Source organism: Argiope bruennichi, chromosome 9, assembly GCF_947563725.1.
Source record: "Argiope bruennichi chromosome 9, qqArgBrue1.1, whole genome shotgun sequence".
Classification (NCBI taxonomy): domain Eukaryota; kingdom Metazoa; phylum Arthropoda; class Arachnida; order Araneae; family Araneidae; genus Argiope; species Argiope bruennichi.
In genome coordinates this window covers 109,644,335-109,888,127 of record NC_079159.1, presented here as the reverse complement: position 1 = coordinate 109,888,127, position 243,793 = coordinate 109,644,335, and the positions used below count along the sequence as shown (strand labels likewise).

The following is a 243,793-nucleotide window of genomic DNA, read 5'->3' as shown; positions in this document are numbered from 1 at the left end:
TTGATTAATGAGCGTGTTTAGGAAGGGTGACTTTAGCACAGCTGTATCAGGCTGTTCACCGTTAGTAAGGGGGTTCAGTGGTGTTTTGCCATACATATTTACGTTTGATTTTCCATTATAAGCTGTATCAGGCTGTTCACCATTAGTAAGGGGGTTCAGTAGTGTTTTGCCATACATTTTTACGTTTGGTTTTCTATTATAAGCTGTATCAGGCTGTTCACCATTAGTAAGGGGGTTCAGTGGTGTTTTGCCATACATATTTACGTTTGATTTTCCATTATAAGCTGGAGCATTTGGATTTCCGTTGTAAGTTGATACATTTGGCAACTGCTCATCATAAGTGGATGCACTTGACATGCTGATAAGGAATTGAGGATCTTGAGTGTTATAAACTGGAGATCTTTCATTTAATCGTCCTGGTAGATTTTCTGGATATCTGCCTACATTTTGTTTATTGTAAGTTAGTATAGGTAATTTTTTGGTATAAAAATTTACAATTGGAGAAGGTTCGCGATAAGTAGGTGCACTTGGTATTTTGTAACGTCGATGGTATTGCAAATATTGTGTATTGTATATTGGAGATCTTTCATTTAATTTTTCTGGTGGTGATTTTCTAGAATTCTTTTTGGTGAGTGAAGAATCTACATTAATTACTTTTATATCATCTTCTGGTTCGTAAGAGTCATCTGATTCTTCTTCTTCTTTGTCAGAATATGAGGCGTATTCATAATTTTCTGGTAAGCTTCTTCTCTTTCTTTCATGGGCCACTTCTTTTTCAAGATCTTTTTCGGAATCACCTGGTTCAGCTGAAAAAATATCAAAATATTTCATTGAATGTATAGTTTTACAAATTCCAGTACAAAATATGGACAGATCATGATTTATGATCGCTCATAAATCATGATAATGAGGATTTATGAGCAATCATGGTCGCAAATGAATATAGGTTAAAAAATCTCCGATTCCAGGAAAAATTCTAAGCTCTAAAATTATTTGCAGGGATCCATTGATTCTCTCCATTCTTGATATTTGCTTGTTTTAAAATATATGGGGAATCATTTTAAATATTTTAAACATTTTCATTTTCACGGGTTCTTTTCTTCTTTAATTACTCGAGTTTAGGAAGCAGCTTCATAGAGAATGTCACAACCGAAAAGATTCCTTATTCCAGGGACCGTGAAAGAATTAATGTCTTATTCATTCTTCAAAGAGCTGAAGTATTCAATCTATCATTTTTTTACAAGAATTCACAAGATATGTGTCTATAATCTCTCGATAGCTGCCTACCAGTTGACTCTAAGTATAAGGTTTTTACAACAAATTTGCAGATTTCTATCAAATTTTGTGCAAATTACGATCATAGAAAGTCTGTCTGTTCGGCTATTTGAATATATTTCAACCCGTTAATAACAAAATGAAAAGAGCTAGATAGATAAAATTCGATATAAAGAATTATCAGCTATATTCTAGTCATATCCAGATTTTGAGCCAAATCCAACAGGGGGTTTGACTGTTTGTCAGTCTGTACTTTCAGGAACATGAAAACGTGAGAAACGACAAACGATAACTCAAAGATGTAATGACTTAAATATATGAAATCTGTAATGGGATTTTGTGACTACAATTGCAATTCTGTGTCAAATCTTTGTTTCAATCGATTGGTAAAAACGCGCCTGAGACACAAATTTGATTTTTGGATACAATTAACCTCATGCCAGGGATTAATCGCCAAGGATGACACGATGGATTAATTAAAAATGCTATACTCAAGCTAAAGGTTAATATTTTGTAAATATTGTGTATGAATGCCATGCAAGCCACTCTTTGGGATAATAGCTTTATTAGAGAATATGCTAGAAAGGTTTGAGGAGGCCAGGCCCGCTGGTTAAATAGGGCATTTCTTCCTTCCTCCAACGTATACAAAAAATATACAATGTCTTACCAATTTTTCTTAGCAAGAAATCTCTTTTTGCAATGAATACATTCTTGTTGGAATACACGTCACAAGATAAAATTTTATCGGCCGAATCCATGAATTCTTTGATGATGAGGGTGCTTCCATCGGTATTCTTTTTCATGTTACTAGAGACATGCCTCGCGTTCCTGGGGAAATTATTTGTTTTATCGAGGTCGCTCTGCCTCCACTCGAACAGAACAGAGCTCTCTGGCAGCTCAATGAAGGACCTCACATTGATGAAGAGTTCTTCACCATGGTACAAAGTTCCCATATCTGACAGAGAAACAATGAATCAATTCTAATAATGAATTCATGAATTAATACTAGTAATTAATGTTATTAATATTATTAAGAATGAATTAATATTAATTTTTTTTATTGAACCAATAGATTTATGCAGAAAGGTTTTTTTTCTTCATTCCGTTAGAAATAAAAGCTTTTAATTAATAGAAATTAGAACTGACCAACCGCTAATATTTCAGCTTTTCTTTTCATAAAATTGCCAATCGCGATCCTCTTCTTTCATAGGTAGGTATGATGTTATTTCCATGTTATTTGATGATTCAAGAACAAATGGAAATTTTTGTAATTAAAAATTTTAGTGATTCTTCTCTGTCATTTACAAGACTTGCATTTAGGTACTAGGTTAAAGTTGCAAAAAATGTAGGCCAGCTGTTAAAAGTTACACTTGAAATTGCAACCGATGTGTAAAAATTTATTTCAACCCCCTGTGTTAAATTTGAATCCAAAATATTTCTAAAATGATAATATTACAACTCCCCCTCTCCCACTCCAATAATAAATCTTTTGCAGCATTTTAATTTTTTGGAAGCAATGGAAGCGTGTGTTACATCACTGCAATTTTAACTCGTTCATTTAAATTCTGAAACAATTAAAAGCTCTTACGATGAAAATTAACTCGAATGCCTTGGAAAAACAGTAATTAAGAAAAAAATAGCTGATAAACCTTGAATCTGATAAGCCTTACAGATGAAATGTTTCATCATGGAAATGAATTTTCATCTGTTTCTAATATCAGAAGTTTTATAAAATTTCCCTTAGAATAAAAACAATGATATCAATAATTATCTTACGAATCAACACTTTCCAATGGTGCTATAGAAAGATTTAGACAACTCAGCGATGAAGAGCTTTAGAGAAGAAAATTCTATATATGTATTTCACGTCATTAAAAACAATCATCATCATCATCATCCTATTTGCCTAGACAGCCGAGGGTGGACCAGTGCCTTCCTCTGAATTCTGTTTCACCGCATTCTACTTTTGACACTTGTGCGCCAGTTTCTTTCTTGAATAGCCAGGAAGTCTGTCTCCACTGACTCCATCCATCTCATTTTGGGTCTATCCCTTTTCCTACTTGTTAAATGTTTATGTAAAAGAATTTTTTTTAAGTATGGAATCATCATCCATTCTTAATATATAAGCCGCCCAGTTCATCCAATTTATTTTTATAAACTTTATAATATCTGGCTCTCTATTGAGTTTATATAGATCAAAGTTATATCTTCTTCTTCAAACATTGTTGATTTCTATCCCACCAAGAATGGCTCGCAGAATTTTTCTTTCGAAAATAATTTATTTTCTCCAGCTTTGTTCAGGCTCCAGGTCTCTGAGCCATAGGTAAGTTTTGGTATAATTAAAAAAAACAATAATATATAGGTTTATTTATTTGTCCAAGAACTGAGTATCATGCACCAACTTTAAAACAATTGATTAATGGAAATGAAGTGGTTAAATAACCGAAAATGGTAGGGTGAGAACTGCGGTCATTCATGATGAAAAAAATACAGACGTACTGTTATTATACCATAAGCGATCGATAAAGTAGTTAGCAGTGACCTGATATGGTGTAAGATCACTACTTCACCTGAAGATTTTCATATGGTGCAAACTATTCGGAAGAAGATAACAATCATTAAATTAAAAGTGCAATGACAGAAACAGATGCAAAAGGCAACTGATAAAGCTGAAGATTAGCATTCAGAAAAATGACGATGAAAAATAAATTTTAAAAGCAGATTCAAAAACAAATTTAAATGTAATGGAAAAAGACCAGAGTCTTTCAAATACTTATAAAGATATCTAACCCATTAAAAATATAGATTTAGTAACACAATTCGCTCCCATTGCCAAGTTTCCGAAAATTTCACCAGCCATTAAAATGATTATCAAATGTTAGTTCCAAACCATGTTATATTAAATTTCGAGATTTATCGCGTTAAAATATCAGTATTGTTTGCCGTTTCGTATCCTGATTAACTATTAAAAGTATTTGAATGAAATGTTCAAAACGTTAATACAATAAGGAATGATGGGATATATCTTCATTAATATGATATAATATGTCCTGCAAATATTTACAAGTAAAGCCGATCTATTACTTGCTTGAAAATGGCATCACATTTTGTAATTTATTGCAACACTGATTATCTGTCAGAATTTTTTTATTTGCTTGTTTTGAGTCACTTTCGAAGACAAAATCAAAAACGTTAGAACATGTTCTGTCTGTATCTTCTTATGAATTTAGCCAAATTAGCCATGTAATTAGTGAAAAAAATCTTTTTAAAGTTACTTTCGACCTCTTCCTGTTCTCTAAATAAAGAAAAGTTTTATTTTAAACAGCTTAGCAATAGTTGAATGACTCTGAGAGCAATATATTGAAATAGTGTTTTAGCAAGCAGAATTTTTCTTGCGCATTTAAAACATACATTACGCTTAATTATATGTTAGTAATTAAGTCTTTTCAATATAATAATTAATTCCTAAAAAAAGCTAATTAATGTATGTTAATAGGTTTTATATGTATCTAAGTTTTTTATTATAAGAAAAGGGAAAAATAGACAGTGTTACCCATAACAGTGTAAATTATAAGTTAATGGTAATTCCAGTGTAGGTCTTTACAGAGAAAGTACTGGATCAAATGCAAAAAGAAAATTATTTATAGATCATGAGGAATTGATTATTTTTAAGTTCAAAATTCCGCCATTAGAACCCAATTTAACTATAAATTAATAACATAGGAATAAAAATTAAAGAAATGTTTTATGTGATTGATTAAAATCTACTAGATATTTTAAGATAGGAATAAATTTTGAGAATTTGTATTTTTAAATTTAAAAGAAATTTTTACTGACTTTCAAATGTTGAATTTACAATTAAGAGCTCATTTTTTTTTTTTTTTTTACAATTTTTTTTTCATCTCATTATTTAATTCACAAAATGTCTACTATATATTTCCGTTGAACTTATTGTGCTGGGGTATTCTGAACATGTCTTTATCTATCCATCTAACGTGCAGTTTAGTACATTTAATTAACTCGGCCCAATTATCAATGTTTGCAATTAACACAAACAATTTTTAAGCGACCCCACAACCAAAAATCATAAGGATCATGATCTGGCGAATAAACACTTGCTACTTAACACAAACTAAACTTTTATTACACACACACAAAAAAGAACAAAAAAAAAAAACAGTATGTAAATGTTAAGTAACCCATATAACTGTTGAAAAAAATATTTTTATGAGCTTTTTATCATATACATATCAGCTGTGGTTACATGAATTTACTGATTCGGAATTTAAATTCTCTTACAAATACAAGTACAGCCGAACTATAATAAAAAATACAGAAAAGAATAAAAGTACAGTGAATAATATTGTTAACATTTGCTGCTAGAAAAAGAAAAAGAAAATCACCAATGGCTAGAGGCTGTATGTAGAATTTCAGATAATGCAAGTTGGCGAGTTTGTCTTTCTTTGGTTCGACCTGATTCTTCACCAGAAAGGCGACAAAATAATTATGACTGTAATCTGTCTCTGTTATTGGCGAGATTCTCAACTCGGTATTGTCTTCGCCCAAGTTTATGTTCCAAGGCTTTTTATCTGCAAGATAGTACAATAGAATTACTTACGATTAGTGCGAAATTTATAACATGATTTACTTGAAAATTTTATAAAGGGACAACAAATCACAATTTTTCTAAATTATTTCCTGAATTTATTAAATAAATGTGAGCAAACGCCTGCACTGTGACGAATTTTATCTAGTCAAAATGTTCCAGATTTTTCGGGGTTATTAAATGAACTATCTCACATATCACATTCCAATTCCAAATTGAAAAAAAAAAAAAGTAATGGCGCAAATTACAGTAAAAAAAATCTTCTTTTGAAGAATTCTTTACAATTTAATCTTGCTTGAAACAGTTTTAGTGAATTTAGTTTTAGTCAATTTAGAATCGCTATTTCCTTTAAAAATATTTTTTTTCTTTTTTTTTTAAATTTTATTTGTTTTATTTTGTAAAGATGTAATTTTGTAATTGATTTTTCTTTCGCTTCTTACACATTTGTGTATTTCTATACTAGAATACACATCTGTGTATTCTAGTATAGAAAATCGAATTTTAATATTTTCAGAGTTTAATTATTAGCTAATTCGTTCTAATTAAATTTTGATTCCATAATATTTTTAATAAGGAATTATAAATTAAAGTTCTGTTTATAAACACGTGCTTTCATATTTATATATGAAAAAAACTATCACTTAAACAATATCGAATAATGTTAATTTTAAAACTTTCTTCATAATCTTTGAAGTAAAGTTTTTAAAATCTCATTAACAATTTAAATAGAAATGCAGTTTTATAATATAAATCGTAATAATTTCTGAAAACATAAAATGTATTATTATCGCTATATTATATCTGCTATTGCAAACCCAAACTGATTCAGAAATTCACTTTAATCATTATTCGTCGATTAAATTCGATGTTAATATTATAATTATATTAACAAAGGTTATGTTAGCAATTTTTTTGACAAAATATGGACGCCCATTTTATTCACTGAAAGAGATTTATATATATTTTAAGTAGACATTTTAGTATTTTAGAATTCTTTCATTTCTTTTTTTTTTGTAAGTTATTGTTCTTAAAATTAAAGCTTATGTCAAGATAAAAATAAAATAAGACGAACTGAAATGTATATCAGAAAAAAAAAAAAAACTCTTTTTATGAAAGCAAAGACAACAGTTTGAAGAGAATTGGGTTGAATCACGAGTTAGATTCAGTTTTTTTTAAGCCTCACTTGCAAAGAAAATTATGAGTTTGTGTTCCTAAATGCAGAGATAATATTTCATAAAGCATGCTTCTTTTATATATATACAGTGGCTCAAACAATTGAGAGTACTCCTTCCTTTTACTTGATAAATTCGACTTTCAATATAAATAGCACATTACCGACCAGTATAAACATGTTTTTATTTTTACACATAGCAAATGGTTTAATTTAAAGTAAAAATAAAGAACAATCAACGAAAAACTTCTAAATTGAAATGTTTCAGAAGCATTTTAAATAATCATACGTAGATTTTTGCCTCAAAAAAATTGAAAATACACCAATGAAATTTTTGTAACATCCATCATAGAAAGAAGTTGTCAGTATTTAGTTGCATGTCTTTTGATTTTTATAATTGCTTATAAACGTCGTGGTACCAATTCGACCAACTATTGGTGATATCTGAAGATATTTTATCCCATTCTTCTTGCAACTCTTGTTTAAATGGGGTTTGTTTCTAATTTTGTGTTTTTGAACCACTGTTTCGAGTGTGTCCCACAGACTTTCAATGACAATGATGTCGGGATACTATGGTGGTGTGTGTAACTGCTGTTTACAATGGAAAAGACACCACATTTTGATGTTACGGGCATTTTGTTTGGGGTCGTTGTCCTACTGGAAAAGGAAATTTCCTTCTTAATTCCAAATAGAACAGTTTTTATTAGCAAATCTTTATAAAAACCATCGTTTTTAATGATAAAATATATCTAGTTATAAATAAATTCAATCATTAAATTAAAAAAAAATGTGCTGTAAATTTGTTGTTTAAAAATATTTTTCACGTTTTTTTATTTATGTAAATAAAAATATTTATATAGGATTGACATATAATTTCCAATTAAGCAAATTAATCATTAATATGTATTAAAACTTAATGTTACCCACCTTCTACGTTTGAATTTTGCATTGCTTTTTACAGAGATATCTAAGTCCTTAACCTATTTTAACCAACCAAATTTTTTTAATAATCCCATGGTTTTTTAACTCCTTATTGTGATATTAGACTTAAAAAAGTGAAATTATTTTTCTAACATCATTCTGGCATTGCTCCTCTAGTCCAAGTTTTACCTTCAGGCTCACCATACTCCCACTCCCATATTGCCACCATACTAGCATAATACTATACTCCCTACCCCCCATTCCCTTGTAATGATGAAGTCATGATTACAGATTTGGTTCTAAAAGGAAAATTTTGAAAAAGATGATAATCATGATGACGAATTCCCTGCTAATAATGATATTGGCATGTTAGTGTCAAGAAATTAACAGAAAGATTTATTTTTGAAAATATTTAAAAATTGAAGTGAAATTCAGAACATGTATGGACGAACATTATTTGGGAAAAACAAGTAATAAAAAAAATAGAGTTATAAATTCTTTATTAGTTTTTCACTAAACGTTTACTTTTTTAGTTAGTGAGAATTAACTTGTTCGGTAAGACAACAATTGCTTAATATTACTAACCAACTTATTTACAAATTATAACTATTTCATTTATTAAAAAATTATTATTTTAATTAATGATTTGCTCATACATTCTCTCTAAGATTTATCAATAGATGGCGCCAGGATAAACACTTGAGAAAGTCTGTTAAAATGATTTCATTTACAAATAATATTACCTTATTTTATATGTTAAGGACTTTTAGAAAATTGAAATATGGAAAATATTCTGAACTTTTAAAAAAGCTTTTATTTTTGATCAATTTTAAAAGTCTTTCTTTAACCTAATATGCTGTGCTTAAGAAAATAATTGTTGCTAAAAACTATAGTTTCACATAAACGAAAAATAAACAAAAGGATTAATTAACCACACAGTTTTATTTTCTTTACTATCTAATAAGATGACACCTTCTATTTTGGGAATATTTTCTTTTTTGGTTCAAATGGAAATCCACTGAATACTTAACTTATTCATGTATTCGAAGTAATTTCAATACTGAATTATAATCATTATTAATGGTTTATTTTTTGCTAATAACTATCAAAATTCGATAAATCGATGTACGTATGACACTCGGACGAAACAGTTAAGCGGTTAAAACCATTTCAATCAAGAAATTTGTGTTATAATTTTTATGAAAAGATTAGTTATAAATTTCTCATATGTTAATTTCCTTCTAGAAAAAAATTTAATACAGCAAGAAATTGTTAATGGAACTTTTTCATCAAGTTACTTAAGGAAAAAAAAAATTACTTTACATTAAAGGGAAAAAAATTCTGTATTTTAATTGTTTTTTTTTTTTTAAATTTTATTATTCATTAATACCGATATTATTAAACCTTAAAATTAATTATTTCACAAAATCAATACTGGAATAGTTTGAATTTGAGAAATAATAAATGACTTATGGAATCAAAATTTAATTATAGAGAGCATCAAATTAGCCTATTGCTATCGAAAACACAAAAATGCACAAAAGTTTCAATCTTTTAGTAGATAAGAAAGTGAGCGATAAATGGATTGAAAAATTCCATGTTTACAAATATGAAACAGGTGAGGTTAAATTAAAGTGTGTAATAAGCACGAGAATAGATATATCTAATAAAAGCAGAATATGAAAATTATTATATATTTTAAAAATGTATTATGTATGAAAATTTTATGAAAAGATTTAAAGAAAAGAAAAGAAAAAATAAATCATTGTTTAGGAAAGAATATTGCAGATAGTAAATTAATGTTAAATATTGTTAATTTACAAAATCAGAAAAAAAAGTGCAAGTCAAATAAAAAAAAAATAATTCTGGATTACTTCTTTCTTCAAAATACCAATGTGTTGGGGTCTCGGTATTATTTGTTTACCTGAAATGCAATCGAATAGCTTTCTCAGTATTAGTTTCTGTAACTTGTGATTTCTTCTTCATTTAGCATTTCGCAACGATAATGAGAGCCCTAAAGTATATTCACTTTCACCTGCAATTCCTGGAAGAGAGACACGTGCTGCCATCTGATATTATCTTCTCACATTTAATAATAAAACGATGCAAAATAAATGGAGTGAAATGATTCATTTATTTAAAAGCACCATTTGTGCATTCTAAATAAATGATTGATTCATATAAACCTTTCTTTCTAATTTATTGCTTATTATGAATAATTTCTGTACTCAATGACCGTCGCCCGTTGTATTCAGCATTTACCAAATGCTTCACGTTGGCTAATGCCGATTACACCCGCATCTGTATTACAATGGGGGAAGGGCACACCAGATATTAGGATCAGCAGTTGCCGTATAAGTAAGCAGGTTCTTTATATCCCTGCGGGTATAGAAATTTATGGGACTGAGCTGCCTCCCTACTGATGCCAGGTCTTACCCTTTCGTGGGTAGTAGATATATGAGCTGCACCGTAATGCGAGTCCTTTACAGTTCACCTCAGTGCTTGATTATGGAGTCGTGGCTGCTTGATCATTCATTCTTTTTGATATGCATCAGCAGGGCGGGAGTAGCTCTATTCTGGATATACGACAACTGCTTAATGTTTCAGTAGTGGCATTGAAGTGAGAATGAAATTAATTCATATCAATTAATTACATATTATCGCAAGCTGCATTATGACTCACAATTTTTTTTTTCTCTTCGTCTTTCCACCCTGTAAGATAAACAATGGATTCCAAACTAAGCTGTTTCTGTGTGTTTTGCTGTATGTCGCATGATCATGGATTCACTTGATTTGTTAAACTGACTGTTGATGGTCAATGGCACCCATCAAGAGCAATTACCTAAGAATTCGTTAGGCATTTGTTACGTGTTCCGAAGAGACGAAATCCTGTGGAAAACTGCCATTGGACCTCTCTTTTTATATCATGATCTTCGGAGATGTATATCCAATTTTATTTTTATTACCACGATAATATTTTTTGGTGATATTCTTTTTTTAAATTGTTTTGATGTAAAACTCTTTACGCACAGAATGCTAAATATGGTGCAATCACACCAGACATGGACAAGATAAATACTGTATTGCACAACTATATGTTGGATTAGAGTTTCGGAAGTTTAAGGAGATGTTAAAAAAATATGTGCAAGACTTACCTGTCGTTAGTTCCTCCTTTACTTCGGACTCGCTCTTGAAGACCTTGAAGAAGCGGAACCACCGGATGTAGTAATTCTTCTTGATGTCTTTGCTGCCTTCCACGTGAACACCGAAGGTGAGGGTTGTACCGATTTGTCGGATGCTGGTGCAGGATCGCCGGCCCTCGTCGAACTCATCGCAAGGGTGAAGTGGCAACAATGACACGTCATCGATGCTGTTAGTAAAAAAGGAAATTAGTGAATGAGCAATTATATTATTTCTATAAACACATAACATATTTCTCATTGTGCTATATGAGCGGACCCTGCGCAAGAATACACGGTACCTCGGACAAATATATATATATATATAATGTATTCCTTAGCAATAAAACTTACATTGTCATACACACAGTTAAATATAAATAAATATGATATAAAGTATATATTGCTTTTTACTTTCTTCATTTGGAAGTATACAAAGAAAAAGCGTCGTAATCGTTCAAAAATTCGAACTCAAAATTTTGTTGAATCACCATGTTTCAGATTTTTTTTTTAGTCTGAAAAGTTATTTTTGGAATTGTATTTGTCTAATAATAAACAACTTAGAATAATAATAATAATAATAAACAACCTAGAATCTAGGAAATTAGGTATATGATCTTTAGATCCAAAATTTATAGATTTCTTTCAAATTTTGAACTGAATATATTCACCGGAAGTCTGTCTAGCTCTACATCTATTATAAAATTATGAATATATATTCATATTCATAATAGTTGGACAGTATATACTCATATTCATAATTCATATGAATATATACTGTCATAATATATGCATAAAGCATATTAATATTCATAATTCATAATAGTCAGACCATATATTTTCATATTCATAACTCATATGAATAATATACTTTCATAATATATGCATACATATAATATATACATAATATATATTTATAGTCATAATTCATAATAGTCGAACAGTATATGTTCAGATTCATAATTCATATGAATATATACTGTCATAATATATGCATATATATAAAATATACATAACACATATTCATATTCGTAATTCATAATAGTCGAACAGTGTATGTTCTGATTCATAATTCATATGAATATATATTGTCATAATATATGCATATATATAAAATATACATAACACATATTCATATTCGTAATTCATAATAGTCGAACAGTGTATGTTCAGATTCATAATTCATATGAATAATATACTTTCATAATATATGCATACATATAATATATAGATAACATATATTCATATTCGTAATTCATACTATTAATGATTCAATTAGTAATTCATAATTAATTCGTAATTCATTCGGTCAGTGAGTATGATAATGACAAGACGTAAAAAGCAAAACGGATAGAATTTGAAACACAGATTTATAATCTAAAGTGAAGGTCTGCATTCAATTTTGAATCAGGTCTATCGACGGGATGGTCGTCTATTGCTCTATGTATTCACATGCATAGAGCAATAGATGTAAGCGCGATAACTTTAAAATCTAGTGATTTAAATAAATGAAATTTGGCATGTAATCTTATGATTATGATTATTGTTCTATATTAAATTTTGGTTTCAATCGATCAAGCAAAAAAAAAAAAAAAAAGCTCTATTCTATACTATATTAAAAGCACACAACTCACATGTTTGAAAATAAAAATCTGAGCATTCATAGCATTTACGGCCTTGCCCAAGGCCCACAATTTTATGCGATGAGAGAGTATAACACTTTTAATAGAGAAAGTGTGAGAAAGTTTCGGGGAGACCATTACTGCTGGTCAAATTGTACAAAATGGAAGTACAACTGTCAATAATATTCATTAACTTGTACTTTAAGCAACAATAATGCGTAGTAAAATATAACATATCCAAATATAAATAAATTTGATTTAAAATAAACAATTCTTTTTAAAATTAACGAAGCATATAAATTGTGCAAATGGGAAAAACAGTTTTCAGCAATATTCCTTAAGTAACATTTTACTCATTCATAATTAGTTAACATGCTTAACGATTCACTTTCGATTAGAAATAAATGCACCTTGTAATTCAATTTTTTTCCATAGGGGCGCTGAAATCTATGGAACAAATGACAGCTGCGTTTGATGGACAAGTGGCTTAATGTCTGGCAATCCTAGACGAGCGCATAGGATCACCTTATGGAAAAACTGGCTATGACTATGAATTATACTATAAATACTATAATTAGATTCTTTTATTGAACTTGATTAGTGTCATGTTTGTAAAAATATAATGTAATTGATTGCAAGATTTCATAAAATTGATAATGAAATATCAACTCTAAACAGCAAAAAATAATTAAAATAGCAAAATTTACTTTGTAGTACATTAATGAATTTTTTTTCGTTTTTATTAAATTTTTCACAAAGGTATAGTGATATCCAAGTATTTGAATTAATGTCTCATTATTAAATATCATTATTATGATCATTATAATGATCATTACATTACATTATTATATTATTAATACATTACATTATTAATGATTATTATTAAATTACTTAAGTATAATTTTTAAATAATAATAATATCCAATAATTTAACAACAATAATATAAATTCAATAAACTATCCAATAATTTATACATTATTTAAAATATCCAAGTATTTTAGTTGAATGATAATTTGTATTTACATTATTTGAATTTATTTAGATTTTAGTTGTCTCTTTCCATAATAAAAATATTAAACTGTTTATTTGTGGCGTAGTATCATGGTTATAAATGAAATTAAGTTTGCGCATAGCTGTGAAATTCAAGACAATAGTCAGACTGATATTTTTGAATACTTTAAAATTTTAAGATGGTACAAAAATTGCTTTACTGGGGTTATACAATGCAAAGTTATGACCAGAAAAATCGAAATTATGAATTAAGATGGCTATCTTTATTTGCAAAAGATCTTTTTAGAATTTTCAAGGATGCAATCAACAACACGTGACTGCAATAGAACTTAATTCAAAACCATTTTTAATTTCAAGTAGTAAATAACACATTTATTTAGATGTTTGTGTGATAGTCAGAGAAAGGATATTTAAAATATATGTTAAATGCTTAAACAACTCTTCTTAGACAGACTCTTATATTACAGTTTCATACGAATTATATTAGCATGTGGAATAAATCAACAATTGATATTTTTTGAAATTTTTAGAAATGTTATCAACAGATACCCTTCTCGGCGCAGATTCTCTGCCTGTGCCTTCTTATTATGAGGACTGTATTCATCCACCGATTTGCGATCTCTCTTTTGTTTGTCCTCTTCTTCGGCCTCGGTGGCATCAGCTTTGTCGAAGAGATCCGATATCATGTTTCTCAACTCCGTCACCAGAGTGCGCTGGCGTTTCGTTTCGTTATTCATTTCGCTTCTGGAAGGTGAACAGAGGGCAACTGCAACAACTATTGTCAGATATGCACATAAATAGTCGTACATCTGTAGAGGGGAAAATTAAAGAAAATTCAGTATTCAAGAAAAATCACGAGAAATTATTGCATATTAATTTTGCTTTGTTAAAGATAATGGTACACAGAAACAATTGATACTGATAACGAATAAATAATTATTTATATATAATTATTTATTCGATATTATATTCTTGCTGACATTCTGTTCTCATTACTAATATCCATGCAAAGTTTACATATTTTGGAGAAATATTGTTGTGGGGCCAAAATTTGGTGAATGGGTAGTGACTGAAGAGCTATCCTAAATTTATACTAAAAAAAATAAAGAGCTTCCTTCCTAATTTGATCTAGGCCGGGGTGACCTGGTAGTACGGTCTCGGAAGCGGAAGGTTTCAATTTCGAGATCCGATTTCAGCGAAGAACCGTCGTGTAAGTCCGTCGGGGTCAAACGTCCTACCTCTGGTGAGGTGTGGAAGTTTCGATTAGCTGTGCCAGCTCAGGTGTCGTTCTCGTCATCTGTCTGCGGCTCAAAATTACGCGATCCGTCCCAAAATATCCTAATGCTACTTTAAAGCGGGACGTTAATATCACTAAACCAAACCTAACTTGCTCCAAAATGTAAAATTAATCTGAAGGAACATCAGGATAATTTTAAAAAAAATAACATCAGGTTTTGAATTGATATAGATTTAAAAATTTTCATTGTTGATTGAAAGGGGGAGAAGTATATTTCATCTTTTATTTCTACACTTTTACTTTCTCCTGTGAACCACTAAACGTAGTGCGAACGCGTTAAGCGGTAAACAGAAAGAATTTTATAGCACTAAAAGAAGCTTAAATAACAGATAAAGTGATTATAAATTAATATTTTTAGATGGGTTCATATCTTTAAATTAGTGACCTCTTCCTCCGAGATAACATTGATAAAATATATATGAGCCACTAAAATCAGTTTCGCCGATCTAGCCCCATAACTGTATCACCAGTACGAACATGCACAGAGGCATGCTCCAATGCCTTTGGAAAAAAAATTTGGAGACCACCATATCGATATATTCTGCGTAATAAAATGAAGATATATTAAATTTATAACTGACTTTTATTTAAAAAGAAAACTGAAAGGATTCCATTTTATGTGAGATATTGTTTATTTTCATACTTTTATGTTTTTTGAAATATGGTAAGTAATTGCATATATGAGTGAAAATTATAGAAAAGATTGTAAATATTGATCAAAGCCATTTAATAGATTTTTATATGCAAATAACTCTTTAAAATTAAATAATTTTGGTTTGAATGCACAATTATGTCGAATATACATTGCATTTGATTAAAACTGAATTATGTACCATCGACCACTTTTAAATGCATTTTAATCTATATTTAGACACATTTAAAGGAACACAATGGGAAAATTCTGCCAAATTCTACTGTCTTGGAATGTATTTATTCAGTCGTAAAAAAATGATAAAAATCTTCCCTTTTTTTGTTAACAAAAACTTTTAATCATCCAAGACATGACGAAATACTTACAAAACAAACAATAACTCGGCTTTATTATTAACATTAGAATAAATTTAAACCGTAGCAGAGAATGCAACTCAGAGATGGATACAAGAGGGGAGGTATTATAAGGTCATGACCCCACTCACACCTTAGACAATATTTTGTAGTTTGAAATAAATGCTGCCACATGGTTGATCGCATTTTAGCAATTGATCGGGCCAAACACAGAGAGAGAGAGATACACAGACACATAGAAACACACACACATATACACACAGAGACAGAGAAAAAGAGCGAGACACACACAGAGAGAGTGACAGAGAGAGAGAAAGAGAGTGAGAAAGAGAGAGAGAGAAAGAGAGTGAGAAAGAGAGAGAGAGACACACAGAGAGAGAGACTGACACATACACAGACACACGCTTATACACACACACGATTGTTTGATTAAAAAACAACAATTTTTACCTAGACTGTTTAGGAAAAGATTGAAACAAATTAGTTTATTTTTATAACCCATCTTTTTATTTTCTTTTTTTTTTACATTACATATCCAATCAAAAAAAAAAAAAAAAAAAAAAAAAAAATCCGACAAATTTTATTGATGAAAAGTTAATTCACAATCAAGGACTCTCGCGTAAGTGTATGAACACTAGGCTTATTACTTTCAATATAATCGAGTCAAAATTGCGGTTCTATAAACAGAGAGCGATATTTTATATATAATCAAAGAAGTTGTAATATACTCTTTATATATATATTATAAATAGAGTGTTGCATAGTCAAACGTGAGGTAAATTTATCGTTGATGTTTGGCAGTCATGAAAGCTTTCAGTAAAGATTTGTAATTATATTTCTTTTCATTTCCTACGAAATTAATAAAAGTCTGAAATAATAGCTCCAATTTTGCCGTTGAAATGAAGTCATACAGTATATAACGAAACTTAGTCCCAAACACCTTATTCCCAGCCAATTTGTTTCATTTTATTGACACAAATCGATTGTCATCTTATTGACCCAAACCCTTCCAAAAATTCTTGTGCCCAAGATTATATTTTTGAGCATGGTGTTAATTTGTATCCACTCTTGATGTTATTACTATAGACAGTATTTAATATATAAAGTATATAGACAGTATTAATAGCTATATAGACAGTATTAATATAGCAAAAAGATCGACTTTTGATCCCGTAAATCGTATTATTATACTTACAAATTCTAAACAAAGTAGACACTGATTATATATTATAAGATGTTATGACTAATTCCAATCGTTTTTGAACAAATATCATGAGTTATTACAAAATAAAGCATGACATTCATAGACATGTCAAGTATTCTATGAAGGTTCTGTTAAATCAAATCAAAATGGCAGCGAATTCTCAAAGTAGAAAATGTCATTTAATTAGAATGTAGAAAAAGTAGAAATTTAAGAATAAAAACATTTATATTTTAACTATAGTATAATCAGACCATTCTAACAATTCAAATAAAAATTGTACCTGTTACATTCGATTCATGGAATCATAACACTGCGGGCAACGACTTCCCATATTTCATGGTTATCTTGAAGACGAATCATAGAATGGAAAACAAGGGAGAGGCATGAGATTAAATTAAAAGCAAAAAATTCTAGTTTTGTTTTTATTTTTAAGGGAGTTATTTAATAGATTTATTTTTATTTCACAATGAAATAAACTTCTTATCGGTTATTGTTGCATTTAGATTATTTTCTGGCCAACTGAAAACTTTGTTGCTTAATCTCAACAATGTTTGAATCTCTACCAATAATATAGAAAAATGTGTTTGTTGAAGCTTTAAAGGACAAACATTGATCTACAGCTACCATGTTTACACATATATACTTTGAAGGGGGAAAATGTGCATCATCGGAAAATGTCTTTTGAAATTTTTAATTAAAATTTTATTAAAAATTGAAATAGATTTCGGCATTTTTCAGTGCTAATTCTTGAAAATACTATTGCAAAAACTGATTTTTAGATCATTGTAAAATTTTGTCTTTTTCAATTCAATAAATTTCAAATAGCTTGCAAATTTTTCATGAATTTCGACAATATTTTTTAAAGTTTACGATTACTTTTTTTGCTTAATCTCCAACAAATGATCACACTGTTACCCTGAAATTCAAGCTGTCTTTATTTTTTCATTAAATATTTGATTGCATGATTTTCTTCCTTTGTTGAATGTCAAAGATGAAGGATTCTGTTTAATATTTGTGTAGCTTACAAGACAAATAAAGAATGAAGTTACAATTTCGCGGAATTTAGAAGGCATATTATCCAAAGAATTTCAATTTGAATAGCACTACACTGTCACGAATCTATTTGGATGAGTTAATGGGCATTGAACACAAAAAGTATAAGGTTATTAAAATAACATAATTTTTATGTCTGTAACAATTTGGAATTAAAAAATATTTTCTCCAGCCATAACCACTTTGTGTGAACTATGAATAAGAAATTTCGTATAACAAATTTAATTGAAAATAAACATAATCAATACATCAGTTGAATCAGCTGCTCGACACAGGCGGCTAGTATTTAATATTTCTCCTTAGTTTTTTTCTCCTCTTGAACTAGTAATCAGTTCGTTTTCCAACAAGGATGTTGAAAAATTAGAATATCAAATTAATTTGCTGCTAATTACTAAATTTATATAAACTATATTTGTGTCCACTATCTAGAGAAAAAATTATAGAATACAAAATTTTTCCCCAAATGTTTTTTAAACGTCAAAGATTTCACATTCTTTAATTAAGTAAAATATCGTTAAGTGAAATTTGTTTATTTTAAATAGTGCTAATATATTTAAGTACATTTAGCTTGAATAAATATCAAATTTACATCGTAGCATAAAGGAGAAAATAAGTTATACATTTTGGACGTCTTCCTTTCATTTGATTGGATGAAAATTAGAACCAAAGAACAAGACCACAAACTGAATTTTTTTACATAAATTGCTTCGTTTTTGTGTTCATGCGTTCATATGCACACGAATAGACACACTGACAGGCTATCAACCCGACAACGGATTTGATTCAAACTTTGATACATGTTCAACTTTACTGACTTTGATGATTTTATTACATTCGCAATATTGCGGGCTGAAATGTCGGTTGGTTAAAGTGCCGTAACAGTAAGATGAAAAATAATAATAATAAATACTGCAGCAATGCGATCTAAAACTTGTTTTGAACTCCCTGTAAATTGTTACGAACAATAACTTACCTTTTCCTACAAAATGAGGAATTAAAAGTAAGCTGCAATCATAATATATTATCGACGAATACGATTCGGGAAAATATTATTAAGGAAAAAAAAAAAATGTTCTGCAGTTGTAGGAAAATAAGACCAATACGCTAAGTAATGGATAATGATACATTATTCTATCCATAATGTGGTAAATTAACTCCACGAGAGGGCACTCTGAGTTCATCCGGTGATAGCCAGCAGTCGGAGGGTAGAGTTCAGAGTTCACTAGACGAGGGGAGAGAACGGACGTCCGCCGAGAAGGGTGCGACCGGAAACCGAGAAGACGTGATACTCTGAAAAAGGGCCGAAACTGGAATTCTTGCGTTGAAGAATTCCTCTGCAAATGCCAGTGCACCACGCGTAGGTGGGAAAGATCCTTTGAACGACATCAACTGTCCATCTTCATGTAATATAAATTCTTTCTTCATCATTGAATTCCATTTGTAAAAACCATCCGAATCATCATTTGTTAATCAAGAAATAAAAGATTAAGTTAATTCAAGTGGACTGATGCATTAAAACCCATCACACCCACAATAATACAAAACACAAGCAATTAAACATGGATGAAGAGAACACAAAATAGCATTTGCATACATCGGCAAAAAATGCAAACAAAAAATCATTGTCAAATAACAGCAATACCATAAAGCGTTTAAGAATCTTAGACCCAAGTGCCACCAGTGGTACGTTGAGTTTTCTGGTAATCAGTTCGAGTCTCGAAACGAGCGAAAAGTTTTTTAAATTGTTCGTCTTTTTATATTTAATTTATCATTGTTCTCCATACTAATTCTACAATTACAACGAAATCGTCCAATTTTCATACTTCATAAAATAAGATTTTATGTCCAAATGTCTATAAATGTAATTGAAGTCTTAAGTGTCGTGATCTTGCACATCCGCAGAGAACATTGGCATTCTTAGCATTGGACAGTTATACTAGATTTTCATCCCATTTTAAACCTGAAATGGCTAATCGTATTAAGAAATTTAGAACTGTTAACCGCTCGAAGACTCAGAGGCCTGGAGGATAGAAAGGCAGGTTTCTTTTTCTTCAGTTTTGCTGTTTACTAGTTCGAGTCTCGAAAGGAGCGAATAGTTTTACAATTTTTTCTTCTTTTTATATATTTTTTTATAATTATTCGCCATATTAATTCTGCAATCACAACGAAATCGTCCAATTTCCATAATTCATAAAATAAAATGTTATGTCAAAATGTCTATAAATTTAATTGAAATCTTAAGTGTCCTGATCATGCACATGCGCAGAGGTCATTCGTATTCTTAGCATTGTGCATTTATACTAGATTTCCAACGCATCTGAAACTTGGGGGGGGGGAGATTGGTAATCGTACTAAGAATTGTAGAACCTTGAGCCCCTCGCTGAGTGAGAGGCTGTTGGATAGGAAGACCACATGCTTTCCTTTGATGTGTGTCGGTAACCAGTTCGAGTCTGAAACGAGCGAATAGTTTCATAGATTTTTCTTCTTTTTATATTTTTTTTATCATTATTCTCCATACAAATTCTACAATTATAATCAAATCGTCCAATCTTCATACTTCAGAAAATAAAATTTTATGTCAAAATATCTATAAATTTAATTGAAATCTTAAGTGTCATGATCTTGCACATGCAATGATCATTCATATTCTCAGGATTGTACATTTATACTAGATTTCCAACGTATCTGAAACCTGAAGGGGGTAATAGTATTAAGAATCGTAAAATCAGGCGATATTCGAAGAGTGAGTGGTCTGGTCGATATAAAGACTAGGGCTTTTCGTTGAGCTACGCTGGTCACTAGTTCAAGTTTTGAAACGGGCGTCCACTTTTATAAATTTTTCTTCTTTTTATATTTTTAATTATTATTCTCCATAGTAATTCTAAAAGTAAAACGAATTCGTTTAATTTTAATGCTTCATAAAATAAAAATTTTATGTCATAATGTCTCTAAATTTTATTGGAAACTTAAGTGTCGTGATCTTGCACATGCGCAGAGATTCTTCGTTTACTTAGTATTGTGCATTTAGATTTCGTCGCATTTGAAACCTGAAGTAGTTAATCACTTTAAGAATCTTAGACGCGTGCACAGTTCAGAGAGTGAGGGGTCTGGTAAATAGAACCACCGCATCCTTTCCGTTGCGTTTTGCTCATCTCTAGTTCGATTCTTGAAACGAATGAATCGTTTAATGAATTTTTCTTCTTTTTATTTTTAAATCATTATTCTCCATATTAATTCTGCAATTACTACAAATTCGTCCAATTATCATAGTTTCAAAAATAAAATTTTACGCCAAAGTATCTATAAATTTATTTCACATGTTAAGTGTTGAGATTTTCACATGCTCATTGATCATTCATATTCTTAGCATTCTGAGTTTAGACAGATTTCCATCTTATTTGAAAAGTGAAGTGGTTAATAGTATTAAGAATCTTAGAGCCGCGTACCGCTCGAGTAGTGTTTGGCCTGATTGATACAACGACCGAGTACTTTCCGTTGTATTTTGCTGGTCTTTAATTCGAGTCTCGAAGCGGATGAATATTTTTATACAATTTTATTCTTTTTATAATTTTTTTATCATTATTCTCTATACTTATTCTATAATTGCTACGAATTCGGCCAATTTTCATACTTTATAAAATAATTTTTTTTTTCAAATTTTTATATATTATATAAATTTAATTGAAATTTTAAGTGTTGAGATCTTGCACATGCGCAGGGATCATTCGTGTTCTTATCATTGTGTTATGTGTTATCAGATCAGATTTCCATTGTATTTGAAACGACAAGTTGTTAATCTTATTAAAGAGATTGGCGATCCACGTCTCGTTGGGCCTTTGCTCTTATAACTCCCATGACAATGCGTCGAATGTTTTGGAACAAACGCTGGAGCACGAGTCCTGATGAATAAATATATCGTCGAAATTCGCGGATATTCGGTTACATTCATTTTTGTTGCCAAATTAGCAAATGGTTGGTAGTGCCGAGTGTCGTTGACCTGGTATTCATTCGGGAACCATAAAAATATCTGTAAACTCTCTTTCTCACCTTGAAACCTATTGTACAGGGAAGCAAAATGACAGATTTATAGCCCTAGAGAATTGCTCTCATGCCTACATTTTAATTCAAAGAAATAAATTATCATAATTATACATTTTTTTAACGAAGGCTAGTTCTTCTCAACATACAAATAAAACAATATTTTTTTGCTGAAATTCATTGCCAGATGTCGATCCCTAGATCAGCAGTCCACCTTAGGAAGACACTGTTGTAGTCAACCTTCCGTTTGAATAGTCCGAGAAATTTATTAACTTATTCGTTTTACGAAATCGTAATCTCATTCTGAAGCATAAAGGAAAACAACATACATTTAATCTAGACTTGATATCCAGACTACCACTGTTTATCTTTTCTCTCCGGAATTAACAATTTAATTTAAAAGCAATTTGTATATTGAGAACACATCCTTGAAAATAAACCATCAGGAGCGGTCTTCCCAAAACTCGCATACTCTATAATTAAAATGTTATTCCCGAGAACGCCGTGCATGGCATTGGTGTACAAAAGTTACGAAATGTTAACCTTTGACGTGAATTTGGAATTTTTACTGAATCTATCCTGTCATCCTTTGCGATTAATCCCTAGTATGCGTTTAAAAGAATCCGAAATTTCGAATTGATGTTTTAGATGGGCTTTTCCCAATCGATTAAAAACGAAGATTTGACATAGAATAACAATTTTAGTCACAAAATCCTATACCAAAATTAATAGATTTAAGTCTCGCATTTTTGAGTTATCGCGTTTACATATTTCTGATTGTACAAATCGATAAAAGTTCGATTCTTAGTTTGATTTGACTCAAAATTGGATATATGTCTACACTACAGGTATTAAATATGTGTACCAAATTTTATCCATATAGCTCTCTTCGTTTTGTAGCTATTGTGCTAACTTATATTCGAACAGCCGGGCAGACATACTTCCTCCGAACGGATTTTGTTCATTATTTGACAGAAATCAGCAAATGGTGTAAAGACTGTATACCACATTTTACCTGGATCAAAGCGTTTCTGAATTGCCTTTGTCACAGACAGATAGACATTTTCCAAAAATGTCTATCGAACTCAGGAAGGTCTAAAACTTAGAGATTAATCAAAACCCAACATATTTTTTTTAAGCATTTAGTTCTATTCCTCATAAAAAATTAAATTTGAACACATTTGAAAGATTTTTTTTATTTTATGTCTCTGCGTCTTTATATGGGAAAAAGGAGTGGGCGTAATAAAATGTATCCAAAACTACGTCAGCTAACGTCACAGTTGTAACTCCGAATTACTACTAAATATGAGTCATTTCCTCAGCATGACTATCCAAGACTCCCATCCGAGTTGCACATTCGGTCCAATGAAAGAAAATAAGAAAAGAAAACTGCATTGAACAACCTGTTATCTTGACGACTCCACTAAAAAAACGGTTCTTATCTGATAAGACAATGATAAGAGTCCCTCGCATCTGGTTGTTTGGAATTTCACGTTCTTTCTCAAAGTGTAGACACCCTGCAGGTAAGAGAATTATTATTTTTCTGCTTTGAGTGAGATATTTTCTTCCGTGAGTTTATAATTAGACTTGCGTAATGTACATATACATATGTCTCTGATTTGCATAATATGCATATGTCTCTGATTTGTATAATATGCATATGTCTCTGATTTAAATGTAATTCATCTTTGAACAAGGAAAAACATTATATTAAAAAAAAACTCAAATCGTTTCTTATCTAAGAGAATTTACTTTAATATTCAATGCTCTTTGAAAAAAAATTGATATGGATTATGAGATAACACATAAATATTTCATAATTATTTAATAATGTATACATATATAGGTTGACATTTTTTTCTAAGATTTCGTACCATAGTCCATGACAATTCAAGTTGACAGTACTTAAAAGCAATGAGTCACCTCGTCATGATAAATGACATAACATAGGATAACTTAGTAAAATAGAAGGGAAAATTGTGTATTCGACGATGATTATGGTTGTATTAAATTTTGTTTATGGTATTGATGAAAATGGGATTCAGAAACTTTTTCATGCAAAAAAAGAATATTTTTATTATGAATGAATACTTATTATAATTAATTCTAATCGCCTTCGATGACCAGCTGTTAGTCGACAATATTTAGTATTGTTAACAGACAAATGAATGACGTATAATCTCATCAACTTAAATGCACTATAGACACGGAGCATTCTATTTGTTTATCTACGCTTGTTAAGTGGCGACATTAATGGGTGAATAAGATTGTTGAAATCGATCATTTACTTAGGCTGGGAGCTAAGTCAAAACTTTATTTCTCGATATCTAAAAAATGGAAGGGGAAAAATTGGCAGGTGAGCATTGATCCAAATCTAAAGATATGGAAAATGAAATATAAATTGGTAAAATCTGTATGATAATGGGACTGTGGGACTTATAGTGTTTTTGTAGTAAAGTAATATCTTTAAATTTTCTTGAAAGAAAGGGGGGGGGGGCTGTCAAGCGAATATTGAAAATTTATCTAAGCGTCACGAGCTTTTTTATATGCCATAGAAACTGACGAAATCGGACCAGTGGACAGATTTTTTTCTCTGTATTTCCTAATTATTTTTTTAATATAGATTCATCAAAATGCCACATTGAACTCACTAAAACGAAAATTCTGATTGTCTCCAAACGCATGATTAAATAAAATTGACAAAGAATGTTTTAGCGATGGTTCAAATCATTTGTTTACTACAAGATTGCCGATTCGTAATAACGTCTATGAAGTTTTAATTTAAAATAATGCATTTACTTAAACTGAGACTACAAGGATTGGTAAGAAATCGTATCCACTCATACCTTATTCTCTGACACAGGATTTTTATTAACTGAGAAAAAGGGATGTAAACAATTAAAATAACGTATAAGATAATTTTGTCTACCACCGTTTTAAAAATAATAATTTCAATTTCACATTTCTGTACCCTCTGACAGTGTGCTAGAGAACATTAAGCATGTGCTTATTAATAAATTCATCATGGAATTGGAAGTTTCCAAGACGGTTGTTTTCATTCGGTGAGTTCAAGAAGCGCGACGATCGGAAGGCAGGGGGGGGGGGTTATAAATGCTTTGAGCGTCATTCTTAGAAAGTGCCATAGAGAAAAAGGTACGAGCGGATATGCCACCATCATATCTCAGGAGCAATTTACATTTGTAAAGCCACTGTTGGTTACTAAGTCGCAAAAAAGTCATATTGTAACCCTTCAACTACGCTGCTAGTTTATAATCTGCCGCGTTTTTTTAAATTATTATTTTACAATTTTCAAGAATATTCTTTGATTGAACTATGAAAAGGAATTTTATAAATCTATTCGACCTTTGAGATATTAATCCCTCTTACATAAACTACCAGTTTTTGAATTTAAAATTTTCCAAAGGTATATTCTTAGGTCGACAGTTCTAACAACGATGATAATTTTATTGTACAAAAATGGAATACACATATCTGTTTCCTTACATTTTTATCTTCTTTTATAAGAATTATACATACAGAAAGAATAACAACCATAAAACATTCAACCTTGAGATTTTGATGAATTTCGACACTTTAGCTTTATCTCCATTCTTAGAATTATTCACATATCGACTTTAGCATGCGTATATGAAGACGGTAACTCATAAAACATTATAACTTGGATAGGTAAAATTAGGCACAGATTTATTTTTACAACAATATTGTATCATATTTGTTCATCAACGTTGAAGCAAATTTTTGCACCATGTATTTAACAGTGTGTGTTTTGTTTTGTTCTGTAGGCTAAGCATCTTGCTTAATGACATTATATAGCAAATAAAAATCCATCCTAATATAAGAGGAAGTATGACATAATAAGATGCTAGTATAAAATTTTTTAGTCAGTTTATCATTTACATATTTCTACCCTTTTTACTTATCTCCATCATAAAATAATGATTATCTATATCAATTTAATCATTTTGCATATATCAATGATAATGAAATAAAATATTACATTAAAGATATTATGCTAACCGCCTTTGACAGCCAACTTGTTCGCCCAGGTTATTGAATTTTTAAGATAGTTTAACGATTAAGATGCAATACCTTTTATTAAATTTCATCTTGTTATTTTGCGCTGCTAAAAGGCAAGAATTTAATTGAATCAGAATACTACTTACTGCGGGTACATATTAAAAGGGCGATATACTAAGAAACGAAAGCGAAAGAAAACTGTTAATCAACTTTGGAATTAATATTCTACGCCAGCAATTTTTTATCTTAAATTTAACATCATCAAAAGCAGATTGGTGAATGTTTCGATCGTTTAACATTAAAAACATTGCTACAGAGCGTGCATTAAATTAAACTCTAAAAAAATTATCAAAAATTAAAAAAAAGATTGTTCGGAAATGAAACTTACAGCATTAAAATAGTAATTTTTTGAAACTTAAAATTATTACAAAATGCAACTTTTTGGGATAATAGATTTGGAAGATATGAAGCATCAATTTCGAAATGTAAGTTATAGTGATTAACCATCTGGCGACGTTAAGCCTATTTCACGCTCACTTAAACTTTCTGTTGACGGCTATTTCTATCAGCTTGATTTGTTTTACATCTTCTTTTCTATGACTAAATGGAATTTTAGAAACATGCGAACTATTTTCTCATAATTTGTAAGCATAGGATTGAATTAAGTGTAGCTTTAAATATATTCATTTAAGAAATCTAAACTAATCGTGGGAATACTTATTTACATTTGACACTTGCCTTTCAAATATAGGTAATACATAAAAGCGATTTCTGCACCAGGCATATTTGTATTCTCTTTCTCTCTCTCTCTCTATATATATATATATAGATTTGATAGTAAATGGGTGATCTTAAAATATTTTAAGTGCCAATTTAAAGTATAGGAGCACTTTTTATATGAAGAATAAGAAAGATGTTAATATACATATTAAAATATTACATATTGTCTCACATTATAAACAATTATCTATCTGCATTCTATATCATTCTTGGCTTAATAATTTAAAAATAAAATTTCACAGAATTTTCATTAAAAAATTATTGTACGATATCATATTTTTCTGCAAAAATATTAATAGTGACTAGAATGTAGTGAACAACAAAATTTTCTAACTGCACTGATTTCTTCCTAATTTGTAGAGCAATTGAAAACAGCAGAAAATTTTGCGACAGAAGGGATGCATAAGATCTTCCCGAAAAAGGTTAGATCATTTATTTTTTGCAAACATATTAATATATATTTAATTCATTTCAAAAAATTGTAAGAAATTGTCTGAAAATTCTTTCAGAACGAAAGAATGTCTCGTCGAATATGGTTTTCTCGTTGCAGATGAGAGCTCCACGTAATTTGAAATTCACTGTGGTGGGGGATAAAGCCGTAGGAAAAACATGCCTCCTCAAGACATATGTCTACGGAACTTTTCCACCTGGCCCATATGTTTCCACTGTTTTTCCGTAAGTATTGTTCATCACTATTTTTTCCATATTTACTATACCATCTAGGCATGTTATGTATGCTGCACATAGAAAAGTAAAAATTCGGTAACTTCGAAAACTCGAGAATGTCTTCTTCCAATGTTACTTCAGAATAGGTATTCTTCATATGCTAGACTACAGGAAGGACAAGAAATAAAAGCCATACATGAAATAAAAAGTTTTTTTCCTTCTTGATTAACATTCAAGAATTTCAGTAACATTATTAAGGTTGTCGAGAGGTTATCGGCTGTAATAAACACTTGCAATTTTGTTATATTAACACGTTGACTGCCATATCATCTATATTTGGGTCATAGCAAAATTTTCATTCAGTATAGGCTTTCATGCGAATAGAATAGTCTATGTTTAATTTATATCTCTTAGTTTTAACGTATTGCTCAACGTGTTGAATTGTATGTGATTCACACCTACTACCTGATTAGATATTCTTTTTTCTACTACATTTAAAAGATAGCAAAGAAGTAAGTATCATTTTAGATAGAATTTCGAATCACAGGAAAGAATTATGGTAGCGAATTTGTTAAAGCGTAGTCATTTTTGAAAATACTTATTCCACTTCCAAATAAGCTGTAGAAATGCGTGATCAAAGGTCATCATTGTTTTCAATGGACTTATCTTAAATTTCCGTATGGGATACTTACAGATAGTACAGTCAAAATATGTTATGTTTAACCATCTTATCGGCCATTATGAACACCACAATTATGACAAGTACTCATATGGTCCATCTTGCTGGAATGGTACAGTGACAAAAAGGATGTGTGGCGAATCGGGGATGAACGAGGATAGAATCTGCTTCCTTGTGGTTCGTAGTCCAGTAACATGACCATGATACAAAAGCAATTGCACGGGTAGGGCAGCTGTTAACTGGTTTATAAGCTTTCACCACAGATTCTCCCTCCAGTGAGTCGGAGTTGAGACGAAAGATATGGCTATTGAGTGGTGATGCATTAGCTGTTGATTCTAATGCGCCTGTACCCATTAGAGTAGCGCCAACCGTTATGGCGAGCGTGTGTGGGTGAGTGGTTGCTGATGCTGTTGCTGCGTCAAGTGAGTCTGACGTGGCAAGTAGTTTTTAGATATGTTTAAGAACTCTCTCTACTCTTCAGATCAGAAGGTATGAATCATGGAAAAGCTCAAAAACAGTATGTGTAGTATTCATCCCTCAAATTGGCATTCTCAATCCTATATTGTTGATCCTCGTGCAACTTATTCCTTTTAAAGAATTATTAATACTTCCATTTGCTGATGTATCCAATTGTTGTCTATTTGCAGGTATGTAGAAGATGAGGAGTACGTGTACAGTAAAACGGTCGATTATTCAGGCACTTCCTTGTTGCTGGCTATGTGGGACAGAGTGTACAGTATTAAAGAGGATGATTCCTTAAGATCTCTGCAATATGATAAGGTGAATCTTTATTCACTTTTAATAGAAGAGTGCACACTCCCTGCGTGAGTTTATATTATAATTTCACCATGACTAATCGAATATTATGATGCATCTGAGATATTGGGTAATATGAATAATTAATTTCTCTGCTAAGAACGAGCAAAGGGTTTGTGAATATTCTTTAATTATAAAAATTTTCTTTGGTAAAAATGCAATATTTGTAATTTTTTCGATACTCCCGCAATCAAATACGAATTATATATATATATCGCTCACAAATGTCCAAGCACCTCTCGTTTGTGAGCGAAAATATTTATAAAAAGTAGTAAATTGTAAGCAAAGTAGTAAATTTTTGATATAAAAATTTTATGAACACATCAATTAATCGATCAACAAAATCTTCGTTTGAAAGCGGACATTTGTTAGTCATTAACTAAAAATAAATTGATTGTTAATACTTAAGCTAATTTGGATTATTAAATCAATGTCATAAGGGTAACGGTAATTATCATCATCAAACAATATTAATGCGGAATCAATTAATGAGATATCACAGTCACATGACAAATGTGACATGTTTAGAAAACATGCATGCAAACATGTACGCATGTACGAAACATGCAATTATGTACGCATGTTTAGAAAATATATGAAATTACACATGTTTTCTAAACATGCGCCAACATCATTTATTGCGGATATGTTTAATAACCATTTTACACGTAGTTTATGATCTAAATTTTTTATTAGAAAAAATGAGTCAGCGTTTGGCCTTTTCAGTTACCCTGTAGAAGACAAAAGGAACGGTTGTCATACAAAAACATTTTAAAAGTTTTCTTGTAAAAGGCTGAATTATTTAAAGAAAATGAAATTTGATAATTCGAAATGAACTTCTTAAGAAATACCAAGTAATATGTTTTATTCTTTCAGACTTAAAGGTTCTCAGAATACAATGGTGTATATATTTATAACTGACTTATAAAAAATTTAAAAAATTAATGTACTAAATAAGTTAAACTGCTAATATATACACAAATTATAAATCTTTAAAAGATATTAATAAATTTATAATTTTTTTAATAAATATTGAATACGAATGATTCTAATATAAATAGCAAACGACATTAAATACGATAAATGCAGCTTTAGTTTAGATAGAAAACCAATTTTTTAAAGTTTTAATATACGAATAGAACTATATTATAAAAAATAAAATATTATATAACGAACAAATAAACAATTATTTCCATCAGAAACAAAATTGTTCTTAGTATCATTAGTAGTAATTGCTCGACGAGCAGCATCTTAAAAAAAGAAGTGAAGCAAGTCTCTGTATGTTTATTATGTGAATATGAATTAACTTCTTTTCATTTAAAGCGGACAGAAATTTAAAAATTCTTACCAATTTTTTTCCAGACAGATGTGTTTCTTCTCTGCTTCAGCGTAGAGGATAAAACTTCTTTTGAAAATGTTTGGAAGATCTGGCAACGAGAAATAAAAAAGTTTTGCTGCCAGACGTGCTGTCTCCTAGTGGGTAAGTTCGTTTCTGAGAGATTCCAATTATTTTTATTTAATGTGAATCTCCCCACTTCCAATAATAATAATAATAAAATGTAATCTAACATATTTTCATCCTTATTAAGAAAATTTTAGTGTAATATCAAGCCTTCTTTTAACGTGTAGATAATATAGTTTCTTTAACAGTACGAAGATTAAATTTAGGTAATGTTTCAATATCCGATTTAAATTCTCCAAAAAAGGTAGGGATTCTTTTATAACTGAGGTCAATTAAAAATAAATCGAATAATCTTCCAAAATTCCAATTTTTATTTGATTATGATATAATTTAATTTATCAAAAAAAATTTCTTATTTAATGCACCGCAGATTAAATTCAAACTAACGGGATAGATCTTCCCAAATCTTTCTTGCGTCCTAATAAAAGTGTTATCTCAGAAAACGCTTTGCATGGCAATGGCGTTTAATAATTATGAAATGTCAACCTTTGCCGTGAATTCCGCATTTTCATTGGATATATTGTGACATTCTTATCGAAATTTTTAGCCATTAATCCTTGACTTGTGGTTAATAGTAACCGAAAATCAAATTTGTGTTTTGTAAGCGTTTTTTCCAAACGATTGAAACAAAAATTTGAAGCAAAACTACATTGGTAATAAAAAAAAAATCCCGCACCAAATTTGATAAGTTATCGCGTTTAAATGTTTCTGAGAGTACAAATCGACAGACGTCCAGCCTCTTCTTGGATTTTGGTTCAAATTTTGATTGATGTCTACGCTATAGATGTTAATATAGATTGATGTCTACGCTATAGATGTCTACGAATTTCATACATACAGCTCTCTTCGTTAACTTATATTCAAACAACCGGACATACAGATTTCCCCTGAACTAACTTAGCTCAAAACTTGATAGAAATCTACACATTTGGTTTTAAGCCCATATACCAAATTTCATCAGTCTATCTCAAAGCATTTCTGAGTTATTTTTGTCACAGATAGAATAGACGGACGGACATTTTCCAAATTTTTTTTAAGTAAATCTAAAATATGGCGTTCATAAAAATCTCGAGTTTGAATTTTTTTTTATGACTACTACATTTTCTCTATACTACGTTTAAATGAAAATAAAATTGCTTAAAATGAAATCATTCACATATTTTTTTTACTTCTTTTTATCGAATAACGATGAACATTTGTCTACTTTTATCTCTACCCATGCAAATGATTGTTCATATCTCTGGGTTGTATTGAATCAAACCTTTGGAATTTTACAGAAAGGCAGAATATCAGAAGAAAAAGATTCTTTTATTTCTTTTCTCGATTCTTCTCAAAATGTTCCAAATCAGAAAAATGATAAAGATCTGCTATCTTGTCTGTGACTCATGCAGCCAGGTAAAAGCCCTTTGGATCGAGTTCGCTTTCGAAATACGGAACCAATTGAACTTTCGTGTCATTCTGTTCAAGGTTTAAAAGAATGCTTCAGCATTCATTGAATTGATAAGACACCACCACCTGTTACAAAAAGGATTTTGACCGATACAATAAGTAGATTCCATTATTAGCTTCTGTCTTATCTTCATTTCTAATTGTAAATCTTCGGTGCTAAGTGAACAGTATGGTTTGTCCGAAACGTAAGTCATCTTCAGTTTTTTTCTTTCTATAATCTTTAAAGTTTTATCGCCTTTAAAGTTTATAATTAGTGCTTAAAGAATATTAAAGCAAATATATAACTGTAATTCGGAAGAAAAAAATTTAAAGTTACTTTAGAAACGATAAATATTTGCGATTATATTGACCATTTCAATCGATTCGGGATATTATTATTTAATCAATATTATCTAAAAATATTTATTTTCTTTTCCTGCTTTACTTTACGAGATTTTTAAATAGAAGGTATAATATAAGGAAAGTTCCGGAATGAAACCTGTATTGTAAAAAACTTAAATTAAGCTATTTAATTTAATTTATATATTTAATTTAAAATGCTTATAATTTGCCAAATGCTTATAACTTGCAAAAAATAAAAAAATAAAAAATGAAATCCTCTTCAATAAAGCTAACTTTTACTAATTTTAAATACAGGTAATAAGCGTTTTAATTAATTTTGCCGAAAATTTATGCATATTTGTAATTTTTCTTATGAAATCTTTCATCTATTTATTTTAATCATTCAGTTTTAAATTATCGAATTGACATGACTATGAACGGTCGGAAAAACACAATATTCTTGGCAGATTAATTCAAAATTTGATTGAAATCCAACATTTTAGTGTAAAAGATCGAATGCCAAATTTCATCCTTTTGTTCTATTTACAGTTTTTACTTTCCAATTCTAAGTATACAAAGAGAAAATATTGTAAAAAAAACAATAGCTCAACATTTTTATGAACCTGAACATTTCAGTGATCAATGAGTTCGAAAAAAAAAAAAAAAAGCATTCTTGGAGTTCATTGTCTTGCTCCAAGTGCCCGATTTTTATGTTATTGCGAGCAAGGGAGATGGCATTTTTATTAGAGAATCGGAGGTAAAGTTTTTTGGGCACCGCTCTCTTATTTTTTGGAAGACTTCAAATTCCATACTTTTTTCAGATATTATGTCACAATTGTGTCAGCTTCTTGGAATGTTCAGAAATTGGTTTTGTTGAAGAATTTAAACCAATGTTACTCTCTTTATATTTCATTACCAAGAATTTCTTAACAAATTTGAACATCCTGGGCTAAAATAATTTGGAGCCTCTTAGTAGAACACTAAGAATTTTAGTATCTATGGCTCAGAGAAAGTTCTTACAAAAAATAAAGTCACGAATTCTATCATAATATTCTTGCAAAACACAGTTTTTACAACACGAGTTTTCGAGATAGCGTCCTCCATTCCTTATTATATACTTGAATAATTATAAATTTTAACGGTTCCATTATAAAAAGAGGTATTTTGTATATTTATTTTATACAAAATATACTTAATATTGAAATTAGCTAGATAAAACATACATATAAATTTTTTGTATTTTATTTAATATTTGCAAAATTGTTAACTTAATTGTTATAAAAATAGATATGCAATTTTTTAGTTTACATTTTAAAATGAGTACGCGGTGTAAAACACACACTCACACACACACACATATATATATATATATATAAAGGTAATAAAAATCGTTAATAGGAAATTCATATATATATATATATATATATATATATATATATATATATATATATATATATATATATATATATATATATATATATATATATATATATATATATATATATATATATATATATATATATATATATATATATATATATATATATAAAGAAATAAGCGATAGTCATATATATATATATATATATATGTGTGTGTGTCTGTGTGTGTGTGTGTCATTCTGCATCTTATTGAAAATTTAATATTTTTTTTAATTGATTGATAAAAATATGACATTTTTTAAAATTCTAAATTTTTTGGCATTTATTTGTGACGAATTCATAAGTAATTTTGATTTGATCAGTATTTTTAAAAGATGCCATACTCTATAGATAAAATAATCTTATCATTTAATTTAGATTTTCCAAATTGAAATTTTTCGAGTTGAAAATAAATATAAAATAAGTATTCTCTTAGATGAATGAATCCTATGGGCTACCGGCTAATTAATCCATGGGGTAAGAAGACTTAAATAAGGAATTAAAATACAAGTTCAAACTCTTCAAATGCTATACTTTTTTAAAAATCTAATTTTGGATATATTTATTTGACATAGAAAATCCCCAGATTTCGTTTTTTGCAGATGTCCACTTTAAAACTCCATGACATAGTTTCGATTACAACGTGTACCATAAGTCAGAGCCATCGGGCCGTTTTGCAACGCTACCAAAGCTCTGTCACCTTATGGGAAATAGGCCTAAAAATGCACATTTGAAAGACTTCTGCCATCATGTTAACATGTTTCATCTAGTGGCAGTTCTCTTCCAAGCAAACGATTCTTCATATATATTTTTAGGCCTATTTCCCGTAAGGTAACAGAAACTTTTACTTCATGACTTTTAATGTACTGTTTTGTTTTCCAGGTTTAAAGAAGGATTTAAATCCATGTGTGACCCGTAGCATGGGGCGAGATATGGCACACAAAATAGGGGCTGTTTCTTATGTCGAGTGTTCAGCGAAGACGAACGATGGCCTGAAACACGTATGTCATTTTTCAAATAATTTAATTTGATTTTGTCATTTTAAATTTTCTGCTTCAATAAATTGAAATAATATTGTCCGCCAAGGCAAGCATGTAAACAATACAAATATGTTAGGTGTTGCCAAATGGCGATGAGCACATTTGGTTTGATTTCGTGTCGACATAAGCATTTTATATATACAGATTATGGAGTAAAAATTATCATTTGTTAAATATTTCCAATGAAAATTTTTTTATTTTCTCATACACGAAACAATCGAAGTACCGTAATCATCAAAAAATACATCAACATTTCATCGAATTTCATCGTTTTAGGTCATCTTGAGTAAAAAACGCTTTTTCTAGAAATATATATATCTGTCTATGGAAACGATCTCAAAAATGCTTTGAGCTAGTGGATGGAATTTGGTATGCAATCTTTACAGAATCGCTGTCAAATTTTGGGCGAAATCCCATTGTCCAAAGGGGTATCTAGGAATTAAGTTCCATTAAGAAATTGAAGGAAAAAAAACTATTATTAGAAAAGCACTTTTATTGCACGATGAAATTCAATGCCTAGGTTATTTTTTTTAACGCAGTTACCCCCCTTTTTGAAGCATTTATCTTAGCAAGGCACAATATTTAGAATAACCTTGTCGTAAATATCCTTCGTCGTATCCTCGTCTCGTCGTATACAGGTACATAACTCACATACAGAGGGATATTAATTTTTTTAAACATTTTGAATCTTCTACATACATCTGACTCAGAGATCTAAAAATGACATCTACTGCTTGCCAATGAATCAGCGAAATGCATATGTATATGCGAAATTATGAAAACAGCGCTTCCGTGGCAAAAATTGAAAATGGAACTTAGTTTCTGTATGCCTCCCGGATATATGATAAAGCTACAATTCAATGAACCATATGAATGAAATTTTATAGATGGCTTCTTTTTACCTGAAAATTTGAATCAAATTCTGTGGTTTGTTTGTGAGTTTTCTATTCTTGTTTATGCGAACGGGATAGATAGAAACATTAGATGCATAGTGTTTAATATAAGATCTAGTCATTAAATTGTTAATCAATTTGAATTTGGACCTAATGGATCAAAGGGAACAGGTTCTGATCCAGAAAGCATATGAGACTTTTCTTTCTATGTGATGAAGCTAAACTCATAACGCCCAATATTTTGAAAGAATACGAGAAATCAAGGGGTGAATAATTCAGTTATCTTTTTTAATAAATGAAAAAAGATATTTACCAATTTTTATAGAAACTGTTCAGTAATTAAATTATGTTTCATTGCATGTTATTGGGAGAACGGTGATCAAGTACTATGGTCTCAACTTTAGAGCCAGAGGGTTACAGGTTCGACACCGATTTCACCGAAGTTCCGCCATACATGTAAGCCAGGTTGAATCAGACGACTTGGGTTAAGCACGGTTGGTATAGTTGTTTTTCGGAGAGTTCAGGAGTCGTACTCGTCATCTGACAACTATTTAAAAAAAATAAAACGAAGTCTGAACCAAATTATACTTTTTAAGGTTTTAAAACTAATTCCGGTGCTCTGTTTGAATTTTAATACATGGATATTAGATTTTAATCTTCACAATTCTTTTTCTCAAATTTACTATCTTTCATTTACGTATTGTTATTGCTTCGCTTGTATCAGTATACTGCAACTTACTGGCTAACAATCTGATACTGGCAAACAAAACAATCAGTATTGCTATCGATTGACAGTACCAGTTTTTATAAAATTGCTTTTCCTCACAGGTGTTTGAGGTAGCTGTGCAGACAGCTATGGGATGCCCCCCTTCTCCTCCAATCAACAAAAAGAAAAATAAGCTATGTGAATCTCGTCTTCGCAGGCTCATTAAACTTCTGTAACCTTTTCCATAATGGGATGGACATTCAATCTTCGAAAACGTAGAGGAAGGTATTCGAAACTGCCTCAAGATACTGGAAGAAACAGATTACACCATGGGAAGAAGAGCGAAATGAAATTCAACTGAAGTTGGACAGCAATGGTCTGGAGCTAATAACCGCCGATTCCATCTTTTTATAAACTGATTTGATTGTTCTTAATGTATCAAATTCAGTATTTAGAGGAATTCTAAATCACGTGGTATGGTTTGAATGCCAAAGATATTACTAGAGAAATGACAGGCAGGTAGGTCAAAGGTAGAAGGACTATTCGAATTAGTGATATTTATTTGGTATCTCTGCACTAGATATTAAATTTACTCTTAGAAAACGATAGTCTTGTGTGGATAGTAAACTCGTAAAAATAAGTCAGATACGAAAATATTTGGCCTGCATTAAAGGTCGGAATTTGCTCGTTGAAATGAGACCAGAAAACATAAAGAGAATTTTATTTATTTTATCTGAAGATGATTTACATAGAATTCTAAGTCACTTTACATTTTTTAATTATAAGACTATTCCAGAATTAATTAAACAAAACAATAGGTAGATTTTCAAATACCACCTTGTAAAGTGCATTTTGCAAGTTGAATATACTTGTTCCTCATGACGAAAAACATTTTTTTAAAGATTTTAAATAGAAAGAATATAGCAATCCTTTCCTTTCTATAAATCTGTTGAAGAATATAATATAAAGAAAGGCATATCAAAACGTTAAGCAATATTAGAGAAAAGTCGATTAAAACTTAAGTTATCCATTAGTTTGCTCTATGTACCTTGAACTTCTCTTTAGTGAAATTTTTCAATTCTGCCTGTCAATCGAAGTAATCATTACATCAAGTTTTTCAATCAATCTTCAAGACAAATCATTCGTTCCATCAGGGTGTCATCACTTTGTTTTATCGTCTTTTTGTTGCATTTGTATCTTTTAAGTCATATGACTAATAAAACAATTATTTATGAATTAACTTGTTATACTGTCTTAATGAGTGATATTCAATTTTTAATGGGATAAAAATTCCATAAAATCTATAATTTACTCCACTCTTTATTATTTTATCCATGATTTTATACGCTGTTATCTGTTCACATAGCATCATTTGCACAAAATATAACTATACGTGTCATGTGACATCTAACTGCATATTACCTGGTATTGTGCTTAGATGCCATATATGTGCCTTCTGCTGATACACAATGGATTTCGAAATGGATATGATGTTATTATCTAATACAGTTACAAAAATTTCCAATAGACTATGTAATTTTTTCAACAGACGATAATTTTTATTTAATTCCCATTGTATTTTGAAATGTAGAATCCGAATTAATTATAAACAAAAATGGAAAATATTAATTCATTCTTATTAACATTAATTTTTCAGATGTCAAAATTTCAACAAAAAAAGATGCATTAAACATTGTATTTTTTTCTTTATCATAATAGTTTGAATCAACACATTTATGAAAAGAATAATCATATGAAAAATAGTATTATGCTTTGAAAGAAATAATCGATAAAATCTGAAAAAAAGAATAATCTCAATCTCCAAAAACAGTATGAAGAATAATATTAAAAATATCGTTGTAAAAGTAGCAAAATTTTCTAAATAATTAACTTTGTGAAGTGTTGTGGAGTTTCTTTTTGTTTCTCATAAAAGGAGAGAAACGTCGAATATAATAATTGCAAAATTAAAATGAAACTTAGGATCTGTGATTAAAAAGCAAAGCAAAGAAAAAAAAATTCTTTATGTTTATTGTAAAAAATAAATAAAAAAAGAATGAATTTGAAATTGGAGTGCGAAAAGATATCTATATACTAAATGTATCAAATGAATACAAATGTATCGAATGAATCAAATTCAAACAAAAAGGTTCTTTCAATAAGCTAAAGCTGAGAAGAATATTTTTAATTGCGTATAAAGTCAAACTAAGATTGAATGAGAATCTACTTAGATATTAATGCATCAAAGAAAATTGAGATTAAGTGAAAGAAGTTAACGCACAGCATCTAAATTCGTATCCATGAAAAGAATTTTTCCCCTAAATTTTAAAATAGTATACGAAATATTTTGCACAAAACCACCATCAATTCGCATAAAGTTGTTGTCAGATTTTTGAACAAAAAAGAGAGGGAAAAAAACACTTCACGAGTCAAAACAAATGAAAATTTGAAAGTGTTAATGTGATGTGGTGCTCTAGTATTCCCCAACAGAGACCTTTCAATTTTGCACGAATGGGCCGATGGCGTTTGATGAAACAGAGTTTTTCAAACTGATCCACCACTGGAACATGAACTGAAACAAACTGGAATTACAATTCTACGGAAAAATAATAAATTAGTAATACTTCCATCTTCGTTTCATATTATCACGCATTAAATATTTATTATTTTGAGGAAAAGTGTGTATTATGGATATACTCTCATAGAAATAAAACAAAAACCAATATTCCAATTGAATCAACTGGTTTCCAAACAATTGTAAGCAATTAATAACTACATAAAGCCATTATAATGAACTTTATTGGCACCAGCAAATGTTTGCTACATTCTATTTGTTCATCTTAATTGATTTCCTATCCAAAATCAAATGCGAACTAGCTAAATATTTTTGTTCGAGTCGCTCCACCAACATTTCGATGGCGAATAGGTAAATCTCCTCTCTCGCACCTATGCTTTCCTTTTTCTCGAGATATATTTTTCTCTGCTTCTCACGCAAGTTATTATATTCCTTTTGAGCTCTCCGGAGTTCACGCTCTAATGTTTCAAGTTTTTGAAATTCTAGACTCTCCATCGCTCTCTTTTCTCTCAATATCTGTATCTTTTCCTTTTCTTCACGCTTAATATAATTAAAACTCTTCAGAGATTCTTTTTTGCTCCACCCCAATTGTTTTCTCTTGCTTGAAATTTCTTTCAGCAATGGTTTAAAATAGTTCTCTACCTCCCAAGCATAGCATTGCTCCCTCAAAAAGCACTCGCGCGTCAGCTTCATACATTGTGCTCTTTGCTCTTCAACGCGCTTCTTGGCTTCAACAGTTTTCTGATTCAAATAACCCGGATATTTATGTGTAAGTTTCATCCAAATTCTGCAAAACAGCTTCAGGACCGTATTGCACAAATTACTACCTAAATACATATAGTAGAGTTGAAAATGCCTTACCACAGCGGCAACACTTAACATATGCAAATCACAAGCAGCCTCATAGAACAGATCATATCCTGGAATTTCACCTTTGCGATTTCCGGCAGTTCTCATATTGGACATTCTGTAATAATCATCGAAGACGAAAAGTAGTGCTCCTGGCTTGAGATTTTCATGAATTCTTTCAAACTGCGAAAAGAATACGTAAAAAAATATCGTTATGATAAAGCAAAATATATTGTGATTATAGATACAGAGTGATTCAAATGAAAGTATCCTTGTTTGGGACGCCCTGGCTAGAGAACCGGTCGACGTAACGCCTTCATATTTGGAGGATATATATTTCAGACCATGGGAAATTGAATGATGCAATAAAAAATTAATTAAAAAAAGGCCTCTAGGTGAAAGGTGGCGTTGAGATCGGTTTAAGGTAAAGAATATGAAACAGGACATTAATAATAAAGCACAGAATGAGAGGTGTCTGTAATAAACTCCATTATTGCATTACTAACGCTCAAATTTCACTAGCTAGGTAAAAACTCGAATATCCGACATTGCAAGCTGCACTAGAGAATAAAAGTTGCATAAAAGGAGCTTCATATGTTCATTATTCCACCATAAATTATTTTGTTTTAAATTTTGTAAAATTTATATTCGCACGAGTTTTATTGTCCAAATTTTTGATCACTGAGAAACATCACGTGTGAAATTAGATGCATTACTTAAAATTTTACATTCCAAATAAAATCTAGATGTTTAAATTGTTGTGAATTTAATGTGACAGCCTGTCTATTTTAAATACATGGAAGACCGGAACATCATAAACATTTATTTATTATATATTCAGAATTCACGTTTATAATATTATTAGCTAATATTTATATATACGTACATTAGACGTAATTAATAGCTTATACATCACTATATTTGATCGTTCGATAGAATTCTACATCAATAATGTTAATATTGCCAACTTTAAAATGCTAAATAAAACAAAGATTATAAATCATCTTGATGTTCAATTCCGTCTTTTAGAAGAATACAATGTAAATGCAGTTGTTAAACAAGCTTTAAAGTCAGAGGAGATTTTAAAGACTCAAGCAATTTATCTTTGTTTAAAAATGCTTGAAATATATATTGGGTTTTAAAATAATGCACAAACGCATGATAAGCTGATTTACTTAATAGGATATAAAGTACTGAGCAAATAAATAAATTAATTAAATTTTTAAAAAACAGTTCGCGCGCGTGAGAGAGTTCCATATTGATATTATAATTTAAGAAGGGTGAATATATAACTATGATAATAAAGACATATTTACAATTTAAATCCTATGTAAGTACTTACAATATTCTTTTGGATTCTTTTTTCAACATCTTCAAATTTCCCAAGATAATTTACTAAAGAGACAATGTCAGCATTTTTGATGGCTTGTTTTAAATTATTGCTGCAAGGAAACCGAAAATCACCTTCGATGAAATCAATTTTCCAAAGAGCATTTTTAAAATATTCCAAACAAAGGAGAACTACCAGACACGTGATTTTCCATTTCTTATCAGAATGAATAATGCTGACACGAATGTCAATCTCTTCATTTGTTCCAACAACAGACTCTAACACTTTAACTAAAGCTACGATATCCGATGGCGAACCTGTACTCACAGAGCAAATTCTAAGTTCGTTTTTCTTCAATAGTTCATTAACAATTTTGGAATTTTCCATCGTAGCTTTTCTGAAATGATAAGCAATGGCACTAGACAGACAAGTACTCTTCTGGTAAATCCACGCGATACGGTTATAAAGTGTATCGTCCAAGGAATCCACAATTTCAGTATTTTTTGCCGATTTAAATTGGCATCGCTGTTTGGTAATAGGCAACATCTGAAAAGACTTTCTGAAAGATTTAAAGCCACAGTTTCTGTCGCCGTCATTTCCCACAAGTTTCTTAATAGCCTTGAAATAAAATTCACAGAATTCGAGATCCATTTTAAAAGATTAACTTCCCATACTGTTAATCTTTCAAACTCAATTGTTATTCTTCCCACAACTGAAATCGCGAGGTTTTGTTTACAAATGAGATTAAAAAAGCGAGTTCGCAAATTGAACAGACTAACTCTATGGCAAAGGATACTGCCATGCTCTGATTGGTCGATTTCTTTTGCACAGACTTTTCTAATCTGTAGTTGCTGCAATCCTAAGTATTGGTTTCAGTTTCTGCGCACTTTTTTGTCTGCTCTTTTTCAAAATGGAGAAATTAAATCTTCCAGAGAAGTACAAGCATGAAATAATTGAGATTGATGAGAATATAGCCATTTTTCGTATTTCTGATTTTATAAATAAAGAATTAGCACATGTAACAATTTTTCTGTGAAGGATTATAAAAATAAGACTTGAAAATCAAGCTTTTATTTTACGGAAAATGTTCAATCAATTTTTTATTAAATTTTCATGTTAATATTATTACCATAAAATATCTACATGCAGATATATTATATTTATTAAGATATTTAGATGACATTAAACGATATAGCAATCATTATAATTCTTATTGAATACGCATGTAAAATAAAATAACACGAGAGATTTATTTTTTAATTTCATGTTAAAATTATTGCCATATTATATATAGATATTTAGATTGATATAGTTATTGACAATCTAACAATCTAGCTATTAATTTATTTGGTTTGAATTAATGTTTGATTACAAGCAAATATTTAGAGAATACAATTATATTAATAAAAATTAGATAATGTCAAAATTCTCTCGTATCTTTCATAAAACTAATGAAAGCTGCAAGCTTTGAGCCAAATAAGAAATAAATACACTATTATGAGTGCAAAACATTGCCAAAAAGATGCCAAGGCTTAAACCAATCAGAGCATGTTGGTATCCTTTGCCATATAGTTAGTCTGTACAATTAGCGAATTCGCATTAAAAATGTAATTTATTTTAACTGCTCTTCTCCTGTTTATTGCTTTGGCGTGAAATCATTGAGGTTAATAAGATTCATTTGTTTAAACTTTTGAAATGTCAGTTATCAATAGTGGAAAATTATATTGTTAAATCACTAAGCGAATTTAGTATTTTGAGTATTAGCATTAAGATTCATCTTCGAGTTACTTGTATTATCAACTCTGAAGTAAAGACACAAGAACTGAATGTTGCCAAAATCCTCTCCAATTATTTTCAATAGCTCGCACGATATAGATGCTATTTTTTTTTCAAAATATAAAATAAATAACACATTTTTCAGAAACAAAATGCATGAAATAAGAGTGATACTTATTGAGTCCTTGAAAAATTAATGAATAAAAATTGCTTTCCTGCAAGCATTTATCTAATACCCTTATTTTAGAACCGTTTACAATGTCCTCTTTTACGGAGTAGAAGTTACGGAATCTGCTGCATTTTGATCGATTGAATTGAATGTTGGGTATAAATACCCAATGTTGTTGGGTATTTATCTGCGAAGTCTGTTTCTTTATTGAGTACATTTCTGGTTTGAATTTTTGCCGAGTTGAACTTGGAAGGTGTTTTTCGCCTTAAACGGTTATTACACTAATTTTAAGAAAACTGAAAAGTAAAATTAACAGCCAAATAACTACCAACCAAGTTCATTGGTTCATAGATTTATTGCAGTTCATTGGCCACGGGCCGAGGCTTTTAACTACATTCATGGAAAAATTTTGGCTTGAAGTGAGTGAAATTCCGGGGATGCAAAGAACATGTTCAGTGTGGAAAGCAAAAATACATTTAAAATAGGATGATTAAAATGATATTAAAAAATAAAAAAAAGAGAGAGAAATTTAAAAATAAAAAAGAAAGGAAATAAAAAGCATGAAAAGTTCAACTATAAAAATGATAAATTGAGTGGTAAACGACTGGAAGAATTGATAAAAATTGGAATATTGTCAAATAACTATTGACTTAAAGTTTTAAAATAAAATATGAATTTAATTTTCTTCAAATAAGGTTATTTTGAATAATAAGAATAAAAGAATCTTTAACGTAAATTTTGGAATTTTTTTTCTTTTATTAATGAAATAATTTTTAAATTTATTAATTTGAAAAAATTAGTCTGCTCGAAATTTTTGTAATCGTGCATATCTTTTTCAAATTTTTTTGATGTAATATAAAGTTTTTGTCAATCCAACGAAATGGTGCTGAGAAATAGAAAAAATTAGAGGAATTTTTCTGTCGAATTGATAATAAAAGAGACTATTACTAGTGGTTAATGCTTCTTTTAGCTTCTTGCTTTTCGTAGTTCTGTAAAATTACCAAGAATTCTTATTTTCAATGCACTAGTGAAACTACTAGATTACCAATTCTGTTGCAATCAAAGTCATGGTATCTTTTTTCTACTTTCCTGTATACGAAGAAGAGAGAAAGTATTGCAATCGCCAAAAAATTCGAATTCGGGATTTTGACAAATCTACAGGTTTTAGACCACCCTGAGTTCAAAAAACACATTTTTGGAAAATGTCCATCTGTCTGTCTATCTCTCTGTGACAAAGATAACTCAAAAACGCTTTGAGCTAGATGAAATTTGGTATGCGGGCTTTACATCAAATTTATAGATTTCTGTCATTCCGAGGAAATCTGTCTGTCCGGCTGATCGAATACGAATTAACGAAGAGAGCTAGGTGGGTAAAATGCGATACGCAGATTTAACATCTTTTGTATAGACACCTACCAAATTTTGAACCAAATCCAACTCAGGGGGGATCGTTTGTCTGTCTGCACTTTCAGAAACATATAAACTCAATAATTTAAAAACTTAATATTACATTTGGATGTGAAACTAGAGGGTCTTTTGTGACTTTAAGTGTAGGTTTGGGTTACATTTTTGTTTCAATCGAGTAGGAAAAACGCGTCTAAAACCGAAATTCGATTTTTCTATACTTATACCCATACTTCTATAAACCCATCCAAGGATCAAACCAATACAAGGATACAAGGATCAATAGGCAAAAACATTCGCCAAGGGTCCCGTGATGGAATCAGTAAAAATGCTAAATACTCACCAAAGATTACTGTTTCGTAACTAGAGTACGCCAATGCCATGCAAAGCTTTCCCTGGGATAACATCGTTATAAGAAAGTATACAAGAAAGTTTTTGGGAGATCAATCCTTTTAGGGTTATTTTTTTATAATTAAAATAATTTATTCTATCCTCTCTTCAGATGTCAATAATCGTGAATATTAAAATTAGTTAAACTCCCATAATAAGACACCTCAGACATGGTAATGAGAAGCTGCCTTATAAATAAGCTTTTTTGGCTTCCTTGGTGATAACAAAAATAATGACGCTTCTCTCTCTGAACGCAACGCCGACCACGATTTGTACTTGCATGATGCCACGACGCTTGTGTTGTTTGTAATGAAGACTATTGTGCATCCGCCACAGTGCCAAAAGTCGCAGCAGAGCTCTGACATTCAATTCTTTCCTTTTTGCAGTTATAATTGCTGAAATTCTTTATATTTGAATCTGAAAGAAGGAGATTCATAAGGACCCGTAAAAATCCATTGAGCAGAGTAATATCAACCAATAAAGATTCAAAAACAAATATATATATTAGATTGTTTTTCGAAATTTGAAAAAATTCCTCCTTTTTTCCACTTTTTCTAGACATGGCCAAAGCCTTTGATCAAATTTGATACAATGGCCTGGTATTCTACATCATGAGACTTGGTTTTTCGGCTAAAGGAATCAAAATTATTCAAGCCGTAACTCGATTCTCTTAATCTTTATAGAAAAAATAGAAAGTGCAATCTTTTCCTAAAAATTAACAGAAGCAGTGACTAACAGAGAAAGTGGGTTATCCTTGTCCTCACCTTTCAACTCGTACTTTACTGGGGAGGTGTGGTCTACGAGACCGCATTTCATTTACACTCAAATTAAATTTTCTAATGAATGTATTAGTATGAAAAACTGCCAATATATTTTGCAGATATTTTTTCTGATATATAGATATGTTTTAGAAATTTTTCAAAATAAATTATCATTGAAAAAAGTAAATGTGTCGGAACATATATTTTCATCTCAAATTACATGTTACAATAAATAATATTCTTGAAAAACATATTACGTTTTACTTTTTAAATCATATTTATTTTTACAGTATATGAAGGAATATAGAAGATTATATAATGCAAAATTAAACAATTATATGAAAAATAAAAAAAAATTGACAATGGGTAAAATTGGCCCTTTTTTTATCGGCTTGTGTGACTTTCATAGCACGGTTTCCCAGGGCATTTTAAACATACAGATTAAAAACTAGTATAAAAATCAACCTATAAAATCTGTATATATTCTCTTGGTATATTAATATATTTTATAAATTTTTCAAAATACATTATCACAATAAAAATTAATTATGTTTGAATATACATATCAGGATCAGTTGAATGCGAACTTTCATCGAAAAACTCTTCTGTACAATTATCCTTATCACTAACATCACTTTCTACTTCATTTAAAAGTGTCTGGAGCACTGCTTCATAATAGGATCAGTAAATTGGATGATATTTCGGAGGCCAAGTTTTAGCGCTCTCTGCTAAGCCTTGTTTATTACTGGGACACTAACAGGGAGGTGCGGTCTTAGAGACCGCGCTCAAAGAAATAACTGAATTATTTTTAAAAGCATCCGCTGAAATCGGTTGAAAAAGTGCACGTGTATTGAAGGTCACAAAACAGGAAGCTACATTGTCAACCCATTCAATTGAGCTAAAAATAGAATTGGGGTAGACAAAAATCCATCGCTAGCAGTCTCACAGACAACACGTCCCCAGTTAAGGGTTAAACACTTTAGTCCATGATAAGTCTATAAAGCCATGTACTACAATTATGCTCTTATCACCTCGGGATCCAAAATAAATATGCAGGAATCTTTATCATTAAAAAATAGTATATGTCAATATTAAAGAAAATCCAAATATTTTGACAGTCAGTCTCTTGGATTAACGAATACAAGTGTCTGGTGTTCTTGCTAGATTTAAAATTAATTTTCGATACCACATCAAAGAGATTACAAATAAAGGCCGAGTAACGAAAATCCAGCTGCCCCATCTTCTGGCACGAAAGAGCACACTAGTGGTCAAGGTTATTGGTACATTCGTGGACCAATGACCATCATGAAATCAAGGAAAATGTGTTTTAAAATAAGAAAATATGAATCATAAATCTTCCATAGTATGTTAAACGTAAGGTTTTGCACAATGATCTTAAAACTAAATTCTTTTTAGAACATTTCAAGGATACTTCAATCAAGTTTTCCCAAAACTGTCTCTCAGTATTTCCCTGCTTATGATCCTACTCTCTCAAACTCCTAAAAATGGTTATTTTAGGATTTAATCAATCATTTTCTTTTAGTTAAGAGAAGATGTATTCTTCCAAAACTGAAATGTCGAGAAATTATCCAGAGCAACTGTCGATGGCCTTCATGAATAAATTTTGTAGATAATGGAAATAAAATGCCATCAGAAACTAAATTAAAAATACTCATGGGTAAAAAGCTTGTTGTAATGATTCAATAATCTGAATATATTTATTTGTAAACCAAATACATAACAATTCTACTTCAAAATTTAACTTTCACCAACACAAGTGCAATTCACAAAACAATTAATGGAGAGAGAAAATTGTGTTTTAAAGAATAGAAATTAATTTAGTTTTTAAAAATAGCTTTTTAAATTGTTTTTAAAAGTACTTGTCGGTTGTAACTTCGATCAAAAAGCGGCAAGAAAAAAATTTCGCCAATATGGCGATTTCAATCATCAAACTATATAGCATGTGATTCTCACATTCAAAATTTTTCATAATAAATAATAATGCACTTGAATATATTGTTATAATTTGGCGAAATTTTTTCTTGGTGCTTTTTGTCGCCGTTAAAACCGAATTGTATCTTTTTAATTTTTTTTTTTTTTTGATTTTAGAAGAAACATTTCAAATATTAGCAGCAGAAAAGAAGAAATGATATTGCATTAAAAAAAAAAAAAAAACTTATCTTCTAACTTAGCAACGGAGATAAAAAAAAAATTTCCATCGGAGATTTTATACAATACAGTCAAAGGGTGAAAAGCAACTTTTCGCTTTAAAGATAAAGTGCATTTCACTTGTTTTTATCCTACACGTCTGGGAGGTTTATTTTCACTCATTTTTTACATATACATTAAACGCTAATTATGTTCATCATTATCTAACAAGTGTGATATACCATCAGCTGACAATTATACAAAAAATGCGCGAGTAAAAGAAGGTAGCCGAGTCTCCCAATCCACTAAAGTAAAGAACATTAAATCAGTCGGCATCCGCCGTGTTTATTCAGTCCGCGCGGATCATAATCGTTTGGTATGGAGTGACGTGTCGGCGAGCGGAGGAACAGCAATGCCTCTGGATCCCCAATACCTAAAACGATTGGTGGCCCTTGCCCTCTCCCTGGCTGCCCTGGCACTACTCTTCGTTGATCCAGAAGTAAGCATTTCCACGATTTCATTGTTATTGTTTACTCTTTTATTTTTATTACCCATCATGAAATTGGAATCGATTGCCTTTTGTTTACTGTGTTCGTTCTCTGCGCGTTTGTTTTGAAGTCTGAACTACATTTACTTCCTTTATTCAGATGAATGAATGACGGAATTAGAATCATTGGCATTCGTTGGCATGAGTCACGATTATGGTAATAACTAAATCGGAAAATTCTAATATCTTATTAATTTCAGCGAGAAAATAAATAATTCAATAAAATAACTTAACTTATCAAATAAGGTATGATGATTTCAATAAAATGTACACTCAGGAATTATCGGTTTGTTTTCTTTCGTGTATACGAAATATATAAAAAATATAATAATAGTCAAAAAATTCGAATTCGAGATTTTTATGAACCTTCATATTTTAGACCTTCTTGAGTTCCTAAAACACATTTTTCGAAAATGTCCGTCTGTCTGTCTGTGACAAAGATAACTCAAAAAGGCTTTGAGCTAGACGGATGAAATTTGATGTACAAGTTTAAGATCAAATTTGCAGATTTCTGTCAAATTTTGAACGAAATCCGTTCAAATAAAATTTATCCGTCTGGCTGTTTGAATGTAAGTTAGCGCGACAACTGGAAAACGAAGAAATCTATATAGATAAAATTCTGTATACAAATTTAATATCTATAGCATAGAGATGTAGAGACCTGTCAGATTTTGAACCAAATCAAACTATGGGGTAATTCAGCGCGATAACTTAAAAGCGCAATGACTCAAATATATCAAATCTGGTACATGATTTGGCGATTTTAAGCGTAGTTTCATATCAAATTTTTGATTGAATCGATTGATTTGCGTCTGAAACCTAAATTCGATTTTTGAATACTTTTGACCGCATGACAGAGATTAAATGCCAAAACACTCGCCCAAGATCATACGATACATTCATTAAAAATGCTAAATTCATGCCAAATGTTAATATTTTGTAACTATACTACGCCAATGCCATGCAAAACATTCACTGAGATAATATCTTTATTAGAGAGAATGCGAATGAGTTTTCCAGAGACCACTGCCGCTGGATTTATACTAGCTCTATTTGAACTGCAAATGAAGTGGCACCATTTCTAAGGATAAACAAGGTATTTCAGTGCTTGTAAACAAAATCAACTGACTGAAAATATTTCATTAAAATCCATTCCATAACTTGGGATCAAAATGGACTGGTGGTCGAGTTTCCGCTTCGGGTTATGTTTCAGAATCGAATTCTACCAAAATAAGTTTTGTGTACTACGCGGAGTCAGATTTTCTTTTACTGGTGTGGTGTGAAAATTTGGAAAAATGGCGCTCTCAGGTGTTGTCTTCACTATCAGACTCTGATTCAAACCTAAGAGAAGCGTTCAAAAATAATTCTTGGGGATAGTTTTAGAAAGGGATATTAATCAAATTAAAATAAATAAACTTTTAAAACTATTTTAAAATGAATTTTCTTTCGTTTATTAATGTTTCATCTTTTATAATTTTTTTAAAGAAAAGAATTAAGCTTATTTTCTAGTAACAAAATCTTCCAAACAGAAATAGATTAAAAAAATTATTGCCTGAAATTATAGCCTGGATGAGATGTCGCAAAAGGAAGTTTTTGCGATACCGTAGTTAAATTAATTTTACAGCAGTCTAAAACAACATCCCGAAAATCAGAAGCCTTTATTGTTTTATTTCAAAACATATATTAAAGATACATTTATTTTTTAAATATTTACTTCTATTTAATTATCTATCTATATACATTTAAAAACAAATGCCACTAATCGAATGATTACTCAACGATGTGTGAACTTGGAAGGAAGTTAACAGCAACGTTCTGTTGTTGTTTCTAATGGCACTCGTCATAGACAATCATTGATTTTAAGCCAAGGGTGCATCTCTTGTATTTTCAGTTGCGTCATCTAGGGCCAAGAGTACAACTTAGATACACACACGTCACAACCCTTTTTACGGGGTGGACTTCATTCATGCATTTCATTCACTCATCCACAGATCGTAATTTAGACCTGAATTAGAGAGCGATCACCCCTGATCCAGTATTACTCTCGACAGGGAGGACTTTGTGATTTATGCGTGTGCCAGCCACCACATACACGGAGAGTATAGGGCAATGCATTTTCTTAGATTGTATTCTGGGAATTGAATGCTGTTTTGCTTGAAACACAGGTCGCTAAGATTTTTCACCTTTGTCGAAACTCTGTATGGAACTTCATGGTCGTAGTTAATAATAAATACACAGCAAAGGAATGGTAATTTCTTCACATTTGTTTACCTCCAAGCTGCTCTCTCCTTCCAACTCTACCCTTTTTTCCTGGCATCACATATACAAAGATCCGGCAGCGACTGCAGAGCTATGAAAATAATGGTGGCCAGGCATAACACTTAACATACCGACTGCCCGACAGATTTATAAATTTTTCAACGTACTAATATTAGTACACAATAATAAATTTTAGTTGAGTTTATTGACAAAAACCAATGCATTGAACAATGCATCATACCTAATTATTTTTTAATGCACTAAGGTAATATAAATAGCTACTGTACGTTCAATATAAAGTGGAAACATTTAAACTAACTTTTTATGTAGATAATTTTTGCAAGATTCCATTTTAATTTTAAATTATGATAATCCTCTACCAAAACTATTTCATTCACTTTGAATTTCTTCACTCTTTCACCATTACACCATTTCGGGTTCGATTGGAGACTATTCAAATAATCTGACGACCATTATCTCCAAAATGTTTGTGCGAGTTTTTTCACTCATTACCCTCTACTAAATTTACTGATTGGAATTTCTACCAAATCATATTCAAGCAAAGATGTTAATGATGAGATAGCCAAAAAATGTTTTGGTTTAAGTGCCAAATCATCATCACGGCACAGAAGACGTGAATTCAGCACAGTTTCTACCTAAGAAATCAGAGTATAAAATTCCTCATGAGTAAGGATATTATTTCCTACGACCCTCTTAAGATGAAAATTCAACGATTTAACCCCTGCTTCCCATAAACCAGCAAAGTCAAGTGCGACCAGAGGGTTAAAATGCCATTTAATATTCTCTGGATCAAGAGATTCCTCTAATTTTTCTACATTTTTTTATTAAATAAAGTTTTTAAAATTTTGGGTCATTCATTGGTGAATCCTACAAAATTTGTTCCGTTATCATTGAAAATGTCAGTTGGTCTATCTCTAAGAGATAAATCGTTTCAATGCACCAATAAAAGTATTTGTACTTAAACTATTGACTATTTCTAAATGATGATTACGAAACATATAAAGACAAAAACATAACATTTGTATATATTTTTAATTCTACCAGACATTAATTTGACATTAAATGGGTCACAAACACTCTAGAAATGATTATTCTTGCCATTGTTTAGTTTGGTACTTTTCCGTTAGCCGGACGCAAATGTCGCCAATTGTGAACCAAATGCGAATTTGGCGTAAGACATTTGGCGGAATTCTACATTATTTGGCGATTTTTCGCTGGCGCCGGCTAACGGAAAAATACCAGTTTGGTTTTTACCTTTTGCATCTACCATAAGACAATTAATGCATTTTTAATAACCTTTTTCAAAGTATGTTCAACCATTTATAATCCAGATTTGGTTTCGAATATTCACTCAAGTAGCTTTCATACCTGTATCCAAAATAAAACAACCTGTATACTCATCACATCAAAACAATCATTAAACTCATGAATTATTCTATAAAAATTCACAGACGCTTTTGAAGCAATTTTTAAATACATATTACTTTACAAAATTATATAAATTTTGCCAACGGAAGTAAGAATAGTCAAATGATCTTTGAGTGAATTAGATTTCAAATATAGTTTACTTTAGAAAGTCAAAAACACCAAAGGGGAAGTCGGACTTAATGCTCTTTGAATTAATACCAATGTCGAACTTTTGAGGACAATTTTTCGCCAAATATGTAATTTTGATAATTTTTAATGCAATCCTAAACTATATATTTCTGGCCATGTATTGTAACTATTACCATCAATCCGAAGTTTGGCAAGTTTTTGGTAGATTGGCACGATTCTATTGTGTTTGGTGAGAAATTGAATACTAATCTGAAGTATTACTCTATTTTTTTTCTGCTATTAGAGAGCACATTGTCATCTTTTATTCTTAGTACACTTTGCACACTAATAATTAATTAAAATAACAATATTTAAATAGGGCAAATGAGAATTGTATATAATTATTAAAAAAAAACTGATTTTGAATTTTATATTGGTACTTATTAAATAACTGTGTGGCCGGGATAGCCTGGTTGGTAGGGCATTGGATTCGCATCTCTTGGGTTGCGAGTTCGAACCCCGCCGGTCAAAGACTCCCCGCGTGCTTGGTGGCTGACGCGCGTTAAATCTGTCGTGGTCACAAAGTCCTCCATGTCGAGAGTAATACCACTGGGGGTACTGGATCAGGGGTGATCGTTCTCTGATTCAGGTCTAAATTACGATCTGTGGTGAATGAATGAAGTCCGCCCGTAAAATAGGGTTGTGACACGTGTGTAGCTAAGTTGTTGGCTTTATCCGCAAAGGATTTAAAGTCAATGGGCTTGTCTAGGACAAGTGCCATTAGAAACAACAGCAATTGACTGTGTGGGATTGGCGATAATTCGTTGTCGTCAATGATTGAATGATGATGATTGCGCGACTCCATTTGGCCATTTTTTGGATCTTTTAACGTTTATTATGAACAATGCATTTCAGAGGAGAATTTCTTAAAAATCCATACCGTTGTATCCTTATTAGTTGAAAAAACAACAACATGCCGCTGTTTGATCCAACTTATTTATCATCATTACACACGTATATACAAAAACCATACTCTTATTATCGATAGTTGCTCTTATATTATCTATATTACAGAATAATTATTTCTCGTTCCGTCACTTTATATAGAACCTATGATACTTTCACGACTTACATATGTGTAAGCAATGCATGAAATCATGATAAGACCAGTTCCGAAACCAAGAAGAAAAATTCCAATGTCGTCGGCTTGAAGGTCATATTGCATAGACATTGTAACATACCGACTTGAATAATGTAAAGTCTTCATTGTAATGCCCAAAGGAATTGACAGGAAACTAAAGAATATGGTAACCGCAAAAAGTATCAATATTTTATCATTATCCTCTTCATAGAATACTGGCATATGGCGGCACACCAGCTAATATTTACCATCAGTAAAACTTCACCACAGGTATAAGTCGCATTTTTCACAAAATCTTTTGCGATGTTCAACAGTTGTTTCACAACTTTGAAGGAGGTGATCATTTAATCATATTTGATAAAATTCTTATCACAATGTTGAGATTTTGTTTTGCTTGTTTGAATGAGGAGGATTAAGGGATTTTTAGCTACAAAGGCTATCATCCCAGCTTTCAACAATATCTCCAATTAATAAATGTCAAGAAATTCCAAGTAATGAAAGAAAATATGGAGAGACAGTTTATCTGCAAATACTTTGCTCGTGAATTGTTTAAAATTACAGGTTGAAAGAGAGTTGAGGCCCAACTTCGACCAGAGGCAATGTCTGATGCTTGAGGGAGTGCTTTTGGCAGTGCAGTAAGATGTGATCCAAATTATTCAAAGAGTGGCATGTTTCGCAATTTGGTTGATTCGACAGGTTAAAACGATGTTGAGATTATTAACATAGACATTAATTTCTAATGAAAAATTAAAATTAATCGATGTGATTGCAAATCATCTGCTTTTACCACATCTGTTATTTTCCTTATATTACGTCACCGGCGAATTAGAAATGATTACATTATATCGCACAGTTACTTATAAACTATTTTGAAAGTGAATAATGTCTAACTTTTATGAAAATAAAGATTCAGAGTTCTAATACTGAATCAATTTTGTATTATCTTCAGAAATTGAATGAGCGATGAAAAACAAGCCTTTTTTATTTTTTAAAAGTTAATCCATTCGTACTTCAAGAAAACAGAGTGAATATTAAATTTTTTCTCATACCAGGTTTGCATTAGACCAGTTATAAGACGGCCAATAGGCAGCGCATGCGTAGAAAGGGGCTGATTTATGTTTGTCACAATTTCATAGGAAAAAATTCAGGCATTCCATGCTTTGCTATAAATTACCGTTTTAGCGTCCCTGCATTTTTCTTTTACACTGTGTATCGTATTAAAACGAAGGAAAACAGAGCAAAGAGCAAAAAATATTGAAATTTATCTATGATAATGATCAATTTTTAAACAAACAAACAAAAAATTCTACAAACGCATGCGCAATAAGAAAAAAATACATTACAGCTGCATGTTGTTGTCCGTTGGACCAAGTACTTGCCATGGACTGAACAACATATTTCAACCTTTCAACGCATGAGTTGCCTACTGGCCGAATGTAAACCCACCTTCACAAAATGCTATTCTGTTTTCTTGTAATTTCGCATGTGTAACCAAAATCTACTTTTCAAACTTCGTAAGTGGATATTATTATTATCATGAAGATTTTTTTTTTCAATTATCGATAAAAAAAACAATAAAATTTCTTCCAAACACTCCATTACTAATCGTTCTGAACATTTTATAGTCAAATAGATTGACTATTATGTAGTTGACCTATATATGACTTGACCTATATTGACGAAGGGGTTAAGAAAAGCCAATACATGCAATTGAGGGGATAAAACTCACTTTTTGGGAGGAATGTTAGTTTGCAATAACTTTAAATTAAGAAAGTACTTAGTCATAAGAACGCATTTCTAAAAATGAAGATAGGGGAATTCATATTCAAAATCTAATTGTTTCTTAGTAAAATTCATTGGTTTTTTTTAAGCCTAAATATATATTGAAAAATAAATGCATGGGGGATCTAATCTTTAAGCAGACCCTTTTTTCAACATCCATTCAATTTCCATTTTTCGAACATTTTTCACATCTTACATAAAATAGTAAATTTGTACATATATTTACAAAATATTGTCTCCAGTATTCTTAAGAAACGATATCATTGTATCTTTTCCGCATTCTATATTGATCGTGTCAGAACTATAATAAATTTTTTGTTGCATTAAATGTAATTTATTGTATTTTTGTTGCGCACTTATTCTCCTCGGATTCGAAACACATTTGAATTCCTGCTCGTTGCTGCAATCCTGATTTAACAAATATTTTAGGTAGGGGGAACTACGCTGAAAATCGATTTTTGATGAAAACAACGAATTTTTTTATTATCTTATTTTAGATTTTTGAAAAAGTTTCTTTTATAAAACTTCTTCTTTGAACATTTATTTTATATAGCTTCTGATATAAAATAAGAGCATGCATTTGTTCATTTAGCATGACATGTCATTCTGGCGCAATCTCTGTTTCTATCTATATTCTGCAATCTAGAAAGGAATAAAACATATTTTTTTCTAATTTTAGATATCAGAGAAATCAAATCTCAACAGTCTCATAATGAAATAGACTCAAATATTGACAATTTTTTGATGGTCATTAAAAGAAACTGAGAATATTTTTTTACAATTTCCTTTGTAAAATTTTAACAGTGAAAGAAAGGACCAGTATCTGAATAAAAAAAGAAGCTAAATAATACTTGATTTTCTTTAATTAAATGTAAAATTAATTATTATGAGTTATTTTGAAACCAAATGAGAGATATTGTGCTTGCCCCCCTGTCGGTTTTGTCTTGCCTCCTCTTTGGCAAATGTCTGCCACCGCATCTGGAATCACTCATTAAAAAATCTCTCAAAGCATAAGGTCTATAAGCATGAAATTTCTAGAATAGTAAATACTCATTAAAAAAATTTTTTTTTTAAAAAAAAAATGTTTTTTAGAATTTTGAATGATTAAAATGAGTCAAAATTTTAAACTTTTTATGCTGTAATTTCATTATGTATTGCCACACAAAAATAATAGTTTTCTTTTTATTAAAATATAAAAAGTAAGCTTTCCAATGACGCTAATTTTATATCCATGTGACTTTTTGTTTAATTTTAAATAAGTTTTCAAAATGTTTCAAACTCTATTCGTTACAGTAGTTATTTCTGATATATTGAAAGTCAAGCTAATTTTATTGCTTCAACAATATTGTTTTTTTATTTTCTCGTACACGATGTACAGAGAAAATATTGTAATCATCAAAACAAACTCTGAGATTTTGACGAATTTTCGCATTTTAGATCTCTCTGAGTTCGAAAAACACATTTTTGGATAATACTTATCTCCCTGTCTGTGCCAAAGATAACTGAAAAACGTTTTAAATTAGACGAATGTAATTTAAAATTAATTTACACTAAATTTAATTTAATTTACATTTAAAATAAAAAGATTAATTTAATTTACACTAAATATCTATCAAATTTTGAGCAAAGTGTGTTCAGGAGAAATCTTTCTGTATTTGAAATGAATTTAAAAGCATTAAGAATATAATTTTTTAATTTTAAAAAGATGTAAAAGCCATTTTTGTTAAATAATATTTTTGGAAGATATGGTCATCAATTTCCATAGGTCAGTCATAGTGATTAACCATCTGACAATGGTTAACTTAATTTCGAGTTGAATTATAGTTTTTGCATGAAGCCCATTTCTTGATTTCTTTTCTCTGACCATATGGAATTTTTGGTGATACGACAAGTTCTTTCCAAAGCATTTCTTATAATATTTTGCAGCTCCATTAATTTGCGAATGATTAAATAAGTGCAGCCGTGAAAAGTATTTCTTTACATTTGCATTACAATGCATTACAATTTATATAATTTGCATTACAATTATTACAATGTGTATTGTAATTATTACAATGTACAATGTGCAAGGTGAATGTGCATTAGCGCTCCGCAGTCTAGACTGTTTATCTTAGAGCTACCAAACTTGGCACATGTATACTTTGAAGTTTATTACTTCCGCTGTTATTTTTTTTTGAAATCTTAATTAAAGATTAAATAAAATTTTGACATTTTCCCTGTGATAACTTTCGAAGACATTACAATAAAAAATAATCATCTTTACATCATCTTAAAATTAAAAAAAAAAATCTTTTCAATTATATAAATATTTCTACGGCATGAATATTTTTTCTATATTTAATCAGTTGCAAAAAAAAAAAAAAAAAAATGTTTTAAGCATATTTTTTAAGAAGAAACATAAGAATTCTGAGCGAATATTAAACGTATCACGAACAGAAATAATAATAAAGAATTCTGAAAGAAGACCTAAGTAGTTGATAAAAGCCAAATTAAAATTGCAGATATTTTTTCGTTTGAGTTTTGCAATCCGAATTACTATTCTGTTCTTAACATGAACCAACACTGACAAAGGAGATTTCAGGAAAGCAAGCAATGCATTTTCTTAAATCTGGGGAGAATTTATAAAAAAAGATAAATTTATATTTAGAATATTATTAATATGAAGAAAAAATGCTAGATTTTACATTGTTTTAGGTTAGAAATTAGTTATTTTTCAAGTGTATCCATTTTTTACGAACTTTAGGAAATCTGACAAAAAAAAAAAAAAAAAAAAATTAGGGAAATGTACGGTAAAATGAACAGAACAGCTCAAGGCTTCTAAGTAAGAATCATAGATCCATCAAAATTTGAAGTTTGAAAATATTTTGTTGAAAATTAGTTAATCAGACGTAGTTACATAAAATATTTAATTAAAAATTTTGGAGACAAACAATTTAGCAGCTGTTCGCCATATGTAGTCAGAGAGTATTAAGAGCGATTTCTTTGTCATGTTCGTTAGCGTTTTTTATATAGAGATATTTATATATTCCCTTAATATTATTTATTCCGCAATAAATGCTGCATTCTGTGATAGCAATGAAGTCATTATCTATGAGTTCTACAAGATGTAATATTTTATTGTTTGTGTTTAAAGATAGAAACGAATTTGAAAACAACTCAGATGATAAAAAAATCTATCTACCTTTGCCTTTCAATCTGTCAAGATAAATTTTGTGATATAAAAGGTAGAGTTAATGTATCTTTTAAATGTTGATTTTTAAAAATGTTTGATTTTCTTGGGTTTTTTTACTATAAATTCTATTTCACCTTCTTTAATTTTTTAGTGCTTCCTATTAATGCATATTAAGTCTCTAAAATTTAACTTATTAGAATTTTCTTTCTTTGATAAGTTTTATTGATTTTTATTACATTACTAAAATATTTTATGACATTGGATTCACAGAGGCATTTTTAGGTCGAAATCTACTTCTAGGATTCTATGAATTGTTGCCAATATAGTAACTGAAAAGAATCCAATAGAGTAAATCCGTTTGCAAGTCTTCGAGTAATATTTTTTGTTTGTTTTGAATTGTGCATTTACTACACAAATTTTAAGATAATTAAAAATAATTAACAGATAAATATTTATTTGAAAATTAAATTAAAATATAAAAATAATTTTTTAGTAAAATTATTTTGGATAATAATAGGAAAATTATAGCGATATTTTTAAAAACGAATTTCGAAAAGATCATTTTCCTCTTTTTATTTCTTAATGAACGAATTTTTGATTTTATTATTTCTTAATCTTCCCGAAATAGTTTTTCTTTATTTCATAATTTTTCATTTTAATCTAATATTTTTGTCTGATTTTAAATCTTCCCTGATATTTTGGAACATTATTGATCATTGAGAAAAATAGGGGATTTTTGTAAGGAATTGATAGTTTGTCAGAGAGAATACTACCAGTAATGAAGCTATAAGAGGCTTATGTCCTTTTTGCTTCTTCTTTTTTTAAGTACTTGCTTTTTGCTGATTTCTTCAGAATTTACTTTCAGTATTCTAGCTAAGTTACTAGGTTCCTGTTCCCACAGCTAAAGTCCTCAAACATGAATGAACTTTCTCAAGTGTAATTTTCCAAATTTGGTATAAGATTTAAGAGGGATACGGGACAGTATTGTCTCCTTGAATGTAACTTATTTTTGTTGAAATTTACTTTAATGTGTCCCTTCACATCGTTAAGAATTAATTAAAAAAGCATATGTACAATTCAACAAAAGAAAAAAGTAAACAAATTAGTAATGGGATTGTTGAAAAAACTACTTCGTTTACTTGCTTAGGTTATCATATTGACGATAAACTCATAAGACCCATTAAAATAGATTTTAATCCGTCTTTTATGGGAAAATATTTACTTTATGTATTTTTAAAGGAACTGCTGTGAAGATTTTGTTGTTAAAATAAGGACTAAAATTTATTTTAGTCTGCTCTTTTCTATGCAAACTGATGTCCATCCCCAAAGCAAGATATTAACTAAGTTAAACAACATAATGAAGTAATTATAGATTTAAATTAATAAATTTCTAATTTCATTAGAGAATTTAAATATATAATCTTTTAAATTTTTAGTCTTTGTTAATTTGGAATGCTTTGTCTTCCAAAATCTGCTTCCTGTTCTATGTGTGAATGTGCCCTCCTCTAAAAAGGGGTTGTGCAAGCGAATGAGTGATGCGTGAGTAGTCAAGTCGTACTCTTTGCCCAAGTTGGCTCTACGATAAAAACAAGAGGCGCTCCCCCTTAGGCTTAAATTGGCTTCTTTGAACAGCGGGCTTGTCCGTGGCAAGTGCCATAAGAAACAACAACTTCTTCTTCCACAAATGTTGCAATCCAAGCGCATTATCGAATGCTCTTGGACTGCAACATTTGTGAAAAAGGAGTTCTACCAGCGGAGGACTAGGCAGTGTACCAACTTAACGAAGGCGAATGGGTCCCTTACAAATTAGACAGTACATTTTCTAGAATGTATGGATATATGTGGAAAAGAGAGAGAGAGAGAGAGAGAGAGAAGTATTTGCTAGCGCAGAAAATTGCTAGAGCTTTCCGCATTTTTCCTTAATCGAATAAATAAAATAGCAATAAATTCTGTTAGAAACATACAACCTCACTTCTGAGCTGCAAGGGGCTTTCTAATTTTTTGTATGGCTGCTGAAGTCCGCGGCTACAGAAAGAAAAATATTCCTCGATTTAAAAAACTGTGGTTCTTGTGATATTATTATTATTATTGCAGTTAAATTCCAGCGTAAAAGTAATGGCGGCTAAAAAATGGAACAATATAGGGCAGCAAGAGAATTTAAAAACTATTGGTAACAGTTATTCTGAATTTCTACATCACCTAGTTGTGACATATTTCACGTCATATTTAAGATACATATATACGAGAGAGAGTCAAAAAGTAAAGGGACATTTGCGAAAAGTGTATGTATTCTAATGATAAAAAATTGAAACATACATTATTTTTCTATATAACCACCCGGACTTCAGCGCACTTTTCCCGAAATTTCACAAGTTTTTTGGTTCCGTGAGGGAAAAAAAAAGTTTATCGGTTGTATCTGTTAACAATTTTGCATCGCATCGATAACTTCTTCATCAATTGCGAATAATATTGCCCTTAGTGTTTTCTTCAGTAATCCAAACATATGAAAATCGCTTGGAGCCAGGTCTGAACTGTATGGCTGGTGTTCCAGTACTCCAAACCTCAATTCTTTTATTGTTTTGTTGGACAATGTGGGCGAGCATTATCTTGCTACAAGATGACATCGTTTTGTAGTTTTCCACGACGTATTGATTCGTCTGTTTTCCATTGCCAATACCCTCAACGACTTTCAAATTGTCCTCAGTAGTTGTCGCCAATGGCTTGCCCAATCCTCCGTCTTCAAATAAGGAAGTTCTTCCTTTGAAGCGCTCTATCACGACCTCCGTATTACGGAGGTCGTGGCTCTATCCATTCGTAGATTTCGCTTCGCGATAAACAGCTGTCATACTGCGCTTGCATTCGATGTATAATTTTCGCAGGTTTAACACTTTCCACCAACAAAATCAAATTACTGCTTTCATTTTCTCCTTGGTGCAGATCGACAACGGAACTTTCCGTATTTAACGGTCAGATACACTCCAACATTACGATAACTACTACACTCTGCTGCTGCCACTAGTGGTGTCGACTATACTAATTCAGTACTGGACACTAGCAATGTTACCAAACCCGGAAAGACAAATTGCAAAAGTCCCTTTACTTTTGGACTTTCCCTAGTATATCAGCTTGATTTTATTGTAGTGTTAGTACTATTTGCAAGGCTATGATTATTACGCTTCAGTTATATTGTTTTTAAATTATCATTTCACATATAGGTTTCAAATAATTTATTGAATTTTTCAAAGTTACCTATTGAATTCCTTACTTTACTTAATATCATTCAATAACGAAAGTGTAAAATGGTTCGTCTGCTTTCCATTCCGAATGTCTCCTAGCAAAAACATGAAAAAATTCTAAAACTAAGGATGAAAAAATAAGCGATACCTGATGTCATTTTGAATAAGTTTGAATGAATTTTTGTAGCATCTCTGGAACATAGCAATCGGTCCAACTGACTAAAGATCGACCCTCTTTTCTGGTATGAAACAAGCAGTTAAGCTTAAGTTGTGCGATCAGTTGCAAATTCCATAACACTTCGGAAACGGGTGGCGCAACCAGCTGAATTACGAGCTGTACCACTAATCGTTCTAGACTAAAAGCATCCTAAAAGTTAATAAATTTGTTACTTAATAACGTTCATCATCATCTATTTTTAGAGAAATGAGTTACATGCACTCGTTACAATACATAGCATGATAAACAAAAATAATCTCTCCAACAGATCCTGGATGAAAACTGGATGGAAGAGGAGGAAGAGGAACAGATGAACGAGAATGAAGATTTCCCTTTGCATCTGACCAGCCGCTATATGGATCTCCTGCCGAGCGAGCAGTTCCTCATTTTAAATCTGATAATGGAAAACATGGAGAGAAATGCATCTAACCTGCTTCTGGATGCTTATATGTGATGATCTTTATGATATTGTTACGTTCTTGCAACTAAATTTATTTATGACTGTTTAGAAATAAAATTATTTGTAAAAAATAAAGATATAATTTAAAATAATTTTGATTGATACATACAAGTAATTAAATTTTGAACTAAATTTATTCTTTTCATCATCTTTACTACTAATAAAGATGAATCTGTGTGCGTCTGTGTATATTGGCGCACAACAGGCCAAATAGTTTGCCCTGCAGCTAACAAATTTAGCACATATATCCCTTAAAATTAAAAAATATGCACATTTTAGAGACTTTTTAAATTTTTTTTTAATTAATTAAAAATTAAGCTAAATTTTGGAGTTTTTCCATGCCTTCTGAAAATCTTATTACACAAAAAGAAATTTTACACAGTTTCAAATTCTTGACAAACCTTTCAACACATATCCGTTATATCGTTCTTTAAGAAGTGATGTCTCTTCTACTTGGAAACAAGGCAGTGTCGAAAAATACATTCCTCAAGAATACAAATGAAAATGCGATTCTAATTATGATTATCTAAATAGAAATTTTTAAAAATATCTACGCATCTTATTATTATTTTTTTAACTTTCCCGCATGCGAAATATATGTAGGGAAAGTTTTGTGATCATCAGAATATTCCATCGCGAAATTTTGACAAATCTTCGCATTTCAGGTCTTTCTCAATCCTATTTTTTTGAATCATACCTGTTCATAAAAACGGCGACTAAAGAATATTTTGAATAAAAACGGATGTAGTTTATATATGGTCTTAACAGCAAATTTGTAAATTTTTTATTACATTTTGAAAAAAAAAAAAAAAAAAAAAAAATCGAAAAACAGGAAGTTTGTTTCTCTGTCTTTCAAAATGAACACAATAATTATAGAAAACAAAGAGCTAGATGAATAAATTTTGACGCACAATTTCAGCATCAAAATGTAGATCCATATAGCATATTATACCAAATCTATCAAGGCATTGACAATCTATCGGTCTATTCATTCGCATGATATAAATACGATAACTCTAAAACACAATGAGTTAGATAAATACAATCTGATATAAAATTTTGTAACTAAAACTGCACTTCTGCATCAAATTTTGGTTTAAATCGATTAAAAAAAAGGTTTCTCGGTTTTTTTCATTATATTAAGAACAAGATGCCGATGCGCGGAATTCAGAAAATAAAATTCTGAGTATTTGCAGTGTTCAAAGCCTGACCCAAAGTTCTTAATTTTTATACAGTGGAAAATAGAATTAACACTTTTATTTGAGAGTGTATGGGAAATATTTGGAGAGACAATTCTCATTGGTTTAATGACTAATTCTATCAAATGAAAACAAATATCCATTAACTATCTACCTTTTCGTTTATGCATCATGAAAACGAAATCTAAAAGCAGCCAAAATGAAGAAAAGAAAGGAGGTAAAATATCAACTTGCTGAGCTTGCTAAATTAATTCTGTAGAAAATCGAGCACAAGTTACACTTAATTCAAAGGTCTGAAGAGCCAGCCTTATCCTATTTGTTGCTTATTTATTTATTTTTGTCTTCGATGTAATTATTTATTCCAATTTAGTTTATTGTCGAATTCTCTGCGAGAAAAAATTAAATAAAGATGAAAACGGAAATATAAGCTATAAAAATAATTTAAGGGAGAAGTTGCAATAATTTCTTAAATTAAATGAAGCCGCAGCTTTCCTGGAGATTAGCCACTGCCTGTAAATAAAATTTAATAAATGTACAAAACTTTGAATAAATAATTCTATATTTTTTGATATTTCAGTACTTCTCTGAAATGTTTTATTTTTTCATTATTGCATTTTCTGTCATCTTCTTTTAAAACCAATCATTACACTATCATAAATTAAAAAAATAAAAATAACTGGAATTCTTTTTTATTAAGAAATTTTTTTTCACATAGGATAATTGATAATGCATTAGACAAATATCTGCATATGGTAACTTTATTAGTAGTTAATAGTAAATCTATAATTTTCTTATAAAATCACTATACATATTTTTCTGTTTTGACTGTGTTAAAAAATATGGAGAAAATGGGGAGGGGGGAAAAGAAAAGGAAAATTAAGCCTGTAAAGTGTATCAAAATATATTAGAAAATTATACCACAATAAGTCTTTTCTTGAATATCAGGAAGCATGTCATGATTTCCACAAGTCAATTTGCCAGTAGAATTTTCAACACAGCTAACAAATTAATTTTAAGCATAAATATTAGTAAAATTCTTTAAATTAATGTTAAAAACACCAAGAATAAGATAACTATAGATCAAATTTTCCTTCTTAAAATGTTTGAGATAAGAAATTGAAATATATGCAGATAATTATTTTTAAAAAACTTTATAAAGATATATATTAAAAGTAAAGAGAGGAAGTAAGAGATAAATGCAGTAAAATACCTAAATAAATAAACATTATCTTCTTTATATTACCTTAAAAATAAATAAAAACAAAAGAAAAAAAAATTCAAAATTCCAGTTTTCTGATATTAAAAGTTGACTAATAGATATATGTTACTAATAACTTGTTTAGGGATTAGATAATACAAATGGATTTATTAGAAAAGAGCAAAAAGAAATACAGAATGCAAATAGTTAACCCAAGTAAGTGTAATCAACTATCCTGAAGTGAGGATGTTAAATGTAAAGGATTAATAACAACTTTTATGTATCAGGTAAAAATTCATATTTACAATTATAAGATGATGTAGCATATATTTGTAACACAATAATTAATCCTTTAATATTCTTTTATCTAATGATGAATCAGAAATAATTTAGTTCAATTTCATACTTCACATTACATTCATACTTCATTATATCAATTTCAGTGCCACAAAGAAGTGAATATATTTGGAAACTTTCTATACTCAGAAGAAATGTATGTGAACATAAAAATAATTAAACATTCCATATAGCATAAATATGAAAAATAAATACTTTCTTTATGTATGTAAAATAAATACATGAACAGGAAAAATTAACATGTATGAAAAAAATTATAAACTTGCTGAGCACTGTTTGCACCAATAATTTTCGTTAGATCCTCCAAACTGGCATTACAAATATTGATTAAGCCTGAAACAAATAAATAAACTATTTAAAAATACAAAATGGGCAAATTTAAAACATTAGTAAATGTAATGCAAATGATTATTGCAAGCAGAAAAGAAAAATGTTTTATTCATTAAGCAAGAAATGAAAATGATACAAAAAATGATGTAAGATAACTATTTTAAAACTTCACACAGAAAGAAGGCCTCATGTTTTAAATTTCATAATTATTTGGATTAATCATAAATTTAATAAACAACACCTTCAAGTCAAATATGGAGCAATTAAATGGTTTTAAGACAACAACAACAAAAAATTATAGAGGTCTTGATAGATATAATAAATTCAATGCATCTGTGTTTTTAAGATTAATTCTTTTTCTGAGATATAACTCCAAAGATATAAACAATTCTATTTTGAATTCTGGTTCATGAATTCCTTTAGTTTTTCTCATGCCCCTCAAAATCTAACCACTGAATTTACTGGCATTAATCTGCTATATCCCATGAAAGTCACTTTTTCAATTTTTATTTGTTGATTTTAACGAAAATGCACAAAAGATCTCAAAAACATATACCTTTTTTTAAAAAGCAATCAGTTATATCCTTAAGTGTTTAGTTGGTCACAAGAGAACTTTTTACTCTTTTTGCATACATCATTTCTAATTAATTTAAAACAACAATTGTTTATTCTCTTCAATTATATGATTTTTTTTTCTACAATCATTAGAAAATATACTGTGGGAATATGCTTACCAAGAATGACAAATAATTTTTCTACATTTTAAAAATCTAGACTTTCAATATACATTGAGTTACTTTTAGTAATTACTTGTGCACCACATTTCATAGACATAAGTGTGATAGATTTAAAAGGGTACTACAGACAAACATATTTCCTTTAATAAATATCTCATAAAAATATCAGCTAATTATTAAAAAGAGTATTCAAACAGATACGCTAGAACTTAATACAGGTATTTAAAAAGACAAAAATTAAATCAATTATATATATATATATATAAATTAGACATGACTGCAAAATAGAATTTTTGAGTGAATTCATGGTTATTGTGGAAACTGAATTGGCTGGAATAGAACCTGGGACCTTGTGGTTCGCAGCAGAGTAACAAGACCACAAGACAAAAGTAATTACTTGTGTCCCGTAGCTTTTATCTGACTTATAAGCTTCACCACAATATATATACATGTTTTTATATCAATCTGCATAATAGTAGTAAAAAACTATTCAGATTAAAATCAATTCTACTTACTCTTAAACTTTAATAACAATGCTTGAGCTTTTGTTTCACCCAATGAAGGAACAGTAAGAAGAGTCTTCAGAAGATAAGTTTCTAGGGGCGGAACACGGCCTCTTAACATAAACGGGTTAGATTTATCCTCACAACCCATACGAACCTGAAGAAAATGAGATAAAATCATTCTAAATGATTTAAGAATAATATCAAAACATATTGCATCAACAAAATAATTTTGAAGATATGTTTTTCATACTTGATATCAAAAAACATGTTAAAAGAAGAAGAAGAAAAAAAGTAAATGTGAAGAAAAAGGAAACATTACCATAGCTACAAGTGCTTGACAGCATTCCTCAGATCCAGACACAGGAATGATTCCTAAGCCAAGTTCAAGAACAGCAAATTTCTGAAAACTACTAAAATACTGACTACTAATAGTTGTCTTTTCAACTATAACAGCAGTTCTTTCATAATTTGCCTAAAAAAATAGGAATTACTTTTATGAAATGACAATGTAACATTATTTACATTTAGAAAATATTTGCATAAACATAATGGAAAGCAACAGATCAATACATTTTTTATCTATTGCTAAACATTAAATATTTTTGATCTAAAATATTTATATACACATTTTAATATCAATTTGTTGTTACAATTGAAATAAAAACAAACAATACAGAACATGCAAAAATATTTAAAATAAATTTTATTTAAAAACAGTTAAAATATATAAATATTTTTTTTTTTTTTACAAAAACTCCCAGTTGAAGACAATTAAATATTATACAATATATCAATGATTTTCAACTTCTCATGATCTGCAAAATTCAAATGAAATACTTATAAAACTTATGCATTTTGTAAGATTGCCATTTACAAGTTCAAAGACAGTTTAAAAAATAAATGCATGTACAAAACATAATACACAATAATAAAAGTTAATAGTTGACATATATTAATATATATATATATATTTAAACATACAAAAATGGGGAAAAAAAAGAAAAAAAAAAAGCACAGTAATAATTTCTAAGTATTTTTAATCTCATAAATGTTTTCATAATTTTTTAAAAATAAATCAACACTTAGCTTTTTTTACTTTAAATTTTTGAACTGTCTTTGGAAAATTTAAAGACATATTTAATCTATTACAATAACATATGATCAAATTAACATTTACGTTAATATCACTATCAAATCAAAGTAAAAACATATGTAGCTTGCCTGCCTTTTTTAATTTAGCTAGATTCCTCCGATAATTAGTCCCTGCTACTAAGTCGGCTTCTGTTACATATATGACAGCAAATTCAGTCGAAGGATAAAAATCAACAAAATCCATAGAATCATTCGTTATTGTTTGAACTCTGCCTGTAAGTTAATAAACAAAATAGAATGACTTTACAGTAATGTATTTAATAATAACAATATTATAAAAACAATTTCTTTACAAATATTTTTTTTAAAAATTAGATATTTTGATGGAATATAAAAAAGGTTAAATATTATAAACATATAAAAATTCCGTATCTTGAATTTTAGACAATATCGTCAATTTATTTAATTTTGGATGCCTTTTAAAGTTTGAGCATTAAAAAAAAAGTGCTCGATAGACTCTACTGATTATAATTAAAACCATGTGGCAAAGCATTACGAAAATTTGAGAAGCGAGATTTGGCACATGGACATTAATTTTTTCCCCATTGCTTTTACAGATCTCTGCATCAGTGGAACAATATTCATTTGAGTTTCGTTATTGTTAAAATCCTATTGGCGATATTCTATTTCGTAGTACGTATATATCCATTTGTAGTCTAAGAGTTAATTGTTCGATGCTATTAAAATTACAAATACCTATAATTCAATTTTATAAATATAGGTGTATTCAATATAATATATTGAAGTAATATTCCTTACGATTGAGAAACGTATATAATTCGTTATTTGTCCATTTATCATTTACATATATGTGCCCTGGAGGTACATTAGGACGAAAAACTGTTTCTGCCATATCTTCTTAAGTTTTATTTGTGAAAAGAAGGTAAAAATAGAATAGGTTATGCATGAGTGTTTTCAAATTAATTTAACAATAAAATGACTTCCAAAACTAATTCTTTTCAAATAGCATTCATTATTTCCGACATGAAATAGAACAAAAGCACATGTCAGTATATTTGTTTATTTAGAAATTTATTAATTCTCTTCCTTTCTTCATCATATGCCGGGCAACATATCGATATTCCATTTTTTAAATATTGATAAATGAAAGCTTAAAATGAATAGACCTTTATGTAAGAAGAAAAATTAACGATTAAATTGAATAAAAATTCTTCAATAAACTTAGAATTCAGTTTCAAAGTAGTAATTTTTTAATATTTTTTTGGAGGTAATCAATTCATCGTTATCGATATTTTGACTCTCTAGTCAAAACAAAAACTCTGGAATGAGCTTTGTGAGTAAAGAAACTAGAGTGGTAATGTGGCTGGAAATGGAACGTGATCGTGGTGAATTGTTTAACAATTCGAAATAATGGAAAGAAAATCACACAGCTATTTTTTAAAATTGAAATAGTACTTTTTTAATATTGATCCTAATGAATATCATCTTGCGAAGATTTTAAATTACCGGCTTTTCATTTGCTGTCAAAATGGTAAGCATAATGAAACTTGATTTGTTTATTTTTATGTAGTGTATTTAAAATAATATAAAATTTTTTGCCACACTTATATTAAAGACCCAATATGTGAATATAGCCAATTAATTAAAAAAAAATCTATTATTATAAAAGAAAAACATTATTTTTTTCTATTTATAAATTCATTTACTATACATTTCAAATAAGTTTATTTTTCAGAAAGATAACATTTTTTTTTTTATTTAAGTTATATCAATAAATATGTATTAATTAAATAAATATATAAATGAAGCAGAATTTAATCTGGGGAGGGAAAGCAAGTGTGGAGCTCTTTAACATTATATTTTATTCTTTCATGATTATAGAACGATAATCATTTTTTAAAATCTTCGAAAAAGTTCTTTGGTAGAATCATGTCTTTGCTGAGAGACAGTTTTATAGGAACTCAGCTGGAAAAAGAGAAAGTATTAAAGCATATTGAACATGTATAGTTTTAGATAGAAGTTTTGTTGAAATAGTATTTTGGGTTAATCATGAAATTAAGCATGGAAAATAAGACTTTACAGTACACAGAAATTAAAATTAAGCTTGATGCTGAATGATTAGAAAATACCCATTTTGAAAATGTGTATAAATTATTATGTATATAAATATATAATTCCTTGTGAAAGTAATTTCAAAATGAGTGGTGCATTTTAAAACACATTCTAAAATTAATACTATACAGGGTGATTCAAAACTTATTGTTCACATTTCAGAAGGAGATAGGGAATATGTCAGGAAACCCACTTCACTTAGGAACATATGTCCACAAACATCATTTGCATGGACAATTGAAATGAACACAAGGAAACAGTATAGTCAATTGGTAACAGATGTGACATTTATTCCAACAAGGTAAAGTACAAGTTCATAATACGAGCTTGAAATTGAGATCTTTTACACGGGCACAGGATTCATGAACCATTGTGAAAATTCCATGTTTCGAATAATCATTAGGATGCAATATCTGAGCCTTTACAGATAGTAAGGATACACACGTTCCTTGTACAGTATCTACCACATTGCTGACTGAGAGAATCCAAGCTGCTGAGCAATAGCTCATGTGCTGGTATTTAGATTATCTTTGATGGGCTGTAGGACTTGTTCTTCGACCTTGACAGTCAGCTTCCGTCATCTTCTTCCCGTATTCTGCATGTTGCTGCTCAGTGAACCACATTCGTGCAGATTGTGATGCATACTTGAAAACAAAATGTATTTTTTAAAAACCTGTAACAAAATGTATACATATCTGCTTTTTCGTGATGTGTAAAATGGTTAATCTTATCACTAGAAAGTCAACTAGTACACTGATAATAGTAGGAGTGGTGAGACGAGTTATACATTAGTTGGGTATACATAGTGCCTTCTACATATACATGCAGACATACTTTCCTATGCGAAATCGGTCTCCCGACATATTCCCTACCTCCCCACAAAATTTGAACGATAAGTTCTGAATCACCTTGCATATTCCTATACTTGATATATTAGTATAAATATTGTATATTCTGTAATGACATTTTCTTTTTTTTTTTTTTTTTGCTCTGTGGAATTTGCATAATTTATTCATATCAATATATTTGGTTCTGATGAACAAGTCATAAATACATATATTGCATTTTCTTTTTATTTCAAATTTTGTGGAAAATATTACTTTTTGTGTGTGTGTGTGTATGAAATTATAGGTATAATTCAAATGCTGCCCTTTTATTAACTAAAAGAAAAATTTGATATTTAGAAAGTATAAAACTATGTGGATTTTAGTAAAGATGTAATAAAAGCACTTGTTCCCTCAAAAATTTATTTGTAAGATGATATCCTAAAACTTTTGCATTTTTACCTCTTCTGCTTTTTAGTCTAACTTCTACTAAATTATGAAATATATTTAAGATACCAATCTAAATCTAAAATAGTTGAAAATGTTTGAAACTACTTTTTTATTACTTGTATTGTGATATGTTATTTAGTGTATCATCACTTTTAAATGATTGTGAAATTAAAAATATTTGTCTTGTAAATTTTGTCTTTTACTTAATCTTGGAAATAATAGCAGTTTAATTCAAATGATTAATAGTATTTATTAATTTAAACTGAACCTGTTTCCGAAAGAAAAGTGATATGCAATGATATTCTATCCTTTGTAATATTAGTTATGCTCTAATCATTTTTTTTCTTTACATTCTCTTATGTCAACAAATTATATCACATTAACTTCTCTTTAGGTATGGTATAGTTGCAAAAGATTTTTTTTTTGTATTATTCTGTTAGCTAGATCTCAATCATCTTTAAGATTTGGTGATGAGAGTTATTGCTAAAATTTAACTAATTTTTGTCTATCGCTATGCTACCGAAATTATATCAATTTTTTTTTCACTTGCATAAAAACACATGCAGATATTTTATAACTAAAACATCTTAGTATAATACTGTTAGTTTTTATTATTATATTTTAATGTGCCATTATGTATAACAATTAGAATCATAGAACAGAGATGTAATGCCATGGATAGTAAAAATATGAGGAAACCAATATTTTATTGTTCTGTGACTTGGAAATAAGAAATATTTTATTTTGTTTCTTTTCTAGAATCCCATTTTAAGATTAAATTTTGAGATCTCATCAAACCATAATTTAAAAATTAATCTGAGATTCTTTTTTTCTTGTAACTTCTGTGTCTTTAAAAGGCGACACATCATTAGCATTATATTCGGTTGGGGAAGCTTGAATTTAGAAATCTATAATCTCCAGTCTTTTGTAATGTTATAAAAAATTAGCATACTTTAATGCATAGTATGTCATATAGAGAAAATAATCTAAATATTGAAAGAAAATTTGAATTATTATGTTAATTTATTGAAAACTAGACATTAATACACATTGCATCAATAAGAATGAATATCGTGTTGCATATATAACTTTGTTTATATTTACAAAGGAGTACTCTGAAGGAACGGATAATATTGAGTCATAAAATTAATAATGAGCTCATTTTCAGTTTACAACTCTTTTTGTTATAAAAGAGACAGACAAGTTAATGATCAGGGCGGGATAAAGAATGGCATAGCTAATGTTCCTATTGTTCAAACCACCACCTATAGATATTTTTAACACTTCACATTAACTCACATTGTGAAGATTAATTACAAATATTAGATGATGTTGTGTATTTTTATTTATTTATTTTTATATGCTGTAATTTCTAGACTCTTAATGTAAGATTTCATACACTAGAAGAGAATATGTTTGATTATTCTTTGCTATACACAATTACTTTAAACAATATGCTTTTCATATTCATTATTTATTTATATCTTATTTCTGTAATATTATTAAAAAATAAAGGATTTTTAATATTTTTGTTTTGGGTAAGTTGATGATCTTATCTTCTTGCATCAAACATTTTTTACAGTTTAATTGTATATATATATATATATTTGTCTTTTTTGTATCTTATATTCCTTCCATCAGACTTGTTTTTTGAATTGCAATTTTTCTTCAAATTAAGAAAAGAATAAATGTAATTTTTTAAAATTAGTTAGTGAACCTATCATCTTTTTGCATATGTATATGTAACTGTTGCATCTAATTAATAATAGCTAATTATGTTTCCATGTTTGATATTTTCTCATTTCTTAAAAAATGTAGCAATGAAAATTGATGAAAATAATCATTACCATTTATCCCTTATGACAAAAGACTTGGAATGAAATGATCAAATTTGTTAGTAATATTATGCATTTGTGGTATTCAAGATATGTTCGGTCAAAACATATCACTGAAATATTTAATCATTAATCTTTTATCATTTAAAAGAGAGGAAATCAGTGGGTAACTGATTTTGGTAAGGTATCACTCACTTTATTTACTATTTGGCAATTAACTCTTGCCAACCTTCCACAGTATCAGAAGTATCCTCAATAATTTTGTTGGTTGATTCTAAATCCATCAATTTTGTAAGATTTGAGATTAAGAGAAAATAAAACTGTAACAGCAATATTAAGAAACACTCAAATTATGTTAAAACTGCCTCAAATACAAATCTTTCTATGTGTAGAGTTGGATGTTTGTATATCTTTTATACAAATATACGATTTTGTCCAATCCTGTTTAAATTTGGTTTGCATGCTTTTCAAAACAAGAGGAAGGTAGCTCTAAATTTTTCTTAGTTCAAAAGTTAAGTAAAAATTGTGCAGATTTTTAGTATTTTACATTGATATTTGATATTTTCTGAAAATATATTTTATAAAAATAATTTTTACTCTATATTAAAATTAAAAATTAAAAAAAGTTCTTAAAAATTGTTTGAATTTTATTTTACTTTATTCCATGCTCTAGAAAGATATTTGATTTTTTTATTGAGTTTTTAAAAAGTGGACAAAAGCAGCATTCAGTATTTTTAAATTGAGGGGAGGAAACCAGTTTGTATCTTGTCATTAAGGATATCAATGCAATATCAATCAATAGGAAATAAAGGTGTATTCACAGTGTTGAGATGTAGAAATGAAATAGTCTTTGAAGTATGTGTGAAGTTTTTATATGTTTAACTCTTCCAAATAAGTTTCAAATTTATTTCAAGAAAGATTCACAAATAGCAAAATTGCCAAAAAGTTCTGTAGGCCATCAAAATTCTCTTATTTAGTATCATTTATTGCTGTTTAATAATCTAATGTTTGATGAATCATTCAACAAATATTTGTAAATGAATCAAATAGATATGCACATTTAGTTTGAGGACTTAAAAGAACAGGGGGTTGAAATCAGATATGCATTGACAACTTTTATTTGCCTTTTTGCAGCCTATGTCTTTCATAATTCTACTGAAAAGACAAATTTATGAAAAGCTACATCTGCCTCAGTAGAAGAAGGTCTTTTAGTAAATTTGAAATTTTTTGAATAAAGAATGATGAAACACTAAAAAAGATTTTAATTTTTTTTACTAAATTTGGGTAGTTGTATTCTGTATATTGTGATCATTTCATTTAGAAAGGGTGAAATAGTATTTATATAGGATATTGAACATCTATCTGTCTATGTATTATTTATTGAAAGATTCTCTAGGGAAAAGGCAGAACTATTAAAATTTTCAGTGACCTAAATTTCTCTGGAATATTTACTGAATCAAGTATCTATAGAATGTAGCTGTTTCTAAATGAGTTATATGTTGATAATGTAGGAAAGGGTAAGATTTCTACACTAAATCTAAATCATTAAATTTTCCAGAGATCTGATCCTATTTTTCAAACTCGGTTTTTTCTTATTTTTGACTGAAATCATCATTCGTTTTTAATATTCTACTAGAGAGACTGCACTTTTGCATTTTGACAATGGGATATAAAAACCATATTATCTAGTTTTTTTTGAAAATTTTCAGTGTCATGAAAAATGATGTTCTTGAATACCTAACATTTACCAATAACATTTCCAGGTTAGAATTTAAAAAAAATCGACATTTCGAAGTAAAACTGAGTTTTTTATTTATTTATTTTTACTGGTTGTTGTAATTTTATTGTTTGCATGTAAGTTTAGTAATAAAATTTTGTGATATGGAACATTATTTTCCTGTTTTTAAAGTTATTAAAAGACTAATAGCATTTAAACATAATTTATTTTAGCAAAATTTTTTAAATAATAAGTAATTGCAATTTAAATAATATTTCTTGTATTAAAAGCATAATTATTTTTAAACATATTTCTTATATATTGAAAAAAGACAGTAAACTTCATAATTTATAAATTTTTAAGAACATTTTTCACATATATTTTAATTATCAACATTCATTTTTTAAGAAATACAACTGTTTGCTGTTAAATAAATTTGATAAAACTATGTAATGTCATTTACGTTTTCATTCAGAAGATTATTTCTGTATTATAAGATCTTTCTTTTTCATAATTTTAGATGAAATTCAGTGCTTTAAATGAATCCTCACTCTCAGATGATAATGGTGATCCAGAATTGGCTTCTAGGGAAGCTCAGGTAATCAGATTTATCTCTTTTGAATTCAGAATTATTTTTATTTACTTTAATTAGAAGAATAAATAAATTATGTTCAGTGAGTTTTATTTTTATATTGGTAAAAATAATGATAATATAAGCTGCTGACTTAACTAACATTGTTTGAGGTGAATTTTTTTAAAAAATTCTTTATTCTTATTTCAACTAATTATTATTTAACTTGATCAGCATGTTAATAAATTAACAGGTAAATTTTTTTGCTGTTGTTGAAGTAATTTTATGAGAATGTATATGTTTTTTCTTTTTTAAAATTTTGACTCTTGATAGTACAACATTTATATTTGTGCTCCAAATGAATTAAGCAGATTCTCATTTTTACTATTACTTAATAACTAACTGAACAAAATTAAAAAGATAGGAACTAGATGAATTTTATAGAAAAAAAAGTATTAATTGCAGTCTGATATTTTATAATTCATTAAATATATATCAATTTTTATATAAATTGATTTATTTGGGAGTTAGACTAAAACATTTTTTGAGATTTAACTCAATGAATCCAGGCAGAGGCTTTGTCAAAAATCTGCTATTGTTTATAGATTACAATAAATTAAAAAGACTATTAGCTAGTCAGAAAAAAAATATTATTACCTTATTTTTATTATATACAGGAAGAAGAGGCGTATTCATTGTATCATTCAGCATTAAAGAAACAGAGTGAAGGAAAGACTGAAGAAGCTGAAAACATGTTAAAAGAAATTTTAGAAATGGAGTTCTTAACTCAGGTTTTTAATATTCCTTTTTCTTATTTTGAGATACTACATTTTTCATTCTTATAATAATTTCATGTGATATTGAAAACATAAAAAATGATGTGAGTTTTTATTTTTAGTCGATTATATTTCTGTGTATATGTATTTTATTGAATTGGCTCAAAAAATATCATGCAGCATTTCTTACTTTATTTTTTTCAGATATTTCTTACTTTTTAATTTGGAACTTTATAATTTTAATTTTAATTAATCTTTTTGTAGGCTCAGCCTAGTGAAGATTCAAATGATGCCCCTTTAGGTCCAGCATTGACATTGAAATATCTTTTATATAAAAATTTAGCAAATGTATCGAATGCAAAAAAAGACTTTCGAGCTGCAGTTGAATATTTCCTAGAGGTATTATCTTTTCTCTTATAACAATTCCACTTGTTATAAATGTATGCATATATTTTAAGTTATATTTCAAAATAATGGAATTGTGAATGTGATTTCTGATTTTCTCATAATTGATTGATAATTATAATTTTAATTATTGTTAAAAGAATATGTATTAATAGAAAGGATAAATATCCTTCTTTCAACATAAAGTTTCATGACCATAATTATAAATAATATCTTTACATACTTTGGGGAAAAATTAATCTGTGTAATGCACTCTTAATAAATTTTCTTGCAATTTTTAAACTCGCTTCCTTGTCTGCATTCATGGGTACTAAAGTTCATGAGGTATGTAATAAAATAGATTTTAATAATATGGTTTCAATTTTTGTCTTCATATATTAATTATTTTATATGTATAAAATAATTTTTTTATATTTTTTTGATAAACTAGAATAAGTAGTAATATTTACCAAGGCAAACATGGTTAATAATTTGACCATTTCTTTTTCCTACCAGATTATGTAAAAAAATATGCTTGTATTTGATAAGCAATTATGTGCTGAAACCAGTTATATGAAACAAATTAGCAGTGTGTGTGTGTGTATATATATATATATAATTATGGTAATTAACTTCAACCAGTGGATTCTCCAAGGATATTAGTTTCTTTGATTTTAGAAAAATTGCTCAGATACATTTTCATGTCTATGATTCTGTCAAATTAACATTTTTTTTGAGATGCATTTAATATTCTTCTAAAATTCAACTTTTGCTTTCTAAATTTTTTGTTCTTTCATAAAAACAAGAATCATTTAGTGAAATTTTAGATTATCTATTAGATCTAATATCAGTGTTCTCATCTGTTATTAGCTGCTCAAATTCAGTCATTCTTATTTTATTTTAACTCCATATTCAGAAGAGATAATATTTGTAACATGCAATACCCAAGTTAATGGGGGGAAAAAATTGCACATTATCCCTTATAAAAGAAAAGAAATGGAATTTGATCTCGAAACAGATCAACAACTGTTTTGTATTCCTATGTTTATTAAGCACCATTGGCACCTGTTAAAAACATTGCAAACTAAAATATTGAATAATACGAATATATCAGTGGACTAGAGTAGAAAAATATGTTGTCTAAATGGCATTTGGATGAATTAGGGAAGTCCTATTTTTAAGTACTTCAGTGGCATTGAGATAAAACTGTTAACTAGTTAACTATAAAGCCGAGAGTCGCACTTTGCTCTGAGGCCCGAATGATATTAATGTCCAGCATAAATTTCCAACATTGTAAGGAGAAATATTTTGTTTCATAGTCTCATTTTTTTATATCAAAAAAGAATTTATTGCGGAAATTCCTTTATTTATTTTCCACCACTGCAATAATTCTTATTATGAAATTTTTCAAAGATATCACGCACCTATGATTTCGTGTCTTAAAAAAATAAGTCATATATGTTTGTGGAAAAAGTAGTTGGTTTGCTATATCCATCCATTATGAAGATAAATAAGATGTTCATTCTGATCATGTCCGAATCACTATTTCTAAATTGTTAGAGATGGGAGATACTTTATATTAAAAAAGATGTTCTAAATGATATAAAAAAGTATATTTTATGTTATTTGAATTAAGAAATGTACTGTTGAAAAAATCATGGAAGACTAAGTTTTTTGTTATTCTGTGAAGATAACTGACCAAATTGTAAATGTTTTGAATTTCATTGTTTTAGGCCAGTCAGTAGCTGCTTTGAAAGAACTGAATTCAAGACATTTATAACTCGGCTAACTTTCGTCATAGAAGAATGGAACTTTTATTTATTTAAAATGTTAATATCTTAAGCTTATTTTATTAAATATAATAAAGCCAGAAAATTGTATAAAATTTTGTGTTTTATAATATTTTTAGAAGTACATTCAATAACTCAAAAAATAACCAACATAATTATTTTCATCATTTTAAGTAGTTTTTTCAGAGGAAAGTATATGCCTATTTCTAACAATTTATAAATTATCTGATGCATTATAATTTGTGTGACTATCTTGTATTGCATTATTAAGTATAGGAACCATAAAACAACAAATATTTTTCTATCAATTGTGTATGTTTCTATATGATGAATGGATCAGTCTTCAATAAACTGGAATGCACTTATTCTGAGAAGACATTGCATACCTCACCAGTCAAATGTTCTGATGTTAGGTAGAGGCAACTGAACATAGATACTCGACAAGTAGTCATTGCAAATATATAGTAATACTTATGTTGTTTTGTGAATATTATTCACATCTTTCTTTTTTCATAATGAATGCTTAAAAAAACCTTTTTTGGGAAACAAAGTCTCATTCTATAACAGTAAGATCAAAAACTGTAGATTGTTACATATCATAATGTAATATTCTACATTATTATATGTAGAATTATTTGATATTCTATATAAGTATCCACCTCACAAATCCTAATCATTTGGGATAGTGGGCTATCTTTCAAATATCTACCTTGTAATTGTATACAGTCTAATGTATAACAACCCATGCCATTTTGATTTTTAAAAATTGAATGCATTTGTTATTTTTTGAATTTCAGGCCCTTGAAATTGATGGTACTGATGTTTTTATGTGGTATCAAATTGGGAAGGCTGCTTTAAATATTCATAATTATGCATTAGCCAGACTGTGCTTTGAAGAGGTAAATAAGTTTTACCACATACTTTGAATATTATTTAATAAAAAAATTTCAAAGATGAATGCATTTTAAATTAATTTTTTGCATAAAAGATTATGTATTTCTATGTTTATTTTTTATTTTTCAGGGCTTAAAATGTAATCCAAATCATTGGCCATGCATAGATAATGTTATCACTGTGATGCATGCTCTTAATGATTATGCAAGTATGTATATAAGTCTTTAAATATTTTTGCTAAAAAAATAAATATGTTAAACAAATCCGAAACATGCAATTCTAGATTTTTATTTATTTATTTTAATTTTGTTTTGCTCAAATTATTTCATTAAAATTTTCATCCTCCCATAGCTTCAGTTTTTTTACTTAAATTATTTTAAATTGCACAAATCGAATAATTTATTTACATTTGTGTAGGTAATTTGAATGTACATTTAAAAAATTTTAATTTATTAATAACGTTTAGATGATTTATCATATTTATTATATAAAATTATTTTTTATTTCTATGAGGATATCAAGATAAAAATTGTAGGAATTAATAACGAAGCTATTTAATAGAGTTTATTTTTAAAAAGTTATGAACTTTATATCAATTTTTGCCTCATATTTTGGACAATGTCATATGCATGACATTAGTTACAGATGGATTACTTTGAAAATTTGTTTGCTCAAATGACATTTGTATGATGCTATAGATTTTTTTTTATCTAATTTTATTTTTGGATTTTAAACTTTTTATGTTAATAGTTTGAAAGATTTATTGATAAACATTTTTTAGATGGATAACTCTCTATTATTAATTCTCTTATTTAAAGCTGAGGTGAACTTTCACTTATCTACAGACGGATAACCCATAGTTGTGGATTCCAAAATTTTATTGGAAAAACAAAGAAAAAAGTGTTTTAATATAAAAAACATAACAAAAAAAAAGATTTTTCTGTAAAAAATAAACTGTTTATTATATCATAATTGCACATATAGGCACTTTGCTGTAAGTAAAAATTTTTTAAAGGCATTTTCATATTTTTTGTGTTCTTTTTAAGGTTATTCATAATTGCCACACCACCCAATTTTGTAAATAAGCTGATGTTTATTGTGTTCAATATTTATAACAATATATATTTTTTATTTTATGAATTCTCCTTCTCTCTTTTTAGATTGCTTGTATTATATTGCTAAAGCTCTTGAGCGTGAATGTTATTACTTAAAAGGGCTTGCTTTTAAAGATGAAATTTACAGGGAAGATCCTAGCTTAAAATCTTTCTGTGAAGGTTATTTTAAAAAATGGTAAGTAGAAATAATATGTTTGCAATATTCAAGGATTTTATTCATTTTAAATGCAATAGACTTTCTGGTTCTTGTTTGATTATTGCTAACTCTTTTAATTTTACATTTAGAAAAGTAAGTATTAAAAATTATTTGCTTATGTATTTGAAGTATTTTATTAATGTACTGTGATGCTTTTATTTTCTCTGATTCTTTCAATATTTTTTAGTGATTCTTCCATCCATTTTGCTGAGTATGATAAAGAAGAGGCTAAAAAGGTATAATATTCTTTCATTGATTCTTTAAAATCAATATTAAAAATTATTTATAACTTATTTGAATAAATTGCAATGTTAAAATTTGTATTTTCATGAAAGAAAAATATTGACTTTGTATTCTGCATTCTATTTTAAACAAAAATAATAATGCTATAATAAATATAAAAAATAATAACAAAAATAATATTTAAATATAAAATTACTGTTATTAAAGGGGGACGAAACATTATTACTTCTTTAAGAAGTGAGCATTCTTTGATTTGCAAATAAATTTGAATAATCAATTATATTACAAATACATTAATAATCAATTATTCTAAAATTATATTTCAGTTCGTCAAAGATGAAAATATATTTCTAATATCAGAATATATTCCTAATATATCTTAATTATTTAACCTCTCTTTATTGCAGCATTATTTTTGTTATAAATGTCAATAAATACTGTTATAAACTTTGAATTTTAGTATTATTGTTTATTATTGCATAAACATATATTTTTAATTATATCTCCTTTTTCATAGTTCATTCAGGAGTCTTTAGATATGAGAGCAAAAAAGCAATCATTTTACAAGCCTACACCACAGCCTGTATTAAGTTTAACTCAACCTATCAAAGAAAATACGTTAGTAACTAATTTTGAGCTATTACCGTCTAAATATTCTAAATTTTATATATTTGAATTCTTAAAAATTAAAAACTGTTGTAATTTATTTTTTTTTTAGATGGAAGAGCTTAGGTGAAAGCCTCATCAGTATGTATGACTGTATAAAACAAGCCAATCCTACTATTGTAAGATTCAGTCTATGCTCTTTATTTTTCATATATCATTTTTGAGTTTTATGATTGCAACAATAACCATTAATATAGCAAAGAAGAGAAATATGGATTTGGTTTTTCTTTTGATGGATGCATTAAATGTCTAGACTTTCCTGTGAATCTAAACTTTTAAACATGCTTTTTGTTTAAATTCTTAAAAAAAAAAAAAAAAAAAAAAATCTAACTTGCAGTGTTTCCATTGTGTGGAGAAGAAAAATTGAAAGATATTTTTGCATAATTGCTTTTCATGCATTTTCTGGAAATAATTCTGATATTACTCTCCTGTAAAATTTTCAATTATTAGAGCAGTATGATTTATGAATGATTTTATTGTATACATGTATGTTTCACAATGCTTGAAATATATATTTGTATTAAATATGTGTTCTGATTAAATAATTCTCACTAATCCAATCTGCTTCCAATTCTTATTCAGTATTTTTTTTGTTAACTTTTTTTAGTTATGAAGTAATAGGGAAATTAATTTTTTTTATCTAATGATATTTATGAAAGAGTTGAAATATGTTTTAATTGAAGATAATATCATAAATTGAATTGTATTAAATTTTAAAGATTCAATTTGATTTTTAAGCCTATTATGTTATACTGATTATGATATTTCATTATCATATTTTTAAATTTATAAGGTAAAGTTAAATCATTCATAGATGCTATAATTCAGTGTAAGAATTATATAGTTTCCACAAACATCTAAAATGTTTCATAAATTTTTGGTTGCATTAATACAATGCATTCCCAAAACATAATTCAAATACACAAATTCTGTTTTGAGAATAATGCATTCCCAAAAGACCTGCTGCTGTCAAAGTATTTTTTCACACCAATTGCAGTAACAATTAAAGTGGTAATTGAGAATCACAAGTACAAAGGATTAAAATATTTATTCATTCCTTAATCATTATTATTAAAACAACATTCATTAATCATTTTTTTGTATTCATATGCGTTTTCAATGAGACATTTAGATAAAATTTTTAAAAAATGTAATAATGTTTTTTATTAAATATGCTCACATGTATTAAAGTAGAAAAAAATGTGATGCATTTAGTAAATATTTATGAAAATAAGCCATTTACTTTTTTTTTATTGCAAAGTTCATCAATATTTATTTATTATTAATTCTCTGTATTTCAGTCCTTTACTTGCAAAATTGATTTGTCACCATATGTTGGAAATTCAAATAAAAATCAAGATATCGGTGTTGATAAACATGCATCACCCTCTCCGGTATCCTCATTATCTGAAGCTTGTAGCAGTAACTCTGCTGCAGCACCATATGCTGTGCCTACTTCACAAAAATCTGACGGCTTGCTGCAACTTGCTACTTTACCTCCTGAAGATTACAGAAGTAGAAGAAGTTCGGTTATAGGTTAGAAGTTTTGTCCTGGAATTCATTATCTTAAATATTTCATTAATATGTGACTTCTGTTTTGATAGAAAATTTGCAGCTTTGTTGCAAATATATTTGAGTGCTGGACCTCATTTTGATTTGGAAATTCATGATAAACAATAGCTAATTATTAAACCATTAGATATATGAATACATTTTCAGAAGGAAAAAGTGCATTAAATGAAGCAAATAATTATATTTTATGCTGTATGAGCAAATAAATGTAAAATTTTAAAAAATACCAAATATAAATTTTTGTGCAATTTTATGGTTTTATTAGTCACCTATAATAAAAACATTCTGACAAATATATGTAGAGAAAAAAAAAAAAAAAAGACTAAACTGGTTTAACTATTACAACTGAAATTAGCCTAGTAATAGCTATTTAAAGTAAATAGTTGTCAAAAGCAATTTTATTTCAGTAAACAATTATTGTCTTTTGATCAAATAAAGTGTTTGGACAACATTAAAAATGTCATTGTAACGCTTTTTAATTAGTTTAAATTTTGAACAGAAAAGATTAAGACAGATATTCTACTTGAACTCAAAGAAAATAACGCAGTTTGAGCAGTAAACAGCATAATAAATATATTATCTCATTAAAAATGATATATAATTTAAAATACTGTTATAATGAAGAATTTTACTAACTTAAAATAAAAGTCGATGTTATGCTATAAATAAATTGATGTCATTACATGCCATCTATAATAATATGTTTATTAAATCTTCTCTATTCTTGGAGTTTCTTTCATAAGTTTATTTTTAAGTAATCTCAAAATAAATAATATCATGGTCTAAAATTGCAGGGGAATGATTCAAAACGAGCTATGTATCATATGATCATGCTGAAATTATATTTTTGATAAATCAAATAGTGAAAGAAGTTCCTCCAAATGATCAAATAATAATTAAGTAAAATATCCATAGATTTAGCAGTTGTTTATCCAACATCAAAATAGAAATTCACAGATGAACTCACTTGGTGCTTATATTATGGTACAATATACATATTATGAGAATTTTTATATATTATATTTGGTAATACATTATGAGGATTTCCTAATGACTAAAAGTTACTGTTGTTTGTCTTTAAATTTCCACACATGACAATTTCAAGTATTGAGATGAAGATTCACACAAGTGCATAAATTGAAATTTAAAGACAAGCGATAGTAAAAAAAAAAAAAAAAAAAAGCCAATATTGTATTTTCTTATATTTGAGATAGCTTTATTCTAATTTTCGGTATTTTAAATTGAATATATTTAACTTATATTATTAATTTCTTGAATCCAACAAATGATGTTTTAAGCTTGTTTTGAGATTTTTCTTTTAATAATTATATGTATATTTTGATATCATTTTAAGTGTATTAATATTTAAAGACTATAGCTCTCAATTATTTATTTTGTTTATGAACATATAAATGGATATATTATTTTTTATTAAGTTATAATTGAAAGTCATTGCTTTTTATTTTGTAATGTAATCTTTTATAAAGTCATTAAATGAAAAATGGATTTCAAAATTCATTTCAATTAAACATTTATTTTCAGTTCTCAGAAATTCTTTATTTGCATGTCAGTATATTTAGAATGTATATTCCAAGATAATTTTATCCTTTATGCTCAGTGGTAAATATGTTTTCTGCTTTCAGTTTGACAAGTCAGTTTTCAAATTTTTAGGTTTTCTTATTTAATAAACTTTTAATTTAATAAACATAAAAGAAAATCTTTTTAAATATATCCTGGAGTTATTTATAAAGTCCTGGAGTTATTTTCACTTTTTTTAAAAAATAAAGTGGTTAAAAATTAAAACATAATATAAACTTAAGCATATATCTTCCAAGCAAATAATCAAAAGAAATCTGCACCTAATAGCACATAAGTGCATAATTTTGATTTGTCTAGGATTTCTTGAGAACAATCTTGAGATTGAGAAATGTTAAAATCATCCAAAATAGAGATATTCAAACCTTCAGCACTCAGTCATGTTTAATTATAGAAGAGTAGAACTTTTTTATTGTTCAGGTGTTCAGAATTTTTTAATATGATTAAGTTGGGGGCCTGTACAAAAGAATTAAATTTTGCCTGTATTTTTTTATTTAGAATAAATTTATTGATTGAAACAAACAGAATAAATTTATTGAACACAATAAAAAATAAAATATACTTTATTCTCTTTTTTATTGTGTGTACATGTTATTTTTCAGCATTTTAAGAATGAGTCCAGTCCCCCCCCCATTTCATATAGTGATACTTATAATGAAGTGGTGCAATTTCATTAATTTTTACAATATTAATATTCAGAAAAATAGATGATGTTATAATCTGCTATTTCGAGAAATATTTCTATTTGTGCATATTTAATCATTTTGTAAAGCAATAAATTTATACCAATTATTTATTATTTATTTAATACTTGATACCTTCACCCAAGTATGAATTTTCAACATTTTGTATCATACTCTGAAATGTCCATCTTTTAATGGACATTTAAGTTGTTAAGTCAGTATTTCAGTAGAGATATTATCTGTATAAATCTTTTTATACAGATAATATCTCTACTGAATACTACTTTATTAATAATTAAAAAATTTTTTTTTAATTATTAACAAAATTTTTTAAATTTTTTTTAAAAGTAAAGCTGTTGTTCAAAATTTCTGTTTTTGTAAAAATCTGTTATTCAAAACTGATTTATCCCAACAAATCATATAACTATTACAATAATTTATTTTAAGGAACTTTCTGTCTTTTCTTATACTTTATTGTTTATGTTTTACAATTTGATTATTAAGTTTACAATTATGGAATAACTACATTTTGTCAATACATATCAATTTGTACACATAGTCAATTTATGTATAATTTCGAAATGGAATATAAAAAGGCAAATTCATAGTTTCTTTAAAAATTACTTCGTTTCTTTAATAGAATATTCATTTTTATGCAATCTGCAATGCAATTATGTAATCTGCTTATGATTTGAAACAATATTTTAAATATTTATGTTTTAGATATGGAGGTAGATGAAATTCCTACAACCAGTGCAAATGCAAGCCCTTATTCTCTGGTGTTACCTCAAATTGATACTACCCCAACTGATCTTTCTATATGTGCTGATTCTACATCAAGTAATAAAAGAACCTCAAAGAGAAAACGATTGCTATCAGAATTAACTGAATTATCTGCAAAAAGGCGATCTTCTCGTGTAAGTCAGTGTTTCATTCACAACATATAATAGATATTATAATCATAATTTATCTTAAGTGAAGTATTTCAATGTGTAAATGCTTTATTTTATTTCTTAAAATATCATTAAATTGAATTTATTGTTCATACATACAGCTGCTAATATTTTTTTGTGCTATTATTTAGCTTGTCTTGTTTCATGTTTGTGTAAAGATGGAATTTTTTAACTCACTTTTTCCCCCTCACTTTCTGGAATGCTAGAATTTTGAAATTTTATATGTGATTGTATACATAATAAAAACACATTAGTTCTAATATTTTTTAAATTTAAATCATCAATAACAAATTTGATCAAATTTCAATTCTACTTAAGTGATTTTATCTAGTAATGAATTTGGGGCGGAGGTGATATTATGTATAATTATGATTATAAACAAAAGTCTAAAATTTAAAAACCTGTTCCTAATTTTTGATAGTAAAATTATATTTATAAAAACATTTTATTAATGACTTTAAAGTTATCCTTAGAAACTTATATTCTACTTTGTTTTATTATTTAATTATTTATTTCATGAATTGTAATTTTATTTCATCAATAAGTGATAAATTGAAATACAGAAACATCAATATCATTCTCATGTTTATTTCCAGGTTAGAAATCCAGCTGTCAAAAAACCCCAAGATAATATTAATTATCAAGAGCTTTTACAAAAATTCCTTCCACCTAAGCTAATGTAAGTTTCCATCCCATTTAAAAAAAATCAATTTAATGGCTTTATTCTCAGGATACAAAACTTTTAAAAGACATTTAGTTATTTATGTCATTATACTTTAATTAATAGTCATTTAAGCAGCTGTCTGCAAAAACTTCATTTTTTCCGTATGAAATCTTTTAAAATGTTAAAAAAATTTTATATTTTTTACTATAAAATTATTAGAGAGGATAAATCTAAAAATTATGTATAAGTAAATATTGTACAAGCTTGTTAACTTTTTTTTCTAATTTTGTACTTTCCTAATTTTTATTCTAATTTGAAAGTATAAAACAGTATTTCCTTTGAAAAGAGTCTTATGCCTAACTCTAACATGATTTAAATTGAAATTATAAAATAATGAAAATAAATAGCCCTTATGAGGTTAAGTGGATTCATTAGTTGTGTATGCTATTTAAAATGCCAGAGGATGTATTCAAAGAGCATTGTAAAAGTAGGAATTTCTTTTCTTTTGTTACATATAATTAATTATATTTGATTAAGATAATTTAAAATAAATCCTTATGAACTTTTTGGTTGAATACCTGTTTTAAACTTTTTTATTCAAAATAAACTGAAATATTATCCCATTCACTCTGCAATCCAAAGCTTTGAAAGGAGCATAACTGCCTAATTTCCTCCAAGGAAATTGTTAAGCTATTAGAGATATTAATTAGATTGAGAGAGACTTATTTTTACATGGAATATTAAATCTTTGGTCTGTTCATTAAGTTAAGAATTATTTGATTAAGGAATAAATTAGAATTATCTAATTTCTAAATAACTTGCGATTTTTTTTGGAAAAAAAAAAAATGCTAAATTAAGAAAGATTATTTTCTCCTTAATATAATTTTTCATGAGTATAAATTTTTTTGTGTTTTATAATGGGTAAGAATATTTCTAAGTAACATGGGTTTTACCTAAAAAAACGAAAGCCATAAATATCATAAAGAAATAAATTTGTCAGAATTTAATCTAAATCTTTCATTACACAGCAAAAAATTATTATATAATGTTTTTAATGTAGGACAATTGATACATAAAAATATTATAATACAACTTTGTTTAATTGATATTCTCTGGAAAATGTAAAGAAAAATTTAAAATTGCAATTTTATGAAGTGAAAGTTTAAAAGAATATCAAAATATGTGTCTGTGATTTGAATAAAAACTGAAATGAAAGAAATAGATTTCATTATTTTATCAAAGAGTGATTCAATTAAACTTATTCATTTCAAGATATTTCTTATATAATTTGTCTTATTTTTAATCCTTTATTTCTCTCTTGACTTACCTGAGGGATAAAATAAATAGTTTTGCTGGCCTTAAGTCATAATTTGAAAACATAAAAAAGGGACATGTGAACTTGAACCCTGTTTTAATGTGTTTGATAAAATTTTCACATGTTCAGATATATTTGAATATTAGTTTAGATATTCAAATAGCCATCCATTATCATAATGCATTTGAGAAAGTTAATTGGATACTGTTTACAGCTAAAACAAGTTTTAATTTAATTTATTTTTATTTCTTTTTTATATTTAAATATTATGAGTGTAATCTTTTTAGCGGGGATGGTAAATGTGAAGATCCAGACTTTGACAGTGAACCTACATCTCTGGACAAAACAAGTGCTGATGTCAGCTGTGGGCAATCATCAGATAATGACAAAAGTAGTTTAATTTTGTTCCATATTTCTATTTGTAATCCATGTTTATTATTAAATGAAAAGTAAATGAAATTCTAATAATGTAGTAAAGTTATGTAGTTAGAAATTGATTTATGCCTGTCACTCTTATTAATTTCATCTTATTTCTAAAATTTTTAGGAAATATCTGTGATTTGACATCATCAGAAAAAGAAGATGTGTCTCAATTTCTTGCTAATAACCAGTCAAATGCAGGCATAATTGACTTACTGTACAAATATGTTGTATTCCTTGGAAGAAAAAATACTTGTATTTGGTAAGTTATTATTTATACCTCACATTTAAAACATCATATAATGTATTATTTTTTCAGTTATGATTAATTTTGTTTCATTATTAAACAGAAAAATAATACTAAATCATTTTAGGCCTAAGAATCTTGTTGATGTATTTTGTGAAACTTTCTCTAGACTACGAAACCACATCACAACTCCTAACCTTTTCAGGTTTGTTTTAATCATTTCTGAAATAAATTATATTTTTTAATAAAAATTCTAATCTTTTCAAGTGAGAAAGAAAAAGAGATATTATATATATATATATATATATATATATATATATATATATATATATATATATATATATATATATATATATATATATATATATATATATGAATACAAATATATGAATTATTATAAAAAATGACATATTTTCAAACTTTAATTTTATATTTGATCATCAGTTTTGAACTTGTTTAATTGTTATCCTTGTTTGTTTGTTTCAAATGTTTTGTATTTAAAAATTATGGTTCAATAGTTTTTATTCTTTTTTCTTCTTTAATAGTCACAGTGCTGATCGTGATCGTATTAAAGAAATAGGATTGGTAAGTGTTTTACAATTGATGCATTTATGTCGAAAATATCATTTTATTATTAAGTGTAATGTGTGTTCAGTCAAATCTCAAATACTGATGTTTGTGCAAATCCTGGGATCAAAAGTTGCTTAATTTTGAATTAAGGGGTGGCTTATTCAGGTTTAATTCTGTTTTTCATTTGATTAAATTACGAGCATTGAGCTTCCATTTATTTAACCTCTTCTTTATTATTTCTACTATTTCAAAATGTTTCATTGCAATAAAACTTTTCCAAAATGAGCTTGTTTCATTTTCATATCTCCACTAGATTATTTATATAATATACTGTCTTCTAAAAATTAAGGTACGTACTTTTTTAAAGATATTATTCAAAAGCAAGAACTGTAGTTCATATGAAAAATAATTAATTTTAATATAAACTTATAAATTATTGTACTTCTCTGTTATTTTAAAGCATTTGATGCTTCCATAGAATTCAGAAGTAACTGTGAATATCAAAATCTTTTAAACTTCTTTATATCATATATATCCTTCTATACAATTATACTTTGTTTATATACAATTACATATACAATACGTTGTTTCTTTGTATACAATTTTTGTTATGAAAATATTGACTATGCTAATTATATCATTGAAATGGTGGATAAAGATAGATTCTCCTCAAACTGTTGTTGCTAGGCATTTTATTGTCTTGTAATATGACCCCCAAATTTTTGGAATCGCTTTCAAGGAAGCCTACTTTGGGAGATTTACATGAAGGAACATTTCCTTACTTCTGTTCATGATTGACCATTTTGCCATGACAAATACTCGGATGTTTGCTAATACAGTAAGCAGACATCTTTATAATCAAAATGTGTATGCTATATTTACAGCTATGTGTGTTCTTAACTAATGACAAAAAAAAAAAAAAAAAAGCCAAATGTATGAAAAAATAGCTTATTGACTAGATCAGGATTTTCATAAACGAATTATGTTTGACTTTTAGAGAATAATAAATCTGGCAAAATTCTGAGCAAGTGAAGAAGAAAGAATGCATCAAACATTATCATACTTACATCACTGAAGGACAGTTATGGAAATTGTTTGAACTGAAGTCTATTAAATTGATTTACAAGAATACCACAAAGGAATTCTGAAAGCATTTTCTCCGAGCTAGGTTTACCCATGAATGTCATGAGTATCAAGTTATAGAATAAATGGACTAACCAGCTCAATTTCTGGATTTTAAGTTCATCAATAATCTTTGGAATTATCTCAGAAAAATATCTGATATCAGTCCTCCTACAGGGCTTTTAATGAGTTTGAATTGAAGACAGCTCTTTAAGTGTTATTTGCTTTCCGTCCTGCTGTTTGATAATTATAGCCAATATGGGAAGATAGTGTCAAAAATATATTATAGTTAGGGATAGATATATTCCTTATTAAAACCCATTTATTAATTTATTTGCAGAAAAGTCAATAAAATGAACTGTAATAAGAAAAAATAATAAGCATTTTTTGTGCATTGTAGCAATAATGCAATAAATTGTTAAAATAAATTCATATTTTTATTTATATTTGCAAAATAAACACAAAAAAAAAATTGAAATGTTCTTTGAATTAGAATGATCAGTTTAATTTTATATTTTCTGCTATCTCTTGTAGTTTGCAATTGAAAGTAGCATATGTTTATAAAATTATTTTTATCCAGGCTATTTTAACATATTGTGAATTTAAAGTGGACAAATGGTATCTCAGCACAGGACATTCAATGTCATTTTCACCCAAAACGTAAGCACTTTCATATTATTAAAATGATTATTCATTTTGCTTTTTATGTTATTTAATTTGATTTAATTTTTAGAGCAATATTCTTTGAATTCAGATAATGCAGTAGCTTAAATTCAATCCAAGAAAATGTTCATTTATGATATTTCTTTTATTTACTTCTATAGAGCAACTGGGGCTTCCTCTTTTCAAAATGGTAATGATAGAATGGGAAATGATTTTCATTCAGACATGGAGTTTCTTGTTATGCTTACAGTTAGAAGAGATGTTTTAGAAAAGGATTGGTTAGATTTCAGTGCTAGAGGTACATTATAATATTTATTATTTCATTATTTTAATAGTTATTATTAATTATTTTAAAGGATGCTATCATAATTTATAAGCTAATTTTGCAAAATAATTATTATTGTTGGTAGAAATTGTTTGAGTTTCATTTTTAATTTTCTAAATTATTAGTTTGTAATTCCAATATTATTTAATATATCTCAAAAATATTTGTAACCAGTTTATAATATTTGTATGGTTAAGCGTTCATTGTTGCGATAGAGATAAGCAAAAGATGTTTTCCTACTAATTCTAATTATTATTTATATGTATCTTATATGAAAAACAATGTGTGAAATTATGATGCATAATTCAATACAGTGGAACCTTGCTCAAAGAGCATAATTTATTTCTGAAGCTGACTTATAATGTGACTCTCATTAAGAGAAACAATTTTTTCCATATGAATCCATGTAAAATAGAAGAATGCTTTCCATCCCTCCCTAATAAATAAGCAAATCTATAATTATGTGAAGTATTATTTATAGTGTATGTTTTTTTTTATAAAAAATTCATCTAAAGACATTTATTTATGAAAATGAGACCCATTATTACTACTTGGTTTGGATGATGCTTCTCAATATATGATGCTATAATTTTCCATCATTTCACATGTTCCTTGTTGTTCACATGTTCCTTGAAAAGTTGTTGTTCTGCTGAGGCTGTTATTTCCCACTCTCCTGACAAAATGTCATCTGGAACTTTTTGCTGAAGAATGCTCTTCCACTAATTTATCAATGTTTTTGCTATCCATTACAATCTTGGCTTCTGGCCCAGTAATGATGCAATAATTTCATTGGTTATTGCTCATCACAGTCACGTTCGAAAACATTACCCAGCCAATGTTTCTTACTTGCAGAAATAATTATTCAAATAAGCACTCAACATAGATTCATACTTCAGAAATAAGCCAATTCTGTGTGTGCTTTACAATGTCTTCTCATCACTGTAAAACATTGCTTCCTTAAAGATTCATTCTTTAACATTTCTTTTCCCTCATTATAGAAATAATCATTGTAGAAGGTATTCTTTAAGTGAGATATAGCTATATATATTTGGATATGAGATGCAAATCTGAAAATAAATGAACTAATATATACATAATCAACAGCATTGACAAAAGAAATACAATTTATTTGCCATATTTCAAATGCAAACAAAAACATGCTAAACCATTTGTTATATCATCACTTAAGGTGCTAGGGATTATATGTCTAAAATAACTGCATATAGTTATTTGCAGTTACAACAATCATCTTTAATAACAATGAATCTTATGAATTTGGTGTACTTTTTTTAATAGATCAAATGATGATATGAGATTTTTCCTCTTTTTTTTAAAATCATAAAAATCAACATTCAATAATAATGGGGGGGGGGGCAGAATTTATGACGTATAATTTTTTGTATTTTAAGCTGCAAATGTAAGCTTCAGTTATATTCAATTATTTTTAAAACATTGTTTTTCACTAATATGTTTCTTTTTCTACATTAAAAGATTATCAACTATTGTCCTACTAGGAGCTTGTGTTTTAATTGACGAAAGAAATCTGATGAAAATGATCAAGTTCAGAGATTTAATGAAGACATCTAATCAGTGGAATTCCTATAATCATTTCATAAATTTTATGCGATTTTTTTTTCAAATCTGTTATCAACCATTTCTTGCTTTTAACATGTTTTAAAAATAAACACAGTTATTATTCATTCAGATGGCAAGTTGGAAGTAATTATCATCTTAATAAACTTTTTATCTTTCTATAAAATTTATTTTTTTATTTCTTGTAGATAGTAATAAATATTATTAATGCTAACTATATTATAATATTATTGAGCCCTTGATTTACAGAATTGAAGGTTTTTTTTTTTTTTTTTCCTTTCTTTCTTATTTTTAGCTTTGTGGCTGAAGGCTAAATTTCATTCGTTAGAAGGTGAAATCGATCTTGCAATTTGCTGCATGGAGAAGGTATCTTAATTATCTTTACTCTGCAGTACTAAATTTAATTACTTGCTCTTACTGAAGAATTTAACAATGTGCAAGAAGTTTTGTTTTTTTACTGTGTATATAATTTTATTGCACATAAATTTGTATTCTAGCATAATTCTAAAAATACTTTAAAAAAAATTGTATGAGGCTACTTTTCAGATTTTTTTCCTCCATCCACTTGAAAAGAGAAAGTTTTGAAATAACCAGTGAATAAATAAAGCCCCACTAACAGATTTTGAAAAACATAACACAAGCTTTATTTTCCTATTCTAACTTAAGGAAAGAGATTATAATTGTATCATTAAATAACTAATGATAATTATTATGAGGCCTTTCTTTTCTATAAATTTTGTGTAAACTTCAGATATTAAAACTTTCTCATGATTTAATTAATGTATTCCATAAATCTATAATGATTAATAATCATTAGAATCTAATCCTTATTGTGAAAAGATGCCATGTATGCTCTTTTAAAATTAAAGCCTAACTTTTAAGTAAATACTTTAAACTGTTAATTTTTATATTTTAATTTTTTTAAATTCATTGTTAATAAATTGTTCATTGTAGAAAAGCTGCGTTTTCTGACACTTAAATAATATCTCAATTTCAAGTCAGAATTATTTATTCTAATTCAAAATTTATTTATATATGAGCATTGAAGGATAGAATAATAATAAAGATAAAACTAACATTTTTTTTTTTCAAAAATTAAAAAATATATATATTTTGATTTCTATGGTAAATATAACTAGTAGTAGGTATGGAAAATTAGTCCTCACCGGAGCATAACAAGCTATTTATCACACAACATATAAGAATTATTCCTCTAATTGTAATTTTTAAAGACTGTGATGAACAGCAAGCAATTTTGTGTAAATTTAAAGTCATAAAGAGTTTTAAATCTTTCTCTTCAGTGTATCATTAAAAAAAATTATTTAATCATAAAAGATATATTCTATCATTGTGTAGAATTTTTTTTTCTACATAATTACACATGAATTCTTTCTTTTTTTTATGTTTATAAAATAAACACAAAAAATTTAATAGTAATTTAATAAAGAGTTAATAAGAGAGATTTAATAAAGAGTTTAAAGAATAAATTAGTTAATTGAACTGATTTCATATTGTAAATATATGTATATATTTATTTTATAGCTGAGTGATGTTCTCTGTGATGAAAATGATATCAAAATAACTGTTCAAAATAGCAGCTTTTCTAACATTATTACAGCTGGTGAGTTACTATAATATTTTCATTTTAGTCATAGTATGGCCATTTTAGTCATAGTTTAGTTTCTAACTATTTGATTTTCCCTGAAAGCTGAAGTTCATTTTAAATTTCTAAAATTATTTATTGTTTCAAATGTTTTATTAGACTTGCTTTTTAGTATTTTTGATTTGTGAAAGTTATTGTTGTACAAATCAATAATTGAGAATTCATATAAAATGTTCTGAAGTCTCTTTAAGATTAAAAAAATTTAATGGTTATTACAATATATTTAGGATAAAAGACATAATAGTAATTCCTTTTTGTGTGTGTTTCTGTAGAATTTATTGTTATAGTAAGTACTTAAATATTTTAAAATTTTATTATGTCTAAACTTTGCTTTTAAATTCTGCCTAATTTTTGAAATTCTGATAGTTATTTTTCGTATTTAAAATAATGTTTTAATAATTTTTAGATAAAGTACAGCAGCAATTAGAATCTCTACAAAGATGCCAGTCCCTGGAAGAGGTTCAAAGATTATATGAGCATGGTGATTATAATGCTGTTGTTAATTTGCTTATATTAACATTTAATCAACCTAGAACTAAGAGAAAGGTATGTTTTTTATTATTAATATTTTTATGTACTCATTTTATCTTTGTTTAAAGAAATATAATTTTGCATTCATTTGCCTCCTGTTTTTTTCCCCATTTCTTTATTAAGAAAAGTGAAAGATTTAAAATTAATTCTCTTTTTTTAATTTCACTTTCAATGAAACTGCTATCATATAAAAAGATCGAAAATAGAGCTAATTTGTGTAAAAAATTAATTATTATAAAATGGGGAGTTAATGATGAATTAATATAGAAATATTAATATTAGAAAAACTATTTAAGTAAATTTTGTTGCTTTATTTATCTTTTACTCTTTCAAAATTATTTAGAGCTGTTTAATTTCATTTTAGATAGAATCTTTTCGACTTTCAAGTGGTATTAGATTTTATTATTTTGAGATATGCATTCTACCTGTATTTTAGCATTTATATGTGATTTTACTCTATATTTAAGTTGGAAAGCAAAATTTCTAATTCAACATTTACATTCTATTATTGTACTTTAACTGGATGATGTAATGTTAATTTTTATATGTTTACAAATGTTCTTAAATATTGCATAATTCTAAGATAACTGTTAACTAGACTTTCTAATAACTACCTTTTATTTTTGCAGCAATCACTGGATGGTGTGCCAGAAAGGCATGCTCAACTTTTACTCTTGCAGAATTCATTGTTGAAGTTGGAACGATATAGAGTAAGATTTCAATTTAGTTGTTTTATTTTGATTTTTATTGCATTTTATTTTAGGATGATATGAATATTTTAAATTTAGGACTGTGTGTTTTGGAGTGAAGTATCATTTAATGAAGCTTTGCAGCAATTTATGAATGCTGCAAGATCTGATTGGTCTGAAACAATGGCTCATCTTCTTAATGGATTGGATAAGTAATTATGTTTAGCTTTGTATTTTGAATGTGTATTTAAATTTTAAAAATATGATTAAAGCTAAAAAAAATTATTTTTTATTTTTAGATGTATAAAGTTAGATGCAAAATATATAAGAGGTCTTGATGATTCCAAACTTGTTCGTCTTACTCAAAACTTAATTCTTGTGATTGTTATACAAATGGAAAACTATGACTTCTCTTCTGATAATGCTTCATTACTCGTTGTTTTACCTTGGATAACATTATATCATCTTATTCTTAAGTAAGCATTTTATTCATTTAAATTTATTTATATATTTAATGAATATTCTCTCAGATATTTACTATTATAGAATGTTTAACTCATTATTTGTAGCATCAAATTCTAAAAGTGAATTCGTTTTAATTTTATCTGTGATTAACAACTGGTTTTAGTTTTTATCTGTGAAATATTATGCATTGCAGACTTTCTTGATTAAAATTTATATGCTTAGGAAATTCATTCATACTGCTTTTCATTTTAAGCATTAATGACATAAAATTTAATCATTTTAATCTATTTGATATTAAAACTGAAAAGATATTTCTTAAACTCTTTGTCTCTTATTTTTTTAATGCAATCTTTTAATTCTCATTTGCAGGTTAAATAGTTATTCATAACATCAGATTGACAGCATAAAACTACCTTTCATTGCAGATATTTTACTTTTTGCTTTTGTAATTTTGTTTTGTGAAAATTGCATTTCAAAGTTCCTTCTCAAATATCTAATTCAGTATGTTCAGTATTGATTTCCGAGGGAAAGGAGATGTTTAAATAAAAGTATAAAATCTATTTATTGTAGATTGTAAGACTTCTATTATCTTAGCTTTGATGACTTTTCATTATTATTCTTTGAAGTCTGTAGAATAAAAAGTCATAAACAAAATGGAATTGCTTTTAAGTAGTTCAAGTACAATTTGTTCATGTGGAAAGATGTTCATATAATTTAGACTTCATAATATAGATGAGCAGCTTTAACTATGTGAGGAGAAAGGAAAGATATGATTATATGTACAAGAAAAGAATAATTATATGATTTCTTTTAAGGAAAATAAAGGGAAATGGCATATCAGAAAATTTAATTGTCTTATGAAACCTCAAAACAGAGAAGAGTTCTGTTTAGGAGTCTAACAATTTCCAGAACAATCTAAAATTAATATTTAGATAATTTTAATATTTCAGAGATCGTGGCAAAATGTAAAATTCAATCATCTAACACAGAATTTTTCCAAATTACACTCTATGATAAATATTTAATAGTCAGTGAGCACAATAAAAGCTATTTTCCCAAAAAATATTTTAATATGGAAAAAAAAAAAAAAAAAATTCCATCTCATCAGAGGTTTTGCAATAGATGACACGATTCACAACAAATTAAAGACAAACTAATGATTTAAAGATAATTTTATAATAGCAATAAAAGGCATGCTTTCAGGAATTCTGCAACTGCTGTATCAAGTTTTGTTTGCTATAGGCTAGTTTTATTTTAATATAATAACAGAATATTATAATGACATTTTCATTATTTATAGCATCATTTTGTTTAAAAATTATGATAATTTAATTAATAATGTCCATTTTCAAATATTTTTTTACTACATTATAAAATATTGCTATCTTTAGTGAAGAAAACAGAACACCAAAAAAGGCATCAAATGTTGATTTACTGAATACTTCAATGCCATCTTCACTTATGCTTCTTTTCAGTGCCCATGAATATTTAGGAAGGCAAGTATATTTTCCCTTTGTGACAAATTTAAATATTCTTTTCAAGCCTGTCATTTAAAAAAAAATTAAATATTTAATTTTACAAATTTTTAATATTAAATTATAAGCTTTTTTATATTAACGTCGCAATCAAGCATATATGGAATCTTCACCTGCATGTTATTTGTTAAAACTACATTGTAATTGATAAAAGTATTTTATTCCATTGTAATTAGGGATGGCAAAACCTGGATACCGAATACCAGTATTTTGAGCCATTTGTACAATTTTGTAATACTGGTATTCACAAGTTTAAATACCGGTTTCTCGGTATTTACTAGAAATTTTTAAAATTTCACCACTATATGTTCAGGTATCGCGAACATAGCAAAATAGTATACGTTTTTGTTTTTATGTCTCCATAACGGACGAAATTAATTAGCTAATTAACAGCTTAATTAATTGCTTAAATCTAAATTTGCAAAACATGGATTATTCCTGAAAGAAAATTTTGTATCCTTAATGATTGATGGAGCAACAATTATGAAAAAAGTTGGAAAGTTGATTGGTGCAAATCAGCAGTTGTGCTATGCACATAGAATTCAATTAGGAGTAATAGATGTATTATACCAAAAAAATAAAGAACAGAAGAATCCAAATACTGTCGATATAGAAATTTCGGATTCCAACTTTGAAAAGAGTAAGAGTGAGAGTGATATTGACAATGAAGATAATGACAATGTAATTGTTGAAGAAGATATTGCTGATGAGGATGAAATATTAACCTATCAAGAATTGCTTCCTATAATTTATAAAGTTCGAAAAATTGTTGATATTTAAACGTTCCCCTATAAAAAGGATATTTTACTAAAATATATACTAACTGAAAATAAAACAGAATATATGTTAATATTAGATTCTAAAACACATTGGAATAGTTTACTCCTAATAATGGAACGATTTTTGAAACTGAGAAGTCCAATCCAAAAAGCAATAATCGACTTAAACCTGTAAATTATTTTTTCAGATAGTGAATTTGACTTAATATCCAGAACTAAATCAGCTCTACTTTTAATAAAACTGACTATTGAGGCATTATGTCGGAGATATTCTAATAACAGCTAATGCAACAATAAATTTCATGTTGCAGTCACTGAAAGAACAGCACACATCACTATATAAAAAATTATATATTACATTGAAAAATCGCACAGAAGAAAGGCATGCCGAAATAGAAAATGTCTTACGGTATTTACATAATTATAATGATTTTAAAAATGAAAATGAAAAAGAAGAAAAGAAAATAACCTATTGAAATCTGATTAAATTTAGAGTAAATTTTCTTAAAATTTTTTACCCACAACCCTATCCACATTCAGAAGAATTCGGTTCAATTATCGAAGATTATGATGTCACTACTGTCGATAATGAAAAGGAATTGTCTCTTGAACAAAAATTAGAATTAGCGATAAATAAAAAAAATTTCAACGGACCAAAATACAATACTATATCCAAAACCATCCGACGAGAAATCGATTTATTTGAAGATGAGGGATTTAGAGGTAAATACTTCGAAAAAGTATATTGCGCATTGCTAACAGTACCACCAACTAGCTTAGATGCCGAAAGAGTGTTTTCGACAGCTGGTAATTTTTACACAAAATTACTTTTCAGGCTTAATGACAGTACAATTGATGCATTATATTTTTTAAGATCACATTTCAAAAAGTTGTAATAGTACCCCAGACTGAATAGTGATATTTACACTTTTTTGTGATTTAAATAAATAAGTTGTTCCTTTACTTTTTTGTTATTCTTTATATACTGTTATAATTTATAAGTTACATATTATTTTTTGTGATATTTACACTCTCTTAAAAAACTGGCAAATAAAACAAAGAAACACCTGTGTTTTCTTTTTCTAAAATTTCTAATACCGGTATTAAAACGAGTATCCCGGTATTAAGATTTAAAAAATACCGAATACCGGTATTGAACTTTTGGTCCGGTATGGCAATCGCTAATTGTAATGAGCATGTTTATGATTCCAATTGTAAATTTGTTCCAATATTTTGTTCTAATTGTAATGAATATTGTTCATTACAATTATTTAATGGAATTTTAGCATTTTAATATGAAATTAATTCTTGGATGATAAATGCTTAAAGATATGGGTATGTAGATAACATCAATAGGATTGGAATGGGGCAGCAGTGAGAACTGAATGGAAATCTGCATTTTTTCTACAGCTCAGGAGTGAAGCCCTGATGTAGCATGTTTTAATGAATGAACTTTTTAGATTCTGGAAATATTACAACTAAAATACATTTGATAAAATCACAAATAATGCACACAATAAATAATTTCTGTGTTTTCTAATATTTAAAGACGAAACTATTATTCTGACTAGTAAATAGCTTTTTAGTTTTTTTTAACCCTTTCTAAAATCATGAAAAGTATATTTAGCACTAAATTTAATTCTTAAATGGTGTTTGAAAGTTATTTTTATATCTCTGGTTAGAATTACTATCTCTGAATAACTCTAAGAATTACACAAAAGAAATTATAAACTCTTTGACTTTGTGGTGAGGTTTTAACAATCAAATTAATTATCAGTTAATAATAAATTGCCTATGCTTAGTGCTGAAAAAAAAGATGATGCAAGTTCTCACTAAAATTTTCGATTTGGCAAAAGCTTATATATTTCAGCTTGTTATCTCAAATCATAATTGTTTTATTAATTATTAATTTATCACATTTATCAACACATCAAATTAGTTTATCTAATGAGCTTAATGAATCTGCCAAGTCAATTTCAGTCTGAAAAAATATTTTGATGCATAATTGCTAGAAAAAATGGTCAATTAATATATTAAAGGCCACTGTATGTATAAAATGGAATCATGCTTAAATATCTCTGACTTTATTTGATATTATTATATTAAATAAAAATTAACTGGATCTATACTTAAATTTTTAATTAATTTTTAAAAGTAATGCTTAAAAAAAGTTGATATAATTTTTTCCCTCTGAATTTCTTTAGGCGCTCCTGGTGTACTGCTGCAGATGGTTTGTTGCTATTCCACATTATTAATGTTTGTATGGCTGAATTGCAAGACAACACAGGGAAATCCTACCTTTATAAAGAAGAATTAGAAGCTGGGCTAGAACAATGCATTTATTGTTTGTATGGTCATCCCCATAAAAGAACCAGGGCTAAACACTTGCAAGAACACAGTGCTCGACAAGTAAGATTCTTTGGACTATTTGAAGCAATATTAAGACGTATTAAATTTTCTAAAAATAAAAAGTTGTTTCATTTTATAACCTTGAATGCAAATTAGCATTCTACTTCTACTTTATATTTATCAATTTATTGAATTGTAAATATACATAATGTAATTTAAAATTTCAACCATTTCACTATCTCTTAATTCATTAATATTAAATACATTTATTTTTGCATTTAATATCTCACTGTATAATTTTTTTTCTAGATTCCACTGACTTGGGAAAAAGCATGCTTAATATTTCAGTATTTTAAACCAAATGTCCTTCCTGAATTTGACAGTTACCGTACTAGCACTGTATCTGCTGAGGTAATATAATTAAGCATGATAGATTTTTAAAAAATTTCTCTAGTTCTTTTTTATTCTAAATTGACATTTATTTATTTAGTTGTAATTAATTTAATCCTTTATATTTCCTATTAATGTACTTATAATACACCCAAAACTATAAGAGGCAGGGTTGATAGAAGAGTATTATGAATCTGAATCAATGTTTTTATTTCCATGTAGTTACAGTGCTTTCCTTTGATTTATGTATGATTGAGGATGCTATATGATTTTTTTGACTCTCAAATTTGCTGTGTATAAAGGAAAAGCACATATTTCCATCATAATGTTACTGTTATTAATGCATTTTGGAACTATTTTATTAAAGTACATCATTTTATAAGCTATTTACATTTAATTTTTGAATTTTGCTGACTTAATCTGATTAAGAACATAACCAAATTTCAAACCATAATCTTTTTTAATCAGTGTTAAAATCTTTTTTTTCTGATCTGCATTTCACTGTTTTGTCTTTTCATGAATTTTCTAATGAGAGCTTTCTTAATTTCCTGTTAAGTAGATATTTTAAAAATGTGAATTTGTGATAATGAAGAAATTAATTAAGTCATTAGGTTCATTTATGGAAACTATTAATAAAGGAAAAAATTATATTAAAAAAAAATTTTAAAATAATCTTTTCTTAATCATAGCTAGTTTTTCTTTTCTTTTTTTGTTGTTGTTGTTTGATTTACTAGTTTATTAGTTCAATTTTTTAATGTAATGTATATGAATAATTTTATTTTCTAATAAATACTAAGTTAATTTTTAATTAAGTAATTTCTTTGTTATTTTTAGGTAGATATTTTTAAAAATCAGAGTTTGTGATAATAAGGGAAATAATTTTATAATATTAAAAAAGTAGAAAATTAGTTGACTTCAGGGGATTAGGGGAAAGAAACGACAGTTTTGTACGTTGTTGGTATGAATGTTTAGATGTCTTTTTGCTTTTATCCAAATTTGTATTTTAATCATATAAAAGTATCATAATTTCTGTATGATGCTAAATTTAATATATTTTATATCTTAGTTGGAAAGTTTACTGAAAAGAATTTCAGCCTTGGTACCTCCTGATGAAGATCCAACTAATCGGGTGGATAATTACACTGCTTACATTGAAGGTGTGACAGAAAAGTGTCCTGAAGCCCCCTTCAAGGATAAAACTATCAGGTTTGCATGCATTATTGCAATAATGAAAGAAAAAAAAACTTATGAAAAAAACTTTTGTGTAAAATTTGCACAGTGGGACTAATCACTCATTATTTACATTAAATTAGTAAACTGCTGTGATCTGATGGCACAGTCTTACATTCATAGTGGAAACCAATACCCTAAAACATAATTTCTGATTTGTCAAATATCCGACATGTTTTGGAGATTAATGCTTGTATTATTGAAGTGATAATAGGACATTTATTTTGAGTATTCAGTCAATTTAACTAAAGTATGATTAGGTTATTTATATAATACACTGTAATCACTAAATTTTAAAAATAGGCTAGATTAAGAATTAATATATGTTAATCGAAACAAGCAGAGAAAGTTTTAACATTTTGAAAGGTTCCATTGTATTTTCAAGTTCTTCTAAACACTTGAATCTGCAGTATTTTTTTATTTATTACATTCAAAATTAAAGGTATTTCCCATTTTGAAATTATAAAAATCTTGCCATTAGTTTGACACACTAACATAGTCATATAAACTAATATTCATTTCAAATTTCATCTATACAATTGAATTCAGTATCTTCAATATTTTAAAAATGTATCTGAAAAATATAATAAAACTTTTAATGCTTTTTAATTTGTCTACAATTTTCTTCAAAAATTTCTTCCCCAACATCTTGAAGTATAGAAAGGAGTTAATATCACAATATGTCTATTTAGGAATATCTGTATGTATTGCCATCACATAAGAGCTTTTGTTTAATTTTTTTCTGTGATTGAGATGTTTTTAAACTTTTTTTAGCCTGGTTGTAAAGGATTTATATTACTTGCTTGCTGATTATTATTTCAAGAACAAAGAATTCAGGTATGTAATCACTTTTTTAAAAATAAATTATTTTCATCTGATTTTGTATTTACAATTCAATTAATACTTTTCATTACAAGTATTCTGTAATAGATCAAAAATTAAGAAAGATAATGAAGATTAAGAATATAAAGATTACCAAAAAGAAAAAGTTAAGAATTTTTATAAAAAAGTGTTCTTTGTAATCTTTATTTTTTTCTTTTTTAATGCAGCAAAGCTATTCGATTTTACCTCATGGATATCTGCATCAATCCTGACAGACAAGATTCTTGGGCTGGCATGGCACTTTCTCGTAGTTCACAATTGGATCAAAAGCTGAATTCGGTAAATGAAAATATTCTTAGCATTTTATTTCATCATTATTTGCTAGTTGTATTTAAAATATTTATTTGCATAAAAGAAATTGATATTTTTTTGTTATTAAAAGAAAGATGGCGTGTGATAATTTAATGTGAATATCTGCATTAATGAATAAAATTTTTGGAATTGAATAAATATGACTATGGTATTTGATTTCCTACCAATAGCAAATTTTAGACCTGTTTTATCATGAACTGTGTTTATATTTAATATTTGTTCACATAAGAATTGTTTTGGAATGAATGAAAAATTTATTATTCTTTTTTACATTTTTTTTTTCCTTTATAAAAGTATGGAATACATAAAACCAACATTTCTATTTATTTGCTAAACAATCTTTTTTTTGTGTGTGTGTGTCTCATTAATTTTAAGTAAAAACGGAAAGTGAACTCTAGTCTGCTTAAAACTTCCTTTTGGCTTTATTATTATTATTTCCTTCTTTTCTGAAGAATCTTGTGTATGATGAGATGTATATATTAACTTATTTCACAAAATAAAAATATTCATTAAATAAATGAATTTTTTAATTAGTCCATTTGAAATGTAAGGAAGAAAGAGAAAGGAAGGATTTCCTTTTATTTTGTTCCAAAATAGAAATTCAACAAAGTGTTGTTTCATAGTATGTAGCATGATTTTTTTGTTGCTTGGTTGTATTTACATTTTTCTTTTCCATTTAAACAGTATGAACTTCGGAATGAGTCTACAATATATAGAAAGTCAGCTGCTGCATTAAAATGTTTTGAACATTCTCTGGAATTGGATCCTACAACTACCTCCCTTTGGATCGAGCATGGCTCTTTAGCTTACATTTTACATTCCCATGCTTCTAGACAACTTAAACAGGTGATATGAGCTTTCCATTATTTTAATTTAATAAATCCCTTGATATTTATTATTTTTTCATATCATTACATGAAATAATTACATTCATGAAATAATTCTGTGAAAGAAAGCATTACTTTTTTCAACTCATCCCAGATGATCTGCAAAAAATAATAAATTCATCATAGGATTATGCTAAAATAATTCATCAATTTCTCATAGGATGCTGTATGTGATGAACTTTATGAATTGTTGAAGAAGAAGAAACTCGAAATGTTGCAAGTCGCTGAGAAGTGTTTCCGGGCTGCTAATCATTGTGATGATGGAGGAGAGCCTGAAGAAGCTTGGTTGCATCATTATATGCTAGGAAAAATTTGTGAAAAGAAAGGTGAAGGCCCAGCTGTGTATATGGATCATTATCAAAAGGTAAATGCATTCTTGTATCTATATTTAACATGGGTCTTTTTAATCTTCAGATTCTGACTACTTGAGATATCAAACTTCCTAAATTGAAGATTTTGTTAAAGTAAAAGCCCTATGCTTAGCTGCCATTTAAATTCATTATAGGATGAGTTTATGCATCTCATCTGTTTTTAAAATTTTGACTAGTATATTTCAATAATATATTCTTTATTAATAAAGTTTTTTTCTTTTAAGGCTTTAATGTATCTTCATGAAGACTTTGCTCGATATCCTCAGAAGATACAGTACCATAATCCTCTTGAATTGTCAGTTGAAGCTCTGGAAGTAAGTTAGGATTACTGTTTCTGAAAATATTAATTTTTAACTCATTTAAAATAAAAATTTATTTAATTCTTTAAATTTGAGTTTTGAACAAACTGATGCTCACTACATGGTGACGGGGTGAGAGAGAAAAGCCGAGAATTCTATTTTAAAGAAATGTTTTGAATTGTTTTTGCATAACTTAAGTTATGAGCTCAATTTTAATACCTAGATTTTTTTTTTAAAACATGGTCTTTAATTCCTATAATTTGATTAGAGTTTTTTTTTTTTTTTTTCATTTCTGTTTAAAGTTTTGATTATTATTTGTAAAAATTGTTTCAGAAGAAACTGTTTTATAAGGATTCTTAGAAGTTGTATTGAATACGAAATTACTAAACATGCTATTAAATTTAATATCTGGTATTTCATTTTCATCCCCCATACGGTAGCCAGATTGATGGGAGAGTAAATATCTGGTACAGGCTTGAATTATTACCTTCATTTATTGCAGTTTCAATGGGAATTTCTAAGAAAGACAGTCTTCTGTTTTTTTATTTATCTTATTCTTTTCTGGAGAGGTTTTTGGCTATGAATCTATATCTCAAGTGTCTGCTTGAAGAAGAATATTTTCTCAAAGATTAAAAGCTCACTTTCATACAATAAGGATCTAGCTCTTTCTAGAAGGATAGGGTTTGCACTTTCAGCTTTTACTGTTACTTTCACTTATTAGTTTTTTCATGAAAGGTAAATGAATTAGCAAGCTAATTATTGAATGGCTTCCTTACAAACTCTAGGCCATTATCAGTTCTCAATTTTAAATTATTTTGCCAGTTAGATTTGATATTGAACTTTATATTTAAAAATATATAAACAATACTTGAGTTTATCTTTAAAGAAACATATGCCAGATAAATCATCCACTATTAACATGAAGTATTTTGTACCACTAAATGAATCAGATTGAATAGGACTACAGCATGAATTAACTCAACAATTTTGTTTCAAATTTTGACTTATTTCAACATTAGGATGAGTTTTTTTCTAGTTATTTTACTTATATTGCAGGTTTGGCATTCAAAATAATTTATATCATCAGTATCAATATATTTTCTCATTTTAAGTGTGTGCTTAGGATTTATATGACATAGTTATTTGACTGTTTTGCCAAATCTCATAATTATTAGTTTCAATTAATTAGGAAAGTCACATGCAAGATTATTCAGTAGTTTTAAATGCATTTCAGATTTACCATTATTTTTATATTGTTTAGTTACTGACTTATTTTTTTTATGAATTATCATTACACAATTATTATCAGATTTAATTTTGCAACTCTTATCCATTAAACATGCAACAGATAGTAAATTATATTTTGTCTGAGAAACATAACTTATATTTGTAATAGTTAAATTTATAGGATTGTGAAATTTTATACATACAAATTTTATTTTCATCTTCCCATCTCCTTCATGCAAAACTTAATAATCTTTACTTAAAAAATAAATAACCTTTATTTCAGAGTTTATTTTTTAAACCACACACTTTCTTTAACCATAACTGGACCAAAAACTTCATTATCCAGTATCTATAATTTTTCATTTAATTTTTCCTGATGTGTAAAAGCAATAAAAACAGAATCTTGTTCTTCAGTTGATAGGATAATATGGTGATGATAATTTTTTTACTATTTGTATTGCATGTATCATATCTTATATTTTTATTTCCGTGAAAACAATACTTATTTCACATGATGTGCACCTTCAGATGTAACAACGTTTGGAAATGGACCTGAATGTTTTTTCTTGAATAAAACACTTCTATATTGGCCTTTTCAGTATGACTTGCCAGTGAATGAAAAGTATCTTCTTCTTTACAGAAAATTTCTAACACTTCATCCACTGATTAATCGCATTGTGTTTTGAGAGTATCTTGTACTTTGAAAAATATTTCCTTTTAGATTGTTTACTTATAGTATGCAACTTTTTTTAATAAGACATCTAATATAAGAGAGTGACAATTAATTACAGTTCTAGCAATATAGTCATTTGCTTATTCATATATATATTTTTTTATTTCAATGTTTTCAGTTCATTGCTGGTTTCAATTTCTCAGTCTTCTGCTTGACTTATGAATGTTGCTTTGATTTTAACTCATAAAATTTTTTGCATCTTCCTTAGCTGCAAATTGTAGTGCAGGTAAATGCGAGAGTGTCAGCCTTATATATGTAACATAATCTGAATTTTTCAGAAGACATTCTGCTGTTTCTTTCTTTTTTTTTTTAAGATTTTTTGGCCTTACAAAATATATTACACTGTCCGGTCTTTTTAGATTGCCTATAGCAGCTGGAACCTTTATAACCCGAATAAAATAATCTGTCCCATTTAATGTTGGGCATTTATCTAGTCCATTTTTAAGTTTCATCTTCAAATTTGCTCAGTTCCTTTTTTCACTAAGAATTCTAAAGAATCATAACCATGCTTTGCTAACATTTGTTGTTGTTTCTCATTAAGATTTTGATCATGACAGCACATTTATTTGTAATTAATATGTGAATTTATTGCATACACACTAGCATATATATGAATAGGGAAGAAAAATAAAAAATCACACAGCATTTTCTATCCAATATCATAAACGCGTAGGTACATCTTCAAGAGCTTATGGGAAGAAGAGAGAATGATTTGAATGAGGGAAGAGGGTATTGTAATCATATAGATATTCATCTGCACAAAGAATACTCCAGAAAAATAGCTATCCTCATCCCAATAAATAACATAGCTGGCTTGTGCACTATTAAACATAATATTAATATGCATTCATATGATAGATGGTACAAAAGTCTTGATGTTTTACTTGCTTGCTTATTATATACATATAGGGTGTCTCAAAAACCTTGACTGCGGCTTTTCTTCCTTAAATATTGATCACTGTAAATTACAAAGTTGCGTAAAAAAAAATGCAAAACGTTATGAAATCGATTAAAATTTTCATTTGGATTTAAAAAAATACAAATTTTTAATTTTTATATGGACCCCGTACAAAAAAATTCTCAGTGAGTAAAATGTGTCCCATCTTCTAATGAGATCATGTACAAAATTTCAGAATTTTATCATGAAAACTCTCAAAGATATGTTAAAACAAAGTTGGTAAAGGGTCAATCACAAATGAAAATGCAAATGTGTACAGCTTCAATGCAGATGTCGCGACGTAGGAATGCATCATAAGGAAATAAAATATACTTCATATCTTTAGTTTTAAATACAAATTTTAATATCTTGCTCCCTGAAAAATACTTTAAAATTTTATATCATGAATTACAGAATATAACTTAAAAATAGCAGTCAATGAACTTGTAAAAAAACTTAGAAATGTTTGCATATGCAAATATATACCTCTGATTGGTGCATCTCATAATCTCAAGAGATGCATCATTATATTATGTTATTTGTGCTCTATCATTGATCAATATCATAGCTTATGTAAGAATAACTGGCACATAAATCTTTCACACTTCTGCTACATTTTGAGGGTGCAATTAACCTTTACAAACAATATGTCACAATTCAGCAATGAAAAACTTTTTGAAATCCTAATGCTTTACAGTTTATGCAGTCGCATTACTAGTGAAACTGCATGGAAATTTTGACGTAAATATCCAAGTTCCCGACATCCTTCTGGGAGATTTATTTCCCAATTAGTGCAACGAATGTGTGAAAGAGGAAGTGTATATCCTGTAGGTGGACCAGGTAGGCCCATACTTCACTCAACTGATGAAATTAATATTTTAGCTTACTTTTGCAGTCATCCACATAGTAGTGTTTGTACTGCTGTTTCAGAAATAAACCTATCACGGACAGCAGTGTGGAGAATATTGAGACAGAATAGATGACATCCTTTCAGCATTCATTGTGTGCAGGGACAGGAACCAACAAATTATCAACATCGTCTAGATTTTTGTAATTGGGTTTTTAATCAGAAAGATGCTAATCCCTCTTTCCTGAAAAACATAATTTGGACAGAAGAATGCTGTTTTAAACAAGATGGATGCATATATCTTGAAAGTACTTTTAGTCAGACGCAAATCCATTCGTGGTACGTGCTATTCATCACCAGAGACAATTTTCTGTGAATGTGTGGTGTGGTATTTTCAAAAACCACTTGCTTGGACCCATACTGTATGATGGTACGTTGACAGGAGACAGATATGTTAATGAGATTCTGAATGGTGTTATTCCCGATTTTATGGAGAAGCTTCCTCTAACAGTACTTCCACATGTTTGATTCCAACATGATATATCTTCAGCTTACCAACACTGGTTAAATAATGAGTTTCTAGATAAGTGGATTGGCTTGCATGGTCAGTCGAATTTCCCCCTAAATCACCTGATTAGGGTGAGCGCCTATGGATTTTTTTTGTGGGGTCGTTTATGTACAGTGGTTTATTTGTCACCTTCCTTAAGTAAAGCAGAATTGCAACAACGCATTTTAGAGGGTTGTCGTGACATCACCGAACAGGAACTTGATAGTGTATACAGAAGTGTCATTAGACGAATGCAGCTTTGTATTGACATGGATGGAAAACATTTTGAACAATTTATGTAATCTTTCCTTTAAGTTATTATTTCTACAATTTTTTATTATTTTTGAACCAATAAATAGCAAAACTATTATTTATTTATTCAAACATTACTTTCTTTGTTAATTTGTGTACGACCCCTAAAACGCGAACATAAGACATGATTTTTCCTCTTTGCGAACTCATATCCAGGTACTGAAAAGTGATTTAAGTCATTTAATGTTAATGGGATTTAAGTTATTTAATGTAAAAGGGATTTAAGTCATTTATTTATGTAGTTTCATATCTTTGGGACTTTTTGTGATAAAATGTTGAAATTTTTTACATGACCTTATTAGTCTATGAGGCACATTTTACTCATTTGTGTGTGTGTGTGTGTGTACAGAGGCCACATAAAACTTTAAATTTTGTATTTTTTAAAAGTTTAATCCCCTGAAAATTTCAATCAATTTCATAACATTTTGCACTTTTTTTTTTTTTTTTTGAATTTCACTTTTATTCTAAGGCAGCAATAAAACATACTGTATATTTAATACTCCACTTATAACTATTACGGCTGCAACTACTACTATAAATTTGTTATAGTTATAATTACGAAATAATATTTTTGTAATTATAAGTATAACAAATTTATAGTAGTATTTATAAAATGTCTAACAAGTTTTGAAAAACATAAACTTTTTATACTTCAAACAAAGGACAATAGAGTCAACTTTTAAATATTGGTTATCATATTATTGACTTAGATTGCATAGTGATATTTATTAGATTTAATGTTGCTACAATTGAATAATTTTTTAAAAAATGCATGTTTAATTTTATTTTATTCTGTGGCTCCTTGCATATTTTAGTGTTTAAATACTGAAAATAATTTTTTTAAAACTAAAACTTTGATTTTACTTGGATTAAAATCTTTATTGAAAATTACTTGAAAACTGATTTTTCCTTATTTTATATAGGTCTATTATAGAATTCATGCTAGCTGTTTAAAGTTTCTGTGGAAGTATGAAGACATAGGCATAGATCTGGCAACTCTGAAGATTATAAGGAAATGCCTGAGTGTTGTTGCAAAAAGCCCATTTGCTAACTTTCAAGAAAAATGTAAAAAAGAAATGTAAGTTATTCCCTTTATCTTTTGTAAAATTTAATGTCTTTAATAAATTAAATTAATCTGATTATTTTATTCTCTAATTATCATTATTTTTTTTAGCTCATGTTCATCATCTGCTCCTTCTGAGTTAGAAGATAATGTGCCTAATACCTCAAATCCTGTTGAATCAGTCAAAATAGTAGATCACAACTATTATGATAATGTTGAGAAAGACCTTCAAAAGATTACTGAGGATTCTACAAAGAGACAAAGTCGTTCCTCTATTGATTCACCACCAGATACTCAAGACAAGGGGATGATAAAGGAAGTTGTAGATTCTTTAGTTGGAGCTGTTGCTGAACGTTGTGTTGATGAGGAACTTGCAAAAAAGAATGCTTCTTCAGACTCCAAGAAAGATTCTAAAATAATTATTGAAATTGCTGCAGAAGAATCAGTTTATACTTCAAAGCTTTCTTCTGCAGAATCAAGCCCACCTGATTCTGTAAAGCAACCCTTGAGTCCATCAAAACAGATTGCTGAAGCAATAACCAAGATCCCAGGAAAAGTTGAAAAGGAAGTAGAAAAAGAAATATTTGCTACTGAAGAACCAGAAATGGTGATTGAAGAAAAAGATGAATTAACAAAACAGCGTGAATTAGCTCTTGAGCTAGAAGCTGAAGCAGCAGCTTCAAAATTAGTTGAAGAAATGAGATTAGAAAGTGATGCACTTGGAGATATGGATTATTGCAGTTATGACATTTATTCTACAAAGCATGAAAGTTATGATCCATCAATTTATTATGAATGCATGGATTTTATTGAAGAACAACCAGTGGAGCAAATTGTGGAGGAATCAGTGGAAAGCAGTGAAATAGAAGAGGATATTTTATCAGCTATGTCTGCAATGCTTGATAAACTGGAAGAATCAGAAATATCAAGTTCTACTGATGTCGAAATGTTGGAAGCAGCTGAAGCAATTGAAACTGAAGCAAAAAATGAAGTAGGTGAAATTTCTGTACCAAGGGATGATGTCAAAGCTGAAGTTATTGATGCAAGTGAAATATTAGATTCAGAAATGACAGATGACACTGGTGAATTGCAAATTGTAGAAAATGAACAAGTAGATTTGGTAACTAATGTTAGCATTGAACTTGTGGAACAAAAGTCTGATGTGGTTTCTGATTGTAATATTAAGGCTTTAAAGGATGATAAGAAGGTAAAGGACTCTCCAAAACCAGATTCAGTTGATGAAGAGCAAAGTGATACAAAGACAGATGCTGAGGTGACTTCTACCAAAGATAATATAAAAGAAATAGCTTTCACTTCAACTAAAACTGTTGAAGAAACTAAGAAAAATACTACTGAAGAAAATAATGTTGATAAACCTCCCAAATGTATAAATTCTGAAGATGAACAGATAGCAACAAAAGATTCAAGTAAAAATCAAGAACCAATCAAAACTCACTGTACAAAAGGTATAAATACATTTATTCTTAAAACCCATTGAATATCTATTCTTACATTTGAAGCATAGTAAAAAAATGTTAGTCCAAGTATTGAACTCTGATGGTCAGAGCTTTTCTAATTTTCTGTAGTCTGATAATTACTGAGGGAAACTCAAAAATTAATAGTAAAAATAACTTATTTTTTTATGTTTTTAAAAAATATTTCAAGCAAAATTTTTCTTTTTTTATTAGAATTTTTTTTTTCTCTCTTACTAGAATAACTTCAACATTTTTTTGAAGAGAAATATGCAATTTAACATTCATTTGTGATCTGCTAGGTTATTATTTCGTTTTTTAAACATTTCAATTGTTTATATTTTCTAAAAAGTTATTACATTGCTTTTTTAGATAGCAAAAATACTGAAGAGTCAAAAGTAAATAAACAGAAGAATAAGAAACCTGTTGAAAAATCTGCAGTTTCCAAGGAAATTGCTGTTCCTCCAACTCCTGAAGAATTATTGTACAGCCAATCCAAAATTGCAGAATTGATTCCTGTATGTTTGGATGCAATGCGAGAATGTCTTCAGAGGTTTATTCAGCATTATAAATCATTATATCGTATGGCTCACTATTATTGCCATTCGAAGAAAAATAAGGTCAGTCACTTTCACTTGTTTGTATCTAAATATGAACGAAACTTATCATAAATTTTTTCATGAAGATTAATAAGAGAAACATCTATTGATTAATCACTTTTTTTCCTTTTAAATTATAATCTTAAAACTCCTTATTCTCCAATTCTTATAGAATCTTCAGTGGGCTCGTGAGATTTTACTTGCTGCTACACCACCAACAAAGAAGTACCCTTCTATGCCAGGTTTATTTGCAGACCGCAAAAATACTAATTTCTTTAATGTATGTATATTATCTGAATTTTTTTTTTTTTTTTATATTTCACTTTATTGTTCATTTATGAACCATTTATTTAAAATAGAAACATGAATTGAAAAAAGTTAGTAAATAAGTATTTTACTTCTAATTTATAAATGATTTTTTTATTATATCTTTATATATTGATTTTTTTATTTATTTATACATTAGTTTTTAGATTAAATTTCAATTTTAAACTAAGAAAGCTTTATTCATCATAGTTCAAAATAATCATATTTTTGCATTTATATGCATCTGATAAACTAAATTTTTTCCACAGCTTTAAATTAAGTATTCTGTTATGACACGCCATAAGTATGTCTAATAATCCACCTCTACCTATGTATTGCTCAAACCTTTAATTTTCTGCATACCTTTCAAAATCTATGGCTGTAACTCTACACTGTCTAGAAATAAGGCTGTTAACATTAAAAATTTTATAAAATTATTGAATAAGAAAAAATGTATTGACTGTTCTGTTTCGAAAGTTTAAAAATTGTGATCATGTTTCCCATATTCCCTTTATCAATTTGTTTCCTTGATAATATAGCATTGGTCATTCTTGGGACTTGCATAAAATATCTTCTGAAGATTTTAATTTAATCTTTCATTTGTTTCTAATATTATTTCATAAAGACAAACTCATTTTCAAATTTTACTGATTGCCAGTACCTTTAAAATAGTTATTCTACTCAATAGAAACTTTTACATTATATGCATAACCTATTCACTTAAACATTCCACAAACATTTAGCAACATTTAAACATTTAGCAATGATCTATGAAATCAGTTTTGGGAAAGTAATGTGCTTTATATTGATTTCGTAATGTTCTAGAATGAAATTTATGTTATAATAATAAATAACATATATTATAATAATAAAATATGAAGAAACTTCAAATTGTTTTGATTGTTACATTCTTTACACTTTGTGGAGGAATCAAATTACTTACATAATTCAGCTCTTAGTGTATCTATTCTCCTTTCAACAAATCAATATTTATTTTTCCTTTTTCCTATTGGCACTCATTTAATATTTAATTTTTCTTGACCTCAAAAATCCTTTAATTGTGCTCTCTTGTGTCATTGTTATTTTAAATAATTGTAATAAAAAGTGAATAATATCTTTGTTAACTTTGTTAGATTTAGTTTAGAAATAAATAAACCACTTACCATATCATTTTATTATAACATACAACAAGATGTTATCTGTTGTAAGTATTTTCATCTATTTCTGGATCTTTCAAAAAGAATTAAGAAGCTAATGAAACTGAACTAAACGGACTAATAAATTATAATTAAGAAGAAGAAGAAATTAAGAACAAGCTGAGAAATTATATGTTTCATCAATCAATATAGAGCGGGATATTCTGTATTTTTATTTCTATTTGACATTACAACGGATGACACGTATGAACATTCCTGAATATTCTGTTATATTATGATGTTTAGTGTTTTGAAATCAAAAATAAAATCAAGAATCATTATAAACAACACATCTTTTATAAAACATGTAATGTTTGAGTTTAGAATTATTAAAATGTTCTGTTGAGGAAAGGTGAGAATTATTTTTTTATTTCTAATAATAGTGAACAAACCAAGGTTAATTAAAGTAGAATTTAAATATTCTACATTTATTTATGAAAGAAAGTTTCTTAAGATGCCTTTCATAATGAAATATTTGAATACATTGAATTAATCAAATTACAAAATCTGTATGAAAACAAAATTTAGTTGGTGTATTTACAAATTATAAATTTTTCTCTTCCTTATTATTGCAGTATTCCTTTTAGAACTTAAAAAAACATTTATAAGTTTTTGATATATAAATATGTTATAAATTTTTCCCTTAAAATGCTTTGATTAATTAAAAGTCTTTGAAATAGCTTTATTAGATTTATTAATTTTAGTAAAAATGAAGAAAACAGTTAAACTTATTTAGGTACTCTTCTGTAAATAAGATGTCACACAAAAATATGACAAATTTTAGCTCCAAATATTTTATTTTTCAATCTATCATTTTACAACAACTTCTATGATTGTTGTCAACTGGTACCTTATTAATGGAATACTGCAACTTTTAAGTTTGGTAACAGATGGAATTCTGCTATTGAAATAAAAACCTTATTTGTTTTATTTTAAATCTATTATTGCATTTATTTATTTAGTCTATATGTATGAATCTATAAATTTGTCATTCATTAGGGTATTTGGAGAGCTCCCAGCAATGAAATTGATCGTCCTGGAAGTTTTGGAGCTCACATGTATCGATCCATTGCCTTATTAATTCAGGTGCTGACTGAGCAGAAAGATTACAATATGCTCGTGTTACTCACTCAGCAGTTGTACAGGACACCTGATTTGGGAAAGTAAGAAAATGATTCTGATTTGTTTTTTATGTTTGGAATATTATTTTAATTTCATTATATCATAATAAGAATTTTAATTAAAATCTTTAAAAATCTATTTTTCTTTTGTTCTGATTCATTTGCTTATATGGCTTGTGGTTAAATAATAAAATGTCTACATATTATAAAAATTGATCATTAGTAAAGAGAAGTTAATGAATGTAATGTTATTTTACTTGAAAAACAGATTTTAAATTCTTTTATTATGATCTAATAAAAATTTATATTGTAATTAAAATTATTTATATTAATATCTTACTCATTTTAATTTAATTTTATGTAATAATCATAAATGAGACATTATCCATATAAGCCTTTTTATTATTATTTTATTTGCTTCTTTTAACTTATAAATTCCCAATGCAATCTGTTTGACATGACATGTTTCCATCAACAACAAAATAATCTTTAATACATTTCATAATAAAATACATATTGTAAGTACATTCTGTAAATGAAAATAAATGCAATTTATTAGTTTTCTGTTTATTATTATAATACATATGTTTTATCTCATTTAGAAAATATATGCGGGATACTGATCGTGTGTACTTGGTCAGACGAGCGTACGATTGCTGTGTGAATATACTTCGAGATCAGATGAACTCTTTGCTTCAAGAAGAACCACCGCCAGAAGAGAGTCGACTGATATGCTGTCTGTTAGAAATCTATAGAACTTGTCAAACACTCCTGAAAGCTGGAATATATGCCGATGAGACAAATGATCTTCTGGAAGAAGCATACACAATGTACAGAATGGGCGAGGTCAGCATTGTTTTTTTTAATGATTAATTTAGTGTTAAATTCATTTTTTTCTTGAATATCAACTGTGAAATATAAGTACCTATCTTATTTTATCAATTTTGATGTCTATTCCAATCAGCTCATTTATTCAGTATAAATTAACGCGTTAACGTTGATCATAATACACATTTTTATGTTTTAAGATATATTATTTGCCATGAAAAATTTCAAAATTATCCTTTATCATGAATTTCTAACTGTTTTGTCAAATTATTTTCATTCAATTGATCTTTGGATTGAAAATACTCTAGTTTTCATGAAATAAATGTCCTGAAAAATATTTTAATTTCACATGTTATTATTCTTTAAAAGTATATGTAACATATTTCTTTAATTTGGCAATTTCACTCTATTCTTAAAAAAAATCATAAATTAAATTTAAAAAATAACTTCTTATCAAAAATTTGCTGATTTTGGATTCTTAATTATTTATCCTTCTTTTCTGAAATCAGAATATTCTGTAATCTTCATTGCATATTTTTATATTTCTTGTAGCTAAATTGCTAATTTTATGTCTAAATGGAATCCACTTTACTTCATTTGGTCTTGAAATAAAGTTTAGCTTCCACTTCATTTCTAATATAAATTGGTGTTCTCAAACCTTTTTGTTATGAAAATTGTAAGCTTTAATGTCTTTTTTTTTTTTTTTTTTTCCCAGGTGGATTCACACCCATCTGTGTTGGAGCAAGCCACCAAATTTTGTCAGATGCAGCTTGGAAAATCATATCCAGTAACATAACCATAATTCATCTAGAGTTTAACAGCTTATTATTTGTTTGTATTCAAAAAAAAAAAAAAAAAAAAAAAAAATCCAGTGATTTTAATTGAAAACACTTTATTTATTTTTGGTGCATATTTAGTTAATTATAATATAAATTGATGTAAAAATATATATAAGATTTATTATCTTAAATGTAGTATATTCCAAATAATTTTTAAAAAAAAATATTTCACTTAAATTTTTAAGAAAGTTTTTATATTCATAAAAAATAACTGTTTTTAAAAAAAGCAAAAAAATTTTACCATACTAAAATAGACTTTGATTTATATTCCATTTTTTCTTATCTTTTCTCTATAGTATTTTAGCATGTTAATGATAAATTTAAAACTTATTTTTATCATGCAAATGCTATTTGAAGTTTGCTAGTAATTTTATGTGTATATGATTGTGTTTCACAAGTGAATATGTACTTTATTGTTGCAATGAATTATGAAACACAATATATAGGCAGAATTTTTATTCAGTGCACAAATAATTTTACTATGAAATTGAAGGAAAATAACTCTTTCTTTGGAAAAGCTCATTGGTGCATAATATGTATTTTGTAATTTTTATGCATTTAGAAAATTACTCTTTTTTGTTTTGTGTTTTAGTAAGAAAAATTAAGTTTTATCATATTTTTTGTCATCTTTAGAAATAGATTTTATTTTTATATTTGTGGACGAATAACAGTGTTGTAGTTTACATTTATCAAACTGTAAAAATTTCCATGCTCGTAATCTGACATCTACTTAGATTATTAAAGATCCCAATTATGATGAATGTTACATGCATTTAATATATAAATAAAACAACCAATAATAATAGATATTTTTCAACTAAAAATTGATGTTATTATCAGTATTAATATCATAATTTATTATACTTTATTTTTATAATTTGGTTCTAAGGTCTTTGTGTGTGTGTGTTTATTTTTAAAATGTGGTTTTAATTCTCTTTAAATACAGTCTTTAATTGTATTTTAAATGACATTATTTAATGAAATCTTCTCCTTTTGAAACATTCTTTAAAATTTATACTTAAGTACAGTATAGATTTGATTGTTTTCTGAAAAAAATGTTTTTCTGTTATAGCAGAATGCATATGAAATGAATAAATCCAGTTCTAAGTATGTACCAGTATCAGATGCTTCTGAAAGTAACCTTAATGTTCCAATGCCATCTGTCAGTGCATATACTCCAGATGCTTGGCAAAAAGGTAAAAGAGCATGACAAATTGCTTTTCTAACAAGTCTTCAGTGTGACCCTTTTGTAGTCTTGCACCACATGAAAATTATGTTGTTAAATGTGTTTGGCCTTGTCTTGTTTTGATTGATGTATAAATGGCAGTATTTTATTTTGTTTTAAATTGTAATGTAAAGCAATACTATTCCTTTTTTTTTCTTATTGTTACAACTATTGCTAGAAATGTTGCATTTTCTGTAAATTTTTTTAGTTCTTTGGTTGGACTATTTTATTTTTTTATTCTTTTTAAGTGTCTTTTTTTTATTTTAGACTACACGTTTTATCATCAACTCTAAAATGAAGTAACATGTGTTTATAAAATGTGTATTTTTATATAAAAAGAATATTGCTTCAAAGTGTATATTTTTGACATAATCATCTTGAATAATGCATTCACTAGATTATTAAAAATACATTGATCCTAAAGGTTTAAATCTAGTTCATATACATATTTGATTGTATGAATGCAAATTGGTATTTTTGTATTTAATTTAGAATATTTTTAATAAGAATTTATTTTCCCACTAATCTACAGTAAGTTTATACAGGAAAGGCCAAATGTTTATTTGAGATCTGTGATCAAATGTTAATTTTCATTCTTGAAATTTTTCACCTTTGTTGTCTGATATTAATTATAATTTTTATGAGCTTTTCATTATAATTTACTTATTTTCATGCTGCATTATATGATGTATTAATTTTTTGTTTTGTTGTTTAACCCTGGTTTGAAATGTATATCATAACTATTAAATGTATTTATTACTTGTTTTCATTTTGTTTATTCATATCAAAATAGCATGGCGTTATTCATTTTTGTTCTGTTTGTATAAAGTTGTTCATTTTTGTTCTGTTTGTATAAAGTTTTCATCTCTTCAGTTTATTTCATAATCGAAAATTTTGTACAAATTGTTTTTTTTTAGTATGCATGGAATCATACATAGTAAGAAATGCTAAATAAAGCTGTTTATTTTGGCTGAAATGTTTACTCCTTTTTTTTCATATTGTATTTTTATCTTTTGACACGTTTAAAACATTTTTTCTATACACTTTATAAGCATGATTGTATTATATACTTTTTCAGTTATTTATATTTATATATCTCATGATTGCTTTTAAAAGTGAATGCAATTTTTATCATTTAATATGACCTTTTAATTATTCAATGAAATGGAGTGCAGCCATTGAGCTGTTAGATATTCATGGTGTTATATTTCATTTGCAACAATTTGTGTTCTATTGAATCCAAGTTTTTCTAATCTTATTTTAACAGTATTTAATGACTGGGTAATGAAAAGTTGTGAAAACAAAAAATTGTGAGAGAATGACAAAATTATACAAAGAGTATACAGTAGTGGTTCCCAGACCTCTTTCAAGATGCTCTTTGTAAAATTGCTACAAGTACTTTTTCAAAACAGTGAATCGAGTTTGTATAGCTTTCGGAATATATATATGTGTATATTACACATTTTAGGTTGTATAAAATTTATTGAACATGTTTTAATAAATATAAAAAATATTGTAAAATATTAGATTATTGATAATAGAATTATACATGACTTATTATGATATTATTTATGGAAAACCAAGTTTTACAGAAATAAGAAATAACAAATAATATTAAATTTCTATAAGAAGTGTATATTTAATCTATATACTAATCTTTTACCGACAACCAAAACTCAGTTAATATTATACTGTTAAATTTTATTTTAATGAATCATTGTAAGACAGCTCAGTCAGATAATTATCTTCTGCACAATACAGGGAGATAGATCATATATTCATGCAAAATAATCGACATTATCATTCTGAAAATGTATTAGTCAGTCCTGGTGATAAATTATGCTAAGTGTTTTACAAAAATGCTGTAATATTTTAAATTGAAATAAAAATAAAATTGTACAAATTTTTATAATTTATTATAGAGTACTTGTGAGGAAGTCAAAATTTGCCAAGGTGATAAGATTTACTCTTTGTGAATTACTTTTATAGGGAAAAAGCATAATATATGATTATGAGAAATCTAACTCCAAAAACATAATTTTATAATGATTTCTTTCCAGTATTGATACCAAAGTTTGCAAACCAGTTTAAGCTAGGAAGAATAAAGAATCTAAACCATTAACTTAATGCCATGCCAATGGAGTGACGGCAATGCATATCATTTTATTTTTTAGCCCATTAATTAGACCGTGGTCATTTACGAACCCTTATTGCCTGTTTCACCATATCTCTTTTGTGAATGTTTTACAAGAATATACCTCAAATTACTTTCCTGTATTCACCCAAGTTTCTCCCTCCCTTTCTGGATTCATTAAATACCCCTTCTAATTGGCCTGGTGCAAATGAATTGATTGAAATGTAGAAAGGTTAGGTATACAACCTTCCTCACCATCCCAATTCTAACAAGTTTTCAATTTGATAGTTTATTTTGGTGTGCCATCATGCCTCTAATGCATAATAAATTGCTCGTGACTATCCAAGTTTAGATATGGGGTATAAGGTAGATCTGTATATTATATATATATATATTTATCTAAGGACTATTGATTTTAAAATTTATTGTAAAATAAGGGGGGGGGGGAGATAATGGATTTCATTAGATATTGATTAGACATTGAGAAATATTTTCTTAGACTCCACTTCATCTTGTCTAAACATTAATTATTAAAGTTATCCCCCTTCAGCAGTTAAAACAAAAAAAATTATCCTTTTTATTTTCTAAAAAGTATTAGATGCATATTATTTGTGGAATTTAAAACATCAGTTTATTGCTACAAGATTTAAAATACATTATATAGTGGGGGGTTCTTTCTGGAAAATTAATCTGACTTTTTATAATTTTGAGGTATTTTTAACTGCCAAAAAAAAGAAAAAAATCCATTACAATGAATCACATTTAGGACATCGATTTTGAAGTGCATATAAAATTTATGGCGATATTCATTGTTGGTATAATTAAATCTCAATATTCAGAACATTTCTTTTTACCTTTAAATGCACTACAATCAAACCATGCTTGCTGCTTTTTACATATAAAAGCAAGATAAGGAACACAATAATAATGAAACTTTATATACCACTTCATATGGTAAATCGGATGTTCACAAATGTTGATAATGATGAGAGAATTTATCATTGGTACTATTGACATTCCATTAAAATATCACCAAATGATGTTGGCTTTACAGGGTTGTCATATTTTTTTTAAAAAAATTTCTTTTGATTTCACAAGATTTCATTTCAAGTAAAAAATTATTTTAGTAATAATTACAGTAAATTAATCATGACGTGTCTGTAGATATATGAGTGCTGTCCATTTGAAGTTAAATTAAGTCTTAAATGTTCAATTTTTTAAAAAAAATTTCGAGTTTTTCAAAAAAAAATTTCATTATAAAGTTTTATAAAGAAATGACGATTTAGTTTGCCAAAAAAAAAATATTCTGCAGCAATTGTCAAAAATCGAAATATTAAAAGTTATCCTTAGGCAATGAATGCTCTATGTATTTATAATCGAATTAAAAACTAATTTTGTAAACATTATAACCGCATAAATACGATCTGCAATTTGTCATGATTGGATATTCTTTTTGAAATTTTAAATACGAATAAACGTCCTCGACCACCAAATATTTTAATACAGTGTTTGACTATGATCTTCAAATTTTTAAATACCAGTAAGTATCAGCAGAATATTTATTTTCATAGCAACAAATATTGCTTTTAAATTACAGAAAAAATTATTTAAAATATCAATATGTAAATTATGTTTAATTTCATGCAGCCCCTTTATTGGTTTTAAATTTTAAGAAACAATTATTCTAGTATTTATAATAATAATCGAAATCTAGGAAACATTCAACTTATAGAAATCTGGCATATTAAAATTAAGCTTGTATATTTGTTGAAAAATAGCAAAAGGTGAAATTATCAGAATTCAAGCTGTAAAGCTCGGTACAAATATCAATTGTAATTTAAATTGTATTTCATAAAGTAGGGTTTAAAATTTAATATCAGGAGTCATTTAATTTTTAATGAGTAGGATAAAAGGCAGAAAAAATATCTTAATACAATCATCCATACTTCATTTAAATTATATGTTTCATTCTCTCATTCCAAAACAGTAAGGATTATCTGTAAAAATTAGAATCATAAAATTTTCTCAATGGTAAGTTTTGACGATTTCCTCGAACTAATGCATATCATTTCTAATAAGATGTTATGCTGCATTTATTATTGACGTGAAATGATGTGAAAATAAGGCCAGTTACATGAAATCACGCACTGAAAAATTTCAGTATTTATTATTTTTTTTTCTTTGAGATTTAATTTTGTTTTTAAAATTATTATCTTTGAGAATTAATTTAAATTTCATTCGTCACTGCATTTCAACTAAGTAGATTTAATTATCATTAGAATATGCATTTAAAAATGTTATGGAAATTTATGTCAATTTTTATGGAATAATCCCTTGTTAGGTAAGTTTTTTTTCTTTCTTTTTATTTTGCTTTGCTGTTTTTTATTTCAATGGTGATGATTTAAAATGATATTAAAGATTTTTTTATGATAGATATATGAAGAGAAAAGTCATTATTAATTGACATTTCTTACTTGTAGAATTTGCAAAATCTCTCATGATGCCCGTCTTACCATGCAAATCAAAGACCAAGCAAGAAGTTGAACCCAATAAAGATCCACTGATTTTGATTCCTATTGAAAACAAATTCAACAAACATCTTGTGCAAAATCCAATTCCGAATCAGCGTCCTGTCGTTTCTACCCAGATGGTGCATGTTGAGAAGCCTAAGGCTGAAAATCTGCAAGCTTGTTCAGTGGCTTTCTTACCAGTTACTCCTGTATTTTCAAAAGATGCCGTTAATCTCCCAAATGCTGTACAGGCTACATCACTCCTTTCTTGTCAGGCGTACGAATGCTTTGATGTTTTGACTAGCATTATGCAAGCCTCTGGATATAAAGTCGCTCCTCAGACAATGGCCCCTCCGCCCACAAAGGACAATAATGCACCTATCAATTTGGTAAAGGCCAAGCCTGACGTGAAGAATGTTCCTTGTGCTACGAGCACTTCAACACCCAAAGGGAATGTTGGAAGGCCAAAGAAACGAAAAAGAAAGGCACCTTTTCAAAAAATGGAAGCCCTGAATCTGTGCAAGCGTATGTCAACGAAACCTATTGTAAGCACATCTATTGCCCATTCTATAGCTGAGCTTAAAGTTGGCCCCATTGTCAGCATCCCTAAAGTTGCACCGCCTGAAACTGTATCTTCGTCTTTTACCAATCCAATTCCTAGTGTCTTAGACAATTCTAATTCAAAGATTCAGATCATCTCTGACCAGTCTAGTCAAAAGCCTGATATTTCTACAGAGAATGTAAAGATCCCTAACCAATCTAGTCAAAAACCTGAACATCCCACAGAGAAAACAATGAAAGACAATCAACCGGGTGAAATTGCTGTTGCTGCTACCGTACAAGAATCTGTTGAAATAACCAATGTTTCGGAGGTTGTTTCAGTTAAGGAAAAATTCGAAAAATCTACAGTTCCGCCGAAATCTTCGCAGGCAATTGAATCTATAAAAGAAATTTCACCCAAAAGTACCGCAGAAAAAATTGAAATATGTACATCTGAATCTAAGTCTCCTCAACTCCCAGAAAATACTGTTGATACTTCTTTGAAAGCTGATCATAAAATTGTAGAAGCAACATTAGAATCTACTCAAATTATTCAAAAATCAGTTAATACTTCTGAGACCAACGATAAAGGCGCGATTGAGTTATCTACTTTCCCGATAGAATTTCAAACTTCCACCGATTCTTCTGGAAATGATAATATCATACTCAGTGAAGTATCTACTTCAAAATTAATGTCTACTCATTTAGTCACAACTTCTGTTGACGGTTCTGGAAATGTTAATCTTAAAATCACTGAAAGACCTTCCTCTTCATTAAATTCTAATGAAATAGTCAGCGATTCAGCTGACTTATCTAAAAATGATAGTCATGCGATTACAGAATCATGTATGGCTTTGTTAGAATCTATCGAAAAAAATGAAATTTCAGTTGGCTTGTCTGGAAATGAAAATGTGGCAGAAATCCCCTCAGGTATTGCAACAGTTTCTGAAAATTCAGTCATTATGGAAAATGCGGCTGAAATCCCCTCAAGTACTGCATCAATTTCTCAGATTTCTGAAAATTCAGTCATAATGGAAAATGTGGCTGAAACCCTTTCAGTTATTGCGAAAGTTTCTGAGGTTTCTGAAAATTCGATCATAATGGAAAATGTGGCTGAAACCCCCTCAGTTATTGCAAAAGTTTCTGAAAATTCAGTCATAATGGAAAATGTGGTTGAAACACCCTCAGTTATTGCATTAGTTTCTGACGTTTCTGAAAATTTAGTCACAATGGAAAATTCTGCTGTAGATCAGATTTCCTCAAAGCCATCCACACTAATGGAACCAATTGTTCAGGAATCAGAAGCATTAGAATTTACATCTGAAGAAAAGAAGGAAAGCACTGTGATTGAAGGTTCTCATACTGAAACTGATGGAATTATTTCTGGTGATACCTCTTCCGATGAAAACAATGATTCTTCGTCATCAACTAATATAGAGATGTGCGTAATAGAACAATGTGCGAAGGAAATGCTGGAATTCATCAATAAAAAGGTCGAAGATATGGTGTTAAACACCAAGTCAACCACTGACTTTCCCAGTATAGAGGCACTTTCGGTTTCCAGAGAATTAGCTAAAAATGCAGCATTATTAAAAACCGATTTTGAAAACGTGATTGAAGACAATTCCGATACATTAGATGCAGAAATAAAAGATGAAAGCTTATGCAGTGCGGAAGTGAAAAATGAAAATGAAGTAGTGGGGGATTTGAAATCATTCGAAAATCAACTGAACATTCTAAAGGAAGAGTCAGAAATAACTCCTACAGAGACTTGTGAATCGCTTAAGGAACCTTTGGTGGAGTTAATCACTTCTTCACCTAAATCAGAACATAAGGAAGGCAAGGACGAAGACAAAGAAACTGACTGTTAAATGATTTTCAGATTAATGTGATCTTGAAACAGAGAACTCGGAAGTTTTATGCAATCTTTATTTATTTTCCATTTCATTTCATTTTGTTTTTTTTCTCGTAAGAAACAATTTGCTACATTATTTTGGAAAAGTACTCAAGATGGTCCGTAAATCACATTACCATTTAAACGCAGGATGGAGTGGTCAAACCTGAGTTCTTCAAGTCTAATAAAATTACGTTTTCTCATTCCTTTGTCAGGATAACAGTTATCGACTTTTGGTCAGAATATGAACGCTGTGAGTGCTTAGAATTTTAGTTTCAGAGTTTCACATACGAGAGCTTTGTAGCATAATGTTTAAAAAAAACAATCGAGTGTGCATTTTTAACGCCCCCCCCCCCCCTCCTTCAACAGATTCAAACCGAAATTTCAATACTACAATTTTAGTAACAAGGCCAAATACCAAATTTCATTTATTTAAATTGTTAGGTTTTTGATTTATTGCATTTACATGCTTGCAAATGTACAGATTAACAAAAACTCAATTCTTTAACAAATTTTGTTTCAAAATTTGATTCTGTTCTATACTTTGGATGTCAAAACTGAATGCAAAATTTTGTCTATCTCTGCGTTTTGTAGTTACTGAGTGCACTTGGACAGGTAACGTCTTGCGAATGGATTTCGTCTAAAACTTGAGATAAATCTACAATTTGGCGTAAAAACCACATACTAAGTTTCATCCATCTAGCTCAAAGCGTTTTCGAGTTATCGCGCCCACAGATGGACATAATTTTCAAAAATGTATCTTTTGAACCTGAAATAAGAGATTATTCAAAATCTCGAATAATCGGTGATTGCAATATTTTCATTTTGTATATTTCTTACCCAAGAAAGGAAAAATAATCTTTGTATTTTTATTTATTTCAACTGATCCTTGTGCAGCTCGAAATACTCGTCCTGACTTTAGTTCAAAATCCGATTCCATCGAAGGCGATGTGTTTTTTGTCTTAGTGCACGTGGCATCCGCTGAGATCACGCTTTCCTTTTGTTGGAATTTTAACCCTCTCATTACTATTTCGGCCCAATCCGGCCATGCAAGTTTATATAAATGAGCCTTTTGGAGCCGGTTTGTTTCTCAAATGATGGATTCGGGATTTGAAGCGAGGCCATTCTTAGGGATAATTTGCTTTACATCCTACAATAACAAGCAATCGTTTCAAGCAATAACCAGCCTAAACCTAGCTCAATAGAGAAGAGCTTTCATTATCGATTTGGGTTTGGTCGGGTTAGTAGCGAAAGGGTTAAAGTATGTGAAACTGAATACCGAGTGATGCTTCGCTCTCATCATCCGACCGCAGTTAAAAATCGTATATTTCTGTCCTAAATGAATTCAAAATGGAACAATAATTTAACTAGCTATTGAAAATTATATAAAAAAAATAGCAACTGTTCCCTTCATAGAAAAAACTCAGGCCATCTTAATACTATTTTACATCACTTTAGGCAGTTTGTTGTTGACTAGAGTCTAATATCTATTTAGGTTTTCTTTAGAGCTTTTCGAATATTATAGAACTTATTTCAATTAAATACGGTCTTTCAAATAATCGAAGGAAAGAAAACCCCCAATATGTACAAATGATTTCTTTTATGACATCACGACAATAACCTTTTCTTTTTTAATTATTAATGCAGGCCTTTTATCTTAAATAAGGGGGCCGCGGTGGCCTGATAATAAGATTTCGGAATCGGAGGGCCTCAGGTTTGAGACAAGATTCCGCAGAAGAACAATCGTGTAAGCGGGTCTGGTGCACGCTAAATTCGTCTGGGCAAACGTTCTCCCGTTGGTGCGGTGTGGAAGCTTGAAGAGGAGGTGGAAGCTCAGGTGCCGTCCTCGTCATCTTAATATAACTTTATTTTAAACAAACCCAAGCGATTTCTAATATTTTTTGTTTCCTTTTCTAGGTTTGTCGAAAACTTTTTGCGATGAAATATCTACATGGCCTGAATTAAATTCTTTTTATGTCTCCTAACCATGCAAACATATAAAATCCATTTAATTCGGTTGCAGAAGTATAAAGATAAAATCAGTAAAACATCGTTAATATGTAAAGGAATGTCAGTGTTAATATCAGAACGCTGAATCGTGGATGTATAGAGTAGAATTTAATATTTTGGTTGTATAGTTTAAACAACACTTTTCCTGTGGGAATCTGAAAAGCTTAAATATTTTATATTAGTTAGTAACCGAAAATCTATATTGTGAATTGGGTTTAACTCTTTAAATGATAGCATGACTTATGGACCATCTCATTGTTTATTTATATTTAGGGAAGTGAAAAATTTTAAAAGGTGCAAGATGTATGTGTATAGAAGTTTTCTTCTATATACATCTTAAAAGTTAAAGCAAATGAAATATGAAGGAACTGAGATAAGATAGAAATTTGTGTATACTTTCGAGAATTTGTTGAACGCACAATCCATTATTGCTTATATGCTTGAAATCTTTAAAATGATAATATTTTAAATGTTCTCTGTTTTACCGATTTTAAAATGTATTCCAATCAGTGTTTTAAATGTTAACGATCCAAGCTGATTTTACGAAGTTTGATTTTGTTGAAATTTGTTCATTTGCTTGATGTTGAACTTCTTAATATATTTTTAATTCAAATGTATTGAGATTTTATATGCAATATGTTGTTTGATAGACAACATTTTAAATGTTATGTGTTTACTTGTAGTGAAACTAAACACTACACAATTTAAGTTCCAATTTTTTTTTTAACATTTTTCTAGAATAGTATTGTTAAAACATTTTCATGGGAAGTTTTATAATTTTTATGCACTTCCTAAAAACACGCCCATTCAACAATTTTACCAAATTCGTTATCGCTTTTATTTGTCATCTTTTGCTATACTTCTATTGTTTACATTCACTCAAATTCTTTCAATAGAAAAAAAAATGTGTAATTTAAAATTTAGTTGTTGTAACACGAAAAAAAAGAATATTACACTTAAACAGTTTTTTAATGCTACGTACTAAAGAATTCAGTAGCTTTTATCAAAAAATGCTACTGAATTCTAGTATTTATAATATAAAACTTTATTTTTTTTTTAAATTTATGATGACTAAACACACGATGGCTTAAAGGAAAATGTATGCATGTTTCTCTAATACTTCTTTCATTTCGAAAAGTTCTGAATGTTTAAAAAGTGTTGCCAAATCTCTAGTCTCAAATATTGTAGCATTAAAACATTTTTGGTATTCATTCTTAATTAACATGTCTTTATTTTAGTTTTAAAATTTATTCTCAATTATATAGAAGCGGAAATATGCACAAGGAAAATAATGTATTTAATGTCAACGCAACGGAGTGGTGAATAAATCCAATTACTGGAGCAACTAAAAGTATAATTAAAAGTTATTAAAGAGGAAAAAAAAAAAAAACTGGCATGACTGAAATTTTTGTTAATTGGTGTAAAAATTATTTTCGTGCAATGATATACTTTGAATTTACAAAAGAAAAGCATTAAAATTTCTATTATTTAACTAAAACTCTGAAAAACTTTTTATTAGTAAGCAAATATTACCCAACAAATAACTTCCTTCCAAATTTATAATTTGGCAGAGTCCATCAGCCTGCACTTTAGAGCAGTTTACAGAAAGTGTGCCAGTCTATAAACATTACAATGTTAAACATTATCGAAAATTATTATGTTGAAACTTGCCTGTGCTTGTTCAAGATATCTGTTGCCTCGTGCTACCTCATTTGTCTCTATACTTAAAAAATGTTTTTAAAAATCATTGTGTTAAGCGTAAGTTCAATTCATGGTTGCATTTCTTAAGATATTTCATTAATAAAATGTTTTTATGAAATATGTTGACTGATTATCCTTTTAATAAGATTTTCATTCATATCATAGAATGGTTACTAATGAATGTTATAATGATTCAGTTTTATCAGAGGGATTTATTTAGTTGTAGTCGCGAATTCGGGATCGGTGGATAGCAGGGTCGAGAACCGATTCTACCAAATACTAGTGTTCAGACCAATAGGCGAAAGGATTATAAATGTCCAGGACGCCAGTCTTAGTGTGCGCCGTGAAGGCAAAGCACGAGTACCTTTGCATAATTTTAAAGCCAAATATGATGAAAGAGCAAAAATCTTTATTATGCTATGTTGACATTAACACATACCAAATATTTAATGAAGGCAAGGAGCGAAAACACTATCTTGTGCCTTGGGTGTCGCGTATTTTTGCAATGTCGCTGGATTACACACTTTGGCAATTTATGTAATTTTACTCTTTGAGGTCAATGCAACATCATAATGTGGAAAAATTTCGCATCAGTTCTTAAATTTCCACTCCCCCCTCCCCCTTCTTTTTGAGCAATAAATAGCAATATTGGCTACTCAAATTGAAGCATTTAAATTCTTCTGAAGTTAGGAAGCAAGCATTAGGATAAATAAAATGATGCTTCGTTTTTCGGTGGAGAGAGAGAGAGAGAGAGAAAGAGACAAGCTTTACTTCATAAGCTAGGACTTTGTTGTTCTTGTTTTGCTATCGCGCCGTTTGTTATTTTCTCAATGAAATTTTCATATATCTCTTGAGATTCAAATGATTATTTCTTTCATAAAGGGTCAAACAACCTTCCGTTGACATGGCGTGAAATTTTAGAAAGGGGATTTTTTTTTTTTTTTTTTAGTCCCGCTCAAGCATGGTTCTTATCGTCTACCCACGGTTCAGAATTACGAATTGATCTCAAAATAATTCTCGCGTAGATCCAAGTACCATCTTTGCAACTTTTATCTCGGCAATCTGGAAAGAGATTGCTATTTTGATACCATATCATTATTACCAAATCTTAGCGATTGTTTTCTTAATCTATTTCTAGGAGTTGGTAAGTTTTTTTCCAGGAGTTCAGTTAAAGAGAAAATATTTTAGCTTTTTACCCTCCAACATTCCGATGCCCGTTTTCTTTATCAATAGTCTTTACTCGGGAGCAATAGACTCGTTCATGGATACCGAAATGAAAAAGCTTTTTCGTTTCAGTTCTGATTAGTTTACTGGAAAGTCACTAAATTCATTAGCATTTGAGAAATCGCAAGAATCTAGTTCAGATCAAATTATTTGAATACCAACACTGACATTTAATTTACTTGGTTTTCTAAGATATCCGAGACAATCTTGTAAAGTAACAGCAACCTTTTGATAATACCAATTACAAGAACATTTTTATTCGTAAGTACAGTATTTGAAATGATCATTTCTTGGAAATTAAAAATATCGAAAATTGAACACTTTTAAACTAGATTTTAGTAGAAACGCAACAAAGAAAGACACTGATTTATTTCTATAATCTAGAATCGGTTAAAGTAAAAATTCTACAAGTTTTTACCAGCTCGATGAATTTGTCTAATAAGCAATAGAATCAATTTATCTTATAAATGTGCATAACATTAACAAAACCTAGGCCATCGGAAATGTTCTTTAACGTTAACCTGTTAATGGATACAATATTAATGTCGATTGGGAACAGGAAATTACGCAACACAAATCAAATTTTAAATAAGTACAACATTAACAGGTTTAGAATAGTTTACATTAAATCAAAAACAGTCCAAGCGGTTCTAACAAAACAAATAAGATGCAAGAATTGCAAATTTTGATGGAAAATGAAATACATTCTGTGCTAATGTTACAAAGAATGGAAGATGCACCGTATGACTATGCATTATTTAAAATAAAGAATCCTTTTATTGGTATAAAAGGAAAATAGAGTATTTTAGTTTCCACTTTGTATTTTACTTTGTATCAATTCCCGTGAAGAAAGAATTCTTACTTTGTAACCGATTTAATTTTTGCTATTGTTTAATATTGCGTGTGCGATTAAAAACAAATTGTCATTACGCTTGTTGAATAGAAAGCAAATATTTCATGAAACCGAGATATTCGAATGTTATGGAAAATATTCTCAAGCTGGAAAAAATGTAATAATCATTCCTACTTTAAAAGTCGGATTCCGATTTCCTTCAACTAGAATATTCTCGTTGTTGAAAAAAGACGAATTTTCGTTTTTGAAACATTCGTTTAATTTCCAAGAATAAGATGAATGTTCAATTCTATTGTGCATTTTAATTTTAAAGTATTTATTATATTTTGGGATTTTATGGTTTGTGATAAAAAATGTTTCACTTCAATGCAAGCCCCTCCAACCACTACAATAGCTTAAAGTAATACTTAATTTCTTGGACAAAATTTCAGTAGTTCAAATTAAATTTGCACACATTTACCGATCAAGATGATGTATCGTACTAAAAATGCCCGATAAAAAATGAGTTTGGAATTAAAAATGCGTTTATTCAAGAATTTCCCCCCAAAAAAACTTCCATTTCTTTCATGTAAATACCCAATATTGTGCTAAAGAAAGTCGAATGAAATTGACTTTAGGGCAAATTGTGAAACTAGTTGCATCATGTATATGTTTAAAGTTAGAGAAATATTTGAATTTTTTTGGAAAGAATTGCAATGCAACAAAAGATCAGAAATATCTGAATATGTTGCATCTTCAGAAGTAAGAAATATTTTAAAATCTCAATATTATTCTCCAGTCACGTTTACTATTTACCTCCTTAAAAACTTCACTAGTGAATAGCTGAAACGAATGCTAGTTAAATTGAAATTTACAACTAATACTTTTCGATTTTCATCTTCAAATTTATTATGCATGGGTTGAAATAATATAGTGATAACATCACTTAGACAATAGGCGAAACATCGCCATTTTATATCAAACAAATTTATAAGGATTTGAAGCCAAATGCTCAATCTTTCGATAAATGATTCAAATTGTCTCTTTTAGCCATGTTCCTACAGTTGCCAACAATATTTGATTCATTAGTTTTATGGCACAAGAGTCGGATTTAGTCATGCTGCGCTAAGCATGGTGAGAGTCGAAAATATTCATTCGATATTTTGAAATTCAATGAATTACATGATCACAGCTTCAATCGACCAACTGGGTGGAGCTTTCCATTTCCCTAAATTGCCTTTTTCAAGGTATATCAAGGCATATACCATTTCTACCAATAAACTATATAAATTGTTTCTTTCAGTGAAAGCTTGTCTGCCTGTGAAATCGGTACATCTGGTAATGTGAGCATTAAATAATCAAGTATGAAAAATGGATTTACAAACACGCTCAAAGCTGTTGTACACAAAAATTAACACATGGAAGTAACGCCAAATATCAAGGAAAGAAATTTTAAATATGTATTGTATGGATTTCCTTTCAAACTATGCAAGAGGATATAATTTGAAAATTAGAAGCGGAATTTTAAAAGCTTTAAATATACTTTCCAATATTAAGTGGCACAGTGGCCAATAGTGTAACATAGTCGCCAATAGTGCGACTATGTTATGTTACACTATTGGCGAAATTTATAAATTTTTGTACTCACTGATTCAGGTATTATATTATGCTGTAAAAAAATATTTGCCACACATTATAAAATTATTCTAAAGCGGAATTTTAATTTTAAGAACGGAAATAAACTCTTCACGAAACTACAGCCATATTCGGTATTGCTGTTAAGTAACGATAAATTAGTAGCGCCATCTACAGATGGCGCTACTAATTTATCGTTTTGTTTCTTTTAATTAATCTCAAGCCTCGAAGAATCTGAGAATATTATTTGGTGTTAGCGAAATTTCTATCAGTTTTAATGATAACACTCTTGTAATACGCAACTTAAGTCGATTTTTCTTTGGTGACTTTCTATACTTTATAACTGCACTTATACGATTTGTATGTGCTTCAGAAATATATAAATATTCGAATATTTTTAAAATCAAGCTGCATTATATTTACTGAATCGTACCACACTTGCAAAAAACTTCCAAAATATTCTAGTAACAGTGAAATTACTTACTGTTAATTTGTTGCTTAATTACCACAACATAATTACTATTTGAATTTAGAAAGTTGTAAATCAACTTTCTTAAAAACCATATTTATAAAACTTGTTCAAAACTAAAACAAATGGTGATAATAGGAAAAAAATTTTGCTACTCGAAGCAAATTTGAATAAACAGGATTTATTTGAAACAGAAAAAATCTTTACAATGCTCGACAAAATGTTCTAGAATTACAAAGTAAAATTACAAAAGCACAATCGAAACGAAATCATGCACATAATTTCATATACACAGAATATATATAACATTCACAAATATACATTAGATACAATTGTGTACATTAATTTTCCCGAGTGTTGAATTGATAAAATTAGATTATTGAAGTACTGAGTATAGTTTGAAAAAATTTTTAAAACTTCAAAATACGAATAACATTGATACAAACTAGGTCACTTCTGGTGGCACATTTCGACGTCAAGGTGTTACATACATTAAAGTTAGATGGACGAGAAACAAATTACGAAGAACAAATCAAATCCAAGAATAAAAATTTGCATTTGTAACAGGCTGAGACTGATTTACATTGAATGATTAATATAATAAAATATAGCTTAAATAAAGTCAAATTACAAGGTTTGGGAAGATATTAAAAGCATCAAAGTTAAGGCTGGGCGATGTAATCAGAGAGAAAGTTAATTTTATATATTTTTAGGCAAGATTTTTGCATTACTCCGAGTTTTTATGTAGTATTATCTAGAACTAATTTATGCAGATGCAAAGTGTTAATTTTGATCAAGGTGAGAAGTTTGCTTCAACATGAAAGAAAGTGAAACTTGGGACTTTTTATAATTTTACCTAGGTATTTGGCGGATCAGAAATTTCAGGAGTCATTCTTCGTCAGAAAGGCATCATTAAAAATTGATACAATTTGCTTGATCAAGTAGTTTTAAACGAAGATTAAGAAAAAGCCAATAGGGGAATTGACTTCTGATGGTCAGAGACAAGAGCATTCAAATTGAAACTTCATGAAATACAGGCATCATTTGGCCATATCACGATTGAAAGATGCAAGCTGCAAAATTCAATTAATACAGTGGAAACTAAATAATTATTTAAAATTTTTAGTAACTTATATTTCCATGCATTATTACCAGTTCTTAGAACCAGTCGTAAAATTGTATAAAATAACAGCTTGATATGAAAAAGTACATGAAAACATTTAAAATTGACTGATAATACAAGTTTCAAATTTCCAGAAGCCATTTTATAGCATAAATGCATGTAGTACCTATCCATATACATATAATGAAGAAAAAAGAACCAGTAAGACCGATATTGATAACCCTGATGAACATAACTTCTACGACAGTATTCCGACAGGAATTTTTGGAAGGTTCTTCATGAATATTAAGTGAAAATCCGGATGAGCTGAGAATAGAATATGGAATGCAATGCTATTGAAACAATATGAGCACAAAAAATGGACAACACGATGCTGATATCGACCAAAGAGATCTTTTGTTTTTTGTATCTTTGCTGTCTTATCACTGAAAGGCAACTGATAAGTTTATTTAAAACAGCTAAGCGTTGCATCAGTGTGCTAGTTCATGTATTCCGCTAGAGATTTGTAAACAAGCTTAATGAATAAAAAATTGTAAGAACTATTTTCCAATCAAATTAAGTTTTAAACATCCTTTGAGAGAACATAAAATTGACATGCAAACTGGAGGATAAAATCGAAGCAACTTCCTCAGAGTAAGATGCTAAATGCTTTTACATTTATTATACTAATAAGGAGCAATGTTCCTGATATACGACCATGTAAAACCATCGGTCCATGGATCAGAAGTTCATTTAGAAATTAGCTTTACATCAAATCCTTTCTTCAAACAAAAAGCAGCAAATCATTTTTCAAAGTCTATCTCGCCAATGGAGCTTGAAAGTCTCCTACCCCCCAAAAAAGCCCAAGATTATTTCATCTTCTTTGAGCAGCTTCATAGTCAGAAATACGTTTTGATTGTAAATACCAAAGTATTACCCAGATCCATCGAATACATGCTACTCTACTATGGAAACAAAAGTACTTAAAGATTGATTACCATTTAAAAATGGTGTTATTTCTATATTGGTATGAATAGTAAATGGATGAAATTGCAAGACGACGGCGTCCTTCCCACCCTCTTCCCCTTCCAAAGCAAATGCTGAATCGTAAATGACGAAATAAATGAATAAAATACTTCTGGATAAAGTTTCCAGACTTCTTTTTGAAACCATACTTTTCCTAAAACTCGAAACTGTTCCAATTCAGACTCCATTACTGTAACTAGACAGACTGCTTTAAAGGGTGGAAAAATTATATGCAAGATCTGATGGATTTTAGGTACTGTCTAAAAATTACTGAAGATTTTGATATGCTATTTCTAAATGCTATTCAAAGATAATTCTTTGTGATGAAATCGTCGATTTCAACAAAAAAAATTGCCGAATTTGAGAATCATTCACATCCTTCTAAATTATTTCTACGAACTCAAAATTACAATTTTTCTAAGCATAAATTCCAAGTAATTTAGGTTAATTGTTGGATACCATAACAAATTGAGCTCGAGTAGATTCTCAAAAAAAGTCCACAATATTGAAAATGCAGCTAAGTATTAAAACAACAGTCTGAGGATGCAGAACACCATGGAACATTAAATTTAGACCGTAAATGCGTACAATTATTCGATAGTACTCGTTTTTGAATATATTAAAAGCCATAAACTATTAAAACAATAGGGAATACACTGCTGAAATAACCGTTTGCGAACTACTGGTTGCCGAGATATTTGAGAGTTAAAACCCAAGTGATTACTTTGTAGGTACGGGTACTGTAGCTAAAGCAAAAATCAATGTTATGTTTCAAAACACTCAGCTTGCAAGTGCAATTATTTCGAGTAAAAATGCAAGACACGTAGAAGGAATTAACTCAAGACGTTGGAGTACGAAGTATTTATTCAATATTACCATCTCGTGAGTAAAAAAAAAAATCCACTATTCCAACATAGTTTCTCAATCACTTTAGAATTGCTGTCCTCGGTTGTAGTTTTTCCGGTCGCCAACATTTTGTTAAGCAGAAAATTTGTAGCCAAGTTAATCATGTGCATCATAGCAATTATTTTGTCGATGTTAAATAGGAAACAAGGCATCATCCAAGAAAAATTGATGAAAAGCGAAGCATTTATAGAAACAGAAAATGTGTGTCTGGCTGGACAGGTTGTTTTTTAAAGTATTACTAAATTATAAATAAAATTTAGGTCGTCGTTTATAAAAAGATGGCGACCTGAAAACGTAGACACAAGAGTAGAAAACAATTTCAAAGAGCTCAAATATCTCACATACTAAAACTAGACAAGAGAATTTTGACAAGAATCTAGATTGATGGAATTTTAAAGTGGGAGGCGACATTCAAAATAGAATTGATAAGTTTTGACCAAAAATATCTTATCCCCTCACAAAATCTAAGAGATTGTACAAGATTATTTGAAATATCAGTATAAGTGCACACACTCTTTGATGCACAGTGTCCATAGACAGTTTTAAATCTTAAAAATGGAAAACATTTGTATAATTGCTCACAAACGTTTCAACTGTTGTAACGGAAGATATTTTCCCCACAAAATGTATGGAAGTGTAAGCTTTCCTTTAATTTCTGTATGAATATATTCTCATTTTAATTATGCTATATTACTCAAAAGAAATTATTTCAGGAAGGTATTCACTGGATTCATATAACATAGTATGACGAAGATCTTCAAACTGCAGATACTAAATAGTGAAACTGAAAAATATAACAGGAACGAATTGAAGTTAAAGGTCTGAAATTTGATAAGATGCTGCTTTGTTAGAGCAGATTTTTATTGTATTAAAAATGTCTATGTTGCATCCTTTCTTGAGAATGTAGAGAAAAAGTTGGGAAAAGTCTCTCCACCTGCATTTGCAGTAATCCGATTACCATATTATGAGAGATATCGGAGTAAAATTTTATAATTAAAAACATTAAAAGCGTGAATGCAAGAGCAAAAATTTTTACATTAGTGTCTACCATCCTTTTCAGTGCTAACTCCGATTTAGTTTTAGGTCTGGGTGAGAACTGTACGATTCATGATTGAAACCATTTAAAAAGACTAAGTAATCAAGTCGCAAGACAATTTTAGAGATGGAAAAAAGACCAACTTCCAAAAGTTTTCGAAACAAATTGCTTTTTTTCTTGATACTTTTATGCTTTTATAAGCAAGATATTCAAAGAAATTTCAGGAGCAGCATTTTCAGTAAAAGTGTTAGTGGAAGTTCATATTCGGTACGATTAAAAGATGAAACTGTGCAATCAAGATTTTTCTATAAACTACCAAAAGCACGAAGAATGTTCAAATTCCTTTCAAAATTCTTAATGAAAGAGCAAGTGATCAGTTAGTTCTTAACTAACAAAGCAAACAATATTTTAACCAACTGGAATTAGTTTCTTTTGCAGATGAAGGACGGCAAGACTTCTAATCAAATTTCAACTGAAAACTAATTTTCAGTCGGATATTTTTTTCGTCAAATCCATGCAAATTCTCATTTTCTTCAATGAAGTTATTTTCGTTTCAAACAAATTTAAAATGGCAAAAAGACCTCTGATAATGAAGTATTTGAAAGTAGGTTTCATAAGAAAATTCTTTTTGGCCCCCGCCATTAATTCTTCCTGCTTACAAGCCTTAAATAAAAGAAACTAAGATTTATAATTTTGTTTCAGAAATTCAAAAGAATAATCGTCTTTAAGTAACTTCCGTAGAAAGGCAATAATGAACTAATTTTATTTTGCATTTGTACTTTGACGATTGCATTTAAATAAAAGAATATTGGTAGAATAATTGCAGTCATAAAAGGAAGACTAGAATGTTTCTTTCACTTCCTAAGGCAGATATAAAAAGCACAATTCATCTAAATTTAAGATAGCAATATCGAGAATCCTTGTCACTGCTGGATTGGCAATTCACAGAAGATCGAGATTCGTACACTATTTTGAATGCCAATCTCTTTCGTATTACATATTTGAAAATTTTTCTTGTATATTTTTGCTGCAATCCATTGACTCTAGATGTAGGTCTACCATAAAATAAGATTTAAGGCATTCCAGAAGAAAAGCTGTCAAATAACCGATAACTAAAAGACGACGGGAGGGGGGAGGGTTAGAAATATCATTCAGCCAAAGATTTCCCTGTTTTGACCTAAGCGACCGTTAGAATGCGTTTGGTTAAAGACGTTAATATTAAATATCAAGTTGCCTACAACAGATACTTCGTTTTTCCTAACCTGCTTAAAAAGGACCATTAATCTGACTACCTCTTAAAAATGAGTACAGAAACTATTTGAAGGACCGATTCGGAATCGAGATCATTTTCAATATTAAACCTGATATTCCAAAGTTGAAATTCAACATATCCTTATTAAAATCGAGTATTTGCTTCGAGTGAAAGCATACTTTTTTCCTCGTGCCAAATTTGAGCATTTAGCAGAATTTTGAATATCAATGCAAGTACTATTGCCAGCGTTTAAAATGAACGACCGAAAATGCAATTCAATAAAAGAGTGTTATAAATGCTAGTTATATAGATGAAATTTTAAAATTTAAACTTTTTTGCATGATGAAATTTATATCCAAGATTTATTGCTTTAAAGAACATGGTATTAAGTTTATTTTAATACAGAGAATTAAACGGGCAGTTAAGACTGGATAAAAATTGAGCGACTAAAAAGGCATTTTGGGTACCTGATTTATCCAAAAAGAGGGAGATCAAAAATTAATATTACCTGCCTGGAAAAACTGGAAAATCTTTGCGAAGAGGACGGTTTGGAATGGAATTTTAAAGAAAGCCAGAGCCCATCCACCCTGTCTTGGGTAATAAAGATTTAATTGCTAATAAAGATTTATTAATTGAAAATAAAATACAACTAAAACATGCGCGATTGCACAATATTCCTTACTTTCTGCAACTCGGGGACATACTTAAGGAGTCCATAATTTTAATCTCGAGCACTTCTCCCTGTAGCGTAATAATTTAGTTCAGATATGCAGTAAATTAGCTCCCATTCTGAAGTTATTCATATTAAATAAAATGCAATCGTAGAACCTTGACAGTAGATAAATTTCAGTTTCTAAATTTTATTTCTCAAACATGGATACTTTTGTTTAAAAAGGTAATCATAATTTAAACCAAATAAGATTTATACAAAAACATTGAGATTAAATTAAAATATTTTTGGTAAATAAGAATCTATTATCAATCATTGCATCACGGGAGACGAGATACGTGGCTTATGCCCTTTTCTGTTATTTATAATTGTTAAGGTATTGTGTTAGTATGGTTTTCAATAATGAACTGGTTAAATCTCCCCAGCAGTAAAGTTTATATTGCAATTCTCAGAAATTTTAGAAGAAAATTTATAAAACGTCTAATAAATAAAAATATGCAACATTAGATAAGAGTTTCAAATAGGATAATACATTAAAGACTTCCTTACGCAACTTTTATTGCATGAATTTTTAAAGTGATTGGGTTCATGCTAAAAATTCAGTTTAAATTCAAGTTTGGAGCACTTATCTCAAAACATATTTTAAGTTTTTGAAAATATTTAATTTTTATGCTTTGTTGGTGTTAAATGTTTTTCTAAACTCGGACCGCAAATTTTTGTAAAGAAAATTCGAGACAAAAGCGCTTTTTTAGGACTTTTTCTTATGACCTTAACACTGTTTTGTATTGTGCGATCCCATTTAATCTAAAAGGAGCTTGAAATTATATCCGTTACAGTTTTAATAACATTGATGTTCATAAGATTCCATTACTAAAATAAATGATCAGATATTTAAATATTTTATCCATTGTTTTTATCAATGCATTATTCATTCGATAACGGGGAAACCTCGCAGAATTGAATTCCAGCTCATTTTATACCTGACCATGTAGCGAAAATTCATTTCATAAGGCGAAATTCATTTGTGTTGCTCTCTGAACATATACCGCCAGTCATTTCGTGGGAGTTAGGATTCCGTATCACTTCAAGGCATGTAACAGCGACAAAAGGGAAAGGTTTCATAATAACAGGTTCCTCCATTGCCTTAGTATTGCAGTAGTGTTCGAAAGACCATATCTTCAAGATATAAGACATCGTCTATGATTCTGACATTCATAAGGCTCTATATTCCATGCTCTCCATAGTGGCCAATATAATAGTGGTCACCTATAAAAAAACCTATCAAATTTCCTAGTAATGATCTTCGATTATCAAAGTCGGTTCTATTAAAACTTTGAGAAGCCACCCGATGAACTTGCCAGCAAAATTAATCGTTAGGTTTCAGATAGAAAGGACTCTCCACTCTCACACCAGGGGAAAAGGACTCTCCACTCTCACACCAGGGGAAAAGGACTCTCCACTCTCACACCAGGGGAAAAGGACTCTCCACTCTCACACCAGGGGAAAAGGACTCTCCACTCTCACACCAGGGGAAAAGGACTCTCCACTCTCACACCAGGGGAAAAGGACTCCACTCTCACACCAGGGGAAAAGGACTCCACTCTCACACCAGGGGAAAAGGACTCCACTCTCACACCAGGGGAAAAGGACTCCACTCTCACACCAGGGGAAAAGGACTCCACTCTCACACCAGGGGAAAAGGACTCCACTCTCACACCAGGGGAAAAGGACTCCACTCTCACACCAGGGGAAAAGGACTCCACTCTCACACCAGGGGAAAAGGACTCCACTCTCACACCAGGGGAAAAGGACTCCACTCTCACACCAGGGGAAAAGGACTCCACTCTCACACCAGGGGAAAAGGACTCCACTCTCACACCAGGGGAAAAGGACTCCACTCTCACACCAGGGGAAAAGGACTCCACTCTCACACCAGGGGAAAAGGACTCCACTCTCACACCAGGGGAAAAGGACTCCACTCTCACACCAGGGGAAAAGGACTCCACTCTCACACCAGGGGAAAAGGACTCCACTCTCACACCAGGGGAAAAGGACTCCACTCTCACACCAGGGGAAAAGGACTCCACTCTCACACCAGGGGAAAAGGACTCCACTCTCACACCAGGGGAAAAGGACTCCACTCTCACACCAGGGGAAAAGGACTCCACTCTCACACCAGGGGAAAAGGACTCCACTCTCACACCAGGGGAAAAGGACTCCACTCTCACACCAGGGGAAAAGGACTCCACTCTCACACCAGGGGAAAAGGACTCCACTCTCACACCAGGGGAAAAGGACTCCACTCTCACACCAGGGGAAAAGGACTCCACTCTCACACCAGGGGAAAAGGACTCCACTCTCACACCAGGGGAAAAGGACTCCACTCTCACACCAGGGGAAAAGGACTCCACTCTCACACCAGGGGAAAAGGACTCCACTCTCACACCAGGGGAAAAGGACTCCACTCTCACACCAGGGGAAAAGGACTCCACTCTCACACCAGGGGAAAAGGACTCCACTCTCACACCAGGGGAAAAGGACTCCACATTGCTCCTCACTTTAAAAGATTCAATAGGCCATTAGAAGAAAATACGATAGGTTCCGTTATCAAGTTAAAAGACTGGCCAGTATGGAGAATACGAAATAAAAAGCCTTATAAACACACAATTTCAGAGGATATTGTCTTACGAATATTAGTGCAGTATTAAACAAAGTGGTGGAGCCTGTTAAGCTTGGTAATCACTATTGCTTCTACTCAATCTTACATTCCTTGAGGCGAGATGGATTCTACATGTCCATGGAACGATTAGCGGTGTACATTCAGAAAGCAATACAAGTGGGTTTCGGCTTATATTATTTACATTGCACGCAGTCATCGCAGAGCAAAAGAAAAACGGTTGAAAGTCAATTTTCCCAAAAATGAATAACCCAACGATGAAAACAATGGAAAAAATATTTAAATCTTGCATTCATTTTAGAATACAATCATTTAAACAAACTTTTTAAAATAATCTAATCGGTTAAATTTATGACTTACAGGTTAAAGCTACAATAAGATACAAGAGAAATCGGCAAATCTACGACTGTTGGTTTTAGAGGCTTTAAACCTTAGGAGCGGGGTCTGGTCTTCGGACATTTAGAACTTTCTCAAATTTAGTCATATCTTTTGAAGCCTATCAAAACTACCGAGTTCATATTAAAGTGACAGAACTTTATCCATTCTAAGGCCGATTCAAAAATGGGAACTGTTGTGTTATTACGGAGCTTTGGAACATGAATAAAGGTTAGTTCCCGAGGAGGAAGCTGCACCATGTTAAGTTGATCGTATTGGCAGAACAGTTTATCGCATGAAGAAATTCAATTTACCTCGGAGTCTTTAGCAGCATATTCCTTTTGAGTTCGATAGAAAGAATTTTTTTCTCTAGCAAACGCAATTTAAATTTTTCTTACTACAAAATCCAACATTTAGTCAAAAATTTAAAATAGAAAGTTAATTTGTTGATTTCATTTCTCAAGAAATTAAAACTTTTGCCTGCTTACAGTGATTTGTTATGAAGTTAAAATTTGAAAATTATCACAATTTGATTTAATTCCACGGATGTTTATATTACACGTTTATAAATTTTTTCGCTGAATTCTTTACTGCAATGAGCATCTGCAGGACTGAAAAGAAAACTCATTTTCTTATTAATCACCACAAATCCCACCTAAATTGCCATTAACAAAATACATTCCTCCAAATTAGCTTCATGAAACGTTGCCTTAACTTCTGAAAGTGCCTTTCGAATCGTCAATATTTTCAGTTTACCTTTTCATAAATCACTCTGCTGACCATTTTTTCCTAATCTCATTTCATCTTTGCCGAGGGTAAAATTAAAAAAATAACGGCATTTGCCTAATTAATATATCGCTTAAAGTAATAGGATATAGTTCCAAATATAATGATTAGAACTCCATTAACATGATATTTTGCCAATTTATTCCCATTGCTATTTACTTGGAAAGACTCCACTATGAGGCTCGATTATCCGATAGAATTTAACAATCAATCTTTATTTATCATAATTTATAGTATGAAATGAACATTCATGAAAATCAAACTGAAGTTTAAGTAGTTCTAAATTGGGACACAGGATAGTTTAATATTGAAGCCAGATTATTAGTCGAGCTTTTGGTCGAAATTTTAAACCCTTTTCTTGATTTACCTTGGCAATTCCTAACCTTCGTTATTTGACTTTTCCACTTCAGGACGAAGATTATACTGAATTTTATACTTATCCATACCCGACATAAATGTATTATTCAGAGAAAGAACATTCATGTAAAAAGGGTATGTCGCCAGTTTAATAAATCTATAAATTTGATTAGGAACAATGTACAATGCGATACTGCTGCCTGCAGAGATGTCCTTTCAGACTCGTAAATTACAGAATTTCTAATGTCAAAAGGATGTCAATCGCTGCTCATTTTATTTTGTTATTGCGTAGGAACGTTGAACATCTGATCACGAAAAATCAGATTCCATTTGAAGTTAAGTTTCGTATCGATATTCGTTTGAGTTTAAGATCCTGGATTAACAGAAAAGTAAAATCTGGTTCAATTATTCTTGTGTTTATTCCAAACTGAAAAAGGAACATTAAATAATCTAAAGTAAAGTAAATTATATCCTGAGTAAACAGATTTGAATGAGGCATTTCATTCATCGATGTAGAGATAATGATCCAATTGGTTAGAAGAACAGCCTAATTAACTGAACATTTGAGAACGATGGAAAACGGGAAAAGGGTTGGGTAAAAGCTTGTAGAAACTTTTGAAATTCGGGTTTTTAATTTAGACAAAACATTCGCCCAAACAAGCGTCATTTGCTTTGAATGTTATATGAACTAAACAGGAATTCTAACATTTTAAATTGAAATAAGTGTTTGCAGGAAAGATACTAATAAGCCAACCATTCAGAATCCCCGATTGAGTCAAGTATGCAGTGTAAATGTAATATTTTTCCACGTTTTATATTTGAACTTCTAAATTCAAACTGTTCTTCTAAGAGAACATTATAGAAGGCAGATAATTTTGATGTTTAATCTTGATTGATATAATTCTCTGGACATTTTTCAACAAAGATTAAAATGTAATAAAACGATTCTTTGCATGTAATCATGCATATAATTTTTATTTGGATAAGTTAAGTGCTCTATTCTTGGAATATACACTAAATAAACTAAATCAAGGCTGCACGAATCTTTGATTTATATTCCTATTCTTACGCCAGCGTTTAATATTCACATTCAGTAGATTTTGGAGCTTGTCTCCCTACTATTGCTCAAAACATTCAGAATAAGTCATTTAATAGTATTTATAAACAAGCACATACTGTTAACTGCAGTTTTGAAAACCATTCTAGGAGACTTATGCAGAAAAACATGCCATACCAAAAATCCCCAAAAGAAGAAACTCAACAGCAACCATCAATCCTGACCTTTCCTTTACCTTCGGAGAACCCAGAAGACCAAGAAAATCAATGAACTACTGAATGAATTCTCAAGTATCCAACAAACCATTAAAATCAGAAAAAACCAGAAACAAAAGTCCTCTTATCCAAGAAAACCCTAAAATTTTAGTACATCTTCACGGCCAAATAAAATCGTCTCATTAATGATCCAGCTCTGACAGCCACAATTTCAGCTACCAACTTCACTCCTCAGCCTCCAAAATTCCTACAAAGACACACAAGCCCGTAGCCAAGCCACTTCCCTGTTGATTGGCTCTTGACTTGCCTTTCTCTATTTCTTTGTTTCTTCCCAAGATTCCAACTCGACCAACTCATTCATCCGTTTTTCATATTTCCACTTCTGAGCAGACCATGTCGAAGTTTTTGCGCCGACTGTGGGTAATAGCGCGTTCCCTCCTGCAGGAGCCACATGTCCCTTTCCCCATGTCAACCACAATCTTTAGAAGATAAATTAAATCTCTGAAAAAGTGGGGTTTATGCATTTGAAACAATGAAGTTTCAGGAATTAGCTTTTGCTTAGTTGTGCAAATGGACAAGTTTTACAATATTTCGTTTCGGTTTGTAACTATACCGCAGATTATGTACGAATTTTTTCGCATCGCGAAAATTATAGCTAATCCAATTTTAAACCTTTTAAGCCATGCCAATAACTTTCCCAGTTGCTGTCATAACCAGAACCAATTTTGCACATATAGCCACAAGATTATGACCAAGCTAACATGTAGGTAGGTGCTGAGCTAACAAGAAAAACTTGTATAGCAGAGAACAGGGGATTAAATGTAAACTTGCAATATAAAAATTCTGTTCTGGCTACATAATTAGTATCCACTTTTTGATAGTACTTTCCATTATATTTACAACGATAAAGATTGTGGTTTGTGTAAATTCCATTTCAAAGACTAATTGATAATTTACCGAAAAGGGAAAGCAAAATAAAAGAAAGAATCGACAAAGAGATGAATACATTAAGTCTAAACCCAGTAAAAAAATTCTATTAAGACACCATTGAAACTAAAGTTACAAGTGCAAGAATTAGTCAGCCTTTCCCATATTGTTCAAGATTAGTCCTATGATGGTCACTCATTAGAACAGAAGAATTCAAAACTCAAAGATAAAACTAGAACCATACTTTTCAACAAGGCGTAGATCTAAGATTATAAGTATCAAGGGTCTTAATTGATAGCATCTTGCAACAGATAGGCATATGTAGCGACCACATGAGCATGTTTTGCTTGATGTCTTCGAGACAGTTCATTTTACTTCCATTTACTTACTACATTCCAAATGATTTGAAGACTTATAAAAATATTAGATATAACTGGTGGAGCATACTCTTATAACGACACACTTTACATAACAGTAAATCAACAATAAATGAATATGAGGCATTTTCAATTCAAGTAATATTGATCTTTAAAGTATAAACTGTAAATTTTATTTTAAGATAAAGACAAGAAAAATGAAGAATTTTGCAATTTTAGAAATCAATGTTCGCGATGCGGAAATATTTCAACTGAGTACTCAAAATTAACTTCAAATAAACCATGCACTATAAAAATACAAGAATAAAACTACAAAAAAAGTGGGGAATATTGAAATGCCTATGCAGCAAGCACTTATTCTTAAAATTCTTTGTAAGGATAGATATGAAAAGGCATAATCTCTCGCACATTGAGCTAAAATTTATTTAAATAGGTATATACAACCACCCAGCCTTATGCTCCATTTGAGCATTTTATATAATTTTGTTTATGGATAGATCAGAATTTAAGCAGTTTACTTTATCCAAACTTCAGAAAATTTAAATAGATATTTGCAACTTCCAAGTACAACCATGCGTAAGGTTTAATTGAATAGAACGAAAATCATATTACAGAGATTGCTTATATTGACAATGACACTGTACAGACAGAAACTTAATCCAATATAAAAAATAAAATACTATGAATAAGCTAGATTATCAAGTACAACAGAATAATGAATTTCATTTCATTAAACACTTTACTGGAGCAGTTCATCAACACTACCACGTCCCGAATTAAATCTGTAAATAGTTTAATTGAATCGTTAGACAATCTAATTTCTTTTGAACAGCTTGGTTGTAAAAAGAATTTCGCTAAAAATAACTTACTAGTATCTTCTTAATAACTGAAATTTGCTTCAAACTCAATGCAAATTTCAATAAGTTATTTTGCAGAAATAAGTACTTAACTATTCCAAGAGGTGTTGAAATAATGAATTGAAAAAAGTGTTCAAAATTTCCTAATTCAAGTTTATTGAACTTCAACTGCAGAGAAGACTGCTTTATATCTTAAACACATTCAACTTTAAAATATCAAATGCGATTATCCACTTTCCGGGCTGATGAAAATTTCAAGAGCTTTTCAAGTTGTCAAGTAGAGACGAGCTTTACGTTACGTCGCTTGCATGCATGAAAACTTGCTAATTAGTTTTAAGTTTTCGAAATGAACGCAATGCATTTGTAGATAAAGCCATTGAGTAATTTGAAGTTAATAAATGAATTATTTACATTAATCTTTTTTCTGCTTCTAATAACTTGGTTTGGATTATTTTTCGCATTTCTACTAGGTTTTCTTCAAAACAAACTTTTATAAAGTACCCTCCTAAATCTGATATGTAATTAAGGGTTTTTTAAACTAGTATTGCTACTTGCTCTTTTAAAGTTCTGTGCCAAATTTTTCTCAACTTTAACGTATATTAATGCCCCAGATTGAACATTTAAACATATCTGCATGAACAGAAAAACCCATTGACTAACCAAGATCGGTTTCAAATGTGGACAACTATGAATGCATCAAATTGTATACGGCGGAGCAACTCGAGTTGAGTTCAGAAATTTCAAGGTTTTTAAATACAGGTTTAGTTTAGGTAACAAATTGGCATATTCTCTGAACTGGCAGCTTTAATTTTCAAAATAATCCGTTTGGAATAAATTTAATTATGTACAGTCATTTAAATTGCAAGGAATAGAATAATGGTACTTCATGATTAAGGAATAAGGGCTTCTTCGATTTCTACAATAACCCTCCAGGGATTAGGGATTCATTGATTTCTACAAACTACAATCTCATGAATTTTTCTAACAAGGCACAATATACATTTTCGATTTCTCTTGACACAGCATTGCAGACGAGACCAATTTTCTAACGCCATTTTTGGTGCTGCATAATTTTGACGTTTCTTTCTTTCAGTAATACTCTTAACTAAGTCCATAGAAGGTGCAGTTGTACGAATCTGCTAGGTTCAAATCACTAGCAAGATATTCAGTTTTAGTAATAAAATTAGAGTTCGATTTGATTGTCATTTCTGAAAAGTCAAATTTGAGTAAATTAAGTTCTGAATTCGATTTAAAATCAGGCTTAATTTCTACCAAAATGGCGAAATTAAATTGCAATGCAACTTATTGGAGCAGAGGAATTGATTACACAATACCAATTAGTTATTCTACTCTTGAATGAATATTTAAACCGTACAGGAGAAAAACATCCAGGAAACTTACAAAATATCCAATTTGAGTTATTTAATTCTCTTTAGAAAGCGCGTATGTTTTCTTTAAAGATTGTTTTATTGACCAAATTGATTAAATTTAGAATATTTTTTTATCCGCGTTTCTTGTAAGTTACACTTTAATTTAATGAACGGAATTGTAGACTGCCAAATTAGTGATAAGAAACAAAGTTATTATCCATTACATTGTTTAAGAATGAGTTTAACATTTCCAAAACTGAAAGTACAAGATAAGCATCTTTATAATATGAAGCGAAGTAATAATTAGATGGACCAAGGCAAGCAATCCCATTCCCATCCTCTTACCAGCCGGCTGGCACCTATCTCTCTCCCTCCACTCTGCTTTGCTCGAGGCATGCTTAAAGGACACTTTTCCCTCCCTCTCATCTTGGTTGACGATTTAATTTTCCTTTTGGGAACCATGTTTCTCAGGAAAAGATTTTTCTCGAACCCATTTATGAGCGAAAAACTCGTGACTTGATTTATTCATGCAAGGTAAGAAAATGAAACGGAATTGGTTCAAGGTTAGTTCTGTAAAATATTAAATATAGCGAATCGGAATGACTTGACTATCAGAAACTATCGCTATCAATGTTTGTGCCCCCATAGTTCTTGAAAAATCCCACTTGGTATTGAAACCCTTTGTTTTAAAATTCGGGGTTTGTATTCCTAAAGTTTTCACTTCAATATTATAAAGCAACTTAGCTTCATACTTTCAGCATTGAAAAATTCCGATTTTTAGACATTTAATTGGGCTTTCAATTAATCTAATTTGATATACATCGAAATTTGTTAACATCGAAGCATTTAGTTTAAATTACATTCAAGCTGAATTTCAGCTGAAATGTGTTGCTATGGGTATGCTTCCTGCCTATTAACGCGCTTCATGCTTGAAATTAATGGCTCAAAATACAATTCGTTATACGCGCTTTTTACTATTCCCAAAATTCTCTCCAAATATTCATATCTGTAGAATAACTAGTTGGTACTACTTAACCGCGAATTGCTTTAATTGAACCCATTGATAACATGTCAGTGAATTTGCATAGATTTCCTCTAGATAATTTTAGTTTATTTAAATGAGATAATTAGACTGAAGCCTATTGAACATCCATTTTAATATACTAATTGTGTAGGAATGTGAATACTATTTGGGAAATATAAGGCTATTTCCCATTGCTATTTCAAGAGAAAGATATGTCTCTTGATATTTCAAGGACCCTGATGCATTTGACTGTGGCATAAAGACTTAATTCAAGTGTAAACACATGCACTTCGTACCAAAATGGCAAAGAGGTTTTAGTATTCAAAGCTATTAATTTATTCTGTCAAATTTGTGGATGTTTTAATGAGTGTGCAGTGATGGTAGATTTCGACAGATTTTTTTTGTTGTATTTACTCGACCTAGCAATCAAATTAAATTTAAAATTCCTGCATTTAAGTTCTGAATTGCTTCAATTCTGTGACTTGAAAAGCAAGTTTTCATTAATATACTTTAAATGAACAGTTAATTTGATTTTTATCCGATTCTAGATCGGAATGTTCTTTTTACGGATACATATGCGGTGCCAGGTGTTTCACTTCCTGCCATTGAGCAGCGCTTCTGGCGAAGGAAACGAGTTGCTTCAGTTGACGCCAAGACGCGGTGATGTGAAGACGAACTATTACTTCGTGTTGTTTAAAAGACAAACTTTTATGTTAGCTTTGAACCTGATTATCGTAATTTCATCCTGTAAATTGGTTATCTTCAGTTTGTTCATAATTTGTGCATCATTAACGTAACTATATCGTCACTCGCTAATTCTCGAATATTAAATAATTCGAACTTTTTATTGCTTGGCTATCACCCCCACAAACATATTTGCAGAATTTGAACTCAAGAATCTCAATTTTAATCAGTTAGCGACAACAGGTTGTGAACTTGCTCCAAGTGTCCAAAATAATTTTCAAACTTAATAGTTAATTTAAATGAAAAATACATCACCCATGACAATCGATTTTTCCATTTAAGCTTATTTACAAAGTATTGATGCTCCAAGTTTTATCAATACTTGAAATAACTTGCCAGTAATAAATCTTCTTTGACTTTGGAAGTTCGTTGGGTTCAGGAAAAGATTACGGCTAACATCCAGATTCTAAAATGCAGAATATTCCTTTAAACATCCGTAGCCAGCGAGTGAAGCGTCTCATGCCTGTAAACTAAATTTCGTTCCATTAAATATTAAAATACTAAATTTAGAAAATAATAAATTTAGAACAAAGATTTTGAACTAATTGAATATGAATAGATGATACAGTTTGTATAACGCCACATTCCTCCACTGTAAACCCGATTTAACTATTCTGGAATCTAATAACTAGTTAACTTTCAGGTTCTTGGTATAAGAATGTTTACTCAAAAGATCCTAATTTAAATCTACTTAACATAATGGTAGACTCAAGATACAGAATTTTCAAATATGTACTGAAGTTTGATAAATATACAATTAAAATTGCATGCTAGTCATTCAATAATAGTTGCCGTTAAAGATGCTTTGAAATAAATTGTATGATTAAATGCAAGGCAGACATTGAGAAATTTAGTTATTTCTACCATTCTATACGACAAATGAAAAATTGATTGTTCTGTCTGTTCCGATTCGGAAACTTTATGACTTACGAATGAATATTTGAGGATCCTCTAGATTTCGATAATTTGAAATTTAAATTGATTTTGCACTTGTTTAGAACACTTCTCCGTATTAAATTTTTTTGCACACCCAGAACTAGAAATAAAGACTTCTTGCATAAATTTAATAGTTAAACAAATTTAATTTAAAATGTTTATATTCTCTTAAATTTCCCTCAATACTATTACGCATAGGCACAAGATTTATGATAGTTAATTCAAGGGACGGAATTTTAAAATCTTACGCAAATTCTTATTCTGGCAGTGTCAAGATCACTGTCGCTCCCACGTGACCTTGTGATCAAAGTTGAGCTGCTGTATAATTAGTTTATCCAAATGCAATTCATTAATGGTATTTTGTGGCGATGTTAATTAATTTTAAAACTAGTTTAGCCATACTATTTTATCAAAATTTGTTTATGATTTATTTTAAATTCATGATTTGTTCTTTGTTTTAAAATAGGCAATGCGAGTTTAGATATTTTACTTACATTTATCATCAGGACTGAAGTATCTTGTAAAGCAACTTTTTGATTGCCAGCAAGATTGCGAATGACAACTGATGCACCTTCGGTCGAGGATCCTCTCTTCGGTTTTTGATAATGCAAGCCGAGTCTTGCATTATGCAGTTCATGCATATTTATTCTTTTCTCAGTGCAACAAAGGTAGAGGATAAGCTATTAGACGATGACCTGTGAAAGAAAAAATTTAGGTTAAATGAGCTTTACATTTTAAGAAACAAGATTCAGAAAAGCTTCAATTTTCCTAAAAGGTGGTATAATACAATTTTCATGTTTACCGGTGCAAAACTAGTCAGTTCCACGTGAAATATGAAAGTTTCTATACAGCGATAAAATACAGAAATTAATCAAGTGAGCTGTATGTACGAAAGTGATTTTGTTTCATAAACTAATCACCTCGGACAATCCGCTGGTTTGCCAAGAATAATGCTCTTCATATTTTTCGCGTAACTTGTTCGCGTATCAGCCTTTACAGCAAAACTATTCCGATAGCCACATAATTCGTTATTATCGAAGTCTTACGATATTAATTTGTACTATATCTAATTTGCTATCGGTTCCTGAAAAATTTAAATTTGAATTGGAAAACTTCAATAAACACGCTTTACAGAAACCAAACATTTTTTAAAAGTGATTATACCAAATTGATCGTTCATCAATGTAAAAAAATGTCTTAAAATAGTTAACATTTACTAGATAGGTCAACCATTTTTATTGCCGATTGATGCATAGATACATGCGGTACATGCATACACACAAATGTACGTAGAATCGAATACAAAAATTTCAGACAACAGGTAAAGAAAATTCGCTACAGAATGGCGTTTAAACTATGAAAAATTTTAAAAACCACATTTTTAACAGTTAAAATTCCGAAGTCCAAACAAATTGTAAAAACATGAGAACGGTTAAATCCGTAATGTTGTCCCCGAATTTGTCGCCAATATGGTAACCCAAATAAAGCGGACGGATTTATTCTTGGTAATCTCAATATTGATTTCTTGAAAACATTTCGCTTGTTAAGTTCTACATCAACAGCAAATTTCTAAGAAATGAATCAAAAATAACCGACATAACCAATTAAAGAAATTACTTCTTATAATAAAAAATATTACTAATAAAACGTAGTATTTTTAAAGAGAACGACGAACAAATATTTCTCCTTTCGCAATCCTCACGGAATCATTTTATCCTTTTTAAAATGTCCATGTATTTAGTCAGAACAGAAGCTAAAAACATCTGTATGAACCTTTCGAATCTTTGATCTTTATTTCAATTTTTTTTTAAATTTAATTTTATCTACCTCCTCCAAACTACCGCAAGTTTCAATTTTAGAATTCTTACAATAAGGAAAGCAGTATTAAAAACAAATTTAACTTAAATCACTAATAAACAAAGATTAATAGGAAGCATGTGTAAAAGTAATAAAATATATGGAATTATAAATAAGAATAGGGTTTGCGATCTATTTCTACCATTCGACTTCTGGAATTTTTTTTTCTTAAGGTAAAGTGCATTAGAAATTTCATTGCCTTTGATGCAATTATGCATGGTCATTAGATCCAAAACTAAGCGCACTCTTTCATAAGATTAACTTGATTGGAAATTAGAATCTAAAAAAATTAGGTAATTTAAAGAAATAAAGTAGCATAATGAAAAATATTTCCGGTAAGTTCATAAAATTTTAAACAATATTTTAAATTTTAGCTTTTACTTGCAATGCTGTCTCAAATAATGAAAAATTTTTTGTAGGAAATTGACATTTTACAATTCAAAACACTCGATAAATTGCGATAATCTAAATTTTTTTGTATTTAAATAGAGATATGACAGCGAATTGAGGAACATCAGCTTAGAAGAAAGTGAATTTTGTTGGAAAAACTGAATATAAAATTAAATGTATTTTAATTACTACTCCTTTTCGAAAATAGGAAAATATTTGAGTTTCCAGAATTTTCTTATCTATCAGTTTCAAGGTAAAATATTTTGGGGCAATGAGCTAACGAAGGTATTACGTTCCGGTTTACATTGCTGGCGAAGCAATAGGATATTTTTTAAGAATTATGCCGAGTACTTTCTGTAGAAGCAGAAAATATCGTGTGTCCGATTTATTCTATTTCCTCTTAAGAATTTTTTTCGAAGAAAAAATAACCATCTTCAATGTGCTAGCGAAGCTATTAAGTTCCTGCTCCCTCTGCCAGCGAAGCCATTGGGTGTTTTTAAGATAAAACAATTCTACCCTCTACTTTCTTCAGATTAAAGCCTCGCACGTTCGAATATTACTGTCGAAAATACCGACCGGAGCAGACGGCTTGCAAGAATTCGTTAATTCAGAATTGAAGCGATTCAACAATTATGACTCAGAAAGGTTCAAAAAGAAATTCTCTTGAGTGAAGCAGTAGTGATCAATAAATCCGAATTTTAATAAAAATGGCGAATAACTTTCACAGCATTGTTTATATGGTCAGCAATCCTGATTGGCGACTTGTCAGCGTTGACATCCTTGGTCAAGTATGGGCCACGCTAATTTAGGATTTTACCGAAGATACTGTAAATTGGATTTTAAATAGCTTCAGGTGTAATTACAGGCCCGGTTTTCTATATTAGTTTATAGTCCAAGCTTTTTAGAAATTTAAAGAATAAAACTTGAACAAATTCAAATACGCATATCAGATATTTCCTAAAGGAAGTATTTAAGGATTGCAATGGCATAGCTGCTGCGAAGCAGTTAGGTAATATAAATTTCAAGTTCTCTTTGCCCCATTTTGAATTTTTAAAAGGAAATTTCTTATTCATTTTGATATCTATATAACCAATTTTTCAGATACTAAATATTACGACCTACTGAAATAAACATTTGTTGCATTTCACTATCAGCAGGGTTTCTATATGCCATGCATAGGTTAAAATAAAAGTTACATTTTTAAAAACTACATTTAAAGCAAAATTATTTAGAAACTTCAAATCTCTTTAACGCGTTCTAAATACTCCTAATTATGAATTTTGTCTACTGAAAAAATAAAACCAGTTAATTTATCAAAGACACAAAATTTTTTAATCTCAACATGTTAAGTATATTGTTCAAAATTTAAAATATGCTTTGTTTTATGTATACCCCATTGTTAACCAAATAAAAAGAATTAGTTTGATGCAATTCAAGTTGCGTTTAAAAGCAAAACTATTTTTGAACGGACCTCTTAATTTTGTTCCCCGGTCAGATGAAGACGAACTACTTCGCTCTCCAAATTTTCGTACCACATCAGCGGGGAAAAGTGTGGTCGTCGAATTCCGATTTAGTGCTTACCAGACCCGCGTACAGAATGAATTAGGAAATATGATTCGAATTTTGGAACGAAGCCTGAGGCCTTACTACAAAATCATTCCTGCACAGCTTAAAATTAGATTCTGAAAATATTCAAAGATGTCACAAGATGACTCGTAGATCCTAGGTAATTGCCTACTTCGCCTATTTAATAACCCACCCCTGTGCATTAGCAATGCATGCCCCAAAAAGAAGTGATCCAAGTAAGAGATTATATTCATAGGTCGATAAAAACCATAATCGTATTGCATTGTAGTTTCTAATAAATGTTCAGGAATTTGACGTTGTTGCTTAATCTTCGACATATTGTCAAGGCTCTAACTTATAATTTGTATTCATCTACCAGTTTATAACGGGAGAATTTTCTACTTCACAAGAATAAATGTTTTGATAAAAAATTTGCTTTACTATATTAAGATTTGAAAAATCAATATTTAGTTTATTATCAAACTTGTGAAGTTTTCCAGTACACGTTTTACACTGAAAATAATTCACGTAAAAAATGGAAATGTAATTAATATATTAATGATACTTATCAGCCGTTTAATTATAATTAAGTGATTCAAATATTGGATTAATTATATTATAATCTGAAAAGCACAACTATAGAAGCTTTCAGAGCTCTAGAACATCAGGAAGAAAATAAAAGGCGTATTGGAAATTTCATCTTGCTATGCACCAATAACTAAAACAATTAAAACAATAACACACTATGAACTTACTGAAAAACAATTCGTAGATCAAAGAAATACAGAAAACTGCAAAACTCACCAAGTTGAGATATAGGTAATGCATGCTGAAATGTCCGATGAAGTTATTCGTGGATACGTTGTAGAACTATTTGCTATCATAATACAACTGAATAATTCATTAAAATAATGCAGGGCATTTCATTTATAAGTAACTGCGCAAACTTTAGACTTTCATACATCTCTAAACAACTTAAATTTTCACAGATCAAACATACTCGCACAAACGAAAAGTCAAAGGGAAAGAAGACTAAAAATCTTCATTTTATAGCAACTGATTGAACCTGTAGTTCAAAAATTTCCTTCTTTTTGGACTTCTCCCGAACGGCACTTTTCAATGAGTCAGATGACAACTTTTTCAGATTACGGACTTTGACTCCAAGTGAAACTGTTTAACAAGATTTTAAACAACTTCTTGTAACCTTGAAAACAATTTTAAAACAAATATATTCATTTTTTCTTATTAATTATTCAATCCACTGGGATTGGTTATAAAATTTAGGCTTAGGATCGAAGGACTGTTGATTCTAAATCTGATTCTATGGAAGATGATGAGGTCTGATGCACGTTAAATCTGTCGTTAATTATCATTTTTAAGCAGCGTTCACACGAAGCTAAGTATTGCGCGCAGTGGAAGACCACGCCTTCCCCAGGAACATCACATGATCCAACCGGACAGTGGTATTGTCCAATTGCGGTCACGTGATCTTCATGAAGTAGGCGTGTCCTTCATTCGCGCTCAATAGTTGGCCTCCTGAGAACCTGCTTTACTGACACACGGATAGACTCTCTGAAACAGATTTCGTTAAAAATAGATATATTTTGTGATTAAATTTTATTTTTGCACTGTGTGATTGGGTATGATTTATAGTAACAGTACGTACAATGGAGAAAATATTTTTAAAAAAATTATAAAAAAAAGAAAAAGAAATATATATAAAAATAAATTTCGATTTCAGACTCGAACTGAAGACCAGCAAAACAGAACGCCGCGCCGTACCGATCTAGCCACCAATTCTCTTATCCCGGGAAGGTCTGAAGAGTCTAAGATTCTCATTGCGACTATCCAAAAAAAGTTTTAAATACGGTGCCAATCTCGTCTAAAAGCACAATGCTAAGAATAATAATGACATGTGCGCATGTGCGCGAACTTGATTATTAAAATTTCGATTAAAAATAGATATATTTTGAGATTAAATTTTATTATTGCACTGTGTGATTTTGAATAATTTATAGTAACAGTAGGCACAATGGAGAAAATATTTTTAAAAAAATTTAAAAAAAAAAGAAAAAGAAATATATATATAAAAATAAATTTCGATTTCAGACTCGAACTGAAGACCAGCAAAAGAGAACGGCGCACCCTACCGATCTAGCCACCAAGTCTCTTATCCCCGGGAGCGTCTGAAGAGTCTAAGATTCTCATTGCGACTATCCAAAAAAAGTTTTAAATACGGTGTCAATCTGGTCTAAAAGCAAAATGCTAAGAATAATAATGACATCTGCGCATGTGCGTGAACTTGATTCTTAAAATTTAGATTAAAAATAGAAATATTTTGAGATTAAATTTTATTTTTGCACTGTGTGATTTTGAATAATTTATAGTAACAGTAGGCACAATGGAGAAAATATTTTTAAAAAAATTAAAAAAAATGAAATATATATAAATATAATTTTCGATTTCAGACTCGAACTGAAGACCAGCAAAAGAGAACGGCGCACCCTTCCGATCTAGCCACCAGGTCTCTTATCCCGGGAGGGTCTGAAGAGTCTAAGATTCCCATTCCGACTATCCAAAAAAAAAAGTTTTAAATACGGTGTCAATCTGGTTTAAAAGCACAATGCTATGAATAGGAATGACATCTGCGCATGTGCGTGAACTTGATTCTTAAAATTTAGATTAAAAATAGAAATATTTTGAGATTAAATTTTATTTTTGCACTGTGTGATTAGGCATAATTTATAGTAACTGTAGGAACAATGAAGAAAATATTTTTTTAAAAAAATTTTTAAAAAAAGAAATATATATAAAGATAATTTTCGATTTCAGACTCGAACTGAAGACCAGCAAAACAGAACAGTGCACCCTAACGATCTAGCCACCAAGTCTCTTATGCCGGGAGCGTCTGAAGAGTCTAAGATTCTCATTACGACTATCTAAAAAAAGTTTTGAATACGGTATCAATCTGGTCTAAAAGCACAATGCTAAGAATAGGAATGACTTCTGCGCATGTGCGGGAACTTAATTCTTAAAATTTCGATTAAAACCAGAAATATTTTGAAATTAAATTTTATTTTTGCACTATGTAAATGGGTATAATTCATAGAATTTGTAATAACAAGGGAGAAAATATGTTTAAAAAAATTTAAAAAACAAGAAATATATATAAAAATAATTTTCGATTTCAGACTCGAACTGAAGACCAGCAAAAGAGAACGGCGCACCCTACTGATCTAGCCACGAAGTCTCTTGTCCCGGGAGCGTCTGAAGAGTCTAAGATTCTCATTACGACTATCTAAAAAAAGTTTTGAATACAGTATCAATCTGGTCTAAGACCAGCAAAAGAGAACGCCGCGCCGTACCGATCTAGCCACCAATTCTCTTATCCCGGGAAGGTCTGAAGAGTCTAAGATTCTCATTGCGACTATCCAAAAAAAGTTTTAAATACGGTGCCAATCTCGTCTAAAAGCACAATGCTAAGAATAATAATGACATGTGCGCATGTGCGCGAACTTGATTATTAAAATTTCGATTAAAAATAGATATATTTTGAGATTAAATTTTATTATTGCACTGTGTGATTTTGAATAATTTATAGTAACAGTAGGCACAATGGAGAAAATATTTTTAAAAAAATTTAAAAAAAAAGAAAAAGAAATATATATATAAAAATAAATTTCGATTTCAGACTCGAACTGAAGACCAGCAAAAGAGAACGGCGCACCCTACCGATCTAGCCACCAAGTCTCTTATCCCCGGGAGCGTCTGAAGAGTCTAAGATTCTCATTGCGACTATCCAAAAAAAGTTTTAAATACGGTGTCAATCTGGTCTAAAAGCAAAATGCTAAGAATAATAATGACATCTGCGCATGTGCGTGAACTTGATTCTTAAAATTTCGATTAAAACCAGAAATATTTTGAAATTAAATTTTATTTTTGCACTATGTAAATGGGTATAATTCATAGAATTTGTAATAACAAGGGAGAAAATATGTTTAAAAAAATTTAAAAAACAAGAAATATATATAAAAATAATTTTCGATTTCAGACTCGAACTGAAGACCAGCAAAACAGGACAGTGCACCCTAACGATCTAGCCACCAAGTCTCTTATCCCGGGAGCGTCTGAAGAGTCTAAGATTCTCATTACGACTATCTAAAAAAAGTTTTGAATACGGTATCAATCTGGTCTAAAAGCACAATGCTAAGAATAGGAATGACTTCTGCGCATGTGCGTGAACTTGATTCTTAAAATTTCGATTAAAACCAGAAATATTTTGAAATTAAATTTTATTTTTGCACTGTGTGATTGGGCATAATTTATAGAATATGTAATAACAAGGGAGAAAATATTTTTTAAAAAAATTTAAAAAACAAGAAATATATATAAAAATAATTTTCGATTTCAGACTCGAACTGAAGACCAGCAAAAGAGAACGGCGCACCCTACTGATCTAGCCACGAAGTCTCTTGTCCCGGGAGCGTCTGAAGAGTCTAAGATTCTCATTACGACTATCTAAAAAGAGTTTTGAATACGGTATCAATCTGGTCTAAAAGCACAATGCTAAGAATAGGAATGACTTCTGCGCATGTGCGTGAACTTGATTCTTAAAATTTAGATTAAAAATAGAAATATTTTGAGATTAAATTTTATTTTTGCACTATGTAAATGGGTATAATTCATAGAATTTGTAATAACAAGAGAGAAAATATGTTTAAAAAAATTTAAAAAACAAGAAATATATATAAAAAAATTTTTCGATTTCAGACTCGAACTGAAGACCAGCAAAACAGGACAGTGCACCCTAACGATCTAGCCACCAAGTCTCTTATCCCGGGAGCGTCTGAAGAGTCTAAGATTCTCATTACGACTATCTAAAAAAAGTTTTGAATACGGTATCAATCTGGTCTAAAAGCACAATGCTAAGAATAGGAATGACTTCTGCGCATGTGCGTGAACTTGATTCTTAAAATTTCGATTAAAACCAGAAATATTTTGAAATTAAATTTTATTTTTGCACTGTGTGATTGGGCATAATTTATAGAATATGTAATAACAAGGGAGAAAATATTTTTTAAAAAAATTTAAAAAACAAGAAATATATATAAAAATAATTTTCGATTTCAGACTCGAACTGAAGACCAGCAAAAGAGAACGGCGCACCCTACTGATCTAGCCACGAAGTCTCTTGTCCCGGGAGCGTCTGAAGAGTCTAAGATTCTCATTACGACTATCTAAAAAGAGTTTTGAATACGGTATCAATCTGGTCTAAAAGCACAATGCTAAGAATAGGAATGACTTCTGCGCATGTGCGTGAACTTGATTCTTAAAATTTAGATTAAAAATAGAAATATTTTGAGATTAAATTTTATTTTACACTATGTAAATGGGTATATTTCATAGAATATGTAATAACAAAGGAGAAAATATGTTTAAAAAAATTTAAAAAACAAGAAATATATATAAAAATAATTTTCGATTTCAGACTCGAACTGAAGACCAGCAAAACAGGACAGTGCACCCTAACGATCTAGCCACCAAGTCTCTTATCCCGGGAGCGTCTGAAGAGTCTAAGATTCTCATTACGACTATCTAAAAAAAGTTTTGAATACGGTATCAATCTGGTCTAAAAGCACAATGCTAAGAATAGGAATGACTTCTGCGCATGTGCGGGAACTTGATTCTTAAAATTTCGATTAAAACCAGAAATATTTTGAAATTAAATTTTATTTTTGCACTGTGTGATTGGGCATAATTTATATTAATTGTAGGAACAATGGAAAAATTAGTTAAAAAATTTAAAAAATAAGAAATATATATAAAAATAATTTTCGATTTCAGACTCGAACTGAAGACCAGCAAAAGAGAACGGCGCACCCTACTGATCTAGCCACCAAGTCTCTTGTAACGGGAGCGTCTGAAGAGTCTAAGATTCTCATTGCGACTATCCAAAAAAAGTTTTGAATACGGTATCAATCTGGTCTAAAAGCGCAATGCTAAGAATAGGAATGACTTGTGCGCATGTGCGGGAACTCAATTCTTAAAATTTCGATTAAAACCAGAAATATTTTGAAATTAAATTTTATTTTTGCACTATGTAAATGGGTATAATTCATAGAATATGTAATAACAAGGGAGAAAATATGTTTAAAAAAATTTAAAAAACAAGAAATATATATAAAAATAATTTTCGATTTCAGACTCGAACTGAAGACCAGCAAAAGAGAACGGCGCACCCTACTGATCTAGCCACGAAGTCTCTTGTCCCGGGAGCGTCTGAAGAGTCTAAGATTCTCATTACGAATATCTAAAAAGAGTTTTGAATACGGTATCAATCTGGTCTAAAAGCACAATGCTAAGAATAGGAATGACTTCTGCGCATGTGCGTGAACTTGATTCTTAAAATTTAGATTAAAAACCGATATATTTTGAGATTCAATTTTATTTTTGCACTATGTAAATGGGTATAATTTATAGAATTTGTAATAACAAGAGAGAAAATATGTTTAAAAAAATTTAAAAAAAAGAAATATATACAAAAATAATTTTCGATTTCAGACTCGAACTGAAGACCAGCAAAACAGAACAGTGCACCTTAACGATCTAGCCACCAAGTCTCTTACCCCGGGAGCGTCTGAAGAGTCTAAGATTCTCATTACGACTATCCAAAAAAAGTTTTGAATACGGTATCAATCTGGTCTAAAAGCACAATGCTAAGAATAGGAATGACTTCTGCGCATGTGCGGGAACTTGATTCTTAAAATTTCGATTAAAACCAGAAATATTTTGAAATTAAATTTTATTTTTGCACTGTGTGATTGGGCATAATTTATATTAATTGTAGGAACAATGGAAAAATTAGTTAAAAAATTTAAAAAATAAGAAATATATATAAAAATAATTTTCGATTTCAGACTCGAACTGAAGACCAGCAAAAGAGAACGGCGCACCCTACTGATATAGCCACCAAGTCTCTTGTCCCGGGAGCGTCTGAAGAGTCTAAGATTCTCATTGCGACTATCCAAAAAAAGTTTTGAATACGGTATCAATCTGGTCTAAAAGCGCAATGCTAAGAATAGGAATGACTTGTGCGCATGTGCGGGAACTCAATTCTTAAAATTTCGATTAAAACCAGAAATATTTTGAAATTAAATTTTATTTTTGCACTATGTAAATGGGTATAATTCATAGAATATGTAATAACAAGGGAGAAAATATGTTTAAAAAAATTTAAAAAACAAGAAATATATATAAAAATAATTTTCGATTTCGGACTCGAACTGAAGACCAGCAAAACAGAACAGTGCACCCTAACGATCTAGCCACCAAGTCTCTTACCCCAGGAGCGTCTGAAGAGTCTAAGATTCTCATTACGACTATCCAAAAAAAGTTTTAAATACGGTATCAATCTGGTCTAAAATCACAATGCTAAGATTAGGAATGACTTCTGCGCATGTGCGGGAACTTGATTCTTAAAATTTCGATTAAAACCAGAAATATTTTGAAATTAAATTTTATTTTTGCACTGTGTGACTGGGCATAATTTATAGTAACTGTAGGAACAATGGAAAAAATATTAAAAAAAATTTAAAAAATAAGAAATATATATAAAAATAATTTTCGATTTCAGACTCGAACTGAAGACCAGCAAAAGAGAACGGTGCACCCTACTGATCTAGCAACGAAGTCTCTTGTCCCGGGAGCGTCTGAAGAGTCTAAGATTCTCATTACGACTATCCAAAAAAAGTTTTAAATACGGTGTCAATCTGGTCTAAAAGCACAATGCTAAGAATAGGAATGACTTCTGCGCATGTGCGGGAACTTGATTCTTAAAATTTCGATTAAAACCAGAAATATTTTGAAATTAAATTTTATTTTTGCACTGTGTGATTGGGCATAATTTATATTAATTGTAGGAACAATGGAAAAATTAGTTAAAAAAATTTAAAAAATAAGAAATATATATAAAAATAATTTTCGATTTCAGACTCGAACTGAAGACCAGCAAAAGAGAACGGCGCACCCTACTGATCTAGCCACCAAGTCTCTTGTCCCGGGAGCGTCTGAAGAGTCTAAGATTCTCATTGCGACTATCCAAAAAAAGTTTTGAATACGGTATCAATCTGGTCTAAAAGCGCAATGCTAAGAATAGGAATGACTTGTGCGCATGTGCGGGAACTCGATTCTTAAAATTTCGATTAAAACCAGAAATATTTTGAAATTAAATTTTATTTTTGCACTATGTAAATGGGTATAATTCATAGAATATGTAATAACAAGGGAGAAAATATGTTTAAAAAAATTTAAAAAACAAGAAATATATATAAAAATAATTTTCGATTTCGGACTCGAACTGAAGACCAGCAAAACAGAACAGTGCACCCTAACGATCTAGCCACCAAGTCTCTTACCCCAGGAGCGTCTGAAGAGTCTAAGATTCTCATTACGATTATCCAAAAAAAGTTTTGAATACGGTATCAATCTGGTCTAAAATCACAATGCTAAGATTAGGAATGACTTCTGCGCATGTGCGGGAACTTGATTCTTAAAATTTCGATTAAAACCAGAAATATTTTGAAATTAAATTTTATTTTTGCACTGTGTGACTGGGCATAATTTATAGTAACTGTAGGAACAATGGAAAAAATATTAAAAAAAATTTAAAAAATAAGAAATATATATAAAAATAATTTTCGATTTCAGACTCGAACTGAAGACCAGCAAAAGAGAACGGCGCACCCTACTGATCTAGCCACGAAGTCTCTTGTCCCGGGAGCGTCTGAAGAGTCTAAGATTCTCATTACGACTATCCAAAAAAAGTTTTAAATACGGTGTCAATCTGGTCTAAAAGCACAATGCTAAGAATAGGAATGACTTCTGCGCATGTGCGTGAACTTGATTCTTAAAAGTTAGATTAAAAATAGAAATATTTTGAGATTAAATTTTATTTTTGCTTTGTGTGATTGGGCATAATTTATAGTAACTGTAGGAACAATGGAGAAAATATTTTAAAAAAATTAAAAAAAAAAAAAAGAAATATATATAAAAATGATTTTCGATTTTAGACTCGAACTGAAGACCAGAAAAAGAGAACGGCGCACCCTTCTGATCTAGCCACCAAGTCTCTTATCCCGGGAGCTTCTGAAGAGTCTAAGATTCTCATTGCGACTATCCAAAAAAAGTTTTGAATACGGTATCAATCTGGTCTAAAAGCACAATGCTAAGAATAGGAATGACTTGTGCGCATGTGCGGGAACTCAATTCTTAAAATTTCGATTAAAACCAGAAATATTTTGAAATTAAATTTTATTTTTGCACTATGTAAATGGGTATAATTCATAGAATATGTAATAACAAGGGAGAAAATATGTTTAAAAAATTTAAAAAAAAAAGAAATTTATATAAAAATAATTTTCGATTTCAGACTCGAACTGAAGACCAGCAAAACAGAACAGTGCACCCTAACGATCTAGCGACCAAGTCTCTTATCCCGGGAGCGTCTGAAGAGTCTAAGATTCTCATTACTACTATCCAAAAAAAGTTTTGAATAAGGTATCAATCTGGTCTAAAAGCACAATGCTAAGAATAGGAATGACTTCTGCGCATGTGCGGGAACTTGATTCTTAAAATTTCGATTAAAACCAGAAATATTTTGAAATTAAATTTTATTTTTGCACTGTGTGATTGGGCATAATTTATAGTAACTGTAGGAACAATGGAAAAAATAGTTAAAAAAATTTAAAAAATAAGAAATATATATAAAAATAATTTTTGATTTCAGACTCGAACTACAGACCAGCAAAAGAGAACGGCGCACCTTACCGATCTAACCACCAAGTCTTTTATCCCGGGAGCGTCTGAAGAGTCTAAGATTCTCATTACGACTATCCAAAAAAAGTTTTAAATACGGTGTCAATCTGGTCTAAAAGCACAATGCTAAGAATAGGAATGACTTCTGCGCATGTGCGTGAACTTGATTCTTAAAATTTCGATTAAAACCAGAAATATTTTGAAATTAAATTTTATTTTTGCACTGTGTGATTGGGCATAATTTATAGTAACTGTAGGAACAATTTAAAAAATAGTTAAAAAAATTTAAAAAATAAGAAATATATATAAACATAAGTTTTGATTTCAGACTCGAACTGAAGACCAGCAAAAGAGAACGGCGCACCCTACCGATCTAGCCACCAAGTCTCTTATCCCGGGAGCGTCTGAAGAGTCTAAGATTCTCATTACGACTATCCAAAAAAAGTTTTAAATACGGTGTCAATCTGGTCTAAAAGCAAAATGCTAAGAATAGGAAAGACATCTGCGCATGTGCGTGAACTTGATTCTTAAAATTTCGATTAAAACCAGAAATATTTTGAAATTAAATTTTATTTTTGCACTGTGTGATTGGGCATAATTTATAGTAACTGTAGGAACAATGGAGAAAATATTTAAAAAAAAAGAAATATATATAAAAATCATTTTCGATATCAGACTCGAACTGAAGACCAGCAAAAGAGAACGGCGCACCCTACCGATCTTGCCACCAAGTCTCTTATGCCGGGAGCGTCTGAAGAGTCTAAGATTCTCAGTACGACTATCCAAAAAAAGTTTTAAATACTGTATCATTCTGGTCTAAAATCACAATGCTAAGAATAGGAATGACTTCTGCGCATGTGCGTGAACTTGATTCTTAAAATTTAGAATAAAAATAGAAATATTGTGAGATTAAATTTTTTTTTTGCACTGTGTGACTGGGCATAATTTATAGTAACTGTAGGAACAATGGAGAAAATATTTAAAAAAAATTTAAAAAATAAGAAATATATATAAAAATAATTTTCGATTTCAGACTCGAACTGAAGACCAGCAAAAGAGAACGGCGCACCCTACCGATCTTGCCACCAAGTCTCTTATGGCGGGAGCGTCTGAAGAGTCTAATATTCTCATTACGACTATCCAAAAAAGTTTTAAATACTGTATCATTCTGGTCTAAAAGCACAATGCTAAGAATAGGAATGACTTCTGCGCATGTGCGGGAACTTGATTCTTAAAATTTCGATTAAAACCAGAAATATTTTGAAATTAAATTTTATTTTTGCACTGTGTGATTGGGCATAATTTATATTAACTATAGGAACAATGGAAAAATTAGTTAAAAAAATTTAAAAAATAAGAAATATATATAAAAATAATTTTCGATTTCAGACTCGAACTGAAGACCAGCAAAAGAGAACGGCGCACCCTACTGATCTAGCCACCAAGTCTCTTGTCCCGGGAGCGTCTGAAGAGTCTAAGATTCTCATTACGACTATCCAAAAAAAGTTTTAAATACGGTGTCAATCTGGTCTAAAAGCACAATGCTAAGAATAGGAATGACTTCTGCGCATGTGCGTGAACTTGATTCTTAAAAGTTAGATTAAAAATAGAAATATTTTGAGATTAAATTTTAATTTTGCATTGTGTGATTGGGCATAATTTATAGTAACTGTAGGAACAATGGAGAAAATATTTTTAAAAAATTAAAAAAAAAAAGAAATATATATAAAAATGATTTTCGATTTTAGACTCGAACTGAAGACCAGCAAAACAGAACAGTGAACCCTAACGATCTAGCCACCAAGTCTCTTACCCCGGGAGCGTCTGAAGAGTCTAAGATTCTCATTACGACTATCCAAAAAAAGTTTTGAATACGGTATCAATCTGGTCTAAAATCACAATGCTAAGATTAGGAATGACTTCTGCGCATGTGCGGGAACTTGATTCTTAAAATTTCGATTAAAACCAGAAATAGTTTGAAATTAAATTTTATTTTTGCACTGTGTGACTGGGCATAATTTATAGTAACTGTAGGAACAATGGAAAAAATATTAAAAAAAAATTTAAAAAATAAGAAATATATATAAAAATAATTTTCGATTTCAGACTCGAACTGAAGACCAGCAAAAGAGAACGGCGCACCCTACTGATCTAGCCACGAAGTCTCTTGTCCCGGGAGCGTCTGAAGAGTCTAAGATTCTCATTACGACTATCCAAAAAAAGTTTTAAATACGGTGTCAATCTGGTCTAAAAGCACAATGCTAAGAATAGGAATGACTTCTGCGCATGTGCGTGAACTTGATTCTTAAAAGTTAGATTAAAAATAGAAATATTTTGAGATTAAATTTTAATTTTGCTTTGTGTGATTGGGCATAATTTATAGTAACTGTAGGAACAATGGAGAAAATATTTTAAAAAAATTAAAAAAAAAAAGAAATATATATAAAAATGATTTTCGATTTTAGACTCGAACTGAAGACCAGAAAAAGAGAACGGCGCACCCTTCTGATCTAGCCACCAAGTCTCTTATCCCGGGAGCTTCTGAAGAGTCTAAGATTCTCATTGCGACTATCCAAAAAAAGTTTTGAATACGGTATCAATCTGGTCTAAAAGCACAATGCTAAGAATAGGAATGACTTGTGCGCATGTGCGGGAACTCAATTCTTAAAATTTCGATTAAAACCAGAAATATTTTGAAATTAAATTTTTTTTTGCACTATGTAAATGGGTATAATTCATAGAATATGTAATAACAAGGGAGAAAATATGTTTAAAAAAATTTAAAAAACAAGAAATATATATAAAAATAATTTTCGATTTCGGACTCGAACTGAAGACCAGCAAAACAGAACAGTGCACCCTAACGATCTAGCCACCAAGTCTCTTATCCCGGGAGCGTCTGAAGAGTCTAAGATTCTCATTACGACTATCTAAAAAAAGTTTTGAATACGGTATCAATCTGGTCTAAAAGCACAATGCTAAGAATAGGAATGACTTCTGCGCATGTGCGTGAACTTGATTCTTTAAATTTAGATTAAAAATAGAAATATTTTGAGATTAAATTTTATTTTGGCACTGTGTGATTGGGCATAATTTATAGTAAATATATGAACAATGGAGAAAATATTTAAAAAAAAATTTAAAAAAAAAAGAAATATATATAAAAATAATTTTCGATTTCAGACTCGAATTGAAGACCAGCAAAACAGAACAGTGCACCCTAACGATCTAGCGACCAAGTCTCTTATCCCGGGAGCGTCTGAAGAGTCTAAGATTCTCATTACTACTATCCAAAAAAAGTTTTGAATAAGGTATCAATCTGGTCTAAAAGCACAATGCTAAGAATAGGAATGACTTCTGCGCATGTGCGGGAACTTGATTCTTAAAATTTCGATTAAAACCAGAAATATTTTGAAATTAAATTTTATTTTTGCACTGTGTGATTGGGCATAATTTATAGTAACTGTAGGAACAATGGAAAAAATAGTTAAAAAAATTTAAAAAATAAGAAATATATATAAAAATAATTTTTGATTTCAGACTCCAACTACAGACCAGCAAAAGAGAACGGCTCACCTTACCGATCTAACCACCAAGTCTTTTATCCCGGGAGCGTCTGAAGAGTCTAAGATTCTCATTACGACTATCCAAAAAAAGTTTTAAATACGGTGTCAATCTGGTCTAAAAGCACAATGCTAAGAATAGGAATGACTTCTGCGCATGTGCGTGAACTTGATTCTTAAAATTTCGATTAAAACCAGAAATATTTTGAAATTAAATTTTATTTTTGCACTGTGTGATTGGGCATAATTTATAGTAACTGTAGGAACAATTTAAAAAATAGTTAAAAAAATTTAAAAAATAAGAAATATATATAAACATAATTTTTGATTTCAGACTCGAACTGAAGACCAGCAAAAGAGAACGGCGCACCCTACCGATCTTGCCACCAAGTCTCTTATACCGGAAGCGTCTGAAGAGTCTAAGATTCTCATTACGACTATCCAAAAAAAGTTGTGAATACGGTATCAATCTGGTCTAAAATCACAATGCTAAGAATAGGAATGAGTTCTGCGCATGTGCGGGAACTTGATTCTTAAAATTTCGATTAAAACCAGAAATATTTTGAAATTAAATTTTATTTTTGCACTGTGTGACTGGGCATAATTTATAGTAACTGTAGGAACAAAGGAGAAAATATTAAAAAAAAGTTTAAAAAATAAGAAATATATATAAAAATAATTTTCGATTTCAGACTCGAACTGAAGACCAGCAAAAGAGAACGGCGCACCCTACCGATCTTGCCACCAAGTCTCTTATGCCGGGAGCGTCTGAAGAGTCTAAGATTCTCATTACGACTACCCAAAAAAAGTTTTATATACTGTATCATTCTGGTCTAAAAGCACAATGCTAAGAATAGGAATGACTTCTGCGCATGTGCGTGAATTTGATTCTTAAAATTTAGATTAAAAATACAAATATTTTGAGATTAAATTTTATTTTTGCACTATGTGAATGGGTATAATTTATAGAAAATGTAGGAACAATGGAGAAAGAATTTTTAAAAAAAATTTAAAAAAAAAAGAAATATATATAAAAATAATTTTCGATTTCAGACTCGAACTGAAGACCAGCAAAACAGAACAGTGCACCCTAACGATCTAGCCACCAAGTCTCTTATGCCGGGAGCGTCTGAAGAGTCTAAGATTCTCATTACGACTATCCAAAAAAAGTTTTGAATACGGTATCAATCTGGTCAAAAATCACAATGCTAAGAATAGGAAGACTTCTGCGCATGTGCGGGAACTTGATTCTTAAAATTTCGATTAATACCAGAAATATTTTGAAATTAAATTTAATTTTTGCACTGTGTGACTGGGCATAATTTATAGTAACTGTAGGAACAATGGAGAAAATATTAAAAAAAAATTTAAAAAATAAGAAATATATATAAAAATAATTTTCGATTTCAGACTCGAACTGAAGACCAGCAAAAGAGAACGGCGCACCCTACCGATCTTGCCACCAAGTCTCTTATGCCGGGAGCGTCTGAAGAGTCTAAGATTCTCATTACGACTATCCAAAAAAAGTTTTAAATACTGTATCATTCTGGTCTAAAAGCACAATGCTAAGAATAGGAATGACTTCTGCGCATGTGCGTGAACTTGATTCTTAAAATTTAGATTAAAAATAGAAATATTTCGAGATTAAATTTTATTTTTGCACTATGTGAATGGGTATAATTTATAGAAAATGTTGGAACAATGGAGAAAATATTTAAAAAAAATTTAAAAAACAAGAAATATATATAAAAATAATTTTCGATTTCAGACTCGACCTGAAGACCAGCAAAACAGAACAGTGCACCCTAACGATCTAGCCACCAAGTCTCTTATGCCGGGAGCATCTGAAGAGTCTAAGATTCTCATTACGACTATCCAAAAAAAGTTTTGAATACGGTATCAATCTGGTCTAAAATCACAATGCTAAGATTAGGAATGACTTCTGCGCATGTGCGGGAACTTGATTCTTAAAATTTCGATTAAAACCAGAAATATTTTGAAATTAAATTTTATTTTTGCACTGTGTAACTGGGCATAATTTATAGTAACTGTAGGAACAATGGAGAAAATATTAAAAAAAAATTTAAAAAATAAGAAATATATATAAAAATAATTTTCGATTTCAGACTCGAACTGAAGACCAGCAAAAGAGAACGGCGCACCCTACCGATCTTGCCACCAAGTCTCTTATGCCTTGAGCGTCTGAAGAGTCTAAGATTCTCATTACGACTATCAAAAAAAAAATTTTAATACTGTATCATTCTGGTCTAAAAGCACAATGCTAAGAATAGGAATGACTTCTGCGCATGGGCGTGAACTTGATTCTTAAAATTTAGATTAAAAATACAAATATTTTGAGATTAAATTTTATTTTTGCACTATGTGAATGGGTATAATTTATAGAAAATGTAGGAACAATGGAAAAAATATTTTTTAAAAAAAATTTAAAAAAAAAGAAATATATATAAAAATAATTTTCGATTTCAGACTCGAACTTAAGACCAGCAAAAGAGAACGGCGCACCCTACCGATCTTGCCACCAAGTCTCTTATGCCGGGACCGTCTGAAGAGTCTAAGATTCTCATTACGACTATCCAAAAAAAGTTTTGAATACGGTATCAATCTGGTCTAAAATCACAATGCTAAGAATAGGAATGAGTTCTGCGCATGTGCGGGAACTTGATTCTTAAAATTTCGATTAAAACCAGAAATATTTTGAAATTAAATTTTATTTTTGCACTGTGTGACTGGGCATAATTTATAGTAACTGTAGGAACAATGGAGAAAATATTAAAAAAAAGTTTAAAAAATAAGAAATATATATAAAAATAATTTTCGATTTCAGACTCGAACTGAAGACCAGCAAAAGAGAACGGCGCACCCTACCGATCTTGCCACCAAGTCTCTTATGCCGGGAGCGTCTGAAGAGTCTAAGATTCTCATTACGACTACCCAAAAAAAAGTTTTATATACTGTATCATTCTGGTCTAAAAGCACAATGCTAAGAATAGGAATGACTTCTGCGCATGTGCGTGAACTTGATTCTTAAAATTTAGATTAAAAATACAAATATTTTGAGATTAAATTTTATTTTTGCACTATGTGAATGGGTATAATTTATAGAAAATGTAGGAACAATAAAAAAAATATTTTTTAAAAAAAATTTAAAAAAAAAGAAATATATATAAAAATAATTTTCGATTTCAGACTCGAACTTAAGACCAGCAAAACAGAACAGTGCACCCTAACGATCTAGCCACCAAGTCTCTTATGCCGGGAGCGTCTGAAGAGTCTAAGATTCTCATTACGACTACCCAAAAAAAGTTTTGAATACGGTATCAATCTGGTCTAAAAGCACAATGCTAAGAATAGGAATGACTTGTGCGCATGTGCGGGAACTCAATTCTTAAAATTTCGATTAAAACCAGAAATATTTTGAAATTAAATTTTATTTTTGCACTATGTAAATGGGTATAATTCATAGAATATGTAATAACAAGGGAGAAAATATGTTTAAAAAAATTTAAAAAACAAGAAATATATATAAAAATAATTTTCGATTTCAGACTCGAACTGAAGACCAGCGAAACAGAACAGTGCACCCTAACGATCTAGCCACCAAGTCTCTTATGCCGGGAGCGTCTGAAGAGTCTAAGATTCTCATTACGACTACCCAAAAAAAGTTTTGAATACGGTATCAATCTGGTCTAAAAGCACAATGCTAAGAATAGGAATGACTTGTGCGCATGTGCGGGAACTCAATTCTTAAAATTTCGATTAAAACCAGAAATATTTTGAAATTAAATTTTATTTTTGCACTATGTAAATGGGTATAATTCATAGAATATGTAATAACAAGGGAGAAAATATGTTTAAAAAAATTTAAAAAACAAGAAATATATATAAAAATAATTTTCGATTTCAGACTCGAACTGAAGACCAGCGAAACAGAACAGTGCACCCTAACGATCTAGCCACCAAGTCTCTTATCCCGGGAGCGTCTGAAGAGTCTAAGATTCTCATTACGACTATCTAAAAAAAGTTTTGAATACGGTATCAATCTGGTCTAAAAGCACAATGCTAAGAATAGGAATGACTTGTGCGCATGTGCGGGAACTCAATTCTTAAAATTTCGATTAAAACCAGAAATATTTTGAAATTAAATTTTATTTTTGCACTATGTAAATGGGTATAATTCATAGAATATGTAATAACAAGGGAGAAAATATGTTTAAAAAAATTTAAAAAACAAGAAATATATATAAAAATAATTTTCGATTTCAGACTCGAACTGAAGACCAGCAAAAGAGAACAGTGCACCCTAACGATCTAGCCACCAAGTCTCTTATGCCGGGAGCGTCTGAAGAGTCTAAGATTCTCATTACGACTATCCAAAAAAAGTTTTGAATACGGTATCAATCTGGTCTAAAATCACAATGCTAAGAATAGGAAGACTTCTGCGCATGTGCGGGAACTTGATTCTTAAAATTTCGATTAATACCAGAAATATTTTGAAATTAAATTTTATTTTTGCACTGTGTGACTGGGCATAATTTATAGTAACTGTAGGAACAATGGAGAAAATATTAAAAAAAAATTTAAAAAATAAGAAATATATATAAAAATAATTTTCGATTTCAGACTCGAACTGAAGACCAGCAAAAGAGAACGGCGCACCCTACCGATCTTGCCACCAAGTCTCTTATGCCGGGAGCGTCTGAAGAGTCTAAGATTCTCATTACGACTATCCAAAAAAAGTTTTAAATACTGTATCATTCTGGTCTAAAAGCACAATGCTAAGAATAGGAATGACTTCTGCGCATGTGCGTGAATTTGATTCTTAAAATTTAGATTAAAAATAGAAATATTTCGAGATTAAATTTTATTTTTGCACTATGTGAATGGGTATAATTTATAGAAAATGTTGGAACAATGGAGAAAATATTTAAAAAAAATTTAAAAAACAAGAAATATATATAAAAATAATTTTCGATTTCAGACTCGAACTGAAGACCAGCAAAACAGAACAGTGCACCCTAACGATCTAGCCACCAAGTCTCTTATGCCGGGAGCGTCTGAAGAGTCTAAGATTCTCATTACGACTATCCAAAAAAAGTTTTGAATACGGTATCAATCTGGTCTAAAATCACAATGCTAAGATTAGGAATGACTTCTGCGCATGTGCGGGAACTCAATTCTTAAAATTTCGATTAAAACCAGAAATATTTTGAAATTAAATTTTATTTTTGCACTATGTAAATGGGTATAATTCATAGAATATGTAATAACAAGGGAGAAAATATGTTTAAAAAAATTTAAAAAACAAGAAATATATATAAAAATAATTTTCGATTTCAGACTCGAACTGAAGACCAGCGAAACAGAACAGTGCACCCTAACGATCTAGCCACCAAGTCTCTTATCCCGGGAGCGTCTGAAGAGTCTAAGATTCTCTCTACGACTATCCAAAAAAAGTTTTGAATACGGTATCAATCTGGTCTAAAATCACAATGCTAAGAATAGGAATGAGTTCTGCGCATGTGCGGGAACTTGATTCTTAAAATTTCGATTAAAACCAGAAATATTTTGAAATTAAATTTTATTTTTGCACTGTGTGACTGGGCATAATTTATAGTAACTGTAGGAACAATGGAGAAAATATTAAAAAAAAGTTTAAAAAATAAGAAATATATATAAAAATAATTTTCGATTTCAGACTCGAACTGAAGACCAGCAAAAGAGAACGGCGCACCCTACCGATCTTGCCACCAAGTCTCTTATGCCGGGAGCGTCTGAAGAGTCTAAGATTCTCATTACGACTACCCAAAAAAAAGTTTTATATACTGTATCATTCTGGTCTAAAAGCACAATGCTAAGAATAGGAATGACTTCTGCGCATGTGCGTGAATTTGATTCTTAAAATTTAGATTAAAAATACAAATATTTTGAGATTAAATTTTATTTTTGCACTATGTGAATGGGTATAATTTATAGAAAATGTAGGAACAATGGAGAATATATTTTTAAAAAAAATTTAAAAAAAAAAGAAATATATATAAAAATAATTTTCGATTTCAGACTCGAACTGAAGACCAGCAAAACAGAACAGTGCACCCTAACGATCTAGCCACCAAGTCTCTTATGCCGGGAGCGTCTGAAGAGTCTAAGATTCTCATTACGACTATCCAAAAAAAGTTTTGAATACGGTATCAATCTGGTCTAAAATCACAATGCTAAGAATAGGAATGACTTCTGTGCATGTGCGGGAACTTGATTCTTAAAATTTCGATTAAAACCAGAAATATTTTGAAATTAAATTTTACTTTTGCACTGTGTGACTGGGCATAATTTATAGTAACTGTAGGATCAATGGAGAAAATATTTAAAAAAAATTTAAAAAATAAGAAATATATATAAAAATAATTTTCGATTTCAGACTCGAACTGAAGACCAGCAAAAGAGAATGGCGAACCATACCGATCTAGCCACCAAGTGTCTTATGCCAGGAGCGTCTAAAGAGTCTAAGATTCTCATTACGACTATCCAAAAAAAGTTTTAAATACTGTATCATTCTGGTCTAAAAGCACAATGCTAAGAATAGGAATGACTTCTGCGCATGTGCGTGAACTTGATTCTTAAAATTTAGATTAAAAATACAAATATTTTGAGATTAAATTTTATTTTTGCACTATGTGAATGGGTATAATTTATAGAAAATGTAGAAACAATAAAAAAAATATTTTTTAAAAAAAATTTAAAAAAAAAGAAATATATATAAAAATAATTTTCGATTTCAGACTCGAACTTAAGACCAGCAAAACAGAACAGTGCACCCTAACGATCTAGCCACCAAGTCTCTTATGCCGGGAGCGTCTGAAGAGTCTAAGATTCTCATTACGACTACCCAAAAAAAGTTTTGAATACGGTATCAATCTGGTCTAAAAGCACAATGCTAAGAATAGGAATGACTTGTGCGCATGTGCGGGAACTCAATTCTTAAAATTTCGATTAAAACCAGAAATATTTTGAAATTAAATTTTATTTTTGCACTATGTAAATGGGTATAATTCATAGAATATGTAATAACAAGGGAGAAAATATGTTTAAAAAAATTTAAAAAACAAGAAATATATATAAAAATAATTTTCGATTTCAGACTCGAACTGAAGACCAGCGAAACAGAACAGTGCACCCTAACGATCTAGCCACCAAGTCTCTTATGCCGGGAGCGTCTGAAGAGTCTAAGATTCTCATTACGACTACCCAAAAAAAGTTTTGAATACGGTATCAATCTGGTCTAAAAGCACAATGCTAAGAATAGGAATGACTTGTGCGCATGAGCGGGAACTCAATTCTTAAAATTTCGATTAAAACCAGAAATATTTTGAAATTAAATTTTATTTTTGCACTATGTAAATGGGTATAATTCATAGAATATGTAATAACAAGGGAGAAAATATGTTTAAAAAAATTTAAAAAACAAGAAATATATATAAAAATAATTTTCGATTTCAGACTCGAACTGAAGACCAGCGAAACAGAACAGTGCACCCTAACGATCTAGCCACCAAGTCTCTTATCCCGGGAGCGTCTGAAGAGTCTAAGATTCTCATTACGACTATCTAAAAAAAGTTTTGAATACGGTATCAATCTGGTCTAAAAGCACAATGCTAAGAATAGGAATGACTTGTGCGCATGTGCGGGAACTCAATTCTTAAAATTTCGATTAAAACCAGAAATATTTTGAAATTAAATTTTATTTTTGCACTATGTTAATGGGTATAATTCATAGAATATGTAATAACAAGGGAGAAAATATGTTTAAAAAAATTTAAAAAACAAGAAATATATATAAAAATAATTTTCGATTTCAGACTCGAACTGAAGACCAGCAAAAGAGAACAGTGCACCCTAACGATCTAGCCACCAAGTCTCTTATGCCGGGAGCGTCTGAAGAGTCTAAGATTCTCATTACGACTATCCAAAAAAAGTTTTGAATACGGTATCAATCTGGTCTAAAATCACAATGCTAAGAATAGGAAGACTTCTGCGCATGTGCGGGAACTTGATTCTTAAAATTTCGATTAATACCAGAAATATTTTGAAATTAAATTTTATTTTTGCACTGTGTGACTGGGCATAATTTATAGTAACTGTAGGAACAATGGAGAAAATATTAAAAAAAAATTTAAAAAATAAGAAATATATATAAAAATAATTTTCGATTTCAGACTCGAACTGAAGACCAGCAAAAGAGAACGGCGCACCCTACCGATCTTGCCACCAAGTCTCTTATGCCGGGAGCGTCTGAAGAGTCTAAGATTCTCATTACGACTATCCAAAAAAAGTTTTAAATACTGTATCATTCTGGTCTAAAAGCACAATGCTAAGAATAGGAATGACTTCTACGCATGTGCGTGAACTTGATTCTTAAAATTTAGATTAAAAATAGAAATATTTCGAGATTAAATTTTATTTTTGCACTATGTGAATGGGTATAATTTATAGAAAATGTTGGAACAATGGAGAAAATATTTAAAAAAAATTTAAAAAACAAGAAATATATATAAAAATAATTTTCGATTTCAGACTCGAACTGAAGACCAGCAAAACAGAACAGTGCACCCTAACGATCTAGCCACCAAGTCTCTTATGCCGGGAGCGTCTGAAGAGTCTAAGATTCTCATTACGACTATCCAAAAAAAGTTTTGAATACGGTATCAATCTGGTCTAAAATCACAATGCTAAGATTAGGAATGACTTCTGCGCATGTGCGGGAACTCAATTCTTAAAATTTCGATTAAAACCAGAAATATTTTGAAATTAAATTTTATTTTTGCACTATGTAAATGGGTATAATTCATAGAATATGTAATAACAAGGGAGAAAATATGTTTAAAAAAATTTAAAAAACAAGAAATATATATAAAAATAATTTTCGATTTCAGACTCGAACTGAAGACCAGCGAAACAGAACAGTGCACCCTAACGATCTAGCCACCAAGTCTCTTATCCCGGGAGCGTCTGAAGAGTCTAAGATTCTCATTACGACTATCTAAAAAAAGTTTTGAATACGGTATCAATCTGGTCTAAAAGCACAATGCTAAGAATAGGAATGACTTGTGCGCATGTGCGGGAACTCAATTCTTAAAATTTCGATTAAAACCAGAAATATTTTGAAATTAAATTTTATTTTTGCACTATGTAAATGGGTATAATTCATAGAATATGTAATAACAAGGGAGAAAATATGTTTAAAAAAATTTAAACAACAAGAAATATATATAAAAATAATTTTCGATTTCAGACTCGAACTGAAGACCAGCGAAACAGAACAGTGCACCCTAACGATCTAGCCACCAAGTCTCTTATGTCGGGAGCGTCTGAAGAGTCTAAGATTCTCATTACGACTATCAAAAAAAAGTTTTGAATACGGTATCAATCTTTTCTAAAAGCATAATGCTAAGAATAGGAATGACTTCTGCGCATGTGCGGGAACTTGATTCTTAAAATTTCGATTAAAACCAGAAATATTTTGAAATTAAATTTTATTTTTGCACTGTGCGATTGGGCATAATTTATAGTAACTGTAGGAACAATGGAAAAAATATTTAAAAAAATTTAAAAAATAAGAAATATATATAAAAATAATTTTCGATTTCAGACCCGAACTGAAGACCAGCAAAAGAGAACGGTGCACATTACCGATCCAGCCACCAAGTCTCTTAGCCCGAGAGCGTCTGAAGAGTCTAAGATTCTCATTACGACTATCCAAAAAAAGTTTTAAATACGGTGTCAATCTGGTCTAAAAGCACAATGCTAAGAATATTAATGACTTCTGCGCATGTGCGTGAACTTGATTCTTAAAATTTAGATTAAAAATAGAAATATTTTGAGATTAAATTTTATTTTGGCACTGTGTGATTGGGCATAATTTATAGTAAATATATGAACAATGGAGAAAATATTTAAAAAAAAATTTAAAAAAAAAAAAGAAATATATATAAAAATAATTTTCGATTTCAGACTCGAACTGAAGACCAGCAAAACAGAACAGTGCACCCTAACGATCTAGCGACCAAGTCTCTTATCCCGGGAGCGTCTGAAGAGTCTAAGATTCTCATTACGACTATCCAAAAAAAGTTTTAAATACGGTGTCAATCTGGTCTAAAAGCACAATGCTAAGAATAGGAATGACTTCTGCGCATGTGCGTGAACTTGATTCTTAAAATTTCGACTAAAACCAGAAATATTTTGAAATTAAATTTTATTTTTGCACTGTGTGATTGGGCATAATTTATAGTAACTGTAGGAACAATTTAAAAAATAGTTTAAAAAATTTAAAAAATAAGAAATATATATAAACATAATTTTTGATTTCAGACTCGAACTGAAGACCAGCAAAAGAGAACGGCGCACCCTACCGATCTAGCCATCAAGTCTCTTATCCCGGGAGCGTCTGAAGAGTCTAAGATTCTCATTACGACTATCCAAAAAAAGTTTTAAATACGGTGTCAATCTGGTCTAAAAGCAAAATGCTAAGAATAGGAATGACATCTGCGCATGTGCGTGAACTTGATTCTTAAAATTTCGATTAAAACCAGAAATATTTTGAAATTAAATTTTATTTTTGCACTGTGTGATTGGGCATAATTTATAGTAACTGTAGGAACAATGGAGAAAATATTTTAAAAAAATTTAAAAAATGAGAAATATATATAAAAATAATTTTCGATTTCAGACTCGAACTGAAGACCAGCAAAAGAGAACGGCGCACCCTACCGATCTTGCCACCAAGTCTCTTATGCCGGGAGCGTCTGAAGAGTCTAAGATTCTCATTACGACTATCCAAAAAAAGTTTTAAATACTGTATCATTCTGGTCTAAAAGCACAATGCAAAGAATAGGAATGACTTCTGCGCATGTGCGTGAACTGGATTCTTAAAATTTAGATTAAAAATAGAAATATTTCGAGATTAAATTTTATTTTTGCACTATGTGAATGGGTATAATTTATAGAAAATGTAGGAACAATGGAGAAAATATTTTTAAAAAATTTAAAAAACAAGAAATATATATAAAAATAATTTTCGATTTCAGACTCGAACTGAAGACCAGCAAAACAGAACAGTGCACCCTAACGATCTAGCCACCAAGTCTCTTATGCCGGGAGCGTCTGAAGAGTCTAAGATTCTCATTACGACTATCCAAAAAAAATTTTGAATACGGTATCATTCTGGTCTAAAATCACAATGCTATAATAGGAATGACTTCTGCGCATGTGCGGGAACTTGATTCCTAAAATTTCGATTAAAACCAGAAATATTTTGAAATTAAATTTTATTTTTGCTCTGTGTGACTGGGCATAATTTATAGTAACTGTAGGAACAATGGAGAAAATATTAAAAAAAAATTTAAAAAATAAGAAATATATATAAAAATAATTTTCGATTTCAGACTCGAACTGAAGACCAGCAAAAGAGAACGGCGCACCCTACCGATCTTGCCACCAAGTCTCTTATGCCGGGAGCGTCTGAAGAGTCTAAGATTCTCATTACGACTATCCAAAAAAAGTTTTAAATACTGTATCATTCTGGTCTAAAAGCACAATGCTAAGAATAGGAATGACTTCTGCGCATGTGCGTGAACTTGATTCTTAAAATTTAGATTAAAAATAGAAATATTTCGAGATTAAATTTTATTTTTGCACTATGTGAATGGGTATAATTTTTAGAAAATGTAGGAACGATGGAGAAAATATTTTAAAAAAATTTAAAAAACAAGAAATCTATATAAAAACTAGCCGCCTTTGGCGACCAGCCGGTTCGCCAATCTTAATGTTCGTTTAAATTTTAATAATTAAATAGGTTTAACCGGAGTTTAACCCCCTTCTTCGCCAAGTTGCGATAACGCACCAAAGCTGGCAATCTTTATTATGCACTATAATTGAACATCTGCTTCTTTGCTTTTGAACATTTCGCAAGGCCGTTGTTTGCGATTTTTAAAAATTTCGCCAAGCAGGGGATAAAACTCCGGTCGTACCATTAAACATTTTACGCAATTCCAACTTTAATAGATTCTTCAGCAAAATATTTTAAAACTTCAAATTTTGATAGTCATATAATTCACTCATAATATTATAAAGGCCTTCAGTTATAGCGTGATATATATCTCTCTAATTTTCTGTTACCCCTCGTAGAAATTATGCTTTAAATTACAGTGTAAATGATTAATCTGCAATTAATATAATATTTTTTACTGAAACAAAGCATTTTTTTTAATAATATGATTACTGATAATAGAGTCACTGAGCGTTTAAACTTTATGGTCACTAAAGAATATCTTTCTTAATTTATGTAATATCTCAAGAATTTGTCAACAAAAATTTCTCAGATTCATCATGAACAGATCGATTCATTAACAATGTTTAATTTTAAATGCATCAAACACTAAGAAAATAAAATGAATCGTTTAAAATAATCGGTCGAAAACAGGTTTAAAAAAATCTACTTAAAAAACGATGTACTTAAAACTATAAGCATATACAAAAAATATATAACTAACATAAATACATTTTACTTACAAAAGCATGCAACTAACCTAAAAATAATTTAAATCGTCCGTTGGTTGTCATGCCAACAATCAGAACAATGCGCATGCGTGGATTTTCTTCGCCAGTTACGTCAACGCAAATGCGTAAATTTTTCTACGCCAGTTGGGGTAACGCTATGCAGATTAGACATTTTTAATTTCCTTTATTCTGTGTTATTTTAATTCAAAAGTACTTCAGAATGAATGTGAAACATGGATTAATTAACAATGTTTAATTTTAAATGCATAAAACATTAAGAAAATAAACAGAATCGTTTGAAATAATCCGTCGAAAAATGTTAACCCTAGCCTAATTACTGTTGGGAGAAAAAAACAACTGATGCCTTACTTATTTGGCGATGGGGAAAATGGAAGATTTTTTTGGCGGAAAAGTTGGCGTTGGGAAAAATGGAAGATTTTTTTGGCGGGAAAGTTAGTTTTTAATTAATAATGGACTACCCCTAACATTTAGGGGGATGAAAAATAGATGTTGGCCGATTCTCATAGATACCGGATAAGCACAAAAAATTTCATCAAAATCGGTCAAGCCGTTTCGGAGGAGTATGGCAACGAAAACTGTGACACGAGAATTTTATATATTAGATAATTTTTGATTTCAGACTCGAACTGAAGACCAGCAAAACAGAACAGTGCACCCTAACGATCTAGCCACCAAGTCTCTTATGCCGGGAGCGTCTGAAGAGTCTAAGATTCTCATTACGACTATCCAAAAAAAGTTTTGAATACGGTATCAATCTGGTCTAAAATCACAATGCTAAGAATAGGAATGACTTCTGCGCATGTGCGGGAACTTGATTCTTAAAATTTCGATTAAAACCAGAAATATTTTGAAATTAAATTTTATTTTTGCACTGTGTGACTGGTCATAATTTATAGTAACTGTAGGAACAATGGAGAAAATATTAAAAAAAAATTTAAAAAATAAGAAATATATATAAAAATAATTTTCGATTTCAGACTCGAACTTAAGACCAGCAAAAGAGAACGGCGCACCCTACCGATCTTGCCACCAAGTCTCTTATGCCGGGAGCGTCTGAAGAGTCTAAGATTCTTATTACGACTATCCAAAAAAAGATGTGAATACGGTATCAATCTGGTCTAAAATCACAATGCTAAGAATAGGAATGAGTTCTGCGCATGTGCGGGAACTTGATTCTTAAAATTTCGATTAAAACCAGAAATATTTTGAAATTAAATTTTATTTTTGCACTGTGTGACTGGGCATAATTTATAGTAACTGTAGGAACAAAGGAGAAAATATTAAAAAAAAGTTTAAAAAATAAGAAATATATATAAAAATAATTTTCGATTTCAGACTCGAACTGAAGACCAGCAAAAGAGAACGGCGCACCTTACCGATCTTGCCACCAAGTCTCTTATGCCGGGAGCGTCTGAAGAGTCTAAGATTCTCATTACGACTACCCAAAAAAAGTTTTATATACTGTATCATTCTGGTCTAAAAGCACAATGCTAAGAATAGGAATGACTTCTGCGCATGTGCGTGAATTTGATTCTTAAAATTTAGATTAAAAATACAAATATTTTGAGATTAAATTTTATTTTTGCACTATGTGAATGGGTATAATTTATAGAAAATGTAGGAACAATGGAGAAAATATTTTTAAAAAAAATTAAAAAAAAAAAGAAATATATATAAAAATAATTTTCGATTTCAGACTCGAACTGAAGACCAGCAAAACAGAACAGTGCACCCTAACGATCTAGCCACCAAGTCTCTTATGCCGGGAGCGTCTGAAGAGTCTAAGATTCTCATTACGACTATCCAAAAAAAGTTTTGAATACGGTATCAATCTGGTCTAAAATCACAATGCTAAGAATAGGAAGACTTCTGCGCATGTGCGGGAACTTGATTCTTAAAATTTCGATTAATACCAGAAATATTTTGAAATTAAATTTTATTTTTGCACTGTGTGACTGGGCATAATTTATAGTAACTGTAGGAACAATGGAGAAAATATTAAAAAAAAATTTAAAAAATAAGAAATATATATAAAAATAATTTTCGATTTCAGACTCGAACTGAAGACCAGCAAAAGAGAACGGCGCACCCTACCGATCTTGCCACCAAGTCTCTTATGCCGGGAGCGTCTGAAGAGTCTAAGATTCTCATTACGACTATCCAAAAAAAGTTTTAAATACTGTATCATTCTGGTCTAAAAACACAATGCTAAGAATAGGAATGACTTCTGCGCATGTGCGTGAACTTGATTCTTAAAATTTATATTAAAAATAGAAATATTTCGAGATTAAATTTTATTTTTGCACTATGTGAATGGGTATAATTTATAGAAAATGTTGGAACAATGGAGAAAATATTTAAAAAAAATTTAAAAAACAAGAAATATATATAAAAATAATTTTCGATTTCAGACTCGAACTGAAGACCAGCAAAACAGAACAGTGCACCCTAACGATCTAGCCACCAAGTCTCTTATGCCGGGAGCGTCTGAAGAGTCTAAGATTCTCATTACGACTATCCAAAAAAAGTTTTGAATACGGTATCAATCTGGTCTAAAATCACAATGCTAAGATTAGGAATGACTTCTGCGCATGTGCGGGAACTTGATTCTTAAAATTTCGATTAAAACCAGAAATATTTTGAAATTAAATTTTATTTTTGCACTGTGTAAATGGGCATAATTTATAGTAACTGTAGGAACAATGGAGAAAATATTAAAAAAATTTTTAAAAAATAAGAAATATATATAAAAATAATTTTCGATTTCAGACTCGAACTGAAGACCAGCAAAAGAGAACGGCGCACCCTACCGATCTTGCCACCAAGTCTCTTATGCCTTGAGCGTCTGAAGAGTCTAAGATTCTCATTACGACTATCAAAAAAAAAATTTTAATACTGTATCATTCTGGTCTAAAAGCACAATGCTAAGAATAGGAATGACTTCTGCGCATGGGCGTGAACTTGATTCTTAAAATTTAGATTAAAAATACAAATATTTTGAGATTAAATTTTATTTTTGCACTATGTGAATGGGTATAATTTATAGAAAATGTAGGAACAATGGAAAAAATATTTTTTAAAAAAAATTTAAAAAAAAAGAAATATATATAAAAATAATTTTCGATTTCAGACTCGAACTGAAGACCAGCAAAACAGAACAGTGCACCCTAACGATCTAGCCACCAAGTCTCTTATGCCGGGAGCGTCTGAAGAGTCTAAGATTCTCATTACGACTATCCAAAAAAAGTTTTGAATACGGTATCAATCTGGTCTAAAATCACAATGCTAAGATTAGGAATGACTTCTGCGCATGTGCGGGAACTTGATTCTTAAAATTTCGATTAAAACCAGAAATATTTTGAAATTAAATTTTATTTTTGCACTGTGTGACTGGGCATAATTTATAGTAACTGTAGGAACAATGAAGAAAATATTAAAAAAAAATTTAAAAAATAAGAAATATATATAAAAATAATTTTCGATTTCAGACTCGAACTGAAGACCAGCAAAAGAGAACGGCGCACCCTACCGATCTTGCCACCAAGTCTCTTATGCCGGTAGCGTCTGAAGAGTCTAAGATTCTCATTACGACTATCCAAAAAAAGGTTTAAATACTGTATCATTCTGGTCTAAAAGCACAATGCTAAGAATAGGAATGACTTCTGCGCATGTGCGTGAACTTGATTCTTAAAATTTAGATTAAAAATAGAAATATTTCGAGATTAAATTTTATTTTTGCACTATGTGAATGGGTATAATTTATAGAAAATGTTGGAACAATGGAGAAAATATTTAAAAAAAAATTTAAAAAACAAGAAATATATATAAAAATAATTTTCGATTTCAGACTCGAACTGAAGACCAGCAAAACAGAACAGTGCACCCTAACGATCTAGCCACCAAGTCTCTTATGCCGGGAGCGTCTGAAGAGTCTAAGATTCTCATTACGACTATCCAAAAAAAGTTTTGAATACGGTATCAATCTGGTCTAAAATCACAATGCTAAGATTAGGAATGACTTCTGCGCATGTGCGGGAACTTGATTCTTAAAATTTCGATTAAAACCAGAAATATTTTGAAATTAAATTTTATTTTTGCACTGTGTGACTGGGCATAATTTATAGTAACTGTAGGAACAATGGAGAAAATATTAAAAAAAAATTTAAAAAATAAGAAATATATATAAAAATAATTTTCGATTTCAGACTCGAACTGAAGACCAGCAAAAGTGAACGGCGCACCCTACCGATCTTGCCACCAAGTCTCTTATGCCGGGAGCGTCTGAAGAGTCTAAGATTCTCCTTACGACTACCCAAAAAAAGTTTTATATACTGTATCATTCTGGTCTAAAAGCACAATGCTAAGAATAGGAATGACTTCTGCGCATGTGCGTGAATTTGATTCTTAAAATTTCGATTAAAACCAGAAATATTTTGAAATTAAATTTTATTTTTGCACTATGTGAATGGGTATAATTTATAGAAAATGTTGGAACAATGGAGAAAATATTTAAAAAAAATTTAAAAAACAAGAAATATATATAAAAATAATTTTCGATTTCAGACTCGAACTGAAGACCAGCAAAACAGAACAGTGCACCCTAACGATCTAGCCACCAAGTCTCTTATACCGGGAGCGTCTGAAGAGTCTAAGATTCTCATTACGACTATCCAAAAAAAGTTTTGAATACGGTATCAATCTGGTCTAAAATCACAATGCTAAGATTAGGAATGACTTCTGCGCATGTGCGGGAACTTGATTCTTAAAATTTCGATTAAAACCAGAAATATTTTGAAATTAAATTTTATTTTTGCACTGTGTGACTGGGCATAATTTATAGTAACTGTAGGAACAATGGAAAAAATATTTAAAAAAAATTTAAAAAATAAGAAATATATATAAAAATAATTTTCGATTTCAGACTCGAACTGAAGACCAGCAAAAGAGAACGGCGCACCCTACCGATCTTGCCACCAAGTCTCTTATGCCTTGAGCGTCTGAAGAGTCTAAGATTCTCATTACGACTATCAAAAAAAAGTTTTAAATACTGTATCATTCTGGTCTAAAAGCACAATGCTAAGAATAGGAATGACTTCTGCGCATGTGCGTGAACTTGATTCTTAAAATTTAGATTAAAAATACAAATATTTTGAGATTAAATTTTATATTTGCACTATGTGAATGGGTATAATTTATAGAAAATGTAGGAACAATTTAAAAAATATTTAAAAAAAAAAATTTAAAAAAAAGAAATATATATAAAAATAATTTTTGATTTCAGACTCGAACTTAAGACCAGCAAAAGAGAACGGCGCAACCTACCGATCTAGCTACCAAGTCTCTTATGCCGGGATCGTCTGAAGAGTCTAAGATTCTCATTACGACTACCCAAAAAAAGTTTTATATACTGTATCATTCTGGTCTAAAAGCACAATGCTAAGAATAGGAATGACTTCTGCGCATTTGCGTGAATTTGATTCTTAAAATTTAGATTAAAAATACAAATATTTTGAGATTAAATTTTATTTTTGCACTATGTGAATGGGTATAATTTATAGAAAATGTAGGAACAATGGAGAAAATATTTTTAAAAAAAATTTAAAAAAAAAAGAAATATATATAAAAATAATTTTCGATTTCAGACTCGAACTGAAGACCAGCAAAACAGAACACTGCACCCTAACGATTTGGCCACCAAGTCTCTTATGGCGGGAGCGTCTGAAGAGTCTAAGATTCTCATTACGACTATCCAAAAAAAGATTTGAATACGGTATCAATCTGGTCTAAAATCACAATGCTAAGAATAGGAATGACTTCTGCGCATGTGCGGGAACTTGATTCTTAAAATTTCCATTAAAACCAGAAATATTTTGAAATTAAATTTTATTTTTGCTCTGTGTGACTGGGCATAATTTATAGTAACTGTAGGAACAATGGAGAAAATATTAAAAAAAAATTTTAAAAATAAGAAATATATATAAAAATAATTTTCGATTTCAGACTCGAACTGAAGACCAGCAAAAGAGAACGGCGCACCCTACCGATCTTGCCACCAAGTCTCTTATGCCGGGAGCGTCTGAAGAGTCTAAGATTCTCATTACGACTATCCAAAAAAAGTTTTAAATACTGTATCATTCTGGTCTAAAAGCACAATGCTAAGAATAGGAATGACTTCTGCGCATGTGCGTGAACTTGATTCTTAAAATTTAGATTAAAAATAGAAATATTTCGAGATTAAATTTTATTTTTGCACTATGTGAATGGGTATAATTTATAGAAAATGTAGGAACGATGGAGAAAATATTTTAAAAAAATTTAAAAAACAAGAAATATATATAAAAATAATTTTCGATTTCAGACTCGAACTGAAGACCAGCAAAACAGAACAGTGCACCCTAACGATCTAGCCACCAAGTCTCTTATGCCGGGAGCGTCTGAAGAGTCTAAGATTCTCATTACGACTATCCAAAAAAAGTTTTGAATACGGTATCAATCTGGTCTAAAATCACAATGCTAAGAATAGGAATGACTTCTGCGCATGTGCGTGAACTTGATTCTTAAAATTTCGATTAAAAATACAAATATTTTGAGATTAAATTTTATTTTTGCACTATGTGAATGGGTATAATTTATAGAAAATGTAGGAACAATGGAGAAAATATTTTTAAAAAAAATTAAAAAAAAAAAAAAAAGAAATATATATAAAAATAATTTTCGATTTCAGACTCGAACTTAAGACCAGCAAAAGAGAAAGGCGCAACCTACCGATCTAGCCACCAAGTCTCTTATGCTGGGAGCGTCTGAAGAGTCTAAGATTCTCATTACGACTATCGAAAAAAAGTTTTGAATACGGTATCAATCTGGTCTAAAATCACAATGCTAAGAATAGGAATGACTTCTGCGCATGTGCGGGAACTTGATTCTTAAAATTTCGATTAAAACCAGAAATATTTTGAAATTAAATTTTATTTTTGCACTGTGTGACTGGGCATAATTTATAGTAACTGTAGGAACAATGGAGAAAATATTAAAAAAAAGTTTAAAAAATAAGAAATATATATAAAAATAATTTTCGATTTCAGACTCGAACTGAAGACCAGCAAAAGAGAACGGCGCACCCTACCGATCTTGCCACCAAGTCTCTTATGCCGGGAGCGTCTGAAGAGTCTAAGATTCTCCTTACGACTACCCAAAAAAAGTTTTATATACTGTATCATTCTGGTCTAAAAGCACAATGCTAAGAATAGGAATGACTTCTGCGCATGTGCGTGAATTTGATTCTTAAAATTTCGATTAAAACCAGAAATATTTTGAATATAATTTTATTTTTGCACTATGTGAATGGGTATAATTTATAGAAAATGTTGGAACAATGGAGAAAATATTTAAAAAAAATTTAAAAAACAAGAAATATATATAAAAATAATTTTCGATTTCAGACTCGAACTGAAGACCAGCAAAAGAGAACGGCGCACCCTACCGATCTTGCCACCAAGTCTCTTATGCCGGGAGCGTCTGAAGAGTCTAAGATTCTCATTACGACTATCAAAAAAAGTTTTAAATACTGTATCATTCTGGTCTAAAAGCACAATGCTAAGAATAGGAATGACTTCTGCGCATGTGCGTGAATTTGATTCTTAAAATTTAGATTAAAAATACAAATATTTTGAGATTAAATTTTATTTTTGCACTATGTGAATGGGTATAATTTATAGAAAATGTAGGAACAATGGAGAAAATATTTTTAAAAAAAATTAAAAAAAAAAAAAAAAAGAAATATATATAAAAATAATTTTCGATTTCAGACTCGAACTTAAGACCAGCAAAAGAGAAAGGCGCAACCTACCGATCTAGCCACCAAGTCTCTTATGCTGGGAGCGTCTGAAGAGTCTAAGATTCTCATTACGACTATCGAAAAAAAGTTTTGAATACGGTATCAATCTGGTCTAAAATCACAATGCTAAGAATAGGAATGACTTCTGCGCATGTGCGGGAACTTGATTCTTAAAATTTCGATTAAAACCAGAAATATTTTGAAATTAAATTTTATTTTTGCACTGTGTGACTGGGCATAATTTATAGTAACTGTAGGAACAATGGAGAAAATATTAAAAAAAAGTTTAAAAAATAAGAAATATATATAAAAATAATTTTCGATTTCAGACTCGAACTGAAGACCAGCAAAAGAGAACGGCGCACCCTACCGATCTTGCCACCAAGTCTCTTATGCCGGGAGCGTCTGAAGAGTCTAAGATTCTCCTTACGACTACCCAAAAAAAGTTTTATATACTGTATCATTCTGGTCTAAAAGCACAATGCTAAGAATAGGAATGACTTCTGCGCATGTGCGTGAATTTGATTCTTAAAATTTCGATTAAAACCAGAAATATTTTGAATATAATTTTATTTTTGCACTATGTGAATGGGTATAATTTATAGAAAATGTTGGAACAATGGAGAAAATATTTAAAAAAAATTTAAAAAACAAGAAATATATATAAAAATAATTTTCGATTTCAGACTCGAACTGAAGACCAGCAAAACAGAACAGTGCACCCTAACGATCTAGCCACCAAGTCTCTTATGCCGGGAGCGTCTGAAGAGTCTAAGATTCTCATTACGACTATCCAAAAAAAGTTTTAAATACTGTATCATTCTGGTCTAAAAGCACAATGCTAAGAATAGGAATGACTTCTGCGCATGTGCGTGAACTTGATTCTTAAAATTTAGATTAAAAATAGAAATATTTCGAGATTAAATTTTATTTTTGCACTATGTGAATGGGTATAATTTATAGAAAATGTAGGAACGATGGAGAAAATATTTTAAAAAAATTTAAAAAACAAGAAATATATATAAAAATAATTTTCGATTTCAGACTCGAACTGAAGACCAGCAAAACAGAACAGTGCACCCTAACGATCTAGCCACCAAGTCTCTTATGCCGGGAGCGTCTGAAGAGTCTAAGATTCTCATTACGACTATCCAAAAAAAGTTTTGAATACGGTATCAATCTGGTCTAAAATCACAATGCTAAGAATAGGAATGACTTCTGCGCATGTGCGTGAACTTGATTCTTAAAATTTCGATTAAAACCAGAAATATTTTGATATTAAATTTTATTTTTGCACTGTTTGACTGGGCATAATTTATAGTAACTGTAGGAACAATGGAGAAAATATTAAAAAAAAATTTAAAAAATAAGAAATATATATAAAAATAATTTTCGATTTCAGACTCGAACTGAAGACCAGCAAAAGAGAACGGCGCACCCTACCGATCTTGCCACCAAGTCTCTTATGCCGGGAGCGTCTGAAGAGTCTAAGATTCTCATTACGACTATCAAAAAAAGTTTTAAATACTGTATCATTCTGGTCTAAAAGCACAATGCTAAGAATAGGAATGACTTCTGCGCATGTGCGTGAATTTGATTCTTAAAATTTAGATTAAAAATACAAATATTTTGAGATTAAATTTTATTTTTGCACTATGTGAATGGGTATAATTTATAGAAAATGTAGGAACAATGGAGAAAATATTTTTAAAAAAAATTAAAAAAAAAAAAAAAGAAATATATATAAAAATAATTTTCGATTTCAGACTCGATTTTAAGACCAGCAAAAGAGAAAGGCGCAACCTACCGATCTAGCCACCAAGTCTCTTATGCTGGGAGCGTCTGAAGAGTCTAAGATTCTCATTACGACTATCCAAAAAAAGTTTTGAATACGGTATCAATCTGGTCTAAAATCACAATGCTAAGAATAGGAATGACTTCTGCGCATGTGCGGGAACTTGATTCTTAAAATTTCGATTAAAACCAGAAATATTTTGAAATTAAATTTTATTTTTGCACTGTGTGACTGTGCATAATTTATAGTAACTGTAGGAACAATGGAGAAAATATTAAAAAAAAGTTTAAAAAATAAGAAATATATATAAAAATAATTTTCGATTTCAGACTCGAACTGAAGACCAGCAAAAGAGAACGGCGCACCCTACCGATCTTGCCACCAAGTCTCTTATGCCGGGAGCGTCTGAAGAGTCTAAGATTCTCCTTACGACTACCCAAAAAAAGTTTTATATACTGTATCATTCTGGTCTAAAAGCACAATGCTAAGAATAGGAATGACTTCTGCGCATGTGCGTGAATTTGATTCTTAAAATTTCGATTAAAACCAGAAATATTTTGAATATAATTTTATTTTTGCACTATGTGAATGGGTATAATTTATAGAAAATGTTGGAACAATGGAGAAAATATTTAAAAAAAATTTAAAAAACAAGAAATATATATAAAAATAATTTTCGATTTCAGACTCGAACTGAAGACCAGCAAAAGAGAACGGCGCACCCTACCGATCTTGCCACCAAGTCTCTTATGCCGGGAGCGTCTGAAGAGTCTAAGATTCTCATTACGACTATCAAAAAAAGTTTTAAATACTGTATCATTCTGGTCTAAAAGCACAATGCTAAGAATAGGAATGACTTCTGCGCATGTGCGTGAATTTGATTCTTAAAATTTAGATTAAAAATACAAATATTTTGAGATTAAATTTTATTTTTGCACTATGTGAATGGGTATAATTTATAGAAAATGTAGGAACAATGGAGAAAATATTTTTAAAAAAAATTAAAAAAAAAAAAAAAGAAATATATATAAAAATAATTTTCGATTTCAGACTCGATTTTAAGACCAGCAAAAGAGAAAGGCGCAACCTACCGATCTAGCCACCAAGTCTCTTATGCTGGGAGCGTCTGAAGAGTCTAAGATTCTCATTACGACTATCCAAAAAAAGTTTTGAATACGGTATCAATCTGGTCTAAAATCACAATGCTAAGAATAGGAATGACTTCTGCGCATGTGCGGGAACTTGATTCTTAAAATTTCGATTAAAACCAGAAATATTTTGAAATTAAATTTTATTTTTGCACTGTGTGACTGTGCATAATTTATAGTAACTGTAGGAACAATGGAGAAAATATTAAAAAAAAGTTTAAAAAATAAGAAATATATATAAAAATAATTTTCGATTTCAGACTCGAACTGAAGACCAGCAAAAGAGAACGGCGCACCCTACCGATCTTGCCACCAAGTCTCTTATGCCGGGAGCGTCTGAAGAGTCTAAGATTCTCCTTACGACTACCCAAAAAAAGTTTTATATACTGTATCATTCTGGTCTAAAAGCACAATGCTAAGAATAGGAATGACTTCTGCGCATGTGCGTGAATTTGATTCTTAAAATTTCGATTAAAACCAGAAATATTTTGAATATAATTTTATTTTTGCACTATGTGAATGGGTATAATTTATAGAAAATGTTGGAACAATGGAGAAAATATTTAAAAAAAATTTAAAAAACAAGAAATATATATAAAAATAATTTTCGATTTCAGACTCGAACTGAAGACCAGCAAAAGAGAACGGCGCACCCTACCGATCTTGCCACCAAGTCTCTTATGCCGGGAGCGTCTGAAGAGTCTAAGATTCTCATTACGACTATCAAAAAAAGTTTTAAATACTGTATCATTCTGGTCTAAAAGCACAATGCTAAGAATAGGAATGACTTCTGCGCATGTGCGTGAATTTGATTCTTAAAATTTAGATTAAAAATACAAATATTTTGAGATTAAATTTTATTTTTGCACTATGTGAATGGGTATAATTTATAGAAAATGTAGGAACAATGGAGAAAATATTTTTAAAAAAAATTAAAAAAAAAAAAAAGAAATATATATAAAAATAATTTTCGATTTCAGACTCGAACTTAAGACCAGCAAAAGAGAAAGGCGCAACCTACCGATCTAGCCACCAAGTCTCTTATGCTGGGAGCGTCTGAAGAGTCTAAGATTCTCATTACGACTATCGAAAAAAAGTTTTGAATACGGTATCAATCTGGTCTAAAATCACAATGCTAAGAATAGGAATGACTTCTGCGCATGTGCGGGAACTTGATTCTTAAAATTTCGATTAAAACCAGAAATATTTTGAAATTAAATTTTATTTTTGCACTGTGTGACTGGGCATAATTTATAGTAACTGTAGGAACAATGGAGAAAATATTAAAAAAAAGTTTAAAAAATAAGAAATATATATAAAAATAATTTTCGATTTCAGACTCGAACTGAAGACCAGCAAAAGAGAACGGCGCACCCTACCGATCTTGCCACCAAGTCTCTTATGCCGGGAGCGTCTGAAGAGTCTAAGATTCTCCTTACGACTACCCAAAAAAAGTTTTATATACTGTATCATTCTGGTCTAAAAGCACAATGCTAAGAATAGGAATGACTTCTGCGCATGTGCGTGAATTTGATTCTTAAAATTTCGATTAAAACCAGAAATATTTTGAATATAATTTTATTTTTGCACTATGTGAATGGGTATAATTTATAGAAAATGTTGGAACAATGGAGAAAATATTTAAAAAAAATTTAAAAAACAAGAAATATATATAAAAATAATTTTCGATTTCAGACTCGAACTGAAGACCAGCAAAACAGAACAGTGCACCCTAACGATCTAGCCACCAAGTCTCTTATGCCGGGAGCGTCTGAAGAGTCTAAGATTCTCATTACGACTATCCAAAAAAAGTTTTAAATACTGTATCATTCTGGTCTAAAAGCACAATGCTAAGAATAGGAATGACTTCTGCGCATGTGCGTGAACTTGATTCTTAAAATTTAGATTAAAAATAGAAATATTTCGAGATTAAATTTTATTTTTGCACTATGTGAATGGGTATAATTTATAGAAAATGTAGGAACGATGGAGAAAATATTTTAAAAAAATTTAAAAAACAAGAAATATATATAAAAATAATTTTCGATTTCAGACTCGAACTGAAGACCAGCAAAACAGAACAGTGCACCCTAACGATCTAGCCACCAAGTCTCTTATGCCGGGAGCGTCTGAAGAGTCTAAGATTCTCATTACGACTATCCAAAAAAAGTTTTGAATACGGTATCAATCTGGTCTAAAATCACAATGCTAAGAATAGGAATGACTTCTGCGCATGTGCGTGAACTTGATTCTTAAAATTTCGATTAAAACCAGAAATATTTTGATATTAAATTTTATTTTTGCACTGTTTGACTGGGCATAATTTATAGTAACTGTAGGAACAATGGAGAAAATATTAAAAAAAAATTTAAAAAATAAGAAATATATATAAAAATAATTTTCGATTTCAGACTCGAACTGAAGACCAGCAAAAGAGAACGGCGCACCCTACCGATCTTGCCACCAAGTCTCTTATGCCGGGAGCGTCTGAAGAGTCTAAGATTCTCATTACGACTATCAAAAAAAGTTTTAAATACTGTATCATTCTGGTCTAAAAGCACAATGCTAAGAATAGGAATGACTTCTGCGCATGTGCGTGAATTTGATTCTTAAAATTTAGATTAAAAATACAAATATTTTGAGATTAAATTTTATTTTTGCACTATGTGAATGGGTATAATTTATAGAAAATGTAGGAACAATGGAGAAAATATTTTTAAAAAAAATTAAAAAAAAAAAAAAGAAATATATATAAAAATAATTTTCGATTTCAGACTCGATTTTAAGACCAGCAAAAGAGAAAGGCGCAACCTACCGATCTAGCCACCAAGTCTCTTATGCTGGGAGCGTCTGAAGAGTCTAAGATTCTCATTACGACTATCCAAAAAAAGTTTTGAATACGGTATCAATCTGGTCTAAAATCACAATGCTAAGAATAGGAATGACTTCTGCGCATGTGCGGGAACTTGATTCTTAAAATTTCGATTAAAACCAGAAATATTTTGAAATTAAATTTTATTTTTGCACTGTGTGACTGTGCATAATTTATAGTAACTGTAGGAACAATGGAGAAAATATTAAAAAAAAGTTTAAAAAATAAGAAATATATATAAAAATAATTTTCGATTTCAGACTCGAACTGAAGACCAGCAAAAGAGAACGGCGCACCCTACCGATCTTGCCACCAAGTCTCTTATGCCGGGAGCGTCTGAAGAGTCTAAGATTCTCCTTACGACTACCCAAAAAAAGTTTTATATACTGTATCATTCTGGTCTAAAAGCACAATGCTAAGAATAGGAATGACTTCTGCGCATGTGCGTGAATTTGATTCTTAAAATTTCGATTAAAACCAGAAATATTTTGAATATAATTTTATTTTTGCACTATGTGAATGGGTATAATTTATAGAAAATGTTGGAACAATGGAGAAAATATTTAAAAAAAATTTAAAAAACAAGAAATATATATAAAAATAATTTTCGATTTCAGACTCGAACTGAAGACCAGCAAAACAGAACAGTGCACCCTAACGATCTAGCCACCAAGTCTCTTATGCCGGGAGCGTCTGAAGAGTCTAAGATTCTCATTACGACTATCCAAAAAAAGTTTTGAATACGGTATCAATCTGGTCTAAAATCACAATGCTAAGATTAGGAATGACTTCTGCGCATGTGCGGGAACTTGATTCTTAAAATTTCGATTAAAACCAGAAATATTTTGAAATTAAATTTTATTTTTGCACTGTGTGACTGGGCATAATTTATAGTAACTGTAGGAACAATGGAAAAAATATTAAAAAAAAATTTAAAAAATAAGAAATATATATAAAAATAATTTTCGATTTCAGACTCGAACTGAAGACCAGCAAAAGAGAACGGCGCACCCTACCGATCTTGCCACCAAGTCTCTTATGCCTTGAGCGTCTGAAGAGTCTAAGATTCTCATTACGACTATCAAAAAAAAGTTTTAAATACTGTATCATTCTGGTCTAAAAGCACAATGCTAAGAATAGGAATGACTTCTGCGCATGTGCGTGAACTTGATTCTTAAAATTTAGATTAAAAATACAAATATTTTGAGATTAAATTTTATTTTTGCACTATGTGAATGGGTATAATTTATAGAAAATGTAGGAACAATGGAAAAAATATTTTAAAAAAAAATTTAAAAAAAAGAAATATATATAAAAATAATTTTTGATTTCAGACTCGAACTTAAGACCAGCAAAAGAGAACGGCGCAACCTACCGATCTAGCTACCAAGTCTCTTATGCCGGGATCGTCTGAAGAGTCTAAGATTCTCATTACGACTACCTAAAAAAAGTTTTATATACTGTATCATTCTGGTCTAAAAGCACAATGCTAAGAATAGGAATGACTTCTGCGCATGTGCGTGAATTTGATTCTTAAAATTTAGATTAAAAATACAAATATTTTGAGATTAAATTTTATTTTTGCACTATGTGAATGGGTATAATTTAATGAAAATGTAGGAACAATGGAGAAAATATTTTAAAAAAAAATTTAAAAAAAAAAAGAAATATATATAAAAATAATTTTCGATTTCAGACTCGAACTGAAGACCAGCAAAACAGAACAGTGCACCCTAACGATCTAGCCACCAAGTCTCTTATGCCGGGAGCGTCTGAAGAGTCTAAGATTCTCATTACGACTATCCAAAAAAAGTTTTGAATACGGTATCAATCTGGTCTAAAATCACAATGCTAAGAATAGGAATAACTTCTGCGCATGTGCGGGAACTTGATTCTTAAAATTTCGATTAAAACCAGAAATATTTTGAAATTAAATTTTATTTTTGCACTGTGTGACTGGGCATAATTTATAGTAACTGTAGGAACAATGGAAAAAATATTAAAAAAAAATTTAAAAAATAAGAAATATATATAAAAATAATTTTCGATTTCAGACTCGAACTGAAGACCAGCAAAAGAGAACGGCGCACCCTACCGATCTTGCCACCAAGTCTCTTATGCCTTGAGCGTCTGAAGAGTCTAAGATTCTCATTACGACTATCAAAAAAAAGTTTTAAATACTGTATCATTCTGGTCTAAAAGCACAATGCTAAGAATAGGAATGACTTCTGCGCATGTGCGTGAACTTGATTCTTAAAATTTAGATTAAAAATACAAATATTTTGAGATTAAATTTTATTTTTGCACTATGTGAATGGGTATAATTTATAGAAAATGTAGGAACAATGGAAAAAATATTTTAAAAAAAAATTTAAAAAAAAGAAATATATATAAAAATAATTTTTGATTTCAGACTCGAACTTAAGACCAGCAAAACAGAACAGTGCACCCTAACGATCTAGCCACCAAGTCTCTTATGCCGGGAGCGTCTGAAGAGTCTAAGATTCTCATTACGACTATCCAAAAAAAGTTTTGAATACGGTATCAATCTGGTCTAAAAGCACAATGCTAAGAATAGGAATGACTTCTGCGCATGTGCGTGAATTTGATTCTTAAAATTTAGATTAAAAATACAAATATTTTGAGATTAAATTTTATTTTTGCACTATGTGAATGGGTATAATTTAATGAAAATGTAGGAACAATGGAGAAAATATTTTAAAAAAAAATTTAAAAAAAAAAAGAAATATATATAAAAATAATTTTCGATTTCAGACTCGAACTGAAGACCAGCAAAACAGAACAGTGCACCCTAACGATCTAGCCACCAAGTCTCTTATGCCGGGAGCGTCTGAAGAGTCTAAGATTCTCATTACGACTATCCAAAAAAAGTTTTGAATACGGTATCAATCTGGTCTAAAATCACAATGCTAAGAATAGGAATAACTTCTGCGCATGTGCGGGAACTTGATTCTTAAAATTTCGATTAAAACCAGAAATATTTTGAAATTAAATTTTATTTTTGCACTGTTTGACTGTGCATAATTTATAGTAACTGTAGGAACAATGGAGAAAATATTAAAAAAAAATTTAAAAAATAAGAAATATATATAAAAATAATTTTCGATTTCAGACTCGAACTGAAGACCAGCAAAAGAGAACGGCGCACCCTACCGATCTTGCCACCAAGTCTCTTATGCCGGGAGCGTCTGAAGAGTCTAAGATTCTCATTACGACTATCCAAAAAAAGTTTTAAATACTGTATCATTCTGGTCTAAAAGCACAATGCTAAGAATAGGAATGACTTCTGCGCATATGCGTGAACTTGATTCTTAAAATTTAGATTAAAAATACAAATATTTTGAGATTAAATTTTATTTTTGCACTATGTGAATGGGTATAATTTATAGAAAATGTAGGAACAATGGAGAAAATATTTTTAAAAAAAATTAAAAAAAAAGAAAAGAAATATATATAAAAATAATTTTCGATTTCAGACTCGAACTGAAGACCAGCAAAACAGAACAGTGCACCCTAACGATCTAGCCACCAAGTCTCTTATGCCGGGAGCGTCAAAAGAGTCTAAGATTCTCATTACGACTATCCAAAAAAAGTTTTGAATACGGTATCTATCTGGTCTAAAATCACAATGCTAAGAATAGGAATGACTTCTGCGCATGTGCGGGAACTTGATTCTTAAAATTTCGATTAAAACCAGAAATATTTTGAAATTAAATTTTATTTTTGCACTGTTTGACTGGGCATAATTTATAGTAACTGTAGGAACAATGGAGAAAATATTAAAAAAAAATTTAAAAAATAAGAAATATATATAAAAATAATTTTTGATTTCAGACTCGAACTGAAGACCAGCAAAAGAGAACGGCGCACCCTACCGATCTTGCCACCAAGTCTCTTATGCCGGGAGCGTCTGAAGAGTCTAAGATTCTCATTACGACTATCAAAAAAAAGTTTTACATACTGTATCATTCTGGTCTAAAAGCACAATGCTAAGAATAGGAATGACTTCTGCGCATGTGCGTGAACTTGATTCTTAAAATTTAGATTAAAAATACAAATATTTTGAGATTAAATTTTATTTTTGCACTATGTGAATGGGTATAATTTATAGAAAATATAGGAACAATGGAGAAAATATTTTTAAAAAAAATTAAAAAAAAAAAAAAAGAAATATATATATAAAAATAATTTTCGATTTCAGACTCGAACTGAAGACCAGCAAAAGAGAAAGGCGCAACCTACCGATCTAGCCACCAAGTCTCTTATGCCGGGAGCGTCTAAAGAGTCTAAGATTCTCATTACGACTATCCAAAAAAAGTTTTAAATACTGTATCATTCTGGTCTAAAGCACAATGCTAAGAATAGGAATGACTTCTGCGCATGTGCGTGAACTTGATTCTTAAAATTTCGATTAAAACCAGAAATATTTTGAGATTAAATTTTATTTTTGCACTATGTGAATGGGTATAATTTATAGAAAATGTAGGAACAATGAAAAAAATATTATTTAAAAAAAATTTTAAAAAAAAGAAATATATATAAAAATAATTTTCGATTTCAGACTCGAACTTAAGACCAGCAAAACAGAACAGTGCACCCTAACGATCTAGCCACCAAGTCTCTGATGCCGGGAGCGTCTGAAGAGTCTAAGATTCTCATTACGACTATCCAAAAAAAGTTTTGAATACGGTATCAATCTGGTCTAAAATCACAACGCTAAGAATAGGAATGACTTCTGCGCATGTGCGGGAACTTGATTCTTAAAATTTCGATTAAAAATAGAAATATTTTGAAATTAAATTTTATTTTTGCATTGTGTGACTGGGTATAATTTATAGAAAATGTAGGAACAATGGAGAAAATATTTTTAAAAAAAATTTAAAAAAAAAAAGAAATATATATAAAAATAATTTTCGATTTCAGACTCGAACTGAAGACCAGCAAAACAGAACAGTGCACCCTAACGATCTAGCCACCAAGTCTCTTATGCCGGGAGCGTCTAAAGAGTCTAAGATTCTCATTACGACTATCCAAAAAAGTTTTGAATACGGTATCAATCTGGTCTAAAATCACAATGCTAAGAATAGGAATGACTTCTGCGCATGTGCGGGAACTTGATTGTTAAAATTTCGATTAAAACCAGAAATATTTTGAAATTAAATTTTATTTTTGCACTATGTGAATGGGTATAATTTATAGAAAATGTAGGAACAATGGAGAAAATATTTAAAAAAAATTTAAAAAACAAGAAATATATATAAAAATAATTTTCGATTTCAGACTCGAACTTAAGACCAACAAAAGAGAACGTCGCAACCTACCGATCTTGCCACCAAGTCTCTTATGCCGGGAGCGTCTGAAGATTCTCAGATTCTCATTACGATTATCAAAAAAAAGTTTTAAATACTGTATCATTCTGGTCTAAAAGCACAATGATAAGTATAGGAATGACTTCTGCGCATGTGCGTGAACTTGATTCTTAAAATTTAGATTAAAAATACAAATATTTTGAGATTAAATTTTATTTTTGCACTCTGTGAATGGGTATAATTTATAGAAAATGTAGGAACAATGGAAAAAATATTTTTAAAAAAAAATTAAAAAAAAAAAAGAAATATATATAAAAGTAATTTTCGATTTCAGACTCGAACTGAAGACCAGCAAAACAGAACAGTGCACCCTAACGATCTAGCCACCAAGTCTCTTATGCCGGGAGCGTCTGAAGAGTCTAAGATTCTCATTACGACTATCCAAAAAAAGTTTTGAATACGGTATCAATCTGGTCTAAAATCACAATGCTAAGAATAGGAATGACTTCTGCGCATGTGCGGGAACTTGATTCTTAAAATTTCGATTAAAACCAGAAATATTTTGAAATTAAATTTTATTTTTGCACTGTTTGACTGTGCATAATTTATAGTAACTGTAGGAACAATGGAGAAAATATTAAAAAAAAATTTAAAAAATAAGAAATATATATAAAAATAATTTTCGATTTCAGACTCGAACTGAAGACCAGCAAAAGAGAACGGCGCACCCTACCGATCTTGCCACCAAGTCTCTTATGCCGGGAGCGTCTGAAGAGTCTAAGATTCTCATTACGACTATCCAAAAAAAGTTTTAAATACTGTATCATTCTGGTCTAAAAGCACAATGCAAAGAATAGGAATGACTTCTGCGCATATGCGTGAACTTGATTCTTAAAATTTAGATTAAAAATACAAATATTTTGAGATTAAATTTTATTTTTGCACTATGTGAATGGGTATAATTTATAGAAAATGTAGGAACAATGGAAAAAATATTTTTTTAAAAAAATTTAAAAAAAAAAGAAATATATATAAAAATAATTTTCGATTTCAGACTCGAACTTAAGACCAGCAAAACAGAACAGTGCACCCTAACGATCTAGCCACCAAGCCTCTGATGCCGGGAGCGTCTGAAGAGTCTAAGATTCTCATTACGACTATAAAAAAAAAGTTTTGAATACGGTATCAATCTGGTCTAAAATCACAATGCTAAGAATAGGAATGACTTCTGCGCATGTGCGGGAACTTGATTCTTAAAAGTTCGATTAAAACCAGAAATATTTTGAAACTAAATTTTATTTTTGCACTGTTTGACTGGGTATAATTTATAGAAAATGTAGGAACAATGGAGAAAATATTTTTAAAAAAAATTTAAAAAAAAAAAGAAATATATATAAAAATAATTTTCGATTTCAGACTCGAACTGAAGACCAGCAAAACAGAACAGTGCACCCTAACGATCTAGCCACCAAGTCTCTTATGCCGGGAGCGTCAAAAGAGTCTAAGATTCTCATTACGACTTTCCAAAAAAAGTTTTGAATACGGTATCTATCTGGTCTAAAATCACAATGCTAAGAATAGGAATGACTTCTGCGCATGTGCGGGAACTTGATTCTTAAAATTTCGATTAAAACCAGAAATATTTTGAAATTAAATTTTATTTTGGCACTGTTTGACTGGGCATAATTTATAGTAACTGTAGGAACAATGGAGAAAATATTAAAAAAAAATTTAAAAAATAAGAAATATATATAAAAATAATTTTTGATTTCAGACTCGAACTGAAGACCAGCAAAAGAGAACGGCGCACCCTACCGATCTTGCCACCAAGTCTCTTATGCCGGGAGCGTCTGAAGAGTCTAAGATTCTCATTACGACTATCAAAAAAAAGTTTTACATACTGTATCATTCTGGTCTAAAAGCACAATGCTAAGAATAGGAATGACTTCTGCGCATGTGCGTGAACTTGATTCTTAAAATTTATATTAAAAATACAAATATTTTGAGATTAAATTTTATTTTTGCACTATGTGAATGGGTATAATTTATAGAAAATATAGGAACAATGGAGAAATTATTTTTAAAAAAAATTAAAAAAAAAAAAAAAGAAATATATATAAAAATAATTTTCGATTTCAGACTCGAACTGAAGACCAGCAAAAGAGAAAGGCGCAACCTACCGATCTAGCCACCAAGTCTCTTATGCCGGGAGCGTCTAAAGAGTCTAAGATTCTCATTACGACTATCCAAAAAAAGTTTTAAATACTGTATCATTCTGGTCTAAAAGCACAATGCTAAGAATAGGAATGACTTCTGCGCATGTGCGTGAACTTGATTCTTAAAATTTCGATTAAAACCAGAAATATTTTGAGATTAAATTTTATTTTTGCACTATGTGAATGGGTATAATTTATAGAAAATGTAGGAACAATGAAAAAAATATTATTTAAAAAAAAATTTAAAAAAAAAGAAATATATATAAAAATAATTTTCGATTTCAGACTCGAACTTAAGACCAGCAAAACAGAACAGTGCACCCTAACGATCTAGCCACCAAGTCTCTGATGCCGGGAGCGTCTGAAGAGTCTAAGATTCTCATTACGACTATCCAAAAAAAGTTTTGAATACGGTATCAATCTGGTCTAAAATCACAATGCTAAGAATAGGAATGACTTCTGCGCATGTGCGGGAACTTGATTCTTAAAATTTCGATTAAAAATAGAAATATTTTGAAATTAAATTTTATTTTTGCACTGTGTGACTGGGTATAATTTATAGAAAATGTAGGAACAATGGAGAAAATATTTTTAAAAAAAATTTAAAAAAAAAAAGAAATATATATAAAAATAATTTTCGATTTCAGACTCGAACTGAAGACCAGCAAAACAGAACAGTGCACCCTAACGATCTAGCCACCAAGTCTCTTATGCCGGGAGCGTCTGAAGAGTCTAAGATTCTCATTACGACTATCCAAAAAAAGTTTTGAATACGGTATCAATCTGGTCTAAAACCACAATGCTAAGAATAGGAATGACTTATGCGCATGTGCGGGAACTTGATTCTTAAAATTTCGATTAAAACCAGAAATATTTTGAAATTAAATTTTATTTTTGCACTATGTGAATGGGTATAATTTATAGAAAATGTAGGAACAATGGAGAAAATATTTTTAAAAAAAATTAAAAAAAAAAAAAGAAATATATATAAAAATAATTTTCGATTTCAGACTCGAACTTAAGACCAGCAAAACAGAACAGTGCACCCTACCGATCTTGCCACCAAGTCTCTTATGCCGGGAGCGTCTGAAGAGTCTCAGATTCTCATTACGATTATCAAAAAAAAGTTTTAAATACTGTATCATTCTGGTCTAAAAGCACAATGCTAAGAATAGGAATGACTTCTGCGCATGTGCGTGAACTTGATTCTTAAAATTTAGATTAAAAATACAAATATTTTGAGATTAAATTTTATTTTTGCACTCTGTGAATGGGTATAATTTATAGAAAATGTAGGAACAATGGAAAAAATATTTTTAAAAAAAAATTAAAAAAAAAAAGAAATATATATAAAAATAATTTTCGATTTCAGACTCGAACTTAAGACCAACAAAAGAGAACGGCGCAACCTACCCATCTAGCCACCAAGTCTCTTATGCCGGGAGCGTCTGAAGAGTCTAAGATTCTCATTACGACTATCCAAAAAAAGTTTTGAATACGGTATCAATCTGGTCTAAAATCACAATGCTAAGAATAGGAATGAGTTCTGCGCATGTGCGGGAACTTGATTCTTAAAATTTCGATTAAAACCAGAAATATTTTGAAATTAAATTTTATTTTTGCACTATGTGAATGGGTATAATTTATAGAAAATGTTGGAACAATGGAGAAAATATTTAAAAAAAATTTAAAAAACAAGAAATATATATAAAAATAATTTTCGATTTCAGACTCGAACTGAAGACCAGCAAAAGAGAACAGCGCACCCTACCGATCTTGCCACCAAGTCTCTTATGCCGGGAGCGTCTGAAGAGTCTAAGATTCTCATTACGACTAGCCAAAAAAAGTTTTGAATACGGTATCAATCTGGTCTAAAATCACAATGCTAAGATTAGGAATGACTTCTGCGCATGTGCGGGAACTTGATTCTTAAAATTTCGATTAAAACCAGAAATATTTTGAAATTAAATTTTATTTTTGCACTGTGTGACTGGGCATAATTTATAGTAACTGTAGGAACAATGGAGAAAATATTAAAAAAAAATTTAAAAAATAAGAAATATATATAAAAATAATTTTCGATTTCAGACTCGAACTGAAGACCAGCAAAAGAGAACAGCGCACCCTACCGATCTTGCCACCAAGTCTCTTATGCCGGGAGCGTCTGAAGAGTCTAAGATTCTCATTACGACTATCAAAAAAAAGTTTTAAATACTGTATCATTCTGGTCTAAAAGCACAATGCTAAGAATAGGAATGACTTCTGCGCATGTGCGTGAACTTGATTCTTAAAATTTAGATTAAAAATACAAATATTTTGAGATTAAATTTTATTTTTGCACTATGTGAATGGGTATAATTTATAGAAAATGTAGGAACAATGGAAAAAATATTTTTAAAAAAAAATTTAAAAAAAAAGAAATATATATAAAAATAATTTTCGATTTCAGACTCGAACTTAAGACCAGCAAAAGAGAACGGCGCAACCTACCGATCTAGACACCAAGTCTCTTATGCCGGGAGCGTCTGAAGAGTCTAAGATTCTCATTACGACTATCCAAAAAAAGTTTTGAATACGGTATCAATCTGGTCTAAAATCACAATGCTAAGATTAGGAATGACTTCTGCGCATGTGCGGGAACTTGATTCTTAAAATTTCGATTAAAACCAGAAATATTTTGAAATTAAATTTTATTTTTGCACTGTGTGACTGGGCATAATTTATAGTAACTGTAGGAACAATGGAGAAAATATTAAAAAAAAATTTAAAAAATAAGAAATATATATAAAAATAATTTTCGATTTCAGACTCGAACTGAAGACCAGCAAAAGAGAACAGCGCACCCTACCGATCTTGCCACCAAGTCTCTTATGCCGGGAGCGTCTGAAGAGTCTAAGATTCTCATTACGACTATCCAAAAAAAGTTTTGAATACGGTATCAATCTGGTTTAAAATCACAATGCTAAGAATAGTAATGACTTCTGCGCATGTGCGGGAACTTGATTCTTAAAATTTCGATTAAAACCAGAAATATTTTGAAATTAAATTTTATTTTTGCACTGTGTGACTGGGCATAATTTATAGTAACTGTAGGAACAATGGAGAAAATATTTAAAAAAAATTTAAAAAATAAGAAATATATATAAAAATAATTTTCGATTTCAGACTCGAACTGAAGACCAGCAAAAGAGAACGGCGCACCCTACCGATCTTGCCACCAAGTCTCTTATGCCGGGAGCGTCTGAAGAGTCTAAGATTCTCATTACGACTATCAAAAAAAAGTTTTAAATACTGTATCATTCTGGTCTAAAAGCACAATGCTAAGAATAGGAATGACTTCTGCGCATGTGCGTGAACTTGATTCTTAAAATTTAGATTAAAAATAGAAATATTTCGAGATTAAATTTTATTTTTGCACTATGTGAATGGGTATAATTTATAGAAAATGTAGGAACAATGGAGAAAACATTTAAAAAAAATTTAAAAAACAAGAAATATATATAAAAATAATTTTCGATTTCAGACTCGAACTGAAGACCAGCAAAACAGAACAGTGCACCCTAACGATCTAGCCACCAAGTCTCTTATGCCGGGAGCGTCTGAAGAGTCTAAGATTCTCATTACGACTATCAAAAAAAGTTTTGAATACGGTATCAATCTGGTCTAAAATCACAATGCTAAGAATAGGAATGACTTCTGCGCATGTGCGGGAACTTGATTCTTAAAATTTCGATTAAAACCAGAAATATTTTGAAATTAAATTTTATTTTTGCACTGTGTGACTGGGCATAATTTATAGTAACTGTAGGAACAATGGAGAAAATATTAAAAAAAAATTTAAAAAATAAGAAATATATATAAAAATAATTTTCGATTTCAGACTCGAACTGAAGACCAGCAAAAGAGAACGGCGCACCCTACCAATCTTGCCACCAAGTCTCTTATGCCGGGAGCGTCTGAAGAGTCTAAGATTCTCATTACGACTATCAAAAAAAAGTTTTAAATACTGTATCATTCTGGTCTAAAACCACAATGCTAAGAATAGGAATGACTTCTGCGCATGTGCGTGAACTTGATTCTTAAAATTTAGATTAAAAATACAAATATTTTGAGATTAAATTTTATTTTTGCACTATGTGAATGGGTATAATTTGTAGAAAATGTAGGAACAATGGAAAAAATATTTTTAAAAAAAATTAAAAAAAAAAAGAAATATATATAAAAATAATTTTCGATTTCAGACTCGAACTTAAGACCAGCAAAACAGAACAGTGCACCCTAACGATCTAGCCACCAAGTCTCTTATGCTGGGAGCGTCTGAAGAGTCTAAGATTCTCATTACGACTATCCAAAAAAAGTTTTGAATACGGTATCAATCTGGAAAAAATCACAATGCTAAGAATAGGAATGACTTCTGCGCATGTGCGGGAACTTGATTCTTAAAATTTCGATTAAAACCAGAAATATTTTGAAATTAAATTTTATTTTTGCACTGTGTGACTGGGCATAATTTATAGTAACTGTAGGAACAATGGAGAAAATATTAAAAAAAAAAATTAAAAAATAAGAAATATATATAAAAATAATTTTCGATTTCAGACTCGAACTGAAGACCAGCAAAAGAGAACGGCGCACCCTACCGATCTTGCAACCAAGTCTCTTATGCCGGGAGCGTCTGAAGAGTCTAAGATTCTCATTACGACTATCCAAAAAATGTTTTAAATACTGTATCATTCTGGTCTAAAAGCACAATGCTAAGAATAGGAATGACTTCTGCGCATGTGCGTGAACTTGATTCTTAAAATTTAGATTAAAAATAGAAATATTTTGAGATTAAATTTTATTTTTGCACTATGTGAATGGGTATAATTTATATAAAATGTAGGAACAATGGAGAAAATATTTTTTAAAAAAATTTAAAAAAAAAGAAATATATATAAAAATAATTTTCGATTTCAGACTCGAACTGAAGATAAGCAAAACAGAACAGTGCACTCTAACGATCTAGCCACCAAGTCTCTTATGCCGGGAGCGTCTGAAGAGTCTAAGATTCTCATTACGACTATCCAAAAAAAGTTTTGAATACGGTATCAATCTGGTCTAAAATCACAATGCTAAGAATAAGAATGACTTCTGCGCATGTCCGGGAACTTGATTCTTAAAATTTCGATTAAAACCAGAAATATTTTGAAATTAAATTTTATTTTTGCACTGTGTGACTGGGCATAATTTATAGTAACTGTAGGAACAATGGAGAAAATATTAAAAAAAAATTTAAAAAATAAGAAATATATATAAAAATAATTTTCGATTTCAGACTCGAACTGAAGACCAGCAAAAGAGAACGGCGCACCCTACCGATCTTGCCACCAAGTCTCTTATGCCGGGAGCGTCTGAAGAGTCTAAGATTCTCATTACGACTATCAAAAAAAAGTTTTAAATACTGTATCATTCTGGTCTAAAAGCACAATGCTAAGAATAGGAATGACTTCTGCGCATGTGCGTGAACTTGATTCTTAAAATTTAGATTAAAAATAGAAATATTTCGAGATTAAATTTTATTTTTGCACTATGTGAATGGGTATAATTTATAGAAAATGTAGGAACAATGGAGAAAACATTTAAAAAAAATTTAAAAAACAAGAAATATATATAAAAATAATTTTCGATTTCAGACTCGAACTGAAGACCAGCAAAACAGAACAGTGCACCCTAACGATCTAGCCACCAAGTCTCTTATGCCGGGAGCGTCTGAAGAGTCTAAGATTCTCATTACGACTATCAAAAAAAGTTTTGAATACGGTATCAATCTGGTCTAAAATCACAATGCTAAGAATAGGAATGACTTCTGCGCATGTGCGGGAACTTGATTCTTAAAATTTCGATTAAAACCAGAAATATTTTGAAATTAAATTTTATTTTTGCACTGTGTGACTGGGCATAATTTATAGTAACTGTAGGAACAATGGAGAAAATATTAAAAAAAAATTTAAAAAATAAGAAATATATATAAAAATAATTTTCGATTTCAGACTCGAACTGAAGACCAGCAAAAGAGAACGGCGCACCCTACCAATCTTGCCACCAAGTCTCTTATGCCGGGAGCGTCTGAAGAGTCTAAGATTCTCATTACGACTATCAAAAAAAAGTTTTAAATACTGTATCATTCTGGTCTAAAAGCACAATTCTAAGAATAGGAATGACTTCTGCGCATGTGCGTGAACTTGATTCTTAAAATTTAGATTAAAAATACAAATATTTTGAGATTAAATTTTATTTTTGCACTATGTGAATGGGTATAATTTGTAGAAAATTTAGGAACAATGGAAAAAATATTTTTAAAAAAAATTAAAAAAAAAAAGAAATATATATAAAAATAATTTTCGATTTCAGACTCGAACTTAAGACCAGCAAAACAGAACAGTGCACCCTAACGATCTAGCCACCAAGTCTCTTATGCTGGGAGCGTCTGAAGAGTCTAAGATTCTCATTACGACTATCCAAAAAAAGTTTTGAATACGGTATCAATCTGGAAAAAATCACAATGCTAAGAATAGGAATGACTTCTGCGCATGTGCGGGAACTTGATTCTTAAAATTTCGATTAAAACCAGAAATATTTTGAAATTAAATTTTATTTTTGCACTGTGTGACTGGGCATAATTTATAGTAACTGTAGGAACAATGGAGAAAATATAAAAAAAAAAAATTAAAAAATAAGAAATATATATAAAAATAATTTTCGATTTCAGACTCGAACTGAAGACCAGCAAAAGAGAACGGCGCACCCTACCGATCTTGCAACCAAATCTCTTATGCCGGGAGCGTCTGAAGAGTCTAAGATTCTCATTACGACTATCCAAAAAATGTTTTAAATACTGTATCATTCTGGTCTAAAAGCACAATGCTAAGAATAGGAATGACTTCTGCGCATGTGCGTGAACTTGATTCTTAAAATTTAGATTAAAAATAGAAATATTTTGAGATTAAATTTTATTTTTGCACTATGTGAATGGGTATAATTTATATAAAATGTAGGAACAATGGAGAAAATATTTTTTTAAAAAATTTAAAAAAAAAGAAATATATATAAAAATAATTTTCGATTTCAGACTCGAACTGAAGATAAGCAAAACAGAACAGTGCACTCTAACGATCTAGCCACCAAGTCTCTTATGCCGGGAGCGTCTGAAGAGTCTCAGATTCTCATTACGACTATCCAAAAAAAGTTTTGAATACGGTATCAATCTGGTCTAAAATCACAATGCTAAGAATAAGAATGACTTCTGCGCATGTCCGGGAACTTGATTCTTAAAATTTCGATTAAAACCAGAAATATTTTGAAATTAAATTTTATTTTTGCACTGTGTGACTGGGCATAATTTATAGTAACTGTAGGAACAATGGAGAAAATATTAAAAAAAAATTTAAAAAATAAGAAATATATATAAAAATAATTTTCGATTTCAGACTCGAACTGAAGACCAGCAAAACAGAACAGTGCACCCTAACGATCTAGCCACCAAGTCTCTTATGCCGGGAGCGTCTGAAGAGTCTAAGATTCTCATTACGACTATCCAAAAAAAGTTTTGAATACGGTATCAATCTGGTCTAAAATCACAATGCTAAGAATAGGAATGACTTCTGCGCATGTGCGTGAACTTGATTCTTAAAATATAGATTAAAAATACAAATATTTTGAGATTAAATTTTATTTTTGCACTATGTGAATGGGTATAATTTATAGAAAATGTAGGAACAATGGAGAAAATATTTTTTAAAAAAATTTTAAAAAAAAGAAATATATATAAAAATAATTTTCGATTTCAGACTCGAACTGAAGATAAGCAAAACAGAACAGTGCACTCTAACGATCTAGCCACCAACTCTCTTATGCCGGGAGCGTCTGAAGAGTCTCAGATTCTCATTACGACTATCCAAAAAAAGTTTTGAATACGGTATCAATCTGGTCTAAAATCACAATGCTAAGAATAAGAATGACTTCTGCGCATGTCCGGGAACTTGATTCTTAAAATTTCGATTAAAACCAGAAATATTTTGAAATAAAATTTTATTTTTGCACTGTGTGACTGGGCATAATTTATAGTAACTGTAGGAACAATGGAGAAAATATTAAAAAAAAAATTTAAAAAATAAGAAATATATATAAAAATAATTTTCGATTTCAGACTCGAACTGAAGACCAGCAAAACAGAACAGTGCACCCTAACGATCTTGCCACCAAGTCTCTTATGCCGGGAGCGTCTGAAGAGTCTAAGATTCTCATTACGACTATCCAAAAAAAGTTTTGAATACGGTATCAATCTGGTTTAAAATCACAATGCTAAGAATAGTAATGAATTCTGCGCATGTGCGGGAACTTGATTCTTAAAATTTCGATTAAAACCAGAAATATTTTGAAATTAAATTTTATTTTTGCACTGTGTGACTGGGCATAATTTATAGTAACTGTAGGAACAATGGAGAAAATATTAAAAAAAAAATTTAAAAAATAAGAAATATATATAAAAATAATTTTCGATTTCAGACTCGAACTGAAGACCAGCAAAAGAGAACGGCGCACCCTACCGATCTTGCCACCAAGTCTCTTATGCCGGGAGCGTCTGAAGAGTCTAAGATTCTCATTACGACTATCCAAAAAAAGTTTTAAATACTGTATCATTCTGGTCTAAAAGCACAATGCTAAGAATAGGAATGAATTCTGCGCATGTGCGTGAACTTGATTCTTAAAATTTAGATTAAAAATAGAAATATTTTGAGATTAAATTTTATTTTTGCACTATGTGAATGGGTATAATTTATAGAAAATGTAGGAACAATGGAGAAAATATTTTTTAAAAAAATTTTAAAAAAAAGAAATATATATAAAAATAATTTTCGATTTCAGACTCGAACTGAAGATAAGCAAAACAGAACAGTGCACCCTAACGATCTAGCCACCAAGTCTCTTATGCCGGAAGCGTCTGAAGAGTCTAAGATTCTCATTACGACTATCCAAAAAAAGTTTTGAATACGGTATCAATCTGGTCTAAAATCACAATGCTAAGAATAAGAATGACTTCTGCGCATGTGCGGGAACTTGATTCTTAAAATTTCAATTAAAACCAGAAATATTTTGAAATTAAATTTTATTTTTGCACTGTGTGACTGGGCATAATTTATAGTAACTGTAGGAACAATGGAGAAAATATTAAAAAAAAATTTAAAAAATAAGAAATATATATAAAAATAATTTTCGATTTCAGACTCGAACTGAAGACCAGCAAAAGAGAACGGCGCACCCTACCGATCTTGCCACCAAGTCTCTTATGCCGGGAGCGTCTGAAGAGTCTAAGATTCTCATTACGACTATCCAAAAAAAGTTTTAAATACTGTATCATTCTGGTCTAAAAGCACCATGCTAAGAATAGGAATGACTTCTGCGCATGTGCGTGAACTTGATTCTTAAAATTTAGATTAAAAATACAAATATTTTGAGATTAAATTTTATTTTTGCACTATGTGAATGGGTATAATTTATAGAAAATGTAGGAACAATGGAGAAAATATTTTTTAAAAAAATTTGAAAAAAAAGAAATATATATAAAAATAATTTTCGATTTCAGACTCGAACTGAAGATAAGCAAAACAGAACAGTGCACCCTAACGATCTAGCCACCAAGTCTCTTATGCCGGGAGCGTCTGAAGAGTCTAAGATTCTCATTACGACTATCCAAAAAAAGTTTTGAATACGGTATCAATCTGGTCTAAAATCACAATGCTAAGAATAGGAACGACATCTGCGCATGTGCGGGAACTTGATTCTTAAAATTTCGATTAAAACCAGAAATATTTTGAAATTAAATTTTATTTTTGCACTGTGTGACTGGGCATAATTTATAGTAACTGTAGGAACAAAGGAGAAAATATTAAAAAAAATTTTAAAAATAAGAAATATATATAAAAATAATTTTCGATTTCAGACTCGAACTGAAGACCAGCAAAAGAGAACGGCGCAACCTACCGATCTTGCCACCAAGTCTCTTATGCCGGGAGCGTCTGAAGAGTCTAAGATTCTCATTACGACTATCAAAAAAAAGTTTTAAATACTGTATCATTCTGGTCTAAAAGCACAATGCTAAGAATAGGAATGACTTCTGCGCATGTGCGTGAACTTGATTCTTAAAATTTAGATTAAAAATACAAATATTTTGAGATTAAATTTTATTTTTGCACTATGTGAATGGGTATAATTTATAGAAAATGTAGGAACAATGGAAAAAATATTTAAAAAAAAAAAAAAAAAAAAAAAAAGAAATATATATAAAAATAATTTTCGATTTCAGACTCGAACTTAAGACCAGCAAAAGAGAACGGCGCAACCTACCGATCTTGCCACCAAGTCTCTTATGCCGGGAGCGTCTGAAGAGTCTAAGATTCTCATTACGACTATCCAAAAAAAGTTTTGAATACGGTATCAATCTGGTCTAAAATCACAATGCTAAGAATAGGAATGACTTCTGCGCATGTGCGGGAACTTGATTCTTAAAATTTCGATTAAAACCAGAAATATTTTGAAATTAAATTTTATTTTTGCACTGTGTGACTGGGCATAATTTATAGCAACTGTAGGAACAATGGAGAAAATATTAAAAAAAAGTTTAAAAAATAAAAAATATATATAAAAATAATTTTCGATTTCAGACTCGAACTGAAGACCAGCAAAACAGAACAGTGCACCCTAACGATCTAGCCACCAAGTCTCTTATGCCGGGAGCGCCTGAAGAGTCTAAGATTCTCATTACGACTATCCAAAAAAGTTTTGAATACGGTATCAATCTGGTCTAAAATCACAATGCTAAGAATAGGAATGACTTCTGCGCATGTGCGGGAACTTGATTCTTAAAATTTCGATTAAAACCAGAAATATTTTGAAATTAAATTTTATTTTTGCACTATGTGAATGGGTATAATGTATAGAAAATGTAGGAAGAATGGAAAAAATATTTAAAAAAAAAATTAAAAAAAAAAAAAGAAATATATATATATAAAAATAATTTTCGATTTCAGACTCGAACTTAAGACCAGCAAAAGAGAACGGCGCAACCTACCGATCTTGCCACCAAGTCTCTTATGCCGGGAGCGTCTGAAGAGTCTAAGATTCTCATTACGACTATCCAAAAAAAGTTTAGAATACGGTATAAATCTGGTCTAAAATCACAATGCTAAGAATAGGAACGACTTCTGCGCATGTGCGGGAACTTGATTCTTAAAATTTCGATTAAAACCAGAAATATTTTGAAATTAAATTTTATTTTTGCACTGTGTGACTGGGCATAATTTATAGTAACTGTAGGAACAATGGAGAAAATATTAAAAAAAAATTTAAAAAATAAGAAATATATATAAAAATAATTTTCGATTTCAGACTCGAACTGAAGACCAGCAAAACAGAACAGTGCACCCTAACGATCTAGCCACCAAGTCTCTTATGCCGGGAGCGCCTGAAGAGTCTAAGATTCTCATTACGACTATCCAAAAAAGTTTTGAATACGGTATCAATCTGGTCTAAAATCACAATGCTAAGAATAGGAATGACTTCTGCGCATGTGCGGGAACATGATTCTTAAAATTTCGATTAAAACCAGAAATATTTTGAAATTAAATTTTATTTTTGCACTATGTGAATGGGTATAATTTATAGAAAATGTAGGAACAATGGAAAAAATATTTAAAAAAAAAAATAAAAAAAAAAGAAATATATATATATAAAAATAATTTTCGATTTCAGACTCGAACTTAAGACCAGCAAAAGAGAACGGCGCAACCTACCGATCTTGCCACCAAGTCTCTTATGCAGGGAGCGTCTGAAGAGTCTAAGATTCTCATTACGACTATCCAAAAAAAGTTTTGAATACGGTATCAATCTGGTCTAAAATCACAATGCTAAGAATAGGAACGACTTCTGCGCATGTGCGGGAACTTGATTCTTAAAATTTCGATTAAAACCAGAAATATTTTGAAATTAAATTTTATTTTTGCACTGTGTGACTGGGCATAATTTATAGTAACTGTAGGAACAATGGAGAAAATATTAAAAAAAAATTTAAAAAATAAGAAATATATATAAAAATAATTTTCGATTTCAGACTCGAACTGAAGACCAGCAAAAGAGAACGGCGCACCCTACCGATCTTGCCACCAAGTCTCTTATGCCGGGAGCGTCTGAAGAGTCTAAGATTCTCATTACGACTATCAAAAAAAAGTTTTAAATACTGTATCATTCTGGTCTAAAAGCACAATGCTAAGAATAGGAATGACTTCTGCGCATGTGCGTGAACTTGATTCTTAAAATTTATATTAAAAATACAAATATTTTGAGATTAAATTTTATTTTTGCACTATGTGAATGGGTATAATTTATAGAAAATGTAGGAACAATGGAAAAAATATTAAAAAAAAAATATATATATATATATAAAAATAATTTTCGATTTCAGACTCGAACTTAAGACCAGCAAAAGAGAACGGCGCAACCTACCGATCTTGCCACCAAGTCTCTTATGCCGGGAGCGTCTGAAGAGTCTAAGATTCTCATTACGACTATCCAAAAAACGTTTTGAATACGGTATCAATCTGGTCTAAAATCACAATGCTAAGAATAGGAATGACTTCTGCGCATGTGCGGGAACTTGATTCTTAAAATTTCGATTAAAACCAGAAATATTTTGAAATTAAATTTTATTTTTGCACTGTGTGACTGGGCATAATTTATAGTAACTGTAGGAACAATGGAGAAAATATTAAAAAAAAGTTTAAAAAATAAGAAATATATATAAAAATAATTTTCGATTTCAGACTCGAACTGAAGACCAGCAAAACAGAACATTGCACCCTAACGATCTAGCCACCAAGTCTCTTATGCCGGGAGCGCCTGAAGAGTCTAAGATTCTCATTACGACTATCCAAAAAAGTTTTGAATACGGTATCAATCTGGTCTAAAATCACAATGCTAAGAATAGGAATGACTTCTGCGCATGTGCGGGAACTCGATTCTTAAAATTTCGATTAAAACCAGAAATATTTTGAAATTAAATTATATTTTTGCACTGTGTGACTGGGCATAATTTATAGTAACTGTAGGAACAATGGAGAAAATATTAAAAAAAAATTTAAAAAATAAGAAATATATATAAAAATAATTTTCGATTTCAGACTCGAACTGAAGACCAGCAAAAGTGAACGGCGCACCCTACCGATCTTGCCACCAAGTCTCTTATGCCGGGAGCGTCTGAAGAGTCTAAGATTCTCATTACGACTATCAAAAAAAAGTTTTAAATACTGTATCATTCTGGTCTAAAAGCACAATGCTAAGAATAGGAATGACTTCTGCGCATGTGCGTGAACTTGATTCTTAAAATTTAGATTAAAAATACAAATATTTTGAGATTAAATTTTATTTTTGCACTATGTGAATGGGTATAATTTATAGAAAATGTAGGAACAATGGAAAAAATATTAAAAAAAAATATATATATATATATATGAAAATAATTTTCGATTTCAGACTCGAACTTAAGACCAGCAAAAGAGAACGGCGCAACCTACCGATCTTGCCACCAAGTCTCTTATGCCGGGAGCGTCTGAAGAGTCTAAGATTCTCATTACGACTATCCAAAAAACGTTTTGAATACGGTATCAATCTGGTCTAAAATCACAATGCTAAGAATAGGAATGACTTCTGCGCATGTGCGGGAACTTGATTCTTAAAATTTCGATTAAAACCAGAAATATTTTGAAATTAAATTTTATTTTTGCACTGTGTGACTGGGCATAATTTATAGTAACTGTAGGAACAATGGAGAAAATATTAAAAAAAAGTTTAAAAAATAAGAAATATATATAAAAATAATTTTCGATTTCAGACTCGAACTGAAGACCAGCAAAACAGAACATTGCACCCTAACGATCTAGCCACCAAGTCTCTTATGCCGGGAGCGTCTGAAGAGTCTAAGATTCTCATTACGACTATCCAAAAAAAGTTTTGAATACGGTATCAATCTGGTTTAAAATCACAATGCTAAGAATAGTAATGACTTCTGCGCATGTGCGGGAACTTGATTCTTAAAATTTCGATTAAAACCAGAAATATTTTGAAATTAAATTTTATTTTTGCACTGTGTGACTGGGCATAATTTATAGTAACTGTAGGAACAATGGAGAAAATATTAAAAAAAAGTTTAAAAAATAAGAAATATATATAAAAATAATTTTCGATTTCAGACTCGAACTGAAGACCAGCAAAACAGAACATTGCACCCTAACGATCTAGCCACCAAGTCTCTTATGCCGGGAGCGCCTGAAGAGTCTAAGATTCTCATTACGACTATCCAAAAAAGTTTTGAATACGGTATCAATCTGGTCTAAAATCACAATGCTAAGAATAGGAATGACTTCTGCGCATGTGCGGGAACTCGATTCTTAAAATTTCGATTAAAACCAGAAATATTTTGAAATTAAATTATATTTTTGCACTGTGTGACTGGGCATAATTTATAGTAACTGTAGGAACAATGGAGAAAATATTAAAAAAAAATTTAAAAAATAAGAAATATATATAAAAATAATTTTCGATTTCAGACTCGAACTGAAGACCAGCAAAAGTGAACGGCGCACCCTACCGATCTTGCCACCAAGTCTCTTATGCCGGGAGCGTCTGAAGAGTCTAAGATTCTCATTACGACTATCAAAAAAAAGTTTTAAATACTGTATCATTCTGGTCTAAAAGCACAATGCTAAGAATAGGAATGACTTCTGCGCATGTGCGTGAACTTGATTCTTAAAATTTAGATTAAAAATACAAATATTTTGAGATTAAATTTTATTTTTGCACTATGTGAATGGGTATAATTTATAGAAAATGTAGGAACAATGGAAAAAATATTAAAAAAAAAAAAATATATATATATGAAAATAATTTTCGATTTCAGACTCGAACTTAAGACCAGCAAAAGAGAACGGCGCAACCTACCGATCTTGCCACCAAGTCTCTTATGCCGGGAGCGTCTGAAGAGTCTAAGATTCTCATTACGACTATCCAAAAAACGTTTTGAATACGGTATCAATCTGGTCTAAAATCACAATGCTAAGAATAGGAATGACTTCTGCGCATGTGCGGGAACTTGATTCTTAAAATTTCGATTAAAACCAGAAATATTTTGAAATTAAATTTTATTTTTGCACTGTGTGACTGGGCATAATTTATAGTAACTGTAGGAACAATGGAGAAAATATTAAAAAAAAGTTTAAAAAATAAGAAATATATATAAAAATAATTTTCGATTTCAGACTCGAACTGAAGACCAGCAAAACAGAACATTGCACCCTAACGATCTAGCCACCAAGTCTCTTATGCCGGGAGCGCCTGAAGAGTCTAAGATTCTCATTACGACTATCCAAAAAAGTTTTGAATACGGTATCAATCTGGTCTAAAATCACAATGCTAAGAATAGGAATGACTTCTGCGCATGTGCGGGAACTCGATTCTTAAAATTTCGATTAAAACCAGAAATATTTTTAAATTAAATTATATTTTTGCACTGTGTGACTGGGCATAATTTATAGTAAATGTAGGAACAATGGAGAAAATATTAAAAAAAAATTTAAAAAATAAGAAATATATATAAAAATAATTTTCGATTTCAGACTCGAACTGAAGACCAGCAAAAGTGAACGGCGCACCCTACCGATCTTGCCACCAAGTCTCTTATGCCGGGAGCGTCTGAAGAGTCTAAGATTCTCATTACGACTATCAAAAAAAAGTTTTAAATACTGTATCATTCTGGTCTAAAAGCACAATGCTAAGAATAGGAATGACTTCTGCGCATGTGCGTGAACTTGATTCTTAAAATTTAGATTAAAAATACAAATATTTTGAGATTAAATTTTATTTTTGCACTATGTGAATGGGTATAATTTATAGAAAATGTAGGAACAATGGAAAAAATATTAAAAAAAAAAAAAAAAATAAGAAATATATATAAAAATAATTTTCGATTTCAGACTCGAACTGAAGACCAGCAAAAGAGAACGGCGCACCCTACCGATCTTGCCACCAAGTCTCTTATGCCGGGAGCGTCTGAAGAGTCTAAGATTCTCATTACGACTATCCAAAAAAAGTTTTAAATACTGTATCATTCTGGTCTAAAAGCAGAATGCTAAGAATAGGAATGACTTCTGCGCATGTGCATGAAATTGATTCTTAAAATTTAGATTAAAAATACAAATATTTTGAGATTAAATTTTATTTTTGCACTATGTGAATGGGTATAATTTATAGAAAATGTAGGAACAATGGAGAAAATATTTTTTAAAAAAATTTTAAAAAAAAGAAATATATATAAAAATAATTTTCGATTTCAGACTCGAACTGAAGATAAGCAAAACAGAACAGTGCACCCTAACGATCTAGCCACCAAGTCTCTTATGCCGGGAGCGTCTGAAGAGTCTAAGATTCTCATTACGACTATCCAAAAAAAGTTTTGAATACGGTATCAATCTGGTCTAAAATCACAATGCTAAGAATAGGAACGACTTCTGCGCATGTGCGGGAACTTGATTCTTAAAATTTCGATTAAAACCAGAAATATTTTGAAATTAAATTTTATTTTTGCACTGTGTGACTGGGCATAATTTATAGTAACTGTAGGAACAATGGAGAAAATATTAAAAAAAAATTTAAAAAATAAGAAATATATATAAAAATAATTTTCGATTTCAGACTCGAACTGAAGACCAGCAAAAGAGAACGGCGCAACCTACCGATCTTGCCACCAAGTCTCTTATGCCGGGAGCGTCTGAAGAGTCTAAGATTCTCATTACGACTATCCAAAAAAAGTTTTGAATACGGTATCAATCTGGTCTAAAATCACAATGCTAAGAATAGGAATGACTTCTGCGCATGTGCGGGAACTTGATTTTTAAAATTTCGATTAAAACCAGAAATATTTTGAAATTAAATTTTATTTTTGCACTGTGTGACTGGGCATAATTTATAGTAACTGTAGGAACAATGGAGAAAATATTAAAAAAAAGTTTAAAAAATAAAAAATATATATAAAAATAATTTTCGATTTCAGACTCGAACTGAAGACCAGCAAAACAGAACAGTGCACCCTAACGATCTAGCCACCAAGTCTCTTATGCCGGGAGCGCCTGAAGAGTCTAAGATTCTCATTACGACTATCCAAATAAGTTTTGAATACGGTATCAATCTGGTCTAAAATCACAATGCTAAGAATAGGAATGACTTCTGCGCATGTGCGGGAACTTGATTCTTAAAATTTCGATTAAAACCAGAAATATTTTGAAATTAAATTTTATTTTTGCACTATGTGAATGGGTATAATTTATAGAAAATGTAGGAACAATGGAAAAAATATTTAGAAAAAAAAAAAAAAAAAAAAGAAAAGAAATATATATATATATATAAAAATAATTTTCGATTTCAGACTCGAACTTAAGACCAGCAAAAGAGAACGGCGCAACCTACCGATCTTGCCACCAAGTCTCTTATGCCGGGAGCGTCTGAAGAGTTTAAGATTCTCATTACGACTATCCAAAAAAAGTTTTGAATACGGTATCAATCTGGTCTAAAATCACAATGCTAAGAATAGGAACGACTTCTGCGCATGTGCGGGAACTTGATTCTTAAAATTTCGATTAAAACCAGAAATATTTTGAAATTAAATTTTATTTTTGCACTGTGTGACTGGGCATAATTTATAGTAACTGTAGGAACAATGGAGAAAATATTAAAAAAAAATTTAAAAAATAAGAAATATATATAAAAATAATTTTCGATTTCAGACTCGAACTGAAGACCAGCAAAACAGAACAGTGCACCCTAACGATCTAGCCACCAAGTCTCTTATGCCGGGAGCGCCTGAAGAGTCTAAGATTCTCATTACGACTATCCAAAAAAGTTTTGAATACGGTATCAATCTGGTCTAAAATCACAATGCTAAGAATAGGAATGACTTCTGCGCATGTGCGGGAACATGATTCTTAAAATTTCGATTAAAACCAGAAATATTTTGAAATTAAATTTTATTTTTGCACTATGTGAATGGGTATAATTTATAGAAAATGTAGGAACAATGGAAAAAATATTTAAAAAAAAAATAAAAAAAAAAAGAAATATATATATATATAAAAATAATTTTCGATTTCAGACTCGAACTTAAGACCAGCAAAAGAGAACGGCGCAACCTACCGATCTTGCCACCAAGTCTCTTATGCAGGGAGCGTCTGAAGAGTCTAAGATTCTCATTACGACTATCCAAAAAAAGTTTTGAATACGGTATCAATCTGGTCTAAAATCACAATGCTAAGAATAGGAACGACTTCTGCGCATGTGCGGGAACTTGATTCTTAAAATTTCGATTAAAACCAGAAATATTTTGAAATTAAATTTTATTTTTGCACTGTGTGACTGGGCATAATTTATAGTAACTGTAGGAACAATGGAGAAAATATTAAAAAAAAATTTAAAAAATAAGAAATATATATAAAAATAATTTTCGATTTCAGACTCGAACTGAAGACCAGCAAAAGAGAACGGCGCACCCTACCGATCTTGCCACCAAGTCTCTTATGCCGGGAGCGTCTGAAGAGTCTAAGATTCTCATTACGACTATCCAAAAAAAGTTTTAAATACTGTATCATTCTGGTCTAAAAGCACAATGCTAAGAATAGGAATGACTTCTGCGCATGTGCGTGAACTTGATTCTTAAAATTTAGATTAAAAATAGAAATATTTTGAGATTAAATTTTATTTTTGCACTATGTGAATGGGTATAATTTATAGAAAATGTAGGAACAATGGAGAAAATATTTTTTAAAAAAAATTAAAAAAAAAAGAAATATATATAAAAATAATTTTGGATTTCAGACTCGAACTGAAGATAAGCAAAACAGAACAGTGCACCCTAACGATCTAGCCACCAAGTCTCTTATGCCGGGAGCGTCTGAAGAGTCTAAGATTCTCATTACGACTATCCAAAAAAAGTTTTGAATACGGTATCAATCTGGTCTAAAATCACAATGCTAAGAATAAGAATGACTTCTGCGCATGTGCGGGAACTTGATTCTTAAAATTTCGATTAAAACCAGAAATATTTTGAAATTAAATTTTATTTTTGCACTGTGTGACTGGGCATAATTTATAGTAACTGTAGGAACAATGGAGAAAATATTAAAAAAAAATTTAAAAAATAAGAAATATATATAAAAATAATTTTCGATTTCAGACTCGAACTGAAGACCAGCAAAAGAGAACGGCGCAACCTACCGATCTTGCCACCAAGTCTCTTATGCCGGGAGCGTCTGAAGAGTCTAAGATTCTCATTACGACTATCCAAAAAAAGTTTTGAATACGGTATCAATCTGGTCTAAAATCACAATGCTAAGAATAGGAATGACTTCTGCGCATGTGCGGGAACTTGATTTTTAAAATTTCGATTAAAACCAGAAATATTTTGAAATTAAATTTTATTTTTGCACTGTGTGACTGGGCATAATTTATAGTAACTGTAGGAACAATGGAGAAAATATTAAAAAAAAGTTTAAAAAATAAAAAATATATATAAAAATAATTTTCGATTTCAGACTCGAACTGAAGACCAGCAAAACAGAACAGTGCACCCTAACGATCTAGCCACCAAGTCTCTTATGCCGGGAGCGCCTGAAGAGTCTAAGATTCTCATTACGACTATCCAAATAAGTTTTGAATACGGTATCAATCTGGTCTAAAATCACAATGCTAAGAATAGGAATGACTTCTGCGCATGTGCGGGAACTTGATTCTTAAAATTTCGATTAAAACCAGAAATATTTTGAAATTAAATTTTATTTTTGCACTATGTGAATGGGTATAATTTATAGAAAATGTAGGAACAATGGAAAAAATATTTAAAAAAAAAAAAAAAAAAAAAGAAATATATATATATATATAAAAATAATTTTCGATTTCAGACTCGAACTTAAGACCAGCAAAAGAGAACGGCGCAACCTACCGATCTTGCCACCAAGTCTCTTATGCCGGGAGCGTCTGAAGAGTTTAAGATTCTCATTACGACTATCCAAAAAAAGTTTTGAATACGGTATCAATCTGGTCTAAAATCACAATGCTAAGAATAGGAACGACTTCTGCGCATGTGCGGGAACTTGATTCTTAAAATTTCGATTAAAACCAGAAATATTTTGAAATTAAATTTTATTTTTGCACTGTGTGACTGGGCATAATTTATAGTAACTGTAGGAACAATGGAGAAAATATTAAAAAAAAAATTTAAAAAATAAGAAATATATATAAAAATAATTTTCGATTTCAGACTCGAACTGAAGACCAGCAAAAGAGAACGGCGCACCCTACCGATCTTGCCACCAAGTCTCTTATGCCGGGAGCGTCTGAAGAGTCTAAGATTCTCATTACGACTATCCAAAAAAAGTTTTAAATACTGTATCATTCTGGTCTAAAAGCACAATGCTAAGAATAGGAATGACTTCTGCGCATGTGCGTGAACTTGATTCTTAAAATTTAGATTAAAAATAGAAATATTTTGAGATTAAATTTTATTTTTGCACTATGTGAATGGGTATAATTTATAGAAAATGTAGGAACAATGGAGAAAATATTTTTTAAAAAAAATTAAAAAAAAAAGAAATATATATAAAAATAATTTTGGATTTCAGACTCGAACTGAAGATAAGCAAAACAGAACAGTGCACCCTAACGATCTAGCCACCAAGTCTCTTATGCCGGGAGCGTCTGAAGAGTCTAAGATTCTCATTACGACTATCCAAAAAAAGTTTTGAATACGGTATCAATCTGGTCTAAAATCACAATGCTAAGAATAAGAATGACTTCTGCGCATGTGCGGGAACTTGATTCTTAAAATTTCGATTAAAACCAGAAATATTTTGAAATTAAATTTTATTTTTGCACTGTGTGACTGGGCATAATTTATAGTAACTGTAGGAACAATGGAGAAAATATTAAAAAAAAATTTAAAAAATAAGAAATATATATAAAAATAATTTTCGATTTCAGACTCGAACTGAAGACCAGCAAAAGAGAACGGCGCACCCTACCGATCTTGCCACCAAGTCTCTTATGCCGGGAGCGTCTGAAGAGTCTAAGATTCTCATTACGACTATCCAAAAAAAGTTTTAAATACTGTATCATTCTGGTCTAAAAGCACAATGCTAAGAATAGGAATGACTTCTGCGCATGTGCGTGAACTTGATTCTTAAAATTTAGATTAAAAATAGAAATATTTTGAGATTAAATTTTATTTTTGCACTATGTGAATGGGTATAATTTATAGAAAATGTAGGAACAATGGAAAAAATATTTAAAAAAAAAAAAAAAAAAAAAGAAATATATATAAAAATAATTTTCGATTTCAGACTCGAACTGAAGACCAGCAAAAGAGAACGGCGCACCCTACCGATCTTGCCACCAAGTCTCTTATGCCGGGAGCGTCTGAAGAGTCTAAGATTCTCATTACGACTATCCAAAAAAAGTTTTAAATACTGTATCATTCTGGTCTAAAAGCACAATGCTAAGAATAGGAATGACTTCTGCGCATGTGCGTGAACTTGATTCTTAAAATTTAGATTAAAAATAGAAATATTTTGAGATTAAATTTTATTTTTGCACTATGTGAATGGGTATAATTTATAGAAAATGTAGGAACAATGGAGAAAATATTTTTTAAAAAAAATTAAAAAAAAAAGAAATATATATAAAAATAATTTTGGATTTCAGACTCGAACTGAAGATAAGCAAAACAGAACAGTGCACCCTAACGATCTAGCCACCAAGTCTCTTATGCCGGGAGCGTCTGAAGAGTCTAAGATTCTCATTACGACTATCCAAAAAAAGTTTTGAATACGGTATCAATCTGGTCTAAAATCACAATGCTAAGAATAAGAATGACTTCTGCGCATGTGCGGGAACTTGATTCTTAAAATTTCGATTAAAACCAGAAATATTTTGAAATTAAATTTTATTTTTGCACTGTGTGACTGGGCATAATTTATAGTAACTGTAGGAACAATGGAGAAAATATTAAAAAAAAATTTAAAAAATAAGAAATATATATAAAAATAATTTTCGATTTCAGACTCGAACTGAAGACCAGCAAAAGAGAACGGCGCACCCTACCGATCTTGCCACCAAGTCTCTTATGCCGGGAGCGTCTGAAGAGTCTAAGATTCTCATTACGACTATCCAAAAAAAGTTTTAAATACTGTATCATTCTGGTCTAAAAGCACAATGCTAAGAATAGGAATGACTTCTGCGCATGTGCGTGAACTTGATTCTTAAAATTTAGATTAAAAATAGAAATATTTTGAGATTAAATTTTATTTTTGCACTATGTGAATGGGTATAATTTATAGAAAATGTAGGAACAATGGAAAAAATATTTAAAAAAAAAAAAAAAAAGAAATATATATAAAAATAATTTTCGATTTCAGACTCGAACTTAAGACCAGCAAAAGAGAACGGCGCAACCTACCGATCTTGCCACCAAGTCTCTTATGCCGGGAGCGTCTGAAGAGTCTAAGATTCTCATTACGACTATCCAAAAAAAGTTTTAAATACTGTATCATTCTGGTCTAAAAGCACAATGCTAAGAATAGGAATGACTTCTGCGCATGTGCGTGAACTTGATTCTTAAAATTTCGATTAAAACCAGAAATATTTTGAAATTAAATTTTATTTTTGCACTGTGTGACTGGGCATAATTTATAGTAACTGTAGGAACAATGGAGAAAATATTAAAAAAAATTTAAAAAATAAGAAATATATATAAAAATAATTTTCGATTTCAGACTCGAACTGAAGACCAGCAAAAGAGAACGGCGCACCCTACCGATCTTGCCACCAAGTCTCTTATGCCGGGAGCGTCTGAAGAGTCTAAGATTCTCATTACGACTATCAAAAAAAAGTTTTAAATACTGTATCATTCTGGTCTAAAAGCACAATGCTAAGAATAGGAATGACTTCTGCGCATGTGCGGGAACTTGATTCTTAAAATTTCGATTAAAACCAGAAATATTTTGAAATTAAATTTTATTTTTGCACTATGTGAATGGGTATAATTTATAGAAAATGTAGGAACAATGGAAAAAATATTTAAAAAAAAAATTTAAAAAAAAAAAGAAATATATATATATAAAAATAATTTTCGATTTCAGACTCGAACTTAAGACCAGCAAAAGAGAACGGCGCAACCTACCGATCTTGCCACCAAGTCTCTTATGCCGGGAGCGTCTGAAGAGTCTAAGATTCTCATTACGACTATCCAAAAAAAGTTTTGAATACGGTATCAATCTGGTCTAAAATCACAATGCTAAGAATAGGAACGACTTCTGCGCATGTGCGGGAACTTGATTCTTAAAATTTCGATTAAAACCAGAAATATTTTGAAATTAAATTTTATTTTTGCACTGTGTGACTGGGCATAATTTATAGTAACTGTAGGAACAATGGAGAAAATATTAAAAAAAAATTTAAAAAATAAGAAATATATATAAAAATAATTTTCGATTTCAGACTCGAACTGAAGACCAGCAAAACAGAACAGTGCACCCTAACGATCTAGCCACCAAGTCTCTTATGCCGGGAGCGCCTGAAGAGTCTAAGATTCTCATTACGACTATCCAAAAAAGTTTTGAATACGGTATCAATCTGGTCTAAAATCACAATGCTAAGAATAGGAATGACTTCTGCGCATGTGCGGGAACTTGATTCTTAAAATTTCGATTAAAACCAGAAATATTTTGAAATTAAATTTTATTTTTGCACTATGTGAATGGGTATAATTTATAGAAAATGTAGGAACAATGGAAAAAATATTTAAAAAAAAAAAAAAAAAAAAAGAAATATATATATATAAAAATAATTTTCGATTTCAGACTCGAACTGAAGACCAGCAAAAGAGAACGGCGCACCCTACCGATCTTGCTACCAAGTCTCTTATGCCGGGAGCGTCTGAAGAGTCTAAGATTCTCATTACGACTATCCAAAAAAAGTTTTAAATACTGTATCATTCTGGTCTAAAAGCACAATGCTAAGAATAGGAATGACTTCTGCGCATGTGCGTGAACTTGATTCTTAAAATTTAGATTAAAAATAGAAATATTTTGAGATTAAATTTTATTTTTGCACTATGTGAATGGGTATAATTTATAGAAAATGTAGGAACAATGGAGAAAATATTTTTTAAAAAAATTAAAAAAAAAAAAGAAATATATATAAAAATAATTTTCGATTTCAGACTCGAACTGAAGATAAGCAAAACAGAACAGTGCACCCTAACGATCTAGCCACCAAGTCTCTTATGCCGGGAGCGTCTGAAGAGTCTAAGATTCTCATTACGACTATCCAAAAAAAGTTTTGAATACGGTATCAATCTGGTCTAAAATCACAATGCTAAGAATAGGAACGACTTCTGCGCATGTGCGGGAACTTGATTCTTAAAATTTCGATTAAAACCAGAAATATTTTGAAATTAAATTTTATTTTTGCACTGTGTGACTGGGCATAATTTATAGTAACTGTAGGAACAATGGAGAAAATATTAAAAAAAAATTTAAAAAATAAGAAATATATATAAAAATAATTTTCGATTTCAGACTCGAACTGAAGACCAGCAAAACAGAACAGTGCACCCTAACGATCTAGTCACCAAGTCTCTTATGCCGGGAGCGCCTGAAGAGTCTAAGATTCTCATTACGACTATCCAAAAAAGTTTTGAATACGGTATCAATCTGGTCTAAAATCACAATGCTAAGAATAGGAATGACTTCTGCGCATGTGCGGGAACATGATTCTTAAAATTTCGATTAAAACCAGAAATATTTTGAAATTAAATTTTATTTTTGCACTATGTGAATGGGTATAATTTATAGAAAATGTAGGAACAATGGAAAAAATATTTAAAAAAAAATTAAAAAAAAAGAAATATATATATATATAAAAATAATTTTCGATTTCAGACTCGAACTTAAGACCAGCAAAAGAGAACGGCGCAACCTACCGATCTTGCCACCAAGTCTCTTATGCAGGGAGCGTCTGAAGAGTCTAAGATTCTCATTACGACTATCCAAAAAAAGTTTTGAATACGGTATCAATCTGGTCTAAAATCACAATGCTAAGAATAGGAACGACTTCTGCGCATGTGCGGGAACTTGATTCTTAAAATTTCGATTAAAACCAGAAATATTTTGAAATTAAATTTTATTTTTGCACTGTGTGACTGGGCATAATTTATAGTAACTGTAGGAACAATGGAGAAAATATTAAAAAAAAATTTAAAAAATAAGAAATATATATAAAAATAATTTTCGATTTCAGACTCGAACTGAAGACCAGCAAAAGAGAACGGCGCACCCTACCGATCTTGCCACCAAGTCTCTTATGCCGGGAGCGTCTGAAGAGTCTAAGATTCTCATTACGACTATCCAAAAAAAGTTTTAAATACTGTATCATTCTGGTCTAAAAGCACAATGCTAAGAATAGGAATGACTTCTGCGCATGTGCGGGAACTTGATTCTTAAAATTTCGATTAAAACCAGAAATATTTTGAAATTAAATTTTATTTTTGCACTATGTGAATGGGTATAATTTATAGAAAATGTAGGAACAATGGAAAAAATATTTAAAAAAAAAAAAAAAAAAAAAAGAAATATATATATATAAAAATAATTTTCGATTTCAGACTCGAACTGAAGACCAGCAAAAGAGAACGGCGCACCCTACCGATCTTGCTACCAAGTCTCTTATGCCGGGAGCGTCTGAAGAGTCTAAGATTCTCATTACGACTATCCAAAAAAAGTTTTAAATACTGTATCATTCTGGTCTAAAAGCACAATGCTAAGAATAGGAATGACTTCTGCGCATGTGCGTGAACTTGATTCTTAAAATTTAGATTAAAAATAGAAATATTTTGAGATTAAATTTTATTTTTGCACTATGTGAATGGGTATAATTTATAGAAAATGTAGGAACAATGGAGAAAATATTTTTTAAAAAAATTAAAAAAAAAAAAGAAATATATATAAAAATAATTTTCGATTTCAGACTCGAACTGAAGATAAGCAAAACAGAACAGTGCACCCTAACGATCTAGCCACCAAGTCTCTTATGCCGGGAGCGTCTGAAGAGTCTAAGATTCTCATTACGACTATCCAAAAAAAGTTTTGAATACGGTATCAATCTGGTCTAAAATCACAATGCTAAGAATAGGAACGACTTCTGCGCATGTGCGGGAACTTGATTCTTAAAATTTCGATTAAAACCAGAAATATTTTGAAATTAAATTTTATTTTTGCACTGTGTGACTGGGCATAATTTATAGTAACTGTAGGAACAATGGAGAAAATATTAAAAAAAAATTTAAAAAATAAGAAATATATATAAAAATAATTTTCGATTTCAGACTCGAACTGAAGACCAGCAAAACAGAACAGTGCACCCTAACGATCTAGTCACCAAGTCTCTTATGCCGGGAGCGCCTGAAGAGTCTAAGATTCTCATTACGACTATCCAAAAAAGTTTTGAATACGGTATCAATCTGGTCTAAAATCACAATGCTAAGAATAGGAATGACTTCTGCGCATGTGCGGGAACATGATTCTTAAAATTTCGATTAAAACCAGAAATATTTTGAAATTAAATTTTATTTTTGCACTATGTGAATGGGTATAATTTATAGAAAATGTAGGAACAATGGAAAAAATATTTAAAAAAAAATTAAAAAAAAAGAAATATATATATATATAAAAATAATTTTCGATTTCAGACTCGAACTTAAGACCAGCAAAAGAGAACGGCGCAACCTACCGATCTTGCCACCAAGTCTCTTATGCAGGGAGCGTCTGAAGAGTCTAAGATTCTCATTACGACTATCCAAAAAAAGTTTTGAATACGGTATCAATCTGGTCTAAAATCACAATGCTAAGAATAGGAACGACTTCTGCGCATGTGCGGGAACTTGATTCTTAAAATTTCGATTAAAACCAGAAATATTTTGAAATTAAATTTTATTTTTGCACTGTGTGACTGGGCATAATTTATAGTAACTGTAGGAACAATGGAGAAAATATTAAAAAAAAATTTAAAAAATAAGAAATATATATAAAAATAATTTTCGATTTCAGACTCGAACTGAAGACCAGCAAAAGAGAACGGCGCACCCTACCGATCTTGCCACCAAGTCTCTTATGCCGGGAGCGTCTGAAGAGTCTAAGATTCTCATTACGACTATCCAAAAAAAGTTTTAAATACTGTATCATTCTGGTCTAAAAGCACAATGCTAAGAATAGGAATGACTTCTGCGCATGTGCGTGAACTTGATTCTTAAAATTTAGATTAAAAATAGAAATATTTTGAGATTAAATTTTATTTTTGCACTATGTGAATGGGTATAATTTATAGAAAATGTAGGAACAATGGAGAAAATATTTTTTAAAAAAAATTAAAAAAAAAAGAAATATATATAAAAAAAATTTTGGATTTCAGACTCGAACTGAAGATAAGCAAAACAGAACAGTGCACCCTAACGATCTAGCCACCAAGTCTCTTATGCCGGGAGCGTCTGAAGAGTCTAAGATTCTCATTACGACTATCCAAAAAAAGTTTTGAATACGGTATCAATCTGGTCTAAAATCACAATGCTAAGAATAAGAATGACTTCTGCGCATGTGCGGGAACTTGATTCTTAAAATTTCGATTAAAACCAGAAATATTTTGAAATTAAATTTTATTTTTGCACTGTGTGACTGGGCATAATTTATAGTAACTGTAGGAACAATGGAGAAAATATTAAAAAAAAATTTAAAAAATAAGAAATATATATAAAAATAATTTTCGATTTCAGACTCGAACTGAAGACCAGCAAAAGAGAACGGCGCACCCTACCGATCTTGCCACCAAGTCTCTTATGCCGGGAGCGTCTGAAGAGTCTAAGATTCTCATTACGACTATCCAAAAAAAGTTTTAAATACTGTATCATTCTGGTCTAAAAGCACAATGCTAAGAATAGGAATGACTTCTGCGCATGTGCGTGAACTTGATTCTTAAAATTTCGATTAAAAATAGAAATATTTTGAGATTAAATTTTATTTTTGCACTATGTGAATGGGTATAATTTATAGAAAATGTAGGAACAATGGAAAAAATATTTAAAAAAAAAAAAAAAAAAAAAAGAAATATATATAAAAATAATTTTCGATTTCAGACTCGAACTGAAGACCAGCAAAAGAGAACGGCGCACCCTACCGATCTTGCCACCAAGTCTCTTATGCCGGGAGCGTCTGAAGAGTCTAAGATTCTCATTACGACTATCCAAAAAAAGTTTTAAATACTGTATCATTCTGGTCTAAAAGCACAATGCTAAGAATAGGAATGACTTCTGCGCATGTGCGTGAACTTGATTCTTAAAATTTAGATTAAAAATAGAAATATTTTGAGATTAAATTTTATTTTTGCACTATGTGAATGGGTATAATTTATAGAAAATGTAGGAACAATGGAGAAAATATTTTTTAAAAAAAATTAAAAAAAAAAGAAATATATATAAAAATAATTTTGGATTTCAGACTCGAACTGAAGATAAGCAAAACAGAACAGTGCACCCTAACGATCTAGCCACCAAGTCTCTTATGCCGGGAGCGTCTGAAGAGTCTAAGATTCTCATTACGACTATCCAAAAAAAGTTTTGAATACGGTATCAATCTGGTCTAAAATCACAATGCTAAGAATAAGAATGACTTCTGCGCATGTGCGGGAACTTGATTCTTAAAATTTCGATTAAAACCAGAAATATTTTGAAATTAAATTTTATTTTTGCACTGTGTGACTGGGCATAATTTATAGTAACTGTAGGAACAATGGAGAAAATATTAAAAAAAAATTTAAAAAATAAGAAATATATATAAAAATAATTTTCGATTTCAGACTCGAACTGAAGACCAGCAAAAGAGAACGGCGCACCCTACCGATCTTGCCACCAAGTCTCTTATGCCGGGAGCGTCTGAAGAGTCTAAGATTCTCATTACGACTATCCAAAAAAAGTTTTAAATACTGTATCATTCTGGTCTAAAAGCACAATGCTAAGAATATTAATGACTTCTGCGCATGTGCGTGAACTTGATTCTTAAAATTTAGATTAAAAATAGAAATATTTTGAGATTAAATTTTATTTTTGCACTATGTGAATGGGTATAATTTATAGAAAATGTAGGAACAATGGAAAAAATATTTAAAAAAAAAAAAAAAAAAAGAAATATATATAAAAATAATTTTCGATTTCAGACTCGAACTTAAGACCAGCAAAAGAGAACGGCGCAACCTACCGATCTTGCCACCAAGTCTCTTATGCCGGGAGCGTCTGAAGAGTCTAAGATTCTCATTACGACTATCCAAAAAAAGTTTTAAATACTGTATCATTCTGGTCTAAAAGCACAATGCTAAGAATAGGAATGACTTCTGCGCATGTGCGTGAACTTGATTCTTAAAATTTCGATTAAAACCAGAAATATTTTGAAATTAAATTTTATTTTTGCACTATGTGAATGGGTATAATTTATAGAAAATGTAGGAACAATGGAAAAAATATTTAAAAAAAAAAATTTAAAAAAAAAAGAAATATATATATATAAAAATAATTTTCGATTTCAGACTCGAACTTAAGACCAGCAAAAGAGAACGGCGCAACCTACCGATCTTGCCACCAAGTCTCTTATGCCGGGAGCGTCTGAAGAGTCTAAGATTCTCATTACGACTATCCAAAAAAAGTTTTGAATACGGTATCAATCTGGTCTAAAATCACAATGCTAAGAATAGGAACGACTTCTGCGCATGTGCGGGAACTTGATTCTTAAAATTTCGATTAAAACCAGAAATATTTTGAAATTAAATTTTATTTTTGCACTGTGTGACTGGGCATAATTTATAGTAACTGTAGGAACAATGGAGAAAATATTAAAAAAAAATTTAAAAAATAAGAAATATATATAAAAATAATTTTCGATTTCAGACTCGAACTGAAGACCAGCAAAACAGAACAGTGCACCCTAACGATCTAGCCACCAAGTCTCTTATGCCGGGAGCGCCTGAAGAGTCTAAGATTCTCATTACGACTATCCAAAAAAGTTTTGAATACGGTATCAATCTGGTCTAAAATCACAATGCTAAGAATAGGAATGACTTCTGCGCATGTGCGGGAACTTGATTCTTAAAATTTCGATTAAAACCAGAAATATTTTGAAATTAAATTTTATTTTTGCACTATGTGAATGGGTATAATTTATAGAAAATGTAGGAACAATGGAAAAAATATTTAAAAAAAAATAAAAAAAAAAAAGAAATATATATATATAAAAATAATTTTCGATTTCAGACTCGAACTGAAGACCAGCAAAAGAGAACGGCGCACCCTACCGATCTTGCTACCAAGTCTCTTATGCCGGGAGCGTCTGAAGAGTCTAAGATTCTCATTACGACTATCCAAAAAAAGTTTTAAATACTGTATCATTCTGGTCTAAAAGCACAATGCTAAGAATAGGAATGACTTCTGCGCATGTGCGTGAACTTGATTCTTAAAATTTAGATTAAAAATAGAAATATTTTGAGATTAAATTTTATTTTTGCACTATGTGAATGGGTATAATTTATAGAAAATGTAGGAACAATGGAGAAAATATTTTTTAAAAAAATGAAAAAAAAAAAGAAATATATATAAAAATAATTTTCGATTTCAGACTCGAACTGAAGATAAGCAAAACAGAACAGTGCACCCTAACGATCTAGCCACCAAGTCTCTTATGCCGGGAGCGTCTGAAGAGTCTAAGATTCTCATTACGACTATCCAAAAAAAGTTTTGAATACGGTATCAATCTGGTCTAAAATCACAATGCTAAGAATAAGAATGACTTCTGCGCATGTGCGGGAACTTGATTCTTAAAATTTCGATTAAAACCAGAAATATTTTGAAATTAAATTTTATTTTTGCACTGTGTGACTGGGCATAATTTATAGTAACTGTAGGAACAATGGAGAAAATATTAAAAAAAAATTTAAAAAATAAGAAATATATATAAAAATAATTTTCGATTTCAGACTCGAACTTAAGACCAGCAAAAGAGAACGGCGCAACCTACCGATCTTGCCACCAAGTCTCTTATGCAGGGAGCGTCTGAAGAGTCTAAGATTCTCATTACGACTATCCAAAAAAAGTTTTGAATACGGTATCAATCTGGTCTAAAATCACAATGCTAAGAATAGGAACGACTTCTGCGCATGTGCGGGAACTTGATTCTTAAAATTTCTATTAAAACCAGAAATATTTTGAAATTAAATTTTATTTTTGCACTGTGTGACTGGGCATAATTTATAGTAACTGTAGGAACAATGGAGAAAATATTAAAAAAAAATTTAAAAAATAAGAAATATATATAAAAATAATTTTCGATTTCAGACTCGAACTGAAGACCAGCAAAAGAGAACGGCGCACCCTACCGATCTTGCCACCAAGTCTCTTATGCCGGGAGCGTCTGAAGAGTCTAAGATTCTCATTACGACTATCAAAAAAAAGTTTTAAATACTGTATCATTCTGGTCTAAAAGCACAATGCTAAGAATAGGAATGACTTCTGCGCATGTGCGGGAACTTGATTCTTAAAATTTCGATTAAAACCAGAAATATTTTGAAATTAAATTTTATTTTTGCACTATGTGAATGGGTATAATTTATAGAAAATGTAGGAACAATGGAAAAAATATTTAAAAAAAAAATTAAAAAAAAAAAGAAATATATATATATAAAAATAATTTTCGATTTCAGACTCGAACTTAAGACCAGCAAAAGAGAACGGCGCAACCTACCGATCTTGCCACCAAGTCTCTTATGCCGGGAGCGTCTGAAGAGTCTAAGATTCTCATTACGACTATCCAAAAAAAGTTTTGAATACGGTATCAATCTGGTCTAAAATCACAATGCTAAGAATAGGAACGACTTCTGCGCATGTGCGGGAACTTGATTCTTAAAATTTCGATTAAAACCAGAAATATTTTGAAATTAAATTTTATTTTTGCACTGTGTGACTGGGCATAATTTATAGTAACTGTAGGAACAATGGAGAAAATATTAAAAAAAAATTTAAAAAATAAGAAATATATATATATAAAAATAATTTTCGATTTCAGACTCGAACTGAAGACCAGCAAAAGAGAACGGCGCACCCTACCGATCTTGCCACCAAGTCTCTTATGCCGGGAGCGTCTGAAGAGTCTAAGATTCTCATTACGACTATCCAAAAAAAGTTTTAAATACTGTATCATTCTGGTCTAAAAGCACAATGCTAAGAATAGGAATGACTTCTGCGCATGTGCGTGAACTTGATTCTTAAAATTTAGATTAAAAATAGAAATATTTTGAGATTAAATTTTATTTTTGCACTATGTGAATGGGTATAATTTATAGAAAATGTAGGAACAATGGAGAAAATATTTTTTAAAAAAATTAAAAAAAAAAAAGAAATATATATAAAAATAATTTTCGATTTCAGACTCGAACTGAAGATAAGCAAAACAGAACAGTGCACCCTAACGATCTAGCCACCAAGTCTCTTATGCCGGGAGCGTCTGAAGAGTCTAAGATTCTCATTACGACTATCCAAAAAAAGTTTTGAATACGGTATCAATCTGGTCTAAAATCACAATGCTAAGAATAAGAATGACTTCTGCGCATGTGCGGGAACTTGATTCTTAAAATTTCGATTAAAACCAGAAATATTTTGAAATTAAATTTTATTTTTGCACTGTGTGACTGGGCATAATTTATAGTAACTGTAGGAACAATGGAGAAAATATTAAAAAAAAATTTAAAAAATAAGAAATATATATAAAAATAATTTTCGATTTCAGACTCGAACTGAAGACCAGCAAAAGAGAACGGCGCACCCTACCGATCTTGCCACCAAGTCTCTTATGCCGGGAGCGTCTGAAGAGTCTAAGATTCTAATTACGACTATCAAAAAAAAGTTTTAAATACTGTATCATTCTGGTCTAAAAGCACAATGCTAAGAATAGGAATGACTTCTGCGCATGTGCGGGAACTTGATTCTTAAAATTTCGATTAAAACCAGAAATATTTTGAAATTAAATTTTATTTTTGCACTATGTGAATGGGTATAATTTATAGAAAATGTAGGAACAATGGAAAAAATATTTAAAAAAAAAATTTAAAAAAAAAAGAAATATATATATATAAAAATAATTTTCGATTTCAGACTCGAACTTAAGACCAGCAAAAGAGAACGGCGCAACCTACCGATCTTGCCACCAAGTCTCTCATGCCGGGAGCGTCTGAAGAGTCTAAGATTCTCATTACGACTATCCAAAAAAAGTTTTGAATACGGTATCAATCTGGTCTAAAATCACAATGCTAAGAATAGGAACGACTTCTGCGCATGTGCGGGAACTTGATTCTTAAAATTTCGATTAAAACCAGAAATATTTTGAAATTAAATTTTATTTTTGCACTGTGTGACTGGGCATAATTTATAGTAACTGTAGGAACAATGGAGAAAATATTAAAAAAAAATTTAAAAAATAAGAAATATATATAAAAATAATTTTCGATTTCAGACTCGAACTGAAGACCAGCAAAACAGAACAGTGCACCCTAACGATCTAGCCACCAAGTCTCTTATGCCGGGAGCGCCTGAAGAGTCTAAGATTCTCATTACGACTATCCAAAAAAGTTTTGAATACGGTATCAATCTGGTCTAAAATCACAATGCTAAGAATAGGAATGACTTCTGCGCATGTGCGGGAACTTGATTCTTAAAATTTCGATTAAAACCAGAAATATTTTGAAATTAAATTTTATTTTTGCACTATGTGAATGGGTATAATTTATAGAAAATGTAGGAACAATGGAAAAAATATTTAAAAAAAAAAAAAAGAAATATATATATATAAAAATAATTTTCGATTTCAGACTCGAACTTAAGACCAGCAAAAGAGAACGGCGCAACCTACCGATCTTGCCACCAAGTCTCTTATGCAGGGAGCGTCTGAAGAGTCTAAGATTCTCATTACGACTATCCAAAAAAAGTTTTGAATACGGTATCAATCTGGTCTAAAATCACAATGCTAAGAATAGGAACGACTTCTGCGCATGTGCGGGAACTTGATTCTTAAAATTTCGATTAAAACCAGAAATATTTTGAAATTAAATTTTATTTTTGCACTGTGTGACTGGGCATAATTTATAGTAACTGTAGGAACAATGGAGAAAATATTAAAAAAAAATTTAAAAAATAAGAAATATATATAAAAATAATTTTCGATTTCAGACTCGAACTGAAGACCAGCAAAAGAGAACGGCGCACCCTACCGATCTTGCCACCAAGTCTCTTATGCCGGGAGCGTCTGAAGAGTCTAAGATTCTCATTACGACTATCAAAAAAAAGTTTTAAATACTGTATCATTCTGGTCTAAAAGCACAATGCTAAGAATAGGAATGACTTCTGCGCATGTGCGGGAACTTGATTCTTAAAATTTCGATTAAAACCAGAAATATTTTGAAATTAAATTTTATTTTTGCACTATGTGAATGGGTATAATTTATAGAAAATGTAGGAACAATGGAAAAAATATTTAAAAAAAAATTAAAAAAAAAAAGAAATATATATATATAAAAATAATTTTCGATTTCAGACTCGAACTTAAGACCAGCAAAAGAGAACGGCGCAACCTACCGATCTTGCCACCAAGTCTCTTATGCCGGGAGCGTCTGAAGAGTCTAAGATTCTCATTTGGACTATCCAAAAAAAGTTTTGAATACGGTATCAATCTGGTCTAAAATCACAATGCTAAGAATAGGAACGACTTCTGCGCATGTGCGGGAACTTGATTCTTAAAATTTCGATTAAAACCAGAAATATTTTGAAATTAAATTTTATTTTTGCACTGTGTGACTGGGCATAATTTATAGTAACTGTAGGAACAATGGAGAAAATATTAAAAAAAAATTTAAAAAATAAGAAATATATATATATAAAAATAATTTTCGATTTCAGACTCGAACTGAAGACCAGCAAAAGAGAACGGCGCACCCTACCGATCTTGCCACCAAGTCTCTTATGCCGGGAGCGTCTGAAGAGTCTAAGATTCTCATTACGACTATCCAAAAAAAGTTTTAAATACTGTATCATTCTGGTCTAAAAGCACAATGCTAAGAATAGGAATGACTTCTGCGCATGTGCGTGAACTTGATTCTTAAAATTTAGATTAAAAATAGAAATATTTTGAGATTAAATTTTATTTTTGCACTATGTGAATGGGTATAATTTATAGAAAATGTAGGAACAATGGAGAAAATATTTTTTAAAAAAATTAAAAAAAAAAAAGAAATATATATAAAAATAATTTTCGATTTCAGACTCGAACTGAAGATAAGCAAAACAGAACAGTGCACCCTAACGATCTAGCCACCAAGTCTCTTATGCCGGGAGCGTCTGAAGAGTCTAAGATTCTCATTACGACTATCCAAAAAAAGTTTTGAATACGGTATCAATCTGGTCTAAAATCACAATGCTAAGAATAAGAATGACTTCTGCGCATGTGCGGGAACTTGATTCTTAAAATTTCGATTAAAACCAGAAATATTTTGAAATTAAATTTTATTTTTGCACTGTGTGACTGGGCATAATTTATAGTAACTGTAGGAACAATGGAGAAAATATTAAAAAAAAATTTAAAAAATAAGAAATATATATAAAAATAATTTTCGATTTCAGACTCGAACTGAAGACCAGCAAAAGAGAACGGCGCACCCTACCGATCTTGCCACCAAGTCTCTTATGCCGGGAGCGTCTGAAGAGTCTAAGATTCTAATTACGACTATCAAAAAAAAGTTTTAAATACTGTATCATTCTGGTCTAAAAGCACAATGCTAAGAATAGGAATGACTTCTGCGCATGTGCGGGAACTTGATTCTTAAAATTTCGATTAAAACCAGAAATATTTTGAAATTAAATTTTATTTTTGCACTATGTGAATGGGTATAATTTATAGAAAATGTAGGAACAATGGAAAAAATATTTAAAAAAAAATTTAAAAAAAAAAAGAAATATATATATATAAAAATAATTTTCGATTTCAGACTCGAACTTAAGACCAGCAAAAGAGAACGGCGCAACCTACCGATCTTGCCACCAAGTCTCTTATGCCGGGAGCGTCTGAAGAGTCTAAGATTCTCATTACGACTATCCAAAAAAAGTTTTGAATACGGTATCAATCTGGTCTAAAATCACAATGCTAAGAATAGGAACGACTTCTGCGCATGTGCGGGAACTTGATTCTTAAAATTTCGATTAAAACCAGAAATATTTTGAAATTAAATTTTATTTTTGCACTGTGTGACTGGGCATAATTTATAGTAACTGTAGGAACAATGGAGAAAATATTAAAAAAAAATTTAAAAAATAAGAAATATATATAAAAATAATTTTCGATTTCAGACTCGAACTGAAGACCAGCAAAACAGAACAGTTCACCCTAACGATCTAGCCACCAAGTCTCTTATGCCGGGAGCGCCTGAAGAGTCTAAGATTCTCATTACGACTATCCAAAAAAGTTTTGAATACGGTATCAATCTGGTCTAAAATCACAATGCTAAGAATAGGAATGACTTCTGCGCATGTGCGGGAACTTGATTCTTAAAATTTCGATTAAAACCAGAAATATTTTGAAATTAAATTTTATTTTTGCACTATGTGAATGGGTATAATTTATAGAAAATGTAGGAACAATGGAAAAAATATTTAAAAAAAAAGAAAAAAAAAAAAGAAATATATATAAAAATAATTTTCGATTTCAGACTCGAACTTAAGACCAGCAAAAGAGAACGGCGCAACCTACCGATCTTGCCACCAAGTCTCTTATGCAGGGAGCGTCTGAAGAGTCTAAGATTCTCATTACGACTATCCAAAAAAAGTTTTGAATACGGTATCAATCTGGTCTAAAATCACAATGCTAAGAATAGGAACGACTTCTGCGCATGTGCGGGAACTTGATTCTTAAAATTTCGATTAAAACCAGAAATATTTTGAAATTAAATTTTATTTTTGCACTGTGTGACTGGGCATAATTTATAGTAACTGTAGGAACAATGGAGAAAATATTAAAAAAAAATTTAAAAAATAAGAAATATATATAAAAATAATTTTCGATTTCAGACTCGAACTGAAGACCAGCAAAAGAGAACGGCGCACCCTACCGATCTTGCCACCAAGTCTCTTATGCCGGGAGCGTCTGAAGAGTCTAAGATTCTCATTACGACTATCAAAAAAAAGTTTTAAATACTGTATCATTCTGGTCTAAAAGCACAATGCTAAGAATAGGAATGACTTCTGCGCATGTGCGGGAACTTGATTCTTAAAATTTCGATTAAAACCAGAAATATTTTGAAATTAAATTTTATTTTTGCACTATGTGAATGGGTATAATTTATAGAAAATGTAGGAACAATGGAAAAAATATTTAAAAAAAAAATTAAAAAAAAAAAGAAATATATATATATAAAAATAATTTTCGATTTCAGACTCGAACTTAAGACCAGCAAAAGAGAACGGCGCAACCTACCGATCTTGCCACCAAGTCTCTTATGCCGGGAGCGTCTGAAGAGTCTAAGATTCTCATTACGACTATCCAAAAAAAGTTTTAAATACTGTATCATTCTGGTCTAAAAGCACAATGCTAAGAATAGGAATGACTTCTGCGCATGTGCGTGAACTTGATTCTTAAAATTTAGATTAAAAATAGAAATATTTTGAGATTAAATTTTATTTTTGCACTATGTGAATGGGTATAATTTATAGAAAATGTAGGAACAATGGAGAAAATATTTTTTAAAAAAATTAAAAAAAAAAAAAGAAATATATATAAAAATAATTTTCGATTTCAGACTCGAACTGAAGATAAGCAAAACAGAACAGTGCACCCTAACGATCTAGCCACCAAGTCTCTTATGCCGGGAGCGTCTGAAGAGTCTAAGATTCTCATTACGACTATCCAAAAAAAGTTTTGAATACGGTATCAATCTGGTCTAAAATCACAATGCTAAGAATAAGAATGACTTCTGCGCATGTGCGGGAACTTGATTCTTAAAATTTCGATTAAAACCAGAAATATTTTGAAATTAAATTTTATTTTTGCACTGTGTGACTGGGCATAATTTATAGTAACTGTAGGAACAATGGAGAAAATATTAAAAAAAAATTTAAAAAATAAGAAATATATATAAAAATAATTTTCGATTTCAGACTCGAACTGAAGACCAGCAAAAGAGAACGGCGCACCCTACCGATCTTGCCACCAAGTCTCTTATGCCGGGAGCGTCTGAAGAGTCTAAGATTCTAATTACGACTATCAAAAAAAAGTTTTAAATACTGTATCATTCTGGTCTAAAAGCACAATGCTAAGAATAGGAATGACTTCTGCGCATGTGCGGGAACTTGATTCTTAAAATTTCGATTAAAACCAGAAATATTTTGAAATTAAATTTTATTTTTGCACTATGTGAATGGGTATAATTTATAGAAAATGTAGGAACAATGGAAAAAATATTTAAAAAAAAAATTTAAAAAAAAAAAGAAATATATATATATAAAAATAATTTTCGATTTCAGACTCGAACTTAAGACCAGCAAAAGAGAACGGCGCAACCTACCGATCTTGCCACCAAGTCTCTTATGCCGGGAGCGTCTGAAGAGTCTAAGATTCTCATTACGACTATCCAAAAAAAGTTTTGAATACGGTATCAATCTGGTCTAAAATCACAATGCTAAGAATAGGAACGACTTCTGCGCATGTGCGGGAACTTGATTCTTAAAATTTCGATTAAAACCAGAAATATTTTGAAATTAAATTTTATTTTTGCACTGTGTGACTGGGCATAATTTATAGTAACTGTAGGAACAATGGAGAAAATATTAAAAAAAAATTTAAAAAATAAGAAATATATATAAAAATAATTTTCGATTTCAGACTCGAACTGAAGACCAGCAAAACAGAACAGTGCACCCTAACGATCTAGCCACCAAGTCTCTTATGCCGGGAGCGCCTGAAGAGTCTAAGATTCTCATTACGACTATCCAAAAAAGTTTTGAATACGGTATCAATCTGGTCTAAAATCACAATGCTAAGAATAGGAATGACTTCTGCGCATGTGCGGGAACTTGATTCTTAAAATTTCGATTAAAACCAGAAATATTTTGAAATTAAATTTTATTTTTGCACTATGTGAATGGGTATAATTTATAGAAAATGTAGGAACAATGGAAAAAATATTTAAAAAAAAAAAAAAGAAATATATATATATAAAAATAATTTTCGATTTCAGACTCGAACTTAAGACCAGCAAAAGAGAACGGCGCAACCTACCGATCTTGCCACCAAGTCTCTTATGCAGGGAGCGTCTGAAGAGTCTAAGATTCTCATTACGACTATCCAAAAAAAGTTTTGAATACGGTATCAATCTGGTCTAAAATCACAATGCTAAGAATAGGAACGACTTCTGCGCATGTGCGGGAACTTGATTCTTAAAATTTCGATTAAAACCAGAAATATTTTGAAATTAAATTTTATTTTTGCACTGTGTGACTGGGCATAATTTATAGTAACTGTAGGAACAATGGAGAAAATATTAAAAAAAAATTTAAAAAATAAGAAATATATATAAAAATAATTTTCGATTTCAGACTCGAACTGAAGACCAGCAAAAGAGAACGGCGCACCCTACCGATCTTGCCACCAAGTCTCTTATGCCGGGAGCGTCTGAAGAGTCTAAGATTCTCATTACGACTATCAAAAAAAAGTTTTAAATACTGTATCATTCTGGTCTAAAAGCACAATGCTAAGAATAGGAATGACTTCTGCGCATGTGCGGGAACTTGATTCTTAAAATTTCGATTAAAACCAGAAATATTTTGAAATTAAATTTTATTTTTGCACTATGTGAATGGGTATAATTTATAGAAAATGTAGGAACAATGGAAAAAATATTTAAAAAAAAAATTAAAAAAAAAAAGAAATATATATATATAAAAATAATTTTCGATTTCAGACTCGAACTTAAGACCAGCAAAAGAGAACGGCGCAACCTACCGATCTTGCCACCAAGTCTCTTATGCCGGGAGCGTCTGAAGAGTCTAAGATTCTCATTACGACTATCCAAAAAAAGTTTTGAATACGGTATCAATCTGGTCTAAAATCACAATGCTAAGAATAGGAACGACTTCTGCGCATGTGCGGGAACTTGATTCTTAAAATTTCGATTAAAACCAGAAATATTTTGAAATTAAATTTTATTTTTGCACTGTGTGACTGGGCATAATTTATAGTAACTGTAGGAACAATGGAGAAAATATTAAAAAAAAATTTAAAAAATAAGAAATATATATATATAAAAATAATTTTCGATTTCAGACTCGAACTGAAGACCAGCAAAAGAGAACGGCGCACCCTACCGATCTTGCCACCAAGTCTCTTATGCCGGGAGCGTCTGAAGAGTCTAAGATTCTCATTACGACTATCCAAAAAAAGTTTTAAATACTGTATCATTCTGGTCTAAAAGCACAATGCTAAGAATAGGAATGACTTCTGCGCATGTGCGTGAACTTGATTCTTAAAATTTAGATTAAAAATAGAAATATTTTGAGATTAAATTTTATTTTTGCACTATGTGAATGGGTATAATTTATAGAAAATGTAGGAACAATGGAGAAAATATTTTTTAAAAAAATTAAAAAAAAAAAAGAAATATATATAAAAATAATTTTCGATTTCAGACTCGAACTGAAGATAAGCAAAACAGAACAGTGCACCCTAACGATCTAGCCACCAAGTCTCTTATGCCGGGAGCGTCTGAAGAGTCTAAGATTCTCATTACGACTATCCAAAAAAAGTTTTGAATACGGTATCAATCTGGTCTAAAATCACAATGCTAAGAATAAGAATGACTTCTGCGCATGTGCGGGAACTTGATTCTTAAAATTTCGATTAAAACCAGAAATATTTTGAAATTAAATTTTATTTTTGCACTGTGTGACTGGGCATAATTTATAGTAACTGTAGGAACAATGGAGAAAATATTAAAAAAAAATTTAAAAAATAAGAAATATATATAAAAATAATTTTCGATTTCAGACTCGAACTGAAGACCAGCAAAAGAGAACGGCGCACCCTACCGATCTTGCCACCAAGTCTCTTATGCCGGGAGCGTCTGAAGAGTCTAAGATT

The 243,793-nt window shown here is 30.0% G+C and overlaps 4 protein-coding genes and 1 long non-coding RNA gene across 7 annotated transcripts; 2 read left to right on the top strand and 3 right to left on the bottom strand.

Moving 5' to 3' along the window:
• Window positions 1-407: 407 nt before the first annotated feature.
• On the bottom strand, window positions 408-42,053 carry LOC129985053 (uncharacterized). The gene is made up of 7 exons (XM_056094977.1): window positions 41,415-42,053; window positions 40,085-40,255; window positions 14,336-14,595; window positions 11,129-11,343; window positions 5,679-5,864; window positions 655-806; window positions 408-440 (listed from the first exon to the last, which is right to left on the bottom strand). Exons 1-7 carry the CDS (start codon window positions 42,051-42,053, stop codon window positions 408-410), a joined length of 1,656 nt encoding a protein of 551 aa, XP_055950952.1.
• LOC129985164 (ras-related C3 botulinum toxin substrate 1-like) lies at window positions 23,815-37,891 on the top strand. Of its 2 annotated transcripts, none has more exons than XM_056095089.1 (7): window positions 23,815-23,906; window positions 27,562-27,623; window positions 27,752-27,876; window positions 29,194-29,326; window positions 30,725-30,842; window positions 34,895-35,013; window positions 36,774-37,891. In XM_056095089.1, exons 1-7 carry the CDS (start codon window positions 23,837-23,839, stop codon window positions 36,885-36,887), a joined length of 741 nt encoding a protein of 246 aa, XP_055951064.1. In that variant the 5' UTR covers window positions 23,815-23,836; the 3' UTR covers window positions 36,888-37,891. The 2 variants fall into 2 exon arrangements, with proteins under 2 accessions (XP_055951064.1, XP_055951065.1); XM_056095090.1 differs by having other exon boundaries at window positions 23,876-23,906; window positions 27,711-27,876.
• Window positions 42,054-65,354: 23,301 nt separating the features above from the next.
• Window positions 65,355-68,915, bottom strand: LOC129984412 (Fanconi anemia core complex-associated protein 24-like). Its single transcript, XM_056094289.1, has 5 exons — window positions 68,660-68,915; window positions 67,974-68,113; window positions 67,068-67,220; window positions 66,758-66,902; window positions 65,355-65,508 (listed from the first exon to the last, which is right to left on the bottom strand). The coding sequence occupies exons 1-5, from the start codon at window positions 68,751-68,753 to the stop codon at window positions 65,411-65,413; spliced, it is 630 nt and encodes a 209-aa protein (XP_055950264.1). The 5' UTR covers window positions 68,754-68,915; the 3' UTR covers window positions 65,355-65,410.
• Window positions 68,916-69,120: 205 nt separating this feature from the next.
• Window positions 69,121-128,407, top strand: LOC129984008 (calcineurin-binding protein cabin-1-like). Of its 2 annotated transcripts, none has more exons than XM_056093757.1 (43): window positions 69,121-69,392; window positions 75,320-75,397; window positions 76,048-76,161; window positions 76,411-76,545; window positions 79,118-79,219; window positions 79,344-79,422; window positions 80,375-80,504; window positions 80,713-80,761; window positions 81,286-81,386; window positions 81,487-81,553; window positions 82,736-82,970; window positions 86,009-86,202; window positions 86,835-86,917; window positions 88,505-88,608; window positions 88,764-88,899; window positions 89,012-89,089; window positions 89,430-89,469; window positions 91,157-91,236; window positions 91,401-91,537; window positions 93,453-93,523; window positions 94,700-94,778; window positions 95,227-95,366; window positions 95,981-96,061; window positions 96,140-96,252; window positions 96,340-96,516; window positions 97,897-98,001; window positions 101,024-101,228; window positions 101,478-101,579; window positions 102,625-102,764; window positions 103,563-103,625; window positions 103,838-103,949; window positions 104,667-104,828; window positions 105,030-105,233; window positions 105,465-105,554; window positions 111,066-111,220; window positions 111,317-112,671; window positions 113,050-113,297; window positions 113,449-113,556; window positions 115,778-115,941; window positions 116,502-116,745; window positions 117,443-117,514; window positions 118,642-118,762; window positions 123,406-128,407. In XM_056093757.1, the coding sequence occupies exons 1-43, from the start codon at window positions 69,390-69,392 to the stop codon at window positions 125,844-125,846; spliced, it is 8,697 nt and encodes a 2,898-aa protein (XP_055949732.1). In that variant the 5' UTR covers window positions 69,121-69,389; the 3' UTR covers window positions 125,847-128,407. The 2 variants fall into 2 exon arrangements, with proteins under 2 accessions (XP_055949732.1, XP_055949731.1); XM_056093756.1 differs by having other exon boundaries at window positions 118,639-118,762.
• A 21,834-nt stretch (window positions 128,408-150,241) lies between these two features.
• LOC129985115 (uncharacterized) lies at window positions 150,242-156,245 on the bottom strand. Its single transcript, XR_008785535.1, has 3 exons — window positions 156,052-156,245; window positions 151,929-152,129; window positions 150,242-150,968 (listed from the first exon to the last, which is right to left on the bottom strand). It is a non-coding gene; the product is annotated as an uncharacterized LOC129985115 (long non-coding RNA).
• Window positions 156,246-243,793: the final 87,548 nt, after the last annotated feature.

Bases quoted from the DNA above. Each gene is read 5' to 3' on its own strand.
- LOC129985164 (XM_056095089.1), top strand. From the start codon at position 23,837: ATGATAAGAGTCCCTCGCATCTGGTTGTTTGGAATTTCACGTTCTTTC. The intron at 29,327-30,724 runs GTGAATCTTTAT...ATTTTTTTCCAG, and splicing joins GATCTCTGCAATATGATAAG to ACAGATGTGTTTCTTCTCTG. The intron at 35,014-36,773 runs GTATGTCATTTT...TTTTCCTCACAG, and splicing joins CGAACGATGGCCTGAAACAC to GTGTTTGAGGTAGCTGTGCA.
- LOC129985053 (XM_056094977.1), bottom strand. From the start codon at position 42,053: ATGGATCTCGAATTCTGTGAATTTTATTTCAAGGCTATTAAGAAACTT. The intron at 14,596-40,084 runs GTAAGGCATTTT...TCCCCTCTACAG, and splicing joins TGTTAAGTGTTGCCGCTGTG to ATGTACGACTATTTATGTGC. The intron at 441-654 runs GTAATTAATGTA...AACAAAATGTAG, and splicing joins AACCAGAAGATGATATAAAA to GCAGATATCCAGAAAATCTA.
- LOC129984412 (XM_056094289.1), bottom strand. From the start codon at position 68,753: ATGGCAGAAACAGTTTTTCGTCCTAATGTACCTCCAGGGCACATATAT. The intron at 68,114-68,659 runs GTAAGGAATATT...ATTAACTTACAG, and splicing joins ATTATATACGTTTCTCAATC to GCAGAGTTCAAACAATAACG. The intron at 66,903-67,067 runs GTAATGTTTCCT...CATTTTCTTCAG, and splicing joins GTCAAGCACTTGTAGCTATG to GTTCGTATGGGTTGTGAGGA.
- LOC129984008 (XM_056093756.1), top strand. The intron at 80,762-81,285 runs GTATAATATTCT...CCTTTTTCATAG, and splicing joins ATAAAGAAGAGGCTAAAAAG to TTCATTCAGGAGTCTTTAGA. The intron at 115,942-116,501 runs GTAAGAAAATGA...TATCTCATTTAG, and splicing joins AGGACACCTGATTTGGGAAA to AAAATATATGCGGGATACTG.